General features: G+C 48.2%; 1 protein-coding gene and 1 long non-coding RNA gene across 19 annotated transcripts; one reads left to right on the forward strand and one right to left on the reverse strand.

The window, feature by feature from the left end:
- Positions 1 to 113,546: 113,546 nt before the first annotated feature.
- On the reverse strand, positions 113,547 to 137,820 carry LOC143437441 (uncharacterized). Of its 4 annotated transcripts, XR_013106917.1 has the most exons (5): positions 136,015 to 137,820; positions 123,989 to 124,072; positions 123,094 to 123,175; positions 122,040 to 122,203; positions 113,547 to 121,589 (listed from the first exon to the last, which is right to left on the reverse strand). It is a non-coding gene; the product is annotated as an uncharacterized LOC143437441 (long non-coding RNA). The 4 variants fall into 4 exon arrangements; XR_013106915.1 differs by having other exon boundaries at positions 123,094 to 124,072; XR_013106914.1 differs by lacking the exon at positions 123,989 to 124,072 and having other exon boundaries at positions 113,548 to 121,589.
- Pax2 (paired box 2) lies at positions 131,190 to 224,635 on the forward strand. Of its 15 annotated transcripts, none has more exons than XM_076922160.1 (12): positions 131,199 to 132,401; positions 142,608 to 142,718; positions 146,267 to 146,435; positions 147,055 to 147,252; positions 174,714 to 174,799; positions 176,658 to 176,777; positions 182,197 to 182,265; positions 202,095 to 202,270; positions 204,649 to 204,775; positions 219,551 to 219,652; positions 221,783 to 221,869; positions 222,362 to 224,635. In XM_076922160.1, exons 1-12 carry the CDS (start codon positions 132,377 to 132,379, stop codon positions 222,481 to 222,483), a joined length of 1,392 nt encoding a protein of 463 aa, XP_076778275.1. In that variant the 5' UTR covers positions 131,199 to 132,376; the 3' UTR covers positions 222,484 to 224,635. The 15 variants fall into 15 exon arrangements, with proteins under 15 accessions (XP_076778337.1, XP_076778354.1, XP_076778358.1 ...); XM_076922170.1 differs by having other exon boundaries at positions 146,270 to 146,435; XM_076922178.1 differs by having other exon boundaries at positions 131,202 to 132,401; positions 222,343 to 224,635.
- Positions 224,636 to 287,551: the final 62,916 nt, after the last annotated feature.

Consider the following 287,551-nt stretch of genomic DNA (forward strand, 5'->3'; position numbering starts at 1 on the left):
AGGTGCTCTATGAGTTCAAGACCAGCCCAGTCTACACAGCAAGTTTCAAGCTACTAAGGGTGGCATAGTGAGACCCTGTCTCAAAAACAAAACAAAACAAAAGTTATTTTTAGAAATGGATGACAGAGGACCACAAGAAAATCTTTAAACACTTGGTAACAAAGCAGCACATTTGCAAATAATCCAGGGACCAAAGAGAAGGTCATGAAGGAAATTTAAAATATACGAAATTGGGTGCTGGGGAGTTGGCTTAGTCAGTAAAGTGCTTGCTGCACAAAGCCTGGAGCCCTCAGTTTGTTCCCCATCACGCCAGTGAGAAGGCTGGGCTGAGTAGAGAGTCTATGACTGGATTGCTGGAGAGAGGAGTCCAAGGGCTGGCTGGCCAGCCAGTACAGCTGAGGTTCAGTGAGAGATCTTGTCTCCAAAAAGAAAGTGGAGGGGCTGGAGATGTGGTGCCTTCATAGGACCTGGGTACATTTCCCAGCACCCACAGGATGGCTCACAACCGTCTGTAACTTCAGTTTCAGGGGACCCAATGCCTTCTTCTGGAAGGACATGAATGTGGTACACAAAAATACATGCAGGCAAAACACTCATAATATAAAAATAAAATAATAGATCTTGAAATTTTTAAAAAATAAACTGGAAAGTGATCGAGGAAATGAAGTGGAAACTTAAGGGTTCTTTGGAAAGGGTTCTTTGGATGGTGTTTTGCTGGGGCAAAAATGTGAAGGAACGTTTTGTTAAAGTGGACACAGGTGTGAAAGGCTAAGGCAGACTTGTGAAGGAACATTTCACTGAAGCAGACACAGAAGAGGATGTTCTGCTAAAACAAGCACGTAAAAGGACATGTGATGAAGGATTCTTTGCTAACTTCGTATGTGTATTGGCTGGCCTTACAAGGAAGTCACATGATGTCAGTTTCTAGCCTCCACATGTGTAGACACCTGCACATATATGCACACACTCACAGTTAATGGAAATAAATAAATGGTGGTAAATGGACGTTTATACCTCTAAACTCACATATTGGAGAGCAAGAAACTTTTAAGTCAACAATCTAAGCTCTTAAGAATTGGGGGTGGGGAGCAGAAGAATTCCAAAGCAAGGAGAAGAAGTAGTAAAGATGAAAGCAGAAAGACTACTGAGATCGGAAACAAAGACGGTAGAGAAAACCAGTGAAAAAGAACAGTGTCACACAGAGGGAAAACAAATCTATAAAATTGACAATCCTCTCACAAAACTGATAAAGGAAGACGCAAGCTGCCGACATTAGGAATGAACAGAATATCACTACGGCCTCTCCACACATCAAATGGGTAAGGCAACAGTGTGAAAACACTACACACAGGGCTGGCAAGATGGCTCAGCATATGATGGTGCTTGCCACCAAGCCTACCAACCTGAGCCAGATCCCCTGAGACCCACGTAGCTGAAAGAGAGGGCTGACTCCTGCAAACCGTCCTCTGACCGGCACACTCACACCTTGGGCAGTCCTTGGATGTGTGTACTGTCTGTCATGGGTACCCATTTGTGCTGGAGGAAGGTCGGAAAGGAATTGAGAGCCAGAAGTGAGGGGAGGCAGAGCCAACTCAGGCCCCGCCCACTCAGCAATCCTCTGCTCCCACATCCTCTGTTAACTTCCGTGATAGCCCACAGTGTTTGGCAACTTGTCTGACTCCCTGTGTTCTTAAAGCCTGGGGTCACTTCCTACTTTGCCTTCACATTCCACTAATACTTTATTTTAGCTTTAAACAAACGACTAGTTCTCACTGTTTAGATTTGGGGCTAAGGCCTTTCTTTGTACATATCAGTACTGAATGGACAGCACCGTCATCTTTCTTCCATGGTGTGTACCCACAATGCCTTGGTTAATATATTCAACTTATTAAAATAGCTTTGTATTTGTTGATCTCACATAAGAAATGCAAATATGTTATATTATCTTTAAAATGTATATACATTTTAATTTTAAGGATCTCTCTGCCTCTTCATCCTGCTTTTTGGCTTTGAATTCTTTACCAGGGACTGAAAACTGGACTGAGATAAAGAAGCAAGAAGGGCAGAGTCCTCAGTGTTCTCCCACTTGCCTCTTTTTTTTCTGTCTTCCCACCTGCATGTAATTTGATACAAACTTTAAGCAGCCTACTGTTATGAAGTCTTTACAAACAGCAGCGTTGGTTTTTCACGCATATTTTATCGGTTTCTGTAACATTTAGTTAAATTATCTAAGAATAATATGTGCAGCTGGCATAAACAGGCTGAGTTCAAAACAAATGACTCTTGGTGAGCTTGAGATTCAGCCAAATGGGAGGAGCACGGTGCACAGTGCACGGTGCACGGTGGCGTCCTGGCTGTGAGCGTCTGATGAGCCATGAGTGCAGGCAGCATGTTTTACAAAAGGATGGATGGTGTCACTTAAGCCAGTGAGCCAGGTAAGTACAGGTTGTTCTAAAAGTTGTCTTGATATCAGTAATAATGATGAAAACTTATTGAAGGCTCACACTCTCCAGGCACTGTGCTAGACGCTCCTATAGGCGTCTTAGTTAGTGGTTACCTCACACTGGCCCTGTATTATAGATAAGGAAAGGGAGGGTCAGTAGAGTCTTAGCCCTTTGAACATCTCACCATTTCTGTCGGGTTTCAAACCTGCACATTTTGCACATGTCATTGTTTACAATGGTGAGCAAACGTAGGCAGACATTTGGGAAAGTGTCCCTGAAAAGCCAACTGGCTGGCTGATTCTGGGTGATTTTCTGAGGTTTAAGAAATGGGAAGGAGAGGATTTGATGTCCTCAGAGGCTGGGGGAGTCCTGTGGTACATGCTGGAGGAGACCCATGCCTGGGGCTGGGACGTGTCAGTCCACTTCCTACGTCCATTCGAGTCTGAACTCAAAGCCAGCAGTGGCCTCCTATAGCTTGTTCTGCCTGCTTCTATTTCAACAGAATCAGGCTGAAATTGCATTTTGGTTTTTTTTTTTTTTTTTTTTTGTTACATTTATGTATTTATTTTTTTGAGTGTGTGTGGCCCATGCCCTGTTCACATGTGGAGGTAAGAGGACATGTAGTCAGTTTGTCTCTCCTGGCAGCAAAATGCCTTCACACACGGAGCCGACTTACCAGCCCTGGTTAGAAATTTCTCGTATCATACTTATAGGATAAGGGGAAACAACATTATACTTTCAATGAACCCTAAGAACCTATGTTCTCTCCTAGATCTCATTCTCCCTGCCCTGTTAAGCCTTGTTACCTGAAACACTACTGGCCATAGTCAAAGCCTAGTTTCTGGGAGCTGTGCTTTCTCACACAGATCCCAGCTGAGACCTGGGGTAGTTCTGTCTGCAGTGGTATCGGATCATGAAGTTAATGCCTTACTGTACACTGCCTGCCTCTGGACTCCGAGGTGAGAGCCTGTCTGTTCACTACTGTGTCCTCAGCTGCTTTGTAAGAAAATGTCTATTTCCTGTATTTGTCAGGCCTGTATTTGACTGGACCTCTTCTGGTTTGGAGAGTCTAAGCTATTAGCCATAGTATTCACCCACTGTATACAGATAGTTCTTTTCCACATTGTGTGCAGAACAGACAGACACATCTCCTGTAACTCTTGTGAATGAACAAGTCTTGTCACCCTGCCCCCTACTTCCTTAACTGTCCCAATAGGTGCATTCTTCATGGGTCCCAGAGATGATCTGGCTTCTTATTGCTACAAATTTCTCATGAATGTCAGGACAGAACTACCTTCTAAATGTTTATGCTTATGGCCAGAGACTAGTACTGCTCCCAACTTGGACCAAAAAGCATTTTTTTAAAAACGGTCAGTGGTTAATGCAGAAACTTCTAACGGCTCAAAGAGCCGAGAGTAAGTGACTGCTGCTCAGCTCTGAGTGGGACATGGATATCAAACTCCCCCTCAAGGCTTAGGGGACATTGAATTAGGGGAGGCAGACAGAACAGCGCTGTGAAATGGTGTCTTCTAGACCTAGCATGGCTATGTACCCATGAACCCAACAGCTACAGTTATGTGCACAAGACCTGTGCAAGATGGAGCCAATCAACATTCCAGCATGGACGGAGAGGGGCTTCCCTAACTGTCCTCAGTTAGTGGTAGCTGATGAGCCCGAGAGACAAGAGTCAATTTCCTTTAGAGTGTGGCTGCCGGTAAGTTGCTCAGGCTCCTGTGGACTGCCCTGCCCCCATGCATATTCAGGCAGCGTTAATTGGACTCAATGAGTTATAAGAAAAAAAGGTGTGAAGCTGAGAGAGAGTGTGTGGGAGGGGTCTGGGTGATGGGGTGGGTATGATCAAGATATATTGTAAACACATATGAAGTTGGCAAAAAATGTTTTAAATCAAATAAAAATTTAAATCCCACATATATTTGTTCAGCCTTCCTTTTAATAAAGAAGACTTTTCTTATGCAGTACCTGTTTGGAGCCAGTCCTGGTAAGACCACCCCTAAGCCTGTACCTGTTTACAAACAAGAGAAATGTATTGCTCACAGTTCTGGAAGCTACAGAATCTAAGGTCAGGATGCTGACAGCTTCCTTGTCTAAGGAGGGTCTGGTGCTTTCTGTGTTTCCAAAGTACTGGCTTGCGCTGGACACAGCGGCACCTGCCTGAATCCTGGCATTAAGAAGGCGGAGTCAGGAAGATCAGAAGTTGAAGGCCAGCCAGGGCTACAGGAGACACTGTCTCAAAAAATAATAATCATAAAAAAACAACAACTAACACAAACATGGTGCTTGGTGCTGGGTCCTCACCCAGCAGAAGGGCAGGCAGTGGTTTCTCCTTTTACCTGTTAGAAGGGGACTAACCAGATTAGGGAAGGCATATTCCCCAAGACACAATTGTTTCCCAAACGCCCAACTTCTGAACAGGTGCAGGAGGAATTATTTCAACACAGGAGTGAAAACAAAATAATAAAGCTACACCAAAGTGAATTTTCCTTGTCCATTCAGTGTAAGAAATACATTGTAATGTATACAAGGTAAGAAATATATAATGTTTGTGATAGGGGATACAATAGGAACGAAGCCGTTTCTGCTTGTATTTACTGGATTCTTAAAGCATGTTCAGCAAATACCTGGGCAGCCCTTGCTTTACCCCCAGTCTTCTGCCAGCTGTCGGAGGCAAGGAAGACACTGATGAAGCACAGCCACCACTCCCGTGGAATACAGAAAGAAACTGTGTCCTTAAGTGTTGCGGAAGAGACACAGCCCGCACTGCCAGAGTGTGAACTACTGTGGAAACCTACTCCAGTGACTAACTGCTACTCACCGCCTGGGCAAATTAGTCTGCCAAATGGGGATGGAGGCTGTGGGGGTGGGGCTGTAGCTACAGATGAAAATACCCCAAGGAGCAGGAAACAGCATATGCAAAGGCTGTGATTCAAGAACAATGGTACCAATGGAGTTGGGAACCCTATGACGAAGTGGGAATGAACAAAAGTCGCATCAAAATGGCCTCAAAGGTCAAAGGTCAGGTCAACATGTTGAATTTTATCCTAAGGGCAGAGGATGGAGCTGCTGTGAGCTGGCCGGCTACACAGCTGCTTACTCTAAGCTGTTCCACTGTGTGGCACTTTGTGTTTTCTAAAGTATCTCCTCAGTGTTACCTGTGGCTCTCCTGCAGCAGCCTTCTGGTGACACAGTCCTATATTGATGCTAACGGGTACTCTGAGGTTCAGAGAGGTAAATGACTTGCCTAAGGATGCACTGTGAGCCAGCCAGGGAAAACATCTACACCCTGACTACCTTCCTAAGGCCAGTCATGCAGAAGTAGCACTGGCTCTTTGTGGCTTAGGTCTGGACCCTTGCTGCCCGTGAAGCGCTTTGACAGAGGACGGTACAGGACACTGGTTAACTGCTCCGGCTAAATTGCAGCCTGGCAAATCCTGATCAGCCAGGCAGCTCCGACCACGCTGCCTAACCTCTTCGATGCTCTCAAGCCTTAGTTGTAAAATGGGCTGATCACACTAACTCACAGGTTATGGCGACAGTCAGATGGGATAGTGGATGTTAATGTACCTGGCACATAGTAGGAGCTCAACCCATACCAGCACATTTCCATTTTTGAAGAGAGAAAATAGGTTTCCCTGTGTTTTGGCAGCGTGGGACACTGAACGCGGGAGTTAAATGAAGCTCAAATTCCTTCATAACAGGGTTCATTGTATGTGAAATGGGTTGCATCCCCGTGCAGTTTGCAGAGGTGTTGAGGAGGGTGAAGACGGGGATTCTTCTTGGTAAGGAGGCTCCTGTTCAACCTGAAGCACTTACAGCCGACAGTCTTCCTTTGAGTCTATGTAGGGAGTTTTACAGATAGCAATAGCCCAGTAGCTAAGTGCTAGTGTGTGACTTCAGCCATCCCCTAACGTCTTAACACCTCAAGATCAGTCTAAGAGGACAAGAGCCTCAGGAGGCAGCATTTAAAGGTCCCAGAGGCCCGTTAAACATCTGTGGAACAGTTCTGCTGGGGGCTGGGGGTGTAGCTTAGTCGGCAGAGTGCTTGCTGAACACACATGAAGTCCTGGGTTTGATTCTCAGTGTTATAGAAACCACACACAGTGCCGCACACCTAGAATCCAGCACTTGGGAGTTGGCACAGGAGACCAGATGTTTGAGATCATTCTCACAGAGAGTTCAAGGCGGGGGTGGGGTGGGGTTGGGGGGGCAGGGGGGGCTTAGTTGTTCTTTTTCTTAAAAAAATAATCGAAAGGCCCATTGAGGAAACTGAAGAAAGAAAACTAATGAAGTTTGGGAGGCCAGAGTACAGGGGGCATGTGTGAGCCGCAGGTCTGGGTGTCCTGGGCCATGTGTGTTCTTTCTAATCTAGGGCAGTGTGGACCTTCATGGGAGCCTTCACCCGCCTTTGGGCTTGAACATATTCTAGGAAATCAGCATAGACCCCTGCTGGCTTTGTATATGTCTTTGATCTTAAAAGAGGTGGGCCCGCTGGAAATGGTGATGGGTGATCCAGGGCCTCAGAGAAAGGCAGACAATCAGATGCTCAGGAATTCCTGCCTCCACCCTGACTTAGAGCCTAAAATACATGTTGCTTGGTGCCTCCACCCTGACTTAGAGCCTAAAATACATGTTGCTTGGTGACTGGGCAAACACACACACACACACACACACACACACACACACACAGCCAAAAGTGTCATTAATCAGCACCTTACTACATATATGATGCACTCTGGTATTTGATTTTTCTATTTTATTCTCTTTCATTAAATTGATTTCATGACTGCTAACGGATTGCAACCTGTACTTTAAGAAGCGTTGGCCTAATGGATGGTTTGTCCTTGGAGGTGATTGAGGAAGACGCTGTCCGTGAATAATGAAACGGGGGTGAGTGATACCAAAGGCTGAGCTGCCTGACTGTGCACTTTAAATGCTTAGAGCAGACCCACAGTCACACTTTCTGTCACGGCTGAACGTTAGAATTTGAAATAATAAAAACAATAACGACGTGAAGAACGGCAACAATATTCACTGCTGGGGTTAGACATTTGAGTGGGATACGACAGCCCCTGTAGGCGTTCATAACCCAGTGGGACAATTGGGTTGGGCTGAGGTCTGAAGGGACATCAGGTAACTCAGCAGATGAAGCTGATGTAGGGTGGCATCTTGCCTCTGAGACAGAAACCTCATGGAATAATAATTGAACATAGGACAGCTTTAAATATGTTCAGTATATCAACGGGGAAATATACAACCACATTCTAAAGCAATACACAGAAGTCCCTGTGTACAGGGACAAAAAGAGATCACAAATCCACAGCACTAAGGGGGTGTAACTTAAGGGAGGTTCATGAGCCAATGGGAGGCAGAGGAGTGAGCTAGGCCTCTGTGTGTAAGGAAACTGGAGCAGGGCTTCCTTCCTGAGATCAGGAGCCACCGACTGCTACAGGCTCTGTGGATGGCCAGAGGCTTTCCTCCCTGGTGAACATGGAGCTATTGTCGTTGGGACCTAAAGGTGGGAAATAATCATTCTGAGTTTCCTGAGCCTATGTCACAAACACAAGGGGGAGGCCAGTTGGAGAAAATTGATAAACTTGCCTATAAATGAAGAACTCACTGGGTTCAACACAATGCTTCTCCATGGCCAGTGCCATGCAAGTCTCTAGAGTATGAGACACTAACTCCTGTTACAAATGGGTTCACAATAAAAACTGTAAACTACAGGAGGACATGAGACACTAGACACGCAACTGCCATGGGGAAAATTATATTATGCTTTATTGCTATTGACATATGAGTGTAGATATTTGTGTGATAGAATGTGGTGTGTTACTGTATGTATATATTTTATAGTGATTGGATCAGGATAACTACAATATTTATCACCTCCAACACTTGCTATTTCTTTTTGGTGAAATCATTCAAAATCCCTTCTTTTAGAATACACACACAAACACACCCACCCCCCCACACACACACATACATACACACCCACACACACATACACACCCACATATACATACACACACACACACACACACTCACACACACATACATACACACCCACACACACATACACACCCACACCCACATATACATACACACACACCCACATACACACCCACACACACACACATACATACACCCCCCACACATACACACACCCACAAACAATTGTTAGTTACCCTGCTGTGCAATCAAACTCCAGAATCTGTCCTTCCCCCTTTTTAGAAGGATACATTGATACGCTGTTTATTTCCTTTGGACATATATCTGACAGAAGGATTTCCGGATCTAATTAAACATATTGAGTGGCCCCAGCAGGAAAGACTAAGTCTTAAAGACAAGAATAAGATAATGAGCCAGCAGCAGGGTGGTAGCGGGGCACACGTTTAACCCCAGTTCCAGGACAGTTAGGGCCTACACAGAGAAACCCTGTCTCAAAAAGAAAAAGAAAAAAAAAAAGATCTAAAATAAATTTTAAAAAAATTAGAACTTCTAAAACAGAACAATGTTTAAGTAAAATGAACTCAGTATAAGGGTTAAAGATCTAACAATACCACTGAAAAGAAAGTTGGCGAACTGGAAGATTGTATTGGAAAGTCCTTAAAACACAATTCACAGAGTTAAAGTTATTTACAAAAGAAAAGCTAAAAGATGTGAGGGATAAAACAAGGCCTAACAGGTATCAGAGTCCAGAAGGGAACAGAAAGGTCAGAAAACAGAGTGGAGGAGAGTTTTCCAGTATTGAGTACAGGAATGAAATCTTGGTTAAGGAAGGAAGGGAAGAAGGAAGGAAGGAAGGAAGGAAGGAAGGAAGGAAGGAAGGAAGGAAGGAAGGAGGGAGGGAGGGAGGGAGGGAGGGAGGGAGGGAGGGAGGGAAGGAGGGAAGGAAGGAAGACAGACAACTGGATTTCTGAGCCAATAAATAAATAAATAAATAAATACAGGCTGACACCTAGATACATTATAGTCAGACACAGAAGACCGAAGACAACAGACTTACCGGCTGCTAGTATAGTAGCCATCAGACAGCCCCAAGAGTCATGGAAACCAGAAGACAGACAGTTACAGCTTCAAAATCCTGGAGGAAAGTAACAGTCAACTCAAACTTCCAAACCCAGACAATCATCTGTTTTTGGAATTTATGGTCCAAATAAGCCTGTATAAAAGACACACAGTCCAGATATTTTATTTATAAGCCATATGCCTAGACTGGGCAGATCTAGGGCTATTCTAACGTATTCCCCAGCTATAAAGTCCCTTGTTACTTGCTGTTTCTCCTGGCCATGTGGTTCTGACTCATGGCAGCTTTCTCCTCCTCCTCAGTCTCTCTCTCTCTCTCTCTCTCTCTCTCTCTCTCTCTCTCTCTCTCTGTCTCTCTCTGTCTCTCCCCCTCCCTTTCCCTTCCCCCTCCCCCTCCCTCTCCCCTTCCCCTCCCCCTCCCATCCCACTTCCCTCCCCTCCCCCTCTCTGAAATCTTCCTCCACTGCTTTAGTCTTTCCTTGACCAGTTAAATTGGGGAAGGTTCCCAGGGCATCACTTGAGTACTTGGGCATCTGCTTGTCATACCACACCTTGAGGAACCAGTTTTAGCATTAGAATACAAGCAGCATCTGAACCAATCCACTACAATCATCAAACTAGAAAGATAAAGAGGACTGCCAAGCCTGTAACTCTAGCACTCTGGAGTCCGAGGTAGGAGAATTGCAAGTTCAAAGTCAGCTGGAGCTACAGAATAGGAATCTGTCTCAAAAACAAACAAACGTAGTAAGGGCTGGAAGCAAGGGTCAAAGTTCAATCCCCAGCTACCCTTACTGCATGCATGCACTCCACAAACAAAAAATAAATAAATAAATAAAAGAAAAACAATTTCAATGTCTAATGAAACAGAGCTTCCTGTTCACAGATCTTTTTTAAAAGAACATGTAGGGCTTACAAGATGGCCCAGCAGGCAGTGTTCACTGCTCAAGCCTGGTCAACTGAGTAAAATCCTCAATTCCATGCAAAGAAGGGGAGAGGCTCAACCCCACAGAATCGCTTCTGACCATCATACATTTAATTGTGCCACATGTGTACATGCGTGCGCGGACACACACATACACACACACATCGTAACACACATACTGTATACATTTTCAAATAAAACACAATAAAATAATATTTAACAAATGTGCTCCAGCAAGGAGGATATTGAGCCTAAAAGGAAGGTCTGGGCTATTTGAAACAATAACAAGCAAATAACACGGTAACTATGTACATAAACCTGGATAACAATGATAATTTTGGAAGAGTTTGAAAATATGACGAAATTAAAATCCTAATCAATGAACACACAGAAATGGGGAGCCTTGCCTTGCCTTCTAAGGCCTCCCGCTAGAAATCAAATCGACTTTAGTTTCTGTAAACTGCAGTGTTTTTAAAACGTTAAAGGTAAGATTGGGGAGTGGGGATAATTCAGTCATCAGAGAGCATGTTTTTGCAAGCTTGAGAATATGAGTTCAGTCCTATAATCTGTGTGGGGAAAAAAAAAAGCCATGGGTGGTGGGTTCCAGAGCTGGAGAGGCTGAGACAGGTGGACCCCTGGTGCTCGCTGCCTAGCAGCCTAGTCTAACAGGTGAACCCCAAGCAAAAACCAAGGGTTCACGCACACACACACACACACACACACACGAACACACGAACACACAAAAGGTAAGGGTATCTTATTTCTCTAAAAATATAACGTTTTCCAAAAGAGGAGGCAAGAAAATTTTGTTAAGAACAGGGAAAAGACTGGCACAAAAGAAGAATAAAAAGGAAGAAAAGACAGAAAACAAGAATGGAAAAAATAAAAAATAAGAGTGAGATGGTAGAAGTCCGTCTAAGAGTATCAGCCACGGGAAGGGAGGGATGTGGCATGTGCCTATGAAGGGGACCTATCCAGGTCCACTACAGAGCATCAAGCTAGGCATAACCCTGCAGAGATGGGGAGATGACTCTGGGCCCATTCCTAACTAAGGAGCTGTTGGCAGTTGGTAGCTCTGAGGAGGGAAAAGCTTTCTTCTTTTGAGGTGTGACCACTGGTGGTTTTCCCATGCTCCCATGGACGGTACATATGGACAGTGCTAACTGGACTTAGTAGCTTCTTTTAAAAAAAAAAAAAAGCCACGAAGTTAGGAGGAAGAGGACATGTTTGGGGAGATTACAGGGGGAGCTGGGGGAGAAAGAGAGAGTATGCATGATCATGTGTTGTTGTATACATGTATTAGAAGTAAATTTTTAAGTTCAGTAATAAAATAATAGTCCAGGTCTACTCTGTTCACAAGAGTTTCATAAAACATGGAATAAAGCATAAAAAATAGTGAAGTATTTTTTAGAGTTGAGGGAAAAACATTAATTAACAGAAAGGGAGAAGACAAGTTGTCAAACAAGGTGTGTTATAAGGGGATTCTGGTGAACGCTTCTGTTCCTGTACTCAAGAGGCAGAGAAGGATGAGTTCAAGGCCAGCCTGAAAAACCAGAGTTTGCCTCAAACAAGTCAAACAAAGATGGCATGTTATGCAACTATTAACCAAAGGGAGGTTGGGCTAACAATGTTGATATTAAACAAAAATCTAAGAAGAAAAGACCAACAAGGAAAACCTAGGGCATTAGTTATTGATAAAGAACATGTCAGTAAGGCAACCTGCTAGCCAGGAGGCTAGGAAGAACAGCAGTGACCACTTGGGTCTAGCTATGTCAAGCCCTCTGCAATGGCCATGGGCTGAAGGATGCAGTCTGCCCTGACTGCATTCACACTGGCTTGTCCTTGCCAGGGCAGAGGTGCCCAGGCAACCTTTGAGCTCCAAGCCAGAGCACCGTGGAAACAAACGTACTGTTTTCCTGTATTATCAACCACAACCGTCTGTTCTAGATATGTGTTTATTGCAAACTTTCCACATGTGGATTTTGCAGAGTCGGAAGGCAAGAAGAGGAAACAGTAGCCAGAGTTCCCCATCGGTGAGCAAGGGTAACAAGGTGGGTTGGAAAAGAACTAACACCTTTGTGGGGGCTCAAAAGCATCCAGCACGCTGGGCAGTGGTGGCGCACGTCTTTAATCCCAGCACTTGGGAGGCAGAGGCAGGTTGATTTCTGAGTTTGTGGCCAGCCTGGTCTACAGAGTGAGTTTCAGGACAGCACCAGGGCTATACAGAGAAACCCTGTCTCAAAAAACAAAAAAACCAAAACAACAACAACAAAAAAGCACCCAGCACTGTTGACAGGTTCTGGAAGCTCACTTCTGGAAGTGGGGAAGATCTGGGATTCAAGACCAATGCGGAGAGCTTGGTACATATTCTGTAGCAGATCACGGACAACTAGTCAGGATGTCAGGAAGCTGGATGAGGCTTGCTATCTGTTTACATCCCATTTCTGAAGATGCATGAGAATCTTGTGTTCCATCTGTCCAGACATGTACAGATGCTCACAATTCTGCATTCTGTACATTTCTCTTTTATATCATGTCCTTGCAAACTTACCACACTGTGATTGGTCCACAGGACATGGTAGTGTGGCCTGATGGGTTTCATCTTTCAACTCCACCCAGTACACCCTGGGGGCTTCGGCCCTGCCTTTGACATTGGCCCAGTTTTTAGAGCTTTTAGTTGCCCACCCTTTGGAGAGTTCCCAAGCTTGTTTCTGTCCTGTGCACTCTTGGGGATATCTGGCAGGCTTCTTCAGGAATTACTCTTCCCTCAACAGAGGTAGACTCTCTGGAACCCCATTTGTCCACAGCTGAGTAAAGCAGAGTCCCTTACCCGGAACAAAGTGGGCCAATCAGACTTCTGCTTTAGGGAGGTGGGGATTTGGATGGATAGAACCAGACACCTGGATGCTTATGAACAGACACTAATGTCATCAAGAAAAAAAAAGGACAGAGGCTTTGGTTTCTCAAGATACAGGTGTGGCTTCTTTTCTTTTCTTTCTTTCCTTTCTTTTTTTTTTTTTTTTTTTCCCACAGCTGTCCCTGTAAGACAACTCATGGCTATGTTCAATAAATATTACTTTATGCTGAAGCTCCAGTCACTCTCTGTTCTTCTCAGGTCTGTTCACATAGCTTAGTGGTTTATGGATTGAGGGCCCTTATAGGCCATAAGGGTACTTGACCTTGGGGTGAAGTGTCCCTGAGGAGCCACAGACATTGCTAGGGCACTAGTTGGTGGCTTCCATTGGTATGGTATCTCTAAGGTCCACGGTCATGCCTAGGCCATATTTTCTGCCGTGAAAACTGACCCCTTATTAAAAATAATCACCACTAGAGAGGACCACCAACTAATAAAAGCAGAATCAATGTTAGAATTATAAAATTTATCATATTGGGACCCTTGGAATCCTAACTGATCATTGGTGGATGCTAAAACCACTAGGTGATGGGGTAGAGCGATGGCTCGGTGGTTAAGAGCACTGACTATTCCTCCAGAGGGCCTAGGTTCAATTCCCAATACCGACATGATGGGTCATAACCATCTATAACTCCAGTTCCAGGGGATCCAATGCCCTTTGTGGGTACCAGGCAATCATATAGTACACAAACATACATGCAGGCAAAACAGCCATGTAAATCATATAACAAATTAAACAAACAAACAAACAAACAAAATCCACCACTGGATGAAAGAAAATAAGACATTCACACAAAGTCAAAAATCTACCTATAGAAAATACATTACATAAAGGCAGAAAATCCCACCACGTTAGAGAAATCTAGGTGATCTAGATGACACTACATTACATTGATCAGACCATGCCAATAGCAGCAGAATTGACATCATGTGCCCCGATGTTCTAAGAAGCACACATCACTGGGTGACAATATTCCTGTCCAAAACACTTGGCTTGAATTTACTTATGGAAAAGCATCAGACAAGTTCTAAAACTGTCAAATTCATGAAAACCAGGAAGAAGAAAGGAAGAAAGGAAGGAAGGAAGGAAGGAAGGAAGGAAGGAGGGAGGGAGGGAGGGAGGGAGGGAGGGAGGGGAGGGGAGGGAGGGAGGGAGGGAGGGAAGGGAGGAAGGAGGAGGAGGGAAGGAGTTTAGAAGCTATTTCCACATAAAGAGGCAAATGATAACCTGCAATGTGGGATCTTGGAACAGGTTAAGGTAACTATAAAGAATGTTACTGAGACAATCAAGGAATTTCAATGCAAACTTTGTATTAAATAAGTGTTAAATTTCAGAACAAGAATGAGATGGAGAGGCTGCTCAGGGGTCAAGAGCACCTGCTGCTGCTCGTCCAGAGGACCTGGGTTCCATTCTCAGCACCCACATGGCAGCTCACAATGGTCTGTAATTCCAAGATCCAACACCCTCACACAGACATACATGCAGGCAAAACACCAATGCTCATAAATAAATAAATAAATGTTAAAAAGATAAACAAACAAACAAATGTTGAATTTCCTGAAAGTGGGGTGGCTCCCTGGGTAAAACTCACCACCAAACATGATGACTTGAGTTCAGAACCCATATGGTTCAAGGAGATAACTGATTCCTACAAATTGCCCTCTGACCTCTACAGGAATATATGTATGACACGTGTGCACACAATAACTAAGTGAATGTAACTTTTAATCCCCTAAAAGTGATCATTGCACTGTGTGGTGATAGTAGAATGTCCTTGTCTTATGAGATAAAGATAAATGTTGATGTATTGAGAGGTGAAATGTCAGCCCTGTGTCAGCAATTGGCACAGGAATGTTTTGGGGAAGAGAGAGAGAGCAACGCAGCAAATGTGGGGGTTACAAATTTGCGAATTGTGGCCAGAGATATGGGTGTTCATTAAAACAATGCACTGTTCTGTAGGTTTTTAACTTTCCAAAATGAAAAGTTGGAGAAAATAGACAGCTTTAGAAGAAGTCCAACAACCCATAATGAAATAACGGATCTCGTCAATGATAGTAAATAGCTATTCAAATCATTAGGTGAAAAGCCGGAGGGGACAAAGCAGAGGGAGCTTTGTAAAGGCTAGAGCCGGCTGATGGCGAGCAAGCCCACTGACTAATCCTAATAATAACGAGAAAGACACCAGGAATCCACGCAGTCCCCAGGAAGTTCACAACACCTGTAAAATATTCTTGCTCCAAACCCAAACCGGAAGCCAAGCAACTCGAGAATCCACCAGCTTAAAGGGACAGAGAGACGTGTTGAATGGTACCAAATGGATGCAACTAGCGAATTTCCGTAGGACAAGTGGTGTACAATTTCCTCAGTAAACCTTGAGAAGCAAGAAAGAAGCTAGACATGGTGCCATGAGCTGTCCTCCCAACTACTCACGGAGGGACAAGGGTCTCTGAGCCCAGCACCAATTTAAGGCCAGTCTGGGAAATACAATGAGACACTGTCTTAAGAAAGAAGAGGAGGAAGAGAGGGAAAGGGAAATACTATCTTTAAAAAAAAAAAAGAAAGAAAGAAAGAAAGAAACATATGGGCCACGTGAGTCACATGCAATGGTTAGACCTTGGTTAAAGTCAAACAGGAAGGCTGGAGCAATGGCTCCACAGTTGAGGGCCCTGGCTGCTCCTCTACTGGTTTAATCCTCCTCGACAACATGGCAGCTCACAACTTTTAGTAACTCAAGTCTCAGGGGGCTCTGACGCCCTCTTCTGGCCTTCACGGGTACTACAAGCGTGTGGTACACGGACATGCATGCAGGCAAAACACCAGCATACACAAAACAATAAAATAATTAAAAAAAAATTTTAAAACTCAACAGGGAAACTTGAACACTGAGCAGTGATTGGACAAGTGTAAGAAATCACAGTGGGTTTCCACAGGACGACATGGTAGCATGTTGTGCCTAAGTTATGAATTTTCACTTTTAGGAAAACATCTGAAATATTCATGGACGGACTGATTTAATCTCTATAGTTTGCTTCTAAATGATTCTGGGCGAGGGAAATGGGGAATAGAGAAAATAATATTGGTCATGTGTTAATAATTGTTGACGCTAGATAATACGTATATATATAATTTGAAATTCTCCAGAATAAGTTTGTTTTTTAAATTTAATTTTATGTGGGCTTAACTGCTGAACCATCTCTCCAGCTCCCAGTTATTTTTTAATAAATAAATAAATAATAAATAAATAGATAAATGCAAGCCACCACCTCAGTATTTTCCCAAACTATTTTTCCCCCAGTAGACTCCTCATTGTTGTAAAGAATGGATGTTCTCCCCACCCTAAACAGGGCACACATGAAGTCAGGGAGGACCCCAAAGGGCAGGCTAAAATACAAATTACATTGAGGGTTCAACCTCCCCTGGGAGGACTCAATCTGATATTCTACAAACCAAGAAAACCATGTCTTGTCTGGGTAGTCTTTGCCCCAACTTGAGTTCAGAATGGAGCGGTCCAAGGCTCCTGTTGAAGCTAAGATGGAAGGAGGCAGGCAGCTGAGATGTCTTCCTCGGAAGGCTTTGCCCAAGGTTAGGTCAGGGTCCAAGGTGAAGGGATCAGCCCATCACTGACTGAGTGGGTGTTTCAGGACTGACTGCCATCTAATGCCTTCTTCCTGGTGAGGCAGCGGTCCTGCATCATGGGAATACCACCCTGACCCATCGCCCCCTCTCGAATCTCCACACAGCACACACCCATCTTCCTCCCGGCCCATTCCCCTTTCCTCTCACTTTGCCCCAGTCCCAGGCCCTTTCTCCTCGAGCTTCCTTTTGGTCTTCACCCTCTATTCTTTGTCCTCCAGTCCACCAGCCACCAGTTCAGGGTCCAAGAGAAGGACAGCTTTTATGTGGCTTGTAAAATTCTATTATATCTGTGTTCAAAAGCTAGCAGCTGAGAAACACTGGTAATAAGCGTGTTATTAAGCGTGTAAATACACTTCCACCCCAGGGCTTCCAAGGGAGTGGGGGCCAGGTCCACAGCTAGGGTGTCTCCTTTGCACACAAGTCCCTTTCCAACCTGTCCTCCATCAGGGCTGGAACTCAGTGCCCAGGGCCTGTCTCCTCCAGGCTCCGGCCACCTTCATCCTGAAGAGCCTAGAGTCTTGGAGAAAGGGGGCGGGGGAGAGGGCCGAAGAAAAAAAACATTAGGAAAAAATACTCCCACCCAGAGAGCATTCTTTCTGCAGCACTCAGGAAAAAGGATGTCTCACAGGGGACGGGAAGGCGAAATTTTTTCACATCCAAATGGATTGCAATTTCCCTCCATTTAGCACCTGAAGGTAATTAGCTCGAAGAGACTGCCGAGTGCGAAACACGTTCACGGAACATTAACTCTCACACATTCTCCAGTTGCAGGGAATTAATAGGAAAGATTAAAGTTTAAAGAGAGCAAAATGCCATTACCTCGCCAGCCACCTCTCTCCGCGGCAGTATCCAGCCCCCGAAAACCTCCGGCCACCGCCTAGGCCAGGGACTCAGGTCTTAGCCTCCAGCCTGGCTGGCCCAGACATCTAGGTGTGCCCATCGGTAATGTCAGCATGTGCTCATGTACACGCATGCACGCGTGTCAAACAGGGCAGTTCTGACCCCTCACAAGGCCAGTAGGGCTGCCCCCTCCCACCCCCTGACGTTGGAGTGAACAGGAACAGGTGTATTTGCCTACCGGCCAACACCTCGAACGGAGGTGTGGCTTGGGAGGTGTGTTGGGAGGGACCACCAACCCACCACCATGGGTTGGTGAGTCCTGAGACTTGAGAGAGTGTTACCTGCCAACTTGGCCAGTGATGGGACAGAGGGTGTCACTCCCACCTTGGATATGCATAGAACACCTGAGTGATGCAGGGGAGGAGGCCCCCCCCCCCAGGGCTCCATGTTCTCTACACACATGTGCACACACTCTGTCTCCCGCTATCTACATAACGAATGGCCTCCGCACTCGCTGTCACGCCCTGTCCTGTTTCTTTTTTCCAAACTTCATGGAGGCTTCAGATTCTAAAGGTTTCCATGTGGCATGAGGATTTTAGGAAAAGATGTGAAACAGAGAGGGAGACAGAGAGTGGGAGAGAGAGAGTGAGTGTGTGTGTATGTGTGTGTGTGTGTGTGTGTGTGTGTGAGGGAGAGAGAGAGAGGGAGAGAGAGAGGGGCAGAGGCAGGCAGGAGAGAGAACGCGAGATGAAATTGAGACATGGAAGAATTTATTGCCCAGAAAATTCCATTCTGCTATCTGATTCAAAAAGTCCAGTCCCCCCAGCTTCGGAAAATCTATTTTCCACATTTTAATACCCTGCAGAACAGTCCTCATAACTCATCCGAGTGTGTTAAGCACAGTTTTATTAGATCTGAAACAAATTTTGGTGGGGAGATACTATAGGTCATTAACCATGGAGTAATTTTATCCTTGTTTCCCTAATGATGCCATAATGGCGAGCGAATTTCTTAACTAAAGACCAAAGAACATTTTGAAGGTCAGTTTCATCTGTGAGCTCCTTCAAGCGCTTCTCGGAGAAGATTGGAAAACTCGCCGATTTTTTGAAGAGTCATTAATAATGTGAAAGCTGAAAGCACCCTCCATTTGCGTTCCTGCTTTTTACCTTTTAATTTTATATCGTCCCCGCTCAGAGCCCTGCTCCCACTCCTTCACCCTCCTCTGGACCTCCCGCCTGCCTGCCCACCCCACACAGGGAGCAAGGATGCTGGGTACCAGGTACCAGACCGCCTGTTGTGGGGAAGGTAGGGGCTGCAACCAGGAGGGCAAAAGTCCTGGAGAGGCCAGAGGCACCCCTCTGGCTTGGATGCCCCTGGCCCCGAGATGGTGAGGGACACCACTACATTTCCAAAGCATGGGTTCTGTGTGAGGGTATTGTTATAGGCCTGGTGTGTGGGGATGCATCCCCATGCAAATGTATGTCGTGGGATACTGAGGTCTCTGTGGCACACATACAAGTTTAGACCAATAGTAACTCAGCCATCTGTAGAGCTAGGTATCCCCTGCAAGAAGGCGAGGGAAGGCAATTGAAAGCTACCTGGGTTGTAAGTGGGTCTTATGGGGAACTTTTGATCTGCTGGCAGGATGGGGGTCTCCTAAGACATGTGACCATGTTATAGAATGCACAGCATGTTGTGAGATGTGTGTGTGTGTTTGTGTGTTTACATGTCTTGAGGAATTACGCTCAAGGTAAGAGCTCCAAGTTTCCTCCTCACTAGTAAATATCTAGACACAAGGCAGTGACCATCCCCCCCGCCCCTCACTTTAGGTCTGCTCACCGCCTTTTTCTTAGGCCAAGAGCATCTTACCTCTCTGCTACTCCACTTCTTTCAGGGCCTCCAACACCTAGCAACTTAGGTACCCTCGTTCTATCCCAGGGCGGACTCCTGCACCCCCATGTCAGTTCCTCCTCTCCCATCAGAAGGCTGTCTTTGCAGGGTACCCAGCCCAGAGCCTAGATGGGGCAGCGCTTCTGTGTGTGTAGGTTTGGGGAGGAGGGGGCGGTGTGGTGACACTCTGTGCTCCCAGATGTGGTGGCAGCGATAATTCCAATTTTATGCCTTTGTTATAGCTTTAATCACTTTCTTTATGCGTTTTGTTCCAGCGATCAGGGAGAGACACCTGATAGGCAAAGAGGATACCAGGGGAACCATTTTTATTTGGAATGTGGTGAGAAGTCTAATTAGAATCTGAATTCTGCTGAGCCTTGAAATGGCCAGCACTTTATCCTGATCGCCTTAGATATTGTTTCGAGTCAATCATCTGTCATGGTGCGCTGGCGAGCCTCCGTTCACGCCACTCTCCCTCCTGCCGCAGGCCTGGCCGGGGCACTCGGGGGAGGGGAGAGAGGCCACCCTCCTCACAGAAGACCCATCTCTTCATCTTCCTAGGGCCCCCTTTTTATGGCTCCCCCCACAAGGCCTAGCGTACTAGGATGCCAAATCTGAGTTCATGGCGGTGGGGCCACCAGAGAGGGTGCGCGGGCTTGTTCTGGAGCAAGGAGGGATTGGGGTGGGGCCAGCTCCTTTGAGCAACCTTCTTGGTACTCCTGGCCTACTGACCACATAACCACCTCTTCGTCCATGTCCTTTATTGTTTCTTTACTGTCCCCCAAACTGACTGTATCTCTTCCACCTGCTCACTGCCGAGTCCTACCTGGCCCAACCCTGGGCCAAGGCTCAGCGCCTTGCTTAGTCTAGTCCTGCTGCCGGGATGCAGAGTCTGCTTAGGATTTTTGTTGTCCCTTAAAAGCCCTGACTGGTTTCTCTTCCTCCAGAAAGCCTTCCCTGACTACCTAAACCCACAGTGTACGAACTCCCTGGGAGCAAGCCCAGCCATTGCACGAGCCCTCGCTGCCCCGGCTATGTAACCTGTATGCATGACCTTGTGCTGTATCACCAACCAGACTCCTACCTTTAAGAACTTTCCAAATGCCCTCTTTTGTTTGTGTTGTTGTTGTTAACTCGCTATGAGATTGGTGTGAGTTTCCTGTAAATTCCGTTAAGTTCCTTCAAATACAGCAAAATGACATTAGAAATAAAAGTTAAAAATAAATGTTACGGGCTGGGTGTGGTGGCTCATGCTTGTAATTCTAGTACTCTTAGAGGTACAGACAGGTGGATCTCTGTGAGTTAAGGCCAGCTTGGCCTCTATAGCAAGTTCTAGGCCAGCCATAGATACATTGTTGAGACTGCCTCAAACACATATACAGACACACGTGCACACAATAAAAAAATAAGTAAATAAATTAAAAAGTAAACAAATGAATAAATAATGTCCCTAATGATAATTTTATCGCCCTAGCTATACCATGTGCCCCTGAAAGACGGACCATCCTTCCCTGTCTCCTGCTTCTCTACCAGCTAACTATACGCATGGAGGACCAGGCACACAGTGGGAACTGAATCACTACCTAAAAACAACAAAAACAAAAATGAAACAAAGCAAAGATTCTTGGGGCCTTTAGCTTCCCCTCCTCATCCCTTTCATCACACACACTTAGCAAGTGGCACTGTCCATGATAAAATGAGCAATGTCCCTGTGAGGGGTGGCCTGGATTGTTGGTGGCTCCTTGGAGGACCAAAAGAAAATAGTCCCAATATGGTCAGTAGTATTGGTACTTGATGTCCAGCTGGTGAGTGTACCCCTAAGGTCCTCACTAATTGTCAGTGTCATCGTGAGCCTTATGGATGGCCACTGTCCTCTACAGACTGTTGATGTGGCTGTCATGCCAGTTGGTGGTATAGCTAGATCTTCCTATGGAGAGGCACACAGACTTGAAGAGTCCCCCAGAAAACCATTCTTTAAAAAATGTTTTAATTGTGTGTGCACGTGCAGGGCAGTGGTGGCACACGCCTTTAATCCCAGCACTTGGGAGGCAGAGGCAGGCGGATTTCTGAGTTCGAGGCCAGCCCGGTCTACAGAGTGAGTTCCAGGACAGCCAGGGCTACATAGAGAAACCCTGTCTAAAAAAAAAAAAAAAAAAAAAAAACAAACTAAAAAAGAAAAAAAAATTGTGTGTGCACGAGTTCATGTGCATGCATGCATGCGTGTATATGCAAGACAAAATAGTTTTCAAGAAGTCATTTCTCTCTTTGCAATGTATGGGTTCTAACGATCAAACCTAGATCCTTAGGCAAGTGCTCTTAGCCACTGAGCCAACTCCTTGGTCTTAGAAGATCTGTCTTCATTTCCCTATTTGGTCTTTATGTCAGATGCATTCCTGATTCATTCATTTCTGGTGCGTTCTTTCCCTGTCTACTCTTTAGGACTCCCTGGACTTGATTTCGGGGTGGGCAGAGGATGTAGCTTTAGGCATGGTCTAGCAAGTCATTGGACCAGTGGCCAGGACTAGGGGATCTATAGAGTGCCCCATCAGGACTCCTATCCTACTCCTTCCTGCAGCCCTTGTCCAAGATGCTTGGCCATATGGGTAGGACAGGGAAGACAACGGGATCCAGACTAGGGTCTTTATTGACAGGGAGAAACAGCACCATTATAGAGGGCCTAAAGGACAAGCTTTTGAGTGGGAAATTTCAATCATCCTATAATACCTAGGTAAAAATTAATATATCAGATGATGATGGTGGTGATGATGATAATAATGGGGTGTGTGCATAATGGGGGTCAGTAGATAAGGAGCCTGGGTCCCTTTACGAAGAGACAGGGGCCCTGGTACCCATGGCCTGCCCTTGTAGCAGTGCTGTCTGCAGGTGTGTGGGCACAGGTGAAGGGCACACTCTACTTGGTATCACTCCGTCTATGTGAACAAGGAAGCGCAAGCTCAAGCCCAGGGATCCCCTGTGCCAGGCAGGAATCTCACGAGTGGGAAACCAGAGAAGCCAATGCCATTGAGGACCTAGCCTCTCCCCATCTCAGACACCCTTGAGGCTCCGTCCTCACTGTATACCGAGCTTGTCTGCTGTGGGGGTGGATGAAAAGGAGAAACTGTTGGATAAAAAGAAATTTGAAAAAAAAAAGTAAGTGAAATATTCAAACTGGAAAGTGATATTATAGAAACTGCAGCCCACGGCTCAGTGCATTCAAATTTATTCAAACTCGGTGCCTGACAGTGATGGATGCAGCAGCTTTTCCCACAATATGGAGAAGGCGCGGGGGCATTTAGGACTGCGGGTCCCCTCCGGGAGGGTGGGGGCCCACACCACCTCCTGTGCCTTGCTTTTCCTAAGTGGGAAGCAAGGTTCTGAGTCCCAACCCTTCTGCTCCCTGATTCCCCAGCCACTTCCTGTATCCTGGAATTCTGCCGGCCCTGGGGGTGGGCATCACCAGCTTGAGCACTTGGGGGTGTAACTGAGGACAAAGGTGGAAGGTGGGAAGGGTCTCCTGTGCCGGGGGGGGGGGGGAGATGGTCAAGCTTGCCCAGGAGAAATCTGGATATGGGTTCACCTGCATCAGAGAGCTGAGCATGGTGCATAGTTTGCAGCCAAATAAAGAACACGAGACACAGGCAGAGTGGCACATGCCTATGACCTCAGCATGCCCAGTCTAACCTACCAAAGACCCTGTCTTTGAGATCTGAGGGCCTTGGGGACTCGCAAGTTAAGAATCAGTCTCTCTCCTTGATTCTAATTTTCATCCTTGGTCTAGGTTGACAGCCACTAGGAAAGGGAAATAACAAAACAACCAGTCTAGGACTTGGTTGGAGCAGTGAGCAGCTGGTGGAGATTCCAAGAGCACCGTGCATGCCTTAAGGGCATCTACAAACTAGTATCCCTTGTGCTCAGGACTTTCCTCCATCAGCTACCTCCCCTCCACCAGTATGGTTCTTCTTCAGGATGCTTGGTGATGCGCTTAGTGTCCAGCCTCCAGCCCTGCTGAGCACATCCAACCCTGAGACCTTGTGAGAACTCAGTCCTAAAGGCTTTTCAACCTTTGCACCCCGAGCTCGACCATCACTTCTGGCATCGCTATCTTGTATGGAGCTTCCCATGTACTCTCCCACGGGAAGAGACAGCTCTTGGCTTCCTGACCTTTCGTCCTCAGCTCTAGCAAGCCATGGGGCCTCTGACCCTAGCCAAGCTTCCCCAACCCATGATGCGTGACCAGTGTGCTCAGAGGCTACTAGAAGTCTCTCCTGTGACCAGCCACAGCTTAAGACTCCCCCATTTCGCACATAATCTACCGCAGAAATCTGGAGTCTCTATGTCTTCTCTCTTAACTCCCACCTTTAACCACTGAACCATTCCAGAGACACTTCCTGGTATCTGCTCTGTTTTTTGTTTTTTTGTTTTTTTGTTTTTTTGGTTTTTTTCTGTTAGATTTTATTTTGTTGATCTACAATCTCATGTAGACCAGGGTGGCCTCAAACTCATTATTTAGCCAAGGATATCCCAGAATTTCTAGTCTTTCTGATTCTCCTTCACGAGTGCTAGGATCATAGGTCTATACCACCACACCTGGTTTGTGTGATGTCCAGGACTGACCCCAGGGCTCTGTGCCTGCTGGGTACTGTACAGCCGTAGATCCTCAAGCCTTCCCTGACATCTCTCGCAGCCATCTCTGCTTCACCATGATCAGTGTCCAAATGGAAGCCGTTACTGCAGCTCTCCCTGGCCACTTCAAAATGCCAACTAGCACACACCAGGCACCAGGTGAGGCACCTTTCTTTACCTCCAACTTGCACTGCCTCCAGCTGGTTTACACTTTGCTGCCAGATTAATTTTCCTAAAGCACAGCTCTGGCCGTCTCAGTTCCCCGATCGAAAGCCCACCATGGCTCCCAGTCGTCCACTAAGATAGAGCACAAACTCCTTACTCCGATGTTCGAAGCCCTTTGTGATCTGGCCCCTGCTTGGTCCCTCTTTCCATGACTTCACATGTTCTTACCAGCCAGTTAAACTGGATGCAGACTGGTTCCCCTCAGCAGTCCCAGCAACTGCCTACCTCTCTGTGCTCACTTAAGTTCTTCCTCTGCCTACAACATCTTCCTTCTGGAGCATCACCCCCTTTCCAACAACAAAATCAACTCGCTTGCAAGAGCCAAGACAAGGAAAGCCATCTTGTGGAATATCCCCTATAGCCAGGTTCCCAGGAGGCAGGGCCTGCCATGATGGCTGTTTGTACAAGTCCTTTCTCTGTTCCCTAGGTCTGTCCCTAGGGATCATACTGTGCTGTATAGACTTCCTGGTTCTGGTCTTAGTTTTTTTTTTTTTTTTTGTCCTAAAATCATTGCTTGTATGGCTGCTTTACAGTTGTCCTGACTAGAAACTTCTTCAGAGCCCAGACTGAGTAATGTCCACTTGTGCTCCCTATTCTAAACACTCGGCATACATTTGTTCAATAATTGAATGAATGAATGAATGAATGAATGATCCAACATAGCAGAACTTGCTAGGATCTGGCTATGTGGCAGGGACTTGGTTCTTCTGAGCCTCTTGTTCTGGATAGTGACCACTGAAGGGTTTCCTGTCATTACTCCCAGCCCTCCTGACATGTGTCCAGGTGAGCTGGGACATGCGTGTGCAGGCTGTATGACAGGTGTGTCATCCCTCCAGAGCGGAGAGGGAATCGTGGCAGAGTTCAACCTTCCCAGCTCATCCATCAGAGGGCACTTACTGACAGCTCCTGAGAGCCAGCTTGGACTCTGCAAGCTCGGGGTGGGGGGTGGGGGGATGAGTGGAGGGAGGCCAGAGTTGCTCTCTTGGGGTTCACAGTCTAGCTGCTCCCTGCTCCTTGCTGCCCACAGAGATGCCAGGAACTTCACTAGTGGCTGATAGGCGGACTGGAGCCAGAAGGTTGGTGAGTATGTGTTGGTGGGGTGGGGGGGCTTTCCTCTCAGCACCTCAAGATAATGCCTGATGCAGAAGTGGCTTCCATCCTTCCTTTGGGGTAAGCTTTTACCGCCCTGTCCAGACTTGAGCTCCTCCCTGCCTTGGGAAGGCTCCCCATTTTAGACTCCAGAACTGCACGGCTTAAACCTGGTGAATGGGTGAGAAGATCACAGTTAACTGGATAAATGAGTCAATGGGCAACTCACTAAACACAGAAACAAGCAGCTGGCAATCTGCTGAGCAGATTGGTACGAATAACGCTGGCCCGCATTTACTGAGCACTTACTGTGTGCCAGGCACTGTGCTAAATCTTTTACCTACCTCGGCTCGATTTCTTCTTTCTTTCCACCCTCTGAGCAGACCCTATTCGGATCCCATTGAGGAAAGGGAACCTAAGGTTCGGGAAGATCAAATGACTGGTATGAAGGCGCCCAGGGTACCAGATGCAGTACCTTGGTTCTTAGTATAGAAACGCCACAGCTTCCCCCTTAATTCTGCACTTTCCAGCAAGGTCCCCTGGGTGGCCTCCCGCTTTCCCACATCGCCTGCCTTTTGGACATAGGTGAACACATGAAGTAGACTGCTGGCAGAGCCATAGGTTGGTTGGGAGTCCTGCAAAGTTCCAGTCCTTGCACTTACACACTGATGGGGGACATGGGCTACTTGGGGGTGTGGGGTCTAACTGAAAAACCTTTGTTCTCCGAGACTAGTCTTCACTGTCCCTCTTGGCCCCTGTCCCTTTGAGAAGGGAAAGACTCTAGTTTGGCCACAGTCTGTGCGGGAGAATTGGGGCGGGCGTTAGGGCGCCCCCTCCCGCCGCGGCCTCCCCTCCTGGCCACGAACAAACAAGCGCGCTAAACTCCGGGAGATTTACAGCGGGCGGCTGGGCGGCGCGGGCCCCCGGCCGCCGGTGAGATATCTCCAAACAGCGCACTAACCACTTTCCATTTTATACCTCACCAGCTTTATAGCATCTTAAGGATTTCTGTGCACGGCTGGCTTCCCGCCCAGGGAAAAAACCCAGCCTTGTAAATAAATACTAAATATATATGAACAGAGACGACAGCGAGCGAGGCGGAGGAGGGGGGTGGGGTGGGAGCACGGGGATGGGGGGTTGGGGGGATCCAGGGTCCTGTGACCGCCAGGAATGAGGAGGAGGCAGGAGTCTGTTGGGGTGTCCCCAGACAAAGGCAGCAAGGGAAAAGCATCTGACGGGCAGAGTAAGGAAAACTGAGAGAGAGTGAGGTAGGGGCTGGAGATGGAGCCTATGTGGAAGATAATACAGGAAGAGGGGAGGGGGAGCCAGGGAAAGAGGAAGTCAGGCTGCTAAAAACCTGAGGAGAGGGAGAAGTCTCTCAGTACCCTACACCAAGGGCCTGGGGCACAGCCCTGAGCTACCTTCCACTGTGTGTGTATTTGTGGCTATGTATGCACAGTGTGTTTGACCAGATAGCATCATGATGTGCCATAAAGATTCTCTCTCTCTCTCTCTCTCTCTCTCTCTCTCTCTCTCTCTCTCTCTCTCTCTCTCTTTCTGTGTGTGTGTGTGTGTGTGTGTGTGTGTGTGTGTGTGTGTGTGTGTGCAGGTGTGCCACTGGAGGGTTTGTCCAGGGCAGGACTGTGTCAGAGGGAGGTTGGGTGTTGGCATATGGTAGACAGGTTGTCTCTACTATGTGGTGGTCTTCTGGGTTAGGATAAATTAAGGGAAGCTAGAGGTTGAGCTTTGTGGCCTCTGGAGTTGAGCTGACAGCACGGAAGGGGACTCAGATATGTAATCAGATTCCTTCAAGCACCCTGAGAGTGGGGGCTTACAGGGAACATGGCTGGGTAGTGAGACACCTAAGCCAGGTAGGCCTCAAAGCTGTATGATGTGTTGGATCTGAAAGCAAGTGTCTATTTTGTATTTGGGGGCTGTCAGGTGGTTACTCCACCTCCTCCCTGTTCCCCTCCTTGACTTTTTCCAGGGGGAACCTTCTTTCCAGAAGGTTCTGGAACCTTCTCAGCAATGACACTGGAGAGAGGGTTCTAAGGCTAACTGAACCCCCTGTACCCTGACCCATCTCTGAGGTCTGTGGACAGTAACTAGTCAAACCAGGGCAGGAGGGACAACCCAGTCCTTTCTCGGGGGACCCAGCCATCCCTTTTCCTTCCCTCTTGTCTTCGATATTAAGTATTCAAACCTCATTTACATCCTTATTTTTCAATTTGCTGCCACAGTAGTTTAATTTATTCGATATAATTTCTTTTTCTGAGGGGACATTAATCATTGCCCTGTGCTTTTGGGCGCCTGTGGGATCTCTGCGTGTATATGTGTGTGCGCGCCTGTATGCATCTGTGTGTACATGTGCATACAGTCTGGGGGGAGCTGTGTGTGTCTGCACATGCATCTGCATTCATGCTTAGCCACACGTGTGTGTGTGTGTGTGTGTGTGTGGTGTGTGCAAGCTTGTTATTCTGGTGGGTGTTGTGTGAATATGTGGGGCTTAATGAGAGGATTTTTAGGGCTGTGAGACAGGGTGGGGGAGCATGAGGGGTGACACAGCTGATTTTCATTGGTCAAGTTCTCTTTGGAACCTTACTGGCCCTTCCCGGACGGATGGCAACAGGAAGGGGACAGGGATATTGGGAGATAGCAGACACAGCCCATACAGCTCTGGAATTCATTGGACAGAATCTCAAGAACCAACCTAGGTCAAGGGTGGGTTCTTACTGTGTCTCCTGCTTCAGCCTGTCTTTCCTCCTCGGACCATGAGCCCTGACAGCTATAGCTAGAAATCCATACTGGAATCCATGAAAGGCAGAGAAAGCTAGCAGAGCCAGAGAGACTGCGAACTACTGGGAAGAAAGAAAAAACAGGGAGAGAGCATCAAGAAAGATGTAAAGAGTGGAGAGAGAGAGAGAGAGAGAGAGAGAGAGAGAGAGAGAGAGAGAGCCAGCAGTGTCTCAGATCATAAAGTCCCTGGAATGGGAGGAAGGGGTGAGGGAAGAGTCTTGCCTCAGCTCAGCCCAGTCATGGCTCAGTGCCTGGGGCTGGGGGTAGGGGAGGGTGGGTAGGGGCCAAGAGTGCTTATCTTCCAGAAGCTGATAGAAGTGAAATCACTTGGGTGAGGCTTGTTTGGAGTGAGGAGGCAAGAGGAAGGGGTAAAGAGGGAGAGAGACCCCCTAGGGAGTTTAATTCAGGAGATTATGGGAAGAAAATTTTCTAGTGTCCAAAGACAGAGGAGTGAGTTCTCCAAGCAACTCTCCTCAAAGCCCTTCTCTCCCAACCCTCTGGGTAGCAAGGTAGATCCCCAGCTTCCCACTGCCTCCTCTTGGATTCCAGACCCAGAAGCTCTCAATTTCTTTGTCTATCAAAACTTGGAGTCTTTCACTCCCTTGAGTTTGGGGACAATGGGGCAAGAATTGTCAGGAAGTCTTAAGAAACAGGTTGTCTCACTCAGGATTGCAGTCAAGTCTGTCTGAGGCCATAGCTACGTTGTCCACTCTCTCTGCTACCTCCTAAGAGACCATGGCCACTCCACACCTCCTGTGAAGGCCCCTGTGCAGACACACAGACATTCTCATATAGCCAGACCCTGGAACCCAAAGTCAAAAGGAGAGGGCTCATATCTCAGCTTCAAAGAGCTGAAGCTCCTTGCCTGGAGCCTTGGCCAAAATGACAGCCCAAGGCTTGGAGCATGGGGGGACAACTTCCTTTTGATCTAAAATTCTGAAAAGAGGACATGACCACTCTGGGCTCTGAACCTCAAAACATTAGACTCTTTTGTGTTCCAGAGATTTATATATTCTAAAGTCAAACACTCATGAATTTGAATGTCCAAACTTCTAAATACCCAAGACTTCCAACACTATTTGAGTGTGCAGATCACAGAGCACCTAGGGGTGATTTCAAGCTGAGGAGAGGGAAGCACAAGGGCTTGGCATCTTCCAGCTCCAGTGAGGTTCTCTGAGGTGCTCCTCTGTCTTCCTGGGTACCTCCTGATTTCCTTTAGTTCTCCTGACCAACCCCCCCCAACTCCCACTCGACCATCTTTACCAGGGCTAAACTTAGTTATCATGCCCAGGCCCAAAGCACAGATGTGTCACAAGGAAATAGTCACCCATTTGGGTCAATGATAACTGGGTGACCATGACAGGGGGTCTCTGGGCATTTAGGGGAGGGGGCAAGGGGACAGGCCTGCGGCCGAGAAGAAGGTAGTGCGTTCATTTGAATAATGGGCAAAATCAAATTAATTCTACATTAAATAGTTGTGAATAAAGGGTTGAAGTCAGCAGTTTCAAACTTGTTTTCCTTAATTACTTTCCGTGTTTAATGTCATTAAGAAGATTAAAAATTCATTAACAAGAGTACTAAAGTGGCAAATCAGGAAAGCGATCACTCCAGGTTAAAAACTCAGCTGAGGCCGCACAGAGAGTCTTCTGCAGGGGGGCAAGGGTGGGGGTGGACCCCGGGGGAGATGGGGACAGGCACATATTCTCACACTTGCATGGAGTCTCAGTAGCAGTAGCACTGAGACTCTCTTAATAACACACTCTTAATAAGTCGGCACACACACATGCACACATGCACACATGCACACATGCACACATGCACACATGCACACATGCACACATGCACACATGCACACATGCACACATGCACACATGCACGTGTTCTTTTCACCCACACCCAGGACTTCTGTGACTCAAAGAAGACAGTGTTGCAATCCATTGCCAATCAGATCTCCAGCTTCAGAAGGCCCTCTCCTAAGGAGAAACAGGTTACACTTTTGTGATAAACGGTTTCTGACCCCAGAGATCTCAGAACTTGCTTTCTGCTTTTCTGGTCACCTGGCCTCTTCGGCTGTGCTCGCCTCCCCTCCCACACAGAGGGCCCCGCCAGGGCAAACCTGATCAGTTTCCTGGGAGAAGCCCGCTGTCTTTGAAGCTTAATTAGCCCAGAAAAAGATCTCTTTTGTCTTCAGAGGTTTTTTTGTCAGGTGGGGGCAAAGGGTAGGAGGGGGTCACATTTCTTTGGTGGAGGAAGCAAAGGGACAAAGGCCACCCAGCTTATGGGAAGGGTAGGGCTGGCACAGATGGGGAAGTGGGACCCAGTGTCTTGGTACTCAAACTCTACTTGACCCAAGCACAGAGCCCCCACCTACTGAGCCCACCACAACCCATCTTGTCCTGCCTCTTCTCTCTACCTAGCCTGACTCTCAGATGCCTCAACTCTAAGCTTCATCCCTCTCAGTATCATGACAGGCTTCCCCTCCCGAATGAATCAGGATGCTCTTACCTCCATCTGCCACACTTCTTCTGACAGCAGTTCCATCTTTTTCTCTAGTTCCTGTCTTTGAGGTCTCTCTGTGGGTGGCTACGTCACCTTGGGTACATCTGTTTGTGCTTTGGAGATTATGTTTTGTGCCCAGGTGGCTGTGACAACTACTTAGTGTGTGACTGCATTAGGACACTCTTCTCTCTCACACCCCCCTTCTCTCTCTCTCTCTCTCTCTCTCTCTCTCTCTCTCTCTCTCTCTCTCTCGTGTGTGTGTGTGTGTGTGTGTGTGTGTGTGTGTGTGTGTGTGTCTACACTACACCTGAGTATGTGCAAAGATCTGAGTTTCTGCGTATGTCCAGCCATGTGAAGAAAGCAAAAACTGCTACGGAGAACACCATGTTCATCATAGACACACACCGTGTGGACATCCTCCGAGACGCTGTTGGAACAGACCTGTCTTACTATAGAATATACAGGAAAGCTAAACTTTGAAATTCGAATCTTAGGAATAAACTCCAGATAAACGAAGAGGTTTCACAGAATAATTTGTACAAAAGTGTTCATAAGTCTCCTATTTCTTATAACTAAAATATAGGAACCAGGCTTTTGTGTAGTTCAGTGGGAATATATCTTACACAGGAGACTCTGGGTTCCATCTCTAGTACCCAGGTCTATCAGCTAATAAATACATAAATAAAATGTGATTTTTCTCCATACAGTGGAATACTACCCACTGATTCAAAGGAGTGAATAACTTATTCATGCAAAAGCATAAGACTGAATCATAATGTCAAAGCTGAGGGTTTAGCTCAGTGGTCAGAGCACTTGTTTAGCATACGCAAAGTCCTGGGTTTGATCCCAGCACTGCAAACTGCAAGGGGAAGGAGAAAGAAAAGCTGTTACACCAAGTGAGAGAAACCACAGGCACATACGAGTGCTGGTTTCTTGTATATATAATGATCATAATAAGCAAATGCACAGAGACAGGAAATAGGTTAGCATTTGCTTAGGGCTGAGGAGTGTGTCCTGGGGTTAGAGAGAGGTGACTGTCGACATAGAAATGGTTGCATAATCCTGTAAATATGCTAAAAGCCATTGTCTTGTTTGTTTTAAATAGGTAAATTGTGTGGAACATGAACCCTAATAATGCTGTAAATTTGTTTGTTTTGCTTTGTTGGAAGACAGGGTTGGTGTCATGACCCAAGCGCCACATGTTGTCCTGGCTGGCCTTGAATTTTCAGTCTTCCTGTCTGTGTTTCCCAAGTGCTGAGATTGTATGTGAGTACTACTATCCCTGACCTAAGTAATCTCTCTCTCTCTCTCTCTCTCTCTCTATATATATATATATATATATATATATATATATATATCCTGTGTCTTTCACGCTGGACTAAACGTTCTTTGACAATGAACTATGAAGATTATCATCTATCTATCTATCTATCTATCTATCTATCTATCTATGTGTCTGGATGTTTGTCTTTGTACATGTCTCTGGGCATGCCCATGTCTCTGAAGGTCAGCCCTTATGTCTGTGACTTCTTGATAGTGTGTTCTTGTGTGGCAATATTTGTATTTGTATAATGCATCTCAGTGGGTGACCATGGGCTACTTCATGTAGCAGCCTGTGAGTTTGGATTCATGAATCCTGTATAACTATGTTTCCAAGCAACTACCCAGGTCCACCAATGTTAGTCCCTGCGTGAAGGCCTGCATCTACGGAGTGCTACTTATGAATCTGTCCATCTACGTCTGTGTTTTAAGTCCTTCCAAGAATCAGCCCCAGAAGGTGCCTGCCTCCCCGCCCCCACCTCTGACAACCGTAGAAAGCTTCACAGTAAATTCATGGCTGCCTGGCTGGGAAACAGGCGGCAGCAATGGAAAGGAAGCGTGGATTTGCATATTGAATTAAAATTAAGAGCTAATTATGCAAATAAATTATGACATTTGGCAGGAGAATTTGCTTCAAGATCATTTATTACGTTCTTTTTATAACAGTGTGAGCATTTAACGGTCAAAGACAATATTTTAAGGGAAAATTAACGTGAGATTATTAACCTAAAAACAATTCCACATTAATGAGATGGTGAACTGGTTCCCCACACACACCTGGGCAGGTCTATGCCTAAGCTGGGAAGGCCTTTTTCTCCTCCCTCCCTTCCTTCCTCCAATCTGTAGAGGAAGGATGCTGGGAGGGGATTTAGGAAGGCAGAAGAACCTTTTGGGTTGGTTTCTTCCTAGGTAAGGAGGTGATACCTGGACGGAACACCCCTCCCCCAACACACACACACACACACACACACACACACACACACTCCTAGGAGAAAGCCCTGGACTGCATAGAGGATGAACTAAATCTCCACTCAGCTGATGGTAACAAGTGTGAGAGGGCGGACCCAGCCCTGTCCTTGAAAGGGCTCTTAGGTCAGAGACCAGTTGGATGGAAGCTAAGATGTAGGATTTAAACATCGTACTTATATTCCACCTGACACTTCCAGTTCCTCCTTCCCCCATAGTGTGGGACCCCGAACCCCCTGATGTCCCTTCGGCTATGGGGGCTCCGGAGCTCGGAGCTTCCACCTTTCTGGATCCAGTTTGCTCTTAGCTTTCTCAATTACCTTAATCCATCAATTTATCTTCATTTTGGAAGGGAAAGGCAAGGAACAGGAAGCCTTCATCTGGGTTTTCTTAAATCATCAAGCCATAGGAAACCATGGCGGGTGTCTTCCCAAACCTCACTCTTCTCCTCTGATATAGTCTGAGTGTTGGTGTTCCTCACCTCCAGCTCATGCTAGGTTCTAATACTTAATGGTATCATATTGACAGGTAGGCTCATTTGGTAAGGCTTGATGGCCTCGTTGAACAAGGAGAGAACCAGAAAACATACTCTCAAAAAGCAAAGGGCAAGCCCGTGACTTACTGCACCTTGAACTTCCCAGCCCTCAGAACAAAATGAGCAACAAGCTTCTATTGGTTATCAGCTGTCCCGGTGTTTTCTCATAGCATCCCAAGTGGACCAAGACAACCTTCCTGTGCAGTGAGTGAACGTATGCATGTGTTTTAAGCTGTCTCTTCTATCTGATCCCTGGACTGGCTCTATACCCTGCAGAACCTTAGGCCATGATTTTGTTTCCTTGGTGTGCTCATAGTAGGTAGCCCAGGGTCAATCTTCTGCTGAGTTAAAGCCTTCATTTCTAGAATATTTTGGCTGTGATACAATATTTTGGCTCTCCAGGCATTCTCTATGGAAGGCAAGATGGTGTCACCTGTCTTTGCTGAGTGCCAGCATTTTCCCCTCATACTAAGATTCAACTTCAGCCTCAGTCTTTAGCTTAAGCTAAAGGGGCCAGGTCTCTCTGGGGCGGAATGGAGTCCTAGGGACACTGGCAGATCACATCCTCCCGAGCCAGTGCCTGCCCCTTCCCACCCTTATATCTGCTTGGTCCCTGCAAAGCTAGTCACATGGTCTCACCAACTAGCATCTTTGAGACAGACCAAAGCGAGTCATGAGCAGAATAAAACAGAAGTTCCTTGGTCATGAGCAGAATGAAACAGAAGTTTCTTGGGTGCAACTCCTCCAGGTGGCTCCAGAAGGACAGACACAGCTGTCCACACCTCTCCCGTTGTCAGGATCCCATTGTCTTTATCACTTTTGGATCTGGCTCCCTCCATCTCTGCTTCCCATTGTTTCCTGCCCTAGGGTACCATACCTTCACTTTTGCTTCTTTTATTCTTTGCCCATACCCTGGAAACACCTGCTTCTGTTCCCTCCACAAATGACCCACTGACACACTTGCGAGTTTTCCACAGAAGCTCTGGGCACTCTCCAGGAACACCCCACATCCACACATGAAACAGAAATAACATATGCACTGCCAAGGTGTTAGCACACACCCAGGAAGATGACACAGGCTAGAGTGCCTTGTAATTTATTTCCTTGCAGGGCTGGGATTGAACCCAGAACCTCGGGAATGCTAGGCCAAAGCTCTGCCGCTGAGCCACGCCCCCAGCCTGCCCATGCCCCCAGCCTGCCTTGTGATTTGTACATCACAAGTCCAGATGTTGTGTCCAGGTTGAGCAGGGGACTGGGCTAAGAAGATTCTACATGAAGTTAGAAAAAAAAAAGTTTCTTTTGGGGCAGGCCTGGAATAGGGTATCTTTTTCTTTTAAAAAATTTTAAATTTTATTTTATGTTAGTTTTTGTTTTTGAGACAGGGTTTCTCTGTGTAGCCCTGGCTGTCCTGGAACTCACTCTGTAGACCAGGCTGGCCTGGAACTCAGAGATCTGCCTGCCTCTGCCTCCTGAGTGCCGGAATTGAAGGTGTGCGCCACCACTGCTTGGCTCATTTTTAATTTTTTATTTCATGTATGTATATATGTGTGTCTTATGTACATATGTGTGTGGCATGCCACAGGGCTCCTGAACAGGTCAAGAGGACAACTTCCAGTTCCTTCTTTCCTGCCACCATGTGGGAGAAAACTCAAGTTGTCAGGCTTGGCAGCGAGTGTCTTCACCCTCTCAGCCATCTCGCTCTAGCCACTCTAGACCCGTCAGCTCATTGACAGCATGCAAAAGTGGAACTCCTCAGTCAAGGACAGCTGTAGGAAATGATGAGTCTGTCTTCACTTGCTGGGGAGAGAAGAGAAGGCTGAGGACTTATCCAAGGTCACTTCATAGGTCCCCAGCCACATGCCCGAGTCAAAATGGGCCACCTGGAGGGAGCCTTATGGTTGGACGCAGTAGACCTGGTGGTGTAGACAGATTTGATGGTCTGTGGCAGGGTGCGGGTGCACCCCTAACAGTGCTCTGCCACCCAGGCAAGGGTGGACTATCCCCTGGAGCGTGAGGGTGGGATTATTAATAACATCACTAATAAGAGAGAGAAAACAAAGCCGGCGGGGCCTGAGCATTTTTTAAATAAAGAAATCTCCCTCATCTCGTGGTTAATTTAAAAGGTTTATTTCTTGAAATGAATCCTCTTCATCAAACCCCCGATCCTTGAAGATCGGAGGCGACCGGGAGTGCCGGTAATGAATTGATTTGTAACATGAGCGACACGCGCCCTCCCGCCCGTGCCCACTGCGGGCCCTTAATCTGTGGTGTTTAAGGAGAAGTGAGCAGCTCCATTTCTCTCTCCCAGCACCAAGCAGAGCAGCCTTGGGGCAAAGCGGGGGGGGGGGGGGGGGCAGGTTCAGAAACACCCACCCCGGAAGCCAGCCTTGCAGCCTCCAGCACCCCTACCTGTGCTAATCTGAGTTGTCCAAAGCCCCACAGTCCTGCACCCCCACATGCACAGCTGCCCTGCCCGTAATCCAACAGAATGTATACTCATCCATACTGCCCAAGGTCCCATAAGTTTCCTTCTGCTGTGGAGCTTACAAGTTGAGTTCCACACAATTAACAGAGGGTCTCCAGTGAAGATATGCAACCAGGTTTGGGGGTTTAAGCCCACAGTCCCTATAGGTAGAATTTAAGCAAGGACATATATGTTTTGTTATGCCTGTTTGAACCACAGTCGGCTTTAAAGTCTAGTTCCAATTTCCTCCCCTTTAGATGGGAGACATATGAAGACTAACCGAAGAGGCGGGGTGAGAGAGCTGCAGAGGCCAGAAGAGGGTATCAGCTCCCCTGTGGTTGTGAGTCCCCTCCCTGAAGGACTTACTTATCAAGCTCCATCCAGTGTCTGCACAGGGCCACCTCTCAGCCCTCACAAAGCTCCCCTGAAACTGCAAGCTTCAAAGGGGCAAAGATGTTCATGAATGAGTTTTTCATGCTGTGTGTTTAATTACTCTGGCCTGGAGTAAGAGGATCTGACATGGTAGGTGACGTCAGGATTGTCAGCCTCTCCTGTATCCTCAGATCTACTCACTACGCATTTTTAAATAAATGTACGTTGAGTTCTGCCTAGCATGTAGTCGGTGCTGATACACTGGGAATTATGTAAGGGGAAGAGGACAAATGGCCAGCAGGTGAGTGACCGCAGTGTGATGAGCACTGTGGCAAACAGACACAGTGCCATTTCTTTAAATCTTGCCAACAGCACTGGAGACTGGCCTAATGTGTATTGATTTGCAAGTGAAACAGAGGCACAAAGAGGTCCAAGAGGTTTGTCTAAAGCCACACAGCTAGGAAGTAAAAGGGAAGGGATTAGGACTCAAATAGTCTGACTCCAGATCCTGCTTAGGAAGTCATGCTGAAAAATGGACACAGAGAGAGAGAGGGGGGGGAGGGGGAGAGGGAGGGGGAGGGAGAGGGAGAGGGAGAGGGAGAGGGGAGAGGGATAGGGGAGGTAGAGGGATAGGGGAGAGGGAGAGGGAGAGGGAGAGGGAGAGGGAGAGGGAGAGGGAGAGGGAGAGGGAGAGGGAGAGGGAGAGGGAGAGGGAGAGGGAGAGGGAGAGGGAGAGACCCGGCTACATGCATGTACACACTCACAGTATACATGAATAGCCTTGCCCTGAGCCCATGGGTGGATTCATTGCACCTTGATTGAGAGGCTACTTTCTAGAAGGTGTTCTTAATCCTATCACAGTCATAAGTCAGCTTGGAGACACCTCTGATGACAAGTCAGTGCCAGCTCTGGATGCTTCTCGGGCCTTTTACCTACACCAGTGTGAGCAAAGCCGGCAAACCTGGCTGAGAAAAATCCTGTCTCTCAGAGTCACCGCCTTGTCAGCCTCTGACTGATCTTTCACACAAATCTGGACTTTGCCAGACTAAAATCCCCTCAAGGCAGGTGAGCCCCACCCCAGATACCTCCCAGCATAAGTCCAGTGGTAAAAAGCCAGTCTGGTGCCTTCCTCCTTCTTGCTCGGGCCACTGTCATTTTGTATGCCACCACTTGAGGGCCCAGAGGGCCACAGAGCTGTTTCTTGTCCTCAGAGTAGTGGGTCAGCCAAGAGAATGGCTTGGTTACAAGCTGGACCCAGGACAGGGGAGCCACATTCAGTCCCGGAATCTCCATATGGTCTCAAGGCTATTACTTGTCTGGTTCCAGCTCTCCTGGATTCTTGACGGCTTTATCTTCCGGTCCTCATGCCAGTCACCCCCACCCCACCCCATTCCCAGAGATCTCAAGGACTGTGGACTTTCCCAGGTAGCCCTCCTTATTCTTGTCAAATAGTTCCTAAAAGCACATTCCCCATGTACTACCAGAGAGGGTCAGCATGTCCCTATAGGTATCTTTCCACTCCCCATACTGGTCATCATCTGTGTCTTTCCTATGAGCTGAGATGCAGTGCCCAGTGGGCCCAGGGCAGGGGTGAGGGCACACACTCCTCTCCTGTAACTTCCTCAAATAAAATCATTTTTTATAACTGTTGGAATCCTGATTGAGCTGTCAAAAGTACATGAAAGCAGCTACATAAACGGTAACCTATCCATCAGTCACAGGCTTATTTGTTCTGAGACAGTATCAACATCACACATTTTTCTTCAAGATAGAAAGTAATACTTACCCCAGCAGATCCAGGTAATTCTGTCCCCATTCCTAAAAGAAACTTATTAGTCACACCATTCCATTGTTTGGCGGTTCCAAGATCTTTTTTTATTCCTTGGCCCACTAGTCTTGGCTTTGTTGAAACATCAGCAGAGCCCTTAGACTTTCCTTGTGTCTACATCCAGATAGAGTGCACACACACACACACACACACACACACACACACACACACACACTCCACAGAAGAAAAGAAGGGCAGACGGAGTACACAAAGGAAATCACCTTTGATGATATAAACTAACCTGGATTCCAATGTAGACTCTGACCCACTATGTGAGGGCCGAACAGTCAGAGGGGAACAGCTCCTAAGTTGTCTTCCAACAATGTGCCCAGCAGAGCCTGGTGAGGTAAGAGTAAAGAAGAGGAGGCGTCTTCTCTTTGGGGTGAGACCTCCCCTCCCTGCATACCTGGATGGACTGTTCCTTAGAGTCACTCGGATCAAGGGAACCCATCCCAGAAACCTGGGGCTGAGAGAGGCCATGGTTCTTCTCCTTCTGGGCCACCAATCTCTCACAATCAGTTCCGTAAAAATTTGACCCAGCCCTAGACATGGTGTCTCACCCTTTTAATTCTGCCACTTGGGAAGCAGAGGCAGGCAGATCTCTGTGAGTTCAAGGCCAGCCTGGTCTGCATAGCAAGTTCTAGGCCAGCCAGGGCTACATAGGGAGACCCTGTCTCAAAATAAAATAAAACAAAAATAACTTGACCCAGGGCAACAATCCTAGCTACCAACAATAGACAAGGATGGACAGATGCATGGATGGATAGATGGATGGATGGATGGATGGATGGATGGATGGGCAGAGACAGGAAGATAGATAGGTACTTACATGCAAAATTCTTCTATATGTTATCTCCACACTGAACACATAACATACATTTGGCGAGGCTTGGGGGTTTTGAGTGGTTCTGTGTTTATTGAAACCAACCTACTGTAGGTATGACTCCAGAAGCCTGTGCTGACTTTGCTCAGCGCTGCCAACAGGTAAACAATAACATGCTATTCCCGTTGGGTTTGTTTGTTTTGTCAACTTAAACAAATTAGAGTCATCTGGGAGAGGAGCCTCAATTGAGAAAACACCTCCATAAGACTGGCCTATAAAGGTTGGACATGTGGCGCACACCTTTAATCCCAGCACTTAGGAGGCAGAGGCAGGCAGATCTCTGTGAGTTCGAGGCCAGCCTGGTCTACAGTGAGTTCCAGGACAGACAGGACAGAGAAATGCTGCCTTGAAAAAACAAAAGATTGGGCTATAGGAAAGTCTGTAGGGCATTTTCTTGATGAATGATTGATGTGGAAGGACTCACCCACTGTGGGTAGTGCCGCCCTGAACAAGTGGGCCCGAATTGTGTAAGACAGCTGGGTGAGAAGCCACGGAGAACAAGCCAGCAAACAACACTACTCCATGACATCTGCTTCTGTTCCTGCCTCTCGGTTTCCGCCTTGAGTTTGATCCTGTCGTGACTTCTCTCTGTGATGGAGAGCGGCCAGAGTTGTAAGATGAAACAAACCGTTGCTTGTGGCCATGATATTTTATCCTTAACACAGACCCTCGGGATGTGATCTGTGGGCCTGTGGCAAACAGATGATCTTGGTTAAGCCTGCCTTGGTTAACTGCCTGGCCTGCAGTTAAGTACTCGATACCTGATTACTGTTATCGTTGCTTTATGCACACCTTGTACACACTTGTAAGCACTTACACAAAACAGCACCTCTTATAAAGTGTAGTGAACGCACATGAATGTGCAACTCCCAGCAACTGACACTAATGGATCCAATACACAGGTACACAGGGAGATGTCCCAAGTCACACGGAGGTCACCTTCAGGCTTCACCACTGATTACCTGTATCTATCTATTTTTCTCTGTCAGTGCTGGGATAGAACTCAGGGTCTCAGGCATGTCAAGCAATGCTCTTCCATGAGCTATACCCACCCCCACTTCCTGCTATTCTTGCTATGTGATTTTGAGCAGGTTATTTAACCTCGGTTTTCCTACCTATTAAATGGGAATAATAATGATGATAATAAGACTTTCTCCCTCGTAGGATTCTTATGATGAGTAAATCAGTTGAATATGTATAAGTTGCTGAAAACATGGTAAGACCCCACAGCAAACACAAGGCGTCTGAGAGACAAACCACCCAGTCTGATTTATTTTTTAATTTTTGTTTATATTTACTTTTATTCATGGGGGTATTTTGCCTACGTGTACATACGTGTGCCACATGTGTGCCTGATGCCCTAGGAGGTCAGAAGATGAAGTCAAACCTGGTTTTGGTTGTTGTTGTTGTTTTTGTTGCTGCTGCTGCTGTTGCTTTAAAACAGGGTCTCACTGTATAGTTTCAGCTGGCTAGGAAGAGACAGAGATCTACCCGCCTCCTGAGCACTGTGATAAAGGTGTGCCCCACTATGCCCAGCGAAGTCAAATCCCTTGTACCTGTAATTATAGACATTGTGAGCCACCGCATGGTTGCCATTGAATCCTGGGCCCTGTGCCATAACACGTGTTCTTAACTGTGGAGCCATCTCTCCAGACCCTTTACTTCCCTTCTTATGTATGTGTGTGTGTGTATGTGTGTTTGTGTGTATGCATGTTTATTATGTGCACATACGTGCAGGTGCCTAAAGAAAGTCCCTAGGGCAGGAGCTATAGGCAATTGTGAGCATCCCGCTTGGGTTCTAGGAAACAAACTCAGGTCCTCTGCAAAAAGAAGTTTTCTTAACAGTTGAGCCAACTGTCCAGCCCCTCACCCCATCACACCTTTTCTATACAAGGAAATTGAGACTGAAAGAAACTGGTTGGTGTTAGACCTGGCAGCTGGAAAGCAAGTGTGTCAGATAGCCCAGCCCCTCACTCTGAGTCCCGTGCCCTCTTCACTAAGTGTCAGACATCCTCTGGGTGTGGTTGTGATGCCAAGGAGGTTTTTTCTGTCTTTGTCTTGGGGTTCACCAGGCCTCCTGTACCCCAAGGCTGGCCCTTTAAGAATCCTGGGCTGTAGGAAATGTTCTTAGCAAGTGGTCCTCAGATCTCTGAACAGGTGTAGCAGCTTCACCCAGGAACTTGTTTGAAGAGTAGGTGTTCAGATCCCAGCCCAATCACTGAGTCAGAAGTGGAGATAGGGGTCAGCCAGGAGCCCTGGAAAGACTCGGGAGAAACAGCAGGGTCTGAGGGAAGCTTCTGCAAGAGAGGAGTGTTGGCTCCAGCCTTAAATGTTGGGTGGAGGAGGAATCTCTAGAGAAAGGGAAGCCAGGGATGGTGAGTGGGGCCATGCCTGTAATCTCAGCACTTTGGAGGCTAGGGATGGAGAATCATTCTGATTAGGAGGCTAAGCTGAGCTCAAAGCCAGCCTAGAACACACAGCAAATGCAAAACCAGAGGGGCGGGGGGGAGGGAACTAGGGGGAGAATAGTGGTCAATGCCTCTGATTTGACAAGGTAAAGAGTCCAGCTGTGAAAGTGAGGCTTCAAGCTGCAGATCTGGCAGAAGCTAAGCTGGGCTGCTGGGTTGGTATCCCTGGACACCATGCCTTATTGATTTTTCTCTGAATATCTCAAGGGGCTTTATAGAATATAATACCTTTAAAGACAAACCCTTGGGCTTTCCTCTAAAAAGGGCATGGCCCTAGCTAGGAGTGCCCTTTCATGCCTTGGCTTCCCACAAAGTGGCAGACCCCAGTCCTGAGCGACTCTGTGGAGCTCCAGCCTCGGTCCCATCAGGTTTAGATCCATAAAATGTGGGGCTCTCACAAAAGGTGTAAGGGGGTCTGAACCAAGTCCAGCAGAGACATCAGAGTAACCGGAGGCCTTCCTGGCACAGTGCCCCCTCCACACACACACTGTGTGCCAATGGTGAGACCCTGGACTGAGAAGAGCCCAGGGTGAGCTGGCTAAGGAGCTTCAGGTCTGGAGAAATGCTAACAGATTCCTGTGTCCTGCCTGGGGCTACCACTAGGAGGCTAATGAAAAGGAAAGATGCAGGCTGGGGCTTGGACCAGCAGGAGACAGCAAAGGGACAATATGAAGCAGGAGGGAGGTGGCCCCTCAGGCAGGGACAGACAATGTCCCCATATGGGAAACAGACGGAGCCACCCCGCCCTCTTAGTCCTGGGGCTCTGTGCAGCAGGCAGCACTCTCTTGCCTGAACCCTGAGCCTGGGTAGCTGTACCCCAGAAGCTGAGCACGCTGAACATCTGAACAAGTTGCAGAATAAAGGCTCAGCTCACTAGGATTCCCATAATGGCATGAGGACACAGAGCCAGGAGGGGGCAACCATAATACTTTCTTGTATGCACCCAATGAGGTGACGATTGTCTTCATACAGGCTCAGAGATTCCCTAGAGCCAGCTAGACTACCAGCTTTGTTGTTTTCTATAGACAATTATTTTTAATACTTTAGCAGAAAGGCCACTTCCATGCTGTGTTCACGATGAATTTTTCTCCAGCTGTATGGGGCTTGGCTGCCAGTCCACACCAATGACTGGAGCTCACCTTAGAGGAGTATCTGGGGTGACAGAGACTTCTGCACAGCCCCCAGCACCTGCCACCCACCAAGGAAAGGTGTGCCAAGTAATCCCAGGTTCTGGATCATCTGTAATGAGTTCTTTGCTACCCAGGTTTGTTATCTATAAGATATTTTTAAAATCTTCCATCTCCACGTGTCTATAGTAAGCTGTTGTCTTGGTTTCCTAAGACTCTCCCGTCTTTAGGTTTTAGCTCATACAATATTTGGGGGGAGGGAGTATGAAGTATGAATACGAATTTTACAATTTCACAGTGGCGTTGAGGGCTAGAGGTTAGAATACAAGGCCCAGCCAGGCCATCCCATATCTTCCCTATGAAAAATAAAGCCAGGCGTCTGTTCTTCTCTAGGACAGGTCCAAAAAGCATCTCTGTAGGATAAGAGACCACTCGAGATTCTTCTTTGGGGGAAGAATCTTCATCAGTCAGTTCTCATTTGGCTATGAACAATGGGAAAATACTTTGAATTAGTTTAAACTTAGAATGGAATCTACCAGAAGGGAAAGAGAAATCTGCAGGTGATCAGAAATAGGTTCAAATATTCCAAGGAAGGAACAACAGATTTCCTGAGCCTGAGGGACATACAGAGCAGGCCCCGCGTGGCTATCCAATGCCACGTCTATGAGATTCACCAGCTGTCACTGGGGAAGGCTCAACTCTCAGTTCCTCCATGAAGAAACCCGGAGATGGACCCTAGATTGATCCCCACAGGTCAGTTGCTATATCAGAACCAAGAGACCCTGCCAGGGTGTGGTGGGATTAGAAGACTCTCTCTGAGATCATGTGTTTATTTCCAAAAGATGAGTCCATATCCCAGGGGCCTCTGCCAGCGAGGTGCCTTCCACAAAAATGACACATTTTTTTTAATCTTCACAAGTCTGTGTAATAAGAATTGTTAACCTTAGGTCCAGACATATGGCTCAGCAGTTAAGAGTACTGGCTACTCTTCCAGAGGACCTGGGTTTGATTCCCAGTATCTATATGGCGGCTCACAACCATCTGTAACTTCAGTACCAGGGGATGCTATACCCACTCCTGGCCTCTGACAGCACTAGGCATACATGTAGAAAAAAACATTCATGCACATAAAATCAATTAATTAATTTTTAAAGAGTTCTTACCCCACCCCCACCCCATTTACACACATAGTAACTGAGATTTGGTTCTCAGTCCAGTCAGCCCTAGAGGCTGGATCCACAAAGCCTGTGCCTTTGACAAAGGTGGTGCTGACTTCCTCAAGGGGAGGAGCATCCAGTCAATGTATCTGATAGACCAGGTATGTGCAAGCTGTGTGGGACTGTCAGGGATAGGTCACAGTAGGGTTATATGTGGCAAGAAGGGAATTACAGAGAGGGTCCCTTCTCATCCTGTGATCAGTTAGTGAGGTGGCATTTGACCTGATCCTTAGAAAAACAGCAAACAGATCAAAGAGTCTGGCCAAAGCTGAGGGTACAAGCAGGAAATGGGTTGGAAACAGAGACAAAAGAAGAAATGGTGACCGGTTTGAACTGGAGATGAAATTGCCAGCGATTAAAAGTACAGGCTTGGGACCTCAATCCAAGGTCTGTGGTCCAAAGGACGTATTTAGACTGTATCTCAGTTCCCTGGTTAGTAAAACAGGACGAAATTGAAATAGCTACGTAAGACTGTGCTGAAATTTGAATGAGATAATATAGGAAAATAATGCTTTAAAGCAATAGCTATTATCATAAGTGATTTAGAGTAATTCATGTTGGGAACCACTGAGTATTTCGAAGTTGGACTGTAATAAAGCACCACAAACTGTGTGGCTTGAAACAACAGAATTTATTCCCTCATTTAGAGAATTTATTCTGGAGGCTTCGAGTTCAAAGGCTTGTAGTGTAGCTTAGATGAGGAGGGATTACCTAGTCTGTTTAACATCCTGACTTCAGTCCCTAGTACTGAGTGGGAATGGAGATCAATGTATCTGCAGAACCATGTTCCCTTGAAGCCCATAGTGGGAATCCATCCCTGTATCTTCTAGCTTTTGGAAGGACAGGATATCCTTAGCTTGTGGCAGCATCTCTCCCATCTCTGACTCTTTCCAAGGCTATCTTTCCTTTGGGTCTGGATCTGTGTCTTCACCAGACTCTTGCTTCACCCTGCGATGACTTCTATCGCACTAAAGGTCAATCTATACCTTAAGACTCAGCTTGAACTTGTGTCGTAGTTACATCTGCAAAAGCCCTATTTCCACAAAAGTTAACACTCATAAAGCTCCAAGGGTTAGGACTTCAACAAATTGGGGTAAGGCATGGGGTGGTGAGGGGGGTACACTTCAAGCCATGATGGAAGCTGTATGTTGAATAGATTGATTAGCGGGGGGCAGGTGGAAGCAACTACAGCCTAGGGAAACAGATGTTGAAGAGATCACTCAAGAGGCAAGAAGTGAGAGACCATGATAAGAGCCAGTGGTTCTGGGACAATGATGATTTTATTGGAGCTGACAAATGATAGTGTGGGAAGGCAGCAGGAAGAAGGTGTCTGGATGATTCCAAGGCTGTGTGGTCAGATGGATGGATTGGAAGGCAGGGCAGGAGTGAGAAGAAACATGAGGATGAGGAGGAAAGTCTACTGGACTCTAAGCTGTTCAAGGGCACAGCTATGTGCTTCTCTGAGTATATGCTCCTGACACATCGTCAGCACAGACATTCTCAAGCAAGGCTGGCCAGAGAAACCAGTGCGTTCAGTTTTGCGAAGAGGTGATTTTGATGTGCCATTCAGAAGAGGCAGGTGGAAATCCTACCCTGTCACCTAGAAGATAGAGTATGAGTTAGAAGTCTCTGCTGGGTGTTTAGTTCCAGGGAGATTACAGGTCACAGGTGATTGATAGTTGGTGAGAAGGAAACAGGGAGGGTGGAGAGGGCTTGAGGATCCGGGTGGGAGGTGCAGCTCTGTTTAGAGGTGGGGAAAGCAGAGGGAAGCAGTAAGAGGCTGGAAAGGCAGGTGCCTCAGAGCTGGGAGGTTATGGGGGTGGGGTGGGGGGGTAGGAAGGGTGTTGAATGGGAAGGCGCAATGTCATGGAAACTGAGAAAGGAGACTGTCTCAAGGAGGAGGAGTGGGGCTGCTGCCAAAGGAGCAGAGGTCACAGAGGTCGCAGAGAAGAAATATTGAGGAGAGCCTGTGGATTTGCTAACTAGGAGGCTGGCATTCAAGCAGTATCCCCACTGGATAGGCCAAGATGATGCGAGGTGAGTCTGCTAGGGCAAAGAATCAAGAAGGAAGATCCTGTGCACCTACTGTGTGCACGCACCCCTGCATTCTTCACCCTGAATGAACCTAGCCGGTCTATGACATGTAGGAAAAGCCAAAAACAGAATACACAGTGGCGGGGGGTGGGGCTTGTGTGTGTTCATGAGTCAGGATGTGGGCTTTGCTCAGAAAAGGGGGAGAAATTCTTATGGCACCCAGTGGGGATAGATGAGAACAGTGGATGGCGCCTCTGCCTTGAAGTCCTCATGAACTTCTTATCATATCTGCCTGGTTTAATCTCTGTATTACACCCATCCTGCCCCTCCCCCAACCTGAGCCAGCCTGGCACATGTATGGTATTTGGGCAATACTTATGACAGGAAATAATGACACCCAGTATAAGCCAGGCATTTCTTATTTATTATCTCATTGAATACAACAGCTCCATGGATAGGTGTTGTTATTGTCTCTGCATAAAGAAAATAGTTCTGAATGGTTCACTAAGGCAATGCATTAGGAAGTGGATGAAGTAAGATTTGAACCCAAAGCTAGGCATGGTGGTACAAACCATGAGGATGAGGCAGGATGACTGTAAGATATACAATGAGACTGTAGCTCAATAAGTAAATTAATTAGATAGACAGACAGACAGACATCCAATTCTTTATGATCCTTAAACATAACATTCTTTAGGGCCTTAGTATTGAGGATGGGTGAGTCTGGGCAGTGGAAATAAATACAGACATGACCTATGTCCATCCTGCCATCTTAGCCATTTATCTGTGGTGTCTACAAGGCATTTGCACTTGTTAGGTCCTTGTGTACACAGTCTCATGTGAACACTGTGCCTGCATGCACAAACCTGTCCCTGTGGGTTTGAGTCCCCCAGACCTGAGAACCCACGCTGTCCCCACTCAAGACGATGATGGTTGAGATTGGCTCTCAGGTATGCTTAGAGGTCAGCCCTTAGTCTACCTCAAAGGACCCTTGCCAGGGTCCCTGGCCCCCAACAGTTCTGCTCATAATTCTACTCCCTTGTTTAAAAGGGCCAGTGGGTTTAATGATTAGTTACCACCTTGTCGATATCCTAACCCAGAGAGAGGATGGATGGTGAGCCCTGCGCCTGCCCCTGCACACACACACACACACACACACACACACACACACACACTGCAGCAAGCTGCAGATGAGAGGGAGGGGTACTGTCACCAAGAGGACTGGAATGAGGGATGCTGAAGGGGAGGCTCTTCAGGAAGCTACAGGGGCCCCTTCTTGGGATTCTTCCCTTGCTTTCACAAAGGTGATGGCTATGGGCAGAATTAACTCCATTCAGCTGCTCCTCTCCAAGTACCCCAGGTTCTGGGAGATTATGAATCTTGGGGTTCATGAGGGAAGACCCCTCTTGAGGTAGAGCATGACTGTCTGCCTTGTCACTGCCAGATATTTAGAGTGTGTAAATGCCGGGGCGTGTGTCCGCAAGTTTCCAGCTCTGTGCTTTGATGACCAGGAAGCCATATTTTGAACCACACTGATGATTCAGGTATCCAAGTCGATGTGGTCCTGTAAGCGCTTCCAGGTTCAGATGTGGCTCTACCCACATGCACATCCTCACATGTGTCAGGCTGGAACATATGCAGGTTTGCATCTGTAGAGGTGTGAGTGTACATGGTAAGGGTGGGAATATGACCTGTGTCTGTCCTGCAGGCTCAGGCATTTATTTGTGGTGTCTACCAGATACATGCACTTTGAGGTCTTTGTATGTAGCCTCATGTGGACACTATGCCTGAATTTAAACACCTGTCCCTGTAGACCTTTGAGTCCCCCAGCCCTGAACTCCCCACACTGTTTCCATTCGAGACAATGATGGTTGAGTTTGGCTCTCAGGTACACTGAGAGGTCAGCCCTTAGCCTACCTCAAAGGACCCTTACCAGAGTCCCTGCTTTGTATGTTTTTTTTTTTTTGCTCTTGTCCCTCTTAGTGGCCCAGGTGTCTGTGTCCTCATCCTTCTCTGGGTGCTGAGGTTTGGCCATGCACCTTCCTGAAGGGCTCCTGGAGGAAGAAACTCCCATGTTCCTCTCTATACTCAAAGAAGACGCTGGTGTTTCAGATGCCAGGGTATAGAACTCTGAACCCATCTCCAATGTTCCATTGGCATTCCTGCTGTGCTCCTGAGTCTTCACAGCCTTGAACTTGGGTCTCCTCATCTACATTGTCCTCAGGTGTCTCCACTGTCCTCCCTCTGAAGCCTCAGAACCCACTCTGCCACCCAACCTTTGCTGTATCTCCTGGGTCCTCTGGAAACCAAGTGACTGCCTTCATCTCAAGACCCTCCCTATGGCATTAGTATCTTTTGGGACAACTCCAAAACTCTCTCATGTTTCATAGCTACTGATCCCCAACCACCTCACCAGTGACCCTACAGCTCGGAGGCCCTCTTCAGTCACGTCCACTAATGATCTAGTACTTCTGGACCCAACGCTGAAAGAGATGGAGAGAAACAGTGAGCTGTACAGTGAACTGATGTTCTTATGTCAGCACTTAGAACCTGGAGAGGAAAAGCTAGGGCCCTGTGGCAGCTCAGGGGACGGGCAGCCAAGAGAGGAACTGAGCCTGGCTGAAAAGAAAGGCTAGGAGTCCTGTCCATCCTCCAGCAATCCCTGCCCCTGCCACACATACGCACACTTCCTCTCTCTCTCTCTCTCTCTCTCTCTCTCTCTCTCTCTCTCTCTCTCTCTCTCTCACACACACACACACACACTCACCCTGTTGGAAGGTGACATTTGCTATTAACCTTATATTGGGCCATTTTGTAAATCAATGTCACTTACATTTAATAACAAGTGTAATCAAAGGAATTATGCAAATTTAATTTGATGCTTCTTGAATTATGCAAATCTGCGGTGCACATAATGTTCTCTGACATGTGCCCGTTGGAGAGAGGGAGAGCAAGGGAGAAAGTGGGGAGGGGACAGAGAAGGGAGGCTAAACCGGGGAGAACAGGATAACTGGGACTTGGCACTAGGGGAGAGGGAGCAGCAGACCAGCTGTGGCCCAGAGCCTTTCCACCACTGTGAACAGGGGATGGGTGATACTCGGTACCTCTACCTTCTCTGCCCCTCCCCACTTCTAGGCTTTCACCTTTCCCCTCTCCAGATCAAGCATGACCTTGCTGGTTGCCTGTATTCAATGTCTCCTGTGAAATGGGAATAGCCCCAAATAGTTGGCGACTCATGAGAGCAAGACACAGGATAGAGCATGGTCCTGAGAGGCTAGCCTCCTGGTCCTTGGCCTTACAACAGGCAACCTGCTGCATCTCTAGAGAGTATGGTGGTCTTTTCCTGCTTTCAATGGTCTTAAGGTCTTAACAGAAGAATCATATCATGTGATGACAGAATCCTCCCTACTTTCCTCCAGGTACAGGATGCCAAGCCTAACAGGGAAGTGCTGCACACACTGCAGAGTCACGCATTTTCACCTGAGATGACAAGCCACAGGAATGGTGTAAGTCTGGTCCTCTCTTTCCTGGAAAGAGGGCTTTGCTACAACAATGGTATGAACATATACAATGAGCCAGTCAAATCTGAGCCCTCACAGAGACACATAAAACTAGTGCATAGGTAACCGTGGCATAATTACCAGTGCGAAGCATGTAAGCGCTCTGGTACAAGCTTCCAACACATGAATATCCAAAATGTCACTTATTTGCCTAGCAAGGCCCTTGCGTTGACATCTAGTATGGAGCAAGTGTGGCATCTGGACACATCTGAATCTAGAGACAAGGAGCAAGTCAATCTCAACACATGCTGATACCTGTTACTAAACTCTTGCTAACCCTGTGTCTTAGTTAGGGTTTCAATTGCTTCAATGAAACACCATGACCAAGAGCAAGTTGGGGAGGAAAGAATTTGTTTAGTTTATGTTTCCACATTGTAGCCCATCACTGAAGAAACCCAGGACAGGAACATAAAGAAGGCTGGAACCTGGAGGCAGGAGCTCATGCAGAGGACATGGAAGGATGCTGCTTACTGCTTGCTCTTCATGGCTTGCTCAGGTTGCTTTCTTATAAAACCCAGGACCACCAGCCCAGGGATGGTACCATCTACAATGTGCTGGGCCTTCAAATATCAGTCACCAATGAAGAAAATGTTACACAGGTTTGCCTATGGCCCAATTTTATTGAGTCATTTTCTCAATAAAGGCTCCCCCCACCCATCCAGTGACTCAAGCTTGTGTCAAGTTGATATAAAACAAGCCAGCACACCCTGACATGTGAGGTTTGAAGGTTCAGTCCTGATACAGACATACCCTTTCAGTTCTCAAAGCCCACTCAGTAATTTGGGGGGGGGGGGTTCCTGGCTGGGACAGGCATGCTCTCTTTACTGGAAAGGGCTTTGCTTGCCCTCTATTGGGCTCTACCTCCAATGTAGTCTACATTAGGGCCAAGATCATGATGTAATGACCAGAAGAAACTTCTGCCCTGTGCAGAGATGGGGCAGGTGATAGCTGTGAAACTGGTCTTAAGCCTCAGATGCCCATTCACCACTGAGGGACGTCTCAGAAAGCTTCCTCAAGGCTCCAGATGCTGACCAGCTCCTCAGGTAATCTCACCTCCTCCCTAAGCCCCATCTACCACTAACACTGTCCCAGACTGGCCTAAGGCATCAGCATGATAACATCATGGCTTCCTTTCTTGTCTTGTATTATAAGCCATGTGTTCCTTCTCTCTACACCTTTCTCTGCCCTCCCTTATTCTTTGTGGTGGGGTTGGGGAGACTGATTTTACTAGTCTCCACCTTGTCACAGCATGGATACAGTGACTGGGTTGGTAGGTAGATGGAGGATTGGTGTCTGGGCATAGCTGCTGGTAAAGACACGGCAGTGGATCTGCACTGGTGTGTAGATTATACTGTATCCATTATAAGTGCCAGTATATCTCAGAGTTTATCCTTGTCACTGGGGTGTCCTTTGTATGTCCACATTTAGAGTATGTTTGTGTTTGCTGGTTCAGCTTAATAATTTCTGTTTCAATGTGGAGTATTTTGCTTTGACAGTGTCACCACATGTGTCCTATTCTGTCTATGTGACTCATCTTCTCTTGTGTGTCAGCATGTCTGTGTTGTCACAGAACACGCCTGTCCCTCTGTTGTACTTCCTATAGAGGCAACTCTGTGAGTCCTTGGTATGTTACAGTGGGTGCATCATCATCGCCTTGGAAGCTTGGCAACGTGTTCTCTGTGTGTTGCTAGAGTTGAGTCATCAAGATGCGTGAATCAGAGCACTAGAGTTAGCGTGACATCTCAATTGACATCATATATGCTTAAAGCCATGCCACCATGTCGGAATGACCCAATCGTGTGTTCTTGTAAACAACATGTTTCAGCAGGCAGGATGTGAGTTGTCATTCTGTTTAAACTGGCACCCTGCCTGTACCCTGCATTGTGCTTTGTTTCTACAACGTAAGGCTGTGTACATCACCAGGGTTGGGTTCTGGAGGCTATCAGGTACAAAATCAGTTTGACACAATTACATGCAATGCATAACCTTTTTTAATTGTCCCCAAATTATGATGGTATTATTCAGTTTGAATGATCACAATGCGTCTCTGTGTGTGACTCTAATTTTGAATTGTTATAGATTATCGTTGTGTGACAATATATTTGCATCTTAACAACATGGTGTGTCTCTCTGAGTTGGCACAGTGTATATGCCATCAGATTTGAGTTATCAGACGTTTGTGCTGATACAATGTGTGACTGTGTGAATCGTGTTTCAATTGTCACACTGCATGGCTGTCTATTGTCACATGAGTTATGTGTCTGCACTTGCTCTCCGGGATTATAATGTGTGTCTATGAGTATCATGTTTAAGTTGTCATCGTATGTATCACCATGCTGGCAGCATCACAAACACTTTTTGGCCATTGTTGAATGCTCCTAATGTGTAATAGCATGTTCGGATTGTTAAAACGTATGTGTGTGTTGCCCGTAGAAGCATCCATGTTTCACCCATGAGCCTGAATCTGTGTTTTATCCTGTGTCTATGTGTATAGGAAGAGGTTTGAAGAGTCACTGTGCTCCAGGCATCTCTGAAAGTCAAAGTGATAACCTAGTTCTCAGCATGGTTTCCAAAACAACAGGCAAAAAGTAAGGGGAGATGGGAAAAACTGGAGGGGGAGGAGCCTGAGCCATAATCGAGATGAAGTAGAATGGGGTCTGCTGGGGGTTAGGGACAGAGTGAGATCTAATTGGCCCGTGGTGAATTATTCACATGTATAATCCTCACAGAATTTCAGCTCGGGCAGTGCCAGTAAATGCTGTGCATGTTTAAAAGTCATTTCCATAAGTAAGTGCAATTTCTCTACTGTTTGCCCCTGTTTAATGAAGTGAAATCTTGTTTGCATTCCTCCCAATTTCCCAACGAAAGGCGCCCAACCGTTCGCACCAAAATTACACCGCCCAAATTAAAACTAGGGCTCCAAGGGAGGTGAGGGGACGGAGGCATTGGGCCCTTCTGGGAGGGTCTATAAAGGGGTGGGGGTGGGAAGGAGCCAGGCGTGAGTTTTTAGCTCATTGCTTCCCCATAGCTCTTGCTGTTTTAAGGGCTCTCCACCATGTTCCCCACCCCCACCTACCCTTATCATGTCTTTGCCCACCTTTTCTTCTCTCTCCTTTAATAGAACTACTTGGGGGCACCAGAGCAGGATATGATATATATATACACATATATATCATATATATCATATATGTATATATGTTTACATATATTTACATATATATGTATATTATATATATGTTATATATATATATATATATATATATATATATATATATATATGTAACTACACTTCTATGTGTATTGATGTACAAGTACATGTGTGTCCCTGTGAAACTGACAATCAAACACTATGACAACTGGAACAATGACTCCCATAGACACACATCGCAATAGCAAATGCAAATCACTACATGTGTGTACTTTTGGAAGAACCTCTGCCTACATAAGCCTGTGGATTCACGGGTAAGCCTAGTCATATGTATTCCAGCATTCCATTGCTGTGACCTCGTTCTTGCGTGTTTGGTTCAGCGAGTATGCACGAGGACCAAAGGGTTCAGGACCCACTGAGGACACTCCATCCTCAATAGCAGGATAACTGACCTTGCTCCTTGAATACAGTTCGAACAAACGTGGTCTTGAATGAGTGATAGGGAAGGCTCAAGGCTCAGGGCTCTGCCTCCTCAAAGCCTCACCCCCTCCTAGGCAAAGTGGCCACTATTTGTTTTAGCATGGAACCCCAGTCATCACTGAAGAAACCCAAACATCATTGAGGGTTACTCTTATTTGCTTTAGTCTGAGTGATGGCAACAGGTGAGGTGGAGTTGGAAATGACAGAGGAAATGACAGGCCCATCTACCAAGGACTGGAGTCCCCCAGGGAGAGCTCTTTGGCTTTGGAACTTGGAAGGCTAGAGTTCCAGAGGAGCTATGGGTGGAATGGACTCCCTGAGTGTGCTTGTACACCCCCAGACTTTAGAGAGATAGTCACTTTCAACGTTCTGTTCACCAGCCAGCCACCCAATCTGGATAGCAGCAAGCAAGTAAGTCACACAGTGACCCTGAGACCACCACCCACACATCCCTCAACAGATAAGCTCTCATTCCTCCATAATGCCATCTGTGAGAAGCTGACAAGACAGCTGGCAGAGGTTCCAGGCCTAGGATGTCTGGAGAAGAAGAGGTTCAGGGTGGACGCTCAAGAGAAAGGAACTCAATAGACAGACACATTGGGAGCTGTCCTTGGACAGCACTTCTCCAGCACGCATTGTGTGATAGGATGCTCAACATAAAGGCATCACCTGTTCAGGACCCTCCAACCTTATCTCTTCCCATGTATAGTCTATTATCAATGTCGTCAGCCCAAACCACAACTCCGATTTCTGCTTCCACAACTCAGAACTGCTCATAGTTCCTCACTGACAAGATGTCCACATTTCTGCTGCTGGGCGCGAAGCCTGGAGATCCCTCCAAGTTACTCAGCTCCTAATGCTTCTCACTCACCCCCTCAGTGCATGTAAGCAAGTAGGGAAACTAAACATTTCTCCATCACCACCCTCTTGATAGTGCAATCCTCTCTCTTCTTCATAAGAGACCAACACCAGCCTCACCCCATCTCTGCGTGTTCAGGTTCTAAGACTCATCAAGGCCAGATGTGATGCCACTTCTTATAGGACTTTCGTGTTAGCACCATTAAAGTCATAGTTCTTGGAGCAGGTTCTTTTATTATTATTATTATTATTATTATTATTTATTGGATACTTCTTTATTTACATTTCAAATGTCATCCCCTTTCCCTATTCCCCCACCCCCAGAAACTCCTTATTTCATCCCCCTCCCCCTGCTTCTATGAGGGTGTTCACCCACCCACCCACTCCTGCCTCCTCATCCTGGCATTCCCCTACACTGGGGTATTAAGCCTTCACAGGACTAAGGGCCCTCCTCTCATTGATGCCTGACAAGGCTACCCTCTGCTACATATGAGGCTGGAGCCATGGGTCCCTCCATGTCTACTCTTTGGTTGGTGGTTTAGTCACTGGGAGCTCTGGGGGATGTCTGGTTGGTTGATATTGTTGTTCTTCCTATGGGGTTGCAAACCCCTTCAGCTTCTTCAGTCCTTTCTCTAACTCCTCCATGGGGGACCCCACTGGGAACCCCCTGCTCAATCCAATGGTTGGCTGTGAGTATCTGCCTCTGTATTTGTCAGGCTCTGGCAGAGCCTCTCAGGAGACAGCTATATCAGGCTCCTGTCAGCATTTACTTCTTGGCATCCACAATAGTGTCTGGGTTTGGTGACTGTATATGGGATGGATCACCAGACGGACCAGTCTTCAGATGGCCCTTCCTTCCGTCTCTGCTTGGAGCAAGTTCTTGACCTGACCTACTGGGTGGGCTAAGGCCTTAAAACACCCCGGGGCTAAGGGAGGTAATATTAGAACAGATGGGGGAGGGGGTATGAGTCAAGGAGGAGAGCCCAGGCCAGCAGAATTGACCCCTTGCTCCCCATGTGCCTTTCACTTTAAAGGTGAGGTCTCATGGATCCTCAACCGCCAGACTGGTCTCCAAGTTAATAAGTGGATTTGGATTTCTGATCCTCCCACCTCTATCTTCTGGGTGCTGGAATTGGAGGTACCACATAATCCTGGCTTGTGTGGTCCTTGGGGTCCAACTCAGGGCCTCTGTCAACTGAACTACGTCTCTAGCTTCTCCGTCTCTTTTCTGTATCTGGTTTCTGCAAAGATAGAACTATGTACCCCAGCCCTCGATAAGCCTTGGACCTCCTTCCAGCTGCGGGGGTGGGGGCTGTTATGGTATGAGGAAGACTCCTGATGGAATGAAATTTCTTCCATGATGTGCTTCAGATCTCCACCCTGCCTGGGGAACCCCTCCAGTGTTCCCTGGTCTATTTTCATTCATAGGGTCTTTCCCTGTTAGTAAGGGTGACTGCAGCTAGTGTCCTGACAACCCTGCTTCTCTCTTGGGCCTACCTTCCTTTTAAGTACCCTCCAAGAGAACCAGGGTACCCCATGCTCCTCTCCGCTTTAGCCCCAGGACACTCTTAAAATTTCCTGGGATAACTCTCCCAAGCCTTCTATCTTGGATTTAGCTCTTCAGTGACGTCCTGTGACCAAACCTTCAAGAAGCCTTGGCACTCAGCTTTCGCTAAATCTCCCTTTCTGCTAAACTTGTCCCCATTGCTCCCACACCAAAATCCATGTTTCTTCCACTGCTGGGCACTTCTCCACAAGCCCGGGATCCTCAGCCAGACCAAGGTCCGGGCCGTTCGATCCCCTAAAAGGGTTCTTGGGGTTTCTACAGGCACACCTAAGCTCACTGACTTTGTTAAGTCAAGTCCTACAACCCTGCCTTGGTAGGAAAAGGGGGCAGTCGAGACAGGAAGGAGGCGTGGACTTCAATCGGGAAGGTCTCACTAAGACCCTTCCCCCTCCCCTTAGTAACTCTGGGAACTCGGTCCCAGCCTGGTCCTCGCTCCCCCGCCCTCATCTCTCCGCGCTTTCATCAGAATTCAATTTCCGCCCGTAAGTGACTCCGCGGGCCCCTGATCCTTCTCTTGATGAATGAGCCGCCCGGCCAGGCCCCGTCCGTCACCGTCACCCTCTCCTCGGCCCAGGCCGCGGCGGCCCCCAGCCCTCCACCCCTCCTGCAAATGCCCTCCCCGCCCCCCCAAACTCTCCCCGCAGCCGCCGCCCGCACATCTTTGGGTTCCTCCCCCACCTTTCAGCAGCACGCCCCACCCCCCATGCTCTGAGCTTTTCCTGATCCCCGACTCTTGTCTCTCTGAGTGACTATCTCTCCATCTCTGGGCTCCTGTTCTCTCTCTCTCTCTCTCTCTCTCTCTCTCTCTCTCTCTCTCTCTCTCGGTCCCTCTCTCCCTCCCTTCCACCCCTTCCCTCCCTCTTTCCTTCTCTCCCTCTCTCTAACACCTCTATTCATCTCTGGAAGCAACATCATTTATTTTGCACTTCCCAGATAATTTACTTTTTTTCCCTTCTACAGGAATTCTCCATTTCCCTATAAAATGAAAATTCATCTAGAATTACATCTTATGTCATCATTATGTTTATTAAGCGTGGATGATGTATATGAACAGGACGGGCTTGCTGCTGAGTGCTTAATGGTGCATAAGATTAAGCCGAGGCTCTCAGCTGCGCAGCGACTCCCCTCCGGTTCCCATGTTGTCGAGGCATGCTGGGAGTACAAGTTCCGAGCGCACGGCCAGGTGAACGCGCCACCGCTGTCGCCTGCTCCCACCCACCCCCAACACCCCCTCCCCAGGGTCCCACTAGGCCCACTGTGGCAGGGCTGGGGACACCAGCTCTGCCTGCACCTCCCAAAGACCCAAACTCAGTAGCCTGGCCCTGGAGTCACCAGCACCCCCACCTCATACCCAGGCTGGGGACCCTGTCAACTCCCGGGTTCTTTCCTCTGAACCCTGGGGGTCGCGAGCGCCCTCCTCTCCCGGTCATTTGTTCATGGATCGCTGTGTTTTGCCATGTTTCTTGGGGGTCTTATTTTGCTATCACTGGATTTCTGTTTCTCTCCCTCCCCCCTGCCTTTACATCCCCCCCTCTCTCCTAGACTGCATCCGTCGGTCTGTCCGCCTCTTTCGGTATCCCTCTCTCCCCCTCTCCCCTCTCCCCTCTCCTGGCGCTGGCGGCCACCGCACTGCAGCGTGGCACCAGCAGTCTATGACAAAAACATTATCCTTCTGCTGCTAAACAATCCAATAAACCTCTCCACAGGGAGAAAGTTAACCTCTTGTCTCTTCGGCTGATGCCTTCCCGCCCACGTGACTGCTGCCACAGTAAATTCAAATCATTAGTCTCCTCACCCCATCAAAAAACTTCTATTAGTAATGGAGACCTCGCCGGAGACCTTCCGCGGAGAGCGCTGCCTTCCCAATTCCCAGTGGAAAAATTCTGCGCGAAAAACTAATTCTACTTTTAATAATCTGTCATCAGGACCAGAGGCAGTCATAAATTATATGGGAGCGCGTGCGAGAGCGCGCCACAAGAGGGAAATCAGGGCGAAAAATCAAAGCCCAAGTTTGACAAACTTTCCTGAAGATAAATAATAACTTACAAACAGGATTAGTTGTAAAGTCACGCTCCGGCGCGCAGCCACCGCGGCAATCACGTCTGCCGAGGGCCGCCACCACCGAGGCACCTGTCACCCGTCGCCACCGCTTTCGAGCCTTCCTCCTCATCCTCCTCTTCTTCCTCCTCTTCCCCTCCTCCTCTTCCTCGCCCTCCAGCCATTCTCCCTCACCCCTCCTCGACTCCCATTCTCCTTTGCTTTCTCTTATCTGTCCCTACATGGCCTCTGTCCTTCTTTTCCTCCTCCTCCTCCTCCTCCTCCTCCTCCTCCTCCTCCTCCTCCTCCTCCTCCTCCTCCTTCCCTGGTCCTCTCTGCCTCCAGTGCCAACAAGGTTCATCTGTCTGTAAGGCCGCGAAGCCTGACTCCTTTCCCTCCCCCACCCACCTCCCAGGGTCCCCAGCTGCCAGGACCAAGGTCAGTGGAGGGTGAGAGGATTCACAGGAGCCGGGTTCCCCAGGGCTATAACCCCGAGTGGAGGCTCGGTGTGTAAAGGACAATGTGGGTACGGCCAGAGGACCCTGTTCCTGCGACCCTCCCTTCTCTGACTGCCCCATCCCAAATCTTTGCACCCTGCCCCCACCCACCCGAATGTCAGAAGACCAGCTGGCCGCGTGTGGTGGGGGCGTAGCGCGACCCCTAAGTTTATTTGTCTGTGTTAGTGTAGGGTGGCGGCCCGTGGGCTGCGCCAGCCTGAGGGCCCGCCCCCCCAGCTCGACCCTCCCCCCATCCACCCCTCCCGCGCCCCGCACAATCTCGGCGCTGACAGCCGAGTGGGTGATAAATGCCGGCGACGCGGGGAAGGAATTGCGCAAAATAAAGAAGCATGTTCCAACAAGTCCTGTCAGGATTGTATTGATTTAATCATCTGCAGAAATACACATTCTGGATTACTGTAGCGTGCCCGGGCCAGGGGGAAGGGGTGGGCCGGCTGCCGGGGACGCGCAGGGCGGGGCGGAGAGATGAAGGGGCGGGCCGAGCCGCTGGTCACGCCCCAAGGCCACGCCCCTCTGTGGTCTTTGACAGGCTGGAACCTTCTTACCTGAGAGGTTTCGGGAGAAGCGAAGTTTGAGTAGCTACTTCAAAGCATCAACTCCTAAACCTGACCTGCCGGGTGGGTCTTAGATCCTCTACCCCTGGGGACCTTAGTCTAAGACTATAGACACTCGAGACTGTAGAGCGTCAAGAAATCCCAGAACTGGAAGAGGGCCCAGAAAGCAAAGTCGGGGAAAGCAAGGGGGTGGAGGTGGGGAAAAGATGAAGAACAGAGAGTAAATAAAGGCCATCCAGGAGGCCTCTTAGACCTTAAAAGGCTTTCTTCCCTGCCCCAGCAAAGACCCAGACCTCTGCAGCCAGGCACCCTTGCCAAGCTATCCTGTACCTACAGTTGCTGCAGAGGTGGGGAAAGGTGGTGGAGAGCCTCTTCACTCAAAGCTGGGCAGCCCAATTGGGCTTACACTTCGCAGATGCCCCACCCTCCAAGGTTTAAGCAGACCAGCAAACAGCTTTTGACTCTTGTTCATAATCCAGGCTCAGGATGAGGAACTGGGACAAGATGGATTATTTTGGTTGACATCCTGGTCCTTTGGAAAAACACACTCATGGAGTGGGGTTGGGGGCGAGGGAGGTAGGTAACCAGCCCCAAACGCAATAGAAACGGAGGAGAAAAGAAATCCATTGACCCATTTTATGATTGATTTGACAGTTAAACTCACTGGCTTCTCCCAACTATTCTATCCCCATTATACAGATGTGAGTGATAATGAGGTTCAGAGAGTTGAAGTTTGTTCAACACCATCCTTTTGGTAGATTTGGGAGCCTGCCTACCTTTGACACCAAGCCTGTCACTCTTCAGACCTCTCTCCAAGGTAAGAAGCCTTGGATACAATTACTATGGGTTCTAGAACTGGGCAGATATGATGGAGAGACAGGAGTAAGGGACCTTGGGAATCGAGCCTACTCATGTAAACCTTACCCATGGCAAAGACTGGCTTTGGAGGCTAATGCTTTGCCCCCTATTCCCCACCCCATAGAGGTTAGAGGCCTATAGATGGACGTGTGTGTGTCTGTCTGTGTGTGTGTGTGTGTGTGTGTGTGTGTGTGTGTGTGTGTGCTTGAAATCATGAAAAAGGAAAAAAGAATCACAATAATTTCTGCAGATACCAGCTGCAAGTTATTCTGGGGGAAGAGTCGGAAAAAAGGAATCATGGGAACTTGTGGGGTGGAGACCAATGAAGGGCTGAAGCTTTACCTCAGATCAAAAGGTGCTGCTGAGCTGGGAATGCAAAGGCAGGTGGATCTCTGTGAGTTCCAGGCCAGCCTGCTCTACATAACCAGCCTGGTCTACATAGCCAGATCCAGACCAGCCAGGGTCTCATAGTGAGGAAATTCTGTCTCAACACACACACATCACTGAGGGCAGGTAGGGTGAAATCCTTCATGGTAGGAGGCAGGAAGGGACTTGATCAGTGACACCTGCCTGAGTGAGCCACCACGGAACAGAAAAAGGAGGAGTCATTGAGCACAGATATGACAGATGATGAAAGACAGACAGACGGACAGACAATGTCAGTCTCGATGGCCCACAATCCTAACTGGAGTAGGTGGGAGTAACCGCTCAAGCCTGAGAATGGGAAATAAGTTTGTTTCTTTGCATTGAGAGGATGGGCTGGGAAATAGGGAAATAGAGAGGATGGGGGGGAAGAACTGGGGACTTCCCTTAGAGAGAGATTAGAAACCTGTCTCCCTGAGTTGGGGGAAGGGCGCTAGACCACCCTTTCCTCTAACCTGCATCCATTCTGTCTCACAGCCCAGAAGAGACAAGGAACAAATTTACTCAATTAACAAACATTTTGAAAGATCTCACACTCTGAGCCACTATCCTAAGCTAGTGGCTTAAGGATGCTAGGGCAGAAGGGCTTTGATTTGCTCCAGCTACCCAGTTACCTGTAAGCCGGCTTTTCTGAATCCTCTACACTAGCATAGGGGGTCAAGGTACAGGGACCTCGCTCCAGTCCCATCATGATCATTTTTATGACCTTGGCCAACGCGCTGTTTCAGGTCCTCAATTTGCACATCAGTAAAGTGGGAGAATAGAGCCAATGCTTGCCAGTAGCCTTCTTTTTCAGACCCAAAGATTCGAAGATGTGGAACAAACCCCAGTGACGCCCCTGGTCCTGACTCACCCCCTGGCAGCCCACCAGCCCTAGCCCCACGCGTGATTCCAGCTCTCTGCCCCGCCTGCTCCCCGCGAGCCCGCGCGTGACTTTAGCGCGCGCGCGCAGCTCGGCCCGGAAGGTCACCTCCTTCATCACGGATTCTATTTGCATCCGGAATCGCATGTACATGAAAAATGTGTCCGCGTGCGGCCCCGACTGCAGACGCAGATGAAATTCTGTGCCGAGCCTGATGCGCGGTAACCTTTGCAGATGGCGCCGCTATTGCTGAGAAATGGATTGCTTAATAAAGCGTATCATCCGGCATATTTGCTGCTTGGCTAGCCAAATAGAAGTTGTTTTTTGCACAAATTTCCTTGTCAAATTTGTCAATGTTCATGTCATTTTTGCTTTAGGTCACAGAGCAAGGTGCAAATTCCTGGCATCTTTACTAGTTGCAGCCAATTTCGGCGATTTCGGCGGTGACGGGGATTCTCCGAGGAGTCGAGAGCCCACGTGCGGCCGCCTGTGTAGCTCAGAGAGCTCAGCCCCCAACACCTCCTCCCGGAAGCCTTCTGGGCCCATCCTAGTCTGGGAGGAAAGGCTCAGGGTCTGGGAAGAGGGCGTTTTTTCTTAACCTAGCGACCAGGCTTCCCAACCCCAAACACAGAGGGTAACTAATTGAGTTGGGGGTACACACAAAGGCTTGGGGTCCTCCTGCCAACTCCTTTACCCAAACGTGGGAGTTCTTCCTTCTGTTTTCCCCAAAACTATACAGAAAAACCCCAGCAGGTGGGAAGGGGGGGTGTGATTGTCATTTCACAAGAAACTTTGTCGCCCAAAGTCCCCTCACCACAATCCCCAAACCAGGCTAATGTGCCACCTCACAGGTGCTTACCTGTGTCTTCTTACCCTCCTCTTACCCTTCATACTCACATCAAGATCCCTCCACTTCCTGTGGGAAAGGAAGGCACACAGGTATCTGTGGCACAGATGGGAAAGACCAAGTACACCTTCCTGGGAAGGGGGAGGGGCGATTTCAGGCCAGGCTCAAGGAGAGTCCCAGACAAGCATGGTGGCACATGCCTGTAATTCCCTGACTGTCTGGAGGCTGAGGCAGGAGGATGTCTGTGAGACCAGCCTGGGTTACAGAGGAAGACCTTGCCTCACAAACAAACAAACAAAACAGGTTCAAACTAGTCCAGAAAACTGTTATCCCGAGGCTCACTTGGGTGGCTGAGCAGTCCAGAACTTGGTGCATGTGGAGACTCAATCATTGCTTTCCCGGAAGACCAGTGAAAAGCACCAGGGTGTACCCAGCTCTGGACTGTTTGTTATAAGGGCCGTCTCAAAATCAACTTCAACAGCCCCGGGAAGCATTTGGTATTCCTATTTTGCAGGTGCAGGACCAGTACTAGAAGACAGACCTAACTAGGGGGAGGGAGTGGTTTATGTTGGCAGTCTGGTGGAGGGGGCTACAAAGAGGGGGCATGGAAAGGGGGCAGAGGAAGGGCAGCAGGGAAGCAGGTAGAGCAAGGTTCCTGGAAGCTTGTCCTAAAGATAAGAGATGGGGGAGGGGGAGCAGGATGGCCAGAGGTCCTATGGGAATTGTGGTTGAGGACAGGCAGGACACTTGAGGACATTTATGAAATAGAGGCATGGGGACAGGTATGTGGTGGATAAGCATCTGAATGAGACATAACAGGACAGTTGTGGGAAGCTTTTGAGGACACGAGGAGGCAGCCAGCAGCTGCAGAAGAGGGGCGAAGGCTAGACTGTGAGGTGTGGATGCACCTGTGGGTATTGGAAGTTGAGAGTCAAGTACATGACGACCATAGTTAGAAGCGACACGAAGTTCCAAGACACTAGAGGAGTCTGTATTGACTTGTGTTCCCAGGTCCAAACCTAGAGCCTGACCTATGGGAGGAGCTTAGGAAACATTAGTGCAGTCACTAAATGGACAAAGAGGTTGGTTGGATACAGGTACCTATCAAGGTAGATTGATACCGTGATGGAGAGACAGGCAGATTTAACATGACGTCCTAGGGAGGTCTGGTCTTTCTGCACACTGGGGCAGTCTGGGAAATGGTCAGCTCTGTATCCCAGCCCGGGATGGGAGCCCAGTAAATTGGGGGCAGCAAGACATTAGATGGTGGAGGGTAGGGGTAGAGTGTGTGGGGAGGACTGCCGTCAGATTATTAATGGCCATGCGTTGACTCAATTAAATCCGGCCTGCTTTTGTTGGCAGGCCTCCGCAATTATGCATCTCATTACGGGCGGCCGCCCAAATGCATCCTGGGAGGAGACCAGAACTCCAAATTAACTTTTCTTGGCGCTGCAGGGGCTGGTTGGCCCTCATTGCCTGCAAGGCAGCCAATCAATGTAGGCTCCAAAGGGGCGGGGTCAAAAGAAGGGCAAAGGTTGGGGGAAGGTAGGCCTCCAGGTCTGGGATGGGTGTAAGCAAGGTTAGTTAAAGTCTCTCGTGCATACCCAGAATCCCGTTTCCATCAAAGAGCTTACCTGGGTACTGGGGCTTAGCCTCAGTTTGACCCTATCTTTACTCCCTCTGTAGGTGATACACCTCGAGTATGATCGCAAAGGACTTCAGTGCCCTTGCCTTCCCTACTTCTCATTTTTGTGTGGCCTAAACTTAATCAACACCACTGGTCTTGCATCATGCCCTCAACCCTAAGAGTTCTGGAAGGAGGGATGGCAGAGCAGAGAGAGCACCCTTCTGGATCTAGGAGGGCACTCTGGAGGTTGGCTCTCCTGGCTTCTGCCTTTCTGGATGTCACCTGTGTAGTGGGATGTATATGTTTGTGTGGGTGTCATGTGAGAGAGCCTGTTCCCACCCTGCCTCTGCAGTTACACCACCAGTATAAAGCGCTTCATTAACCTGTCAGTCAAAGCCCAATTCTCTCTAGCTCTCCCATTCCAGTCTGGAACAGCCCCTGCCCTGCAAGCTCCTGCATACTGTGCCATTTGGGGCCACTTGGGGCCTCTCCCTGTGCAAATATGGCTGCTGTTACCTAGATGCAAAACCGCCTAAACATTTCTGCCTTACCCAGAAGAGTCCGGGGCCAGGTTGCTGAGGTGTAGTGTGTATATAGTAGTACAATGTCACCTTAGTGTGTGTGTAGCTGCTGTGCAAGCCATGGGTATGGAATGGCTTCTGGAAAGAAAAAAAAAAAAAGAGTATACTAGACTAGTATGAGAAGGTATGCTTGAAGCCGTGTGACCTTAGACTTGTTTTCACCCTTTTCGGGCATCAGCTGATGTGGTCTGCAATAAGTGAGCTCTGATGTTCTTTTAGCCTTGAGTTCCAATGAATGTGGTTGATTCCCGACCTACAGAGTTTTACGTGTGTGTTTAGAAGTACCTATGTCCTCTCCCGGCTATTTCCCCTCCCACAGATCCAAGGTACATTGAGCAGAAGGCTGGCTACAGCAGCAGCCCTAAAAGCCAGAGATTGTTCCCCAACTAGAGTCTGAGGTTCCGCATACCAACAACCACTGGTATCCACTCTGGGAAGAGACACATGGCTCACACTTACACTAGTGCTATAACCAAAGCCCACTGGTCAACAGATACACACCGCAAAGTATGTGCCTACACAGAGATCGAGTAAAAAAGGTATAGCCGCAGGCAATTCCCACCTTTGCAAACATTGCCCGCAATGCTCAGGTCCCCTGAAAATTGCAAGCTTCCTTGTTGTGGGCCTAGCTTGCTGCCACCTGCCAGGCCCACCCAGAGGAAAGAGAGAGTGTCTTGCACGACAGGGGAGGGCGCTGTTCACCCCACTTGTGGTTTCTTTATTGTGTGTTAATGAAACCCTGCTTCTTCTGGGTGTTTAATTCTTTCCATCTATTATGTTTAGACAACTCATTAACAATCATTCGTTATAATTAGACTTCAGTTTTGGGCTCCTTTCTCCAGGGAAGCAATACAACGCTTTTCCACATCTTTGCATCATAAACAGCTTCCGGGACTCTGATTGCCACCCCTGCCCTGTCCACTCTGGCCACTGTCCTTCTTTTACTTCCCTTCCTTCCTTTTTTCCTTCCTTCCTTTCTTCCTTCCTTCCTTCCTTCCTTCCATCTCCTCTGCTCAGCCTCTGCTCCAAATGTACACAGAAAAAAGAGCGCTGATGTGTGCACACAAGGTCCCCAAACCCTCTTACTCCCAATGTCCTTTTGGCCTGGCCTGGCCCTCGCTGGATGACTCTAGTGGAAGAATTAGTCATGTCAGACTAGAGATAGGCATCTCACAGACCAGCAGGGTGGAGCATCGTGCTGTCGGGACTTCTAGTTCCCCCAAAGCTCTCTGGCTGAAGACTCTGAGTGCTCCCAGATAGACTCACACATACATGACTATGCTTGTTCATATACACACATGGGTGCTGTGTAGTCTGTCTACCTGACACGTCCAGCCACTTGCAGGACAGGGGAGTCTCCTGTGATGGTTTTATTCCCTCCATGCTAAACTGGCTCTTACTCCCCTAAATCTCTTTAAGCTTTAGGGGTCCCTTCTCTAGCCCCTTTGGCCTTGCAGTATCATAGGCTCTCACTTGCATGAGCGAATGTTTGCTGAGAAAAATCTGAGTTTTGATGAAAGCAACATGGGTATTAGAGTCAGACTTGGTTAAATCCCAGCTCTGTGACTGTCATGGCACCTGGTTTAACCTCTCCCAGTCTCACTTGGCTCATCTATAAAACACGGATAATAACGTCTGCTTTGGAGGGGCTCTGGGAAGACGAGGGACGGGAGACAAGTGGAAATGTGAAGTGCCTGGCATTTTATAGGTGCTTGACCTGTGGTAGCTACAATAATTAATACTAGTGAATGCTTGTATCAATAATTTATGAGTAAGTATAATCACAATTCGAGGAAGAAGCCTCATGGGGGTATCCTAGGCAACCTTCCTTCTGCTTGGCCATCTTTTCTACAGCATCCTCCATAGTGGAGAAGCCTGTGTGTTGAGAGCTGGGTGCTGTCCAGCATCACTATTAAGCAGATCTTAGGAGAAAGATTCTCTTTAGATCCAGTTACAACCTGCCTCTTTATAACTTTCCCCACTAAGACGGAGCTACTGCAGGAGTCTCTGTATTCCTGCCTCCTGTGTAGCAGTGAACATCCTGATGGGAAACCATTTAAGAGTAGAGAGAAGGCAGGATGGAGAGAAAGCATCATACAAGGTAAGAGGAAGAAGAGAGGGAGCCAGAGAGGATGATGGGAGAGTCGAGGATGGGAAAAGGCTGGACTCTTCAGAAGCTGCGGGAGCCACGGGAGGGGAGACAGAGACTGAGAGGGGCACCAGGGGAGAAAGATTTTCTATCAACAAAACAGCAGGGCAGATTCTGGCTGGTCTCTGCAAACATCTTCATCCGGTGCCTGAGGCCAGCTCTGAGCTCCTTTTAGCTCATTACTGGCAATTAGTGCTCTGGGCCCAGCCTAGGGGAGGGGGGCTCTCTTAGTTCTCACTCCCCTGGACACATACCACACACCATGAATCAAGTTGACAATTTTGCCCAGGCCTGCCCTCCTCAGACGGTTCTGTGTGTGGAATGGAAAGCCGGTGTCTGCCAGGCCTGCCCTCCTCAGACGGTTCTGTGTGTGGAATGGAAAGCCGGTGTCTGCGTAGATGTGGACGTGCATGCGTGCTGCCATGACGATCCCAGAAAGCAGAAAGTGTGGGTGCACATGTGGATGTGAGACTATATAAAAGGATGAGGTGTGTGTGTGTGTGTGTGTTGCATAGGGAGTGTTGTATGTGAGTATTTTGAGAAGAAAGTGAAAAGTATAAGAACTATCCACGGACAGATATTTGTATGCATGCCGCTGAGGACAGGCATGAGAGTTGGTCCGGGCTGTGTGTGGGAACCTGTAGGTTCTCAAAGCTTTGTTTCCATGGTTATTCTCCCTTCTGGGATGGCTGGTCCTTGGGGCTGGACTTGAGGGGGAGAGGGGAGAAGTAGGCAGATCTCAGCATTTCTGCCTTATCTCTACCATAGAAGAGTTGTTGTGTGGAACACCTGGGGCTCTGATATAGGAAGCTAAGGAGTCCCCAAGGAAGAGGACGACAGGGAAGATGACTGTCTCTATACCAGGTCCTTTTCTCTTCAGGTACCTTAGCCCATCAAGGACAAGAAAAAATATAATGGCAGCCACTAGGCAGTTCAAATGTATCTTTTTTTTTTTTTTTTTTTTTTTTTTTTTTTTTTTTTTTTTGAGACAGGGTTTCTCTGTGTAGCCCTGGCTGTCCTGGAACTCACTCTGTAGACAAGGCTGGCCTCGAACTGCCTCCCAAGTGCTGGGATTAAAGGCGTGTGCCACCACTGCCCGGCCCAAATGTATCTTTTGAGGCTAGAGAGATGGCTCAATGGTTAAGAGCTCTGGCTGCTCTTCCAGAGGACCTGGGTTCAATTCCCAGCACCCACAATGTGACTCACAACTGTCTGTAACCCCAGTTCCAGGGGATCTGACACCCTCACACAGACATACATGCAGGCAAAACACAAATGCACGTGAAATAAAAATAAAATCGTTTTAAAAATAAAAAAATAAAAATGCGTCTCTTCGGCTGTGATCGTTACAAAAAAGGGAAACCAATTGGGAATATCTCATTCAAACCAAATAGCCAAGTTAGGCCATCTTCAAAGTGCTGAGACATTTTACAGTTTTCCGTGCTTTTATTTCTTTGCTTGTTTGTTGTGAGACAGGGCCTCATTCTAGCCTAGGCTAGCCTTGAACTCGTGCCAATGCTGACATTACAGATCTGAGCATCTCTGAGCCACCAAGCCTCACTTCCCTTCCTAGTTCTCATGAGTGCCCCCTACCCCACATCATCGGGGAGAGTTTGAAGTGGGAACAGAGAGTCATAGAGAAGAAACTCAAGCAGGCAGGGAAGACCAAGACCGAGGCTGAAAGAGGGAGAAAGGCCCACCAGCTTGGTGCTCTGAAGGAGTTGGAAGACACGGAGAGAGTGGATTAGGAGTGACCGGAATGTAGCAGCACTGGAATTTCTAGATGACTTTTCAGCACACTGGTCCCATTCGCCTTCGAACTGTCATTCTTCTCAGCTTCCCAGACTTCCAGTGCCCATCTAGGTCCCCCCTGCACTTTCAACATCACCTCTAACATCCGTGTCTCAGGTTCTCAGCCCTGCATCCCCTTAGCTCACTGCCAAATCCAAGGAGTGTCCTCCTTGACTCCCAGCTGGGGATTGTAGAATAGAGAGAAATTCAGGGAGTGGAGACTCAGAATGGGGTGTGAGGCCTGAGCTGGCAGCATTTCCAGGAAAGAAAAGGAAGCAGGACCCTCCCAGTCCCCTCCCATCCTCTTACCTCCTCCCACCCCTCCCTCACGGGGCTACAGCGATTCCACTGTCTCAGGGCTTGAGGGTCTCGGGGCCCCTCACTAATGTAAGGTTATTGTAATTGATATGAAGGTAATTGATAATGTGTTACGGTGAATAATGTCTTCAATTTTCTGCTAAATCCCATTTTTGTAGCCATCTGGGCTCCTCCAACTGCCCCCCTGGGACGCTGGGTAATAGAGAGTAATTATTCTCAAGTCATTTACTTTTTCAAAGTGTTTAGTGCTTATCTGTTTTACAATTAAAATGGAAACGACCCTGATTCACTTCCTTTCTTTTTTATTTAAATAGCACTCACCCCCCCACACCCCCAGCACACACTCTCAGCCAGTCACACACAACCCTATACACACACACACACACACACACACACACACACACACACACACACACACACAGAGTCTTCTTGGATGTGGCAACATGTCCACTTTCAAAGACACAAAAATACGTGGATATTTTCTTTGTTGGACACACATGAAAACCATACATGGGCTAGTCTACATTCAGACAGAGATACAGCCTCCATAGTACAGACGGACACTCTCTTTTGTCATTCATTTGGTGTTTGTGGGAGCATGAGGGATTGGCATTGTCAGAGAGAAGGAGAGGGACCACGAGTCTTCTTGAATGTGGATGTGAGTGTGGAGGGTTTGGATGTGGAAATGCACCCCCTAAGTGTACAGTGTGTGTCTGAAGTGTTCAGAGCACGGGGTTCGTGTGAGGATAAAAATGCGTGCCTTTGAAGTGAGAATGTGAGAGCCAGTTATAGCTTTGCTCCTGTGTTCAGGCATGAGTCACTGGCTTGGGCAGGTGTGTATGGAGTGGGTGTTCACAGCGAAGCCTGCTTAACCCCTTTCTCAGTTGGCCCAGGACCCCCCACCCAACCCCAATGAGACCTCACCTACTTTTAACTGAGAGTGTCATGGAGAAATTGTTCCACCAAAGGACCAGGACAGGCAAGGGAGAGGGGCTTAAGAGATGAGAACAGCCCACTCATGCCATCTTGGCTGCTTTCGTCTGTCCATCCTGTCCCCAGGACACTCTCTTTGGCCCCCAATGATTCTTCTATCAGTCCCTTACTGAGCTCTCCCTGACCCTACCCCCAACCTCCCTATCGCTCAGTCCTCCAGCCTCCTCACCCATGCCTCAGTAAACCCTGATCCTGGGGTAATGTGTGGGGACAGAATGTTCCTCTATGGCAGAACTTCCTGCCCTGCCTTGCTGCTCCTCGAAGGAGGTGCCCTCTTATCAGAGACAGCAAGGCGCTTGCCTGTAGGCACCAAAATGTATGGCCACACACACACACACCAAGTACTATACAACCTGCAGAGACATCTCTGCGTTGCACAGGCCTACTTCAGGGAGGGCAGATAGGCCATTGCACCTCACTAGGTCACTCTATCACTTAGGTGAACTGCAAAGTGCAAGCTCAGGGCCTAGTTCTGACTGTCCGTCCACATGAGGAGACCGTCACAGGGTGGACTTGGATGGCCAGTAGCCCCACAGGGAGCCAAGCTGCAGGGGACCCAAGGGTCTCCTAGCACCAGCTTCAAACTCTCAACCCACCCTCTACCCTTCCTTAACTGGTCAAGAGTGGATCCCGGTGGGCTGAACTAGGAAGCCCCCAGGTCCAGAGGAAAGCAAGTGTGGTTATGGCTTCTTTTTGGAATTTTGCTTTTTTGGACCACAGGAGGGGTGACATTTATGGGTGGAGAATGCCTTTCTGTGTTCTCTCCCTTCTCCTTTTGTGATTTTCTGTCCTGACTATCCATCTCTCTAGAAGTCTTTCTACACGTCTCTTGATTTGGTCCTGGTTTCTCTGCTTCTTTCTGCAGGCAAGGCTGTCCGTCTGTCCGTCAATTTGTCTGTGTTACTCCTCTTCCTTTCTCTGCCTGGCTCGGCAGTTCCATCCCTGTCCTTAGGCCTCTCCCTGTCTTCGGCCTCTCACACCTTCTTGGAAAAGTAAACATTTAATTTTTTTTTCTGTTAATAGATTTAATGTTCATTTGTTGGTAGCCCAGGGGCAGAAACGCGTGACATTTCAAATAATTGTTGTTTCAGGGGTATCCTCTGGAGGGAAATGCGGCAAAAGTGTGGAGAAGATTTAAGCAAATGACTGTGTCAGCTTCTATTTACTCCTGACAGGATCGCCGGGGGCACGGCTGCGAGATAACCATTAGCGCGGCCGCCGATAAAGCGGGAGGCTGCATTTCTAAAGGCTCCGCGGCCATTACGGGAAAGTTAGTGTGAAACATGTTAAATTATCCCCAAAGTGGAGCGAGCGGGGGAGCGGCGGGGAGGGGGCGGGAAGGGAGGGAGAGCGCCGAGAGAGTTGCCGCGCCTGCGCCTCCGCCGGGCCGCAGAGGGATGCACGGAGGTGGGGTGGGGCTCCGGGACGTGCCCACCGATGTCCACCAGGGGGCGGTCGCGGGCGGCGCGAGCCTCAGTCTGCCGGCTCGGAGGGGTGGGTGGGTGGCTTCGCGAGCATTGCCCTGCCGCACAGGCCACTGGGGGTTCAGTCCACTGGACCTTGCACCTTATAGCCGCTCCCATCAGCCCTACAGGTCACATCCCTCACTGCCTTCAGTGGCGTGCGCGGAACTAGCCACCCAAGATCATGAAGTCACAAGGCAAAGATCTAATAGTGGGGCTTTAGTTAGCTAAGCTTGGGACAGGTATGCTTCCCTTTTTGTAGCCTCTTTATCAGTCCCTCTAACCCCTAAACAAACAAACCCTCATCAGAGCAAAGATTACATGCTCTCATGTGCCTGGCCCCAAGTCTGTGCTATGGTCCGAAAAGTGAGTTGACTATCTTTACCTCTAAGAGTCTGGCGAATTCTGTAACCTGGGCCTCAGTTGCCTACCTGAAGTGTGGGAATAATATGTGCCCCATGCATTTCACACCGGAAGAGTTAATTAAAGCAACGAGGCTATGTAAAAGTGACATGAGAAACCCTTACACGCAATACAAGTGGCGAGTATTGTTTTTGTTTGTTCTGACACAAGTCTCACTATGTCACTCTGGCTGTCCTAGATGCATAGACCAGACCAGACTGGCCTCAAACCCACAGAGAGCCTCTTGTTTCTGCCTCCCAAGTGCTGGGATTAAAGCTATGGGTCATTAAAACCAACTTGGAAAGGATTGTTATTAACATGTAGACACAGTCACAGGGAACACATGAGCACAAAGATCAGGAGAGGTTTTGAGGCCTGGGAGACAGGATGGCAAACACAGTTCTGTTGAGTTTAGGATTCGTCTCTCCACACCTCCTGGCTTGGCTACTATTAAACACACTCAGGGTAAATAAACCTCTGCCTGGTAGCTTGTCGGAGAAAACAGTCTTTCCAGGCTGTCCCCTGTGGAATCACACTTAAGTGACAGCACACCTGGACCAGAGCACTAGGGAAACAAGCACCTGAGGCTCAAATGTTGCCTGAGAAGAATGACTAAGGAGGCAGAAAGATCGTTTGTGAAAGGGAAAGAAGAAGCCATCTTTTCCTTGTGTAGTAACGATGTCCTGCCTGACATAATGACACAACTGTAATCCAGGCTGGCCTGAGCCACATGGTGTGATCCTGTCTTGAAAAATAAATAAATAAATAAATAAATAAATAAATAAATAAATAAATAAGCAAGCTTCACAGTGGTGGTGCACACCTTTTAATCCTATCACTTGGGAGGCAGAGGCAGGTGGATCTCTGAGACAGAGGCTAGCCTAGTCTACAATAGTGAGTTTCAGGGCTACACAGAGAAACCTTGTCTCGAAAAGCCAAAATAAGTAAGTAAATAAGTGAACAATCACAAACAAGTAAACAATTAATCTTTAAATGTATTAAGGTTGTGAGTCATGTAAATTATATTTCTGGCCTTTTGAACCCAATCCACCGAACAATGGCAAGCTAGTGTCTTAAACGAGAGACCTCACACCATGGCTGTGTGGTGTATGAGGACGGTGGGTGAGGTAGTGAATGGAGACTGGAGGGGTTTCCAGGCCTCAGGACACCTTGTGTCCTTTAGACATGTGAAAGAGAGTGGCTTGAACTTGATCTACGGTTACATTATTTTTACAGAATAAAATTAGGTGGTTTTCACATGGACCTCTATCTCACTGGCTGCCCAGCCTGCTGTAACTAGAATCTGATGTCATATATTCTCTTCATTATACTGGACTGTCTCCCCGGCATTTCTGGAATTTATTTCGCTCTATTCCCACTGTGGACACCTCGGAGACCACGCCTCTCGTGAGGCCACACCTCTGTCAAAGGCTGGGTAGGTTTCACCATTTGTTTGCATTGTTGTAGACTCGACTGCTCTAGCTCTTGAGCTATTGGTATAGACTTCTGAATTTTCCACTACTGCAGCAGTCCAGTGGGGCTTCCATAACAAAACGCCTTAGATCAGGACGCTTACTCACAATAGACACTTATTTCTCATAATTCCAGAGGCTAAGAAGTCTGAGATCAAGGTACGGGGTGGGGGTGGGGTCTGGCTGGGCCCTACTTCCTTATACATTACCAGCTCACATGAGAGGGAAGGCAAACAGGTCTTGGAGCTTGTTTTATAAGGCTGCTAGTCCAACTAGAGGTGGGGGCAGTTCTGCCGTCATGGCCTAGCCACCCACAGAAGGCCACACCTCTATGTACTGTCACCTTTAGAGACAATGGTTCCTTCCGGTCGTGTAGATTTTAAGAAGACACAAACATTAAGACCATAACAATCACTGTCCCTGAAGCACATCTCCTTTGCAGACCTAAGGCAGACTGGACTTTTATTTTTCCTTCCTTTCCCTTCCTCTCTTTGTCTTGTTCTTCTTCCTCTTCCTCTTCTTTTTCCTCCTCCTCTGCCTTCACCTTTCTCTTCCTCTTTCTTCCCTGACTCAATTGTTAGAATCGACTGAGGCAGCAGAGTCCCACCCAGGAGACACAGTCCCTCCAGTGTCAGGGAGCATTGAGCAGAAGCTGACGCTCCCTCAGGACTGCTCTAGGGAGCAATGCAGTCCTTGGCTGCTAAATCACCCGGAGCCCCAAGGCTCTGAGGAGTTCATCCCCAGAGGAAAATGCTTTCGGGTACTTTCAGGATGATCACTTTAGTCGGAAAGTAAAATGTTATTCTTCTGGACAAGAGCAGGAAACCCTTGCTAAGGAGTGGGGCACTAATCGCAGAGTGAGTCCTAGGTCATGTCATCTCCTGTATCCATGTCCCCCTTACACACACACACACACACACACACACACACACACACACACACACACGGGCACCAAGACTCAGAGGTCTCTAAAGCTGACTTAGCATTACCTAGATGTCTCTTTTTTTCTTAGTTTGAAGACCAGGGTTTCTCCAAGTCACATCTTCTTCCTGTGGCTCAAAGGGGGAAAAAGGAGGCAAAGCACCCTGGGTAAAGGAAGGAGCATGTAACATCACCTGCAGAAGCATGTAGTTGGGATGTCACAATTAAATCTGCTGTCCTTCCCAACACCTTCATGTGGAAGTTTCATCCTAAATAGTCCCTAAGTACTTTACTCCATGCCAAGCATCTTTCTTCCTACTATCTTTAAAGGAGATGCATGTTCCCTGCAAAAATAGAAAAACAAAGGAACCCAGTGAACATCAGAAATAAAGCCCACCATGGTCACCTAATCGCTGTTGTCATTTGAAAGATTAAACCTTCAGATAACTCTCTCTGCATTTACGTATTTGCTTGTTTTAAGATAAAGTCTCTCGTGGTCCAGCTATACAGCTGAGACTGGCCTTGAAGTTGTGATTCTCCTGCCTTTACCTCCGAAGTCTGAGGAGACTAAAGGTAGGAGCCGCCATGCCTGGCTTCTCTCTGCCTTTAAATAAATATAAATACACGTGTGAGACGTAAAGAGAGCCAGGCTCCGTGTTCTCTTCCATTCAACCATTTAATCAGTAGCACATCAGGAGACTGCTCCTACTCCGCAGGCACAGGGCGCTGTGAGAAGTTCAGTAGCTCTATTCTGGATCACCATTTCATCAACTTAGCCACATACATTTAGGCTGCTTCCAGCTTTACTCTGTTAAATACCCCAAGACGAGTGTGTGTGTGGACAGTTAGTTTTGCATTCATGAAACTATCTCCTTGAGATAAATTCTTAAAAGTGAAATTATGATATTAAAAGAAAATACACGTATTTATATATGGGCCCAAATCATCAAGCTGTCCTGAAAAGTGTCTTAGGGTGCTGTATTCCTGTCCACCCATTCAAGGAGGGCATTGCTATCTTCTATACTTTGTTTAAATTAAAGAGAAAGAGGCAGCAGCAGAAGCTGACTCTTTAGGTTAGTTTCTAGGTGTTGGCGTGACTCTGAGGGTCTCAGTGAGCCTTGCACACAAACGTGACATACTTATGTCTGTGTTCTCTACATCAACACAAGGGCAAGCTGAAATCCTACATAAACATTCTCAGGGGAGGGCACCCCCTCCAGATCCCCCCCCCCAGGCTTCAGGGGAGGGAGAAGCTGGGCTTCAGCAGCAGCATCTTCATCCTTGTGTGACAGTCCCCGTCTTGCCACTATTTTGGAGTCTCCTGGCCAGGGAGGAAAAAAATCTCTCTAAACAGGATCACTTCTGGTCACCCAGCCTTTCCTCAGAAGAGACTTCTGTCGCCCCAGATGAGAAGCATCCACTCTGGTGGAAGTAGTGTGTAGGTCATCCCAGATCACAGAGATGCCCACAAGTCTGTCAGAGGGTCCCTGAGGGGAGCAGCTCATCTGTGGGTGCTCCACCTCTAGACGTATGTTCACAGATAAGCCCACGAATGACCCTTCCAGCCACTTGCATGCTCAGTTTCTCATCATTCAGTTGCTCTAATTTTCATGGCCTTATACTCACATCTTTGAACATCATCCATTCATAGAGTTTGATGCTTATACGTACCCACCTACGTAAATACATCTGCCCGCCTCCTCTTATTCCCATGCAGTCTCACACGGATGCAATCATTCACCCCAAGGAAGTGTAGTCACGAATTCCTCTGAGTCACTGCCTTTGTGTCTTTACAGTTACACCTCTATAGCTTCAACTCCAGCATCCAAAATCCCTTCTCATGGCCTCTCAGAGTCCAAGACTTCACCTCTTCCTCTGTCTGACTCCTGAGCACATTTAGTTAACCAGACTCTCATGACATGACGTCATAGCACATCCAAGCTATCCTCTCACTGTGAGTGCAGGATAGCCGACACCCTGAGAGGAAAAATGTCACTTGACAAAAATCTCAGAACTGACCAAAAGTCAAGGGTAGTTGTACATTTGAAGTCCAATTGCTTTCTTCTATGGTAAGGCCTTTTCCTTCCAACTGTTTCCCTTGCTGGTCCCTATGCCAATCCACACTGTTTTGTAGGAAGGCTTACATAAATCAGGCAGCTCACGGGATGAAGGCTGGGGGAAGGCATTCAGGCAACTGACACAGGTATAAACTTGGAACACAAAAAATGCCAAGGTTAGAATACCAAAGCATGAGGATGGACAGATGGCTCGGTGGTTAGAGGCACTTTCTGCTCTTGCAGAAAACCAGGTGTTCAGTTTCCAGCACCCACAACAGGTACCTCCCAATTACCTGTAACCCCAGCTCCAGGGATCCAACATTCTTTCCTGGCCTTCCTGGCTACCTACATCCACATGACACCCATTCACACACACACACACACACTCACACACACACACACACACACACACACACACACACACGTAGATCTTAAGAAACATCCAATCACTTGGGTGACATCAGGGCCCAGGAGAAATGTATCTGAAGCATTGGAATAAACTCTGCCGCTTCCTGGACATTTGCTGTGCCCTGTGTACACTCCCAGGGACCCTCTGACATCTCATTTAAGTTTTGTTTATAGTATGGTTTTGGTGTCAGGGACTCACTGTGTCACTCTGGCTGTTCTGGAACTCACTCTGCAGACCATGCTGGCTTCAGATTTACAGAGCTCCTCCTGCCTCTGCTGGGAGTGTGTATGTGCCAGTATGCCCAGCACGTTTACAATATTTTAAGGTATGCTTATCTCCCTGACATAGAAGGGAGAAGTGAGGCCCGAATAAGGTATGTCTGTGACCCAAGGTTGTCCAGGTGGTGAATTTTGAGGGTAAGATTATAGAAGTCACAGAGGCTGCCAATGCATCCTTACCCTATCCCAAACATCTTACATTGTGTATTTTCCATAACTTCTTACAGGTGAAGAGACAGAAGGGCCTGATAAATGGTCTCTTTTATTATTATAAAGAGGAAATTTTTTATTTCAAGATCAAGTTTAGCTACATTTCATAACCAGGTAAATTCTTCAAAGCAAGTAAATGTTTAGTGGGTCGTGCCCTTTTCATGGAAGAGTTCATTTCAAATCAAGCTTCCTTGCTTGCTTTTCTGCAGCTCCTTGTATCTCTTACCCTGCATCACAGGCAGGGTGGCCCCTACTGTGGCCACATACATGGCTCCTCTCTCCCGTGCACTGAGGGAAGTCACACTCAGCCACAAGGCTTACACACTAATAAGGCCACTGTGGTTTAGTCAATTAGGAAGAACATTAGGGAGTAAAGCCAAAATACCTGGGCTCTGGTTCTATCCCTTACTAACTGTAAGGCCACAGGCAAATTACTTTCTCTGCCTCAGTTCCTGCACTTGCAATGCTAGCACAGTAATTCCTCCCTCTCAGGGTCGCTGTGAGTTTAAAGGACTGGAATACGTATTATAGAAGTCCTGGTGTACCTTAGCTACTTAAGATGTGTGGCTCACATTCTCATGGAGATGCAATGCCAACCCACACAGCCAGTCACACAGACTTGTAGACAGGCCACACTGTACATTTGTGGAAATTTGCCAGTGTGAGGCTGTCAGGGCTGTTGAAAAAGAGGCTTTTTTTTTTTTTTTTTTTTTTTTAATGTATATGAGTACACTGTTGCTGTCTTCAGACACACTAGAAGAGGTCATCAGATCTCATTACAGATGGTTGTGAGCCACCATGTGGTTGCTGGGAATTGAACTCAGGACCTTTGGAAGAGCAGTCGGTGCTCTTAACCACTGAGCCATCACTCCAGCCTGAAAAAGAGGCTCTTAAGAAACCTTGAACTGGTCACCTAAGAGCTGCTTCTATGGTTTTCCAAATGAATATACAATGTCCAAGAGTGTACATATGTGTGGGTACATGTGGGGAAGCATGTGTACACATGTGTGGAGCCTAAAAATTGACCCTGGGTGTCTTCATTAATCACTTTTTCATCTTAATTTTGGACAAGGTCTTTTGCTGAACCTGGGACTCACTGATGGCTAGAATGTCAGGCCAGACCAGCAAGCTCCAAGGATCCCCCAATCTCTCCCTCCTCAGCCCTGTGTTTACAGAGCTGCTTCGGAGCCCAGGTTTTTATGTGGGTGATCAGGGATCTAAACTTGTGTCTTCATGTTTGTCTGGCATAGCACTTGGTACACTGACCATGTCCCCAGCCCCTAACAAGGTGTTCCCCTGAATGGGCTCATGTAGCCCAGGCTATCCTTGAGCTCCCGTCATGTAGCCAAAGATGAGGTTGACATTGAACTCTGATCCTCTGACTTCTACCTACTGGGTGCTGGGATGTTTGCCCAGTTTATGTTGTGCTGAGGACCAAGCCAACGACCTCATGCTCTCTAAGCATTCTCCCACCTGAGCCACATCTCCAGCTCCCAACTGTTTTTAAGGGAGGGGGAAAAAACCCCACAGATTTCTTTAAAGCTCCAAAGTCACGATATTGTTATACTCACACATACTAAAATTAACAGAAGTTCCTTAATTTCATCAAATACCCAGTCCATATTCAAATTTTACTTATTTCCCCAGTACATATTTACATGCATGTACACCATGTGGGCATTGGCGTGTTGGAGTGAGAAACCAAATAAAATCCATCCAGTGATGTTTCCCCTCTTTCTTTTAAAGATTTATGTGAATATCTTCTCTCTTTGAAAAATATGGGGCCTTTGACCAGAAGGATGTTTCCTACATTAAAAAGGAAGAAGAAGAAGAAGAAGAAGAAGAAGAAGAAGAAGAAGAAGAAGAAGAAGAGAGGAGGAGGAGGAGGAGGAGGAGGAGGAGGAGGAGGAGGAGGAGGAGGAGGAGGAGGAGGAGGACGAGGACGAGGACGAGGACGAGGAGGAAGAGGAGGAGGAGGACGAGGAGGACGAAGAAGAAGAAGAAGAAGAAGAAGAAGAAGAAGAAGAAGAAGAAGAAGAAGAGAGAGAAAAGAAAAAAGAAATGATTTTCTTTCACAACTTTTCTTCTGCACAAATAATACATGTCCTGGGTTGTAAGAAAAAAGAAGGGCTCAAGACATAAATTTGATCCCCCAAATCAGGTGCCTGTAACTTCAGTTTTAGGGGATTCTGGCCTCCATAGATGCACATGTACACACGCTCTCACACACACTTTACACACTTTACACACACACACACACACACACAAACGAATAAATAAATAAAATTTAAAAGAAGAAAGTAGACAATATGGATAAAGTGAAAATCTTATCCTCCCTCATCCCCATCTGGAGCTCTTTAACCTTTCTGCCTCCATGTTCCCATCTTTAAAATGGGGATGTCTCTGGGTGCTGAGGGAGTTAAACTAAACAGAGCTTAGAAGCTCTTAGGTCAGTGAGTGTCAGTCACTCGTGACGTTTTTAGTCATTGCTTTCATGGGGCAAATTTGGAGGTGCCATCAGGGTGGAGCGCGTTCAGCACCCTGGACAGAGGCAGCGCACTCCCTTTGGTCTCCAGGCCTGGGGGAAAAAAAAAAAAAAAACGAGGCCTTGGTGGCCAGTGCAGCTGATGAAGAGGAAGGAAACCTGGGATTTTCGGAATCAGCATAGCCCGGCTCTCCGTCTGGCGGAGACAATTACTCGGATACGCTCGAGCTGGTCTCCCCGAGACCCAGGGTCATTTCAAACCTGGGCTCGGATCCTTGGGCAACAAGGTTGGCCAAGCAGAGAGTCAAGCTTAGTACCTCAGTCTCCCCGATTGCAGATCAACTCGCAGGAAGACCACGAGTGACTCCCTCCTAAGGGCCTCTGTACCTCTCAGAGCGCCCCCTCAGCCCCCCACCCCACCCAACGCAGGCGGCCCTCTGGAGTTGGGGTGGTGGCTAGGGGGTGGGGAGAGCAGCCTCCGGAAGCAGGCCCAGAGCACAATTAGCAGGAAGCTGAGTCGCCCGAGAAGGCTGATTTAATTAGGTGACACGGTGCCAGGCAGGGATGGGGGGGGGGGGGAGGAGAGCAGGGTCAAAACATTTTGTAAAAATCTGTTTCACAAACGCTGCTGCTCCCCTCGGGCCAGAGAGAGATTAGGCGTCTTTGGTGTCGATCAAAGCTGGCTGGCAATAGCTGGCCGCAAGGCAAGGCCAGTGCCTCCTTCTCATCCGCCTCTCTATTGTCTAGTCCCCAAGACCATTGGCTCCACTGGGGTGCTGGTTGGGACAAGGTAGGGAGGCAGGTATGACCTAGGAAAAAAAACTTATAAGGTAGAACACACATATGTACACACACACAGTATTAATCTACTTCTCATTTAATCTACCATTGGCTGAGCAGGCACTCGCATGCCTGGTCTCTTCACTCCTAAAACAGTAAGGATCCTTTAAGAGTTTATGTGCGGAATGAAGGGTGTGGGTGTGTAACAGCAAGCTCTAGAGTATGACTGTAAGCATCAGATGCCAGGTGAGTTGGGACCTTTGGTGCTAAATCCTTATGACAGTGCTTGTGGATGTAGAAACTTTTTGTTTGTTTGTTTTTGTTTTTGTTTTTTTTTTCTTTTTTATTGGATATTTTATTTATTTACATTTCAGATGCCATCCCCTTTCGCCATTTCCCCTCCCTAGAACCCCCTATCTCATCCCCCCTCCTCCCTTTTGCTTTTATACCATTTTAATTACATGCAAGTATTAAGGTCAGTTCTAGGTTGAGGAACTAGCAATACAATAGATGCAAATAGTCAAGGAACAAGCAAGACAATAAACACAAATAGTCAAAGAACAAGCAAGGCATTAAGCCCAATTACATGAACACTCCCGTGATCTCTGTTTCTAAGGGCTTATCAGGATGACCAAAGTCTCTGAGCCTACTTCCCTGTCCTAACCCAAAGTCATTTTCATGTCTGAAGCCTACTTCCTAGTTCTAGCCTAAAATTTAGATTCATGTCTGAAATTACTTCTGTGTTCTAGCCTAAGATTTAGATTCCTACCTGAAATTACTTCTTTGTTCTGGCCCAGTTTTCCCTTTTCATGTGGGCGCTAGGAATTGAACTTAGATTGTCAGGTTTGGTGGCAAGTGCCACTGCACACTGAACCATCTTGCTGGCCCTCCATTTATTTAATATGATGGATATTAACAATTTTGGGGGGGGATTTATTATTCTTTTTTTTTCTTTTTCTTTTTCTTTTTTTAAATTTTATTTTATTTACATTTAAGATGCCAGTGAATGTAGAAACTTAATGTGTAAGATACTTGTAGTGGCTGACCTGGTCATCTCAGGACTGTTGGGTGTTGAAGCCTGTGTCATTTCGACACTTCAAACTGCTTGGATTCCCAGAGACCTCATCCTAGGTGATCTCATCGGACCCACCAACTCATGCTTTGCTCCATCCAGGTCTGGTTTAACCACAGTCCCCCCCCCCACACACACACACATTTGTGTAGTACTGAGCCAAACAAAATCTACAGTGCATACACACATATGTCACCGGAGCACCCTCCCATGGAGAGAGGCTCTGGATCATCATTTTCACTCAGAAGTTATGCAATCCACACGTCTGTGCCAGTATGCCATTGGTCACAGGCAAAGCATCCCTGAGAAAGCCACACACCCCATCACACATTTACAGATACACAAAACGTAACGCTCTCGTACAAATGCATCAAAGTAGAAAGACTTGAGACTTTGCATGCGCACAAAGACTGATGTTTTGGTTTTTTTTTTGCAAAGCAGCACTTAGGCAGAAACACTGAGGCACACCATTCGGCATACACAGTCACATCCCATCTCATGGACAGACACAGACATACGAATTAAAACACACAACACCCTCCCACCGGAGAGATGTGACCATCATTACACATATGTCCTAGACACACCCACGCAGACCAGTGGACAGAGGGAACCTTAGTCTCATGGGCACACCAGTGGACAGAGGAACCTTAGTCTCATGCACACACACACTCACATGTACACAGACAACCTCAGACCCTCTGCGAAGCTGGCTTCTACCCAAGAGTTTCCTGCCTCCCAAAGTCTTCAGGGCATGTGAGTCATTGATCCCATTCCACACCCACACCCTCTTCCAGCTGAGTCCAGGGCGGCAGGAACACAATCCTCCAGCAGACATGTGCAGGTGGTCCTGGACTGCCCATCATAAGAATGCCCTCTGTATCATCACTGCCAGCCCAAGCTGGGGCCAGCCAGTGGGACTTGATAGCTTTCTCCCATCTCCCCAAAATCACTCATGTTACCCCTCAACCTCAGGCCCTAGCACTCCAGAAAGGGGCAAAGAGATTGACCAGCACCCTTCTCCCTTAGTGTACCAGGTCTCCTTAAGCCTCTGCCCCACCTGTTGTCACCTACCTGTGCAGGTGGTCTGTCTCAGCAGCTCATGGCTCCAGCCTTGGCCAGTCCCCGAAAGGCAAGAAGGTGGAGCCTGGTCCATCCTCTGTACCCCCCCCCCCCAAATTTCCAGCTCCCTCTGCAGCTGCCCCCCTCCAGCTCCAGGCCCCTGGGCAAACCCCTCCCTCTCAGCTGCCTGCCCAGCACAGTGTCTCTTCTCTGAAAACCAGACTAGGGACTGGGGGGAGGGGGGAGGATCCCAAGAGAGGAAGTGGCATCTGACGCCCCAGCACCAAACCTGGGGGGCTGCAGGGGGGGAGGGAGGAGCAGGGAGGCTTCTCATTGTGTGAGGGAAATTTTATTTTTAACAGATGCTAAGGCAGATGGCGCAGAATTAACAGAAAATGGGAGAGGAAAGAGAGGAAGAACATTACTGACTCCGGAGAGAGTGGACATTAAAAAAATAAAGAATAAGGGAATGAAAACAAGTTTAAGTGCTCTCTCCGGGGGGGAGGGGGGAGGGGAGGGGAGCTGAGAGGCAGAGAGGGACGGAGCAGCGTGGCGATAACCAGAGGCGTGAAATTACAAAAGTAAAATTTGTGGGACTCGGGAGGGGCTGAGAAGGCCCCAGTTTCATTGCAAAACTCACTCAGAAATTACTGATGTGATGTTTGAGCTTTTATCATTAATAATAATTTGAGAGGGGTGGGGGGAAGACAAAAGGACTCATGGGCTAGGGGGCTCTGAGGCACCAAAAGAAAAGAGGTTTGAGCTGGGGGGTGGGGTGGGGAGGAGGAGTCATCATCTCTGAGACAGGAAAGGGAAAGGGAAAGAGAGAAAACTCAGGAACCCAGAGCACAGGCGGAGACACTGAGAATAAAAGAATAAATCGGAACAAGAAAAGAGCAAACACAGGGGACACGGAGAAGGGAAGCAGCACAAAGGGGACAAAGCAGAAGGGGCCAAGGGAACAGAAGGAAGCTGTTTAGAGGGACCGAGACAAAGAACGGACCCAGCAGAACGAGGGGGCAGAAAACCAGGTCAGAACCAGAGAGGAGCGGGGCCTGTGGGCACACTTGCAGGGCAAGGAGCCCCAGAGGTGACGAGGAGTGGACAGAGTGGCCAAAGTCAGGGACCGAAGGAAACGTGGTGCAGAGAAAAAAACCAAGCAAGTGGCAGGGGCCAAACAGAGACATGGACAAAGAAAAGGAGACAGGAAGTGAGAGAGACAGCCCCGGGGAAAATCAGAAAGAGACTCCACAGAAAGGATAAAAACTAAGGCTTTGAGACACAAAGGGAGTTGAAAAGACAGACAGCTCAAGCCACTCAGTCCAGATGAGAAAGAGAGGTGAGACTAGGAAAGGAAAGGACTGAGCTTGGAGGCAGAGATACAGAGAGGCTGTGGGGGAGACAACGGGGAAGGGAGGAACGGATGCGAGACAAAGAGGAACGGCCGTTTATCTCTCCTCCCAAATTAATTGAGGCTACATCAGCCTGAGCCACTAAAACGGAGCGATTATGAATGGGTTAGTCACAGGTGGAGTTAAAGGCCTTCAGAGGGATATTAGCCAAAATTGAGTGGCTTTTAATTTCTTTCTAACGAGAGACTGTAGCTGGGGAACCAGGCACCGCCTCCGCTCAGCTCTCCTGCTAAACACGGCGTGGGGGCAGCCCAGGCCACTCGCCACCTGACCTGTGTGGCATAGGCAGCCAAGTGGAAATGGCCGTGTCTAGAACACGCCTGCAACATGCCTGTGACATACCTGCCACACGCCTGCAACAATAGCAGGAGCCAAAAAAGGGGGAAGGGGCCAGGACATCCTTGGAAATAGCCAGTCCAGGGAGTACTTAGGGGCAGGAGCAGGAGCTGAACAGGAACCAGTATAGGAGAAGGTGAGGATGGAGGTAAAGGCTGCCACAGAAAGGCCCTCCCACAGCTACAGGGTTTCCCCCATCACCCTTGATATCATTTTGTTTTGTTTTGGGTTGTTTTTTGTTTTGTTTTGTTTTTTATGGATTTTTGTTTTGTTGATTTTCGAGACAAGGTTTCTCCATATATCCCTGGCTGTCCCAGAACTCACTCTGTAGGCCAGGCTGGCCTCGAACTCAGAAATCTGCCTGCCTCTGCCTCCCAAGTGCTGGGATTAAAGGCGTGCGTCACCACTGCCTGGCCCTGATATTATTTTTAAAAAGGCATCTCGGTTTTCTGCACTTGAAAATACTGTTGCTAACTAGCTTCCCTGCCTAATAAAGACACCGTGAACCTGGGGATAGGGTGGTGATGGGGAAGGCTCTGAAATATGTAACTTTCTCACCTACCTCCCCAACTCAATTGCAGGCACTTTCTAGCTGAACTTTCTGTTCTACTTCTATAAAATGAGGGAGTTAAGGTCTCACATTGTCTTCAACACTAAAGGGATCTACAGGATCCCTTGTTATCCGGGGACTCCCCTGATGTGCATGGGACATGTAGAATGGGACACGTGACCCAGGAGGACACCTGTGGCCACTTGAATAAGGTATATGAACTGGACAGAGGGTCAGTGGTCCAGAATACGTGCAGTGACATCTCAGGCAGCAGGTAAGTAGGTGACAAATGCCTAGCTGGCTGGCCTGGAGAGGGGAGGCTAATGGGGGCCAGAGGAAGAGGCATGATCAATGGGATTCCGTGGAGCTCAGCAAGAGTGTAACCTGAGGTGACTCATGAAAATTGGATAAAAATAAAAGGTGGTGGCCATTTCTATTATGGATAGCAAGAACAAAAGAAGGAAGGGGTGCCGGGGCTGGAACGGGCCCTCCATGGATATACGATGGGCAAAGGGGAGAGAAGACAGAGGGTGGAACACGGCTGTGGCTGTGAATGGTGGAGAGGTTTGAAGGAGAGCGTGGAACTCAATGTTTCATAAACACTGAGCACCACAGGAAGGCTTTGAGGCAGCTAACATATTTGTGTAAAGATGGACAAGGGACAGGTGTAGTGAGCCGGAGTGAAGAGGCCAGAGTCAAGGTGGAAGAAGAAGGGACTTGGTACTAACGTGTGGGCAGAGGGGAGCAGTCACAAGAAGACTTTACTTAGGGTGTCAAGGTCAAGATGGAGGTCCGGAAGAACACGCATGCGCAGAACTACTACACAATCAAGTCAAGTTAGATGGGGGCTGAGGTGAACATCGGGGGTGTTGGCTTCCATCCAAGAGCAAAAAGACGCTGAGGGAACCAGAGCACTCAAATCAAAGTGCATCCAAGTGTTTAGGTGGTCCAACTTCTTCTCTCAGCCACTAACGAGTTTCCAGACTCCAACCAACATATTCTCCAGCTCTGAACTCAAGTGTGTTCATCTATGACATGTGTGAGCATCGGCTGGCCTCAAGTTGAGCTGTCCTCTAGCTCTGGGATTCTATTCTCAGAGACAAAGCCAGGAGCAGAGACCTGAATGGGAGCAGAGACAGGGACCACAAGAGAGATAGTGATAATTCTCTCTGTCCTCCTGTCCCCAGAGCCAACAGCTGCGACCCCTCCTCCTGGCAACTCTATTAACACTCAATTAGGGGCCCTGATGGCCTGAGCTGGGAGGACCTCTCCTACCACATACACAGTCAGGCCCCCAGTCAGAAGTTGGTCTGATGAGCCCATGGGGAGAAGGCTTCACTCAAATTTATAACTAACTCCAGGGCAGCCCAACGGCCCCTGCCCCCTCCCCTCTCTCCTTCCTCCCAAGGCAGAGCCCATAGGGCTGGGATGGATGCAGAAGTCTGGAGGGAGGATGCCGGAGGATGAAGGGAAGGTGGGAACGGAGTGGACAGTGCCCATGCTACAGGCACAGAGATGAAAGGGAGAGGGCCGCGGAGCAGAGGAAGTGGGAGGGGAGACACAAGGAAGAGCCGTGAGAGAGAGAAAAATGACAGGCCCTGAATATTGGGCGCCCTCACTTTAAATCAAGATAAAAGACTGAACTGGAAAATGAGAGTCCAGAGAAGCCCCGGACGGCTCGGGGCGCTAATGGAAACACATGGCTGCCGGCTGCGGGCTTGTCAGCTTCCCCCGGCGCTGCCATTCCCGTCTGATAATCCGGCCTGCCATAAAATTAGACTAGCAAATACCTCCTGACAAAGATGCATGCTTCTCTCTATTGTGCCATCATAAAAAAAACTCCGCTGGTGACTCGGGGAGCCGCAAACTTCAATTTAAATTTACAGTGCTGCGGAAGGAAAGTGATATGCACTCAAAAATTTTAATAACCTATTAAGTTACGACTTCAATTTCATTTTATGAATATTTTCCTTGGGGAGCACGGCTATCACAGAGAAAGATAGAAATTTAAAAAAGATAAATAGTGCCATTAATCTCCAACATTTCTCTTCCATTATCCTTGAAAATTAGGAGTTATTTTTGTTCAGATCTTCATGTAATTAGCTCCCTCCACTTGATTCACTAGCCAGAAAATGACCATGTTCAGAAAATTAAAAATTTGTCATTAAGTGGAATTTAACATAATATCATTTATCTTTATCTATTCCCCAGCTGACAGCAGGAAGCCTTGGCTGCCTTTACCGGCTGCTGTGTCAGAGTGGGGAGGGACTGCTGGGGAGAGACACTGGGAGAGACAGAGATAGAGACTGGGAGAGGGAGAGGAGGCCAACAGGGAGGTGGCCAGACAGCAGTGAGGAGAGGCAGGAGGAGGCCAGGAGTCTGGAGCAGCAGAAGAGGCAGAGACTGCTGTTGGCAGGCCAGGGTCTGACAGTGGGGCTGATGGGAGGAGTTGGGGATTGAGAAGGCAAGGTAGTGGATACATCAGTAGTGGTACCCAAGTAGGAAAGTGGCTGGTTAGTGGAGCTGGGGTAAAGAAGTGACTTGGAAAGACAGGATCCATTCAGTGGAAGGAACCTTCCAGAATATGAAGCTGGAATGGGGTAGGGGAACTCAGGATCATGGACATCCTCATCCTGACCCTGACCTGTCCAGCTTCAGGGAGGCAAGAGACAGTCTAGCAGTCAGAGAGGAGGTGAGCAAACTATGGGGACAGAGGCCAGAGATGAAACAGGGCAGCCAGCACGTGTGAGTCTAAGAAAGATGGAGAACAGAAAAGTGGGATGGACACACAGACAGGTAGACAGGCAGTCAGGTGAGCTCCATTAGTGACTCAGACTCAGGAAGGCCCCATGCTCAAGGTGCTTGCAGGGCCTACGGTCATGCCCTTGAACTTCTCTCAGTCAGGGCTGCATGGCTGCACCTGGCCTTCCTCCTGCAAAGACTCCATCTCGTTCCCCCTTCCTGAAGTCAAGATTTATCCACTAAACTCTTTGGTCTTCATCCTGGCCAGAGAGAGCTACGGCTGGGCCTAAGAGACTGAGAATTGGATAAAGGATTAAACAGCGACACATTAGTGAGAGATTTAGAGTGTAATAAACCCATTTCATAATAATATGTGCGTTGGGGCCAGTGATTCATCATTGCAAGAGCCTGTCCACCGTGGGAACCTTGACCTGCAGGGGAGGAACCTGGATAGTTAGTAGAAGTTTTTCTATAGGGTCTCAGGGTATGGCCACGAGGTACACACTGTCCTCCAGGGCCCAAGGGGGGACATCAGGTTGCTGAGCATGCTGTCAGCTCAAGTTGCTCCAGGGACCAATCAGAAGGGACTTCTCACAGAGGCTGGGCTACAGAAGAGGGCTACACACACACACCATAACTAAGCCTAGATCCTCCACAGAAAGTGAGGGGTAGGTTCAAAGCCTCAAAGTCTGTACCCACAGACAGGGCCCAGCTAGCTAAAGCCTCTCAAGTAAGCTTGCGGTCCCTTCCTGCTAAGATGTTCCCCAACCCCATTCTCTAGCTATCTTGCTGATGAGGCCCTGCCTCTGCAGAGTCCTCCTGGAGCTCCCTGTCTTATTTGTGTTCCTCCAGAGCCCTGGGGCTCTTTCTGGAAGTGCCTGGCTTCAGACAGATTCTAAACTGAACTCCAGTTTTGACACTTACAGCAGAGTTGATCTTGGCGAGCCACTCCCTCCCTCCAACATCATTTTTTCATCTGTCAAATCTAGGCAATTAAGGCTGCCTCGTAGGATTAGTGTAGGGGTCGTCTTAGATGGCAGTTTTGATATTATTACATAAAGCAGAAAATGATATTGTTACCATCCCTTTGCATGTGGCTCCACTGGTCTCAAGCTACACTAAGGCGTTGTGATACTGGTCAGGTAAAGTTACAGATCCCCAACTGCACTGAACTTGTTCAGGGGTCCATACTCATTCTATGGTAATTTAAACTTCCCCCTCAGTGGGATGGAGGGAAACTCCTCCTGTTGTTTCTTTAATAGGGAAAACAGCATCCATATCTAAAACAAGGGTTCCCCTGGAAGAGGCATGGCGAAATAGGAGCAGATCCTTTCGGGCTCAGTCCTCCGCCTAGAAAGGTTGCAAGGTGAAGAAACCCATATCTGGTGAGAGCAAACAGTGACAGTTTCCTGTGAGAAGGGAAGTTGTGGGGAGGCTTGGGATTAAGTTGGTGACAGACCAGGTGGCCTAGAGAATCTGCAGGAGGAGAGGTGAGAGAGCCAGATAGAACTTCTAGACTCAGCCACTGGACCATCATCTTCCTCCATTGCTCCCCGACCCTTATCCCAGACCAGAGACTCCATCTATGTCTGCCAGAACTAACCCCTCCTGCACTCACCCAAGAGGGCCCCGTGGGCAGGACCTTTTCGTCTACTTGCAATACAATGGGTTCTCCTCTCCCATATTTTCTGTGGTCTCCAGTTCATTCTACCCTACACGCAGCATCAAACTCTGATTAATTTCTGGGGACTCAGTAATTAATCAAGACCTTCCAGGTTCCCCAACCTCCTCCCCATCCCCACACCACACACACACACACACACACACACACACACACACACACACACACAAAACACAGATGCAAAACTGCCTTCCTGCTGCCTGCCAGAGCTTAGGCTAGGATACCTTCTTGTGTTTTTTACAAGTCTAACAAACTCCAACACAGATACCTGTAGGAAAAGGAGTAGGTGTGGCCAAGCTTTCTGTGAGTGATCCAGATAACCCTGGGGTACCAGAGAGAGACAACCCTCTGACTTCTGCAAGCCAGGGTCAGAAAAATGATTGAGAATACAAGAGCCACTGGAACTTGGTCAACAGGTGGAGCCTAGGAAACTGGCTGGGCTAAATGAGACTGCCTCATGAGCAGAAGGCCAGCAGAGGAAGCCAGTATTCAAGGAGCCATCTACTCTGTACCAAGAGTGCACTAGAAGCTCACTGTGTTATCTTGTTTTCTCAGTAGTCCTTCCCATCTTCCTTAGAAACAGACGTTATTATCTGAATAGATAAGATCTCCATAGAGAGATCAGAGCTTGGAAGGACCAGAGGCTGCCCTGGAACCCAGAATTGATTGCTTCTAAAACTGACTGCTCCTTCCTAAAGCTCAGAAGGCTGAGTGGGGCTGTAAGTTTGAGATCTACCACATGGTGAGTTTCAGGCCAGCCTGGGAGACATGATAAGGCTTTGTCTCAAAACAGCGTAAAACAGGGCTGGTGAGATATAGCTCAGCAAGTGAAGACACCTATCACCAAGCCTGACTTGAACTTGATCTCTGGAACCCTCGAGGTAGAAAAAGAGAACCAATTCCCACAAGTTCCCACATGTTATCTTCCCACTCGATATACACGATCGTTCTTTCATTATCTTTGCCTCCTCCTCTCAGCCTTGAGAGTAATCCTTCCAGGACCTTCTACCTGAACCCAGAATCCTAGTTTACCCTTCCCCTCCCTATCAAACACCCCACTCCCAGTCAGCCCTCCAACCTCTTCCTCGCACTGCCTCTTTCCTCTTAACCTCTCTGCCTCCTCTCCACATGCCACTAGTAGAATCTTCATCAAAAGTTTCCACATGTCACTAGTAGAGTCCTCATCAAAAGATTCCAATGGCCGTGCAGTGGTGGCACCTGCCTTTAATCCCAGCACTTGTGAGGCAGAGGCAGAAGGATCTCTGTGGATTGGAGGCTAGCCTGGTCTACAGCATAAGTTCCAAGACAGCCAAGGCTACACAGAGAAACCCTGTCTCAAAAATAAATAAATAAATAAATAAATAAAAATAAAAGTAATAATAATAAAACCAATTAAAAAGAAAAAGGTTCCAATAGAGAGAATGAAGATGAAGAGCTGACTCAGCAGTTAAGACCACTGGCTGCTCTAGAAGAAGACCCAGGTACCAGGCACCCAGTACCCCACATTCACACTGGGTGCTCGCAGTTGCTTATAACTTCACTTCCAGAGAATCCAAAGCTCTCTTCTAGTCTCCACAGGCACCTGCACCATCAGGGTGCACATCAACTTATACAGGCACATATACACACGATAAATAAGTATATAAGTAACTAACTAACTAAATAAATAAATATTATTTTAGATCGCCTATAGAGGAGCCAGCAAGATGGCCCAGCGGGGAAAAGCACTTGCCACGCAGGCCTGACACCAGAGTTCAGTTCTCTAAAGCACAGTGTAAAGAGAGAAATAACTCCCCAAACTTGTCTTCTGATATCTTTGTGATGCACATGTGCACAGGAGCACACACACACAGAAAGGGGGAAGAGAATAACAATAAAGTGTTTTTAATGGGAAAAGATTTTCAGTGACTTCTTGCAGGCTTGCAATCCAGCCCCTTTGATTACTAGTTTAGCAAATTACTTCTAAGCTTCAGTGTTATTGTCTGCCAAAAGGGAATGACATGGTACCTACCTGTAGCTCGATGACATAAGAGCCTGGTGTACAATGAGCAGTTTTTAAAATTGCTGTTAGTTTTATTTTGTTTTGTTTTGTGTGGTTTTTTTATTTTTTGTTTGTTTGGTTTTTTTGCTTTTTTTTTTTTTTTTGGCCTTTTGGGGTGGTTTTTTTGTTTTTTGTTTGTTTGTTTGTTTGTTTTGGGGTTTTTTTTGCTTTGTTTATTTTGAGACAGAGTTTCTCAGTGTGGTTATGACTGTCCTAGAAATCATGCTATAGACCAGGCTGGCCTTGAACTCAGGGATCTACCTGCCTCTGCCTCCCAAGTGCCGGGATTAAAGGGAGTGTGCCACCTAATTTCATATTTAGCGAGTGTGCAAGCCCATGTACACAAGCATGCCTCGCTGTATGTGTGGAGGTCAGAGGACAGCTTGCAGGAAAGAATTAGTTCTCCCCTTCTACCACGTGGGTTCCGCAGGTTAAACACAAGCGGTCGGGTCTGGCAGCAAGCACTTTTATCCAGTGAGCAGTCCTGCCAATGAAGCTATCCTTCATATATAAACGGTTATGCTCATAGAAACATATAAATTCTATTTCAACTTGTTAGAGATCACATCGTAAACTTGTGCTTGTTGATAGGTGTTACCTAAGAAGAAAAAAAGCCAAATCAGAGTCTTCATAATATATGCTAACCAAATACCATGGTTGTTTGAAAAAAGATGGCAAGAATGTTGCCTGTTCCCTACTTAAAAAACAAAAACAAGCCAGGTAGCACTTATCTTTAATCCCAATACTCAGGAGGCAGAGACAAGCTGATCTTTGTGAGTTTGAGGCCAGTCTGGTCTACACAGTGAGTTCCAGGACAGCCAGGGCTCTATTACACAGAGAAACCCTGTCTCAACAAACAAACAAAAAACAAGAAAACAAAACAAACAGAAAACTAAAGCACTAAAAGCTCAACATCATTCCTAAATTGGAAATGGTTGAGCTGTCACTCAGACTAGGATCATAGTCCTAACCATGGCTCTGTCCCCAGATGACTTAAGATATTAGACCTTCATAGCCTCATAAATTATGCATACATATATGTGAGTGTGGAATATGTGAGCAGATCTGGTGAACAACTGTCTTAAATAAAGAGAAACACCTGGTGCCCAGCATGCTGGCTCACACCTATAATCCCAGCACCTGAGGGCAGAGGCAGGGCTGAACTGCACAGTGAGGGAAAGAAAAGGGAGAGAGGGAACATGGCGGGAAGGAGGGAAGACCTGGCACTACCTGGCAGAAAGCTGGCATCACCAAAAGCTAAACTTCCTGACTGTGTTACTTCCGGAACCATTTCACCCTAGGAACAACCCTATTAGGTGAAAGGTGAATTGATCTCATTTACAGAAGAGGATCCAGGGGCTTAGGAAGCCTGAGCATTTTGCCATAGTGTCTTAGTTCGCGTTTTACTGCTGTGAACAGATGCCATGACCAAGGCAACTCTTATAAAGGACAACATTTAATTGGGGCTGGCTTACAGTTTCTGAGGTTCAGTCATGGCAGCATCCAAGCAGGCATGGCATTGCAGGAGATGAGAGTTCTACATCATGTTCAGGAGGTAAACAGAAGACTGACTTCCAGACAGCTAGGAGTAGGGTATCAACGCCTACCCGCACAGTGACACACCAAACCTGGCTACTTCTCTAGTTCATGTATTAATTATTGGGATTCTCGCAATTACTGTAGCAGCTTGCACATTCTGTAAGATAAGTGCATCGTGACTTTGGGGAGTCTATTCCCTTTGAATCTGTCTGGCCAGTAAGATGCCATGGAAGTGTCACAGAGTGGGGTTAGGACAGAAGAGGGTTCTCAGCTTTGCCTGCTCTGTAAAGCCATAGCCATATAGAGATCTGAAGCTGGAGAAGCTGAGAAGCCAGTGGAGGGAGAGAAGCTGCCCAGAGGGGAACCAAAGCTCTCTAGCCAGAAACCAGTACCAAGTACCAGACATGGATGTGAGACCACTTTAGTTGTTTTATCCATAGCTGAATTTCTAACTAATACAGCTGTCTGAATATCCAGCACCACCCGGAGCAGAAGAAATGCCCAGCCAAAACCATTGTTTTGCTGGACATAGTTAATGCCTGAATTCTCAGCAGTTAGGAGTTGGAGGAAGGAAGATGGAGAGGGTTCAAGGACATCCTGGATTACTTAGTGAGTTCCAGACCAGGCCTAGTCTAAAAAACTTAAAAAATGGGGGTCAGGGGAGCACATTTCTACTTTATTCTGTCTACTTTTCTGAGCTCTAAATAAAAAGCATAACTTTTCCTTACGCCTTGTCTCTTTGCAAACTAAGCTTGCTTGCTCTCCCTGACATTCTGGGGTTGCTCAGTTTCTCTGGAGACCCCCACCCCTTTTTTCCTTCAGCTGCTTTCACTGCTGAGTCTAACTCAAAAGACAAGACTCTCTCTCCTTCTCCACTCCCTCTCTCCAGCTGCTGCCTCAATCTGTAGCTTGCCTGCCATGTGCTTGCTTTTCTCTCAAACTTTAATATAATGGTCCTTGAGCTTTAAAAAAAAATCATTGTTTAATGGGAAAAGGGAATGTAGCTCGGTGGTAGAGCATTTGCTTATCATAAAAAATGTTACAAGTTTCATCCCCAACAATGAAATAATAATAATAATAATAATAATAATAATAATAATAATAATAATTTAATAAATAAATCAATTCTTTTTTAGCCCCTAGAGCTGGAGCAAGATATCATCCAGCAATAGACAACTAACACAGTAAGGTATATGCTAGCATTTCTTTCTTTAAAAAAAAAAAGATTTATTTGTTTGTTTTATGTGAGTCCTTTGTCTGCATGCATATCTGCACACCAGGAGACAGCATCAGACAGTTGTGAGCTGCCACGTGAGTACTGGGAACTGAACTCACAACCTTTGGAAGAGCAGTGAGTACTCTTAACCACACAGCTATCTCTCCAGCCCCAATGCTACCATTTCTTTATTCTACAAATGAGAGCACAAAGGCCATGAGAAATTAGGAATTCACCTAGCATTAGGTGATGAAAAAAAGGCCTGAACTGAGGCGCTCCTGCTCCAAGGGCCATGTGAGCCACCAGTTACAGAAAGATGGCCCTTCAGAGATGCCCATGTCCTTATTCTTGGGACTAGAGAATATATTGCCAAACTTGGTAAAAAATTAAAAAGGGGGGAGGGAGGCTTGTGAATATAATTACCTTAGTGATCTTGAGATCAGTGGATTCTCCAGGATGATCTGAATGTACATAATACAAGCTCATGCCCTTTATAAAAGGGAACAACAGTGTCAAATCAAAGGCAAGGTGACACAGGGCTGTGACCTGGAGAATGAGGGCAGCCTTCAGAAGTGGGACTAGCAAGGACACAAACTTCCTGATACCCTTATAAGGCAGAGCAGGCCCTGTCCACACCTTGATTCTAACACCCTAACACCGTGAGAATAACGTCAGACTCCTAGTCTACAGAAGGGTAAGACATTAAATTTTGTTGTTTTAAGCCCTCAGGCTTGTGGTGACTTGTTACAGCAGCAACAGAACACTAAGACACAGATCCCCTCCTTCTTGAAGGAAGGTTGAGTCCTTCCTCAGTCACCAGCCAGGTCAGTCTCCTTACTCTGTCTGTCTGTCTGTCCATCCATCTGTCTCTCTCTTTCTCTGTGTGCGTATGTGTGTGCACACATGCATGCATTTGCACATGTGCATCCATGTGTATGCACATGTGTCTGTCTGTCTGTCTCTGTCTCTTTCTCTCACTGACTTTGTCTCTCTCTGTCTCTCCTCTGGCAACAGAGGCTTGCCATGTAGCCCAGCCTGACCTTGAGTTCACCACATAATATAGTACAGGCTAGCCTTCAGCTTGTAGCCCTCCTCTGTGCCTCAAAAGTGCTGGGATTACAGGCATGCATTGAAAAAACTCTTTCTTTCTCACGTTCTTCTACCTACCTCTTCCAGGACATCTCTGAGTGTCCCTGCAGTTGCTGCTGCTCTGTCCTGTCCCTCCGACAGACATTTGCCACCTTCTTACTCAGCACTTACTAATATCAGTGCTAATGTGCTGGCGGGAGGCCCAGTGACATTCTTATGATTGTGAGTCATGGAATCCAAGGACATGAGGCTGGAGAGGTCCTTTGAGAATCTATCCCTTCTTTTTATGGATGATGAAACTGAGTCCCAGGGAAGTGAAGAAAGCCATGTACCCAAGGTCATGTAGCCAAGGCTCAAAGACAGGGCTCCTGACTCTACACCCACAAGCTCTTCATTCAGCAAGTATTTACCAGGCCCTTGGTAAGCTAGGTGTTGGAGATTTGATGCCAATCACAAGCAAGAATGGCCCTTGCTCTCACAAGGGTACCCAGTCTGTAATAAACACCATTATCACGTGGATATATCATTAATCACCATGACAAAGAAAGTGAGGACATTTGTTCCATGTGACAAGCTGACAGAGTGCAAAACAGAAAGGTGTTTTAAGTCAGCAAATCAGGGAAAACTTGCTCGTCTGAGGAGGTCACCACTGTACTAAGCCATGGATAAGGCAGAGCAGAGTTAACTGGGACTCTCTAAGGCTAGGGAGGAGAGTAAAAATCTGTTGAACAGGAGAAATGGAATATAGGAAGGCCGTGGAGTTGGGGGGAGCGGAACGAGGTGTGTGTGTGTGTGTGTGTGTGTGTGTGTGTGTGTGTAGGGGTCAGGGTGTCAGATTAGCCACAATGACAAAGAGAGGTGCCAGAGAGGCCACACAAGCCCTTGCTACCAGTCCTGATGCTAAAGAGAAGCCATAGGAAGATTATAAGCTGAGAATGACATGTTCATATTTGAGTTTTATGGTGTTTGCCCCCACCAGGGCCTTCACTTATCTCTATAGGCATGTTAGAGATCATTATTACAGGGAGTTTTATACCACTCCGTATTCCTCTCCAGACACTTAGCCTTGTACAGAACAGGTGCCCCATAAATACTCCTTGATTAACCTCTCAGACGCAGGCGAGGCTAGCGATGGCTCCCTCCCCCTTGGCACACTCTGGCTTTGGCTCTTCAGTTGCCACACACTGACTCTCTTATGCTTCCCTTCACACACACACACACACTCACTCACTCACATGTATGCACACACACACATTCACATGTACACACACACATTCACATGTACACACACACACACACACACACACACACACATTTCCCCCAAATTTGGTCATTACCCTCTTTCTTGTCTGTCCACACTCTCCGCAGGTCACATTCCTATGATCATTTCCTTCTGGGCTGAGCTCAGGGTTCGTGATGCACCTTGACTGTTTACCCCGTCATCCCCGGTGTTGATGAAGTACCCAGGGTATAGCAAACATCCCACACACCTTCATTTACTTTTTCTTTCTTTGACAGTGGAGATTGGGCCCAGGGCTTCATGAATAGTAATCTTCACGAATGGTATCTTCCACCGCTGAGTTCTACCGTACACCTGCATAAGTTATTTGATGAGGGCACATAGTAGATGACCATCCCGATGAAGTTCAAGTCAGAACAAAACTAATCGCTGGTGCTTGATACCCACATAGTGGCCACCTGTGGAGACTTACTAACTGGGTGGGAACACGGAGATTTTGGGAAAGGGAGACTGGAAATCTTGATCCACGTGGCCCAGGATCTGCCCAGTATTTCTCATGGAAAAGTCATGGGATTCATAATCTTAATTGTCTGTGTGGCTTAAAAATAAACAAATGCATACATAAATAAGGAAAGAGGGAGGTGGTAACTACCGAGAGGGAGTGTCCATTTCTTGTTTGGGGATCTGCCTGGAGGCCCACCTCATTCAACAGCTCCTGTCCCGCTTATGGCTCTCCCGTGCCCAGCGCTGTTGTTAGCATGTTTCCAATTATTCGCTTTCCAGCCTGCAGATCCCCGAGCGCCCCACACTACCTTTCTTGTCTCCTCCCTCATCCAGCTTTCAAAGACACTTGAGCACAAGTGGTCCTGTCCTTGCACACACAGACTCATAGTGTGGTCCTGGGGTTTTCACCAATAGGTATCACCACTGCGATTATGTCATGTGGCTTAAGGAACATGATCTGAGGCAGGAGCTCACGATGAGTGAAAACCCTTGAAATGTAGAAAGCCTTGGGGGCCAGCTGGCAGGAGGGGAGTTTGGGGATCTTCAAAGCATAGAATGACACTCTGTTTCCAACTTTGAGGGCAGAGGGGACACATAAATGGACAAGACAGTGGCTTCTGTGATCTATGACTGACTCTCCTGCTGACAGCTGATGGGATGTAGGGAGAAAGCCATGGAAATCAGCCGTCAGTGGGGAGGAGAGGACACAGTCTCTCTCCAGAACCTCTGAAGTGAGCCCTGACCAACTAAAGTCCAATCTCTGTGAATCTGAGAGGGACCACAGTTGTGTCTGCCAGACTTCTGAACTACGGACCTATGGGATTTAAAATGCATGTTGTAGGGCCTGGAGAGGTGATGGCTCAGGAGTTAAGAGCCTGTAGTCTATTCTTCTAGAGAACCCAAGTTCAATTCCCATCACCCATGATAGGCAGCTCCCAACTGCCTACACTCCAGGTCCAGCAACTGCCTACACTCCAGGTCCACACCTAAGGGTTCTGCAGTAACTGCACTCATGTGCTTACATACATGTGCACAAATGCACAACACACACAGGCATACTCCCACATATAATTAAAAATAAATTAATAAATAAATGTATACTGAGCAGGTAACAGTGGCACATGACTATCCTAGATCTTATGAAGTGAGAATTTCTGGTTTCCTTGGAGACTCAGTGGTATCATGTGATGTTTTTCTGGAAACTGTCTTATGAGAGGATGTTTTTGCTGAAGCAGACATGTGAGAAGATGTTTTGCTGAGAACATGGTGATTTTCTGGAAGCTGCCTGGAAAAAAAAAAAAAAAGGTATGCGATATTTTGCTAGAGCAGAAGCTTGAGAGAACATGTGATGCTTGGAAAGAGTATAAATATAACACAACAGACAGTGTGTGATGCTGTGTGGCATTGGTTCACCTTGCCACTCTTTGCTGGTCATCATTGGGCTTTGCTGATGATGGTCTTTGCTGATAAAGATTTGTGGTATTAGTTCGCCTTGCCACTCTTTGCTGGTCATTGTTTGTAGTGACTTCATACAGAGAAAAGCCACCAAAGAACTTCTGATGATATTCTGGTGACTTCTTGCCACTTTGCAGACTCAGGTGGATTGGCAGAGCCTTGTGGTTTCTTCTGGATCGAACTGCCTGTTGCTGATTCATGAATGATGTTTACAAGTGGGTTGAGCTACAGCTGCTGATTTCTGTGAACTGAACTGCTGATATCCTGACAGTGCCGACTGGATTCGACACAAAGAACTACTTCTAAAGAGGTCCATCCTCCTTTGCCCTATTAATGTTTGCTTTCCACTATCTCTGGTGGGTGATGGCCTAGAAGAGAGGTTAAAGCATTTAAGTACATTTATTAAAGTAAGTTTGAAAAATATAAGCCTATAAACTTGAGATGGTCTCCTACAAACTTGATTGGTCTCCAATCAACGGCCTCTCTATCCATCCCTCCCTCCCATCTCTTTGCACTCTCCTGCCCATTTGCCTCCAAGCCAATATCTCCTACCCATCCATCCTGCTCACTGCTACCAGATTAATCTTGCAAAGCCATAGACTTCATCACATCCTCTCCTGCTCAATAAAGTTCTGTGGCAGGGTAGCTTAGTGGTAATCCTCTAGAACCAGATGCTGGCGTAAATCCCTGCCCCACCTCTAAGGATTTTGTTTCTCTCTTCTCACTGTCTGATCATCTATGCTGTATAAACATAATCACTGAGAGTTGATATGATGCAGGTTTGTAATTGCAGCTCTTGGCAAGTGAGAGGACCAAAAATTTAAGGTTCTCCTCAGATAAATAGACCAGTCTGGGCTACATGGACCCCATCTCAAAATAATAATAATAATAATAATAATAATAATAATAATAATAATAATAATAAATAGTAATGATAATAACAACTTACTATAATAATAATAATAACAATGAGTTAAATTAACTACCCAAAGGCAATTGCTGCTCTTACTGTATATGTAGTGTTTCCTAAACCTTTACTAACATCACCAGCCCCACCAATATAAAGATGCTGAGCCCAGCCAGGTCCTCACTGAGAGTCATTCTCCTCTCCTCAAGGGATAACTGCATGGGTGAATAAGATAAATACACAAAAATTATACATATATATAAAATATATATATACACACACACATACACGCACTCACACAAAGTAGTTGCTATTGCAACATGGTTCATCCACTTTCCCCGTATCCTTTCTTTTCCACTACCTCTGGTGGGTGGTAGGCTAAAAGGGAGGTTAAATCATTTAAGAACCATCATTAAAAATAAAGTTTGAAAAAATTAACGCTACACTTTTTCTCTCTTTGTTTCTCTGCTTCTTTCTTTGCTTCTCTCTCTCTCTCTCTCTTCCTCCCTCCCTCCCTCCCTCCCTCCTTCCTTCCTTCCTTCCTTCTTTTCTTTCCAGAGTTTCTCTGTGTATCCCTGGCTGTCCAGGAACTTGCTCTGTAGACCGTGCTGGCCTGGAACTCAGAGATCCTCCTGCCTCTGCGCTGAGATTAAAGGTGTGTGCCACCACCACCCAGCATCATTTTCTTTTTAAGGTAGTGAAAGAAGGCAGAATCTTGGTGGGTTCGTTCTGTTTTAAAACAGTTATTCAGGGCCGGACCCAGGTTAACACTCCATCTGAGCGGTGATCATCGGCTTATCATTATCCGTTGCTCCAGGTGGTTGACAAAGGTCTTCATCCTGGCCTTAAAGCCCCTCAAACCCACCCCCAAGCCCATTCACAGAATTCCAGCGGTCCTCTCACCTGTTCACCCGATCTTTTCCTTCTTCATCATCTCTCCTTTCATCCACATCACCACCTTCTATTCCCAGTGGTCTCCTCACAGTCACCATGGCTCCAGTCTCTCCTTACTGACACTCATGGCTCCAATCTCCAGCTAACAGGCTACTGAAAACGCAAGACCGAGAGTATCTTGTGTGTGTGTGTGTGTGTGTGTGTGTGTGTGTGTGTGTGTGTGTCTTTAACTCTTTCTGTGAATACAGCTGCTTTCCAGACAAGATCTGAAATTCTCATCATGGCCCTTAAGGACTCTTAACACGCCTAAGCTGTAGCGCCTGCCTTTCTTTGCTTCTGCGCATGCGCCTCATAGATAGGCTTCCTCCTGCCCCTGGAGCATTCACTTAGCTATTCCTTCTGCCTGGGTCATGCTTTCTTTACTTTGCTTAAATAACACCTGTTTGCCCTTCAACTTGGTCTAATGCAGGGGAGACTTCCTCCGGGAAGCCTGCGGGACTTCCATGACTGGGCCAAATGCCTCACAGGATCACAGAAGGCTGGGATGGCCCTTCGGTTAACATTTCAAAGAAGCAATTTATGTCTCCATGGACTTCATCACTAGAAGCTCCAAAATGCATGGTGCCTGGACAGGATTTGCACTGCTTCAGTACCTGGACAAAGCAAAGAGAACAGGGGCCCCACTTGGGCACATCTGGATTGCCTTCCCTGCAAACACACATCCCCCGTTCATTCAGGTCTTCCACTTGATGCACTCTTGGGTCACCTCCACTCTTCTGTCACACCAGCCCACTCTGGCAGTCACTGCTGAGCAGTCGTGACCAAATGTTTGGCCTTGTAATGGTGTCTACGGATAACTCCATGCCGGGTCTGCCACGGTCATCTAGTCTATATTCTTTCTCATTGGTTGTGAGCATAACACATGCACACTGAAGAACTTTTAAATAACACAGATAATGCAGAAAATAGAAAAGAAAACGCAAAACGTTTCGAACGTAACTACCCAGAGACAATTGCTGCTGTTAGTGTAGAGAATGCTTGCCCATTTTCCCACAGTCAAGGAATTTATTTTTAAGCTTTACAACAAATCAATGAAGTTCATATTATCCTCACTATTTTCTGAGGGGGAAAGACGAGTATAGACACATTCAATAACTTATATAAAATCACAGGACAGAACTAAAGCTGGCCCCAAGCCTGCTAGTAGCCTCTTGACTTAGCGTCTCTGCAATCTCTACAGGGCCTACCAGGCCTCCAGCCACCCCCACCCCCCATCTCTACCCCCTCACTCTTCTTATACCTATGTTCTCTTCCCCTCCAAAACCCAAACCCCATTCCACAGCTCAGCTTCAAGTGTACCACATCGGTATCCAGTACAGCGTGGAAAACTGGCAACAATTAGTACACATCAGGCTTGGCTGAGCGAGTGACCCGAGCTCCACACAGGGGTACTACACTGTTAGGGAAAGAGCCCCAGAGAGCACAGGGCCAGCTGATGCCCTTTCTGTGACAATTTATTAAATTAAAAAAAAAAATCAAGACAATGAACAATGTGTAAAATCAACTACCATGTAGGAGGATATTCCTACATACACCACACACACACACACACACACACACACACACACAGGATGCCAGTAGCTGCTTCTGAGAAGAAATATTTATGGACTAAAGGTGAATGATAAGCAGCATGTAATGCTTAAAATTTTACCATATCCATGATGTAATAAGTGAAACAAGCAAACAAACAAACCAGTCTTAGCTGGAGCTTAGCAGCGGAACAGTTGCCTAGCATGTGAGACCCTGGATTCCTCCTCAGCACCAAAGTGGGACAAAGTTAACCCTGCAAGGTATCCTAGCTTTCTCTGGCCATCCTCTGAGCCCACTTTCACTTCTCTTACATGAGCGTTTGTATGTACTTCCTGGTACACAGATATGTCTTCCTTCCTGCACACCTTCCTTCTTTCTATCCTTCCTTGATTCCTTTCTTCCCTAATGAGGCTCACATACTTACTGTTTGTCTCTATGGCTAGAAAGATGGCTCAGAGGTTAAGAGCACTGATTGATTTTCCAGACGGCCCAGGTTCAATTCCCAGCACCCTCATGGCAGCTCACAACCGTCCAAAACTCCAGTTCCAGGGAATCCAAAGTCCTCTTCTCTTTAGGGGCACAAGTATTCACATGGTACACAGACACATAAACATAAAGTAACGAAACCAAGCACCTCCCCCTAAAAAGAAAGATTCTTGTCCTCTTATCAGGCTAGTGAGATCCTGTAAGGACTGGGACTTCCTTTCTGCCTCCTTCAGCGGGCTCGTCCTCCTTTATGTGAGCCACAGAGACTGAACTCCATCACCAGGCTTACATGTCAGGCACCTTCACCTGCTGAGCCATCTCAACTGGTCCTTCACATTTTTTTAAGATCCATATTCCAATGAACCCTGGTGGCACATGCCTTTAATCCCAGCACTTGGAGGCAGAGGCAGACAGATTTCTGTGAGTTCCAGGCCAGAGTGGTCTACAGAGTGAGTTCCAGGACAGCCAGGGCCACACAGAGAAACCCTGGCTCAGAAAAACAAAACACATGCACACACATACACATGCACACTCATGGGTCCAGCCCCAACTGCCTCTATTTCATTACTCCTGAAAAGGTGAGCTCCCCCAGGTGACCCCACTCTCACCGTGCCCTGCTATTGATTTCTATCTCACAAGCCCAGCATTGAGGCTGGAATGAGTCCATCAGAAGTTGCCTTCCAGATGTCGCCTAGGAACCACATGTTCAAGACTCCTAGTACTCAGCTCAAACTACAGCTCTGTCTCCTCATCACTTCCTGGATGGACACTAACCCTCTGCCCCTGGTCACTCATGAAAGACAGGCGACATATTACTTTTCTCCGACTCTTACTCAAAGTCTCTCAGCCCACCTGGATAACCTGTCTGAGATCTTCCCACCCTCATATCCACAGCCTCAAAGCAAACTCTGGGAGGTTCTGTGCCAGGCTAGGCCCCTCTTTCAGAGCATAGCCCCACCCAGGCCAAGGCCAGACCCCCAGTCTGACTCCCTGCCCCCAGCCCTACAGAGAGCACCACAGCCCAGCCCAGCCCGGAGGGTCTGGCCCATCAATCGTGTTCCCAGGGGTACAAACCAATTTCTCTTGCTTTCCCCGAGCCCGTCTCCCTGGCGGAGCCTGGAGGGGCCTTCAATCGCATTAATCCCAGCCTGGCGGCGGTGACGAAGACGGATTTCTCCACCAAACGATCCATTTGTATCTCTCGAGCACTCACTTGGTTTTTTCTGTGCGGATGTTCAAAATATCATGAAAAAGGCGTTAGCCGGGTAGCCGTGGCGCAGCAAAATAATAGAGTGATCCGGCAATGCGCTCCTGACCTTGCAGGACAGCTAATCCATCCGCACATCTGTCTTAATTATTCCCGGTTACAAAAGAGAAACTCCACCATCCATTCATTCTGGGCTGGCAATTCCATTTTCCACACCTACTCACCCCATCCTTTCTCCACCATGCCTTTAACCAGAGTCCCATTCACCATAGCTACAACACTCGCCATAGCCCAACCTAGCCATATCGGAGCCCAGCCGGTCTATGTGAGCTCAGTTCATTGCTACTTGAGATTCTAGGTTCTCTGTGTGTGCTCTCCCCTCTAGAACCCAGGTCAATGTCCCCTGAAGACCAGCCATATTGAGAATCGAGGACCAACAGACACAAAGGCTATGTGCATGTACACACTCACACCAAAATTATTCAGCTTACACACACACACACACACACACACACACACACACACACACACATTCTAGACAGGTCTATTGTATTCTCCATTTGTACCCCAACCCCACCATCTGGACTCTGCTGCTGCCTTGGTTCTGACTCTAGTACAGATGGACTTTTGTGTTGTTGTTATTGTTGTTGTTTGAAATCAGGTTTCTCTATGTAACCTTGGCTGTCCTGAAACTTGCTATGTAGACCAGGCTGGCCTTGAACTCACAGATCTATCTGCCTCAACCTCCCGAGTGAGAGGATTAATTGAGCCACTGCCCAGCTGAGAGATGGACTTAGACTGCAAGGGTAGACCCAATGAGAGTGAGTGTCTTGGCCTATCTCTCTCCCACCCCTAAAGCCAAACTGCACTGTAGTTTGAACATCTGTCTACATAGAATATGTTATGCTGACTAGGCTGGTGTCTGACACAGAGATCTGCTTGCCCCTGCCTCCTCCAGAGAGCTGGGATTAAAGGTGTGTGCCACCACATCCTGCCTCCCATCCCCCCTTTTGGTTCCTTACTTAACACAACCTATCGCTAGAAAACAAATGTAAGCAAAGAAAACAGCAAAAGATGTGTGCATGGGGTGGGGGTGGGGTGAATTGAGATCCAGCAGTCCGGAGAAAAAGAAGTACAGAAAACCCACAGTGACCAGAAGGTTACTCTGTGACAGTGACTGCTTGCAGAACACAATGGCACCAGATCCACTTTGAGAACGCCCGTGCAGGTCTCTAAAGCCCTTTCTAATTCGCCCCCCTTAATGTATGTTTTTCAGATCCCTTGTTCTAATGATTTTAATGCAATCAGCAAAACTAGGCATGTAATTGTCTTGGCTCTGTGCTTGGTCCTGATGGCTCCTGGGATCCTGGACTCCCAGTTTTCATGCCCTACCCACCAATCCAGCCCTGCCTCCTCTTGCTTCCCAATTCAGCTTCAGTCACCAAGTGAGACTTCTCCAGCTTTTGGGGCCGAGGAAGGAAACTGAAATTGACTCCAGCCTCAAGAAGCCCTCTGAGGACAGGACGCAGGGAGTCCTGCGCTGTCAGGGGGCATTTCCTGACCCTGCCTGGCTAGATTATACCGGTTAGAAAAGGAAGTCAGGAGGGCTTCCTAGAAGTACACAACGACCGCCTCTCCCAGAAGCAGCAGGCAGCCTGGGCTGGGCCTACAGGAGCAGTGTGCAGGGGAAAGGCCATTTGTCCGGAGACAATGGCAAAAAAGGGGTCTCCAAGCGGCTGTTGAGAACCAATTTGTAGTGGTGACGGCCGAGGTTGCTCCAAAGGCTGGGAACAGCTGGAGCTCCGGGTGACTGATGGGTGGGCCCAGGAGAGGGGGCATTGGTCTGGCAGACACAAAAGCCCCGATGGTGCGCTGGTGGGGCCCGTCAAAATCATTAAGTGCTGAAGATGGAGCTGGCAGACTTCAGATGGGACCATTGGGTTGGGGGAAGAGGTCAGGAGCCTTCGCCGCCCTTTCTGCCGCCCCTCCTTCACCCTTCATCTCCGCTCCCGAAACTGGCCACCCACGACTTCATTACCATCTAGTTTGCATAGAAACGCCCCTCTCAGCCTCCAGGTGCCTTCCAGTTCAATTTGAAGTGTTCTGACTCAGGGTAACCTGGGGCTGGATAGATAGAGATCCCTTCTGTGTCTCTTTTGAAGACCTGTCACCCTCGAGCATTGCATTCCCCAGCCGCACCTTTCTCTGCTTTTCAAGGAACTGGAATGAATGTCTTTAGCCAGGACCACGAAAGACCCCGTCCCCTCAGTTTCAAACGGAAGAAACTAAGGAAGGCCAGGGTGCTGATTTTGGCTCCTTCCTTCGGTTTGGGAAATGTTTCTTCCCCCTCGACCTTCCCCAAAGGGTGTGGGGAGGAGACACTGGAAGAAACTGGTGTCCTCCCTCATCCCCGGGAGCCCTCCCTCGCTCCTCGAGGCTCGGGGCAAGAGAGCAAAGCAGTGACCCGGCCAGGTGGTGATGATGCGGCCGGCCGCGCTGGTCACTCTTGGCCGCTCCCCGAGCGGAGCCCGACCCCCTCGCATGGGTCACGGCGCCGGCAAAACTCCCTGACACAGAAACGCCGCAGGGCCTGCGCGTGTCGGGAACAATCCTCCAGCTGATGGGAAAAGACAGCTCCGCCCCGCCTCCCTCTGTGCCTTCCCTCCACCGCTCCTCCCGGCGCCCTGCTGTCTGCCCAGCCGGCCCACGGCGCCCCAGCAGCATGCCTGGTCCACCAGGTCGCCCCCCAAATTCCTCTGCGTGACGTGGGATTTGTACAGAAGAGCGGCAGCGGCCCTGTGTCCAGGTGGCTTGGGATCTGGAGACAGAAGGAGTGGAGAAGGAGAGGTCTTGGAGGCACGGTGGGTCTCCGTCTGCTCTGCCCCTGTTCCTGAAGAAAGAAGAAAGCAACATGTAGAGTGCTCTGCCTGGTGGACTCCTGTGGTGTCGTTTATTCTGGCTCATCTCTCTTTTCGACTTTATTGTCTGTCTGTTTACAAGAAACTTCTCTTTTGTGATGACCCTCCTACACACACACACACACACACACACACACACACGCACGCACACGCACACGCACACGCACACACTGTAAAAGCCAGAGTCCATGGGTTCTATGCAAGTGAGCATAAACACACCCTACTCCAAGCCCTAAGGGTTGGATCTCACCCATGAGGCAGGCCGACTATACAGAGCACTCTTGTAGGACTATGGAAGTCAGAAGGAGCCAGACACTAACTTCCCTTCATGATGGCCAGCCTTCCACTTTACAAGAGGAGGTAAAATGGGCCTAGAGGGGTACACTGCCTAGCCCTTCTGCATTTCCTCACCCACAAGCACTCACAGACACCCAAGGGTGTGCTGGCATATCTACACACACACACACACACACACACACACACACCCTTGTACCCATATTCCTGTCACCACTTACCCCACCACAGTCCTTCTGTCTCATACCCTTTCCACAGCCACCGAGAAGTCTGCGTTACTCTCTCCAGTTTTCATCCCTGCTCCAAGCCAGAACCTTCCGGGAGGCAGTGCTACCTTCAGTCTTCCTTAGCTTTGTCTTTGCTCACCTGGACCCAGGTTCTTCTTTTCAGTGTTCTTCACTGGAGGGGATTTGATGTGGAAGAAACAGCCTTAAAAAACTGCTGTATCCCCTCTTTAATCCACTTAATGAGAAGCCTCTCTGAGGTCCCTTCTGAGAGATGGGCCAGACTTCCACCAACACCCTGACAACCTACCCAGCCCCTCCTCACAATTACCTCTGCTCTCCCCTGTCATCCACTGACATTATTTTGTTGTAATGTCAACCACTAACATTATTCTGAGCTTCCATTGTGCTTTTTAAAAAAAGAGATAAATTTATTTTTCTGTGCATTGGTATCTGTGTGGGGGTGCCAGAGCCTCCGGAACTTGCATTACAGACAGCTGTGAGCTGCCATGTGGGTGCTGGAATTGAACCAGGGTCCTTTGGAAGCATAGTCAGTGCTGTTGCCCACTGAGCCATCTCTCCAGCCTCAAGTATTGCCCTTAGTCTGGGTCCTGAAAGTCCTCTCTCATCTTCCCTCCTCCCAGGAACACATCAACTGATTCTTTGATGAGCAGATGACTGAATGAACTGTCAATGCTTATTGTAAATTTGGCTGGTTCTCTGGTGCTAGGAGACGTTGGACACTAGACCAATGAAGTGGGTGAGAGCCCAGGCATCCTTCTTGGAGCTTGGGCAGAAAGATCAAATTTCAAGACCAGATTGGGCATTCCAGTGAGTTCATGGCCAGCATGGGTGACATAGTTAAGACCAAACCCCAAGCAAAGAAAAGGAAGCTGCAGAACTGGCTCACTGGTAAGAGCACTGGTTGGTCTTCTAGAGGACCCTGGTTTGATTTCCAGCACCCACGTGGAGGCTCACAACCATCTGTAACTCCAGTTGCAAGGGATCTGATGCCCTCCCTCTTTTGGCTTCCCTGGGCACCAAAATATACGGTGCAAAGACATTCGTGCAAGAAAAACATTCATATACACACAAAACATTAAGAGTAAAGTTTTAAAAAGAAAATAGTGCTAGCTTTGGTAACAGACTTGTCTTTACCAAAGATATAGTTCTCAACTATGGTACTTTAATAAATTACTTTCTTCTCTTCTCTTCTCTTCTCTTCTCTTCTCTTCTCTTCTCTTCTCTTCTCTTCTCTTCTCCTCTCCTCTCCTCTCCTCTCCTCTCCTCTCCTCTCCTCTCCTCTCCTCTTCTCTCTCTCTCTCTCTCTCTCTCTCTCTCTCTCTCTCTCTCTCTCTGAGACAGGGTTTTTCTATGTAGCCCTGGCTGTCCTGGAACTCACTCTGTAGACCAGGCTGGCCTCAAACTCAGAAATCCGCCTGCCTCTGCCTCCCAAGTGCTGGGATTAAAGGTGTGCATCACCACCACCCAGCAATAAATTACTTTTAAAGAGATTGATTTATTTTTATTTTATGCCTCTGACTGTTTTGCCTTCATGTATGTCTGTGTGTCATTTGCATGCTTGGTGCTCAAGAAACCCAGAGGAGGATGAGCCCCTGGAACTAGAGTTACAAATAATCCTGGGCAGCTACATGGGTGCTGGAAACCAAGCCTGGGTCCTCTGTAAGAGCAGCAAGTGCTCTTCACTGTGAAGCCATCTCTCCAAGCTTCAATAAACTCCTTTCTAAAATGCGATAAACAGAAGAAGAGAGAGAGAGAAGACTAGAAAAAAGGACAGAAGGCCGGCATGGAAAGGGTCTGCTCTTTCCCTAACATCATGAAGGTTTTCAGACTGCTGGACACCAAGGCTGAGGATTCTCTTGCTTCTGCTGTGGGACAGTGAGTGCATCATGTGCCAGGACAGTGCAATGGATGTGGATGTGCCGACCACTTTCTGGTAACCGTGCCAACCCATCCTACTGCTCCAGAATGCATCCTACTGCTGGCCCCTGGTCAACTCTCCAGGAAGACCCTGCATTTACCTTCTCTTCCCAAGCCTCTTCTTCAGCTCTAACATCACTTTCTGCTTTGTCTACGCCATCATCTGTACCCAAGATCATTCCCCTGATATTCCCTTAGCCTCGAACACTTTCCCAGGCAGCTCAGACCATAGTCCTACCTATTTCTACCACTAACTATCTGGTGGCTTTGATAAAAGTCACTCATCCTCCCTAGCCTGGAATCCCCCAAGCGTATGTGGGCTGGAGTAGCCCAAGTCTGAGGCTGCACCACCCTCTCCACGCTGGGCTCTAAACCCAAGTGAGAGAAAGGTGGGAGCGCCATACCCAGCTCAGTTGACCCAAGCCTCCCCACCCTCCAGGGGTTCAGACTCAAAGAGTACTGGGAAATGTTGTGAATTAATTACCATCAGACCTCGGCTCTGTAAACAAACATTTTAATATGCTGTAATTAATTACATCTGCCACGGCGACCCTCCTCTCATTCATCCTTCTTCAGCTTTTCTTCTGCATACCCTAGACCACCCTTCTCCTCCCACCAGGAGCCTGAAAACCTGGCAGGCCCCCTCCTAACCCTCTCTCTTGCCTTCTCAACCCCCATCATTAGATGCAGGTGCTAGCATCTGCTACAACACTCTGCAGCTTTTTGTCTCCTTTGGTCTCTCTAATGCCCTTCTGTCTTTCTGAATGTCCTTTGTCTCTAATCCTGTCAGCCTGGGTTTTCTTCCTCAACCAAGTTTGATGTTAAGAACACATCCTGTAGAGAGGAAGAAATGAAGAGAGAAGAGGATCTTTCCCAGGAGCCTAAGCGCACTCCTTAGTGAGCTAGGACCAGGCTAATTTACAAGGATTATCTAAAAGTGGGAAGGATCCCTGATGCAGTTTGTGCCTTCATCCCTCCCTTGTCCCCCTCCATGCCTCCACTGCACCTCAGTGTGAAAAACACAGGGGCAGGCCAGCTGCCCAGGTGAGCCCACCTGGCTAGGCCACAATTACTTCTCTTCAAACACAGAGGGACCACGGCCGGATGATGCCCGTTAGGGCAGACAGTTTAGTACATGCTGCTGCCCCAGCTAGTCGGATGGACTGTATCCTTTTTCTGGGTAGGTTCACCTTGACCAGGGCAGGGAAGGGATCGCCCTGACCAGAGGTGGAAACCTTAGATGAAAACGAGGAGAGTCACAAGCCCAGATCGCCAGGAAGGACGGAGTGAGGGCTGGCCGCCCGAGGGGTTGTTGGCCAGCCAAGTCGCGCTGGGGGAGCCGGGAGCTGGGTGGGCGGGGTAGGGCGGGCGCCACCAGGCGTGGCGCAGGGAACAGAGCAGAATGAAATGCAGATGCAAAACGTGCTCGTAAGAGTTTCCTCTCTCTCCCCATCTGCCAAAGCCGAGATTTTAATCTTTAATCCATGAGCAATCAGCGAGCAGCGGCGAATGGCACATTACAGATGTTTTACTGTCGCGGGCTTTCGCAGCTTCCGTGCTCTGCACAGGCGCGGCGCGCGGGCGCCCCTACCCTTCCCTCTCCCTCTTTTCTTCCTTCCCGACCCCATTTAACAATACCCGCCCCCCACCTGCACTCTGCAGGCTGGTTAATAAAAGAAGAGCCAGGAAGCAGGGGCCTTTTAACCCTTTCCTACAAGAACTGGGGACTCTGTCCCCGGGGCTACGCCGGTGGCACAGGCGTGGGTTGCATAAAGGTCCTCCTGGTACCATTATATCTCGCTATGGTGGATTTTCTGGGTTGAGGGTCATGAAGCCAGGGACGTCGAGTGTCCTAATAGGGAAGCCTTTCCACTTCCCACAATCTTCCAGAACCCAGCAACGCGGGCCCACTGGCAGCTCCTGCTATTAGCGCTCCAGATGTTCGACTGAGCTGAGACTCTGCTTTCCAGATGTTGGGCACCTCTGTTCTCACGAGTGGGACCACCATCCCTTCTGCATGATGAAGGAGGAGAATGATGCAGTGGTCAGATCTGGGAGACGCTAGGAAATTCTGATGGAGGGAGTCTTGAAGAGAGGCTGAGTAAAATCTCACTTGGGAGGGGGCTCCACTCTCTATAACAGAGGTGTGTATGTATATGGTAAGCATAGGTCAGGAAGACAGGAAAGCCAGGAATATTATTCTGGAGCTGCAATCAGGTCCACAGAATAAATTATGCAGCCCAGGGATCCCTGGCAGCGATCCTAGTTTCTAGAGTTATGTTTGTATCATTTTTAAGTATTTATCAAATTTACTAGTCTGCAAGCTCCGAGAGGTCAGGAGCTATGTCCATCTATCGCTGTCTTCCCAGGGACTAGAATAGGCTCTAGCACATGGTAGGTACTCAATAAATGTTTGTTGAAAACAAACAAACAACAAAAACAAAACTCCTGTAAGTCTTGGGCCGTACATTCTTGGGCCATTACAAATGAAGTCAATTCATTCACCTCAGAACAAAAGCATCCACATGTAGCCTCCCCCCACCCATACTACAGCTATCTATCTCCGATCTTCAGCGTGTCTCCCTACCTCTTTGGTGGATCCTTCCCATTAGACAAGAACTCAGGACGAGAATGCATCTGAGGAGGGCATGGAGAGACAGGCCAGAGCCCAAGAGCAGTTTCTGCTTTTGCAGAGGACCTGGGTTCGATTCTCAGCACCTACATGGCGATTCACATTGATCCACCACTCCTGTTTCAAAAGATCCAGTGCTCTCTTCTGACCTCCTCAGGTCCGAGGTACTCATGTAGCACAGATACATACATGTGAAAAATAAAATTAACAAATCTAATTTTTTAAAAAAGAATGTGTCCGATACTACACCAGAGTTTACTGGCCAAGTGCTCTCCCTAGGTCTCTTTGACCTTTCACCCTCCACTCATGGACACGCTCCCACGTCCACACCAGAGGCTTCCTCCCCTTAGTATCCCCACAGGCACTTTCTCCTATGGTTACCAAGGGAGAGGTCTCAAAGGTATGCTAGCCCCGTCCACAGTTTCACTTCACAGGCCAGGGTCTATCCTTTCCCAGGAATTTCCCACTCTCCACACCAAATCTGAGTCTTTTGGGGGAAGCGTGGGCAGAGAGCAATAATGAGGGAAAGCAGATAAAGCCGGGGAACGCGGGGTGGGGGGGAAGGAGATCTAGGATTTTTAAAACAAACAAACAAACAAAAAAGTGGGAGGGGCAGGCAGCTGAATGAGAGGAGCCGGAGAGCAGGAGGCAGCCGTAGACGGAAGCAGGGAGAAAATAGTGGTTGGCCGGGGCAGCCGCAGAGGCCCACGCAGATGGACATCGGCAGACAGAGGATGCAGGGAGAGCGGGGTGCTGGAGGCTGGGACCCCGGAGGCGCCCTGGCCGGCCGAGGTGGCGGCGAGCCCGTGCTGCCCCAGCCGCCGCCGTCTGTCGCAGGCCGCCCAGAGCCTGGGCCGCGGGGCCCACAGGCGGCCCTGAGAGGCGGCGGCGGCGCGAGGGAAGCCGGGGCGAGAGGCAGCGTAGCCGCGTGTGTGTTTTTATTATTATTATTTCTGATTAAAGAGGAATTCATCTCGTATCTGCCTCCTGCCAGGGGCCGAGGCGCCGCCATTGGGGTTAACGGTGCGGAAGAATACAAAAAAATTTCATTGAGGAGGATTATAAAAGTTACTAGCTGGAACATTAACAGAAGAGTAACTTGTAAAAAATGCAATATTACAATATTCACAAGGACGGCAGAGCGTGGTAAAGCTATAAAATTCAACATTAAAATCTTCCACAGCCTAGATAACCTAGTTAACAAACATGGTATTGGAACTACTTTTCTATTGGGGATGAGGGATACGGTGCCGGGGGCTGATCACACCTCGGCTGAGGGCGGGGTGGGGGCGGGGCGGCCTGGGCTAGGCCCGCCTCTCTCCTGCCTCAGCCTCCTTCCCGTGAAAATGGGCATAACCAGAACTCTCATAGGTGGAAAAGCACTTTCCAAACCTCGAATAAGTTTGCACGTTTGTGATGTTATTTCTTATGGGATGTACTAAGTGAAGCAGAGAGTTCGATATGGGTTTAGAATTCCTGCATAGGATGTATATCTCTCTATAACTGCTGGGAGTGTGCATAAGATATATTAAGAAAGGATTTAATGTGTGCTCCAGTGGTGTGTGTGTGTGTGTGTGTGTGTGTGTGTGTGTGTACTGTGTGTACTCAGAGGGCACACGGAGAAGAAATCCATGATATTGGCATGTAAATAGGGTATGCAGGGCAAGATGATTTGATGTGTACGCTATGTGCTCATGATATGTGTGTGAAGTAAGTGAGCCTCTGTGTAGAACAGATGTGTGTATGCACAGTATGTGTGGGTCAGATGTAAGTCTAGATAGCATAGGAGCATAGGTATTTACTGAGTACATACCTGTATGGTGTGTTCATGTACAATGTGTGTATATTGGGCAGGCACGGTAAATTTTTCCAGGAAAATATGTTTATATGTTGCATGGTTTCATGTGCAGGGTACAGACATCAAAGAGCATTATGTGGCTTTTCATAAACAGTATGTTCCAATACTACCAATAATAAGTTTGCTGCGTATGCATAATATGCGTGCATAGACAGTCCTTGAGGTGTGATACGTGAGTGTGCAGTGCCTGTGTTCAGAGCACATGCACCTGAGTGTGATGTGCGTGTATGAGGGTGGCTGTGGGTGCAAGTGCCCAGATGTTTTGTATGTGTGTCTATATCCATAGTGCACAAGTGTTTGAGCAGAATGTACATGCATGAAAGGTGGTGTGTGTGTGCGCGCACACACGCGTGCATGTGTGTAAAACACATAGACATGGGAGCTGACAAAGTGTACACCTGCAGAAACAGAACAGCTGTGTCTGTCAACACACAAATGTGATGATTCAAAGCACAGACTCAAGGGACAGATCTTGAACTATCTGTACTTCTGTGTGCTAAGTCTATGTATGGCCTTGGGCTAACAGCCTCTAGGTGTCTTAGGACTTTTTGCAGTATGGTGACAGTACTTTATGTCACAGGGTTGTCATTGGGGTTAAGTTAACACTAGCTATGGTAGGAGTAAGAATAGATCATGTCCTAGAAAAAAAATCAAAACAAATAGAGAGGTGTGATTAAGAATCTAGCCATTAGCTGTGCATGGTGGCCACACCTTTTATCCCAGCACTTGGGAAACAGAGGCAAGTGGATCTCTGAGTTCGAGGCCAGCCTGGTCTATAAAGTGAGTTCCAGGACAGCCAGAGTTACAGAGAGAAACCTTGTCTCAAAAAAACAAAAAACCAAAAAAAAACAAAAAAAAAAAAAACAAAAACAAAACAAAAGATCTAAAAATTGCTGGGAATTGAACTCAGGACCTCTAGAAAAGCAGCCAGCATTCTTAACAAACAAAAAATCTGGGGAGCTCGAAAGACAACTCAGATTAGCTTTTCTTGCAGAGGACCTAGATTTGGTTCCCAGAACCCACAAGATGGTTCACAACTGCCTGTAACTCTAACTCCAGAGAATCCAGTGCCCTCTTCTGGCCTCTTTGGGCACTAGGCTCAAATGTGGTGCAGACAGATATACAGGCAACACTTATACATATAAAATTAAAAATAAGAATTAGAATTAAGAATCCTGAGATGGATCAATTATCCTGTATTGTACAGCACTTGGAAGGCAGAGGCAGATCTCTGTGATTGTGAGGCCAAACTGATCTATATATACAGTTCCAGGCCAGCCAGGGCTACCCAGTGAGACCCTGTCGATGATGGTGATGGTGGTGATGATGGTGATGGTGATGATGATGATGATGGTGGTGATGGTGATGGTGGTGATGGTTGTGATGATGATGGTGGTGGTGATGATCTGTCCTAGATTATCTGGTTGGACCTTATGCCACCAGAAAGATCTTTGCAGAGAAAAAAAAAAGTACACATATTATCAAATGAGAACTGGGAACAGAAGCATAGACAGAAATGAGGCAGCCATGACCTATAGGATATGAAAGACTTCCAGAAGATTCAAACAAGCAAATAAATTCTTTCCCAGAGCCCCGAGAAGAAGTTAAGCCCTGCTAACACAATTTCAATTTCAGGATCTAAAAATGTAAGATAATAAATGTGGTGTTTAAGATATTCACCATTTGGGATGGAGAGATGGCTTAGAGCAACTGGAGCCAAGCCCTTTTCTGGCTTCCTCAGACACTGGGCCTCCTCTGGCGCAAGATATACATGCAGACAAAACACCCACACACATAATAAAATCAAATGGTTAAAAAGACGGTAGCAACTTGGTACGGCAGAAATTAAGGCACTAACAATGTGTCTAGAATGTGTCACGTGTGTCGTGAGTACCTTTAAACGTTTGTAAAATCAGTTCTTAGAGGTGATACTTGAGGTCCTAAGCCAGGCCACATATACACCTAGTTGCCAAATTTGTCTTTTTGTTTTCGGCTGTCTCCGGCTGCCTTCGGGCTGCCGATCTAGATCCTGCCAGAGCCTATGTTTGGCCAACAGAAGCATGGATGTGGTCAAAGGGATCTGGAAAGTTCCTTCAGTGTCCGCCTGCCTGCCTGTTCTTCCTTAGTCATGTGTTGGGATTACTACTAGATGCCTGGAGCAGGAGAAAACGTGCAGGATTTAGGATATTCTACTTCATTTGGTCTTACCCAGGCTCGGCAGAAGGACAAAGGTATTGTGGGTGAACATAAATATAAGGCTGTCAACTCAACCAGTTTCTGGATGGCTTAACTACTCTCCCTGTCTCAACTTCCCTATCTGTAAAATGGGGTAACAATGGCATCTAATCCAAAAGGTTGTTTTGAGGACTGAAAGGCTTGTGGAGGTGCCCGGAACATGTTCCCGGTCGATGCAGACATTTGGCATCAGCATCGCCCTTCCCTCCTTCTGAGAAGGGGCTGTGTACTGCTCTGGCTGGCAAGCCAGGTTAAAATCAAAGCCCCACCGCTAGCATAGGAAGTGGTGAAGCTTCAGTTCAAATGAGCCTCAGTCAGCAACACCTGCTTCAAAAAGATGCCCCACGAGGATCAGAATCTAGAAACATGTGGCCTAAGATACATAGACTCAGCCATGTTTGTCCATGTACATCATATAGTTAGAGATAAAGGTAAAAGATTCCTCTGAGTATGGAGGCACACACCGGTAATCTTAAGGCTCAGAAGGCCAAGGCAGGAGGATTGTACATTGACCAGACTGGGCTGCAGCATGAGGTGCTATCTCAGCAGACAAATGCAAATCTTAAAATATGCCAAAGGGCACACAAGGAAAACGATGGTCCTTCCATCCATGTTACCCTCCTGGAGGCAGCCAGTTTCTTCTGTATCAATCCAAAACTGATCTATGCTGGTCCATGGAGATGTGCATACGTGGATGCTTTTCCTCACACCCCAGGGAAGCGGCACACCTGTTTCATGCTTCCTCTCTCATTATCTTGGACATCTTTCCATGTGTCAACATGAACAGACATGTTCATGTATGGGTTAAGGCTGCATAGCACTCTGTTTAAAACCCTAAGTCGGTTAACTCAGCTCAAATAATGGACAACAGCATCAGGATTGCTTTTTTTTTTTTTTTTTTTAAACAAATGAGACAGGATCTCATGTAGCCTAAGCTTGTCTCAAACTCTATATTCAGCTGGGGATGACCTTGAACTCCTGGATTCTCCTACCTCAACTTCTCAAGTGCTAGAACCACTGGCATGCACCACAGCACTGGGCTTTCTGTGACTTCTAACCAGTAAGCAAAATGGCAGTGACTATCCTTGCTTATCGGTCCTTTGATCACTGTCCCATTAGGTTGCTTGTCTTTTATATTTTAAATAGCTTCTAGTACATTTCATATAAAAACCAGTCTTTCTGGTTGGTGATGTAGCTCAATGGGAGAGCACATGTCTAATTTACATGAAACCCCAGAGTCTGATCATCTGCACAAAATGCCAAAAATAAATGAATAAATAAATAGCCACCAAACCTTTTTTATTTTTTTTAAAGATTTATTTGTTTATTTTGTGTATATGAGTGCTCTATCTGTGTGTACTCCTGCATGCCAGAAAAGGACATCAGATCTCAGGATAGATTGGTTGTGAGCCACCATGTGGTTGCTGGGAATTGAACTCAAGACCTCTGGAAGAGCAGAAAGTGCTCTTAACCATTAAGCCATGTCTCAATGTTTTTGTTTGTTTGTTTGCTTGGTTGGTTCTTTTGTTTTGGTTTGGTTTTGAGACAGGGTTTCTTTGTGTAGTCCTGGCCATCCTGGAACCTACTCTGTAGACCATGTGGCCTCAAACTCAGAGATCTACCTGCCTCTGTTTCCTGAGTGCTGGGATTTAAAGCATGCATCACCACTCAGCCAAACCATATTTTTAAAAACTAGACAACTTGTCATTATTTGTCCCATTTTCTGCATGGTAATGATCTCCTTTTTCTCTCCGGTGCTGAGAATTTATTTCCCAAGACTTCATGAGCTATAGATGGCTGTTCTGCATCTGAGATACATCTCAGCCCAGTGTCCAGAACCAAGGACCCCTGTGTGTTAAATAGACCCTCCTGGGCTGGTGGAACGCTCAGTGATGATGTATATATTTGCACGCCCTAAGCTGGATTCCATGCCCAGCATCACAGAAAATTAAATGAAGAGACCTCCGCTCTCCTGTGGTCCCACGGCTCCTTTCAACCGTCTTCTCAACTAACCCTGCCTTTCACATCTGACTCCTGGTAAGATTTGTGCAACAGGCCATATAAAAATAGTGTTGGGTACCAAATAAGTATGCAATACAGATTATTTCTCTTCTGCAAGGAGTTACTATTCTATCTACAGGTTCAGAATGAATGCGTAGACTCAAATTTTGTCTGGTTTTCACGCACGAGTAAGTAGGTTGTCTTCTTGCTTTAAGTCTTTATATTTTTAATGTTGTGTGTATATATGAGTGTTTGTGAGCATGTATGTATATGTAACACATGAAGGCCTGGTGTCTTGGAGGCCAGAGAAGAGTATCTGATTTCCTAGAACTGGAAGTACAGTCATGAGCGACCACATGATGCTGGGTACCAAACCTGGGGTCCTCTGCAAGAGCAGCGAACGGTTTTCACCGCTGAGCCATCTCTGCAACCCCAGAGTTGCATTCTTAGAGTGTCTAGGAAACTGGAAGTCCAAACAGGAAGGGGAACTATTGCTCAGAGATCTGCTCACAGGTCTTCCAAAGCTCTGGAAGGAGGGAGGGAAATACGTCACCTGCATACTGTCAGCTTTAACAAGATGAAGACTAACCTGCCTGTTAGTCTTTCACTGGCCAATATAGTAGCCACTAGCCAAAATTATATGAAATATATCAATTGCATTAATTAAAAAAAAAATCAGCCCGGAGAGCTGGGAAGATAATTCTGCAACTAAAGTGTTTGCTAAAGTGTTCAAGCACGGAGACCTGAGTTCAGTCGCCTGAACCCCTGTAAAAAACATAATAAAAGGTTGGCAATATCAATGTTAGGGAGATGGCAATAGGCAGATTCCTGCAGCCCACTGGACAGTCAGCTTACCCTACTTGATAACCGAAGCCAGTAAGACAACCTGTCTCAAAAACCAAAGTGTAGGACCTGGGAAACAACACCGGAACTTGATGTCCGGTCTCCACAGACACATGTGCACACCACCCTCCAAGAACACAAGTGTACCTACATGGCCACACAAGCAGACACACATGAAGACTCTCTCTCTCTCTTTCTCTCTCTCTCTTTCTCTCTCTCTCTCTCTCTCTCTCTCTCACACACACACACACACACACACACACACACAGTTCCTCAGTTATACTGGCCACATTTCAATTACTCAGTAGCCACATGTGGCCAGTGAGCACCGCCATATTGAACATCTGCACCATCTCAGTTCTATGGGCACAGTGCTCTAGACTAAATTCTCCACAAACCCCTCAACTCTTATCCACCGCTGTTTCTCGTGTCATTCTCTGAGCTGGTACAGAGAATGCACTCAATCATGCTTTGGAATTAACAACTACGGAATAAATGAACAAATTAATGAATGAACAAGCCAACCAACGGCCAGTGGGACACACAACTACAGACTCTTCTACGGCAACATACAGAGTCCGCCCTTAGACAGGAAACTGAGAACAGACTAGATACAAGGCTGGAGACTAACTGTTCCCAAAGATCCAGAGCACCATTCCCAGGACTGAGGCCTGAGAAGGAAGCAGTTCTCGGTGGTGGTTGTCAGAAACCTGTATTCTGGATATTGTTGCTCTCTTTTGGGTGTGTGTCACCCTCTCCTTGAAGTCTGAATAAGTCCTCCTACCTGGAGATGCCTCATTAACCCCTGTGGATCAGAGCAGAGCAAGTGGTCCTCTTCCAAGGGCTGAATGGGCAGCTAGGTATAAGGAAACTGCCCCCACCCAGAGGAGAAGTGTTTCTGGGGCTGCTATACGGGACCCTAAAGGGGTATCAGTGTGGGGAAAGAGGAGAATGGGAGGGGGAAAGGGAAGGAAGGAAAGAGGCAGGAAGAAGAGAGGGAGACAGCGGTGAGAACCTGAGGACAGAGAAAGCACTGCAGATCTCTCTGCATTGGTGTGTCTCTATCTGAGCATGTCTGTGAGTATTTGGGGGACTGTGTGTGCAGCATAAAGTTCTGTGCACACACTGGGAAGTTGTGTGCAGTATGTGGGGAGCTGTGCTTACATACATGGGAGAGTGGGATATGTGTGTACACAGAGGCGTGTGCATGCATGCATAGCATGCGTGCATATAAGTGTGCATATGGCTATCATGCACACATGTGTGTGCACGTGTGTGTGTGTGTGTGTTACTATGCAATGGGAGTCCGTGTGAGAATTTGGCGCTGTTATAGTCAGAGATGGCACATAGTCTGTGTGGTAGGGCTATGGTGGAGGTGTGCACGTGTGTGTGTGCACGTGTGTGTGTGTGTGTGTTACTATGCAATGGGAGTCCGTGTGAGAATTTGGCGCTGTTATAGTCAGAGATGGCACATAGTCTGTGTGGTAGGGCTATGGTGGGGGTTTTGTGCTGTGTGGTAGCCAGGCTGGCTTTCTACACACTCGTGAGTAAGTCTGGCATGTTTCATTTCTTTTGGTTCCTGGATGTGGGTCCCAGGTAGTCCCTACAATCAACTAGTGTGAGCCCCACTTTGGAAGACTTCCACAGTCCCTGAGAGAAGTCTAGGGTCTAGGCAGCACTTCTGGTGGGGCCTTCTTTTTTAGTTTTCCTAGAGAGAGACAGAAGATTACATGAGCTCGGAAGGAGGAAAACCAGAGAGAGAAGCAAGAATAAGACACAGAAAGGAAGGGAGGGCAGGCAGGCTGGCGGGGCCGGCCAGTAGGCCACAGGACCTTGGTCAGCCAGTGGAGGGGTTGAGGAGGGGTGGGAGCTAAGAGGAGATCAAAGACCAAACTGAGAGATAAGGAAAGAAGAGCTGGGAGGGACTGGTAGGAAGTATGGACTCCAGAGCTGGAGAACCGGGACGGATCAAAGGCCAGCGCGGGGGTGGAGAGGGAAGGGGGAAGGTAGGTGGGAGGGACTCCGGAGGGACCCGGGAGGGATGGGGGGTGGGGGGCTGGCGGGCGCTCGGGCGCTCCGAGGCGCGCGGCTCCCCGGGGAGACCGCAGACACTTTGCGGAGATGTTACTCCGGAGTTGGAGACGATGATAAATATGATAATTTGTATAAAATCTGAATGGGTCTTGTTTTCAGGGAGAATGCCTCGGATGATGAATGGGCCCGGCTCCCAGATAGATGGCTGATAAAAAGTGTATTGGATTGGCGAGAGCGATTTTAATTCTCATTCGGTACCTGCAGATGCCGCGCCCGCGCCCTGCCTCTCCTCCCTCCTGCCCACGGTGCGGGGCGGCCGGCGGCCCTGCTGGCCTCGGCGGCTCCGGAGGCTCCTGAAATGACTCTAATTACAGAGTTATTAATTTTAAGAGGAGGGTGAGCGGGGGGTTTATGATTATTAATCGAGCACCGGCGCTCGGCGGGAGGGGCGGGCCGCGGGTGAGCGAGGCTTCGAGTGCGCAGTCCGCGCGAGGCTCCGGGCAGCTGCAAGCCGGGCGAGCTCCGACGGCGGCGGCCGGGCCCCCTGCGGATGCGGGCTGCAGCTCTCAGGGTACCCCAGTGATCACAGGCACCTGTCACCTGTGCCTCCGGAGCCGACGCAGAGCAGCAGGTTCCAGGTCTGACCTGCGCACCTGTGTAGCTGAATCCCAGACTCCACACCAGGAGGTGGGAGGTCGGCAAGTCTGCTGCAGAAAGGCCAAGGCTGAGGCGCTCTGCTAGAGGAGCCTCGACATTTCTATCCCCAGCTCACAACTCCCACAGGTGTCTAGAAGTGCTCATGACCCAGAGCATGTGACATGAATGCATCCTTGAAAGGCGAGTGATCAAGGCAATGACATTCTTGAGGCTCCTATTGCATGCTAGGCTCTATGAGAGGTGCTTTTAAGAATTCAATTTCCCCAGTCTAAGGATACTGGCTTCTCGCTTCCCAAATGAAGAAACTAAGATCAAGACTAACTTGATCTTAGGAGGAAAGCTTCGCTTCAGGGATGCTGTAGACTGCTTCTCTCTTGCAGAACACACACACACACACACACACACACACACTTTTCCTTGGCAGAGAAAGGTGAGGAGGAGGAGGGAGGGAGATGCAAGAGAGACATTTCCTATCTCTAATTTACATCCATCCAGTCAGTCACCTTCATCCCCAGTGTCGGCTCTGAACGATTTGGCATGTTGCCTAACATCCTGTCCATCTTAGGGGAAGATTTTCAAGACTAGACTGCGAGCTGTAAAGGCAGACCCTTGAGAGGAGTACATAAATGGTTTCTGCTCCATGGTGCCTGCTCTGTGGGAATATCTATTTGCTCGATTACAGCAACTGTTTTACAGAGCTCCAAGGTCATTGGGAAGAAGGTGTTAAGCGTTTGTTTGCCAGGAAATGGTTAACTTTTGGAGAAGGAGAAGGAGGAGGAGGAGGAGGAGGAGGAGGAGGAGGAGGAGGAGGAGGAGGAGGAGGAGGAGGAGTAGGAGGAGAAGAAGGAGGAGAAGGAGAAGAAGAAGAAGAAGGAGAAGAAGTAGCAGCAGCTTTCTTCAGAAACATGGCCAGAGGATCCCAATATATTTTTCTTTCTTTCTTTCCAGCTGGTGTGTTAAAGAAGTCAGGAATGGCCCCCAAAGGCCTGGATGATTCTAGGGCTTCCTCAACTCCTGTCTTTTGTCAGCAAGGAGGTGAGGGACTTCTTCTGCCTTAGAGAAGGGAACTCTGGTACAAGGCTATGTGGTGTGGTGTCCTTTAGCTCCCCTAAGGTCAGTTCCGTTGGTAGTCACACAACCCCGCCTGTAGAGAGGACAAGATTTCAAGAAAGATTCTAGGCAGTCTTAACCTCCTGCAGGCTCCAGTGGGGGAGAGGCTTTGGGAAGTTTCCTGAGGCTCTGCACTGGCAACCTAGGTCATGCCTTGGGGTTGGGGGAATCAAGATCAGTCTAGGGCCAGAGGTTCTCAACCTGTGGGTTGTGATCCCTTTAGGGTCAAATGACCCCCTCACAGGGCTTGTCTAAGACCATTAGAAAACACAGATGTTTACATTATGATTCATAACACAGTAGCAAAATTACAGTTATGAAGCAGCGACAAAAATAATTTTATGGTTGGGAGTCACCAGGACATGAGGAACTGTATTAAATGGTCTCGGCATTAGGAAGGCTGCTCTTACCTGTGCCTACTGTTGGGGATCAGGCCTAATCAGAGACTGAGCCCAGCTACCATGTGGTACAGAGGGTGTCTTACCTTCCTATACTGAAGCCAAGTCCAAGGGCATCTTAGCCAGAGACAGGGCCTGGCTCGGAAAAGAAGCTCCCAAGGCAGAGGATACTTCCTGGAGTTTGGGCTGAGTGAGGTCTGGCTGGCCATGTCACAGAAGCCAGCTTTGAGTTTCCAGGCTTAGGTAACCCCTGGGTAGAGGAGAAGAGTGGGGAGTGGGGTGAAGGTTTGGAAACAAGATACAAGGGGGCTCTCATGGGTCACCAAAAGAAAGACTCCCAAGCGAAGTCCTCTTAGACACAGACAGACGTTCTCTTCTGCCTGCCTTTCCCTTGGGGAAAGAGATGTCTAGAACAGCATAAGCTAATAGCTATAGGTTACAGAAGCATTCTCAGGCTAGAGAGCCTGTCTGTGCCACTTGCCTGGTCTGATAGAGGAAAAGCTACTAAAATGCTTTGTGCCTCACTTTCTTCATCTGTAAAATGGGATTGATAATAGTAAGTGAGGGGTAGAGGAGATGGCTCAGAGGACCAAACCTTTGCTGGTAAAGCATAAAGGCTGAGTTTCCATCTCCAGAGCCCACATGAGAGCCAGCTGGCATGGATGCCACCTGTAATCCCAGCACTCAGGAAGTAGAACCCTGAGGCAAACTGGCTAGCTAGGCTAGCTTGGCCTGGTGAGTGAGCTCCAGGTTCACTGAGAGACCCCACCTCAATAAAGTAAGGAGAAATGGAAGAAGACACTCTGTGTTAATGCCTGGTCTCCACAGACACACACATTGCCCACACATTAAAACATGCATATACACATGTCAAATACACACACATACACATAAGCCACACATAGAGAGATGTATGTGAAGATGAAAGGAATTACTGTGTAAAAGTACTCGTGTGTGGCATGCAGTGAGACCCCGGGGTATCTTAGTTATCTCTGTTGTTTTTTTCATCACCCACCTTGCCACTCCAGACCCTCCCTTGGAAGTGACTGAACCCCCCTAATTGTTCTGTCTTAACCATACCTTGTGCTTTGTCCTGTGTTCAGCATAAAGAGGTCTGGGTCCTGGTATGGTGGCACTTACCTGTAATCCCAGCTGCTTGGAGGTTGAGACAGGAGGATTTCCAATTTGACACCAGAGCAACTGAGATTTTGACACTGAGCAACTGAGCAATAAAAAAAAAAAGAAGTCTGAGTTCTGAGTGGGTTGGAAATGAGCTGATATACGTCACGGTTATGGATATACAGACATATTAACTTGTTTGGCTTCTGTGCTCTGTTTTACAGATGTGACCATATAGGCACCATGTGTTCAAGGAATTTGATGACATAGCAGGTATGTTCCTTATCTGAGGAAGGAAGAGCCCACTTCAGGACTGCTGCCTTCATTTCTCACTCTTGATGCTGCCTTCTCTGGCATTTTGGAATTCGTGACAAGCCTTCTTCACTAATAAACATTGTTCTGAGAGGCTGCCTCCTAAAGTGTGGGGCAGTGCAGTAGAGACTGGTGAAGGGTGCTGGGGAGGAGGAAGAGTTGAGAGGAAAGTATTGGATGGCTGGTGAGATGGCTTAAGTCAAGGTGCCTGCTGCCAAGCCTGTTGACCGGAGTTCAATCCCTAGGGGCAACAGAGTGGGACGAGAGGGCAGATTCCCACAAGTTGTACTCTGATTTCCACATTCACCCCTTGGCAAGGGCGTGCTCCCCATACACACACTAAATAAAATTCAATAGAATAGTTTGAATCTCCTCAGGAACCTAAGTAGACCCATACTTACCCCACATATGCACATGTGCACACAAACACACCTGGTGCACGTGGGCAGGCCTCTTACCTCTCCCTCTCCAGGTAATGTCTCTGGCTCCCCCAGGCTGGTTTGCCTTGAGATTTTATGGCTTTTTCTAGACAAGATTGCATGCCTTGTTTCTGCTGCTCTCTCTCACCCCAGCCCATTACACATACCTCCATTAAGGGCCTTACCCCCCAAAATCAGAATTGTTACTCCTTTGTCTAAAATCCCTCAGTGGCACCCTTCAGTGGCACCCCTCAGTGGCACCCCGTGGCCTGCAAAGGAAAATCAAAACTTAGGAAAGATGCTGTTATCTGCTTGTCTGTCTTCTTGCCCTTGCCTGTGCCCTTCCCCTTACTTGGCTTCAGATAGATAGATAGATAGATAGACAGACAGGAATATATGTAGACACACACACACACACACACACACACACACACACATAGATATTTCCAGTTCTCCAACTAGGTATGCTGTTGATTCTCCCCGTGTTTTCTCTCTCTAGGCCCAGGGAATATAATTCCTCCATTTAAGGTACATTTAGTTATCTTTTTCTCTGTGTGTAGGAGATTGAACCTAGGGCAGAACAGATGCTAGGCAAGCAATGTCTCACTGAGTTATAGCCCCAGTTTCTCTGGCCCCCTCTTTTTAAATTTTTGAGACAGGGTCTCACTAACTTGCCAAGGCTGGCTGCGATCTTCCCGGCTTCCAGCTTCAACCTCCAGAGCATCTGGGATGGGTCCCGCACTGCCAGCTCAGTAGTTGAAAACTCTGCTCTTGTAGAGCACCTGGGTTCAGTTCCCACAGAATCACTCACAACTGTCTGAGACTACAGTACCAACCGATCTGACTGTTCCTCTGACCTCTCTGGGCTCTTGCATGCATGTAGTACACACATACACATAAAATTAAAGTTAAAATTATAAAGAGTAGCCTGGATAGACAGCCTGCAGCAACAGGCTTGCCTCCTGCCTAATCATCTTGTAAGATCCCATCATCCTAAGCAAGCATTCTCTAACACCAACTTATACTTCCCTGTATCCTAATCAACCTTGAAGACACACCCATCATCATCCCCAGGCAGACAGGGTCTCACTATGTTGTCCTGAATTCTCTGCAACCCCATATTTAGACCAGACTGGCCTTGAACTAACTCAGAGATCAGCCTGCCCCAGTCTCCTTTGAGCTGGGATTAAAGGCATGCAGCAACAAGCCCAGCTGAGACCTGCCCCCATCTTGACACTTCAGACCTTTTCTTTGCCAACAGGTAGTGTCATTCTTAAGAAGAGACCAGTGTGGGGTTTACATCTGTGGCCACAGTGTGCAGCACTGTACAGACCCAGGCTTATGATGGGATGGCCTGCCACTTGGCTCTGTCCCAGTCAGTGGCATCTCTCTTCTCTCTTAGATTTAAGAGGCCTCAGGTTTCAGCACCAGTTAAACACCCTGTGCCTCTGCACAGGTAGGCAATGACTAAGTCGGCCATCTGCTTCCTGAAGGATTATTTTTCTCCTCCTACTTCAGCTAGGAGGGGAGGTCAGAATGGGGTTGTGGAGTGGGCTGGACCCCATCAACCCAGAAACTCTAAGGATGGAAATTTTCCTGAGCATTTGTCATCCAGAGGCAGCAGGCCAGACTGGATGACCTCCGTTTCTTACTTTGGGTCACGCTGGCACAAAGGCCTTAGCAACCCTTGGGGGGGGGGTCCTCAGTCTTTATTCAGCGGCATCCTGGGAGAGGAAAAGCACAAGCCTGTAATGTAGAATCCAGAAAGGTGGGAGACAGAGATTCCTGCCTCTATCCTGGCAGAGCTCACCAGACGGTTTCTAGCATCTTTACACCTTGCTTTTCCTCTCCCCTCACCTTTCTTCTTATTCTCCCTTCCCCTTCCCACTTTTTTCCTCTTTCCATAGTCTACACTCCTCCTACCCACTGGTCTCTGCTGGCCCAGGCACCCCAAAGCAAGCAGGATCTGTGCAGAGCCTTTCAGTAATCCCAGAAAGCGGGACTAGGAAATGCGCCCTCCGCTGGCGCTGGGTCGCCGTTCTCTGCGTAGCTTTATTTCCCGTCACAGCTGTGGCCTGTCTCTCCTGCCTGGACGCTCCAGATCCACCACAGGGAATTCTCCAAGGGCTTGCTGAGTCCAAGCTGAGGAGACGCAAAGGTTCTGAGCTAAATGTCCTCTACCCAAACCCTGTCCCCGCCCCACCTCAGGCTCTGGCCAAAAAGTCACGAACACCCAATACAACTTCTAAAAAGAGCCCTGTGTCATTTATTTCCTCATTTGCCATGGACTCAAAACGTCACACACACACACACACACACACACACACACACACGCTTTAGTGTGGTCAAAGGCTGGGACTTCTTAGGGACCAGTTCTGCGTGGGACCCGGCCTAGACACCCCTTTCCCCCAGGGCACATCCTAAGCTCCCCTTCTGTGGCCTCCATGGCCTGTGGCCTCCACGGCCTGCGGCCACTGTCAAGGTTAGCAGCAAAGCAATTGCTCTCTTCTTTTGTTTTCTTTCTCTTATTCTCTTCCTTCTTCCTCTCCCTCCTCCTAGCGCTCCTGCTCTTACTTGGTTTCCCTCTTCACGTTCCCTCTCTGTTCGCTTTGCTTTCTCTCTTTCTGCCTCTCTTTTGTCGTCTGTATTTTCCTGTTCTGTTTTCTCTCCTTCTGGGTGCCTCTCTGTTTTTGGACCTCCCTTCCTTGCCCGTTCGCTGTCCCTAGACGAAGCTCGCACGGTTTCTCAACGCTCTCTTCCTGACTGCTCCGTCCTTTGCCCACTTTTTCGTTCTCCTAGGGGACCCCGTCTGGCGGGGTCCGGCTCCCCCACCGCCACGGTGATTTATTCTCCTCACTCGACTGAATCGAGTGCTGAACCGAGCCCCGGAACAAGGGAACAGATTTCTACCAGGAAGGGTTTTGTGAACTTAACGATGCTAATTACGGGGTGCGGGACGCGCCGCCGCTTGAGGAGGGTAGGCTAGCAGGGCCAAGCTGAGCCGGCTTGGGGAAAGGCTCAGGCTGCGGGCCTCCCTGGGCGCCTTCCAGAAGCCTCCCTTACACCTCTTGTCCGGGCTTCACCCTTCCCTGGGAACTTTCCTGTCTGAGTTAACTATTAACCGTTGGCGAGAGGCAATTTTCTTCGGAATTTCAGCGATTTCCTTTTCGCCGTGGAAGCAGATTAACATGCAAACGGGGAGGCGATCGGCTCGAGTCTGTCCCTCCAAACTGTCCCGACCGCCGGACAGCGGAAAACTACAGCTCCGGCCCCCCCACATCTGCTTGAGCAGGGGCCGTGACCCAGCCAGTACCCGCAGAGAAGGTGGAAAAAGCCCAGCATTTGTGCTGGAGCGAAGTTGGGGGGGCGGGGGGGCGCTTAACCCAGACTTAGCCAGAGACCTCAGCCGTTCGTTGGAGTGTACAGTCACACCAGGAACCCAGAAGCATCCCAGCCAGATCCCGGCCCCAAGTTTTGCTTGCTGGAATGTTCAGAAGACACCGGCGAACTCAGGGAGAGAGAGCTCTCTCAGGCCGGCAGAACCCCTGAGCAACAACTCCCTTCCCCCCCCCCCCCCCCCCGCTCTTTATCGCTGCCAGCACCCCAGAGTGCGCACCCTGCTCCGGCTTCTGACCGCAGCAAACTTTGTTAAACTCCTTGCCCATTCACCCCGCTCCGTTTCGTTTCTTGCCTGGCCTGCTCTTCCTGAAGCAGGGAAGGTTATCACCCTCGAATCCTGGGAGTTGGGACCCCCGGCTGGCTGGCACATTACCCTCTGGCCTCCTGCCAGGCTGCCGCACAGCGGAGCTCACCTCGCAGAGAAGCCTTGGTGACTGGAGCAGCCAGGCTTACCACCGCCCCTCCTGCTGTTCCTAGGGCTGCCCTTGTCTGACTCTCCCAGGACACTCGGGACTGGCCCCAGCCATAGGTGGTGCTGGTCTTGGATTACCAACCTCTTGCACAGAGGTCCCCCTAGCTTACTCTTCATAGTTCTAACCTTGAGTTAGTATTTCCCTGCCTGCCAGGTTCTCTCAGCTTCTGGCGGGTTGCCTGTCTCTCTTTCTTTCTCTACATGTGTGTATGTGTCTCTGTCTCTCTTGTTTGTTTCCAGGCACGGACACTGATTGCGCCTTATGAAGTTCTAACTGGTTTTGTGTCAGGAAGATCTTTCTCGCTGCTACCCAGCCTGGCGTGACGGATTAAACATCAACTAGTTAAATAAAAATTAATATCAACTGCCTCCTAACTTCTAATGTCATGTTGTTTATAACTAATGAACTGATTAGGGGATAAACACATCACAGAGACATTCGGCTTTCCTGCCTCAGCTCCATCGTCGCCTGTGCCCACTCCAATGCTGCCAGTTGCCAGGCCAGGAAAGGGGGGAGGGTGGCTGGGGGACAGGACAGGCTGCCTAGACTGAGAGTCCCTTGATCCTTTGCCTCTCTCTCTCTTTCTCTCTCTCTCTCTCTCTCTCTCTCTCTCTCTCTCTCTCTCTCTCCCTCCCGCTCTCTCTCTCTCTCGCTGTCTCTCTCTCTCTCTCTCTCTCTCTCTCTCCTTCTCTTTCCCTTCTGTAATTTCCCCTTCTGTCTCCATTCTGTTTTCTACTTTATCTCTTTTCCTTGCTTTCCCTCTCTTCTGTCCTTCTTTCTTTCCATTCCACCACCTGTCCATCCAGGTTCACTCCCCTGTCCCTGGTGTCTGATATCTCTTCCTCTCTCTCTGCCCCATCCCAATCTGAGCATGCCCCCCTTCTATCATAACCCAGCCTCTCTCCTCTCCTTTCTCTCCCCCACCCCGTTCTATCATAACCCAGCCTCTCTCCTTTCTCTTTCTCACAACACCTCCCCATCCCACCCCCCTACCCCCCCCCCCCCCCCCCGCCATTCTCTCCTAACCCAGCCTCTCTCCTCTCCTTTCTCTTTCTTCCTCCCTGGCTAGCCTAGAGTATAATAATAACCGAAGTCCTTGTAACTGAGCTTTTGCACAGACTCAAAGCAAGGCACAGCCATTCCCCCATAACTTAGAAACACACACACACACACACACACACACACACACACGAACACCTATTTAAAGAGAAAAAAGGTGTTTTTCCATCTTTCCTCTTCCATCTCAAAAGGATCAGGATAACAGAAAAATCCTTAAAATTTGTGTCTTCCCTCTTGTCCCTAAAGCAATTATCACAAGGTCTACTATTAAATTTAATTTCAGAAGGAAAAAAATAAACTGTTTTGGTATCTTTTCTTCAGATCCCTCGCCAGCCAGCCTTGACCCCACATGGGCAGCCTCCTCTTAGGAGGCCCTTTTCCTAAGATACCTAAGCCTGATCACAGTTGTCATCATGAAAACAGTACTGCAGAAAGGCCCTGGCGATTTTTTTTTCCTCCCTAAGAAGCCACAACGTTTAAACTTGGTTTGCCCTGGACCGCAGGGTCTGACAAGACAATAACAACAGAAAAAGCTTTTAAAACCAATTTAGCACACGTGAAAATGTAATTCTAATGAAGAATCAATAGGCCGGCGGATCATTTTTCCTGCAACTCCTTGGAGATCCTGAAAGAGACTTTCAATCAATGGGGCCAGCGATGAGCAAAAGGGCCCAAGAGACAGTGTGTCACAGGAGTGAGGGCTGGTGGACAAAGAGAGACAGAACCTGAGGGAGGAGACTGGAGGGACCCAAAGGACAGGGCACCTTTAACTGGCACCATTTTGTAGGTGTCTGGAGGAAGAGTAGTAGAAGCAAAAGCTAAGAAGCCTTCATCCTCCCCAAGACCCCTCAGTTAGTTGGACAAGATACTTAGCACAGTGGCCTCCACTGCCTTCTCCAGGACCTAAGTCTAACCTTGGCCCTGCCCCAGCTCTGGTTCCAGTAGGAACCAGAATACTTGATGCAAGCGTGGTTGGACTTTATAACCATCTGAGCACGCTCTGTCTCCTAAGAAATCTGTGAAAGGGGTGGGGATTGCTATCACCATCTCAGACACTGGGAAACAAAGACGCCAAGAGGTGTACAGCTGAGATTCCACAGGTCAAGACCAGTGTGTGCCAGTGGACACTTTCAGTTCATTCCAGCACCTGGGAGGCAAAGGCAGACAAATCTGTGAATTCAAGTTCAAGACCACCCTACTCAACATAATGAGTTCTAGACCAACCAAAGCTAGAGAGAGAGAGATCCATTGCAAACAAGAGAAAGACCATCACCACCAACAATCATGTGTGGGTAGTGTGGCTCAGTGGGTAAAGGTAAATGCCATCCATCTTTCCTCAGCATCTGAGTTTGATCCCTTCAGACAATACCGAAGGAGAATGAACTAACTCCTGTCCATGTTTCCCTCTGACCCCCACCATGATCTTCTTTGTATGAATGTACACACCACATTTACACACACACACACACACACACACACACACACACACACACAGAGAGAGAGAGAGAACAAGTGAAACCCCGTTTTTAAACGGTGTGTGTGACTGGGTGCAGTCTTAGGTGACAGTGAGGACCTAATTACAAGTCATCATCTCTTGTGCAATAACAGCCTGATCACCTGATAGCTGTGTGTGTCAGCGAGACTTTAATTGTGTCTACTGCTCTCCTATCCAAGCTCATAAAAATATTTCCCTGTATATAGTAAGAAAAAATATATTTAGATAATGTCTCAGTGTGTATTCCTGGTTGGCCTGGAACTTGCTATCTGGACCAGGTTGGTATCAAACTCATAGATATCTGCCTTCCTCTGCTGCCTGAGTCTTGAGATTAAATGTGTGTACCACCATGATCACTGAAGGTTGTTGTTGTTGTTGTTTTAAAAACATTTACACATTTTTTATGCATTTGGATTGGAAAATCATTGTTGGAGGAGGAGGAAGAAGACAACCAAAGAAGTCTAATGTCTGAAGCAAAACATGTTGGAAGCCAGGCCTGAGGCCTGCACATCTAACTCAGTGCTAGAGTACCTAGATAAGGTGATTCCTGAATTCAAGCCCCAGTACTTCTGGGGGGGAGGGGGGAGTCAATTAGGCCATGATTTGTCCAAAAAACTATCTTGCTATTGGAGGTACAAGCTTGTGGTTCCTTGTGTCTCTCTAGCTTCCTGTTTCTGGTTGTCAGTCTATAATGGAGGGGTTGGGGTCCTAGGGATCAACTCCAAGTTGACTTCAAGAGTTAGTTGGACCTGAGTCACAACTCTTGCTTTGATCCTTTCTTCCCAGGTGCTCGTGCTCTCTCTCTCTCTCTCTCTCTCTCTCTCTCTCTCTCTCTCTCTCTCTCTCTCTCTCTCTCTGTGTGTGTGTGTCTGTCTGTCTGTGTCTGTCTCTGTTTCTGTGTGTGTGTGTGTGTGTGTGTGTGTGTGTGTGTGTGTGTGTGCGCGCGCGCGTGCGCGCGCGCATGACAGCACCATAGACCTCCACTTGCACACAGGGCTTGACCAGAGCTATCCTGGACAGGCACTCAGGGTTAGTTATGAGAACAGGACTCTAAGGGAGAAAGTCCCAGGACAAGCAAGCTAAAACAGAACAAACAGGCAAAGGGACCACAGGGAGGGCACGTCAGTCAGCGTGCACGAGGAGCACATGCGTGTGCTTCTGAAAGGAAGTATAAGCAGGCTCATAGAAGAAAAGTATGTTCTGGGAGATTTACAGAATTTATGGTCAAAGTTGGAGCGACTCCTCCCGATTGAGAGGGGATGCTGTAGGGCCAGGGAAAGTGGGCCTTTGATCACGGATGAAAGCACCAGTGTGGTTACAAAGAGTGTGAGTCTGAAGGCCCAAGAAACTTGGGGAGGGGGGTCATAATACTGCAAAAGGCTGTCTTCAAATGGGGGCGGAATGAATAAGGGAGGGGAGGACCCTTCCTTCTTCCCGTTGGTCCTCACTATCTCTTCAAGGACATCAGGACTTTTTCCTTTTATCCTAAAGTTTTTGTTTGTTGCAAAGAAAATTGGGTCCGGAGCAGCCGGGCTTGTAACGAAGTCAGGGAGCAGCCTCAGGATGAACACATTAGGGATGGGGGCTTCAGGGAAGACTGTGTGGTTAGCAAAAGTTGGGGTGCCTTTTTGTAGACCTAAGAAGCTAAACTGATAGCCCGACAGGGTGAATTTGGGAAGTCTTGGGGAAGGGGACTCAAAGTTAGAAAAAGGCAAGGGTCAAAGCCTATGCAGGCTGGAATTTGAAGGGGGGCGTGTGACTGTGAAGATGCGGGGGTGGGGTAAGAGGGTTTGCTGGCGTCTAGACCCGAGGTTTGGTCTTCGGGTGCCTCTGGGTAGCGAGGGTGTGGGTGTCGGCTTGCCTGCAGGGCTGGGGGCCTCGGTGCGTGTGCGCGCCTGTGCGCGGCCCGGAGAGCCCGCGGCGCCTCGGCCGGTGGCTGTGCTCGGCGACCGGGTGTGCGAGCAGTGCACGCTCGGAGCGGAGCGCACAGCCCGCCCTGGCGGCCGGCAGCCGCGGTTATCTGAGCCGCTCCGTTGCGGGTGGCTGCTCCCGGATCTCCTGGCCGCGGCGGCCAAGGCGAGACCGACTGTGGGGCGGCGGAGGAGCGGGGGAGCCAAGACCCAGGCCCTGGCAGCAGCGAGCTGAGCATGGAACAGTGTGCAGGTCGAGCAGGTAAGACCTAGGACCGGTTGCAGCCAAGGGTGGGAGTGAGGGCGGGGAGGGGGGCGCTGGATCAGTGGAGAAGAATGAGGACTGGGTAGCCGAGGGTGGGTGGGTTTCACTTTTCTTTCCTCCCGGGGTATGGTCCCCAGCGGGCGACTGTGAGGGCTGGAAAAAGAGGTTCTGTGGATGCTCCTCTTTGGGGGCCTCTAAAGCCTCCCCTCCTGCTGACCTCTAAATCTTCTACTGAAAACTTTCCATCCAGGAAAAGTGAGTTTTACAACTTCCCTTTGCAGAAGTTGGCTTTTCCTTTCTACGGAGTGCTTAGGACTTGAGCATTCTGACTTCTCTCTGGGCATAAATATTTTACACAACTTTCCTTAAGTTGGAAACACTGGGCAGGCTTTAGTTTCTGGTGATGAGAATATATATATATATATATATATATATATATATATATATATATATATATATATGCTGTGTGCACATGTATGAGGTTTTGAGTATTTAGCTATGAGCAGTTATGAGCAGTAGTGTAGAGGGTCAAACACACACACACACTCGCACACCAAAAAAAAAAAAAAAAAAAAAAACCAAGAGAGGTTCAAGGGAGGCCTGGGGAAAGATGGCAGGCGCCAGGGGACCTGGATGGGGTGGAGAATCTGAAATTGACTATCCAAAGAGCTGTTTGGGCGCTCTCCTTTCTTTCCCTTCCCCCTCTTCTCCAGCCCTGCCAGCTCAGCTGTGACAGCCCATTAGGTGTCCTGCTGTGGTGCAAGGGTGGGGCGCCAGTACCCAAGCTGAGGCTGGTAGTGAGTGGGAGCTCTGGGTCAGGTTTCCAGAGTTTTCCAAATAATTCTGTAGAGGTCAAGGCCTAACTTGGGGCCTTTTCTCTTCACTCCGCACCTTTCCAAATCTCATTTCTCCCCACCCCACGACCCCAGCTCAAGTTCAGCTCTTTCAACTGATAATTCAGGTGCTCCTGCCCCTCCTGCCCCACGACCCGCCAGCTCTTGCTCTAGCTTCTTGGCTCAATCCTTGAACTGTCCCCAGTCTTCTCTAGGGCCTCTTTCCCACTGAAGATCCTGAGCCCCTGTGAGTGCTAAGTGTGGCCTCGTGGGCTTTTAGGGCTCTGGGCAGACCCTCCACTCAGAGGTTTAAGTAGGGAGATCAATAGCAAACAGTTGTAATGATCTAATTAATTATGGCAAAATTAAAAGCGAGTATAAAATCAATCTCTGATGGTGTTGAAGATGGAATTCAATTGAGAGCCCATCTGTGCACCCCCTCGACCGTATAAATATGCAGCCCAAGGACAGATCTAATGGCTGAGCCTTCCTGGGAGCCTCTCTCCCCCTTTCTTCCTTTCCTACACCGCTTCCTTTTCTCCACCTCATGCTCTCAGAATCCGTCTTGCCTCTTGCCCCTGCCCCTCCTTCTCAGGACCCCTTTGCTCAGGTAGGAACACATCCATCCTTTCTCTTTGCAGGCGCCTCTCCCACCCTGACTTATAGACTAAGGTGCCTAGGCTGGGTTCCCAGTCCCCAGCAAGCAGCTTCCTGCTCAGCACCTCAGGAAGGAAAAGGCAGAGAGGAGGGAGGCATCTCTGTGATCCTGTCAGGGGTCTTATTCCAAGTTACAAGTGGGACAGGAGAAAAAACCAGGTGCTTCATTCACCCTTACCCTAGGCGCACCTGATGGGCTAGGCTTGCGGGACATTTTCCTTTCCTGGAGCCAGGCTGGCGCTCCAGGGGGGTACAGTTTTCACAGGGTGGGGAGAAGCTGCCAAAACTAGGCAGGAGGCAGGAAATGTTGAAGAGGAAAAATGGCTATTTTTTTTTTCAAGATAACCCCACTACCAAGCAAAGTTGGAGTCCTCTTCCCTCCTGAACGCATTGTTTTCCCCTTTCTCTCTTCCACTCTTCCCGGATCCTCTACCTTTACCCTCTCCACCAAAGGCTTTTCCCGCTACTGCACAGCCCCTTCAGTGCCCTGTGGCTCCCTCTGTGACTCCCTATGGACCTTTTGCAATCTGGCTGTTCAGACTGGCAGTGACCGTACCGAAGAACAGGGGAGCCAGCAAGCAAATTCGCCCAATGGCAGCACTAGTGCAAGCGCCACAACCGGGTTTACGTGAGATGCGGGTTTTATTTGCTCTCCCCGGGATGATTCTGAGCAGCAACAACAACAAACTTGGGAAGGGTAAAGAAAAGGGAAAGGAGGGTCAGTCGGCCGGCCACTAGGTCGTTGAGAGCCTTAGCATCCAAGGTGTAAAACTGAGAGTCTCTCTCTCTGCACTGTCCCAACCCCAGTCAGCGTTCTGGCTCCCTATAGGTGATCCCCTGCCTCTTCCCTTTGAGGCCCGGAGTGGACTCCCAGATTGCCACTGAGTTCCCAGGGTTTTGTGGTTGTGATGGTGCTGGGGTAGTTGTTTCCCTCAGAGATCTCCTTCTCCCTGATCCATTCACTGCGTCTTCAGAGCCTGGGGGAAGACACAGCCTGACACCTCCCTCCCTCTTTTACTGGGCCTCTTCACCCTGTTATTAATTGCTGTGTTGACCTGCAAGATTGATTGGCAGCCCTGCTGGAAGAGGCCGGGCGGCCTCGGCCTCGGAGCAGCCTGGGCCGAGGGCTGAGTGGGGAGGGGGAGGCACTGGAAACGGGTCCTGGGCTTCTACCTCAGCCCGGCATGGAACACAGCTGTTTGCCTAAACACTCAAAACACTCACTGCTCAAAAAACCCCTTACAGCACTCAAACACAGCCAAACACCTCACAAGAGATGCTCTGCCTCTAAAGAAACACAGGAGGAATTCTCCTAATTGATTTAGACATTGAAAGGGTTTTTCTCCCTTCGTTAATCAGTTCCATCAATGTATTCGTTAGCCGCGGGTTTATCTAGAGCTCACCGCTAGTCTAGACGTGGATGAGAGAAGCCCCGAGTCTGAGCTCCTGTCTATCTGAGATTCACTTTGGGCTGCTTTTTCTTTTTAGGGACAGTGGCAGAAATTTAAGAGACAATCCTGGATACAGATGACCCTTAAAGTCTCAAACCAAATCATCCCCTTTCTGGCCAAAGAAGGGAACGTGATCTGGTCCCCTTAAAAAAAAAAAAATGTTTCTGCTCCAGCAAAATTGGAGGGAATAGATGCTCTGGTTTGCAGAGAGCAGAGGGCAGAGTCGTGTAGCACCAAAAGCAGAAATCTAACCCTTAGGGGGGACCTTCCCTCCCTATCTCTTCCTAGTCTGAGTCCAATCGGTCACCTGCAAGCTCACACAGTTACAACACACACACACACACACACCCAGCCAGGCAGCTGCTTCTACTTCGGACTAGAGCTCCCATCCCGACCCGAGGTCACAGGACGTCGGGCTAGATCCCCGGAGGGTGTCTAAGCAAGGCTTGGTGGCAGAGGCGGGCGTGTACAAACCTTGGTCTGCTTCACTCCCCCGAGACCCTTTCCTAGCCCCCCCTCCCAACTCAGCCTGCCCTTCTTGCCCCTGGGTCCTCTCTCCCCTCCTCTGCCGGTCCTTTGTTTTCAGCCACCTCGCAGCCCTTCCCCAGCCTCAGTGGCCGTGCCCACAAGGCCTCCCTTGCCTCACTGGAGGGTTTCGCTCTGCCTTACCGGCTCCCGGCTCAGGCGCGCTCCGCCTGCTCCTCACATCCACACAGCTGCGGCGAGAGGAGGAAGGGAGGGCGGCGCGGATGGATCCCAGACAGTAGATTTGGTGTCTGCTCGCAACTCCCGGGAAACTCTGCTCCCGCCCCTCTCCAACTATTGCTCGGCACCGCAGGGCCGAGAGCCCTCCTTCGCACACGGCCCCTTTCCTTTCCCGACGTGTCGGCCTTGGCTATTTAGCCATCTCTAGCTTTCCCTCATCTGGAGTAACCCAGCACTCAGTTGCCTTTCAACTACCTCTTACTACCTCCTGTCTCCTCCCTCTGCGGTCCCTGTAGTAGCTGTGGCGGCGGCGGGTGGCGCTGGGGGACATCCCGGATCAGCCTGTACCCTCCACCACAGCCCGATGAGCTGAGGGCTGGAGCAGGCTAAGAAGAGGGTTAATCATTACTTCCCCACCAACACTCTGCCACCCTTGGACTCTCTCACCCAGGCTCAGAGGAGGAGGGGATCAGCTGGCCCGGTGGAGACCGGCTTTGCCCAGCCAGCCTCAGCAGGCCTTCAAGGGACAGGCCTCTTTTCAGTGGTCTCAGCACCCACTTTGAGTTCTCCTTTTTTCACCTCTTCTCCCCTCTCTCTGCCTCCTCTTAGGCTCTGCCTCTCATCTCTACTCGGTCTTTGGCAAGTTGACTGCAGGTTCTGAGAGGACCAACTCTCTTTGTTTGGAACAGGACAGAAAGGGATTTCCTTCCCCGGCCTCTGCCAAAGGTTTTTGAAGAGTGGCCCAAAGTGGACCGCGCCTCAGGTTCCAATTAACCCGATGGTTGGGGATGTGGGTGAGAAATGTAACTGATCTAGCGGTTACAGTGGACTGTGGGGTGGGGGGCGTGCAGGAAGTAGGATTGGAGGAGTGGCAGAAGAGATGAAGAGAAACCTGGATGGGTGTGGTATAGTCAAAAGAGAAGGGGCGGGAGTCAGAAAAGAAGGATTAGAGGAAGGAGAAGCGGTGGGAAAACCAAGGGGACATTTATGGGGTAGGAATAGAATGGAAAACACCCCCGCCCCGTTGTTCTGGCAGCCTACAAGCTCAGATTCCTCCTTTCCCTCGTTGTGGGTGTCAGGTGCTCAGAAAGCTGAACAATTACACCTTCCTCTACTTTAGAAATGTTTGCTTTTCAAAGTGTCCAGTGGTGGGCTACATAGTGGACAGGTGTAATTATCCCCATTTTACAGGTGAGTAAACTGGGGTCTACGGAAGTAAAGAGACTCCACAGGCAGAGGCAACTTCTCCTTCCTGTAAGCTGTGGGGTGAATGGCTGCTTTAGCAACCCTTCCTGAGTGCCTGGGGCTAGTACCCATGCTATTTAGGTATGAGCCAGGAGTCAGGTTATCCGGGCCTGATTACTGGGGTCTCCTTGATTCTTTCCCCACCAAGTTTTTCCTCTTCGGTCATGTTCTCCACTCCTACCCCGTGAGATTGCTAGCCACGTCTTGAGTATTTTTTTTACTCCTCCCCCCCGCTACCAGTTCAGTGGACCACAGGCTGCCACCTGGCTGACCCGTGCCAGTATGAGGCCCCTTTGGTGGCCAAGTGGTTTGTATTGTCATTGCTCCTCAAAGGGGCTGTGAAGGGCCTGAGAGGTTGCTAGGTCCTCTTATGAAGGGAAGCAGGGTTAAAGGGAGGAGGGGCCAAAAAGGATAAAGGCTCAGCACGTGCGCGCCGCCTCATCAGGACCAAGCGACCAGGCGGGCGGGGCCAGCTGGCAGTCAGGACCCCCAGGATTCTTGTGGGGTGTCCAAATATTGGGAACAAAGGCGGGAAAAAGAAGAGAGCCGGAGGGAGGGAGGGAGAAAGGGAGAGCGCGAGGAAGCAGAAATTAGGGGGTCTTAGATGAAAAAAAAAAGTAGCTTTAGGGAGAATGTGCTGTGGAGTGTGAAATTGCAGCCCACGGTGCTCCATATTGTACCAGAAGCTCTTCCAAAAAAAAAAAAAAAAAAAATCCTCCAATGTGACCAGAAAGCCGGCTAGGCAGGGGGAGGGGTGCGGGAGGGGCCTGGCGGGAGCGGGCCAGGAGGGGCAGGAGAGAGGCCCTTGGAGAGTTCACCCACTGCCAGGGACCTGCACGCCTAAGGTACGCCCTCCAAGAGCCCATTCAGAGAGCAAGTGGCTCGCGGGTGTGAGGCCTAGAGTTTGATTGTAAGAACTTTTTTCTTTTCTTTTTGTTGGTGGACATGGTGAGTTCCAAACGGAAAGGACGCTGAGCTGCCTAGAGGCTACCCAACCTTCCTTTCCGTCCTGCTTTCCTTTCCCGCGGACTTGTTTTGTTTTGTTTTTGTCCCTTTATTTTAAACAGCCCCCCCCCCCATTTTAATGCATTTAATTTGGTCTGCGCTGTGGGGAGCATTTCCTAGGGAGGTACGCTTAATTTCGGAATTTCTAATCCCTTCCCTCAGAGCTAAGGCCATAGCTCCCCATGCTACTCCCCGGGAGGTAGAGGGAGAAAGACAAGCAGGGCCCGGGGGAGGGGCACAGCTGGATGCTTCACTGCTGCGAGGGGGTGGGGGGGCTTGCCAGGTCCTCGGTGACACAGCCACCTTCCAGAACTGCTCGAGACCCTGTGCCTAATCGCAGGGTCAGGGCCCTGTGAGCAGAAGAGAGGCAGCCACGTCACCTCCCAGCAAGAGTATAGAAAGGGGGCCTGGGTAAGCGGGGATACCAGACAGGATCTCTGCCTGCACTTACGCGAGATCTGCCCAGAGACGCATTGAAATCTGAGGTATAAGTCACACATGGCTTGGGATAAGTGTATGCCAGAGGGCCTTCTTAGCACAACCACAGGCCTCCCGCACACCTAACGCTCACTCGGAGCAGGCCCACTCCAGCAGAGAACCAGCTAGACCCTAGTCTTTCGGAAGGGAGGCAGCGGGAGTGGGGCAGCCAGGCGCCAAGCTAGCATGGCAGAGATGTCAGCAGAGAAGGCGAAGGAACTGAGATCCACAAGGAAGATTTATTGAGCAGATCAGATGCACAGAGGCGACTAATGAAGCAAATCCCGAGATGGGTATCAGAGCAACTCCCCAAAAGTTTATTTGCCTTTAAATTTCCGCAGGGAGGCGGCGCCCTGTTTGAAGTGTAAATGCCCCTAGGTTGGGGGGGGGGTGTTGAAGGGCTGCTTTGAAAACACTAGAGAGAAAAGGTTCATTTAGAGTCAGATGAGAGAAAAGCAACCAACCCTGACAGGTCGGGCCCTGGTTGTGTTTGGGGTTGGGTTGTTTTCTTTCTTTTTCTTTCCTCCCTTTCCTCTTCTTTCTTCTTTTCTTTTTCTACTCTTTAGCCTTCTGTTAGGGCCCATAGAAGAAGAAAAAGAACAGGAAAGAGGAAGTCAGAAGGAGAGGCCAGCGAGGAGGGACATCTGCAAGTCAGCTCTTCGTTCTGAAGTCCAAAGAGAGGGCTGTGCAGAGGCTACCAGGGCTTCCAAAGCAGCAGGGTGGGTTGTCTTTTGCTTATCTGGTCCCAGAACTGGCTGGGACGATAACAGGGACGCTGGGGCGGGGGTGGGGGGTGGGGCGGGGGTGTCCCAGGAGCAAGTGCAGGGAAGGTGCGCCAGGGCTTTCTGGAGCTAAGTAGAAATTAGACTATCGCTAGCCCTCATTCCTAAGAGGACGGGTGGACTTGTGTGAGTGTGCAACTTCAAAAGTGTTTTACAAATTGAATTGTTAGTTCTCTTTACAAAATGTAAAGCTCAATCCCACTGCCACAGTTCACAGGGTGGGGATCATGAAAATACATTTGAGTTCTAGAGGACTCCGGGTCTCTGTTGGAGCGAGGGATTGTGCTGAGTTTCGTCTCCTCGTCAGACTTACCAGGACTTAACTTATGTCCACCCAACAAGAACTCCTTTATGAACTCTTGAATGCTCCCCGCCTCAAACTCTGGACTGATTCCTTCTTCAAAGGAAGCTAAGGCTACCGCAGTTTCTACCACCCGAGAGGTCCTGGCTCCCCAGCATGGGAGCTGACTCTTTTAGGCCAAAATAACTCTGTTTTCCTCTCCCCCCCCACCCCCACCCCGTTCTCAATGCTAAGTTAGTGCCTATTGCTGGGGTTGTGATGGTGTGAGATTTGGCCAAAGCAAACCCGGGAGCGCCATCTGCAGGCCTTGAGAGGAAGGCTTTCCAGGCAGCACCCCTGAGTCTCCTTAGCCTCCTACCCAAGGGAGCCTAGTCCTCAGCCCAAAGGAGGTGGGGGACAGGGTGGTGGTGGGCAGATGGAGAGATGGTTTATTTTTATTTTTTAGTTTTTTACTTTCTAGCAGTTACTCTGCAATTGAATCAATCTAGTCGGGAATTTCCAGGAGCCAGGGAAAAGGCCCAGATCCTAACGGACCTAGTTCCCCAAGGAACGGAAGGAAAGCTCCGAGTCCTGTGTAATTGAGCCTGGTCTGACACTCACCCAGAATGAGGGCAGTTTTAGATGCCCCGTAGGAGTCAGTCTGAGACGGGCTGAGTCTAGCGGGTGCTTTCCCCAGTCCGTCTACTGCAGAGGCTTTTTGGCTATGGGGACAGGGGCACGTCTGCACTCACTGCCCTTCCTCTGGGCTGCAGGAGCTGCAGACAACGCCAAGGAGTCCCGGGTCCGCCGGGCAAGAAAGCAGTGTTTCGCAGCTTGAGCTTCCTGGAGCCGCCCTTTCTCAGACCTAGGGAAGCCTGGGAGGAGGGAGTGAAGGGGGGGAGAGAGAGTTAAAACATCAGCTGAAGTGCCAAGATGATTTATGAGACGAGGGAAAATATTTCATAAAGATCTCCCGGATATTCTGTACTTAACCAGTTAGGAGACAAAGGGCTTCTCTCGCCTAGTGTGTGTAAGAGGACCCCAGCGAACAAGGGAGCGAGTGCGGGCCGGGCTGCAGACTGGGCCAGCGGCTCCGGTAGGAGCCGGGCCAGGCCGGCGTGCTGCGCCAGCTGCGCTCGCTCGGGATCCGCAGAGCCAGCGGCGGGCGGCGCTCAGTCGCGTTCACAGCCTCCTCTTCTCCCCAGCCGGGGAGAGAGAACGCCTTGGTCCCGCCTTGGGCTTCTACATCCTCTGTCGCTGCCGCGCAGGAGCTGCTGCGCACCGTCTCCCGGCACAATCCCTTCCCTAGCTTCCCGAGGGTCCAGGTGCCAAGTTCCCTGGCTCTCCTGTCATCCGTTGGGTCCCACCAAGGCAGGTGGGTTCTAGCCAGAGGCCTCTAGCTTGATTCTGAACTAGGCGTCTGGACTACCCAGACTCCGGGGAGGGGGGTGCGCGCCACCGCGTGTGGGACGGGAGGGGACAAACTGCTGGGCACTTTGCCCCGGAATGAGAATCAGGCGTGCGTGGATGGGAAGGTACCACAGGAGGAAAAGGCGAAAGGGAAGGACCAGGGGGAAAGGGAGGAAGGAAGGAAGACACAGGGAAAGACGGAAGGGAACTCAGCGAGCGCAAGGGTAGCCGAGTTCGGACTAAGGATGCGGACTCGCGGGCGTCTGGGATCTGCGGGCACTGGCCGGTGGACCGCAGGGCTGGGCGAGTTAGGACTGAGAGCCTGGCTTTGGAGCGCAGCGCGCTCGGAGGCCCTCTGTGGTTGCCTGAATATTCATTAGGCTGGCCGCTCTTTATCCTTATCTAACGTTTATCTTCTCGGCGAGTTTCGTTTCTCAGTGTAGTTTTAATCCGGGGCTCCCATTCCTCCTCCCCCTGGCCCGTTCCTCCCCCTCCCTCTTCCTTCGCCCGCTGCTCCCTCCCGTTTCCCCCTCCCCGGCCCTCCCCTCGCCAGCACCGGAGTGACAGGCGCGGGGCCCTCCTTGCCGAAGCTCGGGGCTCCGGCGCTGGCGAATCACAGAGTGGTGGAATCTATTGCCTTTGTCTGACAAGTCATCCATCTCCCGGCGCGGGGAGGAGGAGGGGGTCTGGAGGGGGCTTTGCAGCTTTTAGAGAGACACACACCGGGAGCCCAGGCTCCAGTCTCCGGCCGAGCCTTCTTGCAGCCGCAACCCACCTGGGGCCAGCCCAGCGCTGCGGGCGCCGCTCGGCTCCAAGGCTGCCTCCCTCCCTCCTGGCCCTTCGGCCACCGCGGCGTGCGCCAGCCTTTTCCGGGGGCGGGGGCCGGCTCGCACGCTCCCCTCCCGCGGGCGCCCGCTTGGACATCCCGGGGATTGCTACTTCTCTGCCAACTTCGCCAACTCGCCGGCACTTGGAGCGGCCCGGCTCCCCTCCTGGCGCCCTCGGGCCGCCCCCGCCCTGAGCTCTCTTGGTTCAGACCCTCTCGGACGACCGGGCTCCAGGAGAGCTGAGTGAGCTGTCTTCCCTATCCGGCCTCAGCTCTGGCCGCAGCTGGCGCGCGAGCCATGCGCCCCCAGTGCCCCTTGGTCCAGCCCGTCGCCCGGGGGCTGCTTTGCTGACTGCCCAGCCGCGTGCCCCAACGGTGGCAAGTTGCAGCCGCTGCGGTTGCAAACCCCAGCGGGCCCGGAGGAGTCCCGGCGTGGAGCGCAGCGCGGCGCCCCCCCACCCTCGCTTGCCCCCCAGCAACCGGGCGCCCGCTCACTCTCCCTCCCCCACCGCCCCTTCCTTTTCTCCTCAAGTCCTGAAGTTGAGTTTGAGAGGCGACACGGCGGCGGCGGCCGCGCTGCTCCCACTCCTCTGCCTCCCCATGGATATGCACTGCAAAGCAGACCCCTTCTCCGCGATGCACCGTGAGTACCGGCGCCCGGCTCCTGTCTCGGTTCCAACCCCATGTAGCCCCAGCGCGACCAGGCCCCCTGCGCTCAGGTCTCACCCTAGAGGCCACACTAGCTTTTCACCCCATCCCTGCTTCCGTTTTGTCTATTTTTCTTACCTAGTGTTTCTCACGCCTTCAGCCACTGGTCTGCTTTTTGCCACTCCATGCTTATGGTTCTGCCTGCCTTTCTACCTTCCTTAGTGTCTCACCTCCCTCGGCTCCTTCCACCTGCTCCTCCTTACCTCGCGGGATCCATAAACCTGGGCCCAGGTTTTAGCCACCCACTCCCACTCCCTAGTCAGCCTTTGCCCTGGACTGAAGGACTAATTGACAGCAGTTTTCAGGCTGTTCTCTCTCTCTCTCTCTCTCTCTCTCTCTCTCTCTCTCTCTCTCTCTCTCTCTCTCTTTCTCTCCTCCCTCCCTCATCTCTACCTTCCTTAAACTTAGAGTTGTGGGTAATCAGGAGGCGGCTCCTAGCTTGAGCAGCCTCGGTGTCAGGACAATTGTGCCGAAGATCCTGGGGGTGTGACCCCCTTCTGAGCCTCAGCTCTTCGCATCTCTTGTTCCCTCCAGCTTAGTTAAGGCTTCCTGGGGACGGCTTTGAAACATCCCATCTTTTCTTTCATCCTCACCTCTTCCCCCCTCTTTCCCTTCCCTTCCACAAGAGGGTCAGGAGAAGGTGGTCATTTTTTTTTTTTTTTTTACTTTGCCCAGAGAGGTGATCATTCTTAAAAAACAAACAAACAAACAAACAAACAAAAACAATGAGAGATTTTGAGAAGAAATCAAAGCCAGGGAGAGAGCTAGGTGCCTTCCAAGCGGGCACCTGGGTGCTCTGCATTCTAGAGCCTCCCTTGCCTGCCTTGACTCTCTGTCGGAATTATGAAGCCAGCGCCCTGGCCAGGGGGTCAGCAAGAATGAAAAATAATAAGAGAGAAAGAACAAAAGAAAGACGAATGCCAAAGCTGAGAAAAAAGAGAAATCAAACCAAGAGGGGGAATCAAGGAAAGAAAATTAAAAGTGTCTTGGAGGGAGAAATAAGAAAATAGGAAAAGGGAATCTTGTAATGATATTTGAATGTATCTAATTCATAATGGGTCTTTAGCTCAGAAAACTATTTGTCAGGTATTTTCCCTTGCTTAAAAAGATAAATAATTTTCCAAGTAGAAAAGCCCTCCCCATCTATAGATTAATAATTAAGGATAATTTGTAACTTTCCACAAGGTAACTTTTAGACCTAGCCTGATTTGTTCTTTAAAACGCGATCCAAGAAGAGGGAGCCGTGTTTTGTTTCCTAAGCATATATTTAGCTCCACGGGACGATTAAAAACATCCTGGAATAAAATATAGTCCCCTAAATAATTTCTAGATAAAGGAAACCCAAACGCGGACACTTCGGGCCGCTGCTGCGAATCGCTCAGTCAGCCGGGAAGCCTCGCTTTTTCGGAGGGATTAATACAGAGTCCACAGCCGGTTCACTTAGGCGACCGTTCTCTGCCTCGGCCCTGCTGCTGCTGCCTCACCCGGGTTATTTTTGGTTTTTGTTTGTTTGTTTGTTTGTTTGTTTGTTGTTGGTTTTTTTGTTTGTTTTTGAGGGTTGCTTCCTGGACCCGCTAGTCGGGGCCAAGTGACAGGGAACCACTTCGAAACCCAAAGGGGAGCAGAGCGAGCAGAAGATGGTCGAAGGAAGGGAGAGTGGCTCTGCGCGGGCAGGCGAGCCAGCCGACTGGCGGGCGAGCAGCTACAGCCCGGGTCTGCGCCAGCGGCGGTTGCGCATTCTAGGCCTGGTTCCGCACAGATCCTCCGCAGCCCATCGGCCCTGAACTCCAGCCGTACCCGGTTGCAATCCCCACCCCATAGATTGGGGCAGAGGGGCCGGGCCCGGAGCCCGGTGAGGTTGAATTATTCATCTTTAATCTGCCCGCAGCTGCCGCCTTTTCATACCGGTAACGCGAGTTCTCCCGGGGCCTAAATTATTGATGGTCCGGGTTTGTAGGGAGCAGAGGGTGGGGGCAAGTGGGACCAAAGATGGGGAGACTATGGGCATGAGGGTTGTAAGATAAAAGATTCTGGCCTCCCAGACACACTCCATTAGAGGCCTCTGTCCAGGGGTTTCTCGCAAGCTCATTTTGGTCTCTCTATAAAAAAGACGGGAGAGATTTAAAGAAGGCACGAGATGTGCCCGCTTTCTCCGAAACTCGCTGGTGGCCATGGGGCAGCGGCTGCAGGTTGCAGACCTTGTCTGGCCTGACTCTGCCGCTGGAAGTCTCTGCGGTTGGGTTGCTGAGTAACTGCAGCTGCAGGTTAATCGCGCTAGATGCAGGATTTCTAGGCTGCTTTAGGCCGTGGAAAATGGGGCACCCGGCAGCGGCCTTGAGCCTGACACTCGGTGGCCTTCTTGGCTTCCAGGTTAGGAGCCCTCGCCCAGTTGGGAAACCAGGGGCTCTGCTCTGGCCGCTGGGAGCATCCGCCCTTGCTGTTGGGTTTTGTAGGCAGCTGCCGAGGTCTGAGAGAGGTCAGAGGGTACCGAACTGGCTTAGACTGGCAACGGGGAGTGCCGGGAGTCCTAAATCCGCAGGTGCAGTCCCTCCCATGCCACCTTCGGGGAAGACTCGGGGTCCCTAGCCTTGTGCTGTGTAGTAGGCAAGCGAACCCCAGCAGCCGGCGTTTTTCAGCGGCTGCCGGGAAGAGCGAGAGTCTTCGCCGCCTTGCGGTCTCTGAGCTCTCTGAGCGCAGCCGATCCCGAACCACCACCTCCTCTGCCGCTCCTATTCCACCCGGATTTCTTTCCACCATAAACATTAGAGATGCAGAGGGGAAATATTGTCCAAAACATCTGAAGAGCGAAAACATAAAGGGAAGAAAGAACTCATAAAGGCAAAATGGAAAACAGGGAAAGAGGAAACAGTACGATTACAATTAGAAGTAGGTACAAGGGGAGAAGGAAGAGGCAGGCAGCGAAGGTGAAAGGGATTTGTTTGGCTTAGTATCTCTCGATGCTAAAGACTCCGCTGAACTGAATCAAGAAGTCCCGACCCTCCAAATCCATCTGGCTCCCAGCCCTTGTGAAACCCAAGCCGCGCCAAACCTGCGGCGCAGGCGGGTTCCTAGTCCTCGGCAGTGCTGTCCCCGGCCCGGTCCTTCCTTTCCCCGCATCCTTACAGTCATCCTCGCTGACATTATTTCCCCTTTGTCGTTTATTCCTCTCCATTTTCCAGCTCTGCTTTCTCTCTCCCCGGCTTCTCTACTCTCCCCTCACTTTCTCCTTTGCGGTGCACTGGTGTGAGAGGCGGGTTCTTCCCCAATCCAGCTTCTGCGCGCTTACAGCTGGGGGGTGGTGGTGTTCTGATATCGAATACTCCCTCTATCCCGTCTGCCCACTAAGCCCCCTTTCTCCCCGAGTCCTGGGATATGCCCCTTAGCTTTGCCTGATCCCTTCGCACGTGGCGGGCCTCGGACCCTGACTAATGGCCGGTCCCTGCTGTGTGTGGGGTGTTGTGTTTTTTTCTTGTCTCTCCCCAGCAGGGCACGGGGGTGTGAACCAGCTCGGGGGGGTGTTTGTGAACGGCCGGCCCCTACCCGACGTGGTGAGGCAGCGCATCGTGGAGCTGGCCCACCAGGGTGTGAGGCCCTGTGACATCTCCCGGCAGCTGCGGGTCAGCCATGGCTGTGTCAGCAAAATCCTGGGCAGGTGAGGGCCGGGTGCTACCTCCCTTCCCAGCTGAGGTTTTAGTTAAAAGTGGAGGTGCCCGACAAGAAAGGAAGGAAGGGGCTTGAAAGATCTAAAGGGCTGGCTGCCCCTTTTGAGAAGGGCATTCAAGTGAAGGCTGAGACTTGGAATTAGGGTGGAGTAGGGTCTAGCCAGCGTCACCCAGCTCCCGGGCCTTCTAAGAGAAGGCAGCTACATTCAGAAAAGGAGGGCTTTCCCCCAGCTAATCAATGTGGATGGGGTTGGAGGAAGAGGGTCCCAAGACGAGAAAAGGTAGCATGGAGAAGACTACAGGAGGGTGCAGGTTGCTTCAGGTGGGGTCAGCAAACCCAGCATGGGTCCTTCACTGCTTCCCAAGTGGAAGACCAGCCTTCCACTGCCAGTGGGGTGCCTGCTCTGGCCACTGTCCCTACTCAGCCACTATGCCCGTTTCCCACCCTAATCAAGCACCTTCTGGAGTCTCTGCTCAGCTACACAGGGCCTTTTTCCCTTCACGCTGATGCCTAGGGAGGGAGAGCGGCTTAGCAGCTCTGAAGCTTGCAGCCCCCCTGCCCTTGCCACCACCGGCTTCTTGCTGACCCCGACGGCCTTCCTGGCCCAGGTACTACGAGACTGGCAGCATCAAGCCCGGAGTGATTGGTGGTTCCAAGCCCAAGGTGGCAACGCCCAAAGTGGTGGACAAGATTGCTGAATACAAGCGACAGAACCCGACTATGTTCGCCTGGGAGATCCGTGACAGGCTGCTAGCTGAGGGCATCTGCGACAATGACACAGTTCCCAGCGTCTCATCCATCAACAGGTGAGCAAAGCCCCCCATGGGCCTGGAGGACAGGACTCCAGTTCACTACTTCTGCCTGCCTGTTGGGCCATCTCCCAGGGCCTTTCTTGGCTCTTTGTCTAGCCTCTACCCATCCTTTCCAACACCCAGCTTGCAGTCCTTTGGGCATGGTAAATAGACCTGGGGGTGGGGTAGAAATAGACAGACAGACAGACTGACTGACAGACAGCTCTTTCCAATTCGGAGCTGAGTTTTCCCTGCCAGGCTTCTCCCGCCGGTGTCCTGGAAATGAATCCAAGTGTTTGTGGTAATTAAGACTCCAAGATTACCCGCCTCGGGATCTAGAGACAATCACAGCCCATAGCAAAGTCTTTAAAATGACCACTGTCTATTCACCGCCTCCAAACAGACTTTTTCTTTCTAAAGTCATGTACCCTTCCCCAGGGGCAGCCAGAACCCTGGCTCCTTTACCCGTTCAGCCAACTCCCACAAAGCTCTCCTCCCAGGAGTCCAGGTCTTGCTAGCCAGCTCCACACTAATTTCCGGCCCAGAAGCACTGGCATCCAGGTCTACAGAGCAGATGCCAGCCACCAGCCAGGACTTGGCAGAGGGTCGAGGAGCTGGACCAAGGACCGGGATGCCAGGCAGGGAGTGAGAGCTGGGACCCTATGGCTGTCTCCTGGGAGATGCTCCCACTGCTAAGCTTGCCTGTCTTGAGGCTAAAATCTTTTCTATAATGGTAGGTTCAGACACTGGGACCAAGCAGGCTCTACTCAGCTCAACTTGCAGAATGCTTAAGCTTCTAAATCACCAGGTCACTTCAGTATGGGGTCTGGGAAGCCACATGGTTATGTGTTATGCATATGCACCCCATTTAGTGTGTGCCCAGGTATCTCTCTAGGGTGACTCCAGAGTGTTCAGGCAACATTAAAGCCCTCAAACCCAGAGCAGCTTCCTAACTGCAGAACTGTGCAGCTTAGACAATTGCATGCAGGAGACTCTGGACTGCAAAAGTCACACCCCAGCTGGAGGCAGGTGTCCACTTCTCAGGCATTCCCCCAAATGAAGAGACAGCTAATAGTTTCTTCTGTTATTCTTCCTACTCTTCATAGGCCCATTATCAGAACAACTAATAATTCAGATGGTGCCTCTCTCTCTCTTTGCCCTAGCATCACCTACCTTTTTTTTTTTTAATCCTTTGCAAATGATGTGGAATTATCCCAAATCATCCTGAAAACAGCAGGTAAAATTAGCTGGTAGAATGTACCTTGGCTAAAGAAGACTCCCTCTGCCACATACGTGCTGTAACACGCGGCAAGGCGACCCCAGAAATTATCCCAGTGTGTACCATCTGTATTAAAATGGTTATTCCGTTATGAACAGGGTAACATAATACTGATCGGCTAATTATACACCCTCCGAAACCCTCCAGCTTCCCGGGCCTGCCTCAGCCAGGTATTGGAAATGTGCGGCTGTTTGACATTCACTTTCCAAAAGAGTCAGAGATATACACAGGGTGGACTGAGAGAGCAATAAGTGATTTGCGTTTAAAAGTCAAGAGGCTGGGGAGTTTGGGTATTGAGGCAGGTGTGGCAGTTGGGGGGTGGGGACAACACTTTTCTTTCTTTTTCTCCTTTTTTTTTCTTTTTCCCCTGAGCCACCTAATGACTTTGCCTGTGGTCCTTACAATGAGATAGAGCCGAGTTCTTCAGAGGACAGTAGCTAAGCCAAGAGTGGCTGGGATGAGGAGTAATGTCACTGGGCTGGGTGGCGGGTGCTTTGGGGACTATTTTGGAGATACATTTATTGTCTGTGATGGGAATCGCCAGCTTTGGGAGAGCCCAAGACAGACACGGTTTCAGCGGTCTGCTTCTTTTGAGTGGGGTGTGCTGGTAGCCCTGTCTGGCACTCTCTCTGGTCGCCCCCCCCATCCCCAACCTCCAACCCCCAGCAGGTATCCACAGATGGCTGGGCTATTTTAAAAGCTGGTTTAGGTACAAGTTTGAGGAAGTTTTATCCTAAAACATAGAGCACAGAGAACAAATGACTCTAACATTAAACTTCAGAGCTCTGAAGGTGCACCTTCCAAACCAGAAGAAAGTAGACTAGCTGGCTACCCGTGTGATGAGTGTTGGGGAAAGAATTGGCCTTGAGAGCCACAGAGGCTGCTGGGAACAGGATCCTATTACTGGAGGTACACACAGCCTTCTTTTGGGTGTGGAGATAGAGGCACTTCTGAGTAGGCATGGCTGAAAGTAGGAGCGTAAGCCTCGGAATGGGAAGCCACCAGCTGCATGGGGAGCCCTGGCTGTGTGGTTAAGCTTGCTTTGTCAATGGGATCTATCATGCTATTTTTAATTTTGCTTTGGGAAGAATCCTCCCATGGTTGATACTTTGGGAAGATTGGTTAGGGCTTCCCAGTGTATCACTGGGACACATTTGGACGTCAGTGTCGTTTTGGTGGGTGCTCTGCCCTGAAGGGGAAGGTTCTTCTCCAGCAGTGTTTTATGCAGATGCATGAGAAAGGTGTGGTGTGCCTGCTGGTGCTAGTTGTATTAGGAACTTGAGCCTTTCCATTTGGAGAATTCTCGCTCACTGCAGGAAGGACTCGGAGACTGACCTGTATGTAGAGAGGGGTGAGCTCTAGGAAGTGGGGAGTGGCTGAGTTCAAAGCTTTGGGGATGGTAGGGTGCCCATCTGTGTTGCTGTTATCTTTGGTACATATATGTATGTATGTGGGTGGGTGTGTTGCTTGTATACATACATATGTGTCCCAAGTAAGGGTACTCAAGAGCCAGCATCGGCTAGAAAGGAAGTCTACAACCTTTTCACCCACCTGAGCCAAAGGTTTGCATCTTCTCCTCCCCCAAACAGATGCTGTCGCCGCACTTGAAATATGCTGTTATGGCTATAAACTAAATCACTCTTCATGCTTTAAAAATGGTTTTGGCATTCTCTGATCCTGTCGCGATAAAGCCTTGGCTGTCCAACCTGGGTTCTCCCCTGGCAAATCCTCATAGAAATGCCTCTCTGGGCCGAAGGTGTGGGAGGGAACCATCCACATCTGGAGACCACTGGCTAAAGTCTTATCTCTGAGCAGGTCATGGAGTTTATTGAATCATTATAAATATTGGGCTACTTAGAGCTGAGTGCAGAGTTGCCAGTTTGTTTTTTGGCATCTCCGTTGGGGACACTGTAAATAGGTAACTTCAGATTGAAACCTGGCATGGGAAATGACCTAAGGGTAGGGTAGAGATGGGAGATCTGTGTACCTAAAAAGGAGGAAGGTGCCTCGTCGGGTTGAGTTATTGACAAGGCAGGAAGGGTTGTCCTGATGATATCACTTGTCTTCAGATTGGAGTGTTGCCTTGGGCAGAGTGTGGAGTGTAGGGTTAAGGCTACATCCTCAGGGATGGTCTCAAGCCAGCTGTTGAACTTCTTGAGGCTAGTCAGTACTTTTGGGGGACAGGGACTCTGTACTCTCAGATCTTTGCAGTGGACCCTTGGGACTTGTCAATTACCCCCCCACCCCACCCCCACTCTTTCTTAGTCCATTTGCCACAAAGTGAGTACATACATTCTTCCTTTCTGTGGCAGCACTGGCTTCAAGAAGGCTGCAGGCTCAGTGCTGTGTTCAACAATGCCAGTTGGTGTCCCTCAGGTGTCCCCACTGAGTAATTCTCGGGTGTTTGTCATTGGTCTGGCAGGGAGTGGGCAGTGGTCTGCCGCTTGTCTTTCCAGGTAAGCCGATAGTTATTAGCCATAGCCGTGGGAATTTTGGAGATGCATCTGTTTCTGCCTCTGGAGCTCAGACTTAGATCACTTAGATTTGACTCTTGGACCAGGCTTGATGCGGAAGCTGGAGCAGAGGGGTGGCGTTGCTTGTCACATCTCTAGATCTATGCAGGGGTTTGGTTGTCACCACTTTTGGTGTCAAGACAAAGAGCTAGGGTGGGTCAGTGAGTGAAGAAAAAGACTTCATCCCAAAGAGGAATGAGAAAGATCAGGACAGAGAACATGTCTTGGGGCTCTAGGCCTCAGACAGGGGTTGTAAGTAGTTTCTTCTCTGTGGTTTCTGTCTCAAAATCATTCTTACCCATTTTTTTTTTTTCTAGTAGGAGTCTCCACTGTCCATCCTTAGACAGGCATGTGAAATAGTTGTGGTTGTTACTCTGTTTCTTGTGTTTTTTAATGCTTCACATTTCATTTTTGTTTATGTGTGTGCATGTGTGTACACATGCACGTGCGTGTCACACCTACGTGTCACACCTACGCCAGTGTTCATGTGCAGGTCAGAGGACAACTTGTGGGAACTGGTTCTCTTCTACCATGTGGGATCTGGGACTAGAACTTTGAAGGCTCTGATAGAGTTCTGGGCCAGACTCTCCTGTTGGTTGGCTCGTGGGTACTCAGGCTATGGTGTAGGTTTTCAGTGGTTGGCTGTTTTGAGTTCCTACCTCAACTGGCAATGTTAGAGAAGTAAATATGAGGAGTTATCCTAAAAATAAAAATAAAAATAAAAATAAAAACTCCAGTTTGGGTTTAGAAAGTGATGTAGAGAAGAAAGGAAAGGGGGAACCCCAAAATAAACAAATAAAGTCTCAACTGTTCTGAGAACTCAATAAAACAATCACATCAAATATGGAGAGGCATAAATCTTGTGTCTGCACAGGTAACCTACTCGATTGCTTTTATTATCGCTCAGGCTAACTCCATTTATTACCATCCAGAGCCCGGGCAAAGGAGACTGCATGGAGGGTGGTCTCTGGTGCAATCCTATACCCCGAGAGGCAACAATCAGCCCATACAGCCAGGGATTTCGATGGGAGCCAGGAAGGGCCCATCTGTCTGCATGAAACCAATCAATAACTCTGTAACCAGAGCCCTTGTCACAGGGAAATGGACAACACAACAGTTCAATAGAGGGGCCACAAGGGGAATTAGCCAAGTGGAGATGGTGCCAGGCAGTAGCAGTGTCTTGAGAAGGGAAGCAGGGATTTCTGGAGGAGAGATCGGGAAGGAAGGGATGGTGGGGCTCTGCACGCTTATAGGCACAGGTGAGGGTCTGCTGTGCAATCAGCCTCGGGAAGGAGAGGCAACGCTGGATGTTCCTGGATGTTCGGAGTGGAGGGACACATCCTAGAAGGCAGCTGCAGAATGGACTTGTGATACTCATACAGTGGTCCAGTTGCCTACACAATGGGATAAACTTGAGGGCTTCTTTAGAGAAGCGACTATACTATACAGCACAGATGAGTCATCCTCCCCAAAGTGTGCATCCTGGAGACAGACGGGGCTCCCAGAGGGGATGGAGGCCCTGCTTCTCACTCTTTTCAGCAGCTCTGATGAAGGAACGCTTTAACCCAGGGGCCCAGCATCTACTCCCAGCTTCCTTCAGCTGCAGGCCTGGCTATTCTGCAGGGCCTTAGAGCTCAGGGCTCCCTTGAACCCCTCCTTGATGCTATACAGTTCTTCCAATGAGAGGAGAATGTATACATTGAGAAGAAGTCAGTTTCCATGTTCTTAAAAGAATCTAGTAAATGGGGTCCAACACAACCTGCCAATTTTCTAGATTCTGGATATCTCTTCATACCTCCTACCCCATCAGACTAAGTGTCTAGAGCTCAGGACCATAAGGTAGAGGCAGCTATGGCCAATGAATCACCCAGAGAATGCAGAAGGGTTCCCGAAACCTGAAGACCAGTGCCTCCCAACCAGTACCCAAGCAAGGGCAACAGTAGTTGGAGAGAAGTTATGTCTCCTGGATTATCTATCACTGGGCAGAGATGGTTTTCTCTTGTGGGTCACATTTTCTGGATTTGATGCTATCAAGGTACAGTTAGAATTGTATACAAAATGTATGCACAATTGCATACAGGAGTAAAGGTTATCTTCTGTGTGGGAGACTGTGTGGCTATGTCACCCATATCTATTCTTAGGTACAGGACTCTGAAAGCCAAGAGAACAAAGAAAATGGTCCCCAGTATGGGATCTACCATTATAGTACAAGGCTGGGCACCTTGTCCTCGGCTCAAGTATTTAATCAGCAAGCAAGTCAGTCATTTGGCTTGTTGCCTGCAGTGGCAACAGTCATAGAGTTTGGCTAAAGATGGTTGCATTTCACAATTTAGACAACCTGGGTCCAAGTTTTCCATCAAGTTTTGTTTGTATTACGATTAACCAGTTAACCACAATGCGAAGGCCTGGGCTGTCGTGGTGCCCCCTCTTTGTGATGGAGACTTTTGTGATCATATGTGCATCCCTACTTTGACACTAGAGCCCTAGCCCTGTGGGCACAGCTAGCTAGGGACCAGTGATATCACTAACCAAAACAGTGCTCTTCCAGGTACATACTTTTTTTCAAAGCTGTGATCCACACCAGGCATAGAGGTGTGTACCTTAGATGCCAGGAGAGGCAGACAGATCTCCATGAGTTCAAGGTCAGCCTGCTCTACAGAATGAGAGCCTGTCGCAAGCAAGCAAGCAAACAAATAAACAGTCCAACACACACACACACACACACACACACACACACACACACACACACACACAATACAATCCTGGAAACTACAGATTATCTTCAAGCCATGGAAATATCAGGACCTCTTCTTGTGTTTCCTTTTTAAAGAGACTTATTCATTTATTTTTACGTATATGAGTACTCTATCTGCATGTACACCTGTGTGCCAGAAGAGAACATCAGATTCCATTACAGATGGTTGTGAGCCACCATGTGGGTGCTGGGGATTGAACTCAGGACCTCTGGAAGAGCAGCCAGTGCTCTTAACCACTGAGCCATCTTTCCAGTCCCTTATTGTGTTTCTTGAGGGACAATGTGACTAAAAGATATTTTGTGTTGAGAGAGAGAGAGAGAGAGAGAGAGAGAGAGAGAGAGAGAGAGAGAAAGAGTTCTCATCTAGTCCAGAGTTTGGCTTTGGATGTGGGGTAAGGAAAGTAGAGCCCCAAAGTCCAGACTAGTGCACACCAAGAGCAGATGCAGGTAGCCACAAGGGTCATACATCAATGTTTTCAGGGAAACTGGCAGGAAAAGGTACATGAATGTGTATAGGGGCTGGAGGCATGGGCCCAGCCTACAGGCATTGATACAGAGATGGATTTTACACTGACCGTTGTGTGAGTGTGTGTGCATGATGAGGTTTGAGGATAACATTTGGGAGTTGATTCTATCCTTTTCATTTTACCCTTCCCCCATTTTTGTACACGATGTGTGTATGTGTGCATGTGTGTGCACACACATGTGCTCACATGTGCATGTGCACACAGGCCAAAGGTTAATGTCAGGAAACAGCCTCCATAGCTTATTCATTGACAAAAGGTATCTCAATCGAACCCAGAGCTTGCTGATATGACTAGTCTTGCTAGCCAGCTTGCTCCAGGGATCCCATCTCTGCCTCCTGGGCTGGTATTACAGATGGGCCATGGCTCCTGCTCAGCATCATGTGGGTTTGTGGAATCTGGATCTGCGTTCTCTGGTCCTCATCCATGTACAACAAACTCTTTACCCACTAAGGAATCTCTCTAGCCCCTCACCCAACCTTGTAGGTTCCAGGGATTGAACTCAGGTTTTTGGGCTTGCATGGCAAGAGTCTTTACCTAGCAGGCCATCTTGCAGGACCCCAAAAGACAAATTTTAACAACTCTGTGCTAACCAAAGTACATTTTGGGTTCGATTCTCTCTGGAGCAGCAGTTGGCAGCCTCTGGTCTGTGTAACTCTACACACTGATCTCTGGTCTAGGAAAGAGCTGTGACCCCAGAGCAAATGTGAGAGAACCAACATTGCCCCTCCATCTTAGTACAGAAGCTTCTGGGACATCCATGGGAGAGGGTAGCTCTTTTTAGCTGGAGGAGGGAGCAGGTGAGTCCTGGATGACAAAGGAGACAGCATGTGTGATGCAGACTACAAGAGTGACAGAGGAGGTGAGAAGCTGAGAGGAGAAAGTGGTCTAGCAGCTTTCTTGGCCTGCATGGTATTTGGGAATGAAGCACAGAGCATGCAGCGACAGTTGAGAAGGGAAATAGATTACCACAATCTAAACAAGGGCATTTGGTCCCTGAAACATCTTAGATGTGGTTAGAGAAAGCCAGTGCCTAGGGTAGCTGGTTGTTCAGGCTGATGGCATTCTGAGAAGCCTGGAGTTGACAAAGAAGGAAAGGAGAAGCCAGCTGTGGAGATGTTTCTGCCATGAGGGTGGGGCAGAGGAAGTGACATTGCAGGCAAATTCTCAAGGTCAGAGTTTCCTGGTCCTTTCTAAGAGACAGCTATGGGAACAAGACATGGCCATGACCACCTGGCCCTCAGCATTCTACGTATCCTGGCACTGGCTGTGGCTGCCATTGCCAGGACCAAGAAAAAAAGAGAGGGGCCAAGAAGAAGGCAGGGTGGTCCCTGTTTTCTCGGCTCCACAGTGGAGCTACCTAGAACTTAGGGCCACATTGCTCCAGACTTCCTGCTATGCTTGCTTTCAGGCTGGCCTGACCATGATGAGCTCCCTCTGTAATGGCCTGAGAGCAGAGGAAGTTGTGGGGATGTGCCAGGCCATTCTTGGCAGGGTACGCAGCAGGGCAGCTGGCCGGAAAGTGAGCAGTATTCACCTTGCAGACATAGCAGAGAAATATGAGGAAGGATGTAGAGACCTGGGGGAGAGAGAGCAGGAAGGCTGTAAAGGGTCCCAGAGCTCAAGCAAATGATGACTAGCTAGTACTGGGGGTGCCTTTCATGGTTCTGGGGCTCCCTCTTGGCCCTGGAATCTTTGAGGGTCCAGATGCCCATACCTTCCAGGCAAGGGAAGGAGCTCAGGATCCAACAGTATTGGATCTGACAGAACACTGAGGTGATCAGGTACAAGTACTTCATTCTGCCCCTTACCCTGCCAGCCTTTGTCTGACTTCCGGTTCCTTGTGTTGTCCTCAGAGAATCTGATGGGCCTCGGTGTGGCTCTGTTTTAGAGACTGTGTGGCTAGTGGTTTCTAGCTACGCCTGGCTTTCATAGCCTGGGAGGCTGGGAACATTGCTGGGACATCTCAGAAGTCAAGTCTTGTCAAAGTGAGAGCAGGTGATCTGCTTATTTAGAAAGCTTCTGGCTGGCTGGATTGTTTGATCCCAAAGCGAGAATCCCTGGCATCACTTGGATAGTCTGCTTGTTTGGGATGTTGCTGAATGCTACCCAGAGGGCAAGGAGTCACTAGTAGATGTCCTAGTGTGTCAATAGCTAAGGATCAGGTCAGGTCTACAAAAGGTTCTGACGCAATCAGTGAGCACGACTGTATCTTAAGTATGGGCCCACGTGAGATCAGTGCAAACTGGCTCTGTTGGAGGTGAGCGTGTCACCTGTGTGTGGCATTAGGTGAACTGGTAGCCACAGCATTGGCTGTGTTTACCCGTAACCTCAGAGGCAGCCTGTGTAGAGATGAGACCAAAGGTCAGGATGGTTATCAGCTATCATCTGTAGCATGCGCCTGCTAGGGTCCTCCTTCCTCCGTGGGTTAGACGGATGGGTAGTCGAGGCCAATCTCTGGCTGACAAGTGAGGAGTTGATTCTGATTGAAGAGTGAGGAGAAGCTGATAAGATAAGGGAGGCCACCTTTCCTCCAGGGATCAATGGAGGTGTCATGTTCCCCACTCCTCTGCTTCTCTAAGAAGGGCAGGCTGACTTCCTTTTACCATGACTGTCTGACTCCTGGGAAAGCCAGAGGGAAGGAGGTTCCTTCAACTGTGGTCCTGGGAGGGAAAGCCTGGCAAACTCCCAGGTGAGAGAGAAAAGGCAGCAGAAGGAAGACAGCAGGAGAGAGGGGAGGGCCGGATGCCCTTACACTGATTGGCCCTGGCCTGGTGTGGGGCTACAGAAAGAGCCTGAGGAAGGGCAGCTGTGAGGCTTCCAGCCTTCTGGGCCTGGTGCTTGGTCTCCTGCAGGGGACACAGCTCTGGCTCTAGTCCAGTCCCTTCTAGAAACAGGGGTCACCCTCACTCTCTACCCACTTCCCTCCCAACTACCTTATAACATCTGCCTCTTCCTCCACTCCCACTTCCTCAACTCCTGACCCTAGGAATCACCTAGGAAGTCTAGAAGGTCATGCAGACTTCTTAAGAGATGACCTCTCAGGGTAGGGACAAAAAAAGTTGAGAGAAATTCATTTCATGGCTAGTGGCTGCGTAGAAGAGGCGATTCCAGCGTATGAACGTGATAAATGTTAACTGAGCATTAATCGCATTAAAGAGGGCCCTATAAACTTTTCATTTCTAATTAAATTCGTCCAGTGATGCTGCCCAAGCGAGTACTCCGAGCCTTTGTTTATGTGGAAAATTAAAATGCAAATACAATGGGATTTATTTCCAGGAGTAGAGTGATGCTCTGGCCCCTCTGGCTTCTCGTCTCTAGACCTGTCAGGCTAGGGAACTCTGCAGGTTGCTGTCCACTGTGCAACACATTTTTGCTGGGAAGGGAAAGGCCAGAGTTCAAGGTCAAATACAGTCAGACATGAGGAGAAGTTACCGAAAGAATTAAAGAGGAGAAAAAGTAATCGACAACCCACTAATGTAGGAAAGCATTTTCTTGATTTTCTAACCTTCTGGCTGTAAGAATAGTGACCCTCAAACAAACAAATAAACAAATAAACCCTTGTTTGTGAATAACATCACCATAAGCCTCCCTTGCAACTGTGGTAAAAGAAAGAGAGAGAGAGAGAGAGAGAGAGAGAGAGAGAGAGAGAGAGAGAAACATGCAGGAGGAAGATTTGGAGGCATCTACAAGACTGTTCCTAAAAGAACTCACAGATGTTATCAGGAAAGGAAGGCCTACAGCCTGGCTTTCTCTCCGGTGCTTGGAGGGTCAGCTGCCGTCCACATTATGGTTTTGCTAGGTCCTTCTTGCCAATGCCAAGTGGCTCTGGCACTGGGTAGTGGAGCACAGAGGCACACAGCGAGAAGGACATTGTGCATGCACGCCCGAATGCAGGCATGCAGCCTCTTACATGTAAGAGAGAGCTGGTGGCTCGTAAGAATGAACAAACGGCTCCCACAAATGCGCCTTTTAGTGCCATGATTCCTTTGACGGAAGCAGAAACCCTTAATGCTATTGAATGGAGCGCTATGAGTTCCTGCTTACTAAAACATAAATTAAGTTGAGGGGAAGAGAAAAACCTAGGTAAGAAAAATCATTTGGGTATATCACTTAGAGACACTGAAAAATAGCTATGGTGCAGTACAAGTAAGGAAGTTGTAAATAGCATTAAAAAAGGAAATAGAAGTAGGAGGGACAAGAAAAGGCAGAGCATTAAATCACAAATAGAAGCTCGTGTACAAAGTCACAAACCAGATTTATACCAAGCTTTGCAAAATCTACAGCCTGGACTGACAGTAGGTGGGGATCCCAGGTGCTGGCGTCCACAAGCCCAAGGCATCCTGACAGTGAAGGGAGAGGGCAAGGCTGCTCACTGTGCTGGATTCTGGGATTGATCCATCCACTCCCTGTGCAGATATCTGATTGGTATGGCTCTACAGACAGTCAAGGATACAGCCACATGAGAGTCTTTAAAGGTCTTTAAGCACACGAGTCTCCTGTGAGCTGGATCCGAGTCCTAATGGTTCTCCAAGGTAGCAACCCATTCCTGGAACGCTGCCTGCTTGCCTGAACTTCACAAACAACTGCTACCCCCGCCCTCTTTAGGGTGTTTTATTCTGGGTTATTTTTTTTTCCTCTTTAGTGTTCACTGTATCTTGGGAATGCATGAGCACTTGCTGACAAGCAGGTTAATGACCATGGCAACGCCCAAACATCTGCAAGAAAATAAAAAAAAAAAACTTTAGTCAATCATCTATGTTAGTTGTCCATAGGATGTCAAAGATCTGGTGATTTAACATGTCTACTCAGTTGATTGGCTTTCTCAGGTTTCTTTCAAGCACAGAACCGGCATACCCAGGAAATACCTATTTCAGAGGAAAATATTCTAGGGAGCATAGTATGGTGGTTAGGAAGTATCTTGAATGCTCTGGGTTTGGTTTCTGATTTAAAGGGAGCCTGGGCCAGGCACAGGGGTGGCAGCAGTTTGTGTCTGGATGAGCTCAGCCATTGGATACATTGGGAGAGGTTCCATCTAAATAACCTTCGGCTGTCCATTAGGCCTGGCTTCCACTCAGGGGAATCTACCATCTGAAGGGCCTTAATAGACATGAGCAGTCATTCACCCACCCTTCCAATCACCCATTCAGAAATGTCTTGCTAAGTACCTTCTGTGTGCCAGGCAGGTCACATAAAGCTCCATGACACAATGCAATAGGGAAACTCCAGGGGGACATCGTCATATTTTGAGTCTGGCTAATCCCCTATCCTTTCTGTACCTCAGTTTCCTTAGTCACATAAGGTAGGGATAGTCGTTTAAATCTCTTATAGACTCTCACGATGGTTAAATGAACACACCCACCCACCCCACTCCCCGCCATAAATCTACTTAGAATTGCAACTAGCCAATATCAAGGAATCAATAAATGTACTATTTTTATTGCAATAGTAATAATCAAGTATGCATTTTTAGTTTTAGCCTGTGTCGATATGTGTGTCTTCTGGTTTGAATGTGTATAGCACAGACACATTTAAATAAGAAGGTTTGAGAGATTGGTTCCCTTGGCTCATATCTGCAATCCCAGCACTCAGGAGGCTGAGGCAGTAGCATCTTGAAATTAAGGCCTGCTTAGGGTTACATAGAGAAATCTTGCCCAAAAACAAACAAGAAAAACAGTAAGAAAAGAAGAAAGCCCGATTAAAGAGCTAGAAGGATATTTATGAGCAGGGTTAGTTTCGTGAGCACCGATGAGGTTCATGGTATCTGGTGAACCCAGCTGAATTCAGGAAGTGAGCTGACTCTCTGTTTTCCAGTGGGTGGAGAATCTTTGTGACTCAGGTCTCTGACCACTGAATAGTTAGTCAAGGACTTGCCTCTTTGTCCACTTTGAGAGCCTAGCCAGTATATGTGTGTGCATATGTTCGTGCATGTTTGCACACTCCTGTGCACTGCCGTGCACTCTTCCGGGATGAGCTAGCAGTTGTTTGAGGACTTGGAGGTTGGCATTTTCCAGGCTCTGTGGCATTTTCCCAAGTTGTACTTCTTTGCATTTTTAATTTTTGTTTTTAAAGAGATAAATGAGACAGCGGTGGGGGAAGTCTTCAGGTGATAGTTTTGAAGGGTTTTCCTGGTTCTTAAATACTGTCACAGGGAGAGAGGAGGGAGGCAACCAGGAATGGGGGGGGGGGAGAAATATAAGAAAATGGAGATAAGGATGAAAAAGAAGAGCAAGTTCAAATAGTTGAACTGGAACCATATCTATCAAGTGTGGTCCTTTGTAGCTGGGTGCTCCAGGGAGGATGGAGATCCTGTAACCGCTACAGTTAGCACCACCACCAAGAGAAAAGTATTTTTCCCCACTTCCTTTCTCCCTCTTGTTCCAGCCCTGCTCACTCTGGCCCCACTCACTCCAGCCCAAAGGTTTGTTAGTTTGTTTGTTTGTTTGTTTGTTTGTTTGTTTGTTTATATATATGTAAGTACACATTGTAGCTGTCTTCAGACACTCATAAGAGGGCAACAGATCTCATTACGGATGGGTGTGAGCCACCATGTGGTTGCTGAGATTTGAACTCATGACCTTCAGAATTGCAGTCAGTGCTCTTAACTGCTGAGGCATCTCACCAGTCCCTGAGGGAAAAGTATTTTAAGAAAAGAATTTAGATTAATCTCAGCACTTGGGAGGCAGAGGCAGGCGGATTTCTGAGTTTGAGGCCAGCCTAGTCTACAGAGTGAGTTCCAGGACAGCCAGGGCTACACAGAGAAACCCTGTTTAAAAAAAAAAGAAAGAGAGAGAGAGAGAGAGAGAGAGAGAGAGAGAGAGAGAGAGAGAGAGAGAGGAATTTAGAAAGTCAAATTACTTTGGGCTTTGTCTACTTGGTACCATGATCCAAACTAACTGGATAATGATATATTCCTCTGTTCAATCTATGTCTAGCAAGAACAAGGTGAAAACCAAAGTTTCCCTATCTCAGGATGATGCGTCTCTATGGGAAATCTCGTGGGATGAGGCTGAGACCTAGGCTTCCGCTTTCCCCCTTTGGTTCAGTGACCTCTGTCAGTTCAGTGAACCCTGAAGAGCCACACTCAGGTGCCTAACCAGTTACTTCTCAGATCTCTTAGATCTCTTTCATTTTTAATTGTGTGTGTAAGTGGGTGTGGGTGTGTGCACGTGTGTGCAGGTGTTGATGGCCTGGTGGAGGTCCTGGTGACCAGAGCTGTTGGATTCCCTAGAGCTGGACTTGCAAGCTGTTGTGAGCTGCCAGACTGTGGGTGCTGGAGATTAAGCTCAGATCCTCTAACCGTATGTGCTCTTAAACGCTTGGCCATCTCTCCAGCCTCTTTTTGGGTATCTATCAGTCAAGTTAGCTAGCTGTTAAAGGGCCACATTTTTCTTAATTATAAAGGTAACTCAGTGCTGGGAGGGCTGAGCCTGGGGCTTTGTGTCCACTAGGCAGTTGCTTAACACTGAGTTATATTCTTAGCCCTAGGAGAAATTTAAAATCAGCTAAGTTGGAATTGTGGGGGCTAAGTCACCCTCAGAGTGTTTTCAATTACCTGTGAACCTACACGAGGTTGTCATCTCCCCTGTTCCTAGTCATTAGAACAGAGCAAGCTGTTGCCTTTATCAACCCCCACAGCCCCTGCACTGTCCTGCACAACCTAGGAGGAGGAGCCCCTACCCCACCCCGCAGCCAGAGGAGAGGTACCCAACTGCAGTTTTAATACGTCTTTCCTTAAAACACACATACACTTCTTGATTGACCTTATGATTTTATATGCATTAGCATACTTGCATACTTGCTTATATTTGGCCAATCTCATGGCCGTTTTACCCAGCAAATGTTTATAGTCATCACCATCATTATCACCCTCACCATCATCATCACCATCATCACACTCATATAACCAGTCCTTGCTACAGTGAAGCAGTATAAGTAAGTTAACATATTGGTGTGAGCCTGATGAATAACCCCACAGTGCTTTGTAGCAGTGTTTATAGTGGTATCCGGAGTACAGAGAAGCAAAATAACTTGCTCACGATCACAGACTAGGTAGCAGACCTAAGATTTGAACCCACAGAGGAGTGGTGCTGAAACCCATGTGCACTGCACCACGGTTCTCATTTACTTTGGATCAAAGACAATGCACATCTGAGGTGTTCTCTTCTCTGTCTCATGCCCTGCTGCAACCTTTACTCAAGCTTAGAGCACGTGCCCTGTGCCCTGGTGGAAGGTCACAGCTGTAATTGTAATTCTACTACTGGGCCACATCATCTGGAAATGGTGAAGAAAAGATACCTTGGGACAGTACCACAGAGTGGAGAGGAGCAGAGCTCAGGGATCCTCAGGTCTTGGTGGTGTTCCCACTGGGATGGGAGATTTACTTCCCTATATCCTCCTGATCCCCAACTGGGGTGTAGATTTTACACAGGGATAGTGTTTGGCCTTGGGGCTTCACTCCCTGGATTAGACAGATGAAGAGAGGGTAAGAAGACCAAGACTTGAACCAGAATGGTTAAGTCAGAACTCTCCGGGCCAAGAATAGACGTGTACACTTTACCATCGAGAGGATAGTTGTCCTGCATCTCTAGAATATTCTCAATGGAAAGAAGCAGTACAAATGACCAGGCCAGAGGAGGGTCAAAAAAAAAAAAAAAAAAAAAAAAAAGGGCAGGATTGTTCCTCTCACCCACCACAATAAGAAGGCTATTAAAGCAATTACTGAATCACACAACCACCACCCAGATCCAGCATCATTACTCAGCCCACGTCACCAAGGAGACACCCATTAACCTAATCTCTGAGACATACATTATGAATAAAGAGATGCAGATATGATCAATGAACACAATAATTCAAAGCAGAAACAGACACTGCCACCAAACAATACTCAAATTCCTCCAACCTGGTCTTACAGGAAGGGCAGTCACCTTGATACAATACCACAAACCAAAACAAACCTGAGGCCAGTTGCTAGGATGCATCTACACAACGTCACACACGCCAACACACAACACAACTCAAGCTCTCCATCCCACAGGCCACCCATACACAAAGGCTGGGATGAGGTGGGTGGCCCCTGCAGCATTGATAAACACTGGTAAGACATACAAAGGTAGGGTCAGCATTGAAACACCCAACCCTCAGCACACCCTGCAGAACGTAGTCAGAGCTACAGTGTCCCCAGGCTCAGGACAGCTGCCAGGACGGAGCACCACCCCCTGTCCAGCAGGTGGATGTATCTAGACCATCACTTCTGATAAGGCCTCAAGGCTCTGGTTGCCACTAAAAGAGTAAACTGTCCCCAGAGCCTGCTTCCCGAGACAGGACAAATCAGCTCCATCCTGGCTGGGGTTTAATAAGACCTCGCTGTTATGGAAAATGACAGAGCTTCAGGGATGGAGGGGAAGGGTAGGGGTTGGGGGAGTTCTCTAAGCTGGGTGCAGGAATTCCCCTCTGACTGCTGCCTCTATGGCCGTTTTGAGCTGAAGCCTTCTCTTGCTGGGTGTTCACTGAGTATCGATTCAGTCTGCAAGCAATTTTAATATTTCTTCAGGGACTTTCCAGCAACAGCACAAGTCATTAATTCACCCTCCCAAATTGCTTATTCAATAGCAGGAACATGGCTCCTGAATAAAGTCCCAGAATTTATGTGACTTGCACGAGTCAGGAGGTCAAACAACTGTTATGAAGCGAAGTTAAAAATCCAAATAAAATATTGACACTTTTTTGGGGAGGGGAAAGAGAGGGAGGCCAAGGTATTTAAAATAGGTTTTTGTTGCAATGCCTCCAGGATAAAGAATGGAAGGGGACTGAAGACAAGTTGGAGTTTATAAAATCAATGGGATTTATTGCACATCTACTTGGCATTTAATAATTCTCTCATTTCCACACCCCCACCCCCATCCAATTCTGGCCACAGACAGGGAGATACACAGGTATACAAATACACATTTATGCACATCAATACTGTCGCACGGACCAGTATAAAAACAGGACTGTGATGTGCGTGACGCAGGCACCCAGAAAAGAGAACATTGATGGGTTTCACTGTAGCTGCATGTGTTTAACAGAAACAGGCCTAACTTGGCAGAAATTCATGAAGTCGCTTTTGATAAGTATATTCACTGTTATAAATCTCAGATCGATGCATTAGATATGAATATAAAGATGTGCTCATCACAGAGATAGTTTCTAAAATGTAGACGCCACGAAACATCTATATGCAGGATCATCATGGGATTGCATACACGATTTGCAAATTATGGTTTGTTTGTAACACGGACGTGACGCTTATTAAATAAGTGATGGTACATGCATGGGAGACGAAAGCATGTTTCCAATCACAGCCACATACAACCCCAGCTAGTTTCCTACAGATGTTTGTTCAGTTGTCCAAATCATGTATGTGGGAAGACGAAGAAAATCGTTCCTGCTCAAATAGACACAAAGCATTATTAATATAGAAATTTCCAGAGGAGATCATATTACGCAGCCGTCAGATATTAAAGTCACAGGCTTGGGTCCAAAGCAATCTGATATTAAGAATGTGACCTTGGGTGAGCTGCTTAGCCATGCTGTTGACTCTAAGGGAGAACAGAGAACATGCCTATTTGATAGAGCCGCGGTTAGGATTGGAGTGAGAAAATGCATTGTGTACCGTGTCTCTTTTATAGTAAATACAGAATAAATGATAGGGGCCTGCAAGGTGGTTCAGTGGGCGAACAGACCTGCTGTCCTGGCTGATGACCCGAGTTTAACCGCCAAACCCTAGTCAAAAAAAGACACGCTGGTGTGAAGAGATAACTTACTCTGGCCGCACACCCTTTCTGATTTCCGCACTAGCAGTTCACATACAAATGAACAAAAGTAAAGACTTTAAAACAAACGAGAGTTACGACTTTTACTGCTATTCCACGCAGCTCTTCTAGTGAGGGCTAGACTTGGATCTTGATTTGTTCTTGGTAAAACTAACTTTTTCTAACAAGTGGCTAGTGGAGTGGACTCTAACATGGGACACTCACAGTTAAATTCTGGCTCTGTTGCAGAAATGCTGTGTGACTTAGGCAATTAGCTAAAGTTTTTAGCCTCAGTTTTCAGATTAAAGGATAGGGACAGGCACCTACAGGTGCACAAAGACTACATCTTATTTATTTATTTATTTATTTATTTATTTATTTAGGTTTTTCGAGACAGGTTTCTCTGTGTAGCCCTGGCTGTCCTGGAACTCACTCTGTAGACCAGGCTGGCCTCGAACTCAGAAATCCTCCTGCCTCTGCCTCCCAAGTGCTGGGATTAAAGGTGTGAACCACCACTGCCTGGCTTTTTTATTATTTTTTAAGACAGGGCTTCTCTACATAGTCCTGGCTGTCCTTGAGTTCACTATGTAGACCAGGCTGGCCTAGAACTGACAGAGATTTGACTGCCTCTGCCTCCTTAGTGCAGAGATTAAAGGCATGTACCACCATACCCTGCAAGAATTAAATTTTAAACTCCATGTAAAGTACTTCTGACAATGCCTGGTACATATGTAGCGCATATGTTAGCCCATAATATCCCATAAGATTCTTCTGTTCCAACAATATTAATAATTTGATAGTTATTAAGTTCTTACATTATAGCTGGTCTTGTTTGTTGCTAGATGGAAAAAAAAAAAAAAAGAATTATGACATCTGTACGTGCTGAACTGAGTCCCTGGGAGGATTCAGGATAAAGTGGGTAAGCAAAGAAAGAGTTCAGCTCTGTGCTAGACCCTGAGGAAATGAGGACAACAGAAAAAGGTTGACTGGAAACCTATGGAGCAGGAGGCAGGTGGGAAAGATTTTGAAAGCTAGGCTGAGAAACTGACTCTATCCATAATAGGAAGAAGGGGTAGGGTTTAGCTGCATCCTTCTCTTTCAGGACAGAGACAGATGGATTGTTTTGGTGTTTGTTTGTTTGTTTGAATCCATGAGTAGCTGAGGTGACAAGGGCTAGAGGCAGTGAGGCCAGGAAGTCACCAGAAAGCCCAATATCACTGCAGGCTTCTTTCTGCTTACAGAGGGATGTCAGCATGCTTATGGAGGGGTAGGGACAACAGACAGGAGCAGAGGAGAGACTCACCACAGTAGTGAGCCTATAGCTGGACCGATTACCATTACATCAGGCAGTCCCTGAGCCACCAGCCTCTTCCAGGCAGGACCATGGGGTGAACAGCTGGTAGACCCCAGCTTTAGCCAGAAGCCCTGACAGATGAGGACAGGGCCAGTGGCGGGAGGAGGTAGTCTGGTCACGCTCTGGCTTGGCATGCACTACAGACTGGTTTCCAAATGGTTAGTTAAACACATTGCCCCTTAATTTTTAAACCTATGCATATCTTGAAGTTAAATCAATCCATATGCTTACCGTTCATCACAGAAACCATCACTATTGCCCCCTTGGGCCAGCCCCATGGCCCATCTAACCTGGTAAATTGTGTCTGGCCTAGGCTCCCAGGGACACACAATGGGAGGGTTATTGTCCTCCATGCCTATCTTTGAAGGCTGGTATAGGAAACTGCATCACTGCATCATATCTAGAAAACAGCTAGAAGTCAACCATCCTGGAAAGCACAAGAACTATTTTGAAATTCTGAAGTGTTTTTATCTTTAACCTGGAGTTTAGTCTCTACAGAGAAAATGATAGTTTGGGGAATTTTGGTGGCTGCTGGTTGGAGTTGGACAGTAGGCAATGTGGCCTGAAATATAAGTGAAGAGCTGACTTCATGCACTGAGACCTTTCCTGAGTCTCCTACCCCCAGCTAGCCAGTGCTTCCCTCACACCCTGGCTTGAGCTCATCTTCTTAGATTATAGAATTCAGATTTTTTTAAAAAAAATTTGTTTTTTTAATTTATATGAGTACACTGCAGCTGTCTTCAGACACACACTAGAAGAGGGCATCAGATCCCATTACAGATGGTTGTGAGCCACCATGTGGTTGCTGGGACTTGAACTCAGGACCTCTGGCAAAGCAGTCAGTGCTCTTAACCACTGAGACATCTCTCCAGCCCCCAGAATTCAGAATTTTTAATTTACCAAGACCAAGGAGAGACCGAGGGGTTTGTATTTTAGCCAATGCCCCAGAGGATTCTGATGCATGGAGTTCCAGGGCCGTCATCTGAGGACACCCTTCTGCAAGATTTCTAAAAGGGTCCTCATTCTCGGAGCTTAAGGATAACTTCCAGCTGAGCATGCCTACAGTCCACACCCCCAGGAGACAGAGGCAGGAAGAATGAGAGTACGAGACAAGCCTGAGCTACACATATATTGAGTTTAAGATGTGAACCTGGGGCCAGGTATGGTGTGGCACATGCCTTTAATACCATCCCTTGGGAGGTTGAGTTAGTGAGTTCCAAGACAGCTAGGGCTACACAGGGAAACTCTGTCTCAAAACAAACAAACAAACAAACAAAAAAAAGACATGAGCCTAGACTATTTGAGCACCACCATTGTTTGATTGTTTGTCTCAATATATGGATATGTATGTATGTATGTATGTATATGTATATAAATGTGTGTATGTATATTTATGTATACATGTGTGTGCATGTGTATATATACATGTATACATATGTATGTATGCATGTATATGCATATGCATATGTACAGTCTAAGAGCTTTTGACATCATGAAAGGGAAGGTCTTTCATAACCTAGAACCTGTGTTCTAGCTGTGTCCTGTTCTAGCTGGAAAGGAGAGGCCTGTTCTCAGCTATAAAGAATGGCCTGACTCACCTCACTGGTATTCTCATTGTTTAAACTAAAACCCACTGACCAAGCCTGGGCAACACCTCTAAACTATACAAACAGCAGGAGAGCCTACAAAGGGAGAGTATGCGTGGAGTGCCTCATAGTGGCCATTGGGGAGGCCAGAGGCAGAATGTCCTGGGGTCCTTGTGTAAGGAGAACGTAAATCTTGGCCTCCGATCTATATGAAGGGGCTACTCAGCTCCATTAGGCCCTCTGGGGTAAGCACCCCGTCAGGAGAGGTAGCAGCTTCCTGGGTGATCTATGACATCTCTCTTGAGGATCTGCTAGGAAAAGTCCCCGCTGGCTCACCTCAGGGATGAGCTAGGGATACTTGCCCCACATGGGCACTGCTCAAAGAGTGGAGATGAAGCAATCATCTGCATTTGTTGGAAAAGCTATGCTTTGCTGAAGCAAATATAGTTTTGTTTTTTTAGAATGATCCAGCTTATAGCCAGGCAGCTTGAAGTCACTGGCAGAGACCCCGCCCTCTTATTGGTTATCTGGCTCAGTGAGCATTCAGCTTAGCTAGTCTAAAACACTCCCCATCCTACTTTACAAATAGAAACCTGGGAATTAAGTACCTCCTTGTAGACTCCAGAGTGGAGCAGTCTACACTGGTTTATATATGTACATAGGGCACATGTGTCAATATTGACAGTTTACTAGTAAGTCTCTTTGAGAAAAGCAGTGATATGACCAGGCGTGGGGGAAGTGTGCTGTTCCTTGAGGAAACAATTCCAAAGTTGGGAGGACAGTTGGCTCCAAGCTAGTGAGCAAAGATTCTCTGAGGACACTCTTGGAGACCCAGTATCTACAGATCCTCAGTAGCTGACTCCAACAGATGTCATTGCTCCCCCGTTCTGGGGAGGAATGGTGAGTTTCAGGGGAGCCTCTTAACCTTTGTTTCTAAGAACAGACTACCAGATACAGGACCCAGAAGCTTGTGAGTCAGTGCTTTTGGAAGTCTCTCTGGCAGCAGTAGTACTGAGTAGTTGATGGTATGGACCCTGGAATTCACCTACTTAAATTCAAATCTCTGATTTGCCATATACAAATAGATGCCCTATGACCATCTGCAAGATGGGTACCTAGGGGGATGGAGCAAATGAAATGTTTGAAGTGCTTAGAACATTGCCTTTCACACAGGAAAGATTCAGTTCACAGTGCTTTTTATCACTAGAGCCTCAGCTGGGGAAGCATCTCTCTTGGCAATCCTGACCAGCCTAATCCTTCCAAGGTGAGCTGTCTGAGGTCATCTCAATGCTAATAGGACTGCTTCTTGTTTCCACCTGAGGGGAAGTTTTTGCACACCATTTATTACCATATAATATAATGCAATATAGTATCATACATAACATAACATAATGTGATGGGTAGGCTAACTTGGAAACCCTGAGGCAGACCGTGGATGGATGGATAGATGAATAGATACATCTGTACTAAGTATACATACATTATATCATTCTATTGATTTGTAAAAAGTTCCCGGTCTGCCTGGCTGTAATGAGATTTTTGAACTTTGCGTGGCGATCAATGAGAGGAATATTATTGGCCTAGAGAATTGATATACCTGCTCTCAGTGGCTTGTTCTGCTCCCAGGCCAACCCGGCCCCCCAGGTGTACGATTCCAGCAGACACTTAACCTTTTTTACAGTGTCATCAGGCTAAAAGGAATCTAATAGTGACACAGGACTTGTGCTCAGCACTCTGCCACTATTGCTTTCCTGTCACAAATAATTTATAGCCTTCTATTTCCATCCCTGAGCCCTGCACCCCGGCCCTACCTCCTGCTTTCCCCCAGCTCCCAGGAATCGATAAACTCACACAGCCATAGTGGGACTTCAGGGTGCAAGGAGATGGACAGATGGACAGAGAGAGAGAAAGAGGGGCAGAGGAAGACAGAGATGAAGAGACAGAGAAGAAAACCAGAGGAAACAATGGGAGAAGGAGGAGAAGGAGGCAGAAGGGTCAAGTAGGAGTCTGAGCTCCCAGTGGAAGGCTGAGCTAGCTATCTCTCTGCCAATTAAAGTGGCTTGCTGGGACACTCACAGGGACCTTTGTCTGTCTCCATCGGAGCCCCCTGAGGCTGCTCTGAGCTTCACAGTGGGAGGAAGTGGAGGTCTCCTGGGAATTTAACCAAAGAGGAAGTGACTTTACCACCTGCTTCATCCTCCTTTGCTCTAAAGCCCTCCCAACACACCTGCCAACACCCAAATCAAATCCTCTGTGGTCCTTCCCAATGCATGTAGGTAGAACTTGGTCCGGTCCCCAGTCTGTCTTCCCGGAACTTTCTGACTGCAACCTCCAGGACCCCGCTGCTGTTTTTCCCTATCCTCTCCGTTTCTTCCCAGGTAGTACCTTCATTGATCCAGCTGGGGCATACTGAGAAGGGAGGCCTCCTGCCTGCACCTGGCTCAGCCCTTAAATTGAAAGCAGCTGGGCATAGAGGTCACCCACAGGGATAATAACACAAGTGTGAACATCAGTTTTACAGCTAGCATTCACCGAGCCAAACATCATACTAATCACTGTACATGAATTATCCTTCTTAATCCTCACCAGGGCCATAGATAGGAAGGTACACGGTAGTACTATCTCATCTTACAGATTAAAGGAACGAGAAATGTCCAAGGACATCCCAGGAAACAGAGTTGGGATCCTGGCTCAGGTGACTGAGCCTGGAGCTTCATCCCAAATCCCCTCACTAGACCTTAAACTGCTATCACTCAGCACCTGGGAGGCAGGAGGGTCAACTTTAAGGTGTTTCTGGGTTATATACGTGAGGCCCTATTTCAAAATAACAAAGAAAACGAGAACAAATCAGGGGATAAAGAGATAGCTCAATGGTTAAGAGCATTGGAGACTCGGGTAAAGAACCCAGATTTGCTTGCTAATACTCACATAGTGGCTCACAGCTGTCCGGAACTCCAGTTCCAGGGGACCCAGTGTTCTCTTCTGTCCTTCATGGATGCCATCCATGCACACAGTACACATACAGGAGGCAGATACTCGTACACATGAAATAAAACAAATAAATCTAAAAAAAAAAAAAAAAAAAAAAAAAAAAAAAAAAAAAAAAAAACACAACCAACCTGCATTCCCTTAGCTGTACAAAGCACCCTGGGGAGACACTAAGATCCCGGTAGTCCCTGTGTTGGGAGCAGGGTGAGCTCTCACTGACATGGAGGAGGAAAGAGCATCCTGTGTCAGAAAGCCTGCTTGGATAGGGAGGGGGAGTCTCCCACGTTGGGGTGAGCGCAGAATGTAGGCAGAATACGGATAACCATAGGGCTTTCACGATCCTGATTCTTAAATTCCCTATGATCAGCTCTGGGACCTGGCAGGTGTCCACTGCCTGGGGTCATGGATGGACACCAAAAGCCTTAATAACTCATAGCAGACACCCGGCCCAACTTCTCTCCCATGCAGCACCAAGCTGCTGTCAGGGCATAGCGATTTTCCATCACTAGCTGCCTCAGCTAAATCTGTATCAGTGCCTCAGGGGTCAGAGGCTCTGGTAATAAAGACAGGAACTCCACAGCCAGTCCAGTTATCTGTCCCCAGCTCTGGAACTCCTTAGACCAGAACCTGTCAGCCTTTAAACAGAGCCACTGCAGGTCCACCAGACCCTGGGAGCTTGTGTAGGAAGAGATGCTTGGCATCCTTCTAGTCTTTCTTGAAGATGGGGCCATATCGCTCTCAGCTGCTGTGGTCTTTCCTCCTCCTCCTCCTGACTCAGGCTGCAAAGCTATAAAGGTTTCTTCCTGAAGGCCTCCCCCATTATTCTCCCCTGCTCTGCATCTTCCACAGTCTCCCTGGCAACCTCACTCTCTTCTCTGGTACTCTTTCCTGCCCTGAACCATCCTTCCTACATCTGTGGTTGCTAGGCCACCCTCTGACTTCCACACCACAGTCATCTTTTAGGACTCAGGCCCCTCTTCCCTGTGCCTCTCCTGCCAGGACCCTGTTCTAGCTGCCTGGCTCAGACACTTCTCCTCAAAGTCACTAACGGCCACCCTGATCCCCAGATGTATGTCTCTTCTCATTCTTAGTCCCCTGCACTTTTTTTTTTTGCACCATCGGCACTGTAAATTAAATCTTAACATGTCTTCCTCAGTCCACCCTGATCTACACTGGTTCCATGCGCCTTTACTGATAACTCCTTCCTGATGGGCCAGCTATACCTGGACTTGCCCAGCCCACACACCCAGAGCCAACATCACACTTTCTTCCTAAGCCACTCACCTTCCTGCATCCCTATCCCCCAGAATGACACGTACCACCAAGCCTCCAGTGACACAGGAGTGTTTTAGGGCCAGGGCTGACTCCGGTTAGTTACCAAATCCTGGCTATTCTTTCTTGCTTCTCTGCCTTCACACCCTTGAAGATGCTACACTTTTGTGAGGCCCACTTGTTATCACCTTATGCCTACCCGTTACCTTCCTGGGCTCAATCCCTTTGGCCATGTCTCCTCTAGTTTGAGCACTGTTCATGGCTTCAGACCTCTGAGGATTGATTCTTACGTGATGAGGGAAGATTCACAAAGTAGCAGAAGACACCAGTTTCAGGGATTGAATTGGGATGCCGCCACTCTAACCAGTCGTGTGGTCCTGAGGAAGCCTTAATCACTAACCTTTGTCTCCTCTGGTTTTCAATCTACAAAATAGAGATGATAGCATTTATTTTGGAAGTTGTGAGAATTAACAGAATATGAGTTATATAGATTATATATAACAGTGATGTGCAATATTTCAATGGGTGGAAGCTAGCTGTTTGGACCACCTGATGTAACCGTTCGGCCCTACTTCCTCTGCCTCCTGAGCACACCTCCACTACTTCTGGCTGTGGGTCTAGGCCCTGCCTTGTGTTCCCCCTTGGCTTCCCCACTAATCTTCCACCCCCCCTCCAGCACCTGTGTATAATGCACCCCCTCTATTATCATGTTCATCTTAGAATCATGTTAACTTCCCCTCCACCCCCTAACCCCCCCAGACCTTGGAGATGCTGTGTGCCTGTAAGCCCTTTATTCTTAAGTTGAAAAAAAGGAAGCAGGAAGACACAAAGTGATAAATGCGAAGTCATGTGGCTCCTTAATGACAGGAACCAGCACTGTCCCTGCTGTACAGCCTGGTATACTTTCTACTACCTTCTGTGCCCATCAACCCCCGCATGCATCCGGCTCAGCTCTGCTTTGGGTCAATGCTGGGCTCCACCTCAATCACTTCTTGCCCCAGGTCCCTACCTTCAAGGTGGGCTCTTCCTCTGATAAAGGGCTGCCTCGTTACCCTGGCATACCTGGCATTCTTTAAATATAAATCCCCCCTCCCAACTTTCCGGCATTGTAAGAATGTGCCCGTAGAAGCGCCTACTTACGTGCCTATAAGCAATCAGTAAAAGCTAATGCCGAGAGACTCACAGCTTGCAACCTACCTGGGTGGGAGATGAGAACTTAGATTCCTGTCGGGAAGAGCAATACTGAGTTGGACAGGGTGGGAGGCTTGGGTCTGTAGGGAAAAGCATTCCCCAGTCCCTGGGCTTGGTCTCTTGTGTTAGGGAGCTCTGTGTTTTCCTGGACTCTTGCACAGCAGGTTTATTCCTCCAGGGAAGGTTTGATTTGTTCCTCTATTTCCCGGAGGTGCACAGGGATGCTCCTTAACTAGTCCCATAAAGTTCTGACTCTCATAAGACCTGTAGGAAAGGAAGCTGTAAGCCAGTCGGATGAGAAGAAGCTTGTGTGGGGCTTGATGCCTGGCAAAGGGACAGGTGCTGTTTGTTGTGGGGTCACCTGTGGCCCGGCCCCTGCCTTTCTGCCTTCTCTCCTTCCTGCAATACTTGAGGAAGCTCCTTCCCTGGCTCTGGAGAATTGTGATATGGTTCTGCTTGGAAAGCTGGCTAAAATGACCTCCAGATCCAGAGGTTCCTGGTACTAGGGGGTAAATATGTGACTAAGGAAGGAAGGTGGAACAGTAATCCAGGCTCTTCCTCTTAGCTCCCGTGCTCCCAGAAATAAGACTCAGATTCAAAACACATTTACAAAGACCCTAGCCATATAGCCAGGCTCTGTAGTCTGTATAGTCTTCTCTGACTAGATCGTAACTTAAAATATCCCATTCATTTTAACCTACATTCTACCATTACCTGTGCTCAGGTGCCATGTGTCTGTCTGGTCACATCTTCCTGGGTGAATCTCCCGTGCCTGGCTCTATCCCTGAATTCTTTGTGCCTCCCAGATGTCCTACCTTCTATTCTACCCTTTCCTATAGGCCATAGGTTTTTTTAATTGATGGATGATGCATCTATATAATGTACAAAGTATTCTTTCTGCACTCACAACTCAGAATTGGGAAAGACACTGTTCTCCACTCGGTTGTGCCCTAATCCTTGCTTCCCAAACTCAAGCTGCAGTTCAGTTTGGCACTCAGGGCTCAGGGCACCAGAGAGTGCAGACCCCCCCCCCCCAGCCCAGAGCCATGCTAAATGGATTGCAGAGCAGACAGGAGGGAAGCCTCACATTTTACAGCAGTGGGTGAGGTTAGGAAGTCAGGGGCAGGTGAGTTAGGACAGGGGCTGTGCTGGGCAGGAGAAGCCTGAGCCTGGCATGTGGCATGTGATCTGTGACAATGTTGTGGTGCTTTGCAGGATCATCCGGACCAAAGTTCAGCAGCCTTTCCACCCAACGCCGGATGGGGCAGGGACAGGAGTGACTGCCCCTGGCCATACCATCGGTAAGAGGGCTCAGGGAAGAGGGAAATCAACTTAGAAAATGCCAGAAAACACAGCCCAGCCCTGGGAACTGTCTAGGCCAGAGAGCTCCAAGGCTGTCTGATCACTCCTTTCCCTCCTAGGGTCTCTTTGATGGTATGAGTTCAGTGCTTCCCACAGGTCCTCCTCAGTCTGTGTTCCCCCTCCCCTTTCTTGCCCTCCCCTCCTGCCCCTAGCCCACTTGTCTTTGAGCTTGCCATTAGCCTCTGATTCAATCTCCTTCCGTATCCTTCCTTAAGTCCCATGCTCTTCCATGTTTACTTTTTTACTTAACCTTTAAAAAAATATCTCCGGGGAAGTGGGCGGAGACGGGGCTCAGCAGGTAAGAGCATGTATTGGTCTTACAGAGGACCTAAGTCTGATTCCCAGGACCCACATCGGGCAAGACTCATAACCACCTGTAACTCCCGTTCCAGAGGATCCGATACTGCTCTGACCTCTTCAGGCATGGGCACATGCATACACATGTATGCATACATTTTAAAAGTAGATCTTAAAAAAAAACAATTGTTGGGGGGAAGGGATAGAACCCATAACCTTATGCATGGTAGGCAAACATGTTTCCAAATGTCCAGTCTTTGATCTTTCTCTCTCCCTATCTCTCCCTTCTTTCCCAGTCCTCATGGGTATGGCTATGGACCTGTCTGTCTCTTTCTCTCCATTCTTCCTTCTGGCCTCTTTTCTTTTGGCCTGTTTCCTCTTATCTATTTGTCTCTGCCTCATATGCTTTGTTGCTCTTTGCCTCTTTGGACCTCTTAGCCCTCCACGAGATCTCAGAGACACAGCCCAGGCCTGCCAGAATGCTGCAATCTTCATTGCAGCGCATGTGCACACACACATACAGAGAGAGAGAGAGAGAGAGACAGAGAGAGAGAGAGAGAGAGAGACAGAGAGACAGAGAGAGACAGAGAGAGACAGAGAGAGAGACAGAGACAGAGAGAGACAGAGAGAGAGACAGAGAGAGACAGAGAGACAGAGAGGGAGAAAGGGAGAAAGGGAGAGGGACACACACACACACACACACACACACACGCTGACTTCTCCTTGGTCTCCTTCCCTCCTGACCAGCAGGAGATAGAATTGGTTGGTCCAGCACTATTGGAGTCTTGAGAGTCTTGAGCCATGTTTCCCAAGGCCTGGATTAGTGTGCTGGAGGGAGGGTTGTACTCAGATATACCTGAGCTCATCATAGTATAGTGAATGGGTTCACTAGTCAGTTCCCCAAGAGGGAATAGGAACCTCTCCAGTGATTTGAAGACCAGTAGCAGCTGGGAGAGAGAGCTGCTTCCAGAGAACATTGAGAGCAACTTGTGTCTTCCCAAGTACAGGAGACAGATCTTAGGGAGCCCTAGACTCTAAATCAGGGCTGGTAAAGACTCCACCCAGGAGACTGAGAAGCGAGCTGGGGTTTGTTTCAAAGGATTTGCTCAACCTTTGGATTAGGTGGGATTGGAAGAGTGTGGCTCCAGAGAGCATAGCTGGACCTGTGCTATCGAAAAGGTCACTGAACTGCTTTCTAGACAGACAATCTTGGCAGTCTCTGGGCCTATACTACATCCATCTGAAGGGAGGGGGCTTGAGGAACCAGTAAATGCCATAGATGGCAGAGGAGGCCTGGGTCAACCGGTCACCACTTTCCTCAGGGTGGGCTGACAGCCTGCAATGTCTGTCTGTGGGAGTGATTCCTCCCTCAAGCCTCAGAGGAAGTTAAGCGGATATGGGCTCCTTGTCCTTCCTTCTGCCCTCTGTGCCTGTCTGTCCCTGCCTGGGGCTTCAGTCTCAACTGCTATCCTGATAGTGTCTCCTCCTTCTTCTGTCCAGTTCCCAGCACGGCCTCCCCTCCTGTTTCCAGCGCCTCTAACGACCCAGTGGGATCCTACTCCATCAATGGGATCCTGGGGATTCCTCGCTCCAATGGTGAGAAGAGGAAACGCGAGGAAGGTAGGAGGAGGGATGGGCTCTGGCTCCCCCCTTTGCACGCTTTGTCCTCGGACTCTGAGCTCCGGTTTCTGCGGGCCTTGCAGCTGCTCTGCTGTGAGATCAGTTTTAGCATGAGAGCCTAGGTACCCCCACTGCCCTGCTGGCTCTCAGAGAGGGGGAGGGAGGCTGCTGGTGGGGCCACCAGCTTCACCATCTGCTCAGCCCCGATGGTCTCACCTTCTGCTGGGACTCACCCCAGCTGTCCCTGTGGGATGCCAGGAGGAGTGGCATCAACTGTTTACCTTGAGAAGGTTGTAGAGGTTGCAGAGACAGCTGGTATCTGACCCAGGGATAAAAGGCCAGCCTACTTTGGCCTCACTTGATCTTTGTTAGAAGGTAGCAGCTGATACAGACATGGATGGCCTTGAAGTCCTTTCTCTGTAATACATGGACACGGCTCTCACTGGTCACTTGGGGAAGCTGGTCGTGGGCCCTCGCCATGCTATTCATCATGAGAGTGGGCACCATTCTGACTCCCACCTTTTCTCCCTGGGCCCTCAAGGGACAGCCAGTACCTTGGGTACCATAGATCCAGGAATGAGGAATTAAGAGGAGGACACAGGATGAAAGAAAATTAGAGGAGAGACTGTGCGCATAGTAGTATTTGAGGCCTGAGCACCCAGATGGACAGACACCAATATCTCAGGCCTGCTTCCAGCTCTAAGTCTCTCATGATCTCAGCTAGGGAAGTAGTAACTTCTCGTCTCCATAGGGTGTGAAGGATTCTAAAGACAGTCTCCATAAAATAGAACCTAACAAAGATGAACATTAAGGGGGTACAGACCATATATATGTTCCATTAGCTCAAGGTAGTCACACTTTTGCCTATTGTCCCTGCACCTGAACCAGGCAGTGTCTCCTTTTCTCCCTCAAAAATGTTATGGTTGGACAGTAGGTTCTCTGGTCATCCCAAGCATAGACAAGCTCTTGAAGGGTTGATGAACAGCGTCAGAGACAAAGCTGACATTCTTTAAGCTGTAGTCTGGATTCTCCAGACCCAGGCAGAGGGAAGACAGCATATGAGCCCTGGCCTCCAGCAGAAGGGACAGAGTGAGTGCAGGAGAGACCTAGTCCTGGCAAGACAGTGATGACCTGGCACTGGCCTCCTGCCAGAAGCCCTAATGGTCTCGTTTCACAGGGAAACAGCTTGTCTGGCTCTATTTCTCCTTCTTCCAAAATATCCAAACCCATTTGGCTGCCACGGCCTTTGCCACTCACTAAATTTCATTGTGGTTGTTTTGGCGGCAGCCCCTGATGGGCAGGGGGAGGCTACCAGAGAAGCCCTAAGCCCCAGCTCTCCCTGGAGCTTCTCACATGTAGGCCTCAGCCAAGCTCCCTGGCACCCTGAGTACCTTGGTAGAATCTGCCTCAAACCCTAAGGGTTTCTCTTTAGCCACCTGCCTTGTTGAGAGTGTGAGGTGTCCAGGGAGACCGGAAGGCCACAGGAATGCTTCTGTGCTCTCCCTCATTGGACTGAGGCTAACGTTCTGTGTGCCTTCTGTTGCCTGAGCCTTCATGGGTGGTGAAGGGAGGCTGGGGATACCCAGGGCAGAGCCAGCCAGTGAGGTCAGGAACAGGATGTTCTCCCCTCTTCTTGCTTACATCCATTGTTTTCAGTCAGTTCAACTCAATGAGCCTCTCTGCCTGTCAGTTAGGAGAATAGCTTGGCACAGAAGGTCCCTGAGGCAAATGAGATATGATTCTTATCCTTAGAAAGTTTATACTCTAGGATATATGTTAAACATTGTGTCCAGGGAGTAGAAAGCCCATCAGGTATGGTATAGTGGAGATCTGGCCATCCCTTTATAGGAGGAAAGAGGCAGGGAGAGAGCTCGATGCCAGGAAGGGCTGCTCTTTGAAGAAGGCCCTGGGTGATGGCTGAGAAGGCTGTTAAGGACAATGCTAGCCTGTTCTATCTGACGCATCAAGCCTATGAACAGCAAGGGCAGGGTGGCCTTAGCAAGGATGTGCTGAGTGGGCAGAAGGGATCTCTGAGAAGCAAGCCCAAGTAGACAGAGTCACAGGAAGTGGCCAAGACTATGCAATGCAAGAGGGTAGGTTCTTCTGTATCCCTAAGTGAAGCTGGGCAAAGAGATAGAAGCAGGGTTGGCTTGGGGCCTCCATCAGTGTGGCAGCACAGGAAGCAGCAACAGGTAAGGGATAGTGAGGGCCTCAGAAGCTCATCTGCTAGGCCTAACCAGGCTACAAGAAGCACCAGGAACTCTGCCATCCCCACCCCTCACCCCCACCCCCGGGGGTTTTCTTGTCCTGTCTCTACTTTTTTTTTTTTTTTTTTTAAATCATCCTTTCCTTGGAAGCTGGGCCTGGGAGGGATGCCAGCTTTCCCCATTCTTGACCCATGGAACCCAGATGGGAAGGGAGCCAATGGACGGGAGACCTCAAAGGGAGAGCTGTAGGACTCTTCCCTTCCCCCACTCCAGAGGCCTCCAAGCAGCAGGGCCCAGTTTGCATTAGGGAGCAGCTCAGATGATTAAGAATGGGGAGATAATTATGTGTCAAGATGATGTAGCCCAACTCTACAGTCAGGCCAAGGTAGCAAAGCAGCTGGCAGGCCAGTCCCTTGTCGCCGCTGCAGGAGGCGCCTCGGGCACAGCCTATACAGACACCCAGGTGTGTCCTTCAACTCTCAGGCCAGGACTTTTGGGTACAATGGAGATTGATCTGAAGGACTATAGGGTGTTGGGATGAGACCAGGGATGTATATCCAGGAACTAGGCCCTAGAGGAACTAGGGGATCAAGTAAGTTTTCTCTGGGATAGACCTAAATGTACCAGCTATGTTGTCCCTCCTTTGATCTCAAGTGTGGTGACATCTCCCTAGAAGTGTCTTGAGGCAAGCTAGGTGCCCCTCTGCCCTCCCACCTCATATTGTGGCCCATTCTTTAGCTCTAGCCACGTCACAGCGACGGGCACTGGCAAGGATTGTGGCTACAGTGTGTGGCAGGCATTAGTGAAGGCCTTCTCAGCAATAATTGCTGGTATTCAAACTGGTAACATCCAGAACGTTGCTGGCACTGGCCCTCAGAACATGGACAGTGCCACCCTGTATCAGTGGCTGTGGATACTCACCAAGGGGCAATCGGCCTTGACATAAGGTTGGGTTAGGATTCCCAACCCTTGGGAGTGTGCAAAACCCCAGACTTTACTTGGAGAAATATGGCACTCAAGAAGGTTGGAACCACCTCCTAGGGATCCAGGACCCCAATCAGAAAGACCAGGGAGGGATAAAGAATTTATGCATGAGGCACCTGGGACATAAGCTGTCTCTCAGCCCAAGGAGGAGAACTCCTCATCAATACCCTGGAAACCTTCATATCCAACCTACAGTTATGGGGAAGTATATTAAAGCTTGGTTCTCTGGGAATCTAAGAAAACACAATCCCATTAATGTTATAACCTTGGCTCCTATGGCTGGAAAACAGAGTGGTACCCACCTATCTGTAATCAGACTGAGAAACGAAAGTGAGGCTGGGGATTGCCTAGCGGCAATGCTGAAGTGATTGCCTAGTGGGCATAAGGTCCTAGGTTTGATCCCCAGCCTGGAAAGAAACAAAACCAACCACAGAAACCCCATGTCTGTTACCTTCCCCCTGCCTGCCACTCTCAGCTACAGCCTAATGCATTGCTGATCACGGGAGGCAGTGGTTAAATGCAGAGAAGTTTTATAACTTGTCCAAAAATCCAAGTAAAGTCATATGGGGAGAGTCTGCTGATCTGGGGGAAGGAGGGATGCTGGTATGCGTGAGCTTGCAGGGGACGAGGTTTTGAGTTCCATTCATTAGGTGCTGGCAAAGCACCTTTCTGCTTTGGATGATGCTGTTGCTGGAGAACACTGGTCATTGCTTTAGTTAGTGTCCTCCTAGAAGTCCCTAAGAGCTCAGGGTTGGGCTTGGAGCACATAAGGGGACTGAGTTACAGCACCTGTTTAGGGGCGCCCCTGGACTGAGAAAAACGACCCACCAGGGCCAAAGTCTCACTCAGCCCTGGCTTAACTGTGTACACTGGCTTTGAATCCTAGAGCTACTCAGCTGGGTGACCTTGGGGCAGTCATTTTATTACCCCATCTACCCTATCAAATGTAGTGATAACAACCCTTACTTCTTATGAAGAGGTTTCTAGAATGTCATGTGTCTAGAGCAGAGGTTCTCAACCTGTGGGTCATGACCTCTTGGGCAGGGCTCAAACAACCCTTTCACAGGGGGCACCTAAGACCTTTGGAAGATACAGATTTTTTTTTTTTTTAACATTCATTATAACTGTACCAAAGTTAGTTATGGAGTAGCAACAAAAATTATTTTCTGGTTGGGAGTCACATGAAGAACTGTATTAAAGGGTTTCAGCATTAGGATGATTGAGAACCACTGGCCTAGAGTGTCAAGCCAGTTTCATCCTAGAAGACAGATCACTGTATATCTAGGTAAAAGAAAATACAAACAAACAAACAAACAGTCTCCTTGTGAAGATTTCACAAGGAAATTAAGTTGTGAGAGAATGAAGTCTATCTGGGCCTAGACCCCCTAACTGCAGTGGGGCACCTTGTAACTCTGGAATAAGCTAATGTAGAAGGATGGGTAGCTGGCCTCACCTGTACAACTGAGACAACCTTTATCTACCTGTTCACTTGTTGCTCTGTGGTTATCCAGTGCGCTACTTGTCATTTTTTCTAAAAAGCGTCAACCAGAGTTTTCTATGCATGTAAATATAAAAGTCCCCTTCTTTTTCTAATATAAGGCCCTGACTCCATCTGTCTTCCTGTGCACATTTCTGCTTCTACATGCAAGTTTATTTGCCTTGGAGAATATATGCTTGTTCTCTGTACTACACATACACACACACACACACACACACACACACATATATTTTTTCTTGGTTTATGCAAGGGTCTGTGTGTATACTACCCCCCTGAGAACTTTGGGAGCAAGGGGGTGTGGAATGTCAAGTGCTGAGAATGCATGCAGTGTTGTAGGTAATGTGCATATTTGGGCAGAGTACTGTATGGCTGTGTACCTGCTGGCACCAGTAGCTGTAGAGAGTCCTGAGCCAGACCTAGACATGTTGAGTCTTCATGCTCCTAAGCAATGGGCCTGCATATAGTTTAGCCCCAAGAGCCCCCGGGGTATCAACCTATATCTGTTGGCAAGCCAGTAGGCTATCCTCAGCCTAGGAGGGAGTGGCTGGGCCCCAAGACTAGGGAGACTGAGGCAGAAGTACTTCCCATTCAGACTGTATGTGATTTGTAGCTCAGAACTTTTGTATCTCTTTGAAGAGGGGCCTGGTCTCCCTGTTTGGGCGACCGCCCCCGATCTACCTGCTTGTCCTTCGGGATGACTCAGTGTTTGTCTGTCTCTTATTCACTCCAGTTGAGGTTTACACTGGTCCTGGACACATTAGAGGAGGTGGAGGTTTACATCTGGTCTGGACTTTAAGAGGTATGAGGGCTAGAGGGAGCACGGCGTGGGGGTCAAGGGGAGTAGCTTGGGGGGGTTGGCTAGAGGACGTCAGAGAATGGGTCTGAGGGTAGACAGTCAACTGGAGCAGAAGCACAGGCTTTCAGCGGGAGCCCCAGAAGCTAGCAGTCTCTGCACCTGGATCACTTCCACCATGGGCCACCGCAGAGGTTTGGGGCTGAGGCCTGGTGGCCCAGAGGGTCAGCTGCTCAGTGGATGGGGGCAGTTTTTCTAGCCCTTGGAAAAACAAAGAGTAGATCGGGTAGTAAAACAAAAGCAAAGGAGACCTGGAAGCACCTGACAGCCCTAATTCATCACGGCCCAAGTTTTTTCCTGTGTTCCCATTATATTTGTTTGTAAAAGTGGAAATCAATTTTGAAGGTAATTTTCTGGAAAGAATGGAAGGGAGGTGGGAGGGCCGGATAAGGCAGAGATGGTAAAAGGAAAAATTTAGGCCAGGCACAGCCCAGGGGCAGCTCTTGGCAAGGTGAAAGAAAATTGCATATTCAATCTCCATCCATGAATCTCCCTCACTGCTACCCGCCTCCTGCTTGAAAACAATGAAGGCTTTTTCCCAGCACTGGGCAGGGCCTCGGTATCAGCCTCACTTTAACTTCAGGGTCATTAATTCCCTGATTATTGAAGGAGAAGAGAGGGTTGCAGCATCGTCAATTCCAAAGGCACCCCCCATGTGATCAGACACTGGCGGGGGGGGGGGGGGCAGCAGGGTGAGGCAAGGTGCTTAGGAAGGGGGTGAGGAGAGAGGAAATGGGGGAGCCACCTGGACTGGGGGGCAGGAAGCCGGGAGGGTAGAAGAGGCAGTCATTACTGCATACCTCTGTTGTGTTGTTATTGCAAATTAAAAGTAGCATGTTCCACTCCACAGCTATCTTTGGGGAGGGAGGGGCGCTGAGGGAGGTGGGGGATCTTATCATTGCTTCTTCAGCAGACCAGCGGTGGTGTCACCGTGTGAGGTGACATTTGAATTTACAATTCCGCTGAGAAAAGCCATTAATTCACAAATTAACATTTCTCCCTCTCCCTCTCTCTTTAACACTCTCTCCCTCTCTCACACGGATGTGCAAGCAATTGAAAAGACAAAGGAAATAGCCTTAAGGAAGAGACTTTACGGCTAGTCTGTCTGTGCTGAGATTGCTCCCCCTGCTTCCAGATAGATAAACCAATTACCTGAGCAGCTCGGCTCCTGGCCGCCCGTGATCGCCTCCTTTTGTAGGCTGCCTCCATGGCTGGCTTACACTCGTGTATCTCATTAATGGAAACCAGGCGTGCCCTGGTCACCGAGCTCTTCCCAGCTGTCCTTTGGAGGAACCGTGGGAAGAGAACCGGTGGCAGAGAAGACAGGCAAGGGGAATTCTGGGGAAGCGGAGAAACTGTCCTGGTCCTAGATCTCTGGGTACAGTTTGCTATGGCAGCAGGTTAGGGGAGCGTGTGCAGGTGCACACTGTTAGAAAGGCAGGCTTGCTCTGACCTGGGAGGAGTGTGGGCTGGCATTGAGAGACAGATACTGTAAACTGAGTCTGACTCCTGAAGAGGCCTTTGGTCTCTGTGCAAGGGACTGGTGGACTCAGGGGGATCTGAGCTTGTCCCGCAATGAGAAGGCCACAAGGAAGTTTTGCTGACTACATGCTATTTCAGTGGGACAGGATACAGCCTGAAGGAGCTGGGGGAAGTGCTGAGAAGCGGCAGAAGACACAATAAGGTCGCACATGTTGGACCAACAAAGTGAGATTGTTACTGATTCCTTAACATAAGTCTATCGCCTGGGTACAATTATGCCCACCTGGTGCCTATACATACACAAGCATGTACACACACACACACTCACACACACACTCACACACATACATGGGGAAGGAATAAAAGTGTGAGAGAGAGCTAGAAAGGAGGATGCTATCTGATTTGTTTCTTAGAGAATACAGTAGTTCTCTCTTACCTATAGGGAAGTCACTCCAAGATCCCTTGGTGGACACTTGAAGTCACAGAGAGCTCTACACGCCCAATTCTATCTACACATGCTTTGTTTTTCCCCATGCATACAGACAAAAGTCTAATGTATAGGTTAGACACAGTAAGAGATGAACAACAACAATACTAAAATAGAACAATCATTGTGATAGATTGGGACTCTGAGAGTTAATCTGATAACCGAGGCAGTTACTCAGTGACCAACAGGCACGTCACGGATACACTGAACACAGGAATGATTCACACACAGGGTAGGGCCGAGCAGACAGCTCAGGATTTTATCTCATTATTCAGAAAGACACACAATCGAAAACCTGTGAATTGTTTATTTCTGGAATTTTCCACTTAACATTTTTTTTAAAGATTTGAAGATAACTGAAGCCAGCCAGAGAAAGCAAACCCTGAAATGAGGAGAAACTGGGGCTCTTTGTGGATTACACTGGGGTTTGATGGCTTCATATGTGTTGTGTACTACCTGTGACATGTCACAGGCATTGGTTCAGAGCAACAGGTCCCTTGGAAGTCCAGAAAACATGGAGACCCTTGTCTAGACAAATACTGGGGTTTGATGCATTAATAACACCCAATTAACATTCATTTCTAGCAAGGACTCAAAACTTGAGTACTCTCTAGTTCAAGAAAGAGTTTGGTTCCAAGGTGACTAAGACTCCAGAGAAAGTCATTTATGAACACTCACTCTTAGGTCTGATTTTACCTTCTTGGTAGCCAAGGAAATGGGACTGGCCATACCTACAGCCGTCTCTTTCTGTCTCAGTTAGATCACATATTTCTGGACTCTCTGGATAACGATGGCCACGAGCCTGTGACTCTTCAGAAGCAAACTCGGGTTCTGTGGATGTTCTGCTAAGCCTTTGCACGTGGGCTCTGTGCAGAAGTGATGTGTTTATCTGTGGGGAGGTACAAAGTTTAGCCATGGCTGTGCAAGACTGACAGGTACAGATTTGTAGCCATAAAACGCTAGAGATGAAAGCCAAATTGTTAGGTTTGTTCGCCAGCTAGTTCACGCTGTTACAGCTCAAGATGGAGCCGCTTAAAGTATTCTGAGGTCATTTTCTATCTACTGACAGATAGTCAGAACAGAGAGGTCGGCCACCCCAGGAGAAAAGGCACTGTTGTGTCTCTGCTTCTGAGAACTTAGTGAAGGCCACAGACTCTCTGCAAAGGCCAACGGGCTCTCCTCACTTTCCCTGGGTTTTAGCCCTCATGTGAGAACCCATCACAGCAGGATGGCTTCTCTTGGGCAACTGGCATCCAGCCCTGTATCTTGATCTGGTTTCCCCTCCCTACTCCCAGCAAGGGAATCAAGCAAGAACTCGATTGCCTCAGCTCTGCTGTATTTCCCCACCGCCACCCCTTGAACAGACTCTGAACATAGGAAGGAGTAGCCAGGCTCAGAGCTTCCCCTGGGCCCTGCTGCTTGTGGGCTCACCTTCCTGTGTGCCTCATTTTCTGGAGACCACTGGACAATGGGGAAAGTCAGGCAGCTGGCATGTTGAGAGATCCAGCATGCCTGCAGCCTCCTAGACTATTGAGACCAGGGAGCAACTCTTCCTCATCCTGCCTTCTTCAGAACCCTGGTGGTTTTGGAGCTGTCTGAGACCCTCATTTTCTGACCCACAGCGGTGGAAAAGCCAGACAGGCTGGGAGAGGGTGGGGCCTGGTGCAGGAGCTAGGAGTCAGTCATGAGCCTCAGAGCCTAGTTACAGCAGAGCCAGTAATTCAAACCATCCTGACCCTTCAATGAACCCAAACCTGCTGACCTTGACAGCACCAGACAAGAGGCCTTGCAAACCTCAACCCGCTGCAGGCAGCCTTCTTTCCCTCCCTTCCTAGCAGCCCTGTGGCCTGGCTTCCAGGTGGCTCCTCATTTGGCCATCTTTATGAAATGTCAGCGTACCCTCCCTCCCTCCCTGAAGCAGGCCAGCTTCAAAGGACCCTTTGTGCTTGTCCCCACTGGAGATAGGGTGTGGACATCCCCTGGAGCCTGTGGAGGACCCCTGGCTGTGGCTTTCTCCCATGACTGGACGAGCAGAAGGTGTACCCCTTCCCTTCTGCTCAGTCTATGTGTATGTGTGTATATGTGTGTGTGCGTGCGTGCGTGTATGCGTGTTTGTACGTATGTGTGTATGTGCGTGTATGTGTTTGTATGTATGTGTGTATGTGTGTGTATGTGTATACACCTATGCACGAGTGTGTTTGGGTGTATAGAGAGACAGAGAAGGTGATAGAGACAGAAAGGATGGGAGAGGAAAGAGTAGCTGAAGGAAAGCAACCCCAGGAACCTTCATTAAAGGAAATGCAGTTTATGAAGTTTATGCTTTCCTCCTCGGGAGAGCTGGATTCCATCCAACAGCCTCTCCAAGTCTGCCAAGCAGGTCCAGAAGACGAAAGTGTGGGCAGGAGAATGAGTGAGGTAGCGACAGAGGGAGAAATGCTCACACACACATACATGTGAGCACACGCACACAGGAGCACACACACAATCACATACACAAATACATACACACAAGCACACATGTGAGCACACACATGCGTGCACGCACACACACAAGAGCACATACTGGAGCACACATGAGCACAGATACACACAAGCACACACACACACACACACACACGTGACTGCATGCTGAGAGAGCCTGAGAAGCTGGGACAGAGGGATGCAGAAGGTGGACTTGGGAAGAGTGGCTCCAGACATCTTCTTTCCTTCTCTCTCCATCCCGCCTGCCATCTCCATCCCCCACATCCCCCTCCTCCGGCAGTGTGGGTAGCCTGAACACTTGGCTGTGTGGGTACAGGGAGGCATGGCTGTGTGGTAAACTGAATCAGACATTATGGACCACCTGCAGTAGCCAGCTTGCAGGAGCCAGTAAGGCATACTGTTGGGCAGTGGGAATGAGGACTTGGCCACAAAAGGGACCAGAATGTGGTACCGCTAGGGTCCTTGAAATTTACCTCTTCTGATGCTGGCTAATGTCCACGTGGGCTCCCTGAGGACTGAGGACAGCTAGTGTAGTTTCAGGGAAGATGCTTTGGGACCTTTGTCTTTTCTCTGAGAATTCAGAGGAAGGAGGAGGCCATGTGTGTGCATTCACATGTGTGTATGCACGTGTGTGCATGCATGTGTGTATATGTGTGTACATATGTGTGCATACCAAGGAGGAGGCCATGAGAGATCTCAGAGAAACTTAAGTAAGTTAAGTTAGTATCTGCCTTTCCAGACCTGTCTATGCACAGCACAGGGCTCATGGGTATGAGGAATAGGGGAGTGGGCCAGAGCCCATAACTCTGTTTTTCTTTTATATAATAGTTTTTGTTTTTATTAGCAAATATTAGTTACAGATAATAATGGGCTTCATTATGGCATCTCATACACATATGTTTTTATTATATTCACACCATAATGTTTTCTTATCCTTCTTACTTCTGCTAATCCGCTCTTCCCAACCAGCCCCTTTTCTCTTCTACTGCAATGGTGAGGTTTTTGTGGTGTGTGTGTGTGTGTGTGTGTGTGTGTGTGTGTGTGTGTCCTGTTGAGTTTAAGCAGGACCCTTAACTTTTGAGAACAGGGACTACGGGGAGAAAGTGGCTGAGAGGAAGAATGCCTTTACTCTGACCTGCAGATGAGACGTCAGCTCACACATACACACATGCATGCACACATACACACATGCACACATGCATGCTCACATACATGCACACACATACACTCACACATACACATACATAGGCACATGTGCATGCACACATATGCACACACATATACACACATGCATGCACACACGTGCATACACACATGTGAATGCACACACATGTACACACACATGTACACACATGTGCATGCACACACACACACACACACCCTGAGTTTGTGTTCAAGTTCTTCCAGAAGCTGGGACAGAGGAGAAGACAGACAGGGTTCACAAAGACACAGAAGGGAAGGAGAGGAGAGGGGAGGGAGGAGAGGGGGGAGGGTGGGCTGATTGTGGAGGATACCAGAGCATCCAGGATATTCCAGGCACAGAATGTGGCAGAAACTGTTCGGGGATGGCCTTGGCCCTTGCTGTCCGATGCTCTTTCCTCTGCCCTCCCCCCTCAGCCCTCCCCTCTTCCCTCCACACATCTTTATTGGTTCTGGTAATAGCCTTGATTTGCATGTCAGGCAAAGCCTTGCTACACACACAAAAAGAAAACCCCAACCGTGGCGGTGTGGCAGTGTCAGCTCTCGCTGTTGTTCGACAGTGTAAAATTAAATTAATAAAGCCCCCAACACAGGAAAACATAACAGGAAATTAATGGCCTTTACTGTCGCTCTGATGCAGTCATTTGCAACCCTGCTTTCCGCACCAAAGACTTCATAAATGCAAGCAGTTTCTCTAAACAAGCATACTTAGGGCGGCCTGGTATGTAATTTTTCGCCTTGCTTGTGTCCTTAGAGCTAACAAAGCCCCCTTCCCTCTTAGCTTCAGAGAGGTTTCTAACTGGTTGTGGCCCAACTGCAGCCCACTGAGGGTTGTTCCAGACAGAAGGCCCCAGCCCCTTCCGGAGGGGTAGAAGGATTGCTGGGGTCCCGACAGGAAATGCTCACTCCATGAGCCCCTTTTCCCCACTGGCTCTGAGGGTAAGCCTACAAGACTGCACATCTAAGGCTCCTTCCTCTGGTGGATCTGTCTGCTCCCTCATCACCCGCTTTTTCCATTCTTTCTTCTGTCTCTGGCTTCCATCTTCCTCTCCTCCATCTCTATTCACCAAGCGTCTCCAGCTCCTTCACGCAGGTAGCAAACTTTGGGGCTGCCTCTGCCATGGCTGTGGGTAACCTGTGGGCTTTCCTGGGGTAGAAAAGAAAGCCAGCTTACAGCTTAAAATGGGCAAAGGAGCTGTGCTAATGAAGTGTTCTGGGGGCTCTAGGCTTCTTCTGTTCTTAAAGGCTGGATGCTAACCAGGAGGGTCCTAAATGACCTCCCTCTGTTCTCAGGCAGGTATCAGACCTGAGAGGGTAGGGTATTGAAGACACAGGTTTCTTCTTTGAGCTTTGTGCCGGTGTGGCCTCTGGTGCCCACCAGGCTGGGCTAAGGCTGTATTAGGAAGACGCAGCTCCACAGGGCACAAGATGGCTGCTCGTTAAGAACTGAGCCCCATGGCTATGCATTCAAGAGGAGTGCAGGGAGATGGAAAAAGGATGAGCAGGCAGTGGGGTTTGCCCCAGGGACACCTCCCCTGTGGATGGAGGCCAGGGACTGGGAGACCAACAAGGAAGAATTCCAGATTATTGAGGGGTCATTGCTCTTGCCTGCCTTGACCAGAGCCTGCCCCCCAACTTGTGCCACAGCTCCTGTGTGGACATGGGTGTCGCTGAACAGCGTCTCTGTCCGCAGCTATGCTTTTCTCTGCTTTGAGGACAGGCATAGGACAGGAGTCCACGCCATGACCTGCTGGTAGGACGTTTAGATATTTACCTTATCTTTCACAATCTTAGCTTCTTCTTTGCTAAAATATTTAGAGTTCATGACTTACCAGTAGAGTAGTGGATGATGATAAAAAAGACCTCCATTTGATATCTTTTCTCGTTCTTCCCTCCCTCCCTTCCTCCCCCTCCCTCCTTCCCTTTTTTCCTCCATCATTTCACCCTATTTACTCTCAGCAAACTCTAGGCTGAACCCCGAGTGAATTTCAGCTTTTCTCACGATTAAATTTCTACCCTTAAGGGAGTTCCCTCATCATCCTGGCCACCTATCTCTGAATTCATGAACACTGAGTCCTAGAGACAGTCCAGCCAAGGCCAGGTACTTAATGTGGAACCACTGGCCCTCTCCCGCCTGGAGACTCCACACCCATAATGTCTCCTAAGATTACATTCGATTTTTTAGCAGGCGTGTCAGACTCAAGCTCATATTAAGCTCATGGTCAACGAAAACCTCAAGATCTTTTTTACATCAATTGCTACCCGGCCAGGTCCACCCATTCCGTACTCTCGTAATTGATTTTTTTTTTAACCTAAACGTAGGGTGTTCCATTTATCCCTGTTGCTTTTCCATCTCGTTGGTTCAGGTTCTTAACTCTACCTGATAAAAGTCATAAGGATGTCTTCTCTGACGTCATCCAAGTAGTCTTACGGGCTGTTTTCCCTCCTCCTCTTCCTCCTCCTTCTCCTCTCCCTCCTCTTTCTTCTGCTCCTCTCTCCTCTTTTTGTTGTTATTTTCCTTTCAAATAAAGAGAATCATGTGGCAAAAAAGTGATGACCTCCTCCTGGTTGTAGTACACAAGGGCTTTAGGTACCACTGACCTCAACGGGCATCAACAGTTAAAGCTCTGAAAGAGAAGAACGTGTCCTTGTCAAATGTTAACATTCACTGTATCCACGTGAATTTTCTTAACAAATCAGGTAAGGAAGAAATATCAGTTTAAGCACTGGCAACTGCCGTGTAAAGTGTGCACGACCGCTGTACAAAGGTAACCAGAGCAGCTCTTGACTGAGAGGCAACTGAGAGCAACTCTCACTGAGAGGCAGATGTGCCTCCCATCACACAGGCAGAAGGTGACTGATCCTGTAACCACACCAGGAAAGCTATGAAGAATGTTTTAAAAGATAAAACAAAACAGAGTTGTATCTTCCAGCCAGGGCAATTGGGCAAGCCATCATAGTGGGGTGGGCATTTAATCTAAGCATCGATATCAAGTTTAATGTGCCACAGCTGACTCTGTGAGCGCATTCAGGTCCCAGGTTATCAGTTTCTTCTCTAGCCCCTGCACATCACTGGTGTGATCATTTCTTTCACAAAATATCCAAAGCCCGAGGCTGAATGCATTGCAAAGTCTTCTGAAACCCCATATTCCAGACTCAGGGACTCAGCAACAGCTGATTTAGGATCCTGGGTTCCTCTCACAGGGACCTGAAAGTTAGTTAGCTCATGGGAGACAGACAGCTCAGGGTTACTGACTGGGCCTTCCCTGGGGATTGTTTCCTTTCCTTACAAGACAAAGGCAAGTTAGGAGTTCACTCTGCCTCTCCCCTCTCCTCTCCTCTCCTCTCCTCTCCTCTCCTCTCCTCTCCTCTCCTCTCCTCTCCTCTCCTCTCCTCTCCTCTCCTCTCCCCTCCCCTCCCCTCCCCTCCCCTCCCCTCCCCTCCCCTCCCCTCCCCTCCCCTCCCCTCCCCTCCCCTCCCCTCCCCTCCTCTCTTCTCCTGTCTTCTCTCTTCTTTCCTTTCATGACTATCTCTTTTTCTAAGGTTTGAGTTAAGCAGGCCTCCCTTTGCCCGGTTGCTTTGTCTCAGCTCCTCTGGGTCTTTGTCTTCTGGCTGGCTTTCCTCTCTCATCTCTCTCCCTGGTTATGATCCCTCCTTCCATCTGTTTTGTGCCCTTTATGGAGGGTAGGTGCTTTTGCCTGATCATAAGTGCAATACATGTTTATTGTAAAATATTTGGACAAGCCAATGTTTCTTTAAAAAAAAAATCCTCTCATTGAGTGATAACCAGTGTTGAAATCCAGCATATTTTGGATCCTTTTCCTCCTATGAGCATGCAACTTTAAATATGTAGTTCTTAATTAAAGTTAGAGTGCTACTATGCACACAGCTTTGTGCCTTGCTAGTTTTACTTAACAGTATATATAGTAGCATTTTCACATGTCATTACGTATTCCTTGAAAACATGATTTTTTTAATGGCTGCATAATCTTCCACTGTTCGATGTACATGTCCTTTTAAATTCTAGGCTCATCATATTTTAAGGCTTAGCTGTGTGTGCAGCAACGGTGATTTCCTTAAGCGCCTTTCTCACTCTGCCCTCCCTCCCTCCTTCCCTCGCTCCTGGTCCCTCCACTTCATCCAGTTGAGTGTTTAAGCTTATGGAGGCAGAATTTCGTCTTTCAGAGCATCTGTCTTCTGTGGAATTGTGTCTTCTTGTTCTTTCCACCTGTGGGGTTCCCCCAGTGCCCCCTTCCTTTGCCAGCTTTAGACATGGTTGGTTTTTCCCCAGATCCTCATCACCTCCTTTTAACCTGTTTTTCTTTCTTGGCCAGAGTCAAGGCAACCCTGGTAGGGATAGGACAGTGACCATCCCTGTCACACAGAAACATTGCCTACCCTTTCCGGGCTGTGTGTTTTGTTCTGTTCTGATTTTAAATCTCTAAGAGGGATTTGGCCCAAATCACCTTCACGACACTCTTTGGGGCCCCTGTGCTTGCTTCTTCTCCCTTCAAAAAAGTAAAATGTGGGGGAAAGGCAAATTCAGGATTCATCCATCTTTGTTTTTTTTGAATTGTATTCAACGAGTTGGTCAACATTTGAGATCACAAGTATCAGACCCTATGCTTGGTTTACAAAGATGAAAAAGTGGGGCCTCTGCCTTCAGAGATAGTTCAGTAAAGAAATGGAGTGGATTTTTCTGGTTTTGTTTTTTAACTTTTAAAGAAATCTCAGTAAAGAAAGGCAATGTGACTGAGTTTACTTTGAGCTCTGACACTTACCGGCCTTGATAAACAGTTCGAGGAAGTCACCTGTCTTTGAAAGCCCTCTGTTTCCCCATGTTATAAGTCCAGTTTCCAGAGACAACACACTGTGGTCTGACTCTGCCTTCTCTGTCATTCATTAACTGCCTCTACATGACCTTGGAAAAGTCCCTTAGCCAACAAACTTCTGTTTCCTTACCAATGGCACAGGTATAATGATAGACGCTCCCTGGTAAGTTTTCTTACAAAAACTAACTGTGTGAAAAGTCTTACACAAGTGCGTACTTTATACCCAGTGCTTAATAAATTCAAGTTGCTACTGTTCTAAGAATTAAATCCATATATATATATATATATATATATATATATATATATATATATATAATATTATATATTAAGTGTAGCGCTTGGTATCATAGAATTGGGCTCCATTTATTATTTTTTTAAAAATTATTTATTTTATATATGTGAGTATACTGTGGCTGTCTTCAGACACACCAGAAGAGGACATCAGATCCCATTACAGATGGTTGTGAGCCACCATGTGGTTGCTGGGACTTGAACTCAGGACCTCTGGAAAAGCAGTCAGTGCTCTTAACCGCCGAGCCATCTCTCCAGCCCCCCATTTAATATTAGTTTTACGGCAGAGATTTGGATGGAGAGCACTGGAACACTGAGAAAAGAAAGCCCACTGTTGCTGAGGAAGGATCCCCAGCCCCCCATCTGTATCCGAGGAAACTCAAGCCAGAAAAGCTCACGGGATGAACCCAGTCACTGTTTAGAAGCTGCCTATAGCAGGTGGGGATTGCCAGTGCTAGCATGCTGGGCAGACTTAATATGGCCCAGAGTCAAAGCTTTAGGCCAGATTTCCAAGGATTCTCTTTTGTTCTTTTGTTTTGTGTTTGAGACATGGTCTCACTTCGTTATCTCTGGCTGTCCTGAAATTCTCTCTGTAGACCAAGCTGAGTACACACAGAGATCAACCTGCCTCTGCCTCCCAAGTGCTGGGATTAAAGGCATGCATCATCACACCCAAGAGCTTCTTCAGGACTTCCAGGCTTGACATGGGGTTCATGGTGAGACCAGACTCCTAGGTTGTCAGTTTGTGGTGTGAAGCAATGGAGTGCCTCACCCTATCTCCTGTTCGGGCCACTGCAACATAGTAGTTCCCTTTCTCCGCCCCCCCCATCCCTCCTTCCCTCTTGTTCTAGGCTTCCTGTCTCCCCTTTCCCATATCCTTCTTCCCATTTTTCTTTCCATCCAGACCCCTTCCCTCAGGCCCCTTTCTTCTTGTTGTCTTTTTTTCCTCTTCTTCAGCCTCCTCCCTCATCCCTTCACTCCTTGCTCTTCTCCAAATACAAAAGGCACTTCAGTTCCGGGGAGTAACCTTGTTCCCTGTTCAGCTATCAGATGGGAGGGCCCAAATGGCAACCCAAACCTCATCCAGGTCCTGCTGTGCCCTGGCTGTGGGGGGTGGGGCTGCCCCTCCCACAGGCGGCCCGCCCTGAATGACAAGAGGGGATATTGATCGCATTCTGAACTCAGCCCAGCAGATAGAAGGTAATTAATGACTCCATTTGCTTCAGTACCGGGGAGAACAATTGAGTTTGCAACAGCAGCAACTGGCAGCTGGGGAGACTGGGGGGGGCGAGCTGGGGGTGAGCCCTCTGCGGGGAGGGATGTGGAGATGTGGTAGAGGATCGGATGTAGCTCCTTCCCCAATCTCTGTTAGGATTTCCTCCACTCATTACTCTCCTTCCCTCCTAGACAAATTCTTGAGGTCATTCTTCTGAGGGTAGCTCAAGTTTGACTTTCTCCCGGGAACTGCCCTGGGATCTTGCGCATCTTTTGAACTTTTCCAGAGCTGTTTCCTCCTTAGTAAAGGGATGGATGGTACCTCTTTCTCGGGTGCTCTGTGGGGGGACTAGAGTCAGGGGGTGACTAGAGGCACCTTGAGTCTGCCAAGAAGGCAAGACATGAGCGGTTAAAGGGCAGCTATGATGAGAATGGCCGGAGAACTTGGCTTACTATGAAGAAGGGAACGTCCTGGTTCAGATCTAGGCTTTCTACTTACCAGCTGTATGATGTACAAACCAACTTGCTCTCTGAGACTTATTTCTTTATCTGAAAAACAATGATGATGATGGTGGTGGTGGTGGTGATAGCAAGAACCTGGTAAAGTTGGACAGATTTATTAAGTGTAAGTGAAAGCATACTGTTGGTTTCCCATGACCAGTGCACCTCTGTGTTTGGTCTTAGACCAGTCTTAGAAAACTAAGACTCTGTGCTTGAATGCTTGCCTAGCCTATGCAAGGCCCTGAGTTTGAGCATCACCACTAGAAAGAAAAAATTAATACTAAAGTTGACATAGTTTTATCCTATGTTAAATTTTTTTCTTGAAGGTTGGAGAGATGGCCCACTGGTTAAGAGCATGTACTCTTCTTATAGAGGACCAGAGTTCAGTTCCCAGCATTCAAACTGAGCCTCTCACGACTGCTGTAACTCTAGCTTCAGGGAGACCCAATGCCTGCTTTCACACGTACATACTCTCACACAGGAAAAAAATCGCACACATACACAGCAGTAAAAATAAAAACGATTTTGAAGACTCATTTTAGCCTGCTCCTAAATCCTACCTCTTTTTTCAGTGAGTGCATAGTCCCATCCATGTGACTTGCCACTCACTGAGTTCCCAAGATCTCACTGGAAAGTGCCATTTGTGATTGGCCAGATTGAGGATTCTGGCCTGGGTTGGGTAGGGGGGTTGGGGCTGCTCGAGGAACAGATGGGGTGGACAGTGTTGAGGAAATAAGATTTTCAGGAGGTGGTCAGAGGGGGCGGTAAGACATTTTCCTTCTTTCTTTCCTTTTTGTGATACTGTGTGTGGATGTGTGCACGTGCGTGCATGCGCCAAGGTGTGTGTGAGTGTGTGTGTATGTGTGTGTGTGTGTATGTGTTTATGTGTGTGTATGTGTGTATGTGTGTGTATATGTGTGTGTATATGTGTGTATGTGTGTATATGTGTGTGTATGTGTGTATGTTTGTGTATGTGTCTATGTGTGTGTATGTGCGTATGCATGTGTGTGTATGCATATGTATGTGTGTGTATGTGTGTGTATGTGTGTATCTCTGTGTGTGTCTATGTGTGTGTATGTGTCTATGTGTGTGTATGTGTGTATCTCTGTGTGTGTCTATGTGTGTGTATGTGTCTATGTGTGTGTATGTGTGTATGTGTGTGTATGTATCTGTGTGTGTATATGTGTGTGTATGTGTGTGTGTGTATGCATGTGTATGTGTGTATGCATATGTATGTGTATATGTGTGTGTATCTGTGTGTATGTTTGTATATGTGTGTGTATATCTGTGTATATGTGTGTATATGTGTGTATATGTGTGTATGTGTGTATATGTATGTATCTGTGTGTATGTGTGTATATGTGTGTATGTGTGTATGCATATGTATGTGTGTATGTGTATCTGTGTGTATGTGTGTGTATGTTTGTGTATGTGTGTGTATATCTGTGTGTATGTGTGTATATGTGTGTGTGTATGTGTGTGTATGTGTATGTATGTGTGTGTATGTGTGTATGTGTGTGTATGTGTGTATGCATTTGTATGCATATGTGTGTGTGTGTGTGTATGTGTGTGTGTGTGTGTGTGTGTGTAAAGTTGAACCCAGAGCCTTGAGTACATTCTCTATCACTAAGCTTCCCTGCTGGTCCTAAGATAGTTTAAATAAAGATTATAGAAGTGACGCGTGCCCTAGACGACATAGGAAAGCATAGACAGAAAGAAGGTAAATTTGCTTATGATCAGGAAGTAGCCACTGTGACCATGTTGGGGACAGTATTTCCAGCAAAGATAATACTTCTACATTAGAAGTGGCTGTCTTTCTCTACATGGAGGCTGGGCTTTCTGCTACGGAGCTGATTGGGTGTAGTTGTTAATCATTTTAGCCTATAGCTAAACTGTTTGCTGAATAACTTTCTCGTGCTGGGCTCCCTGGTAAATATGCCCTGGGGCTGGCCACTTGCCCTTATGTAATCTGCACTTCAGTGACTCTGAACCTTAGTTTTCTCAGATGTTGAAGGGGGTTACAGTTCCTACCTATGTTGGAGAGTTGTTTGGAGGGCTGAATAACTCAAGATCTGTGAAGACTTTGTGTCAGGGTTTCAATAAATGAGTCAGAGAAGATGATATGGGCTTAATTAATTCACCTATAGCTTGTCTGTGCTTCATAAAGAACTTGCGGTGGGTTCATCCGCTCTGAGAAGAATCACACTACAATAGAAAGAGCATCTAGAATAGCCACAGGCCTAAAAGTTCTACTGCCCAATTATGAGAACGGGCCTCTTTCCTCCCACTCACCCAACCAGGTTCTACAACTATAACCCTGATCATCTGGGGAGTTTGTGCTTAGTCAGCACACACCACAGAGGTTAGCCTCACTATAGGGAAAATGCCAATGGAGACCTGGAGATGCACTCTGAATAGGGCCAAGTGGTTCTCAGCTAGACCCTGGCTTTATAGTACCTAGGCTACAGAAGAAAGTAATTTAAGAGGCAAGCTCTCATGTCAGACCTGGACTCAAATCCTGGCTGTCATTTACTAGGAACGTGTTCTTTAACAAGACACTTAATGTCCTTTGTCTTGGTTTCCTTATATGTAAAATGAGCACCACAGTATTTATTTCACAGCGTTGTAGGGAGGATTATTAAGTGAGCTCTGAAGTACAGACACGCTGCCTTTTGCTTTTTAGTTCTTTTGAGACAGGGTCTCACTAGACAGCCCCTGCTAGCTTGGGACTCACAATATCCCCCGCTCTAACCTCCTAAATTCTGAGCTTCTGGCACGTTTGGCCATGTGCAGCTTTAGAGTTCGTTTAGTTACTTAGTTTGTTTGCTTGTTTTACATAGTATATTGGACCCAAATACACTATGTAAATGCTCCCACAGGCCACACCCTCAGTCCAAAGGGCACTTGATCATTGTGTGATGCTAGGATGTCTGGCAGGGGCCAGGGGAAAGCCATCGGTAGTGACTATTAGCCTGGTACATGGTCTTTTCATAGCACCGGGAGGGGCTTAGGAAGCCTATAGCAACCATATTTACCAACCTTTCTTTAAAAGCATGGCCCGAGAGTTGAAAAGAGTATCGTAAGTAGGGAATGTTCCAGAAAGTTTAGACTATACAGACACTATGCTCTATCCAGACTTCTTGGCACACAGAGTTCAAACGTAGACTCTGAGCCCTGTCCTGGGGCAGCTTTCTGCCACCTGCTTTGGGTGGCAGCTCTGATTCTAAGGCTAAGTACCCCCTGAACGGGGACAGTGTTTTCTCTTAGCTTGAAGCACTGTAGATGTGTGGGTGGTGTCGCTGAGGTAGGAAGAGTTTCCAGGGGATCTGAGGTGATGCTGGCCGTGTCTAACAGGACTGACCAGAAATGACTGGATGTACTTGTGTTGGACCAATCAGGTTCCAGTCAGTCTAGAAAATTTCTGCTAGGGGTCTCATTCTGAATACCACCCGGGAGAGTCTCATCCACTCCTCAGTCAGCTAGTCACTTATTTAGTGAATGCCTGCTATGTATCATGCCTAACATAGACTTACAGACATGCATCAGCCATGGTTCCTGCACACAGGGGTTCAGAACCTGGCTTCTTGGGTGGGGAATTGTCCTTGCAATTGATCTACCTAACCACTCTCACATGTTCGCCCCCAATTACTCAGAAACCCTAGGTCAGGATTCAATTTTGACTCTGCCAGTAGTTTTGTAGCTTTGTCACATAGCACTTCAAGCTGTGACTGGTCCTTGCACTGGCCTCTTCTCCAGACTGCCTAAGCATTTTTTTCTGTCACCTCTGGGAGGGCACTCTGGGTGGCGAGCACTGCCAACCAGTTCGCTTTACTCCCCTCTCCTACACTCTTCTTCCATGGTTTCTCTTTCCCCTTCTACTCTTTTCTTTTCCTCTTCCTCCTTCCTAGTCCTCCAGCTCACCCTCTACTAGCTCCAGGTTGCCCTCCATAGCTGAACAACCAGCCATGACACCAGGTTCCATCCTTCTGACAAGCATCCCCACCCTGGCCAACGCCCCCCCAGTTGCTGGTGTGAAAGGTTTCTTCCCTTTCACTCTCCTTCTACCTGCCCTTCCTCGGCTTCTCAGCTTTCTTCTTCCAGAAGCATCTCTTTCCTCCTTGCACCTTCCTGGCCCCTCCCACTTCCTTTCCTTGCTTCCACCCGCCCTCTCTGCCTTAGTTCCTCTCCATTTCTTCACGCCCAAAGGAAGGGTACCATCCCTGTCATAGAGCACAGAGCAGACCTGTGGCCAGGTTAGGAGAGAAATGTCTCCCTGTCTCCCCACCAGTAGTGGTGCTCTCTGCCTTCTCTCTGCCCCACAGTTCACTTACTGACACTCCCCCCCCCCCCCATGTGCTCCTGCCATGATTCCTTTCACCTTACTCCTTCGCTGCTTGACAAAATCCCACCTTTCTTCCCACTTGGGACTGCCCTTGGGACTTCTCCCATCTGGGGTCAGTGTTCTCTGCAAGCTTGGTGGCCCTGTGCCACTAACACTTTCTAACTACCAGTCTTCCCCTCCCCCCACCCACACACACATACCCTCCTCCTTTTCCTCCCCCTCCACCTCCCAGCACCACCTCTCCCAGCAGAGGGCTTCCTTTCTCCTTCCCTTCCAGCCCTCCCCGGCTCTCCTCTGCTGCCTCTGTAACCTGTCTTACCACCAGGGCCTGTGTGTACAGAAAAATAAATAAATAAAAAGGTCAGTGAGCGGAGGGAGCAGCAGTAACCCCTAAAACAGTGCTATCAGTGGAACATGATTGATCAATTGAATTCCATAGCGGCTGAAAAATGTGGGATTAAGTAGTGTATTATACGCACAATGAGTTGAGGCATGATGTTCATTTCAAGTTCATTTCGCCGGCCTCTGCCACCAGATCAGGCAATCAATAGGGGCAGCAGATATCATATATCACCTCTCTGCGGGCTGGGGAGAGAGCACCATAATCTCTCGCAAATTTAGAGTGACAGATTTGTCAAGATCTGAAGGGCCCCTGAATAAATGAAGGCAAAGAGACTCCTCCAGTCTGTGACCTGAGGACAAAGCTTTAGTTCAGCTCCTACACACACACACACACACACACACACACACACACATACATACACACACACACTCGGTTGCAGGGTGAGGTAAGCCACACACAGGCATGTACACAAATCCACACAGAGGCATGAAAAGCATCTCGCCACACGTGTGTGCTCACACACATATTTGAATGCACGCTCACAGACAAATGTGCCTTCTACTCCTTAGGACCCATTCAGTAAGAGCATTAGCTACGAAGTCCCCTTGATTCTATTTTTCCTCTGCCCTGGCAACAGGGCATCCCCTAGAAGGTCAGAGGCTTGCAAGCAGAGACAGTTGGGCACAATGGGACATGCAGACAGTGACAGGCTGTGGAGGTAGGCAAATGTACATCCTGGAAAGAGGAGGGCTCGTGGGAGAAAGATAATGTGGGATCACATTCCTCATGTGCCCATGTTCTTTTAAAAAGATTCTCACTGTCATTGAAACTCATCCAGATCCTTTTTTATCCAGGTGTTTATGACTTCCACATGTACATGCATAGAGATCACTCACACAAAGGGGGAAAATAAGTATACTGTATTTCAGTTCCCCCTACAGGGCCATTCATGGTTCCAGAACCATGCATTAAAAATACAACTATCAAACCTGGTAGTTTTATCCATAGGAACATAAGAATGTCGTCGAAGCAGCCTCTGCCCACCTCGGGCTGGTCTTACTGTCTGTCTGTCTGTGTGTCTGTCTGTCTTTGTCCGTCCATCTGTCTGTCTGTCTCTCTGTCTGTCCGTCTGTTTCTCTCTCTCTCTCTCTCTCTCTCTCTCTCGTTCTCTGCCTCTGTATATGTGTCTTTCTCCATAGTTTTTTTTTCTACCTCTCCACTCCCCACCCCAACACACACACACACTTTCCTTGCTCCTGAACAGTATGGTGGGAAGACGGGAGTTCCTTTTGGAAAGCAGTGCCTTTTGCTCCTTCTGGAAGGCCAGTGAGGGAGGATGGCTGCAGATTGAGGTTAATCAATATGTAATACTTTCTATGGTCTCCCAAATGATACTGTACGGTGTTACTGTATATAATGCAATATTGATTATATCATATCATATAATCACCTATAAACTGATATATATAACAGTCCCAGAGGAACACCCTGGGGCCTAGAACACAAGCTGGCCCCAGGCTCAAGGCTCCCTAGCTTGTCGTGGGCTGAAGGAAGCCAAGAAATAGCAGGCTGGGGCTGGGACTGGGGCTGGGGCTGGAACTGGAGGGCCAGCAGAGTTGCTAAGAGAGGGTCTGAAGAGGCTGTAGGACAGGCTCTTTGTCCTCAGAATGCTCTAAAAACTCCAAGTGGCCAAACACTGGAGGTCAGGGACAGAGGAAACAGAGACAAACAAGGTAATGAGTGGCGGTGGCCCAAGTAGAGATTTGGAGACCAGACTGCCTTCTGGTTGGAAGCAGGCTCTAGTGGTGACCAGCCCTTCCTCCATGGAGTAAGTCTTGACTCCTGGTGGAAACCTAATGGAAGAGCTAGGTGTTTCAGGAGCTGGGTCCTGCTGAGCCTGAGCCAGAGCCCTCCAGGGGAGAAAGATGGCCGGGTCATAGCCACCTGCATGCTTTCTGGAGTCTGACCATGTGGATGCCCAAGCAGCCCCTGTGACTGATTCCTCTTTCTTCTTGCTCTATGTCCAGCCCAACCAGAGTATCACAGCTTTGCTCTCAGGCCCCCTCCTTCCCAGAGGTAGTTAACAACTTTACCCAGACTTTGTTATACTTAGCTTAGAGATTTGATGATTTTCAATCCTTAGAATCCGTGGAACTTAAATTTATCTGAACTCAGTTCCATTCTCCACAGTAATGCATGTCTGAGAGGCCAGTCCCTCACCAAGTATGACTCAGGCTGGGGGATGGCAGAGGTCCTGGGAAAAGAAAGCCTTGGATACAGCCTCGTGGGACCTCCTTCCTCCACTTCTGCCCAGTCCTTCTGCCTACCCTGCTATGACCTCCCTTCTTTCTCTCTCCCCAGCTCTTTCAGAATTCTGGGTTCCTCATCTAGTCTCTGAGGAAGGGCCAGCCCCCTAGGCCTCTAGCCTCCTCTAGCTTGTAAACTGGAAGAAAGGGACCCTGGGAGGAGTGTAGAGGCTTAGGAGCCCAGGGGCACAGGGGCACAGGGGCCAGAACCAAGTACCCAACCCCTTGCACACTACATCCTTCCTTATTTCTTTGGCCTGGTGCTCATGACCTAAGTGTCTGTGTATTTCCCCAGACGTGTCTGAGGGCTCTGTCCCTAATGGAGACTCCCAGAGTGGTGTGGATAGTTTACGGAAGCACCTGCGAGCCGACACCTTCACCCAGCAGCAGCTGGAAGCTCTGGATCGAGTCTTTGAGCGTCCGTCCTATCCCGATGTCTTCCAGGCTTCAGAGCACATCAAATCAGAACAGGTGAGAGCGGAACTTCCTGTTCACCCAGAACAGAAAGGAACTGGGCAGAGCGAGGCCCTCTCACACCAGACAACCAACACTGTGTGCGTTCATACGGTTACCACGTGTGCACCAGGTGAACATGACTGCACAGGCAGATGTTAAAGCATGGTTAAGAAAAATAATTTCAGTGTACAGTCATTAAAAATTATAAGATATGAATGAAAGCATAGATGCTGTCCCTATTCAGAGTTTCTGATTTCTTATGAAGAGCACTGTGTCATCCCTCAGTCCTCCACCCCCACCCCAGCTCTGGCATTCTGTGACCCTACTATGGGATAGTCAGAAATATCCTCTTGCTATGACCCTTGCCCTGCCCCTACAAGGTCCCACATAAACTCTGTGAAAAATCCTCTTGCCCTGTGTCAGAAAGCCCACCCACACCTGCCTCCTTGTCCCTAATATATCCAACTAATGTGAGCCCAGGCTGGCTGACAGCTGTCTCAGCCACCCACAAGGCTCACAGACACAGAAAAGCGCAGAGCGCACCACATAGGCCCGAAGCATGCACTACATCAGCAAAACACACCACTCAGAAACATATCCCTAAAGCCCTCACATCTCAGGGTTAGCAAGATAGTTCAGTGGGTGATGGCACTTGCTATCCAACACTGCAAGCTGGACAGCCTGTGTTTGGTCCCCAATTCCTCGTAAAAGGTTGGGGGAGAGAACTGACTCCAGAGTTGTCCTCTGGTTTGCACACATGTGCCACAGCATGCCCTACTCCCAATGCAATAATAAGCCTTTTATCTTAAAACTTAAAGAAAGGCCTCCCATTTCCCACCATCGTCCACCTGTCCTTTCCACCCCACACAGGACACACTATGGAGCCCAACAGTCCTGCAGGGCCCATAAATGTGCACACTTCCTAGGCCGGGTACTCAGTAACCCTTAACACACACCTCCATCCACACATCAATATAGTCTCTAACCAGCCTACAAAGATGGCCTAGGTCAGGCCTCCAATTGCAGAACAATACAGCCGGCTGTGCATACACTCACACTGTATACACACACACACACACACACACACACACACACACACACACACACACGTTCACTGGCTTCCCCTCAGGCTCCACACAGTATACTTGCACTCTAAGACTTCAACAGCCCCTAGCCTCTCGCCTTTCTCCCCGCCCGTCCTTTTATCCCATAAGCTGTTTGTCTTCATAAAACAAAAATCAAAAGTCTTTTTAAGGTGCCCTGAGCCATAAACCAACAAAGGAGGATCTGGCCAAGGCGGGCGGCTCGGTGCACCCTCCCCAAGTCCCTGGCTGTATTACAATGAATAACCTTTATTTACTTTCATTAGACTATTAAACACCAGCACAGTAATTTTTCCCCCTGAAACTCAGAGCAGGGCCCATAAAGCAAATCCGAAGCCTAATTGAGTTCATTTTAATTTCTCTCCGATCACAGCGAATTACTCTGGTGATAAATCAGGGGGCAGCTTCACCCCCAGTAGAAGGCCTAATTTGCAGCTAATTACAAAACTGATTTCTACAGGAAGATCAATACGAGAAGGAATTGGAAATGACGAGGCAATCCCGTCCAGCCAAGGAGGGGAGGGGGTCCTTTGGGGGGGGCAGGAAGCGGAAGGGAAAAAAACGGACCTGAAAGAGCAGAAAATCAGTTTTAATTTAACGTAATATTAATCAGAGCAACTTTTCCTGCTTTGTGCAGGCTCCTGGTCTGCCAGGCTCCAGGGTCTGGCTTGGTGGTAGTTCTAATAAAAAGGCAATTACCCAAGTGTTTCGGGCAGGACACCCATTCAGAGTCAATGGCTGGCCCCCTCCTACCCTTCTGTTAGCCATGTGGACTCTCCCCCTCCCCAATTTCATACCCCAGTGCACAGGCAGAGAGCAAGGGGCCCATGGGGCTGTCTTTGTTTGTTTTTTAAAAAGGGGCGCCCATACCCCATCAGCCAACCCAGCAGTGCCAGGCTGGAGGCCCCACTAGGTCCTTCCCCCAACTACTACCTCAGCCATGTGTCCAGCTTCATCTCTGCTCTGCCATGGCTTCTACTCAGAGGAACCTGAACACCTCATACTTCTCAGCAAAGGGATCCCCATTTCTGTACTCCCTCCTGGAGCATCTTAGGCAAAAGATGAGGATGCTGGATAGTCCACCCCCAGTGTATAGACAGCATCTCCACTCACCATGTCAGGTCCACCCCCACTCGCACCCAGTGAGCCCCTCCCCATCTCCCTGCCCCACCCAGCCATCTCCTTCCATCCCATCTGGGAGGGCTCCCGGGTCCTCCTCTCCATCTGCACACTGCATCTTTCCATGTATACGCATCAATAGAGAGCTGTCACTTTTCTCTCTCCTCCCAGGGGAATGAATACTCTCTCCCAGCCCTGACCCCTGGGCTTGATGAAGTCAAGTCCAGTCTATCTGCATCCACCAACCCTGAGCTGGGCAGCAATGTGTCAGGCACACAGACATACCCCGTCGTGACCGGTAAGGTGGCTTCCAGGAGGGTGGGGGCACTGCTTTCAGTGGGGTGTCTCAGTCTATGCCATCTGGGCCCCAGTGTGACAAGTGGGCCCCCTGCCATGGTATCTGCAGAGTGAAAAAGAGAAAGAGAGAGAGAGAGTCTTTCTAAACAGATGTGCGCTGATATAGGGATAGAAACATTGTGGTCAGGGTTCTGGGCTTCAGCCTGGAAAGGTGGGAGCTAGGAGCCAGCTGCTGGCTCTCTCTGTCCTTGCCTTTTTTTCCTCTCTCTCACAAGTTGTCTGGTTAAGGCACGTGTAAACGAATGTTAGGCAAAGAGGCCAGCTGGGGAAAGTGGCCGAGAGGTTCCCGTCTCTAGCCTTCACACTCCTCTGTCCCCAAGAGTGCGGCAGACTTGCTTTCCTCTCTCCAGGTAACTTGGATAGCTGTGGCCTGGGACCTGAGGGTGTCCTGCAGAGTGGAACACAGTTACTGTAACCTTTCTACTGCCTCCTAGAGGAAGCCAATGAGAGGAAGTTGGATTCTAAGGCCTGGGGAGGTCAAATGTGGGGGTTTGGGGGGGAGAGGCACCCTGGCCAAACCTTCCAGGGATGAGGGTTATGGAGGTGCCTGAAGTGACCATAAAGGGAAGGTCTAACAGACAATGTTTCTGAACGTTGTGCTTCCTACGCTGGCTTCAGAAGGTCCCTGGCACAGTGGAAGGGTTTCCGGGCCAGGAAAGTGTTCCAGTAACAGAGACACACATTGAGGTGTTACTGAAATTCACCTAATTATTCTGGAGGCACTAAAGCCAATGTGCCATTCCTACCTTGGGAGACAGGATGACTGAGAAGGGTCTCGGTGGGGATTGGGAGACACTGAGGCATTACCAGAGAGTGAGCTGAGACTGCCTGGGGACAGGACGGGCAAGGCTGTAGGTAGCCAGCATCACAGCCAGGGGCAAAGACAGAGAACAGGCTATCGGTGGGCTCTGTGGTGATTTGTCAGGGTAGTGACTTGGTAACTTTGTGTGGATAGGAGCACAGCTCTGGCTGAGGTGGGCTCAAAGTAATCACCCAAACTTCAGGAGGCTCCTGAGAATCCTACCTTTTCCATGCTCTCCTGAAGTGATACCTTGGTACAGCTATGTCCAGCAAAAACAGAGTTGTAGTCTTTATCTAGGAATCCAAAGAGTGACTAGGCTTTTGGGGAGCGAGGTCCTTAGCAAGGCCGGCCGAGTCAGTTCACAGCTTAGACCAGTGAGTGGTTCTCAATCTTCCTAGAGGCGCACCCCTCCCCTGAGTACAGTTCCTCACGTTGTGGTGACCGAACCCACCATAAGCTTATTTTTGTTGCTACTTCATAACTGTAATTTTGCTACTGTTATGAATCGTAATATCTGATATGTGACCAACATCTGACATGTGACCCTCAAGGGGTCTCAGCCCACAGGTTGAGAACCACTGTCGTAGACCACGGGGCCCTGGGTAGGAGCCCTCCAAAGCCCCATATAGCTGCTCTCTGAGCTTCCAACCCAAGCCAGGCCAGCTTTCTGATACAGTGGGTACTTCTCCAAAGTGGTGAGACAGCAAGAAGGACTTTTCTCAGTAGTCAGTGCCGCAGTCCAGAAGGTAGAAGCTTCCTGGGGATGGACACATGGCTCTTCCGGGCAGGACCCCTGTTGTAGGGGACACTGGGGGCTAATGTGGAAAAGTGTCTCCACCTTGAACAGCCCCCATCAGTCTCCCCCCCCCCCCATGGCCCTGGAACGGTCCCAGCTCAGCCTGGGAACATCTCCGGCTGATCCATCTGGATCCAAGTGTGAGAAAAGTTCATTTCAGACCCAGCTTGACATTCCCAGGTGGCAAGTTAGCAGTAACATCTCAATCTGTATGCGACATTTCAATCAAGCAAGGAGTAACAAAAGCAGAGCCATTAACATTCGGAGCTGTTCACCAGTGGTAATGACGGGGAAACTCCGCTCAGAAACTGGAAATTACCAAAAAAGAGAGAAGTGTGGAGAGGGGTGGGGGAGGGGAGGGGGCTGGTGGGGGGCAGGGAATGATTTTTTTTCCACACTTAGACCAAGATCCAATGTTTGGATTAATAGTGCCATTACTGGAGAAAGGGCTACAGATTATGCTCATTCTTAAAATGTTTTTTTCCTGGCAATTAAACGGCTGCAGCTATTGATCTTTGTTGATTTTATGTCCTCCTAATTTGCATAATCTATTAAAGATGAATGATTCATGATGTGTTTATTGAGGGGACAGACAGAGTTTGCTGGAGGTACTGTCAAGGTGAGAAACAGGTATTGCCCAGAGATTTCATAGGCCATCTTGGGAGCAGGTTCAGCATGGTGGCTTTTGGGCCAGGATGAGATAGACAGCACTAAGCTGTGTATCAAGGACAGGCAGCACAAATGAACTTTGAGTGAGTTCTAGAGAGATGTTAACATCTGTGAGAACAACGGGGCTCCAAGCAGGCTGAGGAGGTGAGAGACTCTTGGTGTGTTTGCAGAAATTCTTTCCAAAGATCCCACCCCATAGAGTCTCACTCTGTAGCCCAGACTGGCCACTCACAGCTATCCAGCTACCCCACAGCCTCCCAAGTGCTTCAGTGAAGAAGGGTGAACCGCTGTACCCCCCCACCCCCCACCCCCCCCCACCCCCCCCCCCCCCCCGCTCGCAAGCATTCTTTAAACGCTTATTCCGTTTGAGACTAGTAAGGGCTTTGGCAAAGGAAGAAAAAGGTATTTAGGCGAGTGAAGGCTCATGGGTACTAAGTCAGGGAGCTGCAAGGCCATGCTGTGTGTAGAGCCTTGGATGTGCCAGGGAATTCCACAAGTCTTCAGGTACCCAGCTCATCCTCCTCCCTAAGAGCCAAACCCCAAAGAATGGGTCTTAAGGAAGCTGGCTGGGAGAGCCTTACTTAGCCCAACCTGAGAAGCCAGACCTTATTGATATTCCTGCCGGCTCCTGGAACTAGAGGCTGATTTCAAACTTCACCAGCCACTTGATACAGCTGTTCCACAAGGTCAGGACTGAGAGGAGACAGGAGCCTGAACTGTTGTGTGGAGAGAGAGTGGGAGCCAGTGGGCCAGGACACAGCTAATCACATCGCAGGCAAGGGTGGCTGCCACAGGCTAGGACTCAGCCCGATAGCCTCCCCACCCAGTTTCCAGCAGGGAACCAAGGCAAGACACTGATTTCTCCGGGTAGTGTTTGGAAGTTCGGCTGAGATTTTAATTTCACTGCATCACAACTCAGCAAGCTGCCAAGTCAAGCTGGTTATTTAAATTTATCACCCACTCTCCCCTCTGCTGCTGGGTTGCTCTAGCTCCGCTGCATCTCTTTGCTCCAGCCCACTGCTCTAGGCTGCCGGTCTGGAACAGAGCCGACTCTCAACTAAGTGATAAAGAAAATGGGACCCACTAGTTGGGAGACTGGGGGGGGCGGCACTCTGGCTTCCTTAGGGTAGTTGCTTGGGGCTGCCTTCATATCCTCTTCAAAGAACCCCACAGGGAAATGGCCTTAACCCTTAAGTGTTCCACAGACCCTCTGGTCTTGGGACTCTACAGTAGAGGCCTCAGCTACAGCCACATGCTGTATCATTCACTTCTTAAGTTTCCCAACACCGGTAGCAACAAGAACTCTGCTTCCCCATGGCTTCCTCTCTGGCCTTGGCTCGGACTGCAACAATAGGTGAGCCCGCAGAAACCCTGAAAGTGATACTGATCTGGAAGGAAGAGATGAAAACAAGGTCTAGGACCCCCAAGTCACTGAGAGTGCCTTGGCTTGGGCACAGTCTGTTCTACAGCAGACAGCAAGTTCCTTCCCAGAAGCCATGGGCTGAGCTGATGCTAAAGGGAGTTGGCGCTCACAAAGCTCCAGTCCTTCCTGGAGAAGCTAAGGGACACACGTGTCCCCAGAGCAGCTGCATAGAGCGGGCTTCACTGGCCTCTAGTGGGCATCACTACCAAGCACTGGGCAAGCCTTGTGCGAATGCAGTTCTCAGAGCTATGAGAAGACTGACGCTGGTCCTTGGAAACAAGGGACTAAGCCTAACACAACAGAGCTGGGTAAACAACAGAGCAGTCAGTGTGCAGCCATATCTCACTCTGGAGCCAGAGTCAGAGCAGGATGTGAGACACTGTGAGTTTCACACGGAGGTAAACCTTAGTGTAGGAATGTTGAGGTGTAATGCACACAGACAGGGCATGTGATATTGGACCCAAGAAAATAGAGGCAGGACAGGGACGACACTGTCGAGGAACTGGAGAGCCACAGGCTCTCCCCCACGACCCAGGGAAATAAAGGAGAAGGACACACATTATTGTGAGAAATGGAGACAGGAAAGCCCAGATGTAGATCTAAGTTCAAGTTCATGTCATAAGTAGTTGCAGGAACCTCAAGCCAAGAAGGTACACAGAATTCTGTGCAGGGCAATAGTCCACTCTGGTGCCAGCAGGGACAGTGTGACCCCTTCTCTGTAGTGACATCTTATGATCCAAGACGCAAAGGACTCCCATTGAGAAAAACAAACAAAAAGCCACCATAGAAGATGAGCTCACCATAAAAAACTTTCCACACTTGGTGTGACACTGAGCCATTGTGCGGGGACGTTAGCAGAAGGACAATTAGCATCCTCGAGAACTAGCTAGCAGGAAATACCCCAAAGTGAAGATCAGTTAAAGAAAAAGAAAGACTAGTTTTTATTTTAACCCAGATCTGGACCCAGGAGCCCTTCCCCACAGTGCTGAGCCAACTGTCAGAAAATGAAGACCCAAAAGGTCAATGGAGAAAAGGGAGGAGAGCCGGGGTGGGGGATGGGGGCGGGGAGTTTATCCCTAGCTTATCCAGATTCAGAGTCTTCTTGGTAGAGAATCTTACTTATTTTGGATAATATTGAATATGAGAAGCTTTATGATCAGGACAGTGCTCTTCTCCACTATGTGTGCCTGTGCACGCTGCAAGGGAAGCTTTGAAGAAACTACAACTCAGGTCCAAGAAGGATCTGTGGGTGGTACCCAAGAGGGGAGTGCGCAAGTCAGACAGAGGAGGTAGAAAAATGCCACCTTGAACAGAAATAGGGAGGTTGGAGACCCCAGGTTCAGAGGTAAAGAACGGAGTGACCCTGGAGCCCTAGGGACCAGAGGAAGCAATGCTGGTACAAACCTAGATGCAGCTCAGCGCCTTGCACAAGTTGTCTGCATATCCAATGGACAGCAAAGCGGCCCTCTGGCAGATAGAGCGGTGGACCCTGGGAAACCTCCTTCTCCAACTCAAAAGAGTCCAGAGCGCCTCCAGGGACCTCCCCTTTCCTGTAGTTAACAACTCCTTTCCAATGCAACTGCATTTCCCCTATAAAATAAACACATAGCCCTTGGCCAGCCCCTTAGGGGTAGGAAAAGGCAATAAAAGCTCTGAAATGTTTCTGAAAGAGGCTGGGAGTCTCCTACTCCTGTCTATTGGCTCAAAGCCCCTGATTAGCTGGAGGAATTTAGGGCACAGACATCAGAGTTTCCCTCCAACCTTGAAAGAAGAGGGTGAGGACAACTCCAGACAAGTTGCCAAGTAGGAGAGCCCACTCCCATGGCAACCAAGCCAAGCCAGAGGGCTTTCCTCTACACCTGTATTTAGGCTGAGATGGCCCAAGGCATAGAGGTGAGGTCTCCTTTAGCTATCTCTGAAGCCTCTGGCTGCATCCCTAAGGACCCCCAGCCCCAGACCTCCCTGTGATTTAATTATGGAGGTATTTCCATAGCAATGAGACAGTGACAGATATGCAGTGCCCTGGGCCAGCAGCTTAGGGAGGCATTGAATGGGACTCTTCCTTTTCTTTTTTTATCCAGTCTACCTTTTGAGGAGAAAGATGTTAAAAAGAAGAGACATTAACCCACTCTGGGACTGAGGGCAGGCCAGCTTAGACTAGAATCAAAGATGAGCTGTTGAAACACAGATCCCGGGAATGATGGGCTAGCCTCCCCAGGGACAAGCCTGGGCAGAAGCACACAGTCCAACAGTGGGGCCATATAGGGAGTCATGGGGGAGATGACAAGGGTTTGGGGACTCTTAGCAAACACATTCTGTGGCCTTCTAAGCTGAGCCTGAATTTGGTCCGCATCATGGAATCTCCACTACTTCTCTTTATCTCTTCTATCCATAAAACAAATCCAAGATGCTGGGTGTGTCAAACACTTTTCTTCCTTCATCTATTCTCCCTGACTCATAACTCATTTAGCGATAAGGGAGACAGGTCCCTCAGAATGTGAATGAAAACCTTTTTCACAAATCTATGGTCTTTATTTTAAGTGCATACAGTACCCAACCCAGGTTAAGGAGGGCTGCCTGGGCAAACACCCTGTTCTCACAAATGAGGGAGGCAGGGGAAAACCTTCCACAGTGCTCCAGATGTTATTTAGAGATGTTTAGGGTAGCCCGAAGAGGGGCCCCTCAACACTTAGCTTGTTTACTCTGCTCTTTGGCACTTCCTAAGAAGAGATTGCCTAAGGAAAAGACACAACCTTTCCTGAATGACCAGAACTGTGAACAGTGGCGCTCTAAGGAATGTCATAGACACGGCTCAGAAATGTCTTAGTGGCCTTAAAGCCACCAAGACAAGACTTGAAACCTGTTTCTCAAAGAACCAGATACCTACAAGATGACAGGAAGGCCCTCCTTAGCTGGCGCCTCAGGACAAATAAGCCAATGCTTTTTTGACCCGAGATTTGCACCACCCCTGCTGTCATTTCTGGGAGGGCTTTGCTGCCTTCAGCTTGGAATCCTCCTCTCTCCTCCCCAGTGGCGGCTGGGCTGCCTGGCAGAGGAGGAAATCCAGTGCCGGGCTCTGAAAGCAGGGCTAATGCTCCAGCAGCTTAAGCAGCCGCTTTTCCCTGGGATTAGGGTTTCACTTACACAGAGCCCCTGAAAAACTGCGCTTTCAGAAGGATTAGAGCTGACAATTCGGCGCTCTCCGGGAACAAAATAAAGCCAGAGAGGACCTGGGAGACCCAGAGTATCAGGAGACTGTGCAAACAGGCTTACCCTCTGCCACCCAGCATGAGGGTCTCTCGTGCAGTAGACTAGTAAGTCCCTGGCCCAACCTCCTGCGTGCCAGCCAGCCCCTACCCAGCTCCACTCTTCATTGGGAGTCAGAGAAAACAGTACCGGGAAGCAAGCTAAGGAGATTATTGGAGATTTCTCTTCCAGTCTCAGTTTCTACCTCCGTAAATGGGCCAAGTTTCCTTCCGGCCCTTTGAGTGTGCAGTTCTCAACAGCACTCATTCCTCTCAGGCTGAGGCTGCAGTTCATCCATGACCCAGCTGCGTTAGAGAAAACCCCCTCCTGTGGGTCCCTGTGCTGCGGTACACAGCCCTGTAAGGGCCTTGTGTGAGGGGAGGAGGGAACAGCCCGACTAGGTGTGTCCAGATGTTTGTGGTCAAGGGGCAGACCTCACTGAGCATATCACTGATGCAGATCCAGCCTCTCTGCCTAGGACAACCTGGGATGGAGGTCCAGCTGTCAGTGGACAGCCACTCAGCTAGAACAGCCACCCTGAACTGTGAGCACAGCCCCCTCTGCTGGAGCCTGGAGTAGGCAAGCGTAGGGCTGAGTGTAGCTGTAAAACAGGGGTCTAGGTGGGGTCCTCCCACAGGCACAGAGAGCACTGTTCTAGAAGACAAACTTTGGGGGAGATTCTGGGAATCTTAGAAATAAAACCCCAAATGAAAACCGTTCTCCTGTCTCTTGGAAGCAGATGCAAAGACCACTACTTCGAAATATTAAACACCACTTGCAAATGCAAAAGATAAAATATATTTAGGCAGCAATTAAAAAGTCTGTGGCTATATTCTTGTGTGTATTATAAATGCTTTGTGTCACATGTAAGGACAGACCTCCAGCCTTGAAGACCTCATTTTCTGAGAGGCAGACAAACTTGGGGAGAGGATAGTAAAAACAAGAGTTATGTTTTCTGGCCTTAGGGCCCTCCACGGTGTCAAATGGAGAGCAAAAATGCTTATTTTCAGAGAAAGGTGCCAAGAAAAAGCATCTCTAAACTCTGTGGCTATAACTTCTGCCGTATAAATCTGTGTCTAATAAGCCTAGTTGCAAAAGCCATAACTAGCAGCAGTTATGGCCGCTCCCTTCTTCCTATTCCCTTGGTCTTCTCAATGCTGACACTGGCCTGGTCTTGAGAGAAGTCTGATGCTTCACACTTTGCTGTTTCTTTTTTTAAAAAAAATATTTCTATTATTTTAATTATGTAAATGTGTGTATGTCAAGTACGGGGTACATGTGCCTGAACTCATTGACCACAACGGTGTGCGGTCCTTCTAGAGCTGGGACCACTGTAAGCATCCTGTAAGCATCCTGATGCTGGTGCTGGAAATTGAACTCAGGAAAATTAGTATATGCTCTTAACTAGCGAGCCGTCTCTCCAGCCCATTTTGCTGTTTTGTGTATAAGTTTTATTAATGTTATTTGAGTAGTTGCAAACAGATCAGCTTCTTACACCAAAGAATAGAGGTTTGTTTGGTTTATAAACATAAGTTATTTACTTTGGGGTGATTAATACTTTTGAGAATACAATTTTTTATAATTTATTTTTATCTTATATGTATTATTGTTTTGTCTGCATATATGTCTGTATGAGGGTGTCAGATCTTGGAGTTACAATCAGTTATGAGCTGCCATGTGAGTGCTGGGAATTGAACCCAGGTTCTTTCAAAGAGCAGTCAGTGTTCTTAACCACAGAACCATCTCTCTAGCTATGAGAACAATTTTTTAAAAAATGTACCTTCTACTCAGAAAAAGGTGTGTATATGCGGGGCAGTGGTGGCGCATGCCTTTAATCCCAGCACTTGGGGGGCAGAGGCAGGAGGATTTCTGAGTTCAAGGTCAGCCTAGTCTACAAAGTGAGTTCCAGGACAGCCAGGGCTACACAGAGAAACCCTGTTTTGAAACCCTCCCCCCCCCCCAAAAAAAAGGTGTGTATAATAACACTTATGTAAAGCTTTCTATGGATCTCTTGAAATATATTTGTGGTGCCTTATCAAATTAGTGAACCCCAATCTTAAATCCCTTACCGTACAAAAATGAAACAAGCTAAAACACACAAGAAATCAATAGGCTTAAGCCTGGTGTGGTGGCACACGTCTTTAATTCCAGCACTGGAGAAGCAGAAGCAGGCAGATCGCTGAGATTGAGACTAGAGCAAGCTCTAAGACAGCCAGAACTACACAGAGAAACCCTGCCCCCCAAAGAAAGAAAGAAAGGAAGGAAGGGAGGAAGAAAGGAAGGGAGGAAGAAAGGAAGGGAGGAAGGAAGGAAGGAAGGAAGGAAGGAAGGAAGGAAGGAAGGAAGGAGAAAAAAGAAACAGAAACAGGTAGCCCAAAGTGTTCTCTCATAGGACAGATTAAATTAGCATGACCCCAGGTTACATTCCCAGACCAAATACTCTCTGTTTTTAGGTCTGTCATATTTGGAGATATCATTCCAGTACTGACTTGACTTCCTGGTCTATTACTTCTGTAGTCCAGGCTCCTCTGTGGTTGAAATGTAAAACCCTGACCATAATCCTCAGCTTCTCTGTGTTTCAGTTTCTTATCTGAAAAAAAAAAATCAGGAATTAAAAATAGGTCAACTGATAGAACTGGTAAAAGACATAAAGGAGGTAACACAAGTAAGATATTGAAGGCAGTGCCTAGCATATGACAGTTGTTCAGTACATTCTAGAGAGACCAGGAGCAGAGAGACTGCTGACCCAATACCCAGCAAAGTGGCACATGTGATCTGATGACTGAAAATCTCTAACTTCTCCATAAAGTCTGGCACTTGGCTTCTGTTCGTACTTGGGAGAGAGGCTGCACTTAGAAGCCTCCAAAACAGTTGATTTGCTCTGGCCCATTTGCTTAGGAATGCCTGACGAAAGTGCACTGTCTGATTCAGATGGAGCGGCTGCTGCAAAAATTGGCTTTGGAGTCTTCAGGGACTCCTGCAGTTGAACTGTAAAGACATCCTCGCCAAGCGCAGTTCTTCCAACACTACTGGGTACTCTAAGATCCTCCACTACTCCTGCCTCTCAGGGATCCTTTTTGTGTTAGAAAACTCTCAAAGGAGCCAAAGACGCCACCCCACGGAGTTTTACTACAGACCTTCCTGCTCATTCCTTGTGTCCCTTTCCTTCCCTGCCTTGTCTTAATGGCGATGTGGCTGGCGATATGGCCGTTAGAGGCATCGCTTGCTAGAAAACTTCTCGTTGGCTCTTTGGGGAAGTATCTGGGTCCATGTTGTCATTAAAGGCAGTGTGGCATAGACATGGCTTCTAATGTTGGTGCTATCATTTACTGACTGTGTAATCACATGAGAGTCGTTATGCCTCTGTGTCTCCATCTTTCTACCTTTAAAACGAGGGTGTGGTCCTTCAGAAGACTCATCTTTGAAAGCTTCATAACCTCAGAAAGCAAGTAGGCAGCATGAAATGCCTACTCTCTCCTAGTAACATTGAGTTGTTTTGGGTTTTTGTTTTTTATCAGTTTTGACTCCTGGTACTGTTTTTATGTTCCTGGCGTTTTCAGTGAGCAAAGCAAATGTTTTACTGCTTCCTGTCTTCCACGAGATGGCACATATTTTATAACTGACGTACTCTGCCGTGAAGCAGCTTTTCACCTGTTTCTGTGATTCTGCTTGTCTGTGTAAAGGAGATGGTGGAGCCATCTTACAATTTCAGTCCCCCACTCCCACCCCGACCCCCATCTCTCTGTAACGCTGTGGTACCCAGTGCTCTGTCAGTTCTCCCATTTCCCACTGCTATTTCCCTACTGAAGAAGGCTTGCTCAAAGAACGCTGCTGGCCAAATGGTATGACAGCCTCAGTAATTTGAAAACTTCCTGCACTGTATGCTTTCCATTATTGACAATGGTGTTCCAGGAGAATATACGACTCTAGCAAGGCTTTGGTCAATTTTTTCCTGCTCTTCAGGTGTCAGCTGTGTACTAATGAAGTCAATGAGCGTGCTTTGTATGCAGGGGCTCACACCTTGTTGACTCAGAGGTCCTGAACAGGTACCTCTCTGTGGTGACACTGCTACAGGACAAACCACACACACTCATGTGACAAACACTAGAAATTTCGAATGCTTTTTTTTTTTTTTCTCTCACCATGGGCCTCTTCCCCGACATTTTTCAAATCGCTATCTGCAAATAAGATTTTTTAAAAGTAGAATTTGAAAACGAGCCTTCCACCCAACTGTTCTGAGAGTACCTCCCAGCAGGCAAAGCCTTCTACCTGCTGAAAACTGAACATACCATTTTGCAAGCGAGATAGCTGTGGGAATAAACTTTACAAGAGGATCGCCTCCAAGTTAGTTGGGGAGACAGCTTCTGAACCACCCACCCTTTCTTTGTCACTTCCAAATATAGTTAGGCTTTGTTTGTTTGCTTGTGAATACCTTCCATCATAGGGAATTTGTGATCAACTAGCTATAGGAAAGCTGGCAGTGAAGATCAAGTTCAAACTCATTCTATTTTCCTGTTATTAACAAAGATGCATGATGCCCAACATGAGAGAAATAGAGGGAGATCAGAGAAAGGGGTAAAGAGGGAGAGGAGAGGCATACTCTGCTTCCTGGCCGCTTTGTAAATGTTAAGATCACAGGACCTGGGGGAATTGAGTTCTATGTCTCTCTAGCTTCAAAACCTCCACATCTCCCATAATCCTCTTCTCTTCTAGGTCTTCTTTGACCAATAAATGCCATATTGTTCATCTCTCTCAAGGAACTAATAGGTATTTCCTCTCAATGTGCACTTTGGGTCCTCTCCACTAAGAGATGGTCAGGAGATGTATACTTTTTTCTTTTTATTGGCAATAGAAGTCAATACAAGGAAAGTTACAACAAAGCAAACACAAGCAAGTCATGGTGGCACACACATAAGCACTTGCGAGTCTGAGGCAGGGGGATCACAAGTCTGAGGCAAGCTTGGGCTGGATGTAAGACTGTCTCAAAACAAAACAGAAAGCAAACAGAAAGCAAATGTAGATTCTTTTACTGCCTGGGATTTGGAAGTGACCTCCTCTTTGCTAGCTCTCCTATGTCTAGTGAGTTTCAGGAAACATAACACATTAACCACATTCCACAGGTAAAAATGGAAATCGTTCTGTTGCATGATAAGATGAGTTCCCAGAGATGAACCTATCACTGAAAATCTTTGTATGTAGAAATTCTACTCTTGTTTCTATTTATTTTTTAGTTTCTTAAGCTTTTATTTATTTTTATGTGTATGGGTGATTTGCTTGCATGTGTGTCTGTGCACTACATGCCTGGTACCCAAAAAGGGTAGAAGAGGGCATCAGATGCCCTGGAACTAGAGTTACAGACTGTTGTGAGTTGTCATGTGGCTGTTGGGAATCGAACCAGAGTCCTCTGGGAGAGCAGCCAGTGCTCTTAACCATGAAGCCAACTCTCAGCCCCATTTCAATTGATTTCTTTTAGAAAAAAAAGATTCAAGCACATTTTGCTCTAGCTTTGCTTCTCTGCAGTAGATTAACACATATGAAACAATTAGGAAGCCATTATAATCCATCAGGAAATGGCTGTGCACGCAATGGGGTGTGTGTTGGGTGGGGGGAAGAATTGATCAACAAGCACTTATTGAGAGTCAGCTGTGTTCTCAGCTCTGCAGGACAGATCAGAATGTGGGTCCTGCCCTTGAGTGAGTTATGGTCTGTTTGAAAATGAAAACCTTGGCATGAAGGAGCAGACCTGATAATGCATGTTGTCAATCATGGAACACGGATGTCATAGAAACCTGAAAGAAACTTCCGAGATGAGTAGAAGGGTGGGGATGTTGAGGCTTGAGCTGGAAGGAAGCTATGAGTAAGACAGAAGGAAAGGTCACGGCAGAACACAGGCATTTCACATGGAGAGATTGAAACAACCAGCAGTGGGGAGCCAAGGTGGACGAGTGGGGGGGGGGCACTGAGCATCTGCAGGGTTTCCAAACCACAGCCTACAGGGAATCAAGGGCAGTATTTACAAGGAGGTGGTCCTGTGAAAGCAATGTTTCCAAAGGGCTAGTGGTCACGTTTTAGATTGGTAGGACAGAAGAGTGTAGAGGCAGGAATATAAGCAAAGAAAAGCCACTGGAGGGCTGGAGAGATGGCTCAGAGGTTAAGAGCACTGGCTGGTCTTCAAGGGGTTCTGAGTTTAATTCCCAGCAACCACATGGTGGCTCATAACCATCTATAATGAGATCTGGTGCCCTCTTCTGGCCTGCAGACATACATGCAGGCAGAATGCTGTATAAATAATAAATAAACCAATCTTTTAAATAAAAAGAAAAAACAAACGCCACTGGAACAATACTATCAATGTGATTGGGAAATAGAAATGAACATGAGAGGTGCCTGAGGAGACCTGACTGCATATCTGAAGAGACGGGGTAGGAAGGCTATGTCTAGGGCTCTGAAGTTCCAGGTATATCTTCAAAAGGGCTGGGCCTCTGGTGGAATTGCAGATGGATCTGACTTTATTCTATTGAGTTTGAGGTGACAGGGGGTCAGCTACTGAGGAGTCTCAGTAAAAGCCTGAGCTGCCCCTCTGTACTCTTAAAGAAGGATGACTCTCTCAGGTGTGTCGGGATGGGGATGAGAAAGCGTCTGAGGAGTGAAGTAGGTGATGTCTTCACGTAGACAATAGTGCAGAAAGATGCTATGGAATAGCCAAAGGCCCATGGACCTGACCATGACTAGGACCCAACTTAGGGGGAGGGAAAGTGAACCAGGGGAGGTGTATATAGTGCTATGACATCCTCCAGCCACACCTTGCCTTCTCGGGGTCAGATGGAGGCGTAAGGAACACAAGGACTGTCTGGTGAGGAGGACAGGGGGATCTTGATATGCGAGCCCCATAAGAGGGTAGGCTCTAGTGTATGGGTGTGGGGGAGGTAGGAAAGAGCAAATACTGTCTATGAAGACATGCTAGGAGGTGTCCCCTTCACAGAAATGGAGGAGCAGACACGGAAGGGAAGCCAGTCACATGCAGCTATGTTCCAGAAGAAATGTCTCTGGTGGAAGTATCTCTCTGACACTGGCTCACTTTGCCTCTCCTCCCTGCTCCTGGCAAGGAAAGCCCTGCCTCCCATTCTCAGGGCTCTGTATAATAGAGGTCTAATCTCCAGGGAGGCTTGCTGGTAGGGGAAGCAAATTTTGCTCATTGGAATTTCATCTGATCTGCTTGTCCTCAGAGTTCCTGGTTCACTTCAGACATGGCTTTCTAACATTTAAATGCTACGATCATAGCAAAATAGCCTGCTGGTTAGTCCCCTGTCCTCCTGACCTACGTTCCATTCAGAATAAAGCATCTACCCTCATAGTTGGTGGTAGTAGGGTGTCTTCAAAGCCTGAAGGAAAGACAGGGGTTAGGGAAGAGGAGACATAGAGGAGAGTAGACAGGATAATAGAGGTTCTGTAGGGCAATCACAGCTGAGCATCTGTGGAGAAGGAGCAAAACCAGGTCATCTCCACCCATCTACATCTGGGTTGAGGCTTTCAGAGATACAAACAAGGGCAGATACACAGAGATACACATACGCACAGATAGATACACAATGAGCAATATAAAACAGACACACACACACACTTAGACATTTGGATCCATATCCAGGCACTCAGAAGCCTAATTGCCCAGTTGCACATCTCCTTCCTCTCTGAGAATGTCCTCTCCCTAGAGCATCCCAGGGTGAGCTGAGGCAGGCCCCTCTCTTCCAGGCCTCACTCCTTCCCCTTTGTGTTTTTCCAGGTCGTGATATGGCGAGCACCACTCTACCTGGTTACCCCCCTCATGTGCCCCCCACTGGCCAGGGAAGCTACCCTACCTCCACCCTGGCAGGAATGGTGCCTGGTAGGTGACAATGCTATAGATGTCTCATCTGGGTGGGGGTAACTAAATTGTGGGCGAGCTGTTAAAGGACTGTAGTCTCTGGCTGGGAATGGGGGGAGAACCAACAAGCCATTGTCCTGCAGACCATTGTCCTTCTATGGCCACAGCTGACCCTTTAGAAGCAGTGCAAGGAGGAAACATACAGAGATGTCCCCTTGCCAACACAGCTTTAGGTTATAGCCCCTCCTCAGCACCCATCCTTCTAAGCCTATGCCCCAGTACCCCAGCCTAACTCAGCTAGCTGACACTGCTCGGAAGAGCCTGCCCTGGTTTCCATGGAAACTTGGAACCAAGGACCATTTTCAGAGGCATGGCAGTCATTCAGTCAAAGCTATGCTGGTCCACACCAAGCCAGGGGAGGAGACCGCTGTGGAGAACCAATCCCAATCTAGAGAGAGAAGGAAGCTAGTCTCAAACTGGAGTGGAAGACAGGAAGGAACCAGAGAGATGTCAGCTTCAGAGAAAAATTAGCAGCAACTCGACACTTCTTCAGAGGACCCAGGCCCTCTGCGCCTCTGGGTCTCTAGTGGACCCTTTTGCTGAGAAGCATTGGACTGGAGTTTGGGGTTCAGGAGGCAGAGGCTGTCCTCTCCACCCTTCACCCCCAAATGGGAGTGGCTTAAAGTCAAAGAGAGTTAAGGTTCTTTTCTGCAGAAACACCAAAATCTCTTACCTTAAAATGGTCAAGACTCTCGCAGCCTGCAGCCCACTGCCTCTGGAGCCCTTTTGTGTGCCCCCCTTAAGTTCAACCCTCACTGGTAGGGGGAGAAAGAAAGGCCAGAAAGGGTGCTTGGCCTCATTCATCAAGGCAGAGCCCTGAATAAGCAGAGATGGGGTTGAGAGACTAGGGAGCCCATTGCAGCCTGCTAAGAGAATGGGGCTGGCTGAGAGAAGTTGGAGGTGTGGATGAAGGGATTGGGGCTCACACATGGGAGAAGGCAAGTAGAAGCGTTGGTGGGGGAGCAAGGAATGGCTTTGGAGGAAGATCCCAGCAGTAAGCAGGTGGAGGCTGGAGGAGGTCTTAGGGAGGTGGGGGTTGGGGAGAGAGGAAAGAGTGGGGAGGTGGGGGTGGGGAGTCTACAGGGAGGTAGGGATGAGGGGAGCCGCAGAGAGCTCATGGTGGCAAGGGGGGAGTCGTTAAACGGAATCTAGTGCTGATGAGGAAATTACACTTGTTTCATTAGCGATGGGGAAGGAGATAGCTCAGTTCCTCTTGGTCACAGTTGAGCTCAGAAGCTCATTATCCTGCTGCACGCATGCTTTCCCTCCTCGTCAATAAACAGGCTTTCCAGTGGCTGCATCCCCCACCCCCACCCAGCTCCTTCTTGGAGTGGGGCCCCTTCTCCTCTACTTAACCCGCGGTTAGGGATCACTGTAAACAGTCTGGGGTCATCACACAGGAGAAAGGGCGAGGGGGAAACCCATAGGCCTGGCCTTTCTCCTGGAGGGAGGGAGGCAGCTCCCGAAGGCTCCCAACCCACTGTGCCCTCCACTACTCACTGCTCCTAGGCCTGCGGGCAGTCCAGTGGATTCCAGCAGTTTCCTTCCCCAATTGTGGCCCTTGTACTGAACCTCAGGAGGGGAAAGTGGGAGGGGTTATTTCCCAGGAAAGCACCACCACTACCACCTGCCTAGCGTTGGCACAGCTCTGAGATGCCATTCTTAGGGCTTTCTGGGACAAAGTGTCCCAAGGGCCTTCCTTCTCCACCTTCCCCCTCTTTCATCCTGTGGAGTCCCTAAAGCAAGTGTCCACTGGAAAAAGCTCTCAGCTCCCAAGTTACTTAAGTGGGAGCAGCCAGACCAAGGCCAAACCCTTCCTGGTCAGCGCTCAGTGCTCTCGGGGGAGCCCAGGCACAAACCTGCCCACAGATTCCCTCCATGCCTGGGTGTGCAGGGATCTGTGTACTTCTTGTCTGTGGTGGCTGTCCCCATGCAGAGCCCGAGAGCGTGTGGATTATCTGGCCTCTGGCCTGCTCCCAGGGGCCCTTTCCCTGCTTGAAACACCCAAGACTGGGACTAGTGAGGACAGGACGGAAGAGGCCAACTGGACACGTTGAACGCCTCTAATTCCAGTTCCCCGCCCTCCCACAGGGAGCGAGTTCTCAGGCAACCCATACAGCCATCCCCAGTACACCGCCTACAATGAGGCTTGGAGATTCAGCAACCCCGCCTTACTAAGTGAGTACGCCACCTGGCAGGCCGGCGGCTCCCAAGGTCGCCTGCCCGCTCGCCAGCTCGGGCGCGCAGGCTGCTTCGGGACACGGATCCCACTCAGGACCACCCCAATTCTGGGTACCCGGATGGGCCAGGGAGACAGGCTCATTAGAGCAGCGCTGGGTCCTGGGTATCCCTCCAGGACGCCTGCGCCTCCAGCCTCTTCCCTTCCCTGCCTCTCGGTCACTGGAAGGCTCTTGGCCAACAGTGGCCGTCGGACCCCTTGGCGGATCCGCAGCCGGGTGTCCCCTGTCCTGTCCCTCTCCCGCCCTGTGGATGCAGCATTCCTTCTGGGCATCTGGCCTCGGGGCCGAGCCACAGTCCTCCAAGCCTGATCCCGCTGGACCCGGGGAGGGCTTTTCTTTGCTTTTCTTTCCTTTTTTGTTCTCCTGTTTGTCCTCTCACCCAGCCCATTCTTCTCCTGTGTTAACTTCCAGGTTCCCCTTATTATTATAGTGCCGCCCCCCGGGGCTCCGCCCCTGCCGCTGCTGCCGCTGCCTATGACCGCCACTAGTTACCGCGGGGACCACATCAAGCTTCAGGCAGACAGCTTCGGCCTCCACATCGTCCCCGTCTGACCGCCCACCCCAGAGGGAGGGAGGACCGAAGCGACGCGCTGCCTCTCGGCCACCGTCCCTGTCCCACCCCCACCTCGAGACACTCCCGACCCCCGCAGCCCTTCACGTCACCCTGTCGATGGCCAGACAGGACAGGTGGAGCCGCGGTGGGACCCTCAGGCCCCAGCCCCGCCCGTCGCCCCTCCCCGCCTGCCTGGACCGCGGCGCCGCCCGGAAGCCCGCCCGCCTCTGGCCCGCGAGCCGGACACGTTTCTGTGACACACAATCAGCGTGGCCCACCCGGGGGCAGCCCACTTCGGACGCCCGGGAGCCGGGAGGCTTCGCTGGAGACGCTGAGCAAAGGACGCTAAGGAAAGGACTTCGTGCTGAAGGAGGAGCCGCCGGCGAGACCCTGGGGGGAAATCCTGCCCCACCCCGCCCCCTGTGCCTGCCAGGCTGACCCCGCCTTCTGTCTGCGCCCGGCCCCAGACTGTGACACTGGGACGCAAGGGTCGGACTCGAGGGACAGCGTTTGGGGCGACAACGTTTTCCAAGGCTGGTACCCAAGGCGAGCAGACGCCAACTGAGCTCATCCACCTGAACTGCCTAGTTCCCCAGGGCCCGGGATCGCCTCCTGCAGTGACTCTGCTCTCGGCCCCGCCTTGCCCCTACGTCAGCGCCTCTTCCACCTGCTGGCCTCTCACTTTTCCCTCCTGCGCTCCCTTGGCTCGTCACACGACACCTTGTGTTTGGCCCCAAGCACGCAGCCACGTCGGGGCCACCGTAGGAACCGTGCAGGCTGCAGCTGCGAACATTGAACTTTCCCATCAGTAATGTGCTGTCCCTCTCCCCGACCCTCCCACCCCAAACTCCCAACCTGCTGAAGCAAGGAGCCTGGAGGGAACTGACGACCGAGCTGCCCCGAGATGGAAACTCCGGGCTGCCCGCCCTATTCCCCCTTCCCTTGGGCAGGAGCTGAACAGAGCCGCAAAGGAAAAAAAAAAAAAAAAAAAAAGTCTACACTTATTTAATATGATGGTCTTTGCAAAAATGAACAAAACTAAAACCTAACAGGCTGCTTTGCAGAAAGACGGTGCGTGCTGTGGAGGCGAACCTCTCTCTGTACATATCCCTTCCCTCTCTGCCCCGCCCCGCCGGGTACCGTAGAGTCCCTGTCCTCCCCCACCACCCTGCCTGTAGATACACCCTTCTGTCCGTGCTGTGAGAGTCGCCGCTCGCTGGGGGGGAGGGGGGACACAGCTATATGCCCACTAAAGCACAGCACGTCCTGGGGGAGGGGGGGCATTTTTTACGTTACAAAAAAAATTATGAAAGAAATCTCTATGCAAAATGACGAACATGGTCCCGTGGACACCTCTCGCCTGTTTTGTTGGCTGTTTCTCTGTAATTCCGTGTTTTCCCCGCTCACCGCCCTGCATCTCTCCCACTTCATCTCCCTTTACTCTGCTGCTCTCCACCCTTCTGTGTGTCTTTCTCTGCTTCACTTGTCTCTGTCTCGGTCCCTTCTGCCTCAGGCCTCCAAGGCTACATCAAAGGTGGCAGAGCCAACCTCGGGGCATGCCCCCTTGTGGCCATGCCCCACGTGCCCGACAAGGCCGCCCTGCCCCGCCCCACCCTGTAGTTGCTCTCTCGGTAGCGGCGATGCTCCCTGCATGTCTCCTCAACCGTGGATCGTGACGACTCGAAATAACAGAAACAAAGTAAATAAAAGTGAAAAAAAATTAAGTAAATAAATAAATAAATAAAAATCCTTGAACAAATCTGAAAAGGCTTGGAGTCCTAGCACAGATTGCCCTTCCCTTCGAGCCTTTTTATTTGAAAAGAAAAGCGAGAAAAGAGAACAGTCTAAGGGAACTGCCGGCGTCCGACCGTGGCTGGAGCCGGATGGCGAGGGTAACGAGGTCCCAGCTTCGAGGCCCAGGCTGACCCCAGTCTTGTGTGGAGCTGGCCGCGCTCCAGGAGTGCGGAATCCAGGATAAGGCTTAGCCTTCCACAAGTGCCGGGCTCCTCCGCCACTTTCAACGTGTCGGTTCGTTTTGATTATTTTTTTCCTTTTTTTCTTTATTTTTTCTTTCCTTCTCTCCTTTTCTTTCTTTTTTGTGCACATGATAAATAATAATAATAAATAATAATAATAAAATTTTGTATGTCACTCCCCATGGCTCCAGGTTTGTCTCTCCCTGCCTCTAGGATAGGCCTCCTAGGATAGGACACCTCACACTGGTAGATCCTCGATAATTCTGTCAGGGATCCAGCTCCCTTCCCAATGCGAACTCCTCTAAATTCTTGGTCTAGACTCCCCCTGACTGAAGCTGAATCCTGACAATGGCCTAGAGAAGTCTGTCCCACAACGCTACCCCTCCCCCACCTACCCAGACCTTGGGCCAAAAAAAGTTTTGGCTTTCTGGAACTTCAGAGTAACTTTGACACTGCCCTTCTCTGCCAAATCAGCCTTGCCTTATTGCTAGCTAGTGTCCTGTGACCACACGTAGAGGCACAGGCTCCCAGAACAAGCAAAGTCTAGGGCCCTCTCTTCATGGGTGGTGGTTGCCTGCGGTCCTGTCTTCTCTTGGCTCCCAAAGTGAGTTCAACTGCTCACTGGCACAGTTGTAATTGTGTCCTGTGTCCCCTAAGAGACCACAGAGGTTCTTTCTCAGTGTTTATTTCTAGACCCTAAGTGCTGGCTCATGGGGACCTTATGGACGACCAGGATGTTGCCTGGTGACTTCTCAAGCAGCTGCTGAGAGTAGTGGCTCAGGTCTAGAGTCTGGGTGTACTCAGAAAAGAAAAGCCTTTCAGGTGCCCCAGGCAAAAGGGGAATGTGAGTGGGTGGGTCAGTTGAGCCCTGCATATCAATAGACTTTTTTTCTTCTGTGTGGGCCTAAGTGTCCTAAAGGGGTTCTGGCAGCAAAGAAGGAAACACGCGCTGGTCCTTTTAAACACGTGGTATTTGAGCTCAGGTGAGAATGAAGAAGGATCTATGTTTGTCCTTGTTTCTGTTCATGCTTAGAGAAAATGATTTCCGGATTGTCCATGATTGTCATACTCTATTGGAGAAACTTAGAAATGTCCCCGTCCATCTCTTCAGCACCCTCTTCACTCTGACTCATTCCTCCTTGCCAACACAGCCTTAATGTCCCAGCCTTCATCTGCCCCACACTCTGAGAGACTTTCCTGCTCAACTCTAGGAAGTTTCTGTAGCTAATCTTCCTTCTCAGCCACTGCCCATCTCAGCCACTGCCCATTTGAAAAGCTCTAACCTTCCAGGAAAGCAGGATCTGGAAGTAGACTAAAGAGTCACACACACACACACACAGACACACACACACACACACACACACACACACACACACACACGCGTGCGCGCGCGGGTGGAGGGGGGAGAAAGAGAGAGACATCTACTCTGATTGGGGCAGTGCCTTCCAGATACCTCCTCCTCCCCAGCATGCCTTGCACCAGAGCAGTTTATCCATCTTCATATTCTGTCACCCAGGCTTATTCATATCATGCCACCAGGGGGATACACAGAAAACCATTAACCTCCTCCTTCCCCCTCCTCACCTGTACCCCCCATTCTCCTTCCCAAGAACTAGCAATCCTACCTCACCCTGCCTGGTGCTTCCCTTCTTGGCCTCCAGTCTGCTGAATTAAAAAAAAAAAAAAAAAAAAAAACAGTCCTTCAAACTCTGGCTGTACTAATACATCTATACAAGAATTCTGGAAGTTCACTCCAATTTAAGCACATCTATTTATTCACACTTCCCATGAAGGTACTAGTGCATGATGAATGAAAATGGAAGACATTCTGAGCCCTTTAGAAGATATGCACTCCACATTAGAGTGCCTACTTAGAGCTTCCAAACAGCCAGCACAGAACTCCTGCTGATCATCTGATGTTCAACAAGGGGGTTCCTGAAAGCTGACAGGACACTGGGTTGGACCAAGGATCAGCACATTTATCAAGATGCTGCCCTAGCCTGACCTAACAGTCACCTGGCCTTAGATACCTGCTTTTGCCTAGCCAACATCAAACTGAAAGCCAGAGACATTTTCATGGACACCCTCAGAGTCGCTTGTCTTCTGGTCTCCCTCCCACTGACATAGACAGCAGAGGTCACACTGTTTCCAACAGCTGTTTCCAGGGAGAGCTTCCCTTCCTAGAGTGTTGGTTTCATCTTGAAATCAGCCTGAAAGCTCCCAAATACTCTCTGGAGTCTCTGCCAGCTGCTTAGTCTAACCACAACCCTTTCACCCATCCAAACACCACAAGGATCTGTTCTCCAGCTTCAATTTGCTTCCCCTAGAATTCTGTCTGCTAGCCCTGCCCCATTTCATTGGCATAGATTCCCAAGTGAGGTCACCAAATATAACAGTTTAATAGAGAGAGAAAAAAAGGGCCCCAAGCTAGGCAAACAGTTGGGGGCAAAGACATGAAAGTATCCAAGAGTGACTAGAGTATCAGGTGCCTGGGGAGGAACAGGAGACTGTCAGATGATGCTTAAAGGTAGTTTAGTTGGTACCCAGGACACTGGTGAGAATGTCAAAATGGCACCTGCCATGTAAAGAAAGCTGAGTCACCCATAGTCACATCCTGTCCATGTAGACAACATATCAGATTAAGTCCACACCAAGCCAGTTTTTCTTACTTTCTCACGAAGCAGAGGTAGACAGTATGGAGAAAAAAAAAAGGGGGTGTTTCCCAGGAGAGGCAAAGCCCTTGAAGGCCCAGAGAGGATTCCCTGATTTTCATCGGATCAGTAAAGCTGTATCTATTCTGTAAGGTGCTCAAGGCCAATCTTCCCAGACTCCAGTCTTTTTCACCCCACATTCATTTGATCCACCAGCAAAATCAGTCTCCATTAAAAACAGGCCCAGAGCTGGGTGATGATGATGCACACCTTTAATCCCAGAAATTGGGAGGCATAGGCAGTCAGATCTATAGAACAAGTTCCAGGACAGCCAGGACTACATAGTGAGATCCTGTCTTGGAAAAAAAAAAAAAAAAAAGACCCAGAATATGTCCATTTCCCTTGCTGTCCAAGGCACCAGAACTTACAAGAAAATAAAAGAGGAAGAAAGGAAGGAAGGAAGGAAGGAAGGAAGGAAGGAAGAAAGAAAGAAAGAAAGAAAGAAAGAAAGAAAGAAAGAAAGAAAGAGAGAGAGAAAGAGAGAAAGAAAGAAGCCCTAGTTGGTCTTTCTGCTTCCATGTTTGTCTCCCAGTGGCAGCCAGTGACCCTCCCAAATGCACTCCCGTCATGACTCTGCTCTCTCAAACCCCTCAGCTGGTTCTCTGCCAGGCTCAGAGTGAATCCTGACAGAGCTCCAGGCTCTCCACTCTCTGGCTGCTCATCGAAGCTCCACCCTCATGACCACCAAGTGTCCCCTCCTATCACAGCCCTCTCAACTTGCTGTTCTCTCTGCTGGCCTCCGGGCTGTGTCAGTCATACCAAACATGTACCTCCTGTCTGCCAAAGACACACTTGATTGCCTGGAAAATTCTTCCCCTGGATAAGCCTGTGATTGGTTCTCTCATTTCCTAATGTTGTCTACCTCAGTGTTAGCCATCAGAGAGGCTTCCTAACCACCTTAAATAAATAAAGCAGTGCACAGAGACCGGGGATGTAGCTTGGTAGTTGAGCACTTGCCTAATACACATAAGATCAAGGTTTAATCTGCTGTACTGAGATACATAAATAAACAAATTAAACGCCACACATTCTACTCACTTCCATGCTTCCTCAGATTGTTTCAGCGGGACCTAGGAGGTTAGATTTTTATTTCTTTGCTTTTGAGACAAAGTCTCAACTTGCCTTAAATTCTCCCTGTAAACCAGTTTGGTCTAGATTCACAGAGATTCACCCACCTTTATCTCTCGAGTGCTGAGATTAAAGGTGTACATGCAGCACCACACCCAGCAGGCTACTCTAAGTTTGTCTATCTCCTATCATCTGCAAATAGAATGCAAGCATAAGAGGATACAGGCAGCTTTGTGCTTGTTGTATGACAGGTGTACATTGGGATGTCAAGGACGTTGTTTGACACACAATGGCTGTTCAACAAACATGACAGAAAAACAAGAATGACGGAGTGTGGGAAAATAATGTGTAGGCAAGAGGCTTGAGGCAGGGGCAGGCACAAGGAACAGGTGAGAGAAGGAAGAGAATGACCTGAGATGGGGTAGCTGAGTTGTTAAAAGAAGGTTCCAGAAGACAGCTGCTGCTCCTTCCACAGCCCAGCGGTTTGAGACTGATGTGCACCAAACTTCTCAAATAACTGTTCTACCCAACTCAAAGCACCAATCACAGTTCCTGTGGGAGCCACTGAGGTGCACCACTCCTTCCATGGAAGACTAACCATGCACAAACCAGTGTAGCTCTTGAGGCACTGACAAAGTGCCACATCAGCTCTTGAGCACACATGGGGCCCTGAGATTCCCATTCGATAATGAAGACTTCATGTCTCTGGCTACAGGGCATAGGCCTCAAGTTAGAAACAGGTGGGAGAAGGAAGAGAATGACCAAAGCAGTAGCTGAGTTGCTGAAAGAAGGTTCCAGAAGATAACACCTTTTATCCCAGCACTGAGGAGGCAGAGGCAGGTAGATCTCTGTGAGTTCAAGGCCAGCCTGGTCTACATAGTGAGTTCCAGGACATGCAGATCCTGAGAAGAAGAAGGAGGAGGAGGAGGAGGAGGAGGAGGAGGAGGAGGAGGAGGAGGAGGAGGAGGAGGAGGAGGAGAAGGAGAAGGAAAAGAGGAGGAGGAGGAGGAGGAGGAGGAGGAGGAGGAGGAAGGGAGGAAGGGAGGAAGAGGGGGAGGAGAAAGAAGAGAAAGAGGAAAAAAGAAAGAAAGAAAAAGAAAGAAGAAAAGAGAGAAAGAAGGAAGGAAGGAAAGAGAAAGAAAGAAAGAAAGAAAGAAAGAAAGAAAGAAAGAAAGAAAGAATAGTTTCACAGTGGGGCTGTTTCTGAGTCTTAATGAGGGTCTCCACCTGGACTGTGGGCTGGTATGATGAGGGTGCAGGAGCCATAAGAAGCCCCTCCAATGTGTTACTGTGCAGGGATTGCCTGTCTGTAAGTGAGGTCCATTCAACCAGGCAGAGTCTAGCAGAGCTAAGGGGGAGAGCCCCAACGAGTCCTGGCAATGCTAGTCAAGCCTCTGGATCCCACCGGATCTGAAATGAGGCCTATTTTGGGGGTGTCCAGGGCCAGAAGCCAATACAGCTTCCATTTGGAGGTTTAAACAAATGTATTTGGGTCTGTCACTTGCAACCCTGAAGCTCTGACCATGAAGTTCTGAGAACAGGAAACCCTGTTAAGAATTTTAGATTTTTTTTTTCATTACAGGCAAAAAGAGAATAGCTTTTATGTGTCTGCGTGATCTGCCAATAACATGGACTGGGACACAAGGAGAGCCCATGGATGGGGGAAGGATGTGTGAAACTGATAATTCATGAAGACAGAAGGGATGGAGATAACTTGAACAACTAGACAGGCTCTGGAAGGAAGCAGGGATGGAGATGTGACAAGGCTATATATACTTTTACTTATTTTATTTGTAATGTGTGAGTGCCTGTACATACACTATGTGACAGCAGAGACATTGATTTTCCTGGAGCTGGAGTTACAGGCAGTTGTGAGCTACCTGATGTGTGTTGGAAACCAGGGTCCTCCACAAGAAAAGCAAGTGCACTTAACCATTGAGCCAACTCTCCAGCCCCTGACAAGCTTATATTTTTTTAATTAAAAAAAAATAAAGGACACATTATATGAAAAAGAAGGTAAGTTAATGGCTTGTATATGCTCGGCCCAGGCAGTGGCACTCTTAGAAGGTGTAGCCCTGTTGGACTAGGTGTGGTCTTGTTGGAGTAGGTGTGTCACTGTGGGTGTGGGCTTTAAGACCCTTATAATAACTGCCTGGAAGTAAGTCTTCTGCTAGTAGCCTTCAGATGAAGATGTAGAACTCTCAGCCCCTCCTGCACCAGGCCTGCCTGGATGCTGTCATGTTTCCACCTTAATGATAATGGACCTCTGAACCTGTAAGCCAGCCTCAATTAAATGTTGTCCTTATAAGAGTTGACCTGGTCATGGTGTCTGTTCACAGCAGTAAAACCCTAACTAAGACAGCAAGAAATTTTCATGTATGTGTGTGTGTATGAAATATATACAATAAATGTATATATATATGAAAGCAAAATAACTCTAATGTAAACAGTTGCTCTGAAAAAGATCAGTGTGGGTGAGGAAAAAAACAAGAGTTAGACTTGAGTATACTTTTAAAAGTCTAGTTTTGAGTCTATGAAAAATAAATAAAATAAAAGTCAAGAGACAACCAGATCCTTGATACACAGAAACATGATTGTCTCATGAAGAAGTCAAATGTAGTTCTTTTGATTCCGCGGCAGCAGATAGGCCGTTGGTTTTGTTGCAAGGAGACACACCTGGTGACCTTTTGAGAGCACAGACCTCTGACTGTGTTCTCAAAGGGTATAGAGCAGTAATTCTCAACCTTCCTAATGCTGAGACCCTAGGGTTCCTTATGATGTGGTGACCCCAAGTAATAAAGTTATTTTCTTTCCTACTTCATAATTGTAAGTTTGCTGCTGTTATGAACCATAATATAAATATATGTATTTTCTGGTGGTCTTAGGAAACCCCTGTGATGGAGTCTTTTGACCCCCAAAGGGGTCACCACCACACATGGAGAACCACTGGTGTAGGGTTAAGGAGCTTGAGGACGTAGGAAGCAGATGTAAGGAGGAATCCTTAGGAAAGTTGAAAGAGAGAACAGGTGTGGCCAGGTGGTGTGGTCGGTGAGCTCAGTCCTGAGTCCAGCTGAGGACTGTGTGGACAAAGTTGCAGACATAGGTATGAGGGATGAGTGAGAAGAAGCTTGAATGAATGAGGTGAGGTGTGTAGCCAGGCAGTAGGTGGGGCCTACAGAATATTGCTGGGGAAGGAAAGGCAGCACAGTAAGGGGAGAGGAGGAGAGAGGGTTGAGATAGAATATTAGGAGATACAGGATTGTCTCTCAGATGAGGAGAACAAAGCTAGGTCTAGCCTTGAGGAAGCCAGAGGATTATGGGAATTCTCTTCTAGAGATTGGGAAGGAAATCTGCAAGGGCAGAAGAACCATGTGTCTGGAGACAGATCTATGGCTCATTGTGGTACCTACCATCCTTTATGACACAACATCCAGGCTCCCAAGATTTCATTCCCTTCCCATGTCCTGCCCCCACCCTCCCACCATGTCCCCCATCCTTTATGTGACCTCCGTAATGAACTGAATCATCTTGGACCTATCACTGTCTGGTCACTGTGATTGTCCATCGCCAAGAGACCAGACGTGGCCTCTGCTCCCATGTATAGAAGAAGAATTTCACACAGGACTTCTCATCCACACATGTTGACCTAGAAGTAGAGCAGAAGCCATGTGCAAGTGCAGAGGTTCTACCTGGTCAAGGGCAGAAGAGACTCAGAAGTTGACCCACAAGGTCAGTACGAGTGTTAACAGGTTCCTCCCTCTCTATATATCTCCGATTCCTAAGAGAAGCTGACAACTTCTAGGTCTTTCTCCTACTTTTCCATTTTAGTTGCAGATGTTCTAGCAATTTCTATGGCCAGGAGAAGTTCTGGTATATTCTGGTGGCTTCATGTAGTGTGGGTAAGCAAAGGGGTGTGCTTTAAAGGACAGAAGGGGACTGAATTGCCCATTCCCGTTTTCCATCAGTCTTTTCCTATCCCTCTTCCTTGTGTCTGCCTAGAGGTCTCTGAGATCAAGAACATAAGTATTAAGGCAAATGAAAGTGGTCTGAGGGGACCATTAAGGGCACAAGGTAGGGTCTATAGGGAGGAGGACAAAAGAAGCAGCTATTTGGGGCCAACTGCATTTCCACCCTCTCCCCATTGCCTGCCTGCCCACAATACCCTAATTAGCTGGTCCCTCCGGTCCCTGTTAGCCAGGCCGGCTGAGCGCCCAACTCCCTGGGGACTAGCCTGCTAACCCCGAGACTAATCAGCCCTTGGCTACTTAAGTGCATGAGAATGTTTCTCTCTCTCTCTCTCTCTCTCTCTCTCTCTCTCTCTCTCTCTCTCTCTCTCTCTCTCTCTCTCTCTCTCTCTCATCAAGAGCCCCATTGCAAACACTAGGGTTAGTGTAGGGCAATACCAGTTCTCCCAATAAAAACACCAGAACTTTGGTAGAAGGGTTGAGGCGAAGTCAAAGTTTGAGGGTTCCTCTCCAGTTTGGGACTTTCTTTCAAGCTTATGGGACTAAGATGTGTAGCAAAGGATGGGGCCATGATTGGGGTGCTCTATGGTACCCTAAGCCCTTATATTTGTGCCTCTCGGGCTCTTATGTATAGCCAATATTTACCGGAACCCAGAACCTCCTCCCCCATTTCAGTCCCCTTCCCAGTCTATCTCCCCACCCCCTAACCCCCCGACACCAGCACTGTCAGCCCAAACACATGATAAATTGCCCTGTCAACAGAATTCATTCAGGGACCAATTAATTCCACAGAAATGAACCAGGAGCCATCAGTTGCTGAAAAACTCAGAGTGCAAAGAGCGGAGGGAGGGGGTGCAGGCAGGGGGTGGGCGGCAGGGGAGGGGATGGGGAGGCTGGGGAAGTTAGTCTGACAGAAATTGGTCATTTAATGCTTAAGTGCACGCTAGACAGCCCTGTCATCGCCCGCGGCCCCCGCGCGGGATTAATTATCAGAGGAGGAGAGGGCGGCCTGGCCTAGCCCAGCCGTCTGTCACCAATGAAGGCTGGAGTCACCCAGGCCTTGGGCCACCCTGGGTCCACTTCCAAGTCTCCAGATTTCCTGATTCTCCAGCTTCCAGGCCCCTCCTATCTCACTCAAGGCCCAATCACATTTAGTCATGGCCTTGCCACCAGCTGGCCCAACCAGAAAGACCTTCTCAACCACTTAACTGAGTTAGACACCAGAACTCCTTATACTTCTGAGTCGTTATCCTCAGCCATCTTAGGTGACTGTGTGTAACCCAAAGCACAATTGTCCCATTCATTGATCCTAATCCGAGGGAATGGTACCACCATCCATTCAACTGCACAAGTCAGCATTCTGCCAGTCATCTTGACTCCTTCCTCTCACTCATCCCTCTTAGCCAATCAGAAGCCAAATCTTAGGAGTTCAATGCCCTGTAAATCTAACAAATCTAGTTTACTTCCTTCTATCTCTCTTCTGCCACTCAAGGCTGAGCCATCATGGCCTCTACCTCCAATCCAGACTTAGAACTACTGTAATCATCAAAAATGCAAGTAATATCCTGCCATGTCCTTCTATCGCGCACACACACACACACACACACACACATGTACATGCACACACATACATTGATCCTTTTTGGTAGACTACCATGAGCCTGCACATCTCATCCTAATCCTTAAATAACTTACAACCATGTGCAGTAGTCTCCTTCACCAGGCAAACACATCTCTAGCAAGCTTTCCTGTGCTCTCCGCCTCCAGCCCCAGTGACATTACTTGCTGGTATTTGTAAGCCCTGTTCTCTTAGCATGAAATACTCCTTCCACCCTTGGACCCACCATTCAGTTAACTAACTCCTAGCTATTTTCCCAAACTCTGATTAAATGTCGTGTAGGCAGGAAGCCTTTTCTGACCCCTTGGTGTCCTTTTATAGCTCCCCTAAACTTCCATTATTCATTCATTCACTCACTGGTCACCCTAGTAACTGTACATCTGTTCTTTCTTTTATGAGCATGACTTTGTATATCATGCCTGAGTTGGGTGTGCCTGGATGTGATACCCCATAAACAGAGTCTCAGGAAATTGGGAGATATATACTCCTGCCCAGTCTTCTACCCCTACATTTGTATTTCATTATGGTTGGTCCCTGTAATTCTTCAACTGAATAACAGTAAAATACCAAAGCACAATGATCTTATAATACAGCAAAGATGTTTCACTGTAAAGGAGAAAGTGAAAATGAGCTGTAATGATACATTCTAGAAACGAGATAACCATGTGACAATTCACTAATACTAACCAGGAAATGATGGGCCAGTGCACTACAAGCTAACAACTGACAATGTAATCCTGTAGCTCAGTGATGAGGTACTGATACAATGACATGATGGGAGATGTCAGGTGATGTTAGTCACCTGACAATAGTCTCAACCACAGTGGAAGGAAGGGGTTGGATGTGTTTGACCAAGGCCCCAGAATCCTAGAAGAAGAAAGCATTGGTAACTTTGGAAAGTTGCTTCCTCAGGATGCAACAGAGGCCTAAAAGTAGTTGCTGCAAGGATTCTCCATCCTGGGGCAGAAAGAACTGAGTCAAGAAGAGAAGGTGAAGAGGTAAGAAATGATGATAGCTTTGAAAGACAGGACACAGCACTGTGGGCTGGCTGGAATGGAGGCGGGGCTTAGGTCAGAAGGACCAGCTCTGCTGACCGGCATCTAAACATCCTTGACGGGTTTGGTCAGCTGCTAGGAGATAAAAGAAAGGAAAAATCAGATCCAGTACTTGTAAGATCCTTGTACTCATCAAATTGACAAGAATGAGAGAGAAAATCCAGCTCTCATTGCAACACGATTGGACACTGACATTTACTGAACCTTCCATGTACTGACAACTGTGCTAAGTGCTCTTCCTGACTCGGCAACAATAAATAGCCCTGTAAGGAGAGTTTTATCTCCACTTTACAGATGACGATAGAGACACCCAGAGAGAGGAACCTACTTTCTCAACTCACCTAGCAAGAAAGGAGTAGCGCCTGTTTGACTTTGTTTGCTTTAGGAAGTGTGTGATTGACCAACATGAGTAAAATCAGGGGGCAGGTTGAGCCCGGATATAAATATATGACATATTCTTATACACAAATGTTATTAAAAGAAAATATTAAGGTAGATAAGTTATATATAATAGAAACCATTTATCTAAAAAAGGAGAAATATGAATATACTTATTTGCTTACAATTTATGAGTTGAAGAGACAAAAGAAATTTGAATCCTTATTAGAGAAGTTAAGATACAAGGAGGAGAGAGGACAGAGTAGAAGAAAGAGATCACCAAGTACAGCTTATTTTATGGATCTGAATTTAAAAGGATGGAAATACTTTACATGATGGCACAATAAAAATCAAGCAAATAAATAAATAAACTCCAAAGCAAAATGAAATAAATGAACCTAACTATCTATTGAGTTGGTGTCATCATCACGTAGAGGGAAACTATTTCAAGTAATTTAAAATCCAATAATTGACTCCACATACATCCCTGGTGGGGTATGCACAGATAAAGCAAATACGTAATGATATTGATGTTCTTGGAGGCTTTGGGTGTGGGAGACAGAAACCAACCAAAAACGATGTAAGTGAGAATTTATAAAATATCCACAGACTTGGATTTGATTGGGGACAATCAGTAGTAACTTTTGACGCATTTCAGTCTTAGAAGTATCTCTCTCAGCGTTGCCTCCACAGTGAAGAACAAGGAGCTGACCAACTCAGCAACAAGCACCCCTAGTTCCAAGATTGTAGTCTTTAAATACCACTTTGATTTGGAGGAGCCAGAGCTATTTAGGGGAAGTCGAAGAATCCAGGTCTAAAACAAAATATGGACAAGATGGTTTTGGAAGTCTTGTCTTATTAGAAAGAAAGGAAGAAAAAAAAAAGCTTTCAGAAGCACTAGGGTCATACCAAAGGGACTTACTTGCCAATTAAGGGCTCCCATTGGCCAAAGATGAGGCAGGTGATCATCACCAAGAACATTTAACTGCAACTAATTGGAACACAGCTGCAATATTTAAATCTGAGTACATAATTATACGTAAAAGAAATACTCTGTTGATCTTCCTTCAAGGATGCTAGAGAAGCAACTCCTGGCTTGGAAAGCTGGCAAGGAAAGAAGGCACCAAGAATCTTCACTGCCCTTCTTACAGGAATGGCGCCTCCAGTAACAGCAGATGGAAAGCTGCTCTTGACAAAGGTTTTTCAACAGGTGAAAATTAGGCAGACAGAATTAGGACATCATCACTTTGTACTTCCCAGTGAAGTGATGGTGCTAATAGCTACCACTCACAGCTGGGAATTCTGGGAAAAGAGAAACTATAGAACATCACGTTTCTTCTGCTGGAAACACAAGAAAAAAATAGCTTTTTTCTGAAAAATCAGACCTTTTTCAATCTAGTCAAGCCTCCAGGTGCAGCCACCAAATTACAGAAAATCCTATGGAAAAAGGAACCACAAGGATACAATTTTACAAACTCCAGATGATGACAGTACACATAACCTAGCTTGTCCTATCAATAGAAATGAGGCAAATGGATAGATTAAAAGTTATGAGATACAGAAATTAATCACATCTTTGCATCTTGTAAGTAGTTGAGGGGGCTGTGGCTATGAAGTAATAAATATATAAACACTGGCTTAGTTGGACAATGTGAAGAATAAGGCGTACTAGTGATGTTATTTAAAATATTTTCATTTTTAGAGATAAAATTGAAATATTTCCAGATTAAATGATACAGTGTCTGGAATTTGTTATAAAACAATGAGGGACTAGAACTGATTGAATGAACATATGGAATGAAACTGGTCACAGTCGCCAGGTGTGGCTGCTCATGCCCATAATCCATGCCCTTAAGAGGTGGAGGTAGAAAGGTCAGGAGTTCAAACTCATACTTGGCCACAGAGTGAATTCAAGGCTAGCCTGGGCTTCACAAGACCTGTCTCAAAGCCAAAAGAACAAAAAATTAACTGGTTATAAGTTGATAATCATTGGCTCTGGGAACACTGTACCATTCACTTGCTTTTATATATGCTTGAAGTTTTCAAAAACAACTGTTTAAACTAAGGCTATACTGAAATGAGCTGTTAAAATTTGGGAGTAGCCAGGCTGGAGCTGAGTGATGGAGCCCTTATCTAGGATGCCTAATGTCCTAAGTTCAAAAAGAAAGGAAGGAAGGAAGGGAAGAAGGAGAAAGGAGACAGGTAAGGAAAGTGGAAGAGAGGGAGGGAGGAAGGGAAGAAGGGAGGTAGGAAGGAAGGAAAGAGAAATGGGGGCTAGACAACTTTCCAACACTGACTTTCAGAAAGTTGGCAGCTACATCAGTTGATCAACCCTCAGAACTGGAGACGCCGAAGACGCTGTGCAAGAGAAAAGATCCCTAGATACTGACTATGATGTCTCCTACACATTTGAGCCTTCATCTGATCACTCTTCAATTATACACAGTAACCTGTAAGTCCCATAGACAAGCAAAAATCTCAAAGCAATCTTTGTTTGCCTAACTTCTGTATGTTGACAGTCAGAAAAGGATACCAATAATTTAAAAGAAATATCTAGCATAAACGATAAAGTCCAAAATTAAATACTGCAAAAAGAAAAAAGAATTTGAAAGAATAATGACAATTCAGGAAAGAAAAGTTTGAAGACTTTTAAAAACTATTATATATATATATATATATATATATATATATATATATATATCATCAGGTAAAAGAAACTCACAGCCATGAAACAAATACAAGGCATAGTTTTGATTTTTGGTAGATTTAATATTTATTCAGAGAGGGTCTGGAGAGATGGTTCAGTGGTTAAGAGCACTAGCTGCTCTTCCAATGGACCTGGGCTTGATTCCCAGCAACCACATGGTGGCTCACAACTATCTGTAATTCCAGTTCTGGAGGAATCCGATGCTCTCTTTCAATCTCCAAAAGCACCAGACATGCACATGGTATGCAGACAGACATGGGGACAAAACACCCATGTGCATTAAATAAATAAATAATACTTTAAGAAGATGTATTCAGGAACTAACGGCAACATTTAAGTTTTTGTGAAATCAATATATGTACACTGTATAGGTGATCTATGTCAAAATTAAAAAAAAAATAGTAGAAAATTTTCAAAATAGAATTCAAGAAATCATCTTTTTTAAAAAGGAGAACAAGTAGCCACAGAGATGAAAATGGGAAAAAGAAAAGACTTTAACTGTGGCTGAGGAGACAGTTGGTAAAGCCTTTGCCTCACAAGCCCTAGAACATGGGTTTGATCTCAGTTGAACTCATGTAAAAAAGAATGTAAGTATTGTGGGGTATGCTTATAATCCCATTACTGGAATGCTGAGGTTTGCAAGTTGTGCAGCCTAACCTACTTGTAAGTTCCAGACCAGTAAGCTCCTGTCTAAAACAACAACAACAACAAAGAAGAAGAAGGACATTGCCTGAGGAACAATGCATGAAGTTCTGTTTCCACACATACACACATAAATGCTCCCCCATTAACATACACACACACAAAAAAAAAATTAAACTAGAGTATAAACACAGAAAGTTTTGAACATTTAACAAGAAGAGTGTCAGAAAAAGAACAAAAAGAAATAGAAGTAAGAAAATAAAATAATAATTCCAGAGATTCTTCAGAAATGAATGTATTTCTAAATTGAAAGGGCCTAAGAAAGAAAGTACAACAGATTTACAGATTCTCACACCAAAGTACATTAGAATGAAATTACAGAACATCAAAGAAGAAATAGAAGTTTCCAGAATAAGAGGGAGAAAAATAATAAGCTGGGTGTGGTGGCACATACCTTTAATCCCAGAACTCTGGAGGCAGAGGCAAGTGGGTCTTTGAGTTTGAGGCCAGCCTAGTCTATAAATGGAGTTCCAGAACAGCAAGGGCTACACAGAGAAACCTTGTCTCAGAAATGGGAGCAGGGGTAGGGGAGACTTCCTTATGACAGTTTGGAATAAGAATGGCTTAAGGCTTCTCAGTAGCAACAACAGAAGCTATAATAATGAAATGATGCGTTCAAAGTCCCTGGGATGTTTCCTTGGCCTTTGGTAAATAGCAAGTGAAAGCCTCTTGGGAAACAGTTCAAATTTAAAATTTTATACCCAGCCAAAGTATCAATCAACAGTGAAAATAACATAAAGTCACTAACATATACCAAAAGTCTCCCCAAAGTTAGTTCTCATGAATGTTATCTTGAAAAATTACTAGAGACAGTCCATCGTTGACAGTGAATGGGTTTTCAGGCATAGTTGTACACACCTGTAATCTCAGTACCCAGGAGGCTGCAGATAGAAAGTTCATGTTGGTTTAGATTACATAGAGAAACTTTGTATGCAAAATAAAAAAATAAGAATGGATTAACCAAGAAAGAAGACTAGAGAGCCAGTAAACAAATGACAAGAGATGAGCAAAATCCTCGAGATAATGGAAAAGAAAAATTTCACAATGACAACTGTACAACATGATAATGGTGCTATTTGTACCAAATAGGAACAAGAACAAGCTACATTTATTACACCCTCAAGTGTCTGGTCCATAAGAGAGAACTCAAATCCTTTTTCACTCTACTTGCCATGCTAAGATCCTGATGTAGGATTGCATCAAATTGTAGAGAAAGGAATTTCTTATTTTTTCCTTAGAGTTAATTTTTAAAATTTGTCATCTTAGGAAGTGCCTCTTTAAAATTCATCTGTCTCTGGCGAGAACTTTTTTCTAACTCACTCAAAATGGCTGTTTGTGCAAGTAGCATCCCTTCATGGAAGTATTTAGGTCCCAAAAGTATGCCCCTGAAGAGGATTGACAATTCAAGGCCAGCTTGGAGTATGTAGCAACTTCTACACCACCCTGGGCAATACAGCAAAACAAAGCAAGCCCAGGAAGCATCTCACCCTAAATAAAATTATAGTATCAGAGATACATACAGATTGAGTATAATACGTATTCAACAAAAGCAAAAGAAATTTCATTTCTGTTAGAGATGAATTAGAAATGAGAAGCTAGAAAATTTAACAACAGCAAAAACATAAAGCAATTATCAACTCTCAGGGAAACAAGCATGAGAAACTAAATGTGACAAGACAGAGATGGTGGCACACACCTGTAATCCTAGCATTTGGGAGGCTGTGGTAAGAGGATCCCAAGTTTGAGGAGAGTCTGTGTTATAAAGTAAGACCAAAAAGAAAAGGGAAAAATAGGAAGGAATGAAAGAACTAAAGGAGGGAAAGAAAGAATTAAAATAAATGATAAAATAACATTGGTCAACTGTTGAAATAGATTTAATTTATATAAAGATGAAACACTGAGGTACTATAAGACTACAAACATAAAATGAATATAGATGGTGATATAAGAGACTCTCATTCTGACCTTCCATAATTGGTGAACAGATTATATCTAAAAATAAAACATTAAAATGTTCATATAAGCATAGTCTATGAAAATAAGGAACAGGGTCGGAGAGATGGCTCAGTGGTTAAGAGCACTGGCTGCTCTTCCAGAGGTCCTGAGTTCAAGTCCCAGCATCCAAATGTGGCTCACAACCATCTGTAATGGGATCTGATGCCCTCTACTGGTGTGTCTGAAGACAGCAACAGTGTACTCATATAAATAAAACAAATAAATCTTAAGAAAGAAAGAAAGAAAGAAAGAAAGAAAGAAAGAAAGAAAGAAAGAAAGAGAGAAGGAAAGAAAGATAAAATAAAGAACAACACATTGAAAGATTTATCTAGGCAATCTAGGAAAGGTTGCTGGTGAGGAACTAGAAGATATTACATCCTGTATACCCTCTTTCGTTCACTTTTGGGCTATGTAAATTTTGATGGAAAATTCAGACATACACAAAAATGGGAATGGAAAATAATTCACTAAACTTTCATACTCTGATAGCTCAAATTCTACCAATTACCAAGATTTTATCATACTCACTTTAAATTTTAAAATATTTGAAATGAGGGCTGTAGGGGTGGCTCAGCAGTTGAGAGCACTAGCTGCTCTTCCAGAGGGCCTGGGTTTGACTCTCAGCACCCACATGGTAGCTCACAACCACCTGCAACTGTAGTTCCTGGGAATCCAATGGCCACTTCTGGTCTCCAGGGACACTGCACTCACATGGTACACAGACGTACACCTTTGCCTGTTGAACCGATTTGCCAACCCTTTTAAATTTTTTTTACATTTGCTTATCATGTGCGAGTGTGTGTGTGTGTTTGTGTGTGTGTGTGTATGTGTGTGTGTGTGTGTGTGTGTGTGTGTGTGTGTGCACGCCCGCGCACGCATCAGTGCATAAGCCACAGTATGCATGTGGAGGTCTGAGGGCAACTTGCAGGAATCATATCTCTCCTTCCAACACGTGAGTGCTGGGATTCAAAGTCAGTGTGTCAGCTTAGCAGGAAGTATATTGATCCAACTCACTGGCCTCCTGCCTAATTGGATTTTTTTTTCTTCCATGCCTAAGTTTTTTGTTTTTTAATATGGGTTCTAGAGATTAAACTCTGGTTCTTCTACTCACAAGACACTCTACTGACTGTGCCATTCCCCCAATCCTTTATATATTTTTACAATTATTTACATACAGTGGAATGTCTGTACATTCTAATTATTAATAATATGATTTCCCTCTCAAAAGTGTACTGATCTAAGCTTATAAATTTTATAATCACCCTAATCATAAGAGGGTGTTTAGATTCCTCACTTTTGGGAGTTGCCCCGAATAGGTTTGCTCTTTTTTTGTTGTTGTTGTTTTGTTTTGTTTTGTTTTTGTTTTGTTTGTTTGTTTTTAGAGACAGGGTTTCTCTGTATAGCCCTGGCTGTCCTGGAACTCACTCTGTAGACCAGGCTGGCCTCGAACTCAGAAATCCACCTGCCTCTGCCTCCCAAGTTCTGGAATTAAAGGCGCGTGTGCCACCACCGCCCAGCCTGGGTTTGCTCTTACGAAAGGGTTTCAGGAGCTAGAAAGACAGTCCAACAAATAAGACAGTACATGCTGTTCTTCCAAAGGACCTGGGCTTGATTCCCATCACCCACATGGCTGCCCACAACTGTTACTCTACTTCCAGGTTATCTGACACCTTAGTCTGGCCTTCCAGAGCATCAGGAATACACATGATGCACAGACATATGTTCAGACAAAACACTTATACACATAAAATAAATATTTTTGTGTTATTTTTTGTTCTGTGTAGCCCTGACTGTCCTGGAACCCACTCTGTAGACCAGGTAGACCTCTAACTCAAGAGATTCTCTTGCTTCTGCCTCCCTAGCGCTGGGATTAAAGCATGTGCCACCATGCCTGGCTAAAAATAAATAAAGTTTTCAGAGAGGGGTTCTCAGCTCTGAACACAGCAAAACATGGGGACCTTTCTGTTTCAGGACTGCTGCCCTACTGAGGCAATCTGGGAGTCAGTACGCTCTCGGCAATATGACAGGACCGACCCACAATGCACCTCTGATCTTCGTCTGCCTGCAGGACTTCACATCCACCCTCCCGCATGTCATTTGCTCCTGAGAACGATCATTCCAGATTGTCGAGATCATTTCAAATCTAAGTTGTGTCATCCAGTCTATTAGAATTTTGTTGCTCTCGGTGTCATCTGAAAAACCACCGTGACCTGGACACGTACATCTTCATCTGAGTCACTAAGAGAGAAACATCACATGGCCAGGGCTGAGTCCCAGGTCAAAAAGCTTCTACAAGCAAGACACAAGACACATCGTTATCCCTCTTTGGATTAGTTAAAGTCGTCCAGGGAGGGCTATCATACATCTCACATTCCTCACATCTACCAGGACAACATGACAACAGATATGTTTCTGCCCTGTTGTAAGAAAAGCAGACACAAAAGAGGAAACCCCAAATTCTTTACCCACCATCAATACTTAGTCATCTGTTTTCCTTATCAATAGTAGGATTTGGCAATTCTCCCCTTGGTGTTTATTAGTGGAGAAACCATCCCTCTCCTTATCTGAGGATGATTTTTGAACTTCTGATCATTTTGCCTGTCCCTCCAGCACCAGTTTAAGCAGTAAACATAGGACTGCTTGCATGCTAGACAAGCGTTGTACCAACTGATCTGCATCTCCAGCCCCACATGCTTCCTGACACACTACCAAATCTATTGGCAAGGTAGGCTGGGCTTGGCAATCTTTTATTTCCAGATCCTATGCTCATGTGATAGAGTTTGCATCTCCAAGGGCTGGTTGAACATTTGGGCCCCAGACAATGGTGCTGTTGGGAAGTGGTGGGAATCTGAGGGCTAGGATCTAGCTGGAGGAAGTAGGTCATAGGAAGCAAACCTTTGGAGGGTATTTTGAGGCTCAGCTCCTTCCTCTACTCTCCTTCTGCTTCCTGGCTGCCATGAGATGAAGCACGTTCTTGCTTCACTTCCTGCATGCTCCTCACCACAACGTTTTGCCTCTCTGCAGCCCAGAAACAGTGGAACCAAGTGACCATGAAACTGTGAGCCAAAACTTGCCTCCTTTCCAGTTAACTTTTTAGGTATTGCATCACACCAATGAAAAGCTAGCACTGTCTGTATTGGCTTCGATGACTTTTCTGTAGGATTTTTCCATGAGTGTGATGATTACTCCATAGGATTTTTCCCATCCTCCGTGGGTCCCCAAAGGTCCCTGTCATCAGACTTTCAGTGTCACAGGCCTGAACTTTTTTTTTTGACACAGATTTTCTCTATGTAACAGCCCTGGTTGTCCAGGAACTCCCTTTGTAGACTAGGCTGGCCTCCATCTCACAGAGATTCTCCTGCCTCTACCTCCCAAGTACCAGGATTAGGGGTATATACCCTACCACACCCAGCTATGTCTGTGATTTGAAATCATTCACCTGAACATTCTGGAAATATGAAGAAAAGTTAAAGGGTTCTCTGTCTCCATTAATCCTACATAATAACCTTTTATTTGCCAGATGTAATTGTCATCCCAGAATCTTACTGCTGAATAAGTTCATGCTTTCTAATTCTTTCTGAGCTCTGGCTGGCTGGTTTCAAATCTGTTGTTCTGGCTCAAAACTCTTCTCCAAGATGACTGATTCAAACTGGCTTCTCTTGGCTTCTCACTGAATTGCTCTGCTTGGCCTTATACTAACTATGTATTAGTATGTTCTAATTTTCTGGCTCTTCCTTATCCTCTGGTTCATTCTGTCTTCACCTGTGTCTGGCTTGTTCTCTTTGCAACCTGCCTCTATAAAACTGTTCCAGGAAACCTGCCTCTCTCTGCTCTCCATGAACTGAACTGCATTTTACTGCACCAAACAGAACTAACTCAACTAAACTCAACTCCACTGCACTGACTCTGCACTCAACTGAACTGCACTGCACTGCATTGCCTAAACTCAACTGAACTGCACTGCATTACCTGAACTCAACTGAACTGTGCTCACTGAACTGCCCTCCATTCCTGACTCACTCTGCACTGCTCTTAAGTAGCCTCTCTTTCCTGTCTGTTCTCATGAGAGTTGGGCAGATCCTATCTCTAACTTATTCTGTCAAATCTTTCTCTGATTAGTCATTTTTATCTGCCCCTTTAGATGTCATTTTCAAACATGGCCGCTGCCTTCTACAAACTAACTAACTTCATTGTTTGAGATTAAAGGTGTGTACTAAGAGTTTGATATTCTAAGTACAACAGAATGCAGGAAGAATCACAAGCCACATTTCCAATAGATTTGGTAAGATGTGGAACAGTGTGGGGCTTGAGATGCAGTTCAGTTGGTAAAAGTGCTTGGCTCAAATGCACAAAGCCCTGTGATTGCTCTTTAAACTAGGTGTGGTGGCACATACCTGTAATCCCAGCAAGCTAGAGGTGGAGGCAAAAGGATCAGAATTTCAAAATCATCTTCAACTACATAGCAAGCAGCTACAACTAAGCCTGGACTATGTGAAATTCTGATTCAAAATAACAACAATCACTTGTGGATAAGTGAATGTGAGCACGGAGTGTAGCCAATCCTACTCCTGCCAACCATATTCACTGATTGGTACCCAGGAAGCCATGTGTTATGCATTTCGTATCCTAATGTAAGGCTTTGTGTATTGGGGCCAGTGAGATGTCTCATGGGTAAAGACACCTGACAATCTGAATTTGATTCCCAGAATCCCCATGGTGGAAGGAATGAACTGACTCCTACAAGTTGTCCTTTGACTTTCACAAAGGTACCACAGTATATGTGCCTGTGCACACACACACACACACACACACACACACACACAAAGATTAAAAGAAGAAGAAGCTACTTACTTACAAATCTTCTTCTGGGTTGTAGTTACATTTCAAGAAGACAGCTGAGGGATTTGAGCTGACACATACCATGTTAGCATCCTTCCCATTTCTAATAATGGAAAACAGACTCCCTGTTAGTATCTGCACACAGAACATCAATCTGAAGGAATGGATTTAAAGAAGGAAATGTCTTCACATCAATAGATGATTGGTGAAACAAAACATGGCTTAAACACACAGCAGGACATTGCTCTGACAGAAGGAAAGGGTGCTGGGATACACACCTCTACAGGGATGAGTCCTGATGGCTCTGGGTGCAAAGGACAAACACATGAGCCCATGCACACGAAGTGTGTAGAGTACAAAAATTCAGAGACAGGTAGCAGAACAGGGAATATCAGGCACTGGGGGTTGGAATGGAGTGTTTACTAGGTATGACATTTTTATTAGTGGTGATTAAAACATTGTTGTGGTTGTGCAACACACTGAATAATCAATGTTTCTGAACTGCACACTTAAAAGTTACTAAACTGAGGGCTGGAGAGATGGCTCAGTGGTTAACAGCTCTGCACACTCTTCCAGAGAATCCGGTTAGATTCCCAGCACCCACATGGTGGCACACAACCATTTGTAACTAGTCTCATGGGCTCTGATACCCTCTTCTGGCCTCTAAAGGTACCGGGCATGCATGTGCTGCACAGATATACATGTAAATGAAACATATATTTTTCATATAAACTACATATGTGTAACTTTAAGAACTAAAATGGTACATTTCTTCTCTTTTATTTATCACAGTGACACACAATGAAAAAAAGGGGCTTTTAAAATTATTTTTAGCACTGATAGTCTTTAAATAAGGAAAAACTCAGTGATGGTGATGGTTGTGATGGTTCACGACTTTAATCCCAGTGCTCTGAGGCAGGGGCTGGTGGATCTCTTGGGTTCAAGGTCATCCTGGTCTACACAGTGAGTTTCAGTACAGCCAGAATTGCATAAAGAAACATTGTGTTGGATTTTTTTAAAAAAATTAAATTCCTTTTCAAAAGATGCATATACATATATACACATGTATATGTATATATACACACATACACATAACTGTCGTCTAGCAATATATTTGGCAAGCCCTCTAGGTTTGGTCCATATGTACTTACTTCCCTTTGTGGCTGCTATGGAGTCCTTACCAGGGTAGGTGGAGCACATGGAGCTGGAAAGCATCCTCTGCTCCTTCCCAGCAGAGCTGGTGTCAGTCAGGCGTCCCCCACCTTGGTCACTCTTCATTCCTCTCGTGGCAGACTTAAAACCTCAGCCAATCTGACCTCACTGGAAAACTTCCCATGCAGTCAGGTTGGTCACAGTGGCATCCTGCCATTCCTTTCTTGTAGATTCAGGAATATTCCTTACATTATCATTTATAAGAGGAGAAAGCAGAGACAAGAATCCACCGACAAAATATTACTCAATCCTTACAGGAGACTATAATGTATCATTAGTAATAGTTACTACAGAACTGTATTCACTGACATAAAAAGTCTCCCCAATATGTTATTAAGTAAGAAATAAAGTTTCCCAAACCATGTATATTGTATTATTCTATTTTTGTTTTATATTTTAATATTTTTTTTTACTTTTTATTGATTCTTTGTGAATTTCACATATGTATCCAAATCTCACTCACCCCCCTGTCCCAGAGTACAGATGTCCTAAAGACGTGTGGTATCTCTGCATTGTATGTCAGTTCACCACCTGTTCTCTCTTACACAGTAGCCAACTGAAGTCCAGCAAGGGAGAACAGTACGCCTAGTGGCAACAGTAAGTTTCCCCAAACTAGACAGCACTCCAGTATAAAAATGAATGAATGAACCACCGATCAAACGAATGAATAAATGAATGAACATAAACAGGGCTAAAGGTTCATGGACGGGCAGCAAGAAACTAGAGATAGCCATTTCATCTTCTTGGAGGCACCAAAAGGAAATTGATTAAAGAACTTCCTATTGACCAGCTCACAGGTCTGCAGTCAATACACAACGGAGTGTGTGCCCTTGCCGCACCCCAAAACCTCTGCCTTCCCTCCACCAACTCTTCTCTCTTCCCCAGGCTGGTGCAGGAGCCAGTGAGGAAAGCACGGGTCTACGATTGCCTATCTAGAGCCTCCTCCCAGAAGCGCTTCAAGCAGGAAAACAGTTATGACTGCCTCCCTCCTGCCCCGTTAGAGAGCCAGGCCAGCTACAGCAGCCCTTGGGAATCTGGTCGGTTATTCCGTATCAGACAAGATCTATCTCCCCAAACCTTTTTGCAGAGACCCTTGGCCTTGCATCCTCTTACCCGTATCATGGCTCGGATCCCTAACCTCACCACCCTCAGATTCGCGGCTCCTAGGACCCCAGGTCCCAGGTCTAGCTCCTCCCCTGAGATTCTCTGTCATTATCTTTGGACAGTAGGGCTTGTGCATCATCATTAATGGGCTAAACAACGAGGTCAGCGAGGCAGGTAGCAGTAAACGCGCCAATTACGGCCGCGCCTCCATCCCAGCGCCATCGCTCCCAATCCATCTCTCCTCATCACCGGGTGGTGCTGAGCCGGCCCTGCCTTCATTACATTAATCAGGTTAATTCTAACTTAGAGTCCACATTCTAATCAAAAGGCAGTGGGGGGAGAGGGAAAAATCTGTCCTCCCGAGGAATGGGGTTGACAGTCGGGCACAGGCATGGACTCCTGACAGCCTGGCCTCCAGGGCCCGATCTCTTTCAGTGCCTGTTCCCTCTGCCAGGGCCTTTGCACCTAAGATTGCTTTTGCTTTCTTGATTCTAGGCAAGGCTGAGACTCTGTATTCAGAAGGAGACAAGGAAAAATCCCATTTTATCTCCCTAAACAAAGCAAAGACAGCAAGCATATACTCTTGCCGCTTCTCTTTCCCCTGTGCCGTTAGCAAGGCTGCGCACTGGAAACTAAGAAAGAATCGTATTCGTATTGCAGAGTATGTGAGTAACACATCAGAGTCGTGCAACTTACACCTGGTCTAACAGTGCAAAGATGCTCTGCAGGCCACCTCCAAAGAAACCAAGTGCCTGGGAACGGTGAGAAGACGGTGAAGGAGAGAGACAGAGGCCACGGAGCTTATTAGAGGTCAAAGGAGATCAACAGGACCAGCCTCCACCCACAACCTCTCAGAGACATCAGCCCTGACACCCTTCCCTGCCCCTCAGTCTGCTCTCAGCAACCTCCCTTGCTTCTGTATTTTCAGAATCACCATGATAGTTTGGAGCCCTGGATAGCCCAGATTTTATCAGTATAAAAAAATTCCTGTGACTTGGATGTGTGTGTGTTTATATTTGGATATATATGATTTTTATTTGCTTATTTATTTCTGAGACAGGGTTTCTCTGTGTATCCCTGGCTGTCCTGAAACTTGTTTTGTAGACTAGGCTGGCCTGGAATTCAGAAATCTGCCTGCCTTTGCCTCCTGAGTGTTGGCATTAAAGGTGTGCACCACCATGCCCTCACACCCAGCTCTGTGTGTGTAGGTGTGTGTGTGTGTGTGTGTGTGTGTGTGTGTGTGTGTGTGTGTGTTGTGGGGGGTTTTGTGTGTTTTGGAGGGATTGTTTTTTGTTTGTTGGTTGGTTGGTTTTCAAGACAGGGTTTCTCTGTGTAGCCCTGGCTATCCTGGAACTGATTCTATAGACCAGGCTGCTCTTGAACTCATAGATCTGCCTCCCAGATCCGGAGTTCTGGAATTAAAGATATGCACCTTAGTTGGAGGCTAAAAGGAGAAACAGCAGGACTCTGGCAAGGGTCTCTGTCACAAAGGTGGCTGTCACATGGTAAGACAAGAAGCCAGAGAAAAGGGAGGGTCTGTTCTCTTTATAACCCTCCTGCAAGAGCCAACCAAGCGTCTGGGAGAATTCCTTTGATCTGCTCACTAGTCTGTTCTGAGGGCACTGTCCCTGGGGCTGGAGAGATGTCTCAGCAGTTAAGAACGCTGGCTGTGAGGCTGGAGAGATGGCTCAGGGGTTAAGAGCACTAACTGCTCTTCCAGAGGTCCTGAATTCAATTCCCAGCAATCACATGGTGGCTCACAACCATCTGTAATGGCAGCCAATGGCCTCTTCTGGTGTGTCTGAAGACAGCTACAGTGTACTCATATAAATAAAAACAAAGGACCTGGGTTCTATTTCCAGTACCCAGATAGTAGCCCACAGTTGTCTATAACTCCAGCACCAGGGGATCCTATGACCTCTTCTGACTTACTCAGGAACCAGGCATGCATGTAGTATACATACATACATATAGGAAAAACACATAAATAATATATATTACTAATATAGTTATTTAATTAAGTATTTATTTAATTATTTGAATAATTATTTGTTATATAATTTCATATGCATATATATGAAATTACATATTTATATATTTTATATCTATATTTACATATTATATAATATATTTATATATTTATTATATCTGAAATTACATGTGATATGTTATATCATATATATATATATACATATATATATGACTTACAGGCCAACTAATCCAACAGTGAGCAGCTGTGCTTGGAAAGCCCAAGAATCTAGCAATTGCTCAGTCCCACAGGGCCTGGTGTTTCAGCTGGCCTTCTGTATAAGGTGGGATCCTAAAGAAGTAAGCTCCACCAAAGGATGTGCTAGCAAAGTGAGTGCAAGCAGACAAGAAGACACCCCCCCTCCTTCCATTTTCCTTATATAGAGGCCTCCACAGAAGGTATGGCCCAGATAAAGGTGTGCTTCAAGATCTGGATTAAAGGTGTGTGTTGCTTCAGATCAAAAGTGTATGTCATCCCACCTCAAGATCTGGATCAAAAACATGTGTCTTCCTGCTTCAAGATCCAGATGACAGGCGTGGCTTCCCTTTCTGCATCGTGGTTCATCCCAGACATAGTCAATGACGACAACTGAGAGTAGCTATCACAGATTCCCTTTTACCGTTTTATTTATTTATTTATTATTTTGCTGCTGTAACAGCTACCACATGTTAGTGACTTATAACAGCCCCAATTCATTACCGTTCAGTGTGGAGCCAAAGACATAGCTAGGCCTCACCAAACTCAGGTCAGAGTGTCAACAGGGCCAGTCTTTCCAGAAGGTTTTAAGGGAGAACTCATTCTCTGGCTTTTCAAAGCTTCAGGGGGCACCTGCATTTCTTAGCTCATGGCCCCTTCTCCATTTTCAGAGCCAGCAAAGAAGCATTGCAAGCCACTGAGATTGTGACTCTCCTGTCCCTGTTTATAAGGGTTTCTGTGCACACAGTGGCCCTCAGCAACCTTAATTCCCCCAGCTTTACAAGGTAATTGCTCAGGACTAGTTCTCAGGACTAGGCTATTGGCAGGCCATTATTCTGCCTCTCACAAATGCTAACATGGAGTTTATCTCCCAGTGCATTTCAATTTTATTTTATAATTTCAAGTCAGCCCTTCCTCTACCCAGCCCTTCTGTTCTTTATCGTGGATTGCCTAAATAGTACAGTCATCTTACTCTAGTCTGTCCCTCTCTGGTCCACTTCTTTCTTAAATGTTTACATATATATACATATATGTGTATATATGTATAATTTGTGTGATATATATATATACATATATATATATATATATATATATATATATATATATATATATATATTTAAGTGTGTGTGGTGTGTGTGTGAGAGAGCATGCCTTTGATCCTGGCACTCAGGAAGCAGATTTCTGTGAGTTCAAGGCCAGCCCAGTCTCTATAGTGAGTTCTAGGACAGCCAGGACTATTTTGAAAGATCAGTCTCAAAAAATAAATTAATGTAATTAAGTATCTATGTGTGTTAGAGGTGTGTAGATGTAACTGCCTTGTCACAGGGGACAGAGAGGGCATGGGATCTCCTAGACATGGAGTTACAGGCAGTTGTAAGCCACCTGACATAGGAGCTGAGAACCAAACCCAGGTCCTCTGCAAGAGCAACACATGCTCTTAACGACTGACTTGTTTTTTCAGTCCCCCTAATCTACTTGAATGTGTCTGTCTCAGTATTAGCAGTTCAGTGGTCCTACCAACTGCTCCTTTCAGCCTACTTCGAGTGCCAGTACAACCAGCCCAGGAACAGATCAGTCATGGCCCTGACAGCAGCCTTCCAATGGGGACCTGACTCAGTAGGTAAAGCCCAGGTTGCTGTCCTGTAAAGCAGTTCTGAAGTTCAGCCTGCACCCTTCCTCAGGGCATCTCTAACAACTGTGCTTCAGTTGTCTGCGGTAGACAACCAGCTTTCTTCTGCTTTGCTCTTTATCCCTGCTCCCTGGAGTCACCTCCCAAATACTCTGCCTTTACCCCAGTCCAAAGTCTCCAGCTCTGACTTTAGGGAGAACCAAGCAGTTGCTATCTTTCTCCAGGACAGTCACCAGTGCCTGGTCACAGGTTAGAGTGCTAATAATGGCTTGTTATTGGAAGCCTTCAACAGCTCAGCTCACTTTCCAATCCCATCATCCCCCTGCACACCAGCTGTGCTAGACTCCAGCACGAACTTGACCATCCCGAGGCCTTCATGCATGCTGGGAGCTCGGAGCTCCACCTCCTGCTAATGGGAACTGATTCAAAGGAAATCTCATGGCAAACTCCAACTGTAGACTGCTAAAAAACTGAGCTCAGCTCCCGGCTATGCCATGCACTCCTGTGTCCAGGTTGCCTCTGTGCTGTCTGGTTCTGCAGAATCTTCCCTGGCCTCTTTTTCTTCTTCCTCTTGCATATCCACGAGTGGTCCAGGCTTCTGTCCTGGACTCCTCTTTTTATTTGTTGCTTTTTGAAACAAAGTCTCATGTGGTCCAAGCTAGCCTAGAACTTGTTCTGTAGCTAAGGATGAACGTGTATTTCTTTTTTTAAAAAATAATTTACTTGGGGGATCTGGAGAGATGGCTCATCAGTTAAGAGCACTGACTGTTCTTTCAGAGGTCTTGAGTTCAGTGCCCAGCAACCACATGGTGGCTCACAACCACCTATAATGAGATCTGATGCCCTCTTCTGGCGTGCAGGTGTACGTGCAGATAGAGCACTCATAGATAAAATACGTCATTACAAAATAATTTACTTATTTTTATTTTCTGTGCATTGGTGTTTTTCCTGAATGTTTGTTTGTATGAGGGTGTCAGATGCTGGAGTTACAGACAGTTGTAAGCTGCCATGTGGGTGCTGGGAATTTACCCAGGTCCTCTGGAAGAACCACGGAGCCACTTCTCCAGCCTCCGACCATGACCTCCTGATCTTCCTGTCTCTGCCTCCCAAGTGCTGGGATTATGAGCATGCGCTGCCACACCCCACCCCTTTCTGTGAGGAGCTAGAGATTAAAACTATGGCTTTGTGTGTGCTAAGCAAACACTCTACCACACAGGTTACAAACCCAGGCCCTTTCTTTCTCTTTACTTTCTTTGAAGATTTATTTATCATTTTTACTTTTATTTTATTTAGTGTATACGTGTACCCACATGAGTGTGTGTATATTATGAGCAAGGTGCCTTTAGGGGCCAAGCAAGGGCATCCAGATTCCCTGGAATTGGAGTTACAGGAAGTTGTAAGTCACTTCTGGGACTAAAACCTCTTTGTCTGCAAGAGCAATAAGTGGGGTTAGGGGGGGTGGTTTTTTTCCCTTGATCCACACACACTCCCAGACTCCCCTGCTCCTAGTCATGTTCCTGTGTTTCCAGGCTGCTTCTCTCTGCTGAACTCCAGCCCTGTATTTAGCTGCTCAGTGGACACATCAACCCTACCGTCCATGTAACTTAGACTGCCTGTGTTCAAGACTGAGTGGTGCTCTGCCTCCAGCCTGCTCTCACTCCAGTGAGCTCCTTTAAGGAACCACTGACTGCTTCCATTGTCACTTCTCCCTGCATCCTTGAGAGATCTTGCCTCTGGTCTTGCTTCCCCAGTCTTCCTTCATACACCAGCCCAACCCATCTTTTTAACACATACATCTGAGAGTTATTTCCTATTTGAAGTCCACATTTTTTTTTCAGCACCATCAAGAGCAGCGGTTCTCAACCTGTGGGTCACAACCCCCTTGAAATCCAACAACCCTTTTGCAGGAGTTGCCTACGACTGTTGGAAAACACTGATTTTTTTTTTTTTTTTTTTTTTTACATTGTGATTCCTAACAGTAGCAAAATTACAGTTATGAAGTAGCAACAAAAATAATTTTATGGTTGGCAGGTCACTGCAAGATGAGGAACAGCATCATATGGTCACAGCATTAGAAAGGTTGAGAACCATTGATTTAGAGTCCTTTCTGCTCTGGGATCTGCCCTCCTGAAAACCCTAGCTTTCTCTCATGCTACACAGACTGTTGGATCTGGCCACAATGCCTACCTATTCTGTATTCTATGCCCAGCAATCCCTACTCTACACAGAAACTGTAGTGTCTTTTACGCATCTCTCTGAGAGTTTCCAGTATGGTGCCACCAGAGTAACCCATGCAGTCCGTGCTATTGCCATGGCGTTATTTACCAGTCTCCTCTGTGACACTGCAGACTTGCACATAAGGACCCTGACTCCTTCATCTTCCTGCAGCTCTATGCCTGGCTCTGGCAGCAGCTCATTCAGTAGTGTCTGTGCAGCTCACACAGGGGGAAGCTCTTACCCACACGATGACACGCATATAGTCACTATGTTACTCATAGTTCCGTGGGCTGTGACAGCCACCCTCTCTCACATTCTCGTTGCAGCGTACAAGGACTCTCTGACAGCCAATCATATGCCTCTAACGTCACATTCCTACAACCAGATACCAGCATTCACCCACATACCCACCTCCACATCAACCAAATCACCCACAGTCACACCCACACAAACATGCCTAGTTACAAACTCCCACGTAGCCAAATACACAAACACACAGAGCCCTGCATCCACAGCTCCAAACACCTCGAGGGCGCACTTCATCTCCAATTGTGAGCAATTGCTGTTGGTTTTCATTAATCTGCAGACTCTGTTTGCCAGTCTCTCTGGCTCCCCCTCTCCCACTTTCTCAATCTCTCTCTCTCTCTCTCTCTCTCTCTCTCTCTCTCTCTCTCTCTCTCTTTCTGCTCCAAGGCAGGTGAGTGCATCAATTTTCTCCTCGTCTGTGGCAGTTAAATTAAATGGAATCGGCCTGATTGCTGAAAATCAAAGGGAAGGCTGATAAAGCAATTAAATCCCTCTAATTCCTCGTCCTGAAAGGTGCAGTGGCTCTGAAGCTAATTAACTTCATAATGAAAATCCTTCTTCACCCTCTCAGGTTCTTCTCCCCGGGACCTCTCTCTCCTCTCCTTCTGGGGAAAAGCCGGCTACTGAGGAAGCGCTGGATCAGCAGCATTGAAAGTCAGAACCCTGGAGAGGTCTCAAAGGCCCTCTTGTGCTCCGGTACTCTCTGCTCACCCCGTCCTCCCTTTCCTGCCCCAATGCCTAGCACCCTGTTTCCTATACCTCGCTTACCTCTTAACATTCCATTTATTTCTAGCATCACACCCAAGGCACCCAGCACTACACCAGCACCAGCTCCACCCCTATACTCAACCTACCTCCCCACCAGTCCTATTTCAACACCAACCCTGCCCTTGCCCCAAACACTTAGTCTCTTACATCAGCCAATCCTGATACCAGCCCAGCCTAATACCCAGCCCCGACCAATTGAAGCCCATTCTCCTACCAGCCTATGCTACTCTCCTGACTATAACTCTGAACACCTCACACCTGCCAGGAGCTATAGAGAGGAGCAAACCTCAAGTCCCACCAGAAGGATGTCTTTGCCGACAGGCAAAGTCAGACTCACAAAATGATGGTCACTGTATGAGCTACTAGGGTCTTCCAAAGAGAAACTGTTCATTTATTCAGGGTAATATTACAAAATGCCATAAACTTGGCATCTTAGAAACAAAAATTGAGGGCTAGGATTATACAGCTCAGGTGGTAGAGCATTTGCCTAGCATACACAAAGATCCAGGTTCGATTCCCATAAAAGAAAATCCTAGGTGTGGTAGTCCATGCCTATAATTGGTGGATGTGGGAGAAGCAGGACTAGGATAACCTAGTCTATACCAAATGTTTGGAACAAGCCTGAGCAACAGGAGACCCTGTGTAAACAAGAAAACAAACAAACACATTCTTCAAAAAATAAAAAAGCAGGGCTAGAGAGATGGCTCAGAGGTTAAGAGCACTGGCTGTTCTTCCATAGGTCTTGAGTTCAATTCCCAGCAACCACATAGTGGTTCATAATCACCTACAATGTGATCTGGTGCCCTCTTCTGGCCTGCAGGCACATACGCAGGTAGGACACTGTATAATAATAAACAAATCTTAAAAAAAAAATAAGAAAGCTGAAATTGATTTCTCACTGTTGTGAAATCAGAAACTACATGGTCAAGGGACCAGAAGCTTGTGGCTAGTAAGGGCCTGTTTCTTCATAAATGGCAACTTCTTGTTGTGTCCTAACATGGTAGAGGGGCCCACTAAGCAGGAGTCCTTCTCATGAAGGTTTTCCCTTATGACCTAATCACCAAAATAGCTCTACCTGCTAACACAATCTCTGTGAGGGTCAAGATTCCCACGGACGCCAGAAGGCACACACAGACATTCAGACGAATTCACAAGAGCAGCAGAACGGCCGTGCAGGCTTCTAGAGGCACTGGGCAGGCTCCCAGACGGGAGTCCCTAGAGTCGGGTCATTGCGTCCTCTGGGCTGACTGGAAGAGGGAGATGGTGTCTAGGGGAAAAATGGAAAAATCTGGGAGCTGGAGGGAGTGAGGCTGATGAGGGCTCGGAAGTTGTTTGAACAGGAATCATTAGGCCTGGGAGGCCTGGCTGTGGCCAAGACAGAGGCCAGGCAGAGCCAGGTCATTGAGAGCTTTGAGGGCCCTACCCAGGAGCCTTGGTTTCCTTCAGTATTGGGAGCTAGAGAAGGATCTGTGCGTAAGACAGAAGCATTTTTGTTGGCTGGGTCCTCCTCTACTCCAGGGCAGCAGGGAGTCTGGTTACCTCACAGGCGTGCACGAGAATCATAGCACACAGAGGAGTAGACCTGGAGAACAGGGACCACAGGAGACACCCGACCAGCCCCAACTTCTCCCGCACTGCCTGCTGACACTGGAACACTACCGTCCCCTTCCGTCTCCTCCTGGGACGTGTCCTCATTCCTTACACATCGCTTACTTATTGATGGCTTCACAAGGGAACAGGCGGATCCTTATTCACCATAGCAACCTCAGGCCAATCTATCAGAGATATCTGTTGATTAATACAGAAAGATGAGCTGTATCTCCCAAATCTGCACTACCAGGCCCAGGGCCTGAGATCCACCGATGATGGAACATTTCCACATGATGTCTCCCTGTCTCAACATATTCAAAACCAAATGCAGGACTCCCTCAACCTAGGCTCTAAGCCTTCTCCTCTAAGTTTCCCAAGTTAAGGAATAGGACCACATGTCTACTGGAGGCCCCAGGCTTCACTCCTGGCTCTCTCTTCTCTCCTGCCCATCCCCCAACCAGCTTCCCTTTCTCCTCATTCTGTCTGCCCTCCAGTTCCCCTTCCCTCTTCCATTGGACAACCCCAGTCGTTGCCTTCATTGCCTCTGTGGATTTTTAACTGATCTTTCTGCTTAGGTCCCAAACACCTCTCACACATCCTTCAGGATCATCTAAAGAGAGGAATATGACCACAGCAGTCACCTGCTTAATATCTACCCTTCAAGATGGCGGGTGCTGTGCACACAGTTCCCTTGAAAAGTGAACTCTTCAGTCAGCATGCAGGGCCCCCAGCCTTCAGCTACAACAGCAGATTCTTACACTTGAACTTGCAAAATGCTGTCTGGACTCATGGTCCCCTATCTCTATCTGGAGTGGTCTCTCTAAACTCCTGGTCTCCTCCACCATCAGATTCATTGCATACCATTCTACCATCTCTTGCCCAGTGTGGTGACACACCTTTAATCCCAACGTTTAGGAGGTAGAAGCAAGAAGATCTCTGTGAGTTCGAACCCAGCCTAGTCTAAAATCTCAGGCTAGCTGGGCTACATAGTGAGACTCTGCCCAAATAACAAATTAATAAGCAAATAAAAATGTAAAACTCCACCATCTCTCAAGATTCTCTAAAACCTTTTTTAACTTCATAAACTATTTTTATTTTACATATATATATGTTTTGCTTACATATGTATCTGCATACCATATACAGTATGCCCAAGGAGGCCAGAAGAGGGTGTCTAATCCCCTGGGACTGGAGTCACAATAATGAGCTATTATGTGGGTGCTGGGAATCGAACCCCTATCCTCTGGCAGATCAACCAGCACTCTTAAACTCTAAGTCATCTCTCCCACCTAAATTTTTTCTTTAAAAGTTCTATTTAAGTCAAGTATGCCAATGCATGCCCATAATCCCAACACTCAAAAGGCTAAGGCAGGAGGGTCCATGCCAGTTTGAATGACACAGAAGGTTCTAGGCCAGCCCAGGAAGCATATTAAGAACCTGTCTCCAAAAACAAGCGATTTGGGGGTTTGGTTTGATTTGGTTTGGTTTGATTGTTTGTTTTTGTTTGGTTGGTTTTTGGTTTTTCGAGACAGGGTTTCTCTGTGTAGCCCTGGCTGTCCTGGAACTCACTCTGTAGACCAGGCTGGCCTTGAACTCAGAAATCGCCTGCCTCTGCCTCCCAAGTGCTGGGATTAAAGGCATGCGCCACCACTGCCTGGCCGATTGGTTTGGTTTTTTGTTTTATTTTATTTTGGTTTTTGTTTGGTTGGTTGGTTTTGAGGGGTTGTTTTTTGGGTTTCTTTTGAGGTTGTTTGTTTGGTTGGTTTTGGTTTTGCTTTTGCTTTGAGCTTTTTGTGCCTTTTAAGCATTCTACATTGAGCAAGTATTTGTTAGTAGAAAAAAAATGCTAGTCTTGGATATAACTCAGTTGTAGAGCACTTTCTTAGTATATGCAGGGTCCTAGGTCTGATCTCCAGGGAAGGGGGACAAGAGGAAGAGAAAAATATGTTTGGTGTTTGTTCCTTTTCTCCTTCTGTAAGAAAGAAAAATGTTTCAATGCAGCTGAGAACCTTCTTCTTTGAGGCTCTCAGCCCCCGCGATGGCTCTCTCTCCCGCCTCCTGGATGAATGGCATCCTTACTTGCTTGCACACCTGTTTCCCCTACATAGTGAGGCCCTGTGGACAAGGCTCCATAAGAACCATGTGTTGCCAAACAGTGCCTGGCTCATCAAATGTATCTTATCAGTTTTTTTTTTTTTCCTTTTGGTGCTGGGGTTCAAACCCAAGGTCTTTGGGGATGCTAGGCAAGCCTCTACTACTGAGATACACTGCCATATACTGCTATCTCCCACCCACACACCCATGATTACTGGGGAAAAAATTAATGTCCAAATGGCCTGAGAAGAAGCTCAGGGTTTCTTCAATCACAGCATCCTGTGGGGATAGAAGTGTTCGGGACACCTACCTTAAGAGAAGAGACCAGCAGCCAGTGTGCCCACCCCAGCCCTATCACACTCCCAGCCAACACCACTAGGCCTTCCTGCATCCTGATGGCTTGAAGGAATGATGAGAGGATTTCCCAAAATTAGAGGGCCATCCTGGGGGCCTATGGCTCCACCCTAACCCAACCCTGATGTGCACCTCCAGGGACCCTCAGAAGTAAGACGCAAGGAAAGAAAAGCAGGGCAAAAAAGTGTGAGAAGGAAAGATGAAACAAGGGAGGGAGAAAGGCAGGGAGGAAGGGAACATGAGAAATGGAAAGATTGAAAGCCAGTCTAGGGCAAGGTACCACGAAGACAAGGAAGGAAAACAGAAGCAGTGGCAGCCTCACAGGGAGACAGGCAGTAAGACAGCAGTCGCAGCACACAGAGACAGTGCTGGAGTTGGGGGATATGGATCATGAGGAGGCGGGAGAGGAAAGAAGGCTCCCAACCCTCTGCAGGTGCCAGCCCCTATTTCCAGAGCCAGCGGGCATCACCCAGCAGGGGGTAGATGAGGCTGCAAAGTGAGTGATGGGCGCTGATTTGGGCCCAGATTCTTTGCTTGTGGGGGCTGGCACAGCTTTAAGACTAGGAAGGCCCTGGGTAAGCAAATCAAGCTGGACTGGGGATGGAAAAGAGGCAGGTTATCTCTGCGGGAAAGGGTCTGGCACTTTTCTATGAAGCACCTGGCCTAGAGCTGAATTAACCAGTGATTTGTGCCTCAAGCCAGGAGATTCGAGTAGGGACACCATGCAAAGCCTAAGTGGAAGTGCTTAAATATACATTCCTATACACACATACACATACTCACACACACGCACACACACACACACATACATACACACATGCACACACACATACACATATATACATATATACACATACATACACACACATACACACGTATACACACACATACACACATATGCATACACACATACACACATGCACACACATACACATATATACACATATACACATACATACACACACATACACATGTATACACACACATACATACATACACACACACACACACACACACACACACACACACACTGCATTCCCCCAGACCAGCATTAGCACCTAGAACAAACTCTTAGGAGATGGCTGCCTCCCCAGCCTCAGGAATACTGTTTGAGCATGCACTGTGTACACAATCATCTGAAACCTTTGTACACTCAACCGTAATCCTACCCAGCCCTCAACTCGTGGCCCCCACCCCAGATCCACACATACACACAGCCACATCTGCCCCATCCCTGCTAAGCTCATGCTGTAGCCACTCACACCCAGAAGTCACAGTCTCGCCAGACCCAAGGCATTGTCACCGGTGCCACTCGGGTCCTCACAGGTGCTCAAAGTGAAAGGTGATATAACCCATCACACAGGCACATGACAGTTCCCAAGACATCCTCTCATGGACCCACAAGGAGACACACACACACACACACACACACACACACACGAAGTCTAGCACAAGTGACAGGATAGCCCCAGAGGTCTGGATCTTGGTTTTGAAAAGTGCAAATGCCACCACTAGGTTACTGGAGTCACAGGCTTAGCAACATCAAGTGGTGGTGGTAGTCAGGGAGTCCAGGGCTTTTGGGGATAGTCTTTCTCTCCTGTTTGACTTGGGCCTCACCCACACTGTCTTTAGAAGTCCTCTACCCTGCCAGGGTCCAGTCCCCCCTCAGTCCATACAGTTACCCCCTCCCTGGCCCCTTTCCTGTCAGCTCATTCTCTTTCCATCTGTATCCTTTCTTCTCCCCCCCCACAACCCCCCATCCCCACCCCTCCAGCCTTGGTGATAAAAGAGCCAGATTGGAGCGGGTGCCACGCAGCTTCATTCCCCACCATATGGGCCCAAAAGCCAAATCGTCAGCTAAGCGATTAAATCAAGTATGTCGAACAAAATGTTATGAACTGACATTATGGGTATATAATTTTATGCCATTTGTTGCCATCTGTTTATCTAAACAGCCCCCATTCCACACAGACGTACAGGCTCACACCTTCCTTCCTACCCTGCATTCAGCAAATTCCCCACCCAAGCAGGGCCAGAGGTCAGGGACAAGATGACATGTCCTCAGAAGTTAAAGAAGTGAGACATTTGAGAGTCTTGAGAATCCAAGCAAATTGAGGGGGGGGGCCAGGTTCCCTGGATGTCTGGGATAGAAGAGTAGGGGTCATTACCACTCACTGACCTGAGGGACAAGGCCTGTATATAGGTGAGGGTTAACATGTCAGAGGTCATGGCTATAAAGACTATGTCTGGGGCCCCAGCTCAAGACTGTGGACCAAAGCCAGGGAAGCTCATTGGCAGGCCTCCAGCATGGCACGTGACACCTGTGTGGGAGCGTGTGGGCTGTACAAGGCTAGCACAAGAGTAGCAGCTGTACAGAGCCAAGGCTGCAGGCCCTCCTCTGCCCTGCCTGCTCCGGACCTGAGAGTCCCCTCAATACCAAAGCACAACTGGGGTCCCAAGACTCCAGCTGGATTCATTCACATCTCACCGTGAGGCCACAGGACAGGTGCCCAGAATCGGGTAGCATTTCCTGTACCCCCAGCCCCAAGTAGCTGTAATCACATGACCCATTGATGACAAATCTGTATTCTCTGTGAGCTTAAGCATGGATTCCCAGTCACAGATATTCAGCCAGTCTCTCCTTCCAACCTGTCTGTCCACCACTGGAGTCCTTCTGCTTGTCTATCCTGTGTCTACCACCCACTCTGTGCTGAGTGTCTTTGACTCTCTGGACTTCTTGTTGGGTTTCATCCTTTCTCAGTCGGCTTCTGGCTGACTCTATTTTGGCGGCCGGCCTTAGAGCGTATGTCTTGAAAGGGATCTCCACAGAGGATATGGGCCAGGGTGAGGAGCCAGGATAAAGTAAAATGGTACACACAGGGACACAGGTGATGAACAATCAGGTGGTCCTGGGGGCATTAAAAGCCGTGGAGCTGTGCGGAGAGCCACAAGGAGGGTGGCTATGAGCCAGGAAGTGTGAGGAAGGTGCTGGAACCTCATGTCCATATTGAACTAGCCCAAAGGTGCAGGAAAGTCCAGCAGAAGAGATGGTGTGAGTTTACACCACACACAGGCACACGCACTCACAGCCGGTCTCTGGTGAACACCCATACCCACTCTGGCAGGCCCATATGAGGCCCCCCTCAGTGATACCTTCCAGATACATACCTTCACACCAAAGACAGAGTAACATAGCTCCTGCTCTCTGACCCCAAGCCCTGCACCCCTAGATCCACCGTACAGAGCTATGTGCAGGTGTGTGAGCCCAGGCCTCCTGAGCTCAGCCTCCACTTTCACACACAGGACCACAGGGTTACCCCTCATCAACAGAGACCCAAGTGTCCATCACTGCTACAGGAAGAGATTGGACTCATCCGGGAGAAAGCCAAAAGTGAGAGACAGAACGCCAAGAATAAAGCAGACTCAGCCAAGAGAGGCCTGAAGCTGAACCCAAGAAAGAGGTGAGGAAGCAGAGACACTGGTCAAAGGTCAGAAGAAGAACGAGAAAGACAAAGAGAAGAAAGAGACTCAAAGGCCAACCGGGAGAAAGCGGGAACCGCAAGCCCGTGCGAGGGACGCTGCGGGCGGGCGGGTGGGTGGGCGGGGGCGCCCGGGATGCGGGAGCCGGGCCTGCGCGGGTGGCGGCAGCGGCAGAGGCTGGAAAAGCTCATTTTGCCGGTAATTTACTCTCCTGCTTTTGGGCCGCTCCGCCTGCCGCTGCCGCCCGCCCGGGCTGCCTGTTCCAATATTAGATATAAACAAGTAAACTGTGTAATGGATCACATTAAGCAGGCCTTGCGTCTTGAGGCAGGATTTAATTTGCATGGCAGATTAGCTTGTCTTCCCAGCAAGGCACCCCGGGGCACCCCGAGCTGTAATAGGATCCCGCCTCTTAGAGCCCATTAAGGCAATTGAGAGCGCCTCCTAATCTCCCTCCCCGCCCTGCACCAGAATCCCCTCCTGCCGGACTGGGAGGGACTTGTGGTGGCCAGACCCCATCTTGTCACCCTGGGTGGTGCTCCATCTCAGGCCCCACCTCACCCTTAAAGTGACAACCCCAAATCCTATGGGCTGCCCCTTTCTACCTCTTGCCTTGGCACCTAACTTCCGAGAAGTTTCCCTCTTCACACTCCCAACATACCTGAGCTAGGGGACCACTCTGGTCTCACTTCGTCCACACTCCTCCAAATCTGCCCAAACTTCAAGCCAGCACCCCAACTTTCTTTTCCCCACATGGCTTCTAAACCTTCTACCAAAATAAATAAATAAATAAATAAATAAATAAATAAATAAATAAATAAAAAAGACTTCTTAATTGGTGTCAAACTCTATATAGTGCATTCTGTCCTGTTCTTCAGTTTCTCATAGATCGTCTGTTTGTGGAGGCGCCATTACCCTCAGCGATATAGTTAGCTATCCAGACCGAAGTCAGAACAGGACTCTGACCCTGCTTGGAAGTCAAAGCACAAGTCACAGTTTGGTTCCAAGTTGGGGCTAAAGTGAGTTGCCATGATAACCCTCATTTGGGAGTGAGGAAGGTTTTAATGCTTATAAGTAGGACCCACACATGGCCTTGAATCCTCGAAGGAATCCTTTTAAATCAATCCGACTTTGAAGATAAGGCGACTACCACTCAGTGGGAGAGAAATGATTCACTTGACGTCAAACAGCTGGGAATGGACAATTCGGGACTCAGCCAGGTCACCTTTTTTTGTTGTTTTTGTTTTTTTGGTTTTTTTGTTTTTCGAGACAGGGTTTCTCTGTGTAGCTCTGGCTGTCCTGGAACTCACTCTGTAGACCAGGCTGGCTTTGAACTCAGAAATCTGCCTGCCTCTGCCTCCTGAGTGCTGGGATTAAAGGCATGCGCCACCACTGCCCAGCCCTTTATAATTTTTTTTTTTACAGTTTATTTTTATTTTACATCTATTGGTGTTGTCTGTGTGTCTGTGTAAGGGTATGAGAAGCTCTGGAATTGGAGTTACAGACAGGTGCGAGCTGTCATGTGGGTGCTGGGATTGAACCCCAGTCCTCTGGAGGGGCAGCCAGTGCTCTTAACCACTGAGCCGTCTCTCCAGATCAACCAGGTCACCTGATCCTAGTGCAGCACCTTGTGATACACAATGGTACAGGAATCAACTCTGGAGTCCAGAGAAGATCGGGTAAGTTTTAAGGACTGTATCAGGGTTGACATCAAGATCAAGCCATCCGTGGATGCCCCACTCCACTGCAAACCCACCCTCTTACTAGATGGACCAGGCAAGCAGAGCCCACGGCATGGACTCAGTTAACAAGAGGTGCTTCTCAGTGGACTTATCGGACCAAACAGCTTGGGACTGGAAGCATCAGTCAAGGGTGGCTTGTGGTAGACGTCAAGAAGAGCTTTCAGGCTGTGGGTGTAGCCTGCTGTACCCCCCTTAGTGCTGGAGAGAGGCTGAGATGGATGAGCTGGGCTAAAGAGTAGGCTGTGGAGACTGAAAGCTGGGAGTAGTGGCCCAGAGTGGGTGGGATGGGGCCAGGCTGCTGGAGAAGGGTCAGCACAGCTCTGCTTGGCTCACAAAGGGTCCTTGTTGTGGGTAATGGGACTCCCCTGGCAGCTTTATTTGCTGTCAGTGGCTTTTATTAAAGTCTCCAGTTTCAGACCCTCCAACCTCCAACCATTGTGTGTGCTCCCCATGGGCCCTGCCCCCAGCCCCCAACCCCTGGCTAAGCTGACTCTAAAGAGCCTCCTGCCCTGGCCTGCCCTGCCCTGCCCTGCCTCCCACCTCTACCTCCCAGGGTGAGAGCAGAAAAGCTGCCCACTCAGCCTCCACCCTCAACACCCAAACAGTTTCTAATCCACCATATGTTGGGCTGGCACTGAAGGTAGAGTTTGGCCTGGAAGAATTCACAGTGATACACACATGCGTGCACATGTATGTGTGTCCTTGAGGGATGCACACCCATGTGTTTCCTCAGCCCAGTCTGCACACAATATGCTAGAATGTGTACTGCTTAGTAATTGAGAAGGAGGTGGACAGAGGTGCTACAGCTTGATTCTCTTAGCATTTAGGGCTACCTGCTAGACATCCTGATCCAGGGAACCAGACCCCAGATCAGTTCTGGAGATAGGAACATAAAGGTGTCCCAGCCCAGACTGCCATCTGGATACCTTCTCCTGCTCCTTTCTCTCCTGCCATCCGGGTAGGAAGGAAGCAGTAGCCTCCACCTTGACCTTGGGTAGGCAGGGGTCTCAAATATACTGAGCATCTGTGGGAAGTCTCACCTCACTTCACCTAGACCCAGGAATGTAGCACAGAGCCCCAGGCTTGAATCCCCAGCCCAGAACCCAGGCAGCTGGTCCTCACACTCTTCCAGACAATGCACTTGGGCTTTGAGAAACTTAGGCCAGGCTCTTCAGCAATACCTCCTGAAGCAGAAGTTTGGAGTGAACATGAGCAGTTGGTCCCACAAAGTCCTTACTAAGTTGGGGAAACAGAAAAGTAACATAGAGGGAGACTCAAACAGTCCCAGGTGAGGCCTGAGGCAGGGTTGAAGGTGTGGGTGGGGGTGGTGTGGTCTCAGGTCCCTACTGAATGCCATGCCTGATTCCACTCTGACGAACCAGATGGGGAGATGGCTATTTCTCTTTGTACCCCACTGTATAAGATATTTGGTGGACACTGTGCAAAGCCTCTCTGACTGTGTGTGCTGTGGGGTGTGGACCGTGGGCAATCTTGTATGAATGTGCACATGTGTGCATGCACATCTGTGTGACTGTGAGTGTGTAAGTGGGAGTTTTGAGTGTTTGGGATGAGTCAGGAAGTCAATTTGCCCGCTAGCGTGCATCTCTTCTTGGGGTGCTGCTCCGGGAAGATCGGTGGCACGTGTTTGAGTGGAAGGTATGTGTGTTTGAAGGTGAATCCATGTGCTGTTGTCAGCTGCCAGTCATGCATAGGTTGGAGTGTGTCAGAGGTTGGAGTGTGTCAGAGGTTGGAGTGTGTCAGAGGTTGGAGTGTGTCAGAGGTTGGAGTGTGTCAGAGGGGGGGAGGTCCAGAGGATCGAAAGCCCTCCCCAGGGTCTTCTAAGCTCCTGGCTCGACTTGTGCCAGGCCATTTGGGGAGCGCCCGTGCTTTATGGTGCGCGGGTGAAAAATGGAAACGCTAATAAGTAAGTCGTTAAGTTGTCTTGCAAAAATGTTAGATGATAAATTGGGTAATGTTATTGTTGAAATGAAATATGTAAAATAAATGAGTTATTTATTTCTAATAAATATTTTGTTTACGATATATTTGTAGGGATGTTAATTATTTTCCCCCTCAATCGGGGCAACTTATAAATTCTAATAAAGTGCAGGCTGTGGTGAGAACAGCCAGGGTAGTGTTGGCTCCTCCAGGCCAGGCTGGTCTCCCTTGATGGATGTCATCAGGACTCTCTGCTGTCCGGGCTCTGCAGAACATAAGGAGGAACAAAAAAAGGAAAGCCAGGCTAGGTAAGGAACTCCCGTGAACCAGCACTTGGGTGGCTGAGGCAGGAGGAGAGTGAAAAGGAGAGAGAAACAGAGAATCAAGCCAGGGAAGAAGACACATAGACAGGGTCTCCATGGTGAGATGATTAACTGTCCCTAGGCTGGTCCTGCTCCTTAGCTAGCTAGCTGATCAGGCTCTGGGCTGTTCTGTCAGCATAGGAACAACCTTCCAGCAAACAACAGTAAATACCAACAGAAATCAAACAGGAATCCATGTCACCTCCACCTGTCAACAGTACTGAGCGCTCGCACTAGACTAGGTGCCCTCAGTGACCCCTACTCTTCCCCTGTCCCTGTTGGGGATGCCCAGCGAGGCAAACACTCCATCCCCACTGTTTCCAGGCCCCGTCCCCCACCCTCTTCCCAATTAAACTTTCTCTTGTCTTCCTTCAAGGAAGCCTACCCTCCCCCTTGGCCCAACCTCTCCTCCCTCAGTCCTTTTCTTTCCACCCCTCCCCCCAGTGCAAGACTGTCTAGGACTGGAGGTGTCAGTGACTTCTTCAGAGTGATCCTAGTTGAGCCCCTTGGAGAGCCATCTGACCAGAAATCAAGCAAGGCCCAGGCCTGGCCCCTAAGGCTGGCCCTTGGGGTTGGGGGTGGGGTTACACATTCTCCTTGAGAACAAGCTGGTCCCTGCAGGCATTATCCCCCCCCCCCCATGGGTAATAAAACTGCTGAGGCAGGACCACCTGGTGGGCAGGGACAAGCAGCACAGAGACCTGATAGAGGACTGTTCTGTCCCTGCCCTAGGGGCCATCCAGCTTTCCCTCCAGTCTGCTCACCCATCTCCTGGGGCTCTACAGGGAGTTCCCACGATAAGCCTCCAGCCTGACCAGATAGAGGACTCAACCACTGAGAATGCCTTCCTCTGGGGTAGGGCAGATTGAGCGATCTTTAAAGTTGGGCTAGAGATTCACACTTTTTTAGGCTGGAGTCCCTAACCGTCTGTCAGAAAGGGAGACCTGTAGCTCTCTCTCCACCTACCTCTGCCCACCCCACCCCCCATAAGCCTAGGTACCTGCTTTAGAGAAAGCATCTCTGTCCTATGTACTCGGCCTATGTACATGTATGTGCACATGTAAATGTGTGTGCCAGGGGCCAGGTTTGTGGGAGGATAGAGAGACCTTTGACCTTGACTAAGAGGAGGGGAAATAACATCAGTCAATAGACATATGTCACATGCACGGCCACAGTCACAACTCCCACACAAAGACACGCTTGTACACAGCACAGCCTAGTGAGTTCTGGGAATACTAGTGTTGAACGCATCCAGCCGCAAAGCCCCAGTCCCATATGCTGTATGCCAGAGTCCTGCAGGTGCTCCTTGTGGATAAACTTGAATCAGGCCCAGGAGTTGGGAGGGAGGGATGACCAATGAAATTTGAAATCATTGCCAATCCACCTAGGTAGAGGTAGGTGGGTGTTGACACTGGGAGAGGGCTCCCCCTGCTGGACAGGACAGTCATACGCATTGCATTTCCCACCTCAACTTTTCTCCCTTCAACCTACTCACACTGAAAGCATTTGAACACCCAGTATACAGGCCCACCTCACAATGGATGAGGTCCGAGCAGGCTCCATAACTCTAGGTTCTTTTCAAAACATCTAAAATGTTTGACCATCATTTGTTTAAACTGTATAAATAATCCACTGGATTTTAATAGGATTTTTTCTATGAATCGGCAACAAAGCGTGAAATATGGTATTTTCACCATGAGTAGCCAGGAAATTAGTCACCTCTGTCCATGACATTCCATGGCTGGAGACACACCACACCTCGTGCCATTTTGTCCCTGCCTTCCTTCCACCTCAATCTATACTGGGTTCCTCAGAACCCATTCAGCTTCTGCCTTCCTTGACTAACAGAAGAGGGAGATTCCAAGGATCCCCTGCCTGAGAGCAAAGATTAGGGACCCTGTACCCCATTTCATACAGTCTCCATCTGAGTTCAGAGTTTCACAGCCTTAGTACCAGCATAAGTTCCAGTGAAGGCTGGCCCCAAGTTCCAGATGGGCAGGCAGCGTAGGGAGGTTCGGCTGGGACAGAAGTGGTGGTTGGCTTAAGAAGAGAAAGACTGAGCTAGTCACCATTTCCTCCAGATGCCCACCAAAGAGTTCTCCTTCCCCTAGGCTGCTGCATACCCATGTCTAGGCACTGACAAGAGTAAGACCCACAAACCTATCAAGGAGGCTTCCCGGCTCACCACCTCAGCTGGCAGCAGAAGGTGCTGAGACAGGGGAGCCACAGCTGGTTACAGGGAAGGTCAACTCTAAGGAAGTGGAGAAGGAAACCACCAGTAGACGTTAGAGGTGAAAGACTCAGAGCCGAGGTCAGACATGGGGAGGTGTATGAGCAAGAAACTATCCAACATCCAAGAAAGGTTTTCCAATCTACCTCCAGATGTCTCCTGACTCCTGATCCTTGGCCCTACCTACCACCAAGCCCTGCAGCCCCAAAACATCTTTTCCCTGCTTCAGGGTCCTGTCTGAAAAAGTAAACAGTCCATGCCAGTGACCAAGGACCTAGGAACAGAGCTGGCTGGCCCTACAGCAATCAGTCAAAGCCTGGTGAGACTCAGCCTCCAAGTTGGGCACGGGCCATGGGGGAGGGGAGGTGGGCCTCCTTCAGGCACCAAGCCACTATCCACGTGCTCCACATGGAGCACGGCCCCTTCCTTTCTGCCCCCTGCCCCTAGCCCTAGTTGAATAAAACTCAGGGGGTTAGGAGAGCTATTCATGGAACCAGAGAATGTGTGAGCTGCCCAGCAGCCCCCTCTCATTAGGGGACCCCCGTCAGGTGGCACTCATTAACTTCAAGTTGTCTCTTGTTTTAAAACTGAGTGAGGGGGCAGGGTGGCGGGCACATTGTCTGGCTACTGCCCCAAAGAGATTAGGCACCCAGGGGGAGGGGGCAGGCAAAGGCCCTTTAATTAGTTACTTTGAAAGGTTCCCTGTCCTCTTTCTCTCAGGTCCCCCTCCTAACACCCCCCCCCATGGCTGGGCCCAGCGTCGAGGGGGGACAGTCTTTTCTGCTTGGTAGAGCTGCTTGGTCACTGGGCTTAAATCCGTAGTCTTTGTTCCTGCCTGGACAATGGGCCCAGGACATCAACCACAGAGGCCAGAGAAGAAGCAGGACCATCTCCTGTGAGGTTGGACTGGGCTGAGGACTGTATCCCGGCACCAGGGCACAGCAGGGGCTGGACATCATGGACCCTTTCTTGGCAGACAGGAAAAGGACAGGAGGAATGGACACACTCATACACACACACACACACAAACACACTCTCTCTCTCTCTCTCTCTCTCTCTCTCTCTCTCTCTCTCTCTCTCTCTCGCTCATTCCTCAGCCTCAAGGCCTAGCTTTGGCACAGTGAAGAAGGCAGCCCTCAGGCCAGGGTCCTTTTACATAAGGATTTTCTTTGGGGGTCGGGGGTGTTCCTAGAATCTAGTTTGAGAATGGCGAGGTCCTCTTCCTCTCTATAACAGAAAGAATGGCCAGGCAGAGCTGTGTTCCAATCTTTCTCTACTATCCCTTAAGAAGTAGCTGCCCCAGCCTCTATTTTCCTCCCCATTAAATGGGGACACTAGAGGCAGACACAGTGGCATACACCAGTAATCCTAGCACACAGGATGCTGAGGGAAGGGTAGTGAGCTCGAGGCTGGCCTGGAATATACAGCGGTTTCCAGGACAACTTGGGCTATATAGTAATAGCCTGTCTCAAACCAAAAACGAATCAGGAGCTAGAGAGATGCTCACTCAGCAGGTGAAGGCACTTACCACTAAGCCTGACAACCTGATTTTGATCCCCAGAACCTGTCACGGGCTAGAAGAAGAAGACCAACTCCTGCAAGTTGTCCTCTGACCTCCACATGTTTTCACTGTGGCACACACAGAGGCAAACACACAAAATAAATAAGTGTAAATAAAACAAAAACAGACAAGGGCTTGGGATGTAGCTCAGTCAATAGAGTGGCTGGCTGCCTAGCATGCAGGAAGCCCAGGTTCCAACGCCAGCACAGCGTAAACCCAGATGTAGTGGCACATACCAGAGATCCGAGGACTCAGCAGCTGGAGGAAAGGGGGGTTAGAAAGTCAAGGTCCTCAGCTACACAGTGCATTCGAGAGTAGCCTGGGCTACATAAAAAACACTGTCTCAAAAACGATGTCAGTAGTAGCAATTTTAAAAGATGTGAAGGGAATTGTGCCTTCCTCTTAGGTCCTGAAAAGGCTGTGCAAAGGCACCTGGCCCAATTACAGCATTAATAATGTAAACATCCCTTCTATGTTATGTTTCTCCCATGTATGGTTTCTAACAGCCAGAGTCTGACCCCACACCCTTGGCTTTAAGGGGCAACCTTATGGGACCCATTCTGCTTCTAGGTACAGGTGGCAAACGTGAACTAGACAGACAAAATGCCACATTTGGGAAAGGCTTGTAGGCCTGGAGTGAAGAGGAAGAAAGACACAAGAGGAGGATGAGCTAGACAACAGGGATGGATTGAACAGGAGAATATTTCTGCCTGGTCAGGGGTTGTCCGGGGAGGGGTGAGGCTGAATTGCAGGAAGAGACGGTGAATTGCCTGGGTCAGCAGATTAATGGTACTAACGAAGTTTCCAAGAGCATGGTGAGTTAGGGGGTTGGGGGCGTCCATGTGGAAAGGCACATGACAGGGGTTGATCAGGCTATAGATGAAACAGAGAGAGCTTCCCGGGCAGCGGAGCTAGGAAATGCCAAACCCAATTATGCCCCAACCCTTCTGGCCTCCAGATCCCTCCTTCAGAGAGCCGGGAAGAGGCTGTGACCTCTCTCTGTGGGTGTGTGCCCTCCCTGACGCACACGTAGACATGATGCTCACGCGGGTAGGTTATGTTCTGTGTGCACAGGGGCAGACCTCTGATCGGAAGGGATAGCCTTAGGATGTTGTTAGTATCAGTTTATGTGTTGTCTACACACACACACACACACACACACTTTTGTATCTACATCATTTGCATCCACAATGCTATCCTCATATCCCCCCTAAGTGTCTTTGTCTGGCCAATCCATGTGTCACAAGATGGAGGTAGCCAGGGAACCATGGTAGCAGAAAAAAATTGAGGAGTGGGAAGTCTCTCCTCCACAAATCTACTCTGGGCTCAACCCTAGGTTTTGTCCTATCAAGCCATTTAGGTGACTAATTCTCCAAGCAGATAACTGAAAATCTATCAGCCTCTGGTTAATGGGAGTGTACCCTACTTTGGGGAAACCCTCCCTTACGGAAATCATCAATTATGCACTGGTTCCTTTTAACAGCCCAAGTTTGTCGAATGAATAAGTGTGGCAGGCTGGGCACCCACTCCAGTTTAAAGACTTCACAAAGGATATCAAAGAAGCAGATCAAAGGGTGAACAAACATCCCTTACAGGACCCGGGGAAGCCCTTGGTTAAAAATCAACAGTTGAGAAGTGATTAAACATAAGATAAGGGCCTGAACTCATAACAGCAGCCCGAGGGCAGTGGCCTGCACTCGGGGGTCTTTAGGGGGGATGGCAGGCAAATGGTGAGCCACAGGCACATGAAGGCTCGGAACTGACTTCACATGAAGAGGAACAACTCCCTCTCGTGTGTGTGTGTGTGTGTGTGTGTGTGTGTGTGTGTGTGTGTGTGTATGTGCTGTCAGCATCAGAACCTCCAGACACAGGACAGAATTCGCACCCTCTGCCATATGTTGAGCGGTGTTATTATAGTTATTAGCAATCACGTCTTATCATAAAGTCACTTCTCCTTAAATATGTAAGAAAAATGGCTATTCTTCAGAGTGAGTTCTAGCCAGCCTATTCTCCCGGGGAAATTATTTCCAGTTTTATAGCATGAACGTGTAAGACAACAAGTACGTGCTCTAAGAGCCCTGGACACTGGCGGGAGGCCCTGTTGGAAGTTGATCCATGACACAAGGATCGCCCACCATACTGCTAGGAGCCACATGGTGTCTTCTTGTGGGATCAAACTCCAGAGATACTGCAGAGTCCCCCTTTGGGGATCCTAGCCTACTCTCCTTAAACTCCGATCTCACAGAGTCAGTCACTGGGGCTCCTGACCCTAAGATGGCTCCTTCTTCCCATGCCTCCCCCCATAGCCACCCTGTGCCCCCACTCCAATGTCCATGAGGGAGGCAGCTCCTCTTGGGGCCTGCAAGTTTTTGTTAGTGTTATGTGAGCCGCTAGTGACAAGGGCCCTGAAACCCAACTCGGCCAAACTCATAAAAGGGGTCACTGTCTCTTTAATTAAAGTTCCCTGTTTGGAGGTTAAAGACAAACCCGTTTGATGGTGCAGGTGTGTAGAGGTGGGGGTGGGGAAGAAGAGTGGAAAGGGCTGGAGGGAAACGGAATTCTATCCTTGGAGGGGAGCAAGGAGGGGCCTCTGTAGGGGCAGACTGGCTGACTGGACTGGAAGGTCTGACGGGGGAGCTGAGGGTCCCGGGTGTAGGGAGGACCACGAGGGAAGAACTAAACAGGAGCAGGGAGCCTAGGGGCCCCAGGGCAGCTGGCTCTGATGCTCCTCAAGCGCAGTCCAGGCTCAGAGCCAAGTCTGTGCGTACTGCATAGTGTGTGCCCTCAGCCACCCCGCCCAACATTATGCCTCACTGACCACTCCCCTTGCCCACTCTGGGATTTCCCCCCTCTCCCACCCCAAAAGTTCTCCATTAAAATGAGGGCCCAGGGCCTAATCCCATCTCCACACAGAAGCAACTTCATCACAGTTTAACATAAAAAGATCAGCTGGTATCGACCCGTAATTTGGACCCGTGCCACGCTATTGGCAGGAAGACAGAATAAGTTAGGGTGGCCATGTTTCAAAAATTCTCTGTGTGCACTCAATCACAGCCCAGGGAAGGCGGGCGGGTGCGTAATAACCCAGCCTCGCTCTCCATTTCCCCTGTAGATCAATGCTAATACCGGGAGGCCCCGGAAGATGGATGGAACCGACAGGAACCTTGAAATCCCGACACGGGGGCTGGTGCCTCAACCGATAAAGGATTTCATTGCCACTGGGGCAGGGACATCAAAACCCTTGGGGTTGTGAGGGGACAGTCTAGTGGGGGCAAAGAAACTAGAGAGGGGGGCAGCCTCTCTCACTCACGGTTACTCCATCACTTTCAGGCATGCACAGCAGTCCTGGGTATACCTTGGCTCCCACACTGCCAGCCTAAAACACAAACACGTTCTCAAGGAGGCCTTGGCTATGAGGGGGCACTTATAAGGGATCTCAGACTCTCTCAAACACAGGCACATCTGCTGCAGTGAGTGAGATCACTCACAAGCATTGGAACCTGACAAGGAGAGACACTGAGATAGCAAATACCCACACGGTCCAGCCTTTCTTTTCTTTCTTCCCTCCATCTCTGCCTTCTTTGTGTTTCCTTCTGATGTTGTTCAAAAAGCTGCAGGTTGATGTGAAATTGGAGACCTTTCTAAGAAGTAAACTGGGAAGACCAAGGCATCTGGACAGAAGCTCAAATGCTGGGGAGAAGGCAGGGGTGCCCGCCCCACCGGACAGCTTAGTTGCGGACCTCTGGACCTGTTTCCTCATCTATAAACCCAGAGGTTTGACAGAGTCGGGTTTTTTGCCCACTCCTCTTAGTCTTTCTCTTTCATTTTAAAAAATCTCATCATGTAACCCCAGGCTAGCCTGGAGCTCCCTATGTAGTCCAGGCTGACCTCAAACTTCCAGTGATCCTCCTGCCTCAGCCTCCTGAGTGAAGGGATTATATGATCATGGGCAGAAGTCAACACCGCCAACCAGAATAGGAACATTTCTACGGCCTCCAGATCTGAATCTGTCTATGCAGACACAAATACTCACAACATCATACCTACAAATACAGGCAACCCCAAAGCTGGCGTTTCAAGTTTTGTTCTGTTTTAATTTTTTTAAATTTAATTGGAAGACTAAAACATAAAGGTTGTATCTATTAATGTGCAGTATTAATGTTCAATACATGCACGTGCTGTAAAAATATTTAAATGTATGTTTATTTTCTCAAAAAGTTATCATTTCTATATGATGAAAAAGTATAAAAATTGTTCTAAATTTTTAATTATATATATATATATCCCTAACATTTTAGAATGGCCTGAAGACACACACGCACATGAATGTGCACACACAGGCACACACACAGAGAGAGGAAGGGGGAATAGTTTTCCACAAGAGATGCTAGCTCCCTACCTTTCCCAGAGCAAGATGCCAAGGAGTCTCAGAAACCCACCTCCACCCCCTCAACCCTCCCAGGCACCCCCCCCCCATCAGGGTCAAAGAATAAGGAACAAGTAAAGAGATACAAAGAATTGTCAAGAGTTCGGAGAGGGAGAGAGAAGCTGAGGCTGAGGCTGGTACCCAGCACAGGCTGTCTCCCTGCCGGCTGTCTGATTTCCTTGCTTCCAGGCTTTGCAGGACAGGAGCCATTTGTATGGCCTAGCACTGACATCTTGTGGCCACCCCTAAGGATTGCAGGCATCTCAAGGAGGCACTTGGTCCCCTACAGAGGGGAACTTGGTCATAACTTGGTCAGGGCTGCAGGTCCCATCCCCGGGAAGCTCTCCCCATGCTTAGCTGCCAGGAAACACACAGGGGGCTGTAAAGTACCTTCTGGAGGGTCAAGTGACAGGAATGGAGGCTACCACTCGGAAAGGCTTTACTTGACAACAAAGGGGAGCAGAGAAAGTGAATGCTTAAGGGAATTTCAATCTATGGCAGAGACAGATCTGTGTCCTTCTGTAGCCTCCACCTGACACTAAAACCAGGAGCTGAAGGTAAGGAGGGTCTATGTGGCTTTCCTAAGGTAACCCTGCCAGAAAGAAGAGACTCAGCCCTGGTCTCACCCATATCCAGACTGCAGGGGAGTATTTACCCCGCTTTCAGCCTTAACCTGTTGCAGGTGAGACAGGAAAGCATAGTTTTGTCCTGGCAGAGCCTCTACCCCTGAGGAACAAAAAGACTCAGCTCCTTGCCAGTGCCTCATCCCTCTCTAAGGATAATGGAAGCCCCCAGCCATCACCGATCTTCATTCAAAGCACTAGTCTGGAAGTCTAAAAGGAAGCTGGCTTCTATTGCCAGCCTAAGGCTGGTGAGAAGGCTGAGGTGGAAGCTGGAGTAAGTAGGTTCCCCGCAGCCAGCCTCCTTCATCCTGTGGAGATCTAAAGTAGGGACACACAGAGGTAGCCATGACTGAAGCAAGGTGAACCCACGCTTCCTCTTGTTCCCCAGAGCCCACCACCACCTCTGAAACCAAGCCTCTGGCACCTAAAAAGTGACAAACCACACACAGGCAGAGGCCATGAGTTCCCAGCCACAGAACCCCGGAGGTGCTGGGTTGATAAGTTTGTTATAAATTACAGACTCATTAAGAGAAGGTGTGAAGGGCTCTGTAACAGCTTTCGGGGGCCATCTTTTCGATTTCTTGTTCAGTTTGTTTATTGCAATTGTTCCTGTCTCATAAGCTTATTGCAAAACCAATAAAAATGATCTATTCTGAGAGGGGAACTGCTCTTTTGACTAGTAAACTGCCACTTAGTAGTAGACCCCACCCTTCCCCCTTCCCAACGGCTGCAGCCCTAGCCTGGTTGACCAGCTGTCTCCTGCCGCAGGGTCAGCAGAGGGTGCCAGATTCCTGCTCACCAGAAACTGTGTCCACCTGCCATGCAGCCACCCTGGGCTAGCCTCCGGCTTCCAACCTGGCCCCATCACACCAATGACTGTGTACCCCAGCCCTCCAGCTCAGCTCAGTTACATGCGGATGGAAGGCCAGAGCAGGATCCAAGGACAGTCCACAGGAGCTTAGAATCTCAAGTGGAATTTTGCTGTTTCCACACTGTGCCTCAGCGAACATGTGCCGTTAGCTTGAGCTTCCCTGCCACAAGTAGCCTTGAAAACTAGAAGGATTAGCAGAAAGGCCTTCAGATGGTCCCTAAAATCAGAAGGCCCAGCTTTGACCTTGACATAACCAAAGTCATCAAAGTCATAATTAAGGTAATGGAGATAGAAACAGAAACCTTCAGCTGAGCCAGGCCATAGTGAAGTATGTTTTAATCCCAGTTCTCAGGAGGCAGAGGCAGCCTGGTCTACAGAGCAAGTTCAGGACACCCAGGGCTACACAGAGAAACAGAGAAACCCTGTCTCAACAAAGCAAAACAAACAACAACAACAACAAAACAAACAGAAAAAAGAAACCTCCTTCCTAAGGCAAATGGTTCTCCCCATACTCCAGCTTCAGAAATGATATCCGTTGTGCTTCGTGACTATAATCGTCTAATACAACCTAGATTTTCCTGTATTGCTGATGTTACAGTAGGGGGAGGGGGCGGCAGGGTAGTGGAGACTCAGAGAAAACCCAACAGACCTATGCACAGCCTCACACAGAACTCCATGATGTCAGAGCGGGAGACTTGTAAGTGTTTTCCCCTCCCCCATTCTTTTCTGTCTCAAATACAGAATCAAGGTCAGACCTGAAGTGACTTGGCCAAGGTCCCACCGTCAGTGGCGGAGTTAGGAGAGGGACCCAAGGTAACCAGCCTTTGCCTCCTTGTTCTTTACAAAACTCTGCTGTCTTATGTCAAAGAGTACAGTGTCTTTCGTGAGTCCCTGCTGCCACCACAGACTCCAGACTGACCTTCCCTCCCACCACGGAAGGACAAGCTTGTTCTCTCTAGAGCAAGATCCATCTCTTCCCCAAGGCCAATGCACCCGGCGCTCCCCCAGGGCAGAGGTTGGCCATTCTTTATCTATTTGGAGGAGGAGGACAAAGGGCGAAGGGGAGGCAACTTCTCAGGAAGCCAAGCATCTCAAGGACTTGGTGTATTTTCAGAGTCCCAATAGCAATGTCCCCTGATCTCTGTGGATTTGTTTATACCAACAAACATTTCAAATAGCCTTACTATGTGTCAGTACTCTTCTAAGCATATTACTTATTCAATAGCTAATTTCATTCTATGTAAATGTAAGCTGGGCAAGGTGGCACATGCTTGTAATACCACCATATAGGAGGCTGAGGCAGGAGCGTTAGTAGTTTGAAGCATGCCTTAACTATGTAGGAAGTCCTAGGCCAACCCTGGGGTCCATGGCAAAACTATGTTTCAAAAATAACGAGTATATGCACATTAAACCATTCATTCCCCCGGAACTCAGTTTGTGTGGGTATGGGGGGCAGAGCAGGAACAGAGGAGGATGTCAGGCTACCTGCTCAATCACTCTCTATTTTATTCCCTGAGACAAGGTCTCTCACTGAGACTCTAACAGCTGGGCTGGTGGCCAGAAAGCCCCAGTGAGGACCTGGAGAGCTACCTCAGGGGTTGAGAGTGCTTTTTACACTTGCAGGGGACCTGGGTTCAATTTCCAACACCCACATGGTAGTTTAATTTCAGGGGATCTGATGCCTCTGGGTCGGATGTCTTCATCCGATGTTTTCAGCTGCCCTCCACAGGCACAAACATGGTGCATGCACATACATGCAGGCAAACATTCATACAAGCAAGCCTCAGCAATCTTCCTGTCTCTCTTCCCCACACACATACCTGAAGTTGCAGCTGGGCTAAGGGTGGCTTTTCATGTGGGTTCTGCATATTTGAAATCATCAGTCTCTCCAGCCCAGTCTGGTCCCCCTTTTAAGCTTAGATTTTATGTGGCTTTTGTATAGGTACCTGTAATATGTTTATATCTCTTCAGTTGGTGTTTATTGTTGGTTTGCTTCCTAGACTAAAACATTGACCCTGCAGAGATGGGGTGAGGGAAATTCCCTCTGCCTCTTTATTAGCCTGGTGGATAAGAGCCAGCGTGATTGACTTTCAGTTCCTGCTCAAACCAGATCCTAGCTGTGAGGCCTGGGGCAAGCTGTTTGCAGTCTCTATGACTCAGTGGGACTAATAACAGTATTCACCTCAGAAGAGTAAGAGGCTTTAGTTACTTAATCAAATGGTATAGAATTACTTAATAAATTAATATTTAGCTCAATCCTCCTGTCTCAGCCTCCCTACTGATCAGATTTCACAAGAGTGCCCCCATGCCCTTGTGAGATTTCTAGACCGTACAAGAAAGAATTGGGGGCTTGAGGCTCCTGGCAGATGACAGAGTGAGCCACCCAAGAGTGGGGGAGGAAAGCTGTTGTGCTAAAAGGCAAGTAAAAATGTCTCAGGTAACAGTCCTCTCAAGAATGTGTGACATCCTGGGACTTCGATCAGGGCAGGAGTGTGAACCACAACCTTTCTTAGGGCCAGATAAAGCAGATAAGGGAGCCTGTTTACTTTCCTAAGGGCTGATGTGGATTTCCTCTCTAGCTGCAAAGGGCCCCAGAAAAGGACTGAAGTTCAGAGTTAGTTTTCTGTCCTGCTAAGCCTCCAAAGAGCTGGTAGGAAGATATCTACGTAGCAGGCTTTGGAAGGCACATTCCCATCGCCTGGGAATCTTCTTTTTACAGCCAGTACAAAGACTGGGGGCTCCCTGTGATAGGGAGGAAGGCAGATTCTGAACATTCCAAAGAGATATGATGTGCTTTGAGTCAGCGCAACTCTTGTTTACCACAATCTGGGTCACCTCTGCCCTTGGCTTCTTTGAAGACCATGTTTCCTGCTTGAGATAGGCAGCCTGGACCACAGAGAGCTCCCATACCATTCCTATTAAGAGGAGGCTTTCTGCTGGGTTCTGGAAGCCAGGGGTGAGGGGTGTGGTACCAAGAACCCAGAGTCTCCTGGCTCCCTCCCACACAGCTGCCTGCACTGACGTCTCAGAGAAGGCCTTTGATTAAAGAGACAAGTGACTTTGCCCATTCTATTGATCAGAATAAATTACTAGGAACTAATTTATGGGCCTCCCCACGGCCGATGACATGGTGGATTGTGCACTATTGGTCAGTAAATTGGATTGTCAGGCTAGATTATTGGTTCGTATACAGTTATCTCTCATAGCAATATCAGGCAGCTCAGGTAGAGGGCTGAATATCCTTTCTCTGCTGCCAGATGCCAGGATGTCAGGCAGGAGGAGGCCTTCTCCTTGGCTGCTGGGGAGGGGCGGGGAGGGAAGAGGAGGAGAGGGGAGGAGAGTTGAGCGAGGCCTCTGTGCTGGATGCTTATTAATTAGTGCAGCATCACAGCATTAAAAGAACATTAGTGTGGAATCGTCTGCAGAGTGATGGGGAAATGACATTGTGGGCCTCCTCCTGATTCTCCAGCTATGGCTCTGCTGGGTAGAAGCAGGGAGGGGGTTGATGAGCAGACAGGGGGGGGATGGGGAAGATAAAGGGTGAGGGGCAAAAAGGGCCACGGGGAGGGGAAGGGAGAGGAAAGGCCATATTTGCTGGGAGTTGCAAGCAGAGCGGATCTGCTAAGTGCCAGCATCGCTGAGCCACGCTGGGGAAATGGAGCTGCCGTTCTGCTCAGTACATCACAGCCAACGATGAAAAGTTCTAGAGCTGGGATTTCTCAGGCAATTTGGCCAGTGATGCATGGGGCAGTAGATCCTCGCGCACTCTTCCGTGCTTCTGCCAAGCCAGCAATAACAAAAACTTATTTTTTGCCAGGGAAACGGATATGAGTCAGGCAGCCCATCAGGAGTAAGGGGGGCTTTACCACGCCACTGCGATTTGTACCGCTCCACTGTTTCCCCGAGCTCTAAAGACCTGCCAGGAGGAGACAAAGGCGAGACAATTTCGAGTTCATAGTCCTGTGTCCTCGAAGCATAACAGCGTGCCATAGATGGGGACTTTCTGGGCCTGTGGGTTGCAAAGTCAGCGGTCTTTCCTTCAAGCCCACTGAGGAGGGGGAAAGTGGGGTGAAGGGGTGAGCGGAGAGCTGGGGTGCAGCTACAGATTCCCGGAAAAGGTTCACCCCCAGCGCCAACCTTCAAAAAGTATGGCAGAAGGAGCCCAGAGTGCAAGAAGGGACCGGAAGAGGATGACAAGCAGGAAGGAATTCGGAGTATCAATCTAGCTATGATTGATGAAAGCATTACTATTTCCAGTTAAGACCATCTGTGCCTTCTCGTCATCACCGACTGCCAGGGTCTTTCTCACCCACCCAGACCCCTGAGCTATCCAGTCCCTGAAGAGCGGGATTGGAAACCCCACTTAGTGTTCTCTCTCTCTCTCTCTCTCTCTCTCTCTCTCTCTCTCTCTCTCTCTCTCTCTCTCTCTCTCTCCATGAGCCCTGAGGATGCCTGTACCTCCTCTGAGGCATGATCAGGAACACTAAGCAACCTGTTCCCTGAGCTTCAGGCCCGGGGGGCAAACGGTCCTGACTTTAGCTATCACTCCTGACATTGCCAGTGACCCAGTAAGTAAACTCCCGTGGGGCAGGGACCCAGGGTTCCCAGCTTGCTTGAGCTGTCCCCGAAAACTGCCCAGAGGAGGTCTCATTAGTATCTACAAAGACATCAATATCTTTCCTCTTCTTGGTTCTGCTGAGCATGCAGATTTGAGTTTTGAGAAGAGACTCACACCTTGAACTAAAAATATTCTACACTTTCCAAAAGATAGAGGCTTCAAAGTCGAAAACCCCTGGCCAAGCCTCTGGGTGTCTTGTACGCCTACCCCCTGGTCACTCTGCTCTCTGAAAGTTAACCTGTGGAGCCTGATGAGATGGTTCACTGGGTAACTGCTCTTTGCTGCCAAGCCTGATGACCTGAGTTTGCTCCCCAGAACCCACACGGTAGAAGAGGACCAACTCCGGGGGGAGGTGGGAGGTGGGGGTGCGCGCACATGCACACACGCACACACGTGCACATAAAGCAAATAAATAGATATAATTTTTTTAAAATTAAACTATGGCCCTCGGCAATTTCTATGAGTTCCTACCCTAACCTAATTGTTCTCCTATTCTACCTTCTGGCCACAAACATGAAGCCAAAGAGGAAAGCCCCTCTACAGCAGAAGAAACAACTAGATCCAGCCTGGGACAGCGGCCATATCCTCTTGTCTGGCTCTGCTATGTCTCAGCTTTCTTTACAGCAACCATATGGAAATGAGTTCACCAGGGCCCAGAGCACCCTGGCTGATGGAAGATGGAAGAGTTTGCAAAGCTTGAAGAAAGAAAAGTTGGCCTACTGGCCGCTCTATAAATTAGAGACTCATTAAGAAGAGGCAAGAAGGGCTTTGGAGGCCTGAGCCTTTCGATTTCTTGTTGGGATAGTTTATTGCTATTGTTTCTATTTCATACGTTTATTGCAAAACCAATAAAAATTATCTATTAAGAGCAGGAAACTCATCTTTTGACTTCTTGGTGGAGGTTTCTACAGAATAAACTTTAACTGGTCCAGCATAGCTGCAGCAGAGGAGCAAGCCCCTGTGGAGTCACACCCTACCGGAGGCCAGCCAGGCACAGAGCAGGAATGTCCAGACCAGGGGTGATGGAGGGGACAGATTAGGGAGGCCACACAATCGAGACTGTTCTAGAGAGACCCTGTCAGCTGGTTGTGAATTTACATCTGTTGCTTAGTGCCTGCAACCCTGGAGCTTCACAGCTCCTACTCCGGAGAGGAAACCTCACTTGGAAGGAGGAGATAGTCAGATGCTTGATTTATGGAACTATTCTTGAAATGAAATTTTGTAGGGATGTTTCCAAACCAGATGAATAAGATGTCCAAGATTCCAGGAGGAAGGTCTTGTCCAAGTAAAAGAGCAGAGAGCTAAGGTTTGTTGTGTCCTGCTCAGCCATGCTAGGCTCTATGCTACCAATCTTTTTGTTTTGGTTCAGTTTTGCACCCCTATACTAAAATTTGTATTTATTATTGGTGTGGGGGTATGTAAGTGTCTTAGTCAGGCTCTTACTGCTGTGAACAGACACCGTGACCAAGGCAACACTTATAAGGATATTTAATTGGGGCTGGCTTACAGGTTCAGAGGTTCAGTTCATTATCATTAAGGTGGAAACAAGGCAGCATCCAGGCAGGCATGGTGCAGGAGGAGCTGAGAGTTCTGCATCTTCATCACTGAAGGCTGCTAGCAGAATACTGACTTCCAGGCAGCTAGGATGAAGGTCTTAAAGCCCACACCCACAGTGACACACCTACACCAACAAGGCCACAACTATTCCAACAAGGCCACACCTTCTAATAGTGCCACTCCCTGGGCCAAGCTTATACAAACCATCACAGTAGGCATGCACATATGGAGGTCACACAACAACTCTGTAGGGATGGTTCTCTTCTGTCACCTTCTGGTGTGTCTCAGGTATTAAACTTGGTTCACCAGGCTTGTGAGTACCTTTACCTGCTGGGTCATCTTGCTGGTCCCTGTACCCCACTTGTTAAGAAAAAAAAAAAAAGTATATTACCTTGGGTCAGGGATGCAGCTCAGTTGGTAGAGAGCTTACGGAATATTCATAGAGCTGAATATTTGATCCCTGAGTTCTATCCCAGCACTACATAAACCATACATGGTGGGGTGGCCTTAATCCCAGCACTTGGGAGGTACAGGCAGGAGGATCAGAAGTTCAAGGTCATTCTTGGCTATGTGGGGAATTTGAGGACAGCCTTGGATATAAAGATCTTGTCTCAAAATAAAAGTAAGACTTTTTTTTTTTAATGTGTATGTTCTCTCCGTTTTATTAAAAGGGACACTGAAGATGGCAGCATAAGAGATGTAACCAGGAACAAAAGACACTATAATCCCCAGCCTGGGAACACTGGCCCTAGAAGTAGTTGCCACCTCTCTGTTGAAGAAAGAACAGGAGCTGGGTGTTCTCTCTGTGGGCCTCTAGGATGCCCTGGAAAAGATTCACAATCAATTGAGGGGAAGCCCACCCAACCATGACTCAAGTTCTAACTGGCCTGCAGAGTTCCCAACACCCCTAAATCTAGTGTGAAGAACCACAGAGGCCTTCAATAACTGCTCTGTCGGGTCACAGGATGGTGACTAATGGGCCTAGAGGAGGAGACGGTGAAAAACACACTAGGAAATAAATTTGGGTGATTAAATTTCAAGGCAGTTCACGGAACAGCAACCTGAGACCTAAACTAAGCCATCAAGTTACCAAGAGAATCAAGATTTCACCTTAGCCACAGCTGCCCGGGAACCAGACTGGAGACCGCAGATCATTAGTGGGACATGAGAAAGGTCCTCCCACCAAACTTCAGAGTAAACTGACACCCTCCAAACCTTCCTTCCAAACGGTGTGCTAGTAATAAGCTAAGTCCTTATTGCCTTCCCATGGTTACCATGTTACCTTTAAAGAAAACAAACAAACAAATAAATAAATAAATAAATAAAGTAAAAATGACTGCTCACCCATGTGAGACAGTTAAAAGTGGGGAAGGAGCTCCAAGTGGGTACAGCCAGGACCACTCACAAATTTCTGAGACACTCCCAGGTTACTAAAATGACAGCAGTGGCCCAAATTCCTCTACTTCTCTCTCTCTCTTTTTTTTTTAACTGAATGTCATGTACCCTGATTGGACCTAACCCCCCAAACAGTCAAGGTCTAGTGGCCAGGATGTAATTTACCACTACAGCCCAGTCACACCCCAGGTGCTGTTAAGACTTGCAAGTAAACATCAAAAAACATTGCCTGCCCCGCCTCAAGTTGAGAGCCCCACATCTGACGCTGTCCCCAGCCATTGTTTATAGCCCACCGTGCCTCACTTTAACTTATTTGCTGGTTTGTGAATAAAGCCAGGCGGGGAGAGCTGGAGCCACAGCAGGCCCTGCCCTGGAAGGGCCTCAGCATCCTTTGCGATGGAAGAGATCTGCTGCCCCTACGATGGAGAGGCCCCAGCAGCCTCTGCGCGGAAGGATCCAGGCGGGAAGACCTTATCAACTGCAGCTGCTCCCATCTCTCTCTTTCAATTTTCTTCCTCTCTTGAGAGTTCACCTCTCTCTGCCCTGGCTCCACCAGCTGTTTCATGCAAATCCAGCTGAGACAGCTGCTAGCCCCATCCTGCTAAATGTGTAGGGGCCCTGGAGCCCCCTAGGCTGACTTGGCCCAAAACTGGGCAAATCTCTGGCGTCCGGACAAGGTTGAGATTGTTCAGAAAGTACTTCAGTAGGAAACTGGGGGGGAAGCCAAAAAACCCTGAATTACAAAAGGAGAGAAACAGACGATGTACAGAGCACAGATTCTTCTTCTTCTGAATAACTCTCATCGAGTCCCAGAAAAGTTTGTTGCAAGAAAAAGGAGGCTGGACTCCAAGACCAGTGGTGCAGGCCTGATATCCTGGTTCCTCGGAGGGCTGAGGCAAAAGGAGCACAAATTGAAGGCCTGTTTGGGCCGCGTAGATTGAGTTCAAGGACAACAGCCTGGGAAACTTAAACTTTTTCACAAAACGTAAAAGAGGACTGGGGTTATAGTTTACTCATAAAGCCTGGCACACACAAGGCACTAGGTTCAGTCTCTGCAGCCAACCTCCCTGCCCTACCCTCAGAAAAGGAAAGAGGAAAAGAAGAAGGAAGGAAGGAAGGGGAAAAAATGGAAGGGTAGGAAAGGAGAAAAAAGAAAGGTAGATCTGTCAGAGTGGTAACCAAGGCCCACTGAGGGAAAACTGATCAAGAAACTTAAAGTCACTGGCCTGACTAAGGGACCATCCCCCAGGAAGGCAGGTCATGCTAAAGAGATAGGTGGAATAATTTACCCTTTCAATGAAATAAAATTCCTTCCCAGAATCCCTGATCCCTACCACAGTAGCTTATGCGGGGCCACAATCACGAGGCTGTGTTAGCTTGCCTGCTTTTTGAAATTACTCGGGGGGTGGGGGGGGAGAGAAAAGTATATTTTCTTTTCTCATCCTCTAAAGGAGTGCTCTGCACATACTTTCGTTCTAAGTATGCTTTCCCTAAGACTCTGGGTTTCCTCACTCTAAAGCCTCCTCCCTCCCCTGTGGCTAACTGTAGGCTGACCTCTGCTGTCCTCAAGAGCATGACCTCTGCCCTCCCCCTTCTCTCCTCCTGGTCTCCTCTTCCTGGCAACTGCTGAGGTTGCCTGCCCCGGGCTTGTCTTTTGTCCTCAAGCTTCTGAGTCTATTCTAAGTTATTTTACTAATAAGAACCTTAAGGGGGAGACCCCAAGTTTCCTGGTTGTCATCTGGCGACCCAGATGAGACTCCCCCACAATCCCCACTGACAGATCATTTTTTGGATACCCAGAATTTCAGTTCTTTGAGGCTTGGCTACAGAGCATGTTCATACTTTAGCTTCAGCTAGAGGTCAATTCCATTGCTAGAACCTGCCATGCAGGTTCTTCTGAGGATCTGGTCACCAGATCTGGGATTTGCTAAAAGCCTGCTCTATACCCCGATGGGGGTACTCTCCAGGCCTCTGGACAGAAAGGTACTTCCTTGCTCTCTTTCTCTGCAGGCTTCTGTGTGTGTGTGTCTTCCGGAGTTCAGTGGACCTAATCCAACTACATTGGTCCCAAGGGTTTGTCTACTGTTTCTTCCGGTCAAGATCTTGGTTTCATGGTCTGTTTCCGTGCTTTAAAGACAGACCCTTTAAAATGCCTACTGAGCTGGACTAGGTTTCCTATATTCCTCCACTCTACTGGACACCAGTATTAACCCACTGCCAACAAGAATCCAAAGCCCTTTTCTCAGAGAAGCTCCACACGAGTGAGGCATGCTGTGTGATACTCTGTCGTCTCTAGATCGAGGCTCAGCCAAGTTCTACTTCCACATGGCCCCTTATTCCTAGGAAACTCCTTGGCTGGCCCAGCCAGCACCGCAGTCTCCATTAGCCAAATGTCCTCCAACCTTTCACCTGCACATTCCCAGACTAGGATCTATTAAGTCAACTTTGGAGTCAAACCCTGGTTCTCTGATGTCTCAGCTGCATAGCCTCGGCCAAATCATTTTAAGGGAGTAAGAGTTAGACAGATACCCAATAAGCAGACAGGGATATGGGCACAGATAGAGAATAAAGATAAGGTGGCAAACTTCTGGCTTCTTCTTAACCTTCGACAAAGGTCTGGCTGGTTTTGTCTCTTCTAGGCCCCCTGGCTGGCACGCTGGGCTAATAATAAACTCAAGGCCAGACCAGAATATGTTTACCCAAAAGTTGTATCAGGCTCCCAGTCCTTATTTAAATTGAACAAACCTAACTTAGGAGACAAAGACACCCCCCCCCCAAAGACCATTTAAAGTCTCCAACCCTTGAGAGACCAGATTTCAGGGTCCCCCCTCTGCTTTTCAGTGGCTCTTCCTGTGTGCCTTACTCTCTGTTTCTTTGTTCCTAACAAAGACTTTTTTCAACCGCTGATTCTGTGTGTTGTGTCTGAGATTTTCCCAGCTGCCACCTGTTACATTCTGGAGTTTTTCTGCCTTTTAATACTGGGAGGACAGGGATTGAGATCAGGTTTCTCTGTGTGGTCCTGGCTATCCTAGACCAGACTGACCTTGAAAAGTGGACTCCATCCAAACCCCTAAATGGTAACAATTTAACCCAAACTGCTTAAAAGAAAATTTTTCTAGTTATTTTGTGTGTGGGAGACAGAACAAATTGCAGAAGTTATTTCTTTCCTTTCTCCGTGTGGGTTCTCTGTGTGGGTTCTCTGTGATGGGACTGCCAGGCTTCGTGGCAAGCTCCTTTACACACTAAGCTATCCTGATGCCCCTGAACTAGTATTTTAATGAAATGTACATAAGTGTTTTGTCTTTCTTGTCATTGATGAGGGAACTTATATGTCATCTTGTAAGTAACCTAGCATTTGCCTGACACATAGAAGATTAAGGGAAAAAATGTTGACATAAATAATTTTTTTTTTCCTGAGACAAGGTCTCTCTGTGTAACAGCCCTGGCTGTCCTAGAACTCTCTTTATAGACCAGGCTGGCCTCAAACTCACAGAGACCCACCTGCTTCTGCCTCTGGAAAGCTGAGATTAAAGGTATGTGACACCAAACCTGGTCTTAAATCTTTCTTTAAAAAGCTGGTGTCCACTGGAGCTTGCTTATATTTTGTTCCTTGAAAACCCTGCCACCACAGAGCAAAGGTGATGTCCTCATAGACTCATTGAGATCTGTGTGATAGTCTCATTATAGATCAGTAGGTTCTGTTTTTCATTTGTTTGGTTGGTTTTTGGTTTTTGGTTTTTTTTGTTTGTTT

Source organism: Arvicanthis niloticus, chromosome 1 (assembly GCF_011762505.2).
Source record: "Arvicanthis niloticus isolate mArvNil1 chromosome 1, mArvNil1.pat.X, whole genome shotgun sequence".
In the NCBI taxonomy this organism is placed as follows: Eukaryota; Metazoa; Chordata; class Mammalia; order Rodentia; family Muridae; genus Arvicanthis; species Arvicanthis niloticus.

Excerpts from the sequence above, each read along its gene's own strand:
- Pax2 (XM_076922160.1), top strand. The coding sequence starts at position 132,377 with ATGGAACAGTGTGCAGGTCGAGCAG. Across the intron at positions 204,776-219,550 it reads GACATACCCCGTCGTGACCG|GTCGTGATATGGCGAGCACC; the intron begins GTAAGGTGGCTT and ends GTGTTTTTCCAG. Across the intron at positions 221,870-222,361 it reads CAGCAACCCCGCCTTACTAA|TGCCGCCCCCCGGGGCTCCG; the intron begins GTGAGTACGCCA and ends TTATTATTATAG.